We start from the raw sequence: 288,358 nt of genomic DNA on the forward strand, positions 1-288,358 counted from the left end.
CATCCTCAGGAATATTAACCTTCATCAGGCGATGAAAGGAGACAGAGACAGATACCCACACGGGAGCACCGGACAGAAATCTCAAGGTCCAAATCAGGAGCAGAAGGAGACGGAGCACGAGCAAGGAACTCAGGACCACGAGGGGTGCACCCACACACTAAGACAATGGGGATGTTCTATTGGGATCTCACCAAGGCCAGCTGGCCTAGGTCTGAAAAAGCATGGGATAAATCCGGACTAGCTGAACATAGCGGACAATGAGGAATACTGAGAATTCAAGAACAATTGCAGTGGGTTTTTGATCCTACTGCACGTACTGGCTTTGTGGGAGCCTGGGCAGTTTGAATGCTCACCTTACGAGACCTGAATAGAGGTGGGCAGTCCTTGGGCTTCCCACAGGTCAGGGAACCCTGATTGCTCTTGGAGCAGATGAGGGGGGGGGGACTTGATCGGGGGAGGGGGAGGGAAATGGGAAGCGGTTGTGGGGACGAGGCAGAAATCCTTAATAAATAAATAAATTAAAAAAAAAAAAGAAAAGAAAAAATGCCCTTATAATGTTAAGCTGTAGGCAAGCCTGCAGGGTGTTTTCTGAAGTAGTGCTGAAAGGGCAGGAGGGCCCAGCTCACAGAGGGTGCTGCCATCCCTGGGCTGGTGGTCCTGGCTTGAAATGGATTAATTAAAAGTTGCTGTGGGATCCCCAGCAGCTGCAGCAGTAGAAATGCTGCAGGTCCCTGAGCGGGAACAGCAGGTCATGTGGTGGCAGGCAGAGGCCCCAAGAGCAGGGACAGTGCAAGAGACCACACCAAAGATCTCCGAAGGCGGCTGGTCCTGGGCAGCGAGCCACATGGTAGCGGGCGAGAGACAGATGATAAGCACGCCATGCAGAGTGGAGTTGAATATTTATTTAGTGAGTTATGGAGGGGGAAGGGAGAGGGGAGAAGAACAGGAAGAGAGAGAGAGAGAGAGAGAGAGAGAGAGAGAGAAGGGGAGAATGGAGAGAGGCAAAAGCTGCCTCTTCGAGAGGGAGATTCAGGCTGCAGGCAGGAAGATCTGCCTGCCTCAGTAGACAGGGGAGGGAGTGGGCGTGGCTTGTATCTTAAAGAAACAGAACAGATCATTACATGCCTTCTATAAGAAAGGAAGCTAAGGGGGCTGGAGAGATGGCTCAGTGGTTAAGAGCATTGCCTGCTCTTCCAAAGGTCCTGAGTTTAATTCCTGGCAACCACATGGTGGCTCACAACCATCTGGAATGAGGTCTGGTGCCCTCTTCTAGCCTGCAGACATACACACAGACAGAATATTGTATACATAATAAATAAAAAAAAGAAATTACTGGTTCTCATCAGCCTTGGGAAACACACACACACAAAAAAAAGGAAAGAAAGAAAGAACGAAAGCTATGCAAGCCAGGGGGAACAAACCAGTAAGTAGCACTCCTCGATGGCCTCTGCATCTGCTCCTGCCTCTGAGTTCCTGCATGTTTGAGTTCTTGTCCTGTCTTCTTTTGATGATGAATGGTGATGTGGACGTATAAGCCAAATAAACCCTTTTCTCCCAACTTACTTTTGGTCATGATGTTTCATCATAGCAGTAGAAATTCTATGGGACAGTTTGGTTATTATGAAATGTTCAGCAATTGCTGACCTGTAAGGCCGACAAATCATATTGTGCAGTGTGTCAGTGAGTGGGTTGTGAAAGTGTAGGCCAGAGGTGAAACTCAGGTTCAACCTCAGGAGCCTTGCACCTCGCTTTTGAGATAGTATCGCTCATTGGCAAGGAGCCGAGTGGCCTGCTGTCCCTGGGGATCTACGTCTCTGCCTTCCAACACTGGGCGAACAAGCCCTGGCCCCACATTCAGGTTTTCCAAGAGGGCTCTGTGACGTCAACACCAGCCTTCATTCTTGTATTGCATGCATTTTATCAGCTGTGTCATCAACCTAGCCTTCCGTGTGTGTGTGTGTGTGTGTGTGTGTGTATGTTCTGGAAATTTTCTGAAAACTTTCCACAAACTCTTACTGGTATTATTATGACCAAGTAGTGAGTCAAGAATATGGGTAGAGAAATTTTTATCTTTCACGGACCACTCAGCTGATTCCCCTTGGAGACCACACTTGACATGCAAAGTCTGGAAGCAATTTTGCCTGTGCAGAGTTCAAACAGTGACCTGTCAACATGACCATCTAAGTGCTCTTGGCAACCATATTTCTTATTGTACAAAATCAATAAAGGATTTATGCTTAAAGAAATGTGCCGTTGAAAAATGTATCATTCACTTTAATTGGTTTATTTTTTATAAGCCCTAGGTTGAATTCTTTTAGTGGGTAAAGGAGGGGAAATTACCAGGAAAGTGAGTCAGGAAGGAAAATTTCCCATGCCCATGAGAGCTTCAGCTGAATCAATGGGTCACAGCTCTGCTACAATCTTCCTCTTGTTCCAGCTTCATTGACGTGACTCATGAGCTATGAAAGTCACTGGTCAAATATTCCAAATTGGCTTTTGTTAGCATTGAACATGACATCTTTAACTTTATTAAGAATCAGTTTTATTGTTGTAATTTACATATAAGAACACTTTCCAGCTCGTAGTGCAGTTTGAATACTGACAACTATGTGGCCATGTGACCATGACCACAATCAAGCCACGCAGATTTTTCTAATGCTCCCCAAAGCTTGCTTTTCTTTTCTTTTGTTTGTTTTGTTTTTCGAGACAGGGTTTCTCTGTAGCTTTGGAGCCTGTCCTGGAACTAGCTCTTGTAGACAGATTGGTCTCGAACTCACAGAGTTCTCCTGCCCCTGCCTCTGAGTGCTGGGATTCAAGGTGTGCGCCCCCACCACCTGGCCTTCCCCCATGCTTTCTATAGTTAACTTCTTGAACTGTCTTCTAGTCTGTGCAAACCACTGGTCTGTTTTCTGTTGCTACAGTTCTTTTACTAGAATTTCATATAAATGGGTCTGTGTTTGTGTTGTATGCATATGTGTGTACATACACGTGCATGTGTATAGAAGCCAGAGTTGACACTGGATGTTTTCCTCTATTGCTGTCCACATTATTATTATTATTATTATTATTATTATTATTATTATTGAGACAGGATGTGTCATGGAACCTGGAAGTCACAGATTCAGCTAGACTGGCTGGCCAGTGAGCTGAATGGGCTCTTCTTGTTGCTGTCTTGTCCCTCCAGCACTGAAGTTATAAATGTGCCTGACCTTTAAGTTGGTGTTGGGGGTAGGCCTCTAGCCCTCATCAGATGAACCATCTTCTCAGGCCCTGAATGGATTACCCAGACAGAAAACATCTCTACTATATAATAGTTCTTCCTCTCTGGGCACTGAACTTAGCCATCTTTAGAGCCTTCTTGCTAGTGTGGAACTGTATTCCGTCAATGACAAGACGCTCAACCATCCCCCTTTGATGGACATTCATGTTGTTTCCAGCCTTTAAGCATTATGAGCACAGCTGTCTTGAACACTGCAATGTTGGTGCACTCTGTTTATGTTTTCTAGCAAACTCCTGTCATATTATTGGCTTCAGTGCTAAGTGTATCTCTGACTCTTGGTATCTTTCGGGGAAATGGCTGTCACATGACCTTTCCACCATTAATGGTGAGAGCTTATTTCACATGTGTACCAACACTTGGATTTGTCAAAATTTCACATTGTCAAAATTTCACCTTGTGGTGAAGCTCATTGTTTTAAATTACGTTTGTCCAATGGACTGTGGGTGATCACTGCAAGTACTCATTCAGCTCATCTCCCAAGGCAAATGGTCATTTTAATTCTGTCCACTTAAAAATTAAATTACTGCTCTGATATGTATGGTTTATCCGAATATGACCTGCATTTCCTGCAAATTTGTGGGTTCCTTTTTTTCTTAGTCTCTTCCAAATTGCTAAAGTTTTAAAATTCAATAAAATACCATTTACTAATAATTTCTGTCCTCTGTAGCAAATCTTTGCCACATTCCAAATCACATATTTTTTTTTTCCCTCAAGTCTTTCACCTTTAAAAGCTCTTGTGTTTAAGTTTGAGGAACTATGAATATAGCAACGTTAAAAGAGGGATTTTGGCAGGAATACTCAATGATTTCCTCAAGAATATTCACTCAGCATATACACAATGGGTGCAGATTTAAAAGCTAAAGGCAGAATTCATCATAAGAATATAGGTAGAGTTGGAGTCCAAGCAACTCTAGGAAGGAACCAGGATATTTTTATCTTTCCTTTTCTGTCTAGAAACAAGTTTCCTGTATTCTGTGCACATAAGAAGAAATACGGCCCGCTGCAGCTGGAATTTACAGGTAGCAGTCTGGGTGTTTAAGACTGACATGAAACCTATTGAAATGGCTTGCTTCAATTGTGTGTCCATAATTACCTTAACTGAGCAAACTGACCTCCTGGGACCCATTCATTCTTCTTCAGACACTCCAAACGTGAAATAATCAGTGTAAAGACCCCCCCTTCTTCTTTTCTTCTTCCTTCTCCTTGTTTTTCGAGACAGAGTTTCTCTCTGTAGTCCTGCCTGTTCTGGAACTCACTACGTAGACCAGTGTGATCTAGAATTCAGAGAGATCATCCTGGCTCTGCCTTCTGAGTACCAGGATGACAGATGTGTACTACCACCATGTATCAGGGTCCAGCATCAACAGGGTTCACACGTACCAGGGTAGGGGCATGCGGAAATCTAAGATAGGAGCGACAGAGATACAAAAGAAAAGGAAAAGAGATGCAGAATAGAACCGGGAGGGAAATTCAGTGAATACTGAATTTACCTGTGTTTATTTTCCATATGCTTACATACTCAATTCAAAGGTGGGGGTGGGGAACAAGGCAAAAGACTGCTTTAACATGAGCAAACAAACAGAGCAATTACCTGCTTCAATACATGAAACATGAAGCAACTATATTTTGAGTTAAGCATTCTGTTGTTTAGGCAGAACATGTAGCAACTACATTTTAGACCAAGCATCCTGTAGGCAGCCACTCCCTGGGTCAAACCTCCTGTCATATCCTTGAAGGAGCAGGAATGGGCTTAAATTCTCTGACCTTTGGTCAGGGTGGAACAGATCCACCTCTATGGGCCATCATAATACCCCAAACACTAAGTAATGACACCCTAGGTCAAGATATCTTGTTTATAACCACACATTCAAGTCAGACTTCTTGTCAATAACTTTGAAAGAGCAAGAATAGGCTTAAGTTCTCAACCCTCAGTCAAAGTGGAGCAGACCCACTGCTGTGGGCTCCACAAATGTCTTGTCTGTAATGAGCTTCTTTTTAAGACTGACTTCTATTTCATGTGTGAAGCTCCTGCTGAGGCCGGAAGAGGACAATGAACCCCCCTTAATGGTTATGAGCTGATGGAGGAAGGTCATTGGTTAAATAAAAAGAAACTGCTTGGCCCTCATTGGTTAGAAGATAGGTGGGAGGAGTAAACAGAACAGAACGCTGGGAGGAAGAGGAAGTGAGCTCAGACTCCACAGCTCTCCTCTCGGGAGCAGACGCCTCAGAGAGATGCCATGCTCCTGGCTCCTGGGCAGACGCACGCGATGAAGCTCCGACCCAGGATGGACATAGGCTAGAATCTTCCCGGTAAGCGCACCTAGGGGCGCAACACAGATGATTAGAAATGGGCTAAATTAATATGTGAGAATTAGCCTAGAAGAGGCTAGATAGAAATGGGCCAAGCAGTGATTAAATGAATACAGTTTGTGTGTTGTTATTTCGGGCATAAGCTAGCCAGGCAGCCGGGGTGCTGGGGACGCAGCCCCGCAGCCCCTATTTACTACAATGAGCTGTTATATGGGTGCTAGGAACCAAACTATGGTAGTTGACAAGAGCAGCAAGTGTTCTTAATTGCTGGCCACCTCTCCAAGCCCCCCCCCCTTAAGAAATATCTTTGTGTGTGTCTGCTATGCCATGTACATTCCAGTGCCTACAGAGGGTGATGGATGCTCTGGACCTGGAGTTACAGGCTGGTGGGAGCTACTGACACGGGAGCCGAGAGCTGAACTTGGGTCTTCTGGAAAAGCAATAACTACTTTATGGAACTTTTTATTTTTTGAGACAAGGTTTTACTGTGTAACCATGACTTGCTTACAACTCACTACATAGACCAGGCTGTCCTTGAACTCACTAGTATCTACTTATCTCTCCCTCTTGTAATCTGGAATTAAAGATGTCCACCATGCCTGGCAGTTGTGACTAAAGGGTATTCAATGGTAAGATCTATTTATACACAGCTTTGAAGAAAATGGTTGTCTGACCAGACCTGATTGTAAATGCCTATCATTTGTGGAAAATTGTGCTATGACTTCTTAGTAAGTCATGCGATTTCAATAACTTAATGAAGATTAATTTTCAGCTTTATAGTATCCATCGGGAATATTTCCCTTATAATTTTAAAATTTGAGTACAATTTGGGTCTAAAAATCTTTTTTTTAAAGATTTATTCATTTATTATGTATACAACATTCTGCCTCGATGTATGCCCGCATGCCAGAGCAGGGCACCAGATCTCAGTACAGATGGTTGTGAGTCACCATGTGGTTGCTGGGAATCTAACTCAGGACCTCTGGAAGAGCAGCCAGTGCTCTTAACCTCTGAGCCATCTCTCCAACCCCCTGGTCTAAAAATCTTAAAGACAAGTCGTATGGCAGATGATTCTTGAGGTCTAATTTAAACATATTATTATTCACAATGAAGGGACTATCTATAAGCAACCATGGTCCATTTTTGCCTTACTGTTTAAGAATCTCAGCTATGCCTATTAATTTGCCTCTAATAAACAGTTGCTATGGAATAATCCTTTGGTACACTCTGTAAATTACACCATAATTGGTTTAATAAAGAAGCTACTGGACAGGATAAGGTTAGGCAGGAAAAACAGACAAAGGATACGGGAAAGTCACAGGAATCACCTGCCAGCCATGGGAGGAAGCAGAAAGTGCAAGATGAATGAGGTAATGCCATGTGGCAGAATAGAGATTAATATAAATTTGTCAATTTAAGTTGTAAGAGCTAGTTGGTAAAAAGGCTGAGAGATTGGTCAAACAGTTTTAATTCATATTAAATCTCTGTTGGTTGTTCGGGAGAGTGGGAAAGGAAAAGTCCATCTACACACTATCAAGCAAAGGTAAGCAAACTCCTTTGTATTGACTATGACTTCATCTCCTGACTTGGCTTTAGACTTACCTCCCTCACCAATTTATATCCTACTCTGAGGTTGTGGAAACAATTCTATATATATATAATAAAACCCCAGAAGAGTGTGAAATACATAGCAATATTTTGTGAATTTTAAGTTTGCAGACCTTAAGAATTCCCTGTAAGCTTTCCCATTTTGTGTAGGCTGGAAGTTGCATTTAACTTGAACATTCTGAGAGAAATATTCATGATGGGTAATCAATGCTGAAAATTAAAATAATAAGCTCAACTTCCTGGGACATACCTCATTTGTTGGTTTTCCTTTAGAAATCAAGGAACTAGAAACTGGACTGAACTCCAAAGGGTAAATGTCTGTGACAAGCTACAAAGATTTTGATGGAATTTGAGTGTGGCAGAGATAATAGAAGGATCTGTTTGATCATAGTTTGGGAGGTACAGCTGTGTACGTGGCATGCATGTGCCAGGTTATGCTTTTCTGTAGCTTACGTCACTAATCCCAGGCTGTGTCACGTGTCTTCCTGCCTCCTCCTTCATTGTGGGCCCGTACACAGAGTAGGTCTCCTGAGACCAGCAGCTCTTGGTCTCTGAGTATTCACAAGCCTTATTTCTGCAAGCACTCTTTGATGAGTGCACTGCATGTGGAAACTGCAGTCGACATCCATGACTTCTGAGATCACTCTCCACTTCATCTTTTTGAGACAGTGTCTATCACTGGACTTGGCTCACCAACAGACGAGATGGGCTAGCCTTTGGGTTCTAGGGCAGTATCTGTCTTTGCCCTCTCAGTAGGATTACAGACATGAGTGACTGTAGTAATATTTTGTTTGTAATCTAACAAATAAAACTTGCCTGAAGATCAGAGTGCAGGGCTAAGCCACTAGTTAGCCATAAAGGCCAGGCAGTGGTGGCACACACCTTTAATCCAGCACTTGACAGAAGGATCTCTGTGAGTTCAAAGCCACCCTGGTCTACACAGGATTGAATCTAAAAGAAGCAGAGCTCACACAAAGGTGATCCCAGGACTTGGGACCACATGTTTTTTAGTATTTTAATTTTTTTATTGATATTTATTGAGCTCCATATTTTTCTCTGCTCCCCTTCCTGCCTCTCTCCTCCTCCCTTCAACCCTCCTCCAAGGTTCCCATGCTCCCAATATACTAGATCTTGTCTTTTTCTACTTTCTACTTCCCAGGGACCTTTAATCCCAGCACTAGGGAGGTGGAGACTGGTGCACTATGGCTCGGTGGAGAGAGGGATATAAGGTGGTAGAACACAGGCGCTTAGTGCAATCTGAGGATTCAGTCTGAGCACGAGCCTGAGGTTCTGTAGAGACAGCATTCCATCTGAGAGACAGGATCGCCTCCTTCCATCTGAGCACTAGTAGAGGTAAGAACTCGCCAGAGGGTGACTGTTCTGCCTCTCTGATTGCTCAGCTTTCACCCCCTGATATCTGACTCTGGGTTTCTATTATATAAAAAACTAACTGAATCAGTGTTAGAGGTGACATCACCTGGATTTTACGTGGGTGCTGGAGATTCAAACTCGGTCCTCATAGTTTCATTCTGGGCACTTTAGTGACTGAGCCATCCCTCGGTGAACCTTGCTTCATTTTTCCCCAGCGTGCAGTTCATGCACATTGCTGTGAAGGTGTGTTTGTGTATGTGCATGCGCAAGCCAGAGGAGGGCACTGCGTCTTCCACCTCTAGGCCTTGTTCCTGAAAGACAGGATCTCTTGATGAACCAGTGCTTACCTGTTACGTTTAGATAGGGTGCCCAACAAATTCCCAGAATCTACCTGTCTCTGCCACCCAATGCTGGGGTCACGGGGACAAGCAGCCATACTCAGCTTTTCTCTGTGGGGGTTGGAAGTCTGAATCTGGTGGTTCATGCTTGCGCTGCAAATACTCACATCCACCGTGTCATCCCCTAGGCTTATCGAGCCTTATTTCTATGAAACCCCTGGGTATCTCTACTGGACCAATTTGGCGACACAAATCTTTCTCATGGTAGCGTCTCTCTACTGCAAGCTCTAAAGCACTGCACCTATTTTATTGATTTCTATCTAAAGCGTTCAGCAGTCACCTGCTCGCCCACTCAGTATTTGTTCAATGAGTTGTAAGCTCAGTGAGCTGGTCCTATCAGTGAGCACATCCTTGATAAAGGGCCTCTTTGAAAAGTCTAACACCACATTGTGCCAACACCACATTGTGCCAACACCACATTGTGCCAACACGTTCTAGAATGCAATAGTGCTGCTGCAATTACACCCATGTAAGTAAAAAGTCAAACAGCCAGCATAGCAATCCACCTCCAAGGAAGGAGTCCGGAACTACCGTTTTTATTTTAAGAAGTACAAAAGGTATGACAAATGTACAAACCAGTTTCTGGTTTGGCGTCAACCAATTCAGCGGGCACACAGGTGATTCCAATGGACAGTGGCGTTTGAACAGCGGTTTTGAAAAGCAATGAATTCAGTTACCTGACAATAAATACCAAATTTGCAGTCTAGCACCCAATAAGAAATCCAGTTTCCAAAGGAGTAATGATCTGTAACCCTCTTGACTTCCTGCCCGTTTCCTCTCCATTCCCCAACAGAGTGAGGACTGCAGCACTCCCTCGCCTGGAAACTCCCACCCTGTCCGTACCATGCTGCTCTCAGAAAGAGACTTGTGGAGATGGGAGACTCCACAGAGGTTGTGGTCTTTGGATGGCACAGACACAGCACACACCCCACTTTCCCACTCTTCTAAGTGCGGAGGGCTTGGATAAACTGACCACTACTTTCAGAGATGTCCTTCATGCTTCTCCTCAGGAGGGTTTCGTATGGAGGGGGTGCGTGTCACTAGAGTGACGTAGGTCTATTGGCCCATCCATCTGTTTGCTATTTATATACCCTAGGGTCATTTTCCTGAGGGCTAGTAACGTGGATAGGCAGGGCAGCCAGAGAGGATGTGCCACACTCACCCTTGAGTGCATACAGCATTTCACAGACCACTCAAAGAAAGGCCCCTGGTAGGACCTGGTCGGCCAGCCTGCTAACCTCATCTAGTGGGCACAGAGAAGAGCAGAGGCAACATCAACACCAAGACTCCTGCCCAGTGTCTCCAAGACTGTGCCCTAGGTAGTGATACTGCTTCTTTGACCTGCTGAACCCAAAGCACCAAAACAGAGCATTCTATAGCGATATGAGCAAACGGAATGAGAATAGTTATGCACCTTGAGAGAATGTGCACCCTGATGTCTGCACCGTGAAATCCAAACAGTAGAATGAGTTTCAAGTCTGATGAAACACATTATGAGCAGAGCCAACAGTTGGACAGTGTCGAGCAGCCTGGAATGTTTTTCACCTGGGACCACAGCCAACAATGAACACTCTGCATCATGACTGGGTTTAAAGATCAGGATGCACAGAAAAACACTAGGGGGCATTTGTGACTGACATCATGAGTACAGTCTGTGCCTGGTATCAGGTATTATCTCTTAATGACTATGGCCAACCAAAGGCAAAGTGGGGGTGGTGGTAGCCAGGCCTAGGCAAGCATACTTGGTGCTCAAAGTGTCACCCATCACGTGCTTGATGCCCAGAACTCAGCCAAGGAGGCGGGGAGCATCAAACGGACAAGTCAGGGTGGTGGTATGAGCACCTCCGGGAAGGACAAGATTCAGGGGTGGGATGTACAGTGTGGGGGCCCTGGACGTCTGGGGCTGGCTTCCACAGCCTAGATTAGCATCTAATGTGTGGGACCTCTACAATTCAGTCCAGAAAACAATGAGCCCGATGTCCAAATGGAGTTTTCTTTTTACCTTTAAACATTTCTATTCTAAGTCAAACAAAAAGCAGCTTGTGGTGTACAATGGCTTGGCTAAAGCCTAGAAGCAAGTTTTAACTAGTCTGTATGGGAATACAAACAGAGCACACCTCTACATCTAAAAGAGGACAACCCTGTAAATCCCTATTGCTAACAAGCACTCTGGGACGCGGCATTGTGCCCTAACACACACAGCTCTTCTTGGCCAAACACTTGCCCAATTAACCTTCAGCTGAGACCAGACACAGCAGAAACACAACAGGCTTTTGAGTTGTTGGGAATGTCTGGTTGTTAAGATCCCAGATAACGTGCGATCCTAAGGTGGACTGCTCCCATATACAGCAAAGTTGCCTGCCATAAACTGGCATTCTGGTTCTACAGACCCCCCACCCCCCACCACACACACACACTGCTCCCTTCTGCACAGTACCACCTGTCCTCACTGCTCCACAGGACACCTACAAGGGCACAGGATTGCTTAGAGAGGCTTTTCTCGTAGAACCAGTCAGGAAGCAGCACCCAGATGCATGGCATCCACTTTGCTGGCCACCTGGCAGTCACTACATGCTTCTCTACCTTACCACTTCCTATAATTATTCCTACACTACACTAAACACACACATCTGCCAGAAGCAACAGCTACAAGTCTGTGGCTTTGCCTCTTTTAACATAAGACACCTAGACACCAAAAGTACTACCCCTAACCAACTGAAATTTTAATCATGCTAAACTCATGCAGCTTATCTGGGGTATCACTGTAATTTTGTTTCCTTCACTCAAGACCATGATGATGAGCATTAGTATCTGCCGTTACTTGTGCTTGCACAGGACTGGTGTGGTTTAGCAATAAATAATAGGCATGAATAATAATAGAAATAACTTATGTAAATGTGGAACTTGATAAAAAAATTCCCCATCTGCTAAGTGCTGTTCCTAGTACACTATTAATTCTGTGTACTAATACATCTATTACTGTTCATAGGAAAATAATGAAGACAAGAGCTGAAATACACATGAATATACTGCTACAAACAGGACCAGAGTGAAAAGATACATGATTTGGCGGGGGTGGGGTGTGTCAAGAAACAATCTACTTTAATTATTCAGAGACTTAAGGTCAAACTCAGACATGCTGGTGACCACAGAAATATTGCTGACTAACACACATTGCTGAATTTTATAGAACTGAAGACTAAAAACATCAAGTATGGGTAGAGGGCCATCAACAGAATGTCACTAAACCCTACCTGAGTTAGGAGCTACAGAACTGTGTTCGATCTGGGCTGGATGTAGGTGTGGCTATGTGTCCCCCGAAAACAAAGCAAAAAAGACCCCCCCCATCTGACAGTCTAAAGGAATTATTTGTGTGACTCAACACTTCACACAAAAGCTTCCTCTACAGAGGTAACCCCCTTTCTGTTCAAGGGATAATCTGCACACTGAAGAAGAAAGAGAGAAGAAATGGGGAACTAAAGAACTATACACTTTTGCCAAATGAAGTAGAAAGCAATTTTTCAAAATGAAATAGTTCCAGGAATAACTTCTTGCCACCATGTGTGTAGCAGGAGAGAAAACAGAAAAATAAACATTTCCTCTGTAATTATATATCTAAAACAAATAAACCAAAAAGACAAACTCTGAGTGTGAGGCGCCTGGTCCGGGGCTTGCAGTGCAGCGTCCTTGGCATCTTTACTCCCGAGCCAGCGAGGAAACTCGGTTGTCATTACTGATGCCCAGAGGCCAGCCGTATGTTTCTAGGGCACCTTGCTTCCTACGATGGCACAATAGAAAGCAGCGGAGCACTGCCCCTCCCCCATATTAACATCTTCGGGGGCTGGCTCGGCTGCTTCGTCACTCTGCCTTGTGGGCTTCAGGTTCAGGAGCGTCAGAATGATTGCAGAAAGCAGACAGGTGGAGAGAGCCAAACTTTTCTCAGGGCCTGGGCAGTGCCTGCTTGGCGTAGCACTTTGATTCAGTGTAAAGAACTGAGGCTTGCCTGTCTGCCACTCTGGAGTGACGTCAAACAGGTGGTGTGTGTGTGTGTGTGTGTGTGTGTGTGTGTGTGTGTGTGTAACACTCAGAAGGAATAAACTGCTTTTGGTCATGGTGTGCCAGAGAAACTGCAATACCCTATCTGTTCACACCCTCTGCACGGAGTCATGATTGGTTCAAGGGGGATGGGTCTTTGAGCAGAAATTTGAATTCAAAATGTAGTATAAAAAACTGACTTTGATAGTGGAAAAACCAAAGTCTTCCTGAGTTGCTATGTTCACATATATACAAACACAGAATTTAGGGCTTTATAATTATGGTTCATACCAGAGTGTAAAACTAGCAGTTCTTTTGTTATCTTTAGAGCTGGTTCAGCACTGCAGTTCTCTACGAAAAGTTTTGTGGGCTCAAATACTGACTCACTGCTCATCTTGTTCCCTTGAATTTAGAAGTGAATCACTGCCAAAGGGCCGTGGATGGGTGGCGTCCTGACTGGGGCCCTAAAGGAGCCTTTTATTACCAACAAAGCTAGCCTCTTTACAGATGAGGGTTGGCTTCATCTGTGAAGCAGCTGGACACCCTAGAACTACAGGTAATTGGGGTCCCCCAAGTAACCGAAAAGGCATCCTTAAAAATGGATACTTTGGTTACTCAGAAACTAGCTAACGAGCAGTTGTTTAAGCTGTGGAATATTATGAAGATGTTAGTTACTCAGAAACTAGCTAATAAGCAGATGTGTAAGCTGTGGAATATTATGAAGATGTTAGTTACTCAGAAACTAGCTAATAAGCAGCTGTGTAAGCTGTGGAAATTTATGAAGATGTTAGTTACTCAGAAACTAGCTACAAGCAGCTGTGTAAGCTGTGGAATATTATGAAGATGTTAGTTACTCAGAAACTAGCTACAAGCAGCTGTGTAAGCTGTGGAATATTATGAAGATGTTAGTTACTCAGAAACTAGCTAATAAGCAGCTGTGTAAGCTGTGGAATATTATGAAGATGTTAGTTACTCAGAAACTAGCTACAAGCAGCTGTGTAAGCTGTGGACTATTATGAAGATGTTAGTTACTCAGAAACTAGCTACAAGCAGCTGTGTAAGCTGTGGACTATTATGAAGATGTTAGTTACTCAGAAACTAGCTACAAGCAGCTGTGTAAGCTGTGGACTATTATGAAGATGTTAGTTACTCAGAAACTAGCTAATAAGCAGCTGTGTAAGCTGTGGAATATTATGAAGATGTTAGTTACTCAGAAACTAGCTACAAGCAGCTGTGTAAGCTGTGGACTATTATGAAGATGTTAGTTACTCAGAAACTAGCTACAAGCAGCTGTGTAAGCTGTGGACTATTATGAAGATGTTAGTTACTCAGAAACTAGCTACAAGCAGCTGTGTAAGCTGTGGAATATTATGAAGGTGTTAGTTACTTGAAGAAACACGCGAGATGACAGTTAAGGATGTGTGGGAAAAGAGTCTGCAGTAATATTTTTAGAGCATCTCTTTAGGCTTGGTCAGATTTTTCTGAGAGTGCCACCTTGTGGAAGGTCATCAGGCACAACAACAACAAACCCCACTTAAATCTTAGGGGACTGTGAATTTTAATAGACTTCTGCCCCCAAACCAAACCAACTCTAAATTACCTTCCATTCTCACCATTTTCCTTTCGAATTGTTGTAACCGTATTTCTAAACTTTTGAGCAAAAGCAGTTTATTCTCAGGTGGCTGTTTTCTCGGGGGGTCACAGAGGCATGGATATTCTAGCAGCGAGTTAGATTTACCTTGTTGAAAACCCTGGGAAAAATATCTGGAAAAGGCAATTCAGTACTTCATTAGAAAAATTCAAAAAAGCAAATTGAGAGGAACAGTTAAAAACTGAGTATGGGCGGAGGGACACGCCTTTAACCTCAGCCCTAGAGAGACAAAGGCAGGTGAATCTCTGTGAGTTAAAGGCCTGGAACTACAAAGGTAGTTCCAGGACAGCCAGCGCTACACAAATCTTGTCTTGAATAAAAACAAAACAAAACAAACAAACAAAAAATTTTAAACCCCTCTCTTTCAGAAGACAGTAGGGCAAAAGAATAGCTTTGGCTTATGTCCTTAAAAAAACAACAAAACAAAAAGCCAAACCAAACTGGATATGATTGAGATGTGCAATCCAGTGCTTGGAAGAGGCAGGAGGCTGCAGGCAGCACGTCTGCCCGGCTTCTATAACAAGACTTACCCCCCCAAAACAAAGGAGGATTTTTGGATAAGGCTTTTAAGTTGTCTATTCTCACTTGAAGAGGAGGTAAATGCCATTTAAATTTTCATTTTTTATAGTGCCTTTTCTTAGGCATGTATATATATTTTGAGTATAGCTTCAGGTGGCTGCTTTCTTCCTATAAAACGAGGAAGGAACACCAACCATTCTGTGTGTCTCCACAGAATGTGTTTTGTTGACATACCAAGTCAGCAAGTGCTGGATGACCTAAAATTTTTGTTAGAATATACTTAAAGGCAAAAGTGTATTATTCAAAAAGTCTGTAAATCTGGAAATACCCTTTGAATATGCTGTGTTGGTTCCCACTATTCCATAATTTTTAAAGATTCAGAAGTCATATAGTATCTTTATTTTCATGCTACAATGTAAAGTGTACATTCTTCTGTAGGCTATCAATATGTGCTCACTATTACAGGGACTTAGTGCTATCTGCTGAACTCAGCTGTGCAACAAAAGTGTGCTTTCAGAAAGTGAGCTCATAAAAACAGACAGCTGGGTGTGGTGGTGCATGTCATTAATCCCAGGAATCAAGAGGCAGGGCCAGGCAGATCTACTTGAGTTCGAGGCTAACCTGATCTATAAGCGAGTTCCAGGACAGCCATGGCTACACAGGAAACCGTGTGTGTGTGTGTGTGTGTGTGTGTGTGTGTGTGTATCTGTGAGTGTGCACGCATGTGGTTCTCGAACACTTACATGATTTAACTCCCCTAATGAGAATGGCTGTAACTGCCTTTAGTAGGCATAGCTCTTAATAGAAGCAGCTATGGTCCCTTAAAAAATAACTGCACGGGAGCTGCAGAGGTTAAAATCGAGTCCTGCTCTTTCCTGATTTTGCTGAAGACCACAGTTCAGTTCCCAGCACCCACGTCAGCGAGGTTCCAACTCCAGGGGATCCGACACTCTCTCCTGGAGTCTAGGGTACCGGCAACATGCTTGGCATACTCACAGTGGCACATACAGACAAATAAAAGTCTTTAGAAAACAATTTCAGGACATACTTTAAAGTTCAAAATGTTTGGTCCTATTGACTTTCTCAAACTAGCTGACCAGCATTCCATTGCTGAGCCATCTGCACACCTTTCTATTCAAAGAGAAGTAGTTTATGGCAACACCCAGAAGGTATCCTAGACTTTTTATTTTCACTAAAAATGACCACGTAGAAATTCGGTTTTTAAGTGAGGACTTCTGGGCTGTTTGAAGTAAATCACCTGAGACTAAATTCAAATCTACTATTCTGAGAGGAAATCGTGAGAAGCAGGGGACAGTTTCTCTGCTGCTTGGGCGCCCATCTTCTTCAAAGAGGGACAAAGTGGGACGCTGCATCCCACCGGGCGCTCACAGACTGTGTGTCTCAGGGTGGCGGGACGGTCAGGACTCCTCACAAGATGGCTTGGGAGCTCATGGGGACTACTTGGAAAATCTCCCCTCTTGTTTCTGAAGAGGATGTTACAACTCCAGACAGTCTTGCAATGCCAGGGCCCGGGACCAAACCCTGAAGAGAAGCGGTTAGGCACATTCTTCCACTATTTCTACAGTAATTTCAAACCTGTTTCTCATCACTAAAAGCTGTTTCAGCAGAACCCTGGGGCAGAAGGTTTTCGTTAGTGACAAAGGTGTTGAATCCATAGGCCCCAGGGTGAGCCCTGCTCACTGAGCCTTTATTCCACCCTATGCTTCCATGTACTACTAAGGGCCGGGATGGCGAGGTTCCCGACACCCAGAGAACCGCACGAATGAAGAGCTGGGGCAGAGATGAGGTCCAGAGAGGCAGGGATGTCCTTTCTGGATCATTCTGGCACAATATGCCAAGTTTCTAATACCAAAATGTTTGTGACTTAAAATACTACTTAAAGCAGGTTGGTGGTGGCACATACCTTTAGTGCCAGCACTCAGGAGGCAGAGGCAGGAGGATATCTGCGAGTTTGAGGGCAGGCTGGTCTAGAAGAGCTAGTTCCAGGACAGCCAGGACTGTTACACAGAAAAGCCCCGCCTCGAAAAACAAACAAAACAAAATCAACCCCCCGAAAACAACAATCCCTCCAAAACCTACTTAGAAATAAGCCCCAAACAGATGACAATAATGAAGTTGAATACTATACCTTAAAAATTCTGTAGAATACTAAAAGATTCCAGTTTAAGACAGCTGTATTTTCCTCAAACAAAGCAATTCGGGGGAGACACTATTTTTTTTTTCCAAAAGCAAAACCCTCAAAATTATTTTCACTTTATCACATGGATGCTAATCCAAAAAGGAGTAGGCCATGGTGAAGTGAGTTTTATATTCAATTTCTAGGCCCCAGCAAAAGCCTACATTTGGAGCCTTGCTCAAGGCAAAGCAGAACCCACTGCTGTGGTGAGACTTAGGGTAGACCTGCTGGCTGCTCTGAGCCTATCTTGAGCTTTGACGGCACTCACAACACATCCCAGGGCTGTAATGATGATACACAGGACATTCACACAGCCTTGATTTTTTTTTTTAAATCTTGCTTTTGAAAAAAAAAAACTTGTTTCTAAAGAAAGTGAATCAGAAGAATGTAATACATGTATTAAAAAGGGAAAAGACTGACTTCCAGCCCCCAAAGCTCATAAGAAGGGCACCTAACTCACCTCTATCCAAGATAATCACAAGCATTATTCAGCTGCAAAAAAACTCAGTAAGGCTTCAGAATACACCATCTGAATCTGACATCGGTCATTCTGTCCAAGTATGCTGAAACATGATCTAGTTTCTACTTCCATGCACTCCACAAACATGATTAAAAGACAGCTAAACTTCCCCAAAGCTGCTTTCTGTGCTTTCTAATTACCAGTGCACTAAACCTGTGGATAAGGCAAAAGTGGCACGGGATATAGAGGACTGAGAACAGTGAGCAAGGGAAAGTTGTTTATGAAGCCCCGGCCAGGCTGGCTCTACAGAAAGCACAAGGCACCAGAAAACAGCACATCCAGGGGATGGAGAGAAAGTAAACAGTTTCTCTAAAAGGGGGAGAGAGACACCCATCCCCTTAGACATTTCATCCACAATCCACTCTATAAAAATGTAAAGCAATCTATATGGTGGTGACACACTGAACAAGTGACCTCAGAGACAGCAGGTGGGAAGACTACAGTAAGAAAATGTAGGAGGACCCTATTAGGGTTGCAGAATTGGAGCCATGAGCCATGAACAAGGCTGGTAGCAAAGCATTCGGTGAAAGACAGTGGGCAGGCAGAGGTGTGGTGTAGCGGGCAGCTAGGCAATCCGTCCTCAGCTAGGCATGGGAGGAACATGTGTTAGACATGCTGGCGATGGAGAAGGTGGGCACTGTACAGACAAATCAGAACGAGGCAGATGCATGACAGAAAGTATGGGGTGGAAGGTGAGGTGGAGAGAACCTCAGGGCATTCCTGTCTCTAGTCAGAACCATCTCCAAATCAGAGAAGGGAGCAACTCTCTAAAACAAAAAACTAAGTGACAAGAAATGCAAAGGAAATAACATCTCAAACCAGGAAATATAGGCTTTCTTTATCTTTAAAACCTATTTGAAGAACAGTCCCTAAACCTATTGCAAGTAATAAAATGCGTATAGGGCCTTTCCCCAGAGGAGAATTAGGTACTGTGCTATACACAGGACTTAGGACAAGTACATTCAACTTTCCAAAGAGCAAACAGAAGAATGCATGCTTAGAAAAAGTCTCTTTATAGATACCGGGTTTCCCCTCCCTCTCACTTTCTTGTTTTTGTGGTGTCCAAAACTTTATCGTTTACAGCTAGCAAAAGCCTTTGGACAGAAAGGAAATGCTGAGGACATAGGCTCACCTTTCTAACTGGAGAGAAACACACTGCTCAATCACCTTCATTGTACTAAGCCCTCACCTTAGTCTCTAAAATTCAATTATTCTTGTTGTCTACAAAAAGTTAACACTTTACAAGATCAGGAACCTCTCTCTCTCTCTCTCTCTCTCTCTCTCTCTCTGACACTGACACACACACACACACTCTCTCTCTCTCTTTCTCTCTCTCTCTCACAAGTACCAAAGCAGGCCCAGCAGCTGCAGAGATGATGTCATAACTCAGCCGGACCTAGATTACCATCCCACAGCGGGCAGCACTCAAGGTTAGAAAATGAAATGGCAGCACGATGGGTCAGCAGCTTCTCTTCATCTGGAAGTTTTCCAGGTTCTTCAGACAGACAGACAACAAACAGGTGAACGAACATAAAGCGGCAATCGCTCTTGCATTGATTTTGGAACAGTAAACTAGGTGGTCTCCTTGGTGAAGCAGAGCCCATCCAGAAGCTGGCATCTGGAAGGCCTGCAGGCAGCCATCTTCAACTGCTCTGCAAGGCTTTCTCAGGGGACTCGTCAGCCACGGACATGTTCAGATGACCAGCTCATGGTATCCCCCACGATCCTCAGGCTGTGTTCAGCTCCGAGGTGGTCTGGCTGGGTGACAGGTGGGAGTGCAGGTGGTCCTTGTACCTCTCCAGGTCTTGGAAGTACGGGTGATTCAGGGCGCCATAGGCGGATATTCTTTTCGCTGGATTAAACGTCAAGCATTTCTGTAATAAAGAAAACATCTTATCGGAAACATATCAAGGCAAATAGTGCGCTTGTGCATTGGACCTTGGGGGAAGTCCCGGAAAAGTGGCTTCTAAGCTTTCTCTAACTGTTATGCTTTAGGAACAAAGTCACCAGCATGAGAATGAACTAAAACACCATAAACAATAAATATTGCTTCAGTCAAAAAGGTTTAATTTGATTGCCAAATAACTGAGTTAAAAATTACCTTCTAGAATTATAACTTATTCAAGAGTTGAATACTCTGGTAGGCTGTGAGGAACATCCTTACCCTTGCCCTTGACCATCAGCTGACTGAGGTCTTCAGGGATATCGTGTTTCTTCTGGGAGCAGCTACCTGCTTCCATGAGACAAACATATGGCAGGAACCTGCGGCCTCTCTGGCCTGGGAGGCAGGATGAGACAGATACGAGAAGAGCAGGTTTCGATCCACAGTGTGAATCAGGTAGTAAGGGCTCTTAACTCGACTTCTTATTCACCAGGGCTCTGACGACGAGAACAGTGCAGAAGGAGGGCCTTCCGTGTCCCCAAGGGCAGGACCGGATACATGACAGCAGTAACGAGGAGTCTGATAGTACAAAAGTGCTCAGTTTGTTTTCTTAAAAGATACTTCATTTTAGGTATGTGTATATTTGAGTCTGCGTGGGGGAATGTGCACAACAGCTCAGGTACCCGTGGAGGCCAGAGGTGCTGGGCACTGAGCCCGAGTTCTCGGCAAAAGCTGCCCATATTCGTAAGAACTGAGACATCTCTCCAGCTTCCGAATCTCATTTTCAGCAGGATATTTTATATGTGCATAGCACACTAAATGTTTATTGAATAAAGCAATAACTAGAAAAATTGCTACTTGGTTCCTTTGGGGAAAACATTTGCATGGATATGATTATCAAGTTGCTTCAAGTAGCATGGAACTTTAAACAAGAAAACACATTTTCTTGTCAAGAAGCCTGTGCCCCCAAAATCCAGAGCCTTCTTACACTGCATCCAAATAAACATGCAAAACATGGTGCTAAGAGCTGCGGTAGAAAAGATATTCCAGAGTCAAAAACAAGCAGCTGGAAACAAAATTCACAGGAAGACCACAGCCTCCCATGTCATGTGGTTGGGATACACAACGTTGGCCGTCCACAGGAAGACCACAGCCTCCTGTGTCGTGTGGTTGGGATACACAACGTTGGCCGTCCAGTTTCAATGGGCTCTGGCCAACTATGATCCGGGAACTTACCAGAAGTAGGTCTTTGCCTAGTTCGTCAATATCTGTCACGAATTTCTCGATGGGTTGGGCAGATTTGGATTGGAAAGCCTGTCTGGGAAGAGCAACATCCCTGGGCCAGTCTTCTTCCCCTGGGAGTCCAATCACGCTACAGAAGAACCAGAAGGGAATGTGAACGTTGGCGGTCATATAGCTTCCTGACAAAATCCTAGAGCAGGCACGCGGCACAGTCTCAGAGAACACTATGGAGTTCATTCACAGGAAGCAAGCGAAGTCCGTGGCAGCAGACACTAGCGGGAGGTTCGCAGGTGAGACAAGTCCTGGTGCAGTGACGAGGCAGGGCCACGCAGGGCCACCTGGACACCCAAGTATGCCTCTCTGGGCCAATGGAGCTCTACTCTGTGTTCTGATTGAAGAGCTCTGAGAAGACGAGTTTTCATGATACCCATCCAGTACAGTGTAATAATAACAACACATTACTTTAGCCAGGTTTTTAAACTAAAGAGTAATTTTCTAAATAATTACATAAATTAGACTCAAAAAATAAGGTTAAAAAGCATGTCAGCCCTATCTTATGCAAGCACTATTTAGTGGTATTCCAAAGTGAGAGACAGTCCACCAAAACGATGTCATTTGGGTTTCCCCCGACAACCGTTCTGGGATTAGAGACGTGGAGGGAAAGCCAGCCACAGGCTTTGGGAAGAGGCAGCTGTGGCTTCAGATTCAGCACCTGCCCTTAACTGACATGCAAGGACAAATTACATGACAACCATGAGCTTTGGCGTCATTTATCTGCGACAGTAGTAATTGGCAGTTACAGGAGGGTTGGTGGTAATTTATTGGAACCGTATACGACAGTGCCTGGCATACACTGGCACGCAGCCGATATCCATTCGTTACTTATTACTGGCAGGCTGGTGGCCCCGTACAATTTATACATATGTAGTATTATTTCTAGTTTACGTATAGGTAGTTAAGTGTTATTCGGAGAGTACACAGACTCTGAGTAACTCTGAACTAAAAAAACAAAAACATAATTTTGTAGACAGGTTGTATAGATGCAGATCCTGATCCAAACTATTTCTGCCCCAGTTAGAAATGGCGCTGACCCACATTAAAGCTCCGCTCTGCACCTTCTGCGGCACAGAACCAGGGGTGGCTGCAACCATCTTGCAGGAAGATAGGTGATAAATGTCACAAGATCTACAGGGCTTTGTCACTGTTCCCTTCTCAGGTCACAGACCTCCCTGGGGAGAGCACATTCCCCATCACCTGTGCACACGTCACGAGGCATGGAGCAAGAAACTGGCTCTGTTCCTTCCCTCCGGCATCAACAGACAGCCACATAAAGGCATGTGATATGCTTTTATGGATATACTCATAGATATACTGGAACCAACGAGCAAATCACGGCTGAGCAACACACAACTATGTTCAATAGTAAGAACCATAACGTGAGGAAGGAAGGGGTAAAAACATCACTCTACCTACGAAAGCCGACCCCGGGGCGTGCTTGAATAGACTGGCCACAGAGAAAAAGAAAACCCTTCCTAACCCGTTTCCATCAGGACATTGTACAACTTTCTCATCGTACACCTATAAATGGATTATAAAGATGCTTGGAATTCAAATTATTTTATTGGCAGCATTTTTTAAAGATAGTGTTTCACCGTGCAGCCCAGGCTGGCCTCAAACTCATAATCCTCTGGTCTCAGTCTCCTGAGTATTATTAGCAGTCTCAAACATGGATTTGAAATATTAGGAATACAGCAGTCAGAAGCCAAAAAAATTTCAGAGAAACACTATGTCTATCTGCATAATATGTAAGTACATATCAACTCCACATAAGGCACAGAGATATATGCATACATAAATGCATACACATATAAAAATTAAAGTCCACCCTACTGTCTTCTCTGGCTCCTGTAAGAAACAATGTCAAGTAGTTTGGCAGTGACACTAGGGTGCAGCATGGTCCCTTTCCTGCGGAGAGGACCCTTCAGATTAATGAGGCAAAGCCAGAAACCAAGAAGTATAATCTAAAGGCACAAAACATGCAAAGCTTTGTGGTTGCTTTTCTGTTAGCCACGTGGGAGTGCCAGGCCTTGGCCAAAAGTCGAATGGGCTTTCCCACGGGGCGAGCCAAATGTTCCTTTTGACCCACTGCACTGGCTCCGTGGTCTGCAGACTCCCAGGAACAGTAAGGATGAGAGGGCAGGTGACGATCTCCACTGCCCGGTGGCAGATGTCACCAAGATTGTCCTCCACAGGGGGAAAACTAGAAAGTTTACTTTCCTGGGTCCGTCCTTGAGGATCACATGCACACAGAACACATTTCACAGTCTCGGGAAACACAAGTCCACCAGCGCATGACAGGAGTTTCCACGCAAAAGTAGGTTAACACACTGGCTTGGTTGAGAATGTGTCCATTCTACGGGATTGTCAGGAGACAAGCTTGGTGACTCCCCAGACCAGACCAGACCATACCAGACCAACGATAACAAAGTCAACTGCCTCCCTGACACACAAATCAAAGCCAGCAAATGTTCTTTCAGCTTCAAAGCAGGAAGAGCTTCCGGTTCCCAGAAGAACCCAGTCATTAGCTTGGGGTGAATTCCAGGTGTGAAGCAATCATGCTCAAGTAAATAATTATCGTTTTGTTTGTTTATTTGTTTGTTTTTGTGGGGCAGTGGATCTTATAACTTTTTACAATTCCATTAAAAAAAATCACTTGAGATTGAGATTCATAAAAACGTTACCAACCAACGAGGGTGGTGACTTGTAGCCAGGACTCCTGTGCGCTTTCCATTCTATTTCATTTGGGGTGGGGCTCGGCAAAAGCACATATCCAAAAAGGATGCCACACAGTTACATTCTAGTGACATGAAAGCATGCCCATCCTCACATGCACAAGCGGAGGCACGAAAGAGGTTTGCAAATCATCACAGAGCAATAATGGAACAAACAACCGGAAGCAACACGCGGGTTGGAAAGCAGACTGAACAGAGAACCTAAAGTTGGTTCCGTTTCTCAGGTGAAAAAGCTAAAGAAAACAGGGTTAAGCCAGCAATCACCAGCCAGGCATGGGGCAGTAAACCCACTGAAGGGTGCTTCGTGTGACTTCTTCTTACTTACAGCTGTCACAGGTGAGAACCTAGGCTCTCATTCCCTGGTTTGCTGTTCTGGGGGAAAATGTGACTGGGTAGCATTTTTGTCCTTGGCTTGGAAATGCAATGCCAAACCAACAAGAATGATCAAGGACTTTCAATGGGAATAGGATGCCTATATGGACAGGAGAGATGTGACCACAAGCAGACAACATCTGCACTATGGAGATGGCACTCAGAGCTCAGCCAAGCATGGAGAAGCAGCGAAAAGCCACCGAGGCAGCGCACAAGCATTCAGAGCACAGCAGCAAGGTTACTCATCATGACCGCCCTAAGTGAGGTTCTCTTCCTCGTCCCAACTCACCACACCAACTAGTAAGACTGTCTGCAGCTTCAGCTTGAGGCAAGAGAGATAAGAGAGAAACAAGAACATCAGAGGACAGTCGCTGCGGACATTCACGTGATGTAAGACTATAATTTTTTACTTACTCCAAGATTTTTCCTAGTTGATCCACATCTGAACTTCCACGAAAAAGAGGCCTAGAAGAATAAAGACACATTTTAAAACCAGGCATTTCCTGACGTTACAATCCAATCATTGCCATTATCACTGTTCCAGCAGAAAGCCAAAGATTCTTTACTGGTGTGAGAAAGAAGTGTGACTGCCCCTCTCTGGTGAAGGAAGGCTTGCCAAGTGTTTCCCTTGCAACGGGAACTCTTGAGGAGTCTGACTTCCATAACCATGTATCCTGTTTGCTGCCATTCCAACAACAAAGCTACCATGGTCTACAGGCCCAGGCTTTAAAGTTCAGTTTAACCTGTCACAGTGTGGAGCCCATCTTGGTCTGAGCCTTCCACTGAAGGTATGTGGGAGTCCTGAGGATGTCCTCAGGCTTCTCTAGTTGTCCTGGACGCTGTAGCATGCTGGGTCTCTTTTTTTCTTAATTACACCCCTTTCCTTTCTCTTGGTATTACTGCTAACAATTACAAGTTCAAAAATCTTACGCTCTGGGCTTCAGAGACAACCGTGTCCTCTCGGAGTGCTAAGCCTTTCTTATCTGCAGCAACCATTTCATTTGCAATGAAATAAGCTCGCTTTGTGACATTTCTGGTCTTTTCCCAAGTAACCCAAACAGTCCTTTGAGGGTGGGGACGTCTCTAGGTTTCCCCATAAGTCTAAATACCGTTCCCTAACTAAAACACACTTATTAAATATTTTTGTGGTTTACAACCGTAGTACATAAATAAATATTTCTCAACTCCTGTTTAGTGAATGGCATAGACAGTTATTTTTTCTTTCTCTTTCTATTTTTTTGTTTATTTTTGAGTCAGAGCTTTATTCCAAAGCCCACTCTGGTTGGGAATTTATTATGTGGACTCAGGTCAGCTTCAAACTTACCACCCAGCTGCCTCAGTTTCTCTAGTGCCAAACCACTAAAACTGGCTCTATTAATAACAACCTATGTAAAATATTTATAGGTTATTGTCAAGAATTGTATACCTTGTTATATTAGATATCAAATTATAGTGTGTGTGTTACTGTCTAGTTGACTATAGGCCCAGGGTCATACCTATAGAAATACAGTCATGTATGAACGGCATACATTACTGAGGCCTTAGACAAGTCCCAAAATAGCAAAGCAAAAAGTGAAAAAGTGACATAAAATTCAAAAAACAAAACAAAAAAATTATGGATTCTTAGCAGCTATCTTGTACAGAGTATGAATGCTGTATCTAGCACATTCCCAAACAGGGTGTCACTAACTTCCACAAAACTCCAGGAGCAGCACTGTAGACGAGGAAGCAGGACTAGCGGATGACATGTGACTTACTACAGAATTACAGACTGGAAATTCAAACCAGGTCGGCTATGCCCCAAAGCCTGCACTGCGCATCTCATGGTTATGTTGAAACACATTATTTTCACGACCGATGTTCTGCAGCTAAAGCCACCGAGAGAGGCAGCGTGGGACTCTGGGAAGGTGTTCTTCAGAATCCTGATATTTCACAAGCTAGTGCTGTGGGATCCTGTAATCAGACTGCTTTCTGAACATCTACGAGCCTTTAAATTCTGTTCTACGTCAACAAGGAACAAAGCAACCCACCGGCTTAATGGTGTTGCGTCCTCTGCACACTCACTGGGGGGTGCTATGTCTAAGTGTGAGTGTCAGGCATTTTATGAAGAGATGAAGCTTTGGAGGGGGGTTCTGTTCACATGAATGAGACTGGAGATCTAGTAGGTAGAAAGATGTGCCCTGTCCCTTCTGTCTTGTGAGGAGGCAGCAAGAAGCTGGTGTTTTGGAAGCAGGCAACCTTCACTAGACACAGGACCCACAGGCATCTTCATCCTAGGTTTCTCAGCTTAAAGAACCATGCACAATAAACTTCTTATAAAACACTACTCAGTCTAGGGTTCATCTACAATCATCAAATAGACCAAGACAACGGTCCTTTTGGATACTTAAGTCTGCTCCCGGGCCCAATCTTTTTGCTCATACTTACTTTTTATTCTTCCAAAGTACCAAATACATAAATTTTCTAGAAACAATATTCCGCTTTATTTTCACTAAAATGTTTGCTTGCTTGATATCAGAGAAAATTAAGAAATTATAAAGGCAAAGTCTAAATGTCATTCTGAGGTATAGGAATACATAACTGACCCTCCCTAAGGGTCAGGGCTCCCAGGTTAACCCAGTTTATACACAGAGGAAGGATGTTAGCTAAGCTTGGGTGCTGATTACGTACGTGGCTCTGTCACCATGCTAGCTGGAATACCTCTCGTGAGCATCGTGGCCACAGACGTTGGTGAGAAACTACTTCTGAGTATCACAGAACTGCTTAACACCAACACGCTGGTAACAACTATTGAGAAGCAAGCTAAAGAGGCTGTCTTCAGTCGATACCTCTAGGAAAAGACCTAAACCTGTCTCTTGTTCTGGGGTGTGTGTCTTGTAGTCTATTCAGGCAGCTTTAACAGACTCATAAACCAGAGAACAGTCCCAGAAACAACAGAAATGGAGCTCTCTTAGTTTGAGGATGGGAACCAGGTGAGGGCCCACTCCCAGCTCTGTAAAATGGCTTGGTTGCCTTCTTGCTTCCTCGAGACCAGCTTGAAAGAGAAGGCACCTCTCTGACCTGTCTTCGTGTGACGTAACGGTCTACCTGAAGGTTAAGATGTTTCAACACACAGGTTTTGGAGACAGTGGCTCAGCACTGGTCACTGAAACCCAGCCCCATACTCAGCTACACAGGGGCTCACGTCTTTAGTACCCATCCCACTGCTGGGTGTTACAGCAGAGGACACCCAGGCCCCTCTATTCTGCTACTGGCTTTATCTCTACTTATTGGCTGGGTTTGGCCTACAGGATGGAAAGCTGTGCTGTCTTTGAATTAGCTCTTGGGACTTAGGTACAACCTTTCTTTTGGTGAACACTCAGATGATGCAGCAATTCAGGGTACAGGCCAAAATGAGTGCCACCACCGCGGGGACCGCTGGCGTGTGACTCTTGAGTTTTGTCACTTTGCTTTGCAGCAGATGTGGTTTGGCTTTAGTGACACAGAGTCACTGAGCTGTGACGGCACAAGTAAAATGTCTGTTGTCAGTGCACTGGTTCCCTGGATACAAATACATAGTCCAAAAACAATGAAGGTGGGTCACATGGTAGAGGGAAGAGGCGACGAAACTGATTACAAATGTGATGAAAAATTTAGAAACAATCTGGTTTCTAGAAGAAAATTCTAAATAGTTTATAGGAAGTAGTTTAAGTCTACAGGAGGTAATCTGTGCACATCCAGAAAATGGTGGGGTGCAATGAGAACAAGAATAAATGCTTTCATCATGTTGACATTTTGAGTGGTAGAATATGGAGAGGAAAAGTAAGAGAGCTACTGAGACCTCAGGACATAATCTGTCTTTGATGTTCTCAGATTTAAAAAGATTTCAGAGGTAAGCCTGTGTATTCTTAGGATACAAAAGAGGACACATGATGACTGACATCAGTTTTAATAATTATTCCCCTTTGCTGTGTTAGACATTCTCAAACTTCATGTTCCAAGACAAATTAAACAGGGACAAGTACGGACATAAGCGCACGCACATGTCTGTCTGTTTGTGTGCATGTGTCGCTGGGAACTGAATTCCATGTTTGCCATCAGCACCTGTGCTGTATCTGAGCAGATGAGCATCACATGGGTCTTTGGATTAGCGTCAGCTGACAGGTTTACTACCCCACTTGCTTTTCTCCAGGAGGCATACTACTACTATATGCCAAGCTCACAAGAACAGCTATGTCCCGAGACCCCTCAGCTGTTGTAGCGGATCTATCGCTCGTGACAACTTGTGCCCCTAATAACAATACACCTTCCAGTCATGCCTCGCCTGTATGCCAACAGGAAGCCACAAGCATTGGTAATTTACAATGGATGTGATAGCTTCTCCCTGGCCCCAGCATGGCCTTTTCCTATTCATTCAGTCATGACTTTATCTGCGTGGTCTATTTATTCACTGCTCCAACCATTCACTTCATTCTTTTCAATGCCATACATAAACAAACAAGCTGCTAACAACACCCTTGGCATCTCCCACAGAAAGAAGCACAATTGTTCCACAAATGATAGCATAAGTGGAGCTAAGATAATAGGACAGCAATTTGGAAAGTGTCTTCATGGCATACTCCCTAATAAAGAAAAAAGGATAAATGAGGTTTGTTTCTAGCTCCAAATTGTACGATTGTTCATCAGCCCCCTGTACCTTTCATCTCTGGGCATAAGTGACTATGTGTGAATAATCTACTTTATATGTGCTTATGACTGCACTAATTTTTTAGTTTTAAATATGTATTTTTATATATGTATGTACATATATACAAGCATACATAAACACTACTCTCTTCTTAATGAGGTACAGATGTGAAAATTGTTAGAGCAAGACTTGGTAATCAACAGGTTCTCAGTAGACACAGAGGGAAGTAATATATATTCAAAACAATAAATACCACACACTGATAAAGTGGAAAGTGTAACTACAGAAAACGGACCACAGTCACTGTCTATGCTTTGAGCCGAGGAGATGGCTTGGTGGGTAAAGAGCCTGCTGTATAAGCATGTGGACCTGGGTTCAAATGCCCAGAACCCGCAAGAAGCCTCTGGTCTAGTGATGTGCAAATGTGATCCCACGTGATCTGGTGCTCAGTGTTAAGATGGGAATCAGAGAAGGGTCAGCAAGCTTGTGTAGGCATCAGGGAACAACAGAGACCTGGTGTTAAGCAAGGTGGGAAGGTGAGGACCAATACTCAAGATACCCTTTGACCTCCACGTATACTTACCCCAACAGGACAATCTTTTTTTTTTTTTTGCAAGAATTCTTTCACTTATAGATAGGAATTTTTTCCTACTTTGAACTCCCACACGAACTAAGGCTTTGTCATGTGACACTTTGAAACCAATTTATTTATCAATACTTATGTGTGTGTGGCTAATGCCTGGAAAATGAATATTACTATAACATCTATTTTTGGGGTGTAGGATCTCACCAACACCAAGCATACCTGCCATCTCCAAGGTATACTACACCATTTGTAATGATTTATGAGTAAGAATTTTGTTTCTAAGTTTTTCTGTTAAGATATTCCTTCTTACACATCATAACTACAAATGTGAAGATAAAACTCTGGTTTTAAACTGCTTTGTTTGCTTGCTTATCTACTTTTTTAATTTATGGTATGTACACACGAGTGTCACAGTGGGCATCTGGAGGTCAGCGGGCAGCTTTTAGGAGCTGGCTCTCTCCTTCTAAAATGCGGTGCTGGAGACCGAGTTAAGGTTCTAACTTTGGCCAAAGCCCTCTTTACCTGCTAAGCCACCTCTGATAGCCCTGAAACCCTTTATGAAACAAATACATTTCATTTACATAGTTAAGGGTTTCTTTCTACTATGAAGGGAGTATTGCAAAGTTCAATGGCAAGCCTGCATTCCTTTCAAAGTACAGTGAGGCCAGTCCTCTGATGAATACCATCTATGGAACCGCCACGTCAAAACGAGCACACGTTTTGGTGTTGAGGCAAGGATTCCCCACAAGTCTCCTTTGACATTTTCCCTGTACGTCTTCCTTCCTGTTAAATATAGACATGCATTTCTGGTGGTGGTGGGAATTAAGCTGGGAATCTCACAAGTGCCGGGCAAGCAATCTACCACACTGCGCTGCCTTTTCAGCCCAGTGCTAAAAGGCTGTTTGTTGACTGGAGAAAAGACCGGTATGGACTGTACTGGAAACACCCAACTCAACCATTTCTCCCTAAATGACTTTAGGAAAGTCCCTTGGCCTGTTTCATTCTTAGGTGACTCATTTGTGAACGGAGAGAATAACACCTACTTCATGGATCCACTAAGTGATACTTTATCATATACACAACGCCAGCTTCCAAACAGATCTACAAGTGGTAAACACACACACACATACACACACACACACACACACACACACACACACACACACACACTCCCCTTGCTCTTGGCCAACATTATACTGGATGAGAAAGTGCTTCAGATGGTAAATGAGTAGGGAAAGAGGCTGGGTGTGGCTGCAATCAAGTTTGAGGCCAGCCTGGTCTCCACAGCGAGTTCCAAGCCAGGCACATAAGTTAGACCTGGTTTCAAAAACCAAAACCAAAACCAAAACCGACCAAACAAAAAGAAAAAACAAAATCTCCCGTCACCAAAGTGAGCTCCTTTACTCAAGCCTAGCAGTCCTTTTTCTGGGTTACTATACATTTATCACTACGCACAGTAAAGGTCTTGTAACTAACTAAAGAAAGAAAGAAAGAAAGACTTCTGTCAGGGATAAGGCTAATTTTCCTGGAGAGAGAGCTCATTAAGCCTCAACTGGCAAAACCACTTCCTCTACTGTTAAGTTAGGAGCATGTTCCCAGTCCCTGGCCTGGGGGTTGCTTTGCTCTGGACTCCAAATCCCAGCAGGCCAGGTCCTGACCCCTCCCTGGGGCGGGGGTTAGGACCACTTTTCCCCCAGAGTATTTAAATGAGCTCCCAAAAGAGGAACACGTGGTGGTCTCCTTTTCTCCCTCCTGGTGGTCGAGATTGTGCAGCTTTCATGACCCCCCCCCCCCCCCCCCCCCCGGGACCACCGAGAGTGCAGAACGCAGAACTCCCATTAAACCTGGATATTTCTTAATTTGACTTGTTTTGATTTGGCTTATTGGGAATTTTGCGTCGGCAGGGAGCTCGCGTTAGGAAACATTCCTAAGATCTACCATGTGTTGCTTAGTGACCCTGCTATCAGCGAGCTTGCCTGGGTCAGATCACAGTGGCCAGCTAAGAAGAACATACAGACACCACGGGTAGCTCAGTGAGCAGTGGAAACATTTAGAAGTGGGTGTTCCCTACTGCAGAAGCGTACATGGGCAGGGCTGTTAAAGAAAGGAAATGATTCATGCATAGTGGAAGACGAAGGATTTAATTGATAAATTCTTCCACTTTGCTAAACAGGCATGGAAGCCAGGGGTCACCCTATGGAACACCTCTGTAACCTGCATTTGAACCATGGCCATGCTTTGGCTGCTGCCTTCTTTGATGGGTAGAGGAATTTTCCATGTCCACAAAGTGACCTTTGGCAAAGTATTATCTTCCTATTTTATCCTTGCTTTACACTCCCTTCTGTAGTTTTACCTGAGAACCTTAACTTATCACTCTACAGTTACCAGCTACTCAACTCAGCAGATCCAACAGAAAAATCAATTCGTGGACTTGTTTAATAAATACTAATTGAGCGATAACCCACTTAGCACAGAAGGCTTTAAGTTGGAGGCAGAGACAAAAGTTCTTGCTGTGAAATACACCGTGAAATTGTCAATTATATAACATTATGTGTGTTCTTTATATATAAAGCATTTGGAGGGACCACAGTTGTGGCTCAGTGGTGTGTGCTGCTCTTGGGTTTGGTTCCCAGTACCTGCATTAGCAGTGAACTATAGTTCAGGGGCTCTGATGCCCTCATTGGGTCTCTGTAGTTTCCTGCGCAGACATGGTACACATGTAGACACACACACACACACACACACACACACACACACTCATAAATAAAAGTAAATTAAAAATAAAGTGTTTGGAATCCACATAATCACTATTTGAATTACACTGAACATTATTTATAAACATACATATTTGCCATAAGAATTATGCTCTCCTTGGAAAGATAAAGGCATGGTTATACAGGGATGTCTACCTTATGTTACTGATAAAGCCCTACACTCAGCATAATTATTTAATATCTACTAAATTTTGATCCTCTGTTACAGATGGAAATCAAATTACCTGAGGAAACAGCCGAGGAAGTGGGTAAGGTGCTCTTTGTGACTTCAACAGACAGGAACTAGAAGCAGTTTAGAGAGATTAATATGACGAGGATTGACTGCGTTAGTTCTGGGGACAAGGTTAGTGCACAAGAGAGAGGACAAGGGTCCACCTCGGCAGGACAAGGCAGCATGGAGAAATGGAGAAACACCTGGTGTAAGATGATCTGAAGAAAGACTGACCCTGACTTGGGAGAAGAAGAAGCAGGGTTTCGAGTCTATAGTGTTCCCATAGCTACGCAGAACGCCACAGGAGTGTGCATCGCGTGAGTATGTGATGTCCATGAAGGTCAGCAGAGGCTTTGGTATCCTGTGGAGCTGGAGGTAGAGTTGGCTGTCAGCTCCCCTACGGTGCAGGTGCTGGGAAATCAACTCAGATCCTCTGCCAGAGCAGTACACTACATACATGGCCTCACACGCAGGACCAGCTCTCTGCCCACTAGCAAAATTAATTTTAGCTACATCTTTTATAATTAAAATGTACAGGGGCTGGAGAGATGGCTCAATGGTTAAGAGCATTGCCTGCTCTTCCAAAGGTCCTGAGTTCAATTCCCAGCAACCACATGGTGGCTCACAACCATCTGTAAAGAGGTCTGGCGCCCTCTTCTGGCCTTCAGGCATACACACAGACAGAATATTGTATACATAATAAATATTAAAAAAATAAATAAAATGTACAAAATGGTTTATTAAAAAATGAAGAGTGAGTGCTATGAAAACAAAGAAGTTAGGCACGCTTGGGTATATACCACACAGCGCTGAAAACACAAGTCTGTACAAAGATTTGTGCACGAATGGTCATAACACACTTTCCTAATGAGCGAAAGCAGCAAGAAGGTCCGATGAATGTGAAAAGAACGAGCAGCTATGTGACAGGAAGTCGTTTAGCCATAAAAGAGAATGAACTGCTACAGCAACAGGCAGGTGACCTCTGAAGAACACATATGGTATGGGTCTGTTTATATCGATATATACGGATCCACAGACCCGTAAGCTAGACTTGTGGTTGTCTAGAACTGGTTCGCTGAGTAGTTGACTATATGATATGTACAATATCTATGTCCCAAACAGTTCAGATGCTTAAATCCTAGTCTCAAAGTGATGGTCATGAACTAGAGGATGCGTGGGGTTAGCCAGGGCCTTAGGGAAGTTCTTCAGGGACTCTCCCCAGGCTGCCACGTGAAGACACGCTGAGACGGCTGTCAACGCGGACGCCCTAGATTCCCCAACTGTGAGAAACAAGTTCTGCTGTTTATAATCCATCAAGTTCTTACATCGTGTTAGAGCTGCTTTAGCTGCCTGAGACAGACTGTGAATGGATGCTGAGTTTCCCTCAGCAACGTGGTGATCAGAACGTGGTCGTGAGTGTGTCAAACACCACTGAAATGATACAATTTATTCTAGTGGAGACTTAGTACACAACACCAGCCAGTTCAAATAAGCAGTTATTACAGATTCTGGGTGGAAAACTACTTCTGACCAGCTTAAGTACACAGTAGGGAAAGAGTGACAAACACATATTTACCACAGAGTCAGAGCCCTCACCTGCTGACACACAAGCCCTGAAAAACCCAAGAATGTGGTGAATCTCTATCATCTGAAAATTTAAAATTAAATAATAAAATAATTAACTCTGGTTTCAAAAAAGGCCTGTTCTGATACTGATACAGGTCAGACTCTGCATTCCCCACTCCTATGCCTGTCCATTTGTGTTAATTACTTGTTGGCTGGTATCTACACCACCGCAGGCTATGCCTTAGGGCTAGCTCGTTATAAAACTTCTGTGTCTATAGTGTCTAACATGCAGTTTTGTTTCGAGAAATGAACTTGCCAAGGAATGGCTACTACTCATCTCTTTATGAAGACTTCCCCTTCTCTTCCATAAACTTCAGTTCCTTATTTCAAAATGGGCTCTCTTGGTCTTTACAAGTTCACACATTCAACTGTGAACATGTGTATTTGCACGAATATGTATATTCGAATGGAAATGCACAGAGAAACAAAACTGGATTTGACTTAATGTCAGTCTGAACAAGGCACTAGATAATATCTGCCTAGAAATCATGAGTATCTAAAAAGTGGGGCTCATTCACAGTTATTATCCTAACTAAGAATTTTTAGCAAAACCATCAGAAGTGACAAGAAGGAGGAATGCCTCGGTGCTGACCTCACACAGGCATGCAGGTAGCGATGGGGTGCTTGGAAGGCAAAGGGAAAAAAGCCTGAAGGGGGAAAAATACGGCAAAGGCAAAATAAGGAATGAAAGAACAGAGGGGCTGGAGAGATGGCTCAGAGGATAAGAGCATTGCCTGCTCTTCCAAAGGTCCTGAGTTCAATTCCCAGCAACCACATGGTGGCTCACAACCATCTGTAATGAGGTCTGGTGCCCTCATCTGGCCTGCGGGCATACACACAGACAGAATATTGTATACATAATAAATAAATAAATAAATAAATAAATAAATAAATAAATAAAAAACAGAGAGGGGAGGAGGACATCGGTCCAGAAAGGGAGAATGGCCCCTACTGAAAAGGAAGGACTGAAGTGGAGAAGAGAAAGTCCTCTACTAGGGAACGGAGGTGCGCTCATGGGGAGGCGTGTGCCAGCATCTCAGTATTTAGGAGCACTGTTTGCTAACTGCCCTAAAAAGAAATCACTGGATGGATGTTTTTCTTGGTACCAGATGTGAATAATTTATGGTTCTGCAAAGGGCTCACACTGACTAGGAGCGTGAGTAGTGTGGAGCTGGTGGGCGGGGCGAGAACGAGGCAGGGCCAGCACACAGCTTAAGGAAGAGGGGCATCCCATTGTTTTTAATTCAAAATTGAGAGTCAAAATTAAACAAAGGATCATTAAATCACTTGAGCTTTTTGATGAACAGACCCCACCCCCAATTAGTATATTTACCGAGTCAACGATCCATAAACATGAATAGAAAGACTAAGTCATTAAGAGAAAAGTCAATGGGAATGATTCTAAATTTACCATTTTCTGCATGTAGCAGCAGAGAACTGAGCTTAACTAGCAGCTTATACCACTGACTATAATGAGATACATGAGTGATGTTTCTCCCTCTGACTGAGTTGAAAGCCATAAACAAGCATATCCACATAATGATGACAGTCACATGATAGGAATGGAAATATGCCTTCTGAAAGCACCTCTTGGTCTGGAGAGATAACTTAGTAGCTTGCTGCCAAGCTTGACAAACCAAGTTCAGTCCCTGGGTCCCACTCAGTGAAAGGAGAGAGCCAATTCTCCGAAGTTGTTCTCTGACCTTCATATGCATGCCATGGAATATCTGAACCCAGAGGACTCGTTCTTTGACATGGCGTTTGTTTGTTTCTGCAACAGCATGTCTTAGGAACTCTGCTGTGTGTGAGATCACTACTATACTACCGCACGGTCCTGTTTTTGCAAAAGCTGTAATTCACGTGGCGGCAGCTATCAGCAAATGCCGTTTTTTTTTTTTTTTTCTGGATCTGAAGCCTTAAAAACTGATAAATCTCTTGAGATTTTTGAAATGAAATAATCTGTTGGCTGGAGTAGTTTATAATTATTTTTGAATATACATTGTTGGGCAGTGGTAGCACACACCTTGAATCCCAGCACCAGGAAGGCAGAGAGAGCCAGGTGGATTGCTGTGAGTTAGAGGCCAGCCTGTTCTACAAAGTGAGTTCCAGGACAGCTAGGGATATAGAGAATCCTGTCTTGAAAAACCAAACACACACACGCACACGCACACACACGCACACACCCACACGCACACACGCACGCACACACACACACACGCACACACACACGCACGCACGCACACACGCACGCACGCACCCACACTTTATGGAACAAGAGGGATGGTTTAGTGGTCAGTAAGCCTGATGCCCTCCCTGAGTTTGAACTCTGAGACCCACACCGTGGAAGGAGAGACGTGTCTAATAATCTCCACAAGCACAGTTACATACCTACAATTATGCCTGATAATTTTAAAAAGCTCTGCTCATAAAGGAACCATAAGCATCAGTCAGTACCACAAATGCCCTGAAGTTGCAGTGAACGATTCAAACATTGCCTGTAAATATGCTACACAAGACTGATTTTCTCATTTTTCCTCTTAAACTTAGAATCTGCTTAGTATAAAACATGAACTCTGACCTTTAGAGTCAGAGACACTGTTTACTCGTCTTTGAGATCTGCAGTACTGTCTGACCAGCGAAACATAACACGTGTCCTGTCGCATCACACCGTGCTCAACAGAGAACTGGTTTTCTTTATTTTACATCAGTTGGTGTTTTGCCTACATATATGTCTGTGTGAGGGTGTCAGATTCCCTGAAACTGGAGGTACAGACAGTTGTGAGCTGCCATGTGGGTGCTGGGAATTGAACCCAGGTCCTCCGGAAGAGCAGCCTTACCATCTCTCCAGTCCGGCGTCCAAAAGATCTGTTCACCAGATTCGTATTCTTAATGATGGGTGGATCCTTCGAAGGTCTTTCCCAAGGCACTGCGGCCTGAGTGAACTAGAGAGAGGCCATGCCGAAGCAGAGCGTGAGTGTGCACGCGGCCTCCAGGAAGACAGGGATCAAGGACACACTTTGAGATGTTCTCGAGGCACACACTTCCTGCTACTCTGTTAGAGTTTGTATTGTGTGCCAAGGGGCAGTGCTTTCCTTCTCCCTTACAAGTGTGAAGACAGCTGGTGTTCTGTGTGAACACAGTATTCCCTCTGTCTAGCTCATGTTGGATGGGGGCCCAACACTGTGTGATAACTCAACAATTCAGTACAGGAAACAAAGCCCACAGAATTCCTCAGAAATTTTACAGACTATCTAGACGGAACAGGCCCATTTGAATGTTTTGTTTTTCTCCCTCCAGTAATGACTGAAGAATGTAGTTGTTCATGGGTGAACACACAGACGGATGCAGACCCAGATACGAACCAAACACAGCTACATGATTCAGACTCCTAGGCAGTGCTTCATGTTGTGTTTCGGCAGGGGTCAAACAAAGGGACTCTGCTGTTTGACAGCTGTGATGACTCACCAGAGGAAGCTGTTAGCCTTCGGATGTGCTTGTTGAAATAGCTGGTGAACAAAGCCAGCCTCTCCTCCCCCATCACTCTGGCCAGTGAGGTTTTCAGTTTAGGAAATGGAGGTGTCAGTGTGAACAAACTGGCCTGAAGTATTTATAACGTAGTATGTAGTTGTCTTAAACTGCCTTTGAATGAAAGAGTACGTGAACGGGAAAGGGATCTGAGTTCCTTTCACTCTTTTGTGTCAGAGTGGAAGTGCATTAATAAATCCAGTTAGCGCTACATAATTAAAATAAAATTATTTTTAAAATTTATGTATTTTACATCCTGACCAGTTTTCCCTCCATCCTCTCTTCCCAGCTCCTTTCCATCTCCCTTCTGCCCCTCCCCAATTCTCTCCTCTAAATTTCTGTTCTGAAAAAGGCAGTCCTTCTATGGATAGCAACAAAACATGGCTTATCGAGTTAGAGTGTTAAGGCTGGGCAAGGCAACCAAATATGAGGAATAGGGTTCCAAAAGCCAACAAAAGAGTCAGAGATAGCCCTGCTCCCACTGTTAGAGGAACCTCACAAGAACACCAAGCTACACAACTGTTTCATATGTGCAAAGGGCCTAGGGCAGTCCCAAGCAAGCTCCCTCATTTTGGTCCAGCCTCTCGGAGCCATTAAGAGCCCAGGTTAGTTGATTCTGTGGGGTTTTTTTTGTGATGTCCTTGAACCCTCTGGCTCCTACAATCTCTTCTCTTCTTCAATAGGATTCCCTGAGCTTGGCCCAGTGTCTGGCTGTGAGTTTCTGCATCTGTTTCCAGCTGTTGCTGGATGAAGTCTCTCTGGTGACAATTTCACCCAGTTACACTTAGTGGCTTTCTGTATTGTTTTCTGAGACGGGGTCTTGTGCCCATGGAGCCACCCAGAAGACCGAGAAACCCTTCTATGCCCACCTCCCCAGCATGTGGACAGTATGCGCTGCCATGTTCAGTTTTTGTGGGTTTTTTTTGTTTTTTCTCTCTGTGTCTCTGTCTCGTTTGTGTGTGTTTGAGTCCTAGGGGTCCAAATGGTTCCTCATGCTTGCATAGCAAAAACTTTACTAAATTTAAATAAAGTAGTATTCTCTGTGTGTGAGAGAGTTTATGTGCATGAGCCCTCTGCGCAAGAAGCCGAGGAGGACATTAGATTCCTGAGATTGTCCACTACAGGTATCTGCAGGATGTCAAATTTGTTCCTAGATTCAGGGATTCGAACTCTCATCCTCATGACTGCATGGCAATCGCTTGTAGCCACTGGGGCATCTCTCCAGCCCCTCGATTGCTATGTAGTGAAATTCACCAACATTCTGGCTTTTGAGTTTCTAATATTTCAAAAGCACACTTCCATTTTAGGCTCTGAAATATTTTCTGTGTTTCTTTATCCTCTCTTGGTCTCATTTTAGCACTTGATTCTTGAAGCTGGCTGTCATTTGTTTTGCAAGGATTAGTGAGACCTGAATTAAATTTTTCATTTTCTTCTAACAAGTTGACTGGTTGCTTTGCCTTGTTTGATGAACAAGACACTTTACCCTTTAAGATTTGTGATAGATGATAAAGTATACCTTCTCTTAGGCTGAGATTTTGGGCTTTCTAGTCTACTCCATTAACACCTGATTCTTCTTCATTTGGAACAATATTGGTTTTATGGTTATAACTGGGTAACACACCATTCTGAGGCTGGTAGCAGAAATTTTCTTTTATCTACCCTCCAACAATACTTGGCTATTTTCACCAAATGCTACTGGAATTGAGAATGGGAGCTTTAAAAAAATCTATAAGTGCATTTACAAATATTTCATATCTTTGTAACATTCGATCTTATTTAGGAAAGTAGAGAGCATTTCTCATATTCAAATAATCGTTACGTTTATGTGAACTTGTATTAACTCCATCAGGTTTCCTTCCACATGGGTACTGACACTTGTGTCTCCTTTGTATTTTACGCCGGACTGAAACAGCACAATTATCAACACTCAAGAAACTTGGCTGTTGTTCTCTTGAGCTCCACAGTGCTGACCTCCCGAATCCCTGACTGTCTGCAGTTTGAGAAGTCCTTTGAAGGACGAAGCCGTCTGTTCTATATTCACTGCGAGGAGACTTTGAACCTCCCAGGAGGGCTCTCAAGGTTAAAAAAAACATGCACCCAAAAGCACCGCGGTAGTAAGACAGAACTAATGTTCGAATTAGTGCTGGGAGAGATGACTCACTGCATTGGCTAATCCTTGGGAAATCACCTACTCAAAAGAATTTAGCCGCTAAGGTGTTATTTTTGGTACATGATTTATTGCTGCCCACTCCGACCACCGGGGACGGACTCTAGCTTTTAAATTACATGGAACTGGTAATCCTGGCAGACCAGCTTTTCCAGGTAGATGTGCTGTCTCTAGAGTAGGACAAGACTGTGTCCACTGCTCAGACTTCAGGACAAGACAGACGTCATACGTAATGGGAAGCAGTCTAAGGCACGAGACAGAAGCCCAGGCTCTGTAACTGATTAAAACCATGGAGGAAAGCCGGGTGTCTCAGCTTCTGGCTGTGCTGTGGCCCAGACCAGAGTAATACAAAATTATTAAACCACACAAACAGAGCATTAGTCGGCGGAGGGCAGAATGAGCCTGCCTGTTGAAAGCAACACTTCCAAGTAGGTAGAAAATATAATGAATTCTCACTCATTTCCAAGTTTCTCATTCTTGTTACTTTTCCACCATTTGCTCCTTTCCCCCTATTTTTCTGGTTACATTATGATGAATTTTGCAAGAAAGATTCCATACTGTTGTTTGTTCCTTTCTCTGGACCAAATCTCTCTAGGTTTACTTTACCCATGGTGCCCTACTATGGTGTTTGCAAAGAGCATTAGAGAGAGCGTTAAAGCTGCTACAGTCTGGAAAATGACACACATAAGAACAAGCATGCTTTCTTATTCTGTGTAACACAGTGAAGTTTATTGACTGTCATGTCTCCCCGCGCTTCACCTCTCCTTGAAAGTGATGGCCTTATACTAATGGATATACTGAAGGCCTGGGAGATTAAATGACTAACTGAAGGTCTGACTTTTCTCATCTCTTCAGAGAATATTTACTGAGTGTTGAATGCTGTTTTGGATACTGGCAATACAGTTATAATAGAAACAGAATCATTTCTGAAAGTGTTAATAGATTTTTTTTGTTGGCATATGTGAAAAATTTTCCTCATGTCTGTTTAGCAGTGGTAGAATTTCTGTGAGTCTTTCTCAGCTCCCAACACTGGCTGAGACCAGATAATCAGGCTTAGAGAAATGGAATGAAAAACATGAGTTACATGTTATGTATCGGGGAGCCGGCTCAGCAGTTCAAATGCTTGCTACTATGTAAGCAATGACGAGAGGTGTTCAGGGCTTCTACAGGCTGGGTGTGGCAGTCTGAGAGGGTGGAGACAGAGAAGCCAAAGAGCTAGAGAGGTCTTGGACCTTCACAAAGAATCTACGGCTTCCACTATGCTAGACCATCATGACTCCTTACTGCTTTCTAATCTTATCCTCGTATCCTCAGATAAAGCGTGGCTACCAACCCTCATCAAAGAGGCCTTTCTTTACAGCAGATGGAGACCCTCATAGAAAACTGCAGCTGGACACAATGCAAACAACAATAGATAATGGGGAACCCAGTAGCAATGGATACAGCTACACCACAGCTCCTGCACCTATGGCTCAGGGAACCTGGAGAAAAAGGGATGGAAATATTTTAAGAGCCAGAATACCAGGAAACCTGTACTGGAACAGTCTTGCTAGAAGTGGGTGCATAACAACAAGACCGGAGCAATAGAAATATCAACAGTCAAATTAATGTGGGAAGAGGAAATTTTCACAAGGCCTAGCCCCCAAGATAAAGAACAGTAACTAATGGTTGGTGAGAGGAAGAGAATTAGCCTCTCCAGGGAAGAACCCCGTTACTGGTTGTTCAGTGCAGAGAGAGAGGTCAGCCATGGAACCATATACGCAAAGACACAAATAAAATGGATTCTGCAGGTTGTGTTTATAATATACATGCATATATATATATATATATATGTAAGCATATATATGCATACACACATAAAATATGCCTATAATAGTAAAAGAAAAAGATTATCAACGGGAGGGGTGGGAGGGGAAGGGGAAGAAATGATGTAATTCTGTTTTGATTAAAAACATATTAAAGCTGGGCGGTAGTGGCACAGGCCTTTAATCTCAGCACTCAAAGACAGAAGCAGGTGGATCTTTATGAGTTCAAGGCCAGCCTGGTTTTCAGAGCAAGTTCCAGAACAGGGAGGGCTACACAAAAAAACACTGCCTCGAAAAACCAAAAGTGTTGTAACCTAAAAAGTAAAGAACACTACTACTACCAAGTGTCAGCTACCAAGTACTTGCTTTACACATATAATAATAATAATGGTAATAATAATAATAATAATAATAATAATAAATTAACTCTCTAACAACACCCTACTGGGTAAGTATGACTCCTAATTAAAAGACAGGAACTGACATTTTAAGACGGTCAATTAAAAAAATAATATATCAGGGCTGGAGAGATGGCTCAGAGGTTAAGAGCACTGGCTGCTCTTCCAGAGGTCCTGAGTTCAATTCCCAGCAACCACATGGTGGCTCACAACCATCTGTACTGAGATCTGGCGCCCTCCTCTGGCATGCGGGCATACATCGAGGCAGAATGTTGTATACAAATAAATAAATCTTAAAAAAAAAAGATTTACTTTAAAAAAATATATCAGACTCTAAAATCTTAAGTAATAAACAGTCAAGAGTATTACCCAGTGGTATACATACAGGTTGATTATGTATTATTAGAAAATAAAACACTGGATATGTTCTCCTTTTTAAAACAGGACTCAGGTATCCCAGACTAGCTTCAAACTTGCTAGGTAGCTAAGGGTGACTGATCCTCCCGCCTCTGCTCCTTAAGTGCTGGAATTATAGGTATGTGTTATGATGTCAATCTTGCCTGAAGAGAAATTTATAAAGATTTAGAAGCTTGTATTGTGTTCATTTTTCTCAGAACCCCCCAAAAGATGTTTACTAGGTTATAAAAATGTTTCTAATATGACAACAAACACTGTCTACATTGTACGTCAACTAATATGCACTTTAGCTTACATTGCTTTTAAGTGTTGAAAGTTTCAAAAGAAATTTTAATTTTCTGCATGTGTCGATTGCAATTAGATGCTCTTTATTAATTTACTAAAATTCAGCAAAAACAAACTTCAAGGTATCTTTGGTCCCAGGACATCAACACTACTTTCTATGCAGACGATTTATTGTAAAGGCGAACTTGGCACCTAAAAGCAGTCACGACGTCACCCAGGAAGGCAGCTGCAGGGTGACAATGGATGCTGTTGGCGCGTGGCAGCGCCACACTGATGGCCAGGCCTCACAACCGAACAAGGAGAACCTTCTGGAACCTTTGTTTACTAACTGGGGAGTTCTCCCAGTGTCTAGAGAGAAGGATGCTTCAGAGCAGATGTGCGCCGGCTTCCCTGTGCTTGTTCCAGGCCGGACAGGAACCTCTCATCTGTTCTGCTCACGCCTGGCTGTCATCCGCAAGCTCCATGAACTCTGAACTTCAAGTTTAGTCGATTCAAGGGTTGTGTGACGGCCTCAAAGTAACCTTACCTACACATTAGAGAGTGATAAAATTGTCCACAAATTCAATGTGTTTTCCTTGCTAGTATTTGATTTTGAGTTAACCAGCCACTGGGCCAATGGGATGCAGGAGACGGTGTACTTGGGTTTCCAAGAGAGTCACTGTATTTCACTAAAGTCAAGATGCCACCGACTGACGGCAATTCAAGCCCCGATTGTAGAAATGATGGAATGTGAAAATAACAGTGTCTTACAAACACTGAAGTGTGGTAGAAGTGCTGGCGAGAAGGCCGTTCTCCTGCTTGGAGCAGATGGAGCTCTGGGAGCCCTGTGCAAACCATCCTCGGGGTTACTCTAGGCCTCAGCTCTGGGAGCCCTGTGCAAACCATCCTCGGGGTTACTCTAGGCCTCAGCTCTGGGAGCCCTGTGCAAACCATCCTCGGGGTTACTCTAGGCCTCAGCTCTGGGAGCCCTGTGCAAACCATCCTCGGGGTTACTCTAGGCCTCAGCTCTGGGAGCCCTGTGCAAACCATCCTCGGGGTTACTCTAGGCCTCAGCTCTGGGAGCCCTGTGCAAACCATCCTCGGGGTTACTCTAGGCCTCAGCTCTGGGAGCCCTGTGCAAACCATCCTTGGGGTTACTCTAGGCCTCAGCTCTGGGAGCCCTGCACAAACCATCCTCGGGGTTACTCTAGGCCTCAGCTCTCTTGCCCTGTCCATAGGCTGAGCACACATCACTGAGAGGACTTCTCCCTTACTGTCCTTACACTCTTCATACTTCTGGTACACACTCTGGAGCGATGCCAGTCTGAAGCCCTCTAAATGAAATCCCAACCCTCATAACATGTGTTTCTTCCTAACTGCTCAGGGCAGCAGTATTGTCGAGAACTTTTTCTAGAAAACTCAGCATGAAGGATGATGGGGTAAACTCTGCTTCCGAGTAACTTGACGGCCGGACCGCCACTACTTCCATGTTTTCCTGGTCTGAGGGCAGTGCTAGGAAACTGAGAACAGTCTCAAAGGCCAGGCATTTGCTTGCTCAAAGCATAGTGGGCTGCAGGGTTTAGTGCCTAAAGACTTCCTGTTCCCACTGGAAACCGGAGTGGCTGTACTAGGCACCACCATCATGTTAGCCTCACGCCTCATGATCACATCAAACTGTGCAGACTTAGGCCCGCTGTTCAGTTTACTTTATCTTCCACTTTTCTATTAGTTCCCCCCCCCCCCCCGTTGTTTTGCTTGTATGGGTATTGACAGTTACTGGTTTCTTTCTTTTATCAACGGTTTCCTTTACCACAGACCCTACTCCCACCACTGGAAGCCTGGCAGGATTGGAAAGCTGGAAGAAAAACCACAACTGAATAGCCTGGCACTTACTTTAACAGTCATTTCCAACCACAGATTAGTACTGTTGCCGGGGTTGACTAACGGCTCTCCACCAGCAGCTCAACTGTCATCACACGAGGACATTCAAGCCAGCTCAGGACTGAAGGGAAACAGGAGCAAGCCCACAGCGTGGTGTGGTCTTACCAACTGCTCCTCTCCAGACAGCCTCCTCCTCCTCAATAGTCGGTAACACGAATGGATCAGGAAAATACGCACCTCCTGCTACAACTGCCTAGGAGGCTCAACTCAGCTGGTCAGGGTTGCCAAGGGCACCAGCTGGCACTGAAAGGGCACACAGCTCCACTGTCCAAAGAATATGTGTATTACCCCACACCTTGCCCTGCTTACCTCGTCAGTGCTGATGCAAGGGTATGAGTTTTAGGCCGGCATTGCGGCCACAAGGAAGGTTCTCTCTGAAGCTTGGGGTTTAATGGAGGAGCTATTACTAGCCTACAGCAAACAGAACCGTGTATTTATCCCTTTTCACCATCTACTTTTATTGTAGACTGAAGGCCTAGGGCAGCGGACAGGACTTTCTAATAGACACGGGTACGAAACAATTCAGGGTTCAACTGAATTCAGGTTCTATGACACTGGAACTCTTACAGGAATGGAATCGAACTCCCTGCTCCACTCAGGTAAGAGGGGAGGCTTTGGGAAACTGCTACTAATCTCCGTATCTGGGTCCTGCCACAATCTAATCAACAGACATAAATAAAAACCGAGTGCCTCCCCCCACCTCCCTCACTTCTCCTCTCCTTCCCCTGCATTAGATGAGGGCTTGCCAGATTTCCCAGGACCCAAGCCATCCCCTCACTCCAGCCTCCTGACTGTTGCTGAGAACACAGGAACTCATCACCATGGCCCCTGTGTTATTGTTCTGACAGGTGTGTGAAACAAAACTAAGCACAAACCTTGAAAATGTGACGGCACACATTTACTACATCCTTGGAGGAGAATACAGGGAAAGCGTGGCAGTGGGTTTCAGGCTCAGCAAGTCTGGAGGCAGGGAGATGGCTCAGTTGGTAAAGTGCTTGCTGCCCAAGCCAAAAGAGCCAAGTTCAGATCCCCAGCACCATCGTAAAAAGTAGAGTGCCGTTCTTGAGCACCTCAAGTTCTAGTGCTGGGAAGGTGTGGGCAGGAATATTCCCGGAGCTCACTGGCCAGCAAGTCTTTAAAATCAGTGACCTCCAGGCTCACTGACATCCTTTCCTCTGGCCTCCACGTGGTACAGCATGTGCAAATGCACACTCACACACGGTCACTAAGCTGTAAGATTTCCCATATTCTTGACTTGCTAACTGAGAATTAGTCCTGAGGGAATCGTGAGAAGGTAGCGGTTAAACCCTGCTTCTCAGAGCTTTGCTTAAAGAGTTCTAGAATTTTCATTTTGACAGATTTTATCTGTATGTAAATAATAAGGAATACTGAAGTACAAATTAGACCATGACTCCCTTTTATAAAAGGAAAACAAAGTACAGCCATTTCATGAGCTAAAATGTTACAATGCACGAGAAACAGTTAAATACCCATTAAACCACAACCGACGGCTATTTCTTGGTCAATGGTTTATGTTTATATTTTTCTTGTTAAAAAAGACAACTCATAGAGTTTGAGACTGTGATCTGCACCCCGTTTCACTGACTAGTTTTAGCATCCGGATACTCATAATCACAGTACGTCCAACTCATCATCTCCTCTCTATTGTCCATCTTTCTACCAACAAAGAACCTCCACTTATCTTCCATTTCTTTACTTATTATTAATGTATTCTTTACGTGTTGTAGAAACAAGTATAAACTTGACCTTATTTGGTGGGTTATAACCTTACATACCTTGATATGCAAAATACCTCAGACTAGTCTAGATGCTCATTCAAGCTCAATCTTGTGACATTCTCAAAATCATGTCTGTAATAATTATATCCTCATTGTCAAATGAGAGTATACGATGCATACAATTAAGTCAATTTTTGGGTTGGAGTGATGGCTCGGTCCTGAAGAGCGCATTGCAGAGGGCTTGGTTCACAGAAGCTTGTAACTCTAGCTTCAAGGGTATCTGCTGCCTCTGGCCTCTGAAGGCACCCATCAGTGTTCAAGTGTACCCACCTTGACACACATACTTAAAGACAAATCTTAACAATGTAGGTGAGCAGTGGTGGCACACACCTTAATCCCAGTACTTGGGAGGCAGAGGGAGGTGATTCTCAGTGATTTTGAGGTCAGCCTGGTCTACGGAGCAAGTTCTAGGACAGCCAGGGCCTATCACACAGAGAAATCCTGTTTCAAAAAAACAGCAACAACAAAACCAAAAAGTAACAATGTCTATAGTATATGTATTTACAAGAATATTTTTTTAAAAGTTGTTACCGAGGCTAGGTGTGATGTAGCCCAGACTGACCTCAAACTTGCTATCTAGCTGCAGACGACACTGGATTTCTGACTGTACTGCTTCTGCTTCTACCCTTTGAATGCTAAGATTACAGGCATGTGTCACCACACCCAATTCATAAGGTCATTATTTTTTTTGAAATCTAGCTTTTTGGTTCAGAAACATTAGAATAAAAGAGGTCTCTGCACGGAGTTCCATCTGAGATGGGAGAGGGTGGGACTGTCTTATAAGCCAGCTTGAAAGGCAGTTGTAGCTCGTGGTGGTATAAACACAACCATTACCCTTTTCCTAACTGAAACCAGCCAGCCAGTCACACAGATCTAGACATGAAAAATGTGAAGCAGTCCTAGCACATTTTTTGCTCGTTTAGTCTCCTAGCTGAACGCCTGCCCGCTCTCCTCACAGAAGGCTGCAGAGGAAATGGTGAGACATAGTCATTTTCATCCCTTTCTGAGTTTTTCCTCCTGACTGTTTGGAGTTTCCCCATGAGCTGGTGAGAGGCACTTCTTCCTGTGGCTCAGAACGAGAGTGTGCAGGGACCTGGGGGGTTATACTCTAGATTCTGTGGAACACTGCATGAACAAAAGGGAGAAGCCCTCACATGCTGCCAGCAGTCAGGGGGCCTCTGCCCCAGACAGTCCTGCCTGAAGCCCAATATACTCAGCGCCTGCCGGATTCTAGGCTTGACGTTGACCTTTGCAGACACTGTGGTGGGGTCGAACGAGGGGCAGAGAAGAAAGAGTCCCAGCATGACTTCATTATTGAGTCATCCAGCCACGCTGTTCAGTGTGCAGCGGCCCACGTTTAGGTCACAGTCCTAAGACTAGGGTGCTGTCTAGAATCTCATCACTGCAGAGCCCAAGACTTTCTGACTGGATTCTTCCCATGTCTGGTGTTACCAACGACAGGGTTATTCTGTTCTAGACGGGTTACAACACAGACAAGAGTAATCACTGCTACTGAGTACACACAGTGTAGAACAATATGCCAGGTGGACGAGTACTGTTTTATTTAACCCCAAACACCACTGAATGGGAGCTCTGTTTGAAACTGAGGCTGAAGGATGGTTAATTACGAGTCATCACCTAGCTAAAAAGTGGTAAGGACGACACTGGGGGCTGCAGAGCTGCCTCTCACCACCGTCCTGTATCCTCCAGAGAATACCGTGGGACTGTTAGGGGACACGAGACTGCCTCAGCGGCTTTTCTAGTCACAAAGGCCAAAATCAGGGGCAGAGAGGTTAACTTGGGGCAAGAGGGATTTATCTTGGGGCATGGTTTCTTTCAGGGAATGTAGTTTTTTTAAAACAATATTTATTTATGCAATGTTCTGTCTGTGCGTATGCCTGCAGGCCAGAAGAGGGCACCAGACCCCATTATAGATGGTTGTGAGCCACCATGTGGGGGCTGGGAATTGAACTCAGGACCTTTGGAAGAGGAGGCAATGCTCTTAACCTCTGAGCCATCTCTCCAGCCCCAGGGAATGTAGTTTTCCACGGTGAGGAAGGCCGACAGGAACAGCTACGCCTGGGGCAGTGGAACCTGCACGTTGTTCCTTCATATGTTTCTGGACCAGCAAAGTACTTGGCAGGAACCTGAGGTGGAAATAGCCTTCAAGGGCTACTCAGTGAGCTACTTCTGCTCATCAGACCACAGTCCCACGACCTCTCCAAACAGAACAAGCAGGCGGGAAACAAATGCTCAAATACACTAGACGGCATTCAAACCATAGTCGAGTTCATAAAAAACATCCTCAAAGAGAAACCGACGAGTCAAATACCATCAACAAGCTTTGTGCTAAGACCAGGTCATTCTCATTTTAGTGTACTGTAAGAAATGAAGAAATGATAATGAGAGAACTGGAGCAAGCAGGCCACACAGTACTCAGGAGTTTATTCATTTGCTCATTTGGTCCCCTGGAGGTTAGGCTGTGCTCTTCATGGTGTTGGGTTTAGGGCACCCAGAACAGGAAGACTGACATGGTATCTGCCCTGTTAGGCTTACAGCGTAGGATTAAAGAAAGTCAGCTATCAAGAAAGTAGTGAAGGAAACTCTGCTGAGGAACAAACAGGAATCCACAATGGCATCTCTGAGAGACGACATTTAACTGACAAGGCCAGAGACCAGAGGCAGCGTGCTGATGAGGTATCCTCTTTTCCAACTTAGGAGTACAGCGTGAGTTCTACATGCTTGACAATGAATGCTTTATCTTGTATAAACATCACAAATATAAGTGAGGTTTTTGCTCTTGAGTCTTCTCATTATTTGCTTTTAAACGTAGAAAACAAGCACACAAAACCCAAAACCAAAACCAAACCAGCGAAACAAAAAAACCACTTCAGAATCAGGGATAAAAAGGAAAGCATTATGTTCACTGCAGAGTTCATCCAAGTGGAATACTGGCTTCCCTGTGGAACTGTCATATCAGCTTTAGGAAAGATGACGAAAGATAAGAACTAGTCCCAGAGGGTCAGACTCACACAGTCTGTAGAGCAACAACAAAGACCAACACAAAACCAAACAAGCAGGGAAGTGGATTCGATTCTTCCTATCAGTGACATCAGAGCAGTGCCTGCATGTGGCACTCAACATAAAATCAAAAGCGATTCTCATCCGGCACTCACCAGTCTTGATCTAACCTCCTCAGATTTCTCTCAAACGGCAGATTTACAACCTCACAAATAGAAGAGAGGCAACAGCACGGAGGATTGGTGTTCTTTGTTGTGACAATGCGGCTGCATTTTATCTTCAAGAATAGAAGCTCTCCAGTGTATGTAAGATTGGAACCAGGGGGCATTTACAGCTAAGAAGGGAATACTATTGGTACACAGAAGATTTAGATTATGATTCTTTCCTCATTTAAAAAAGACTGTAATAGAACAGCTGTGAATTTTCTTCATGGGAAAAAAATTGACACTGAGACCTCTATTCCTAGGCTTCCAGAAATAGGCATGTCCCCCCATCATAGTGTTTCCTTTAACCACTGAATAATTAACCTTATTGCCTAACCTGGTCTCATAGGAATGGGCCTTGTGAAATCTGCTCTGGATTCATGTGATAAATGAAGGGCACTGAGTGATGGAGGAGTCGGGAATAAGGACTCATCACTGGAGCAGCCATCGCACCGATATCTCCTAGCACAGAACTGACACTGTGTGGATCATCACCCCGACCAGCCAAAGCTGTGACACCCCAGCCCAGGCTGTCAGTGACAGGGACCTGTGCTACAGCGGCATGCTGCCGTGCCCAAGGCCAGCAGCCAGTCAGATGTGTGTGTGTAGCAGCAGGACCACCTGTCTGCAAGGAATGACAAATCTCATTTTATGAGCCCTGGCATGGAAACTAACAGTCTACCCCTGACACCCAAGTACTCAAATAGCAAGAGGCAATGCGTCCAGCTCAACTGTGAATCTAAAATGGATCTCTTTGGGAAGGAGTTTCCTCGGTTTGGATTCTGCAGTGTTTTCAAGCCTCTCGTCCATTTTCTAAACCACGTTTATTGTTCCCAGGCTCAACAACATCATGAATTTGCCCTTTCCTGTTTTTTAAAGGCAGTCAAAACCATCATGTCATTCCCCAGCAAACCCACACAGGAAAAATGACGAGACTTATCTTGTTCTCAGGGTATCAAGTTACCAGCATTTTATCGGCAAAAGGAAGATAGGTAAATGCTTGCAAAATAAAGTATGGCCTGAGCTTCCTCCAATATGCAGTTTCTCTCTTGCTGTTGAGAAGAGCTTCTGGGGTGCTGGGAGGGATCCCCACAGTCTCATGGAGAAGCCTCCATCACAAAGAGGATTTCCTAAAGAGGTCTAAGGGCAAGGAAGCTCCTCTCCAGGCTGGCTCTGCCATCTGGGCAGCCCTGCTGCTCCACCCACAAAGTCAAGAGGCCCGTGGGAGGGTGTTGCTGGGGAACACTCCTTCCTATTGTTCCTCATGCCTCTCGCTTCCCTTTCGTCTTTGGTAATAGCTGGAATTTATGAGTACATTGGATGACCTCCCAAGTCTTTTCTTCAGCTTCTTTACCTAATGGAGACTCCGTACTGGGCTTCCAGTTTCGGCTTCGCTCACTGAAGCTGTGTGTGCCTCTAAGTGTGGCTCCCATAGGGCTGCAGCCCTGACAGTCCTACGAGGAATGTGCCTGTGAGCACCGGCTTCCCAATCACACTGCAGCCGGGGCCTCGCTTCCTTAAGAACGCACTATTTCTGTGGCATGCCTCAGGAAGTCCTTGCTAATCAGTCAGTGGAACAACTCCAAAGTCTCTATCATTCTAGTGTAGCTCTGGAAATTGTTATTAGTTGAAAAGTCTCAGTCGCATAGGGCAGCACTCACAGACCCCTGCTCTGGCCTGTTCGTTTTGCTGCTCTTGCTCATGGAGTCTAAGTCCTTAGATTTTGCTTCTCGACTAACTCCCTCAGTGCCTGGCATAAGCATCCGCTCACACTCATTGAGAAGATCCCAGTTTAGTTTCATGTCCTACGAGGCAAGTTGACTGACTACGTAAGTGTGAACATTAGAGAAATAATGCTAAGGCCAACACTGAATTAATGCTTATTTAATTTTTACATCATTTACTAAATGCTTTATGAGAATGTAAAATTAAAAGTGATGAAACTGGTTTTAGTGTGTTCCTGAATTCAGTTTGCAAGTATTCTATTGAAAATATTTAATATATGTTTACTGGAAATTTTGGCCTATGGATTCTTTTCTTGTTTTTGGTCTGGTTTGGGGTTAGGGTAAAAAAGAATTTGGAAAATTTTCTTCTTTTATATTCTGTGAAATAGTTTGAGGAAGAATCATGTTGGTTCTCTGAAGGTTTGCGAGAATTCTGTACTGAACCCATCTGGCTCTCTGGGCATTGTTTCCATTGGAAGAATTTTAATTATTGCTTCATCTCATTGAATGTAATCAGTCTAAATTATTATCTATTTTATCTTAATCTATTTCAGTACACCATATGCATCTAGAAATCAATCCATTTCTTTCAGGTTTTCAAGTTTGGTGGTGGGATATAGGTTTGTTTGTTTGGTTTTATTTTCTTTTCTCCATTGTTGGATACAAGATCTTTCTGTTTTGTTTTAGCCCAGTCCTGCTATGCTAGAACTCACTCTGTAGACCAGACTGCCTCCAGGGTGCTTGGATCGAAGGCATGCACCACCACTGCCTGGGTAAAATTGCTTGGCTAGGATGTAGGTTTTTAAAGTATTGTGTTCTCATGACTCTCTGAGCTTTAAAGTGTCCGCTGTTGTCCCAAATGTCAATATTAGGTATAAAGTTTCACTAATTTCAAGTGGAAAGTAAGGGTAGAGGGGCAGTTGAGGGTGGGGGAAGGGTGACTGGCGGCTGATGTCCTGGTTTGGTTCTTCCATACAGAATGTTTAGACCATGTCCCATTTAGACTTCATGAGTCTAAGGAGCCAGAGGGTTCCAGCTGCTGGAGTATTTGCGTGTTTCAGGAAGGAACAACAACTATAATCATAAACAGTCCTCTTCTCAAAGCTATGAGCTAGCTAGGGTATTTTTTAGACTGAATTCCCATAATAAACAAGGGAACAATATCAATTTTCACTGAAAGGGGAAGTGGATACAGGAAAGCTAAGTAGCTGGTCCATGCCTACAACGCTAGTAAAGGGGCTGAGATTTAAACCCTGGCAGTCTGGTATCACCATGTCAGCTTCTGTGTTTAGTTACCTTTGGAATTACAGTGTACATTAGCACGTTTATATGTGCTGAAATAATTCATACTGTATCTTCATGTTGGGATGAAGATTTGTGTAAGAAAGTAGTCTTTAGAGCTCAACAAACATGAAGCAACAGAGATAAAACACAAATGGAATAGCATCAACAAAACAATCTTCCTCTCACTGACTGGTTACTGTATACACTATATACAATACCAACTTTAAACAAACAAGTAGTACCAAACACTTACCCCCACTCTTAAGTAAGGCTCCATTGTCGATGTGGCCCATCTCTAAAGTATTCCCTACAAGATGACACACACACACACACACACACACACACACACACACACACACACACATTCCTACCTCTCCCAAATGCCCAGTTTCTTCATCTATGCTTTCAGCTGGGTGCAGAGCGCAGGCCCTTGGGAGTTTTCCTGGCCTCAGATCTGGAGTTCCTTACAATGCAAACAATTCTCAGCCAAACATCAAGTGACAAACCATTCTGTGTTGCATGGTCTCAAATGTTTACTGTTTATTCCTTTGTGTCCTGCTGGGATTTTTGTTGCTGCCATTATTTCCCACCTTTGTTTATTGTCTTCCTATTGTTGCTGTAATTAGCTTTGTGCCATCCCACAGTTCTGCGTGGGTGGAAGCCTGCGTCCCAGGCACTTGGCTCAGTTGGTTATTCATTTAGCTCTGACATCAAGTTAGCAGCAGAACTGGCTCATTCCACACATCGTAGGAATAAACGTACTTCCTATTTTGGTCCAGTTGTTGGCTAAAGTCAAATGAATGTGGTTACAAAACTGACTGATTTCTTGCTGGCTATAAGCCAGGGCTCGTTCTTCATGCCTAGCAGCCTCTCTCTAGTTCCTGATGTGTCCCCTACACATCTGGGCATCCAGCTCAATTTATCCTGTAACCACTCCAATGTTCTCCTCTGCCTCTGCTCTGAGAAAGTTCCTCCCTCCCTCCCTCCTTCTCTTCCTTCCTCCCTATCCCCCTCCCCTCTCTCTGTCTATTGTCTATCTATCTATTTCATGGTTAGACTGGGTCCATCTTCCTATTCTAAGGTTTATACTCTCACACCTTCACTTGGCTGGGACTCTTCAGCAATGAGCATGAAATTATGTCAATACCTTAACAATGGGTAAGGTCTGAGGGAAACTTCAATGTAACCTCTAAATAACTCTAATAAGATATTAAGAGCATTCTCATATTACGAGAACACAAATGCTTTTATGGTTCAATACTTCATAAACTGTATTGATATTATTAACAAATTTCGCTCATGTTGAATATTAATTAGATTTTTGTGCTAGCATAGATGATCTTTAAAGGGAGAAATTTATGAGAAAGATGCCAGAAATAATACCAGCACAAGGAAAATTTCTCCCAAAGGCCGAACTTCATGTGCTTGTATATTCTGAATTCCCGAACTGTAAGTTTCAGTGTTTACCCTTGGCTGCCAGCCTTCCGAACGCTGCGACCTGACGATCCATTCTGTCTTCATCTCACTCGTCTCCCTTTCTAGCTCATCTTTAGCTTTTGATTTGGACCTAGTCTTCTTCTCTGTGTTTTAAAAAGGTCTTCAGAGAGAACGTTGCTTTTTTAGTTACTGGCGGGCTAAAAATGACTTTAGTCATATTTAATTAGACCTTAAATCTGATGGTACACTTCTGCCTGAGGGTTTTTTTTGGGGGGGGGGGAATTTCTGACGTCCAATTACAGGGTTATTCTCATAATAAGGACTAATAAGTCATAATGAAATTATTTGCTTTTAAGCCTCATCCAGACGTTGTTTTGAAAAATACCCTCACCCAACCACATTCCGACAGTGTCATTACTATGACTAGTACAGGCAGGTGAGGTCTGCTCCAGTCCTGATTCTCCCCAGAGCTTGGGTGGAGAGGTGAGTGCCGGGTCCCAGGACAGGCTCACCTGACATCCATCACACCATGCCATTGTGTTTCCAAGTTCTAGTCTTGCCACTCCCCTCAGCTATCTCAAATACGTCCAACTAATACTTGAAAGTTTTACATCCATTTATTTACTCTGTGTGTGGGTTGGGAGGGCACAAACATGGAGGACAGAAGACCACTTTCCGCCTGCTGGCCCTCACCTTCCTAGGGTGTGTCGTGGGATTTGAACTCAGGTCAACAGGCTTGGCAACAAGTGCTTTTATTGGCCGAGTCATCTGACCAGCCCTCCAGTTGATATTTAATCCACAAACACACAGTCATGGAACCCTCAAGAATGTGAAACTTTCTGCTGCCTTCCTACACTTAAGACAACGCAGTTGCCTTCAGCTACAGATTTTCCTTTTGCCTCCACAAACACATGAAGATTTCTTTAGTCTCAACGGGCTGCTGGTTAAACAAAAGAGAACTACAGAGAAACGAAAGAGAGGCCAGCTTGGGCTTTTAAAATCTTTTCTTGTAAAACTTTGAAATGAATTTATTTGATCCTTGTGAGCATTTTTCTTCCCTGGACGTGCTGTGTTGGTCTCTGAAGTGAATTCCATCGGTTGTGTCCCTTGTAATCATTTCCTTCTTTATCTTATACAAGGAACTGTGTAGTCCTTAAACTCTGTCTTGGTCAGCAGGTTAAGCATAGATAGACGTCACAAGCAGTCCTGAGGAAGAATCTCGAGACTGATGTTTAGACAGAAGATTGAGTCCACTATCCAGGCACTCTGGTGGGCAATGGGAGTCTTGTACGACTGCATCAACTCAGCTCTGAGTGCAGATAGAATCTGAAGATGCCAAGACAGGCACGAGTGGCAGCTTCCGCAGTAATCCAGCCCTGAAGCCCACCCAGAACTGAAATGATAACTTCTGAAAGCCGATTTTCTAGTTGATTTGAACTGTGTTTTCCACACTCATGGTTAGAGTTGGTGATCGTCCACGCACAGCGTGGAATTCTCTGCATGGCCAAGCCTTTTTTCAGGTTGGGAACTGTTTCTTTGTTAATAGTCTTGATTGCTACTTCATGGTCATCAGCTCGTCCAGGTTCCTACTTCATATCTGGCATTATTTCACCGTTTGAAACCCTTGGTTGTTAGTGCTGTGACCCTATTTCCCGTTACACTGATTTTACTCCTCACCCCACCACACTTGGTCCCAGCAGTTGGCTCCCTTACAATTCGTATCTTCTTCACCTCTTTTCAGCTCTGCACAAACAGAGGATGTGCGATCCATGTGGCTTTAGCTTCTGTTTTACAGGAAGTTGTCTGGCTGTTTTTGTGCTACTTTAATGATTTTTAGCAATTTTCTTTTGATTATTTTTCTGAATAATTACACTTTTCTGAATTTTCTTTCCTTTGAATCTCTGGAAAGTTTGCTTTGTCTTTCTTAGTAGTCTTCCCAAAGTTGCACTTTTTTTCTTTTACTTTTCTCTTCCCCTTTTCTAAGATGCCGGGGCTCTACATCAATGAGAAGAATGTAGCTTTGGTCAACCAGACCCTGGAGAGCTTGACTGAGTACTGCCAGGGCCAGTGCCCTAAAAACCAGGCAACCATGAAAGCAGAGCTTCATGTGACGGGAGCCACAACTCAGGAGTGGTGGGCATGCTAGGCTAGGTGCAGAGCCAGTCTCGTGTCCCTGTGATGTCTTTCCATTGCTCTGTCAGGCTGTTCCTCTTTTCTTGCAAAAACATTCAGAAGTGGAATTGCAGACTAGCAAATGACACTCTACATTTTACTTTTCTCTTTCCCCATTCTAAGAGAAGCAATTTATCCATCCAAGCTCTTTGTAGTCAGTGCAGATATAAATTTTTGGAACTCACATTTCCTGCTTTCTGAGGTGTTATTATATTTTAGTAATCCTCCATGTTTGGAATACTATTGCTCTTACATCTGCTTTCACCTGCAGATAACCCTCTCTTCCTCTGGAAGCCCGACCTCTTTATTTCAGGTGGTAGAGGTAAGTTCACAGTACCATGGACCTCTCAGCAGAGACAGGACCACACACATAACAAATTCAGGCTGCCATTTGTTGTATGTGTGTGTTGCATGAATGCACACTTAAATAGGCAACAGCTCTTAATGTTTTTTTTTAGTTTTTTTATATTTATTTATTTATTTATTATGTATACAATATTCTGTCTGTGTGTATGCCTGAAGGCCAGAAGAGGGCACCAGACCTCATTACAGATGGTTGTGAGCCACCATGTGGTTGCTGGGAATTGAACTCAGGACCTTTGGAAGAGCAGGTAATGCTCTTGACCACTGAGCCATCTCTCCAGCCCAACAGCTCTTAATCTTATTAGATCTGTATGCTTAAATTTCCAAAGGAAACTGGTGCAAGACACACAGACACACACCCTGAAACGATCATGCGCTATCAGAGAAGGCAGGGGTATGCGATCATGCTGGATATGCTATATTTTGAATGGTCAAAATAAGAAGATGAGAGAGGAGAGAGCAACTGAAGGAGCTGATGAAAAAGGAAGAGGGAAAAGGCGAGGGATGAGGAAGAGGAGAAAAGGTGAAGGGAGGGAGGAAAGGAAGCGCTAGTATTTATAAGAAAATGCCCAATGATTCTCAGCCGACTGGAGTTGTTAAATGCCACCTCTGCCGTTTGAGGGGAAGACCAGACTGGAGGCAGAAGGGATCTGGTACCCAGAGGACTTTGAGTGCCAGACAAAGAACACAGCAGCAGCCCGATGCAGCGCCCGATTGTTAGCACTACCTATCTTTTGCCACACTTCAACATCTGCTGTAACGTTAGCACCACGTAAAGGAAACTCTGTGGGCATATCTTAATGACCTTAACATTCATCTAAGATTAGATGATTTACTCCCCTTTATTATCCTGTCTAGGAAATTTGCGTGAATGTTATAAAACAACCAATACATCTTGCTTTCAAGGAGCTGCCAAGGCCAGATTCAACATGGATTAGAGGTTCATTGGTGCAGCGAACAACTCTTGGCACAGGTCGGAAAATTTTTGGTTTCTATCATTATGAAGCATCCTATGTTCATCTATTAGAGAAGGTGAGGAGATTTTTGCCACCCACTAAAGGTAAAACTGGTAAGACTGACTTCCATGCACCCAATGTTCCCTTTCTCTGCAAGTATTTTATAATTAAGAGTGGGTGCCTCCTTGCTTCAAATGAATTATTTTTATCCAACCTCAGTCTTGAGGTTTGAGACTGAGTTTGAGCCTTTTCCTATCTAGGAGTGGCTGATGGAGGCTAGAGTCACTGTACAGTACAGATCCACAAATCAAAACTGGCGGGCTAAAAAGTAAGGGCATCACCTGGGACTACCAACGAAGGGAGGGTGATCGGAGTCCATCACACTGTCCTCCAAGCAGACACTGTAACGTTCTGGGATTGTCTCAGGGCTGCCCTGGGCCGCGAAAAACCCTCTGAGAATCTGTTGGGATTCACCTACATTTTTCCTTTTAATTGGCAGAAAGGAAGATTCCTTCCCTTCCATTGCCCAACTGATTAAAAAGGAAACCCACAGTGAATGTCACAGCTCTCTCATGCATCACCAGACTTTATAACGGCTTCGTAAGAAATTACCAAATTTACGTGTTTTCAGTTGGAGTTGTTTTGGGTAGATGAGGTAACCAAAGATTCCACAGCATTCCCATTTTGTTTGATTCTTCACAATCTATATCCTTCTGGGGAACTTGAGGATTGAACCAAGTGCCTCACAGACATCACATGTGCTGGGCCAGGTCATCTACTGTTGAGCTACACCCCAGCTCTAAGATAATCTTTGCTAATTTTCAGAAATCTCAATCAAAACAGACTTTAAGCCTTTCGAGGGTAATTTTGTTTATTTAGCAGACGTTTTAAATGTTTGTTATCTGACTCTGTAATTTTGCTTCTGCAATTCATCATACAGAAATACTTGGATCAGTGTTCTATAAAAATAAGCCCCCCATTTTTTTACAGCTACATTGTTTATAATAGTGCTCCAAACAACTGAACAAACAAACTTTTCTTGTTTATCAAAGGGACATTATTGTTAACTTCTTTTTAAAATTATAGCCAAGTCGTGAACTAAATGGACAGCAAGCTTTTGATTGGCTTAGTGTGCAACTATTTCTTTCTTTACAGAAAGGTATGTCTACAGTTTTAATAGCCATATGTCCACATATTTCTAAATTTATAATAAAGATAGGAAAGTATGCTCAGGGGGTTACCCCGGGGTTGATATGAGTATGAGAAAGAAAACTCCTACTTTATACTTCAGAGTCACTTGGCATTTTACAACCAAGCTGTTCTTTAAGAAACACAGCAAACTGCTATCTAGATCCACTAACTCAACCCTTCCCTTGACAGTTCTTGTTTCTGAAAGTGGTGTATGGAGCAAGATCGCAGACAATGAGGCTTCCAAGGTGCAAGCACTGTTTAAAGAGACCACACTGGGGGACGATCTGCTGGTGTTGATAAACATCAGCTTATAAACGTGAATTGATACCCAAGATGTGTTTCCACAGGGGCAAAGTATGATGGTGTTAACTGTGAACATTACATACACTAAGATTTCAGAAGCCCGCTACAGTCAGAACGAGGAAAGCGAGGGACTGTACGCAGGAAGTATCTGAGGACTCTGAGCCACAGCAAACTCTAGAAGACATTAGGGTCTCGAGGTCGATGGCTTACCCTCAGTCACAAAGCTGGAAGGGCTGGAGCACACACTGGGAATTTTGGGCCCATGAAAGAATTCTATGACCCCGATTTCCTATTGCACCTACGGTGGAAGACCAGTGTATTCAGGAAGAACATGGCAGAGAAAGGTTCAGTAAGACAGCGGCAGACAGGACTGTGGGGTAAGAGGCAAACTACAGTGGATTCCTCCTGAAGGAGGCAGCTCTTGGTACTTCTGCAGAAGATGGAGGAAGGCAGGTGGGTGCTAGGAACAGAAGGGCCAGGGTTTATAATATTTAAAAAAAAAAACTTTAATATTATGTATATATCATGTGTATGCCTAGTGCCAGAAGAGGACATGGGATATCCTAGGCAGGATTATGAACAGTTGGGAGTCACTATGTGGGTGTTGGGAACTGAACCTGAGTCCACAGCAAGAGCAGCAGGAGTTTTTAACCACCAAACCATCTCTCCAACTCCAAAGACAGAGGTCTCTAGGGAGGAAAATCTTGAGACACACTGTAGGGCCGAATAATGAAATCTTGACAAGGCCCACATAAAGTAGGGGATTTTTAAAAAACATCTTGAAGCCCAATAATCCTACATTACTTGGGCTAAGTTTTGTGAATATGTGATTTATAGGAGTATGGATTCATCACAGACACAAGTTGGTGAGAAGCAGGTTTGGCCAAGTGACTGTCCCAGACAGTGAGTGTTAAAAAAAGACCTATGTCAGGGGGACAGAGTTGGTGTTGGAAAGGGTGAGGCCTGAGACCCAGCGTAGGCAACCCACAGAACACGGACGAAGAAAGATGAAGATGGGTCGCAGGTGACTCTGCGGACCCCCGTGGCAGATGTGCACTCCACCAGAACAAAGGGAGAAGAGGCAGGTCTGAGAGGCCCCTAAGGAAGAGGTACCTTCGGGAGGGTGGCAGAGAAAACTGTCAGGGTTTTCATGGTGCTGGAGTCCACCTGAGGGTCATCTTCATCTACATTTGAAAATGTAGCTTTATGACATGGCAGATGAAAAGAGGCTGATGAAGGGACAGAGGCAGGGTAGGCAGGAATGTGCTCGTCACCATCAGGCAGCCAGGCAGGTTGCACAGAACGAGAGGGGAGACATCCAGAGGCTCAGGTGTCAAGCTGTACACCAAGCAAGTCCCTGGGTGCAGGGAGGTGTCAGAGGGACTTGGCGGCAGATACAACTAGGTTCAGAACCTCTTCTCATCACTGAGGAGACTCGCTGTGGTGCTCTGCACGACTCAACCTTGCTGGCCTCGAAGCTGCACCTTTAAAGTGAGGTGGCAGCGGAAGACCATGAAGCTACTCTGAGATTGGCACGGAACTGCAGTTGGAACCATTGGGTGCAGCAGGTGACTCACGGTAAGTAACCTAACCATTACCCATCACTTCACAAACCATCAGTTTATTCGTTGTTATTGTACATAGGGATGTGTGTAGGGAGACTTACACGCGTAGGTCAGGGGACAACTTTGCGGATTTGGTTTTTCTGAGGATCAAAGTCGGGTTTGCAAGCCAAATGCCTTTATTGACCGAGCCATCCTGCTGGTTCCGACCTACCATTATTGTTACTGGAAAGGACTAAAGGGTGAGCCAGTGGCGAAGGGGCCGCTTTATGTATGTGTATTCTTGAGAGACGTGTGTCCGCGAAGGGGAGGACAAAGCAGAAGCCAGATCGTTTACAGGGTGGGGAGTTGAGAACTGGTAAATGGAGCCTCTACTAAACCAGAAGAAGGTCACAAATGAAACGCCAAGAGCACGGGTCTAGGGATTTGCCTTGACAGAAGCAAGAGAAGCAGAAAGCAGATTACTCTGCTGAGAGGAAGGGAGAGAAGGCACGTCCTTGGATAGCTGCAATCATCTCAACCAACGGAGGTGAGACAGAATGCACAGCCACGAGTGTGGGGTCAGCAGGGTCATGAGTAGCAACAGACGGTCTGCCAAGGGAAGGGGACTAGAGGAGACCGGACATGCCTATCATGAGTACCAACAGACGGTCTGCCAAGGGAAGGGGACTAGAGGAGACCGGACATGCCTATCAGGAGCCTGCTAGGAGGCACTGAGCAAGCGTATGGGCTCGAGGTGCCCTTCTTGATGTCTGGAGGCAGAAATTTCTTTCTAATCATGGACAGTTTAGACCAGTAGGTCTCAAGCTATGGGTTGTGAACCCCTGGGAAAGCTCTATCTCCAAAAACATTTATACTACTATTCATAACAGTACCAAGATCGCAGTCATGAAGTGGCAACGAAAAATCACCCCAGCATGAGGAACTGTGTTAAAGGTGAGTGTTAGGGAGGTGGAGAAGCACTACTCTAGAGGATGCTCCTTCAGAGACATCCCTGAGAAAGGATGAAAATCCAAAATTCATCTCAAGAGTCTCTGAATGCTTACTGCTGGTTGGTGGAAACAGAAAATAAAAGCTGAGCTACTGGCTTGAGCCAACTGGACTTTTACATTGTTCTGTCTGCCAGCATGTGAAGTCACAGCCGTAAGTGGCATTCTTTCTCGCTCTGTAGTGTGGCTCCATGCTAAAATTTTCTGGTTGGTTGATACAATTAAGACTTGGAGTTGGGAGTATGGAAGCAAAAGCACAAACATGTTGAGACTGGCACAATCACTACCAGAGCAGTGGATCTCGGAGGGGACAGGAAACACACACACACACACACACACACACACACACACACACAAAGCTGTTCTCACGATGGCACCATGAGGCAAAGTCTCGGGTAACGGATTTGTTGCAGAAAAAGGATTCTGAGATTCAGGGTGGAAAGAGCCAGAATGGAGGTGCTGGCTGCTGAGAACAGAGACGGGAATATGAGAAGGAAGAGAGGATGGCGTGGCAACAGGACAGCTGAAGACAGGAGAAGATAAAGTCCCAGCTGTGGACAAGCCCATAGACAGAGCCAGGAGATGTTTAGGAGGCTGGAGAGCCGTGAAACAGGCTGCAGAACCAGATCCAGTAGCGTCTCAGGATAAGCATATGTGAGAGTGTCTTCTTGCCCCAGGAAGAACTCTCCTGGATATATCCATCACTCTGCCAAGACTGGGCCCCTTCATCTGGGTACCATCTTGGGTATTTCCTTACCCAAGAGAATGCATTCAGGTGATTCTTTAAAAGAAGACCAAGGAGAGGGGTGTCAGAAAGTCCAGCCCTGCACACTTGTTTACAGATGTCGCCTCAGCCTGAGGTGACAGGTTTTCTCACCTCCTGAGGCTTGGGCATTTAGGGCAGTGAGTTAAGTACTTCATTTCCTTGATGTTGCTAGGAGTGTAGTCAGAGATGGGGACCCACCAACAAAGCAAGCAATGGAAGAACTGGCAAGGCACTCAGTAATGTTTTTGACATTTTTCTCACTGGTCATCGAGTCACAGAAGACTCCCGGGCAATTACTTCACAGAAATCAGTGACAAGTCCAGAGAGGCCACCAGACGAGGGGCCATGAAACCATGAAGTCTTGTTTGTTTCCTGCTAACAGTGACTGTATTTGTTATATTCTTCTAGATGGAATTTGGCATTTTGTAGCTAAGGATCAGCTGACAACCGAGTATTTCTAAGAATCATTATCTGTTCACCACAATCTCCATATTCAGAGAATCAGTAGCAAATTTTACTCTTTTGTAATGTGCACTCTCTTTTTATGACTTTGCTTTAACCTGGAAAACCCTGTGACTTTCAAACCATAAACTAACAGTTCTAGTCAAGACCACAAGGCAACCAACAGATAGTGGAGAGCTGAAATAATTAACTTATTTCACCACAGAGTTAAATGGCACCCCATCTCCCCTTGTCTCCCACTAACCCTCCCATCATTTCCACTGCTGATCACATTCCCAACGGTTTCAGTGTAAAAAACAACTCAATGTGACATTAAGATGGGTCACTTACAAAGAACCAGGGAAGGAGGATTAAGAAAAATCCAGCTCTAATCCATCTTGTAGAATGCTTCTGTGGACCAGTGCAGGCAGTTATTAAACTACTCAGATAGTGACAAATGGCATTTAACTTGCTGCTCTAAGACTTCTTTATCGAGCTTGTATTTTCTAGGTATCAATTTTAGAATAGAAAGCATGCATCTCTTGATAATGTTAATCAATCAATCTTTCCAGCGTTAAGGAGACCAGAAATCGAGGTCATTGACTGTGTGATCTGATTTTTCACCTCAAAAATATCATTGCTGTTCTCTTTTAGTAATAGATAAAATACTCTAGAAAAAAAAATACAGGCTTTATATGTTTAGTAATGTCAGGAGCAAAAACATGACAGAGCAGAAAAATCAATGCTACAGTGTCAGGCAGGCTTTGATTCTGACCTGGCTCTGCCATGTAATAGCTGGTGTTCCTGAGTAAGGTATTCACTCTACTTGGAAAGAGTCCACATCTCTACCCTCTGGGTACTGAGCCTCGGAACGGGGCCTGGTGAGATAATGTATGTGAAGGTCCTGAGCATGGGCCTGTCAGAACATGGGTGTTTAACTAATTCCCTTGGTTTATTTTCTTCTCCCCAGGTTATAAAGGATGGCAAGTTTTGCTATGCAAGAACGATTATTCCTCAAAGATATATATAAATAAATAGGATGTGACTTTCAAACTTTCACTGAGAATTCTTCCCACAACACCCCATCCTTCCTAAGCCAGCTCTGCTTATCGATGCGCCACCATCACACACCCTTCACTAGGACTTATGACGGTCATCTCTTCATCGTGGAGGAGTTGTATTACAGGGTTCTGAAACTGAGCACTCTCAGCTGGTGACATGTGAGGTCATTTTAGAGAGGGTAGACGTGGACTGCTTTCTAATGATCTTGGTATTTATATAAATTCTAATGTCTATCAGACAAATGACCAATTTACCAAAGCTATAGCTTTATATATTTTTGTTTATGGTGAGGCTAAATAAAAAAGTAAGCTGGTTTAGGGTAGTAAAAAAGCTAAGTAAATGGGAGTAAAACGTCCATAAGGATATAGCAAAAAACAATGGAGGTAATAAAGATAATATGATGTAGAAATTACTGCCTCTGCAACAAGTAGGAACACAAAATGGACAGGTATCAATATTCCCTAACTTAAATGACCCTACAGTAATCAATGAGTATGCTTTCGGGATCCTGGGCTTGAGTTCTCAACAGGATGTACAACAGCATCAGGAGTCCAGCAGGATCCTGCTGATGCTAGAGTACTGGGCCATGCCCAGACATCTGGGTAAAATTACACGGATAGCAATGTGAACTGAGCAGAAACAAAGATCAAAGCCTACATCCATGTGCAAGGCCAACCAAGCAAGGGATCCTAGGAAGGTTAGCTGTTTGGTCTAGATCTGCTCTGCTTATCTTTAGGACCCGACCCAGTTTCTGCTACTGTTTCCTCCTTCAATCCCTTATTTCTCCCTCAACCTTTATGTGTGCCGTTAGGAGAAAGGGAACTTCCCATGCCCATACTCGGAGGAGCCAATGGGTCTCTACCCAGTCTCTTACTCTCCCAGTAAAGTGTAGAAGATTGGCACTAGCACCAGTAAGCTTTTTCTTGAGCCTCCTTTCTCAGTCCTAATTCTGAGGTGGGAAGACTGCTGTTCTTGTCATGCTGGATTGGAATACAGAAGGAAAATTTCCCCTAGGAAAAAGGTATTTGATGAATTAGCAATATACTGTTTCATGTATGTTCCGAATTATTCAAGAGCCCTCAAGCTAGGCTGAGAACCTAATTATCAATTCACACTAATGACTTAGGTGGAAATATGTTCAACTTGGGGCTGAACTGTTCCTAAGGTGGGTAACACTCAAGACTTAAAAATGTAGCCAATATCTTACTAGTAAATGCTCAATTCTATTATCTTAAGCTTTATCTTTTTTTTTTTAGCATCTTCATAAACAGATTTTTAAAATAATCAGTCATGGCTAATTGTGGAAAAACAACTGACCTCTCCACCCCCAAAACAGGAACCCCGCTTTTACGTTTGAGGAAAATTCTAGACTCATAAATACAATTCCAATCGGCATTTTTTAAAATAGACTCTTTAGTATTAAGTTATCCCCCAGATAGCCTGGGGCACCTGTCCTAACTCTCACCATCCTCTACTTCTGGGTCTTAATCCCATCTCTGGCTTTTAACCTAAAATGCTCCACTCTCGTGGGTTTAAAGAATCATCTGGGCACATTTCAAAAACAGGATTCCTGGCCCAACTCAGTAATGAATCAGAGCCTCAAGGGAGTGCTGGAGACACACATTTTCAAGTACTGCCTATTTCTGGCAACACCATCATCTGATCTCGTGGTTCTTAGCCTGGTTCTTATTAGGATCAAGTGCAGGGCTTGCCAAAACACAGAGAGGTAGAACCTAGCCCCAGAATCCCAACTCCGTAGATGTAGGATGGATCCTAAGAATCCCCATTTCTAAGAAAAGCCCAAGTAATGATGAAGTGCGGCAGGGACCACCCTTCCCAAAACAATATACTGAAGGGTGAAGACAGCCTAGCTGGTAAAGTGCCTGCCTAGCAGCACGGGCACCTCCAGTGCCAATATAAAAAGCCAGGCACGATAGATGAACATGCAATCCCAGCGCTGGTGAGGGTTGTCACAGCAGTTTCGTTGATGGCTAATTTTTATTTTTCCTGCCCCTCTGTTTTAAACATTACTAGATTAGAATTTACTAGGCTTCCTTTCAATCCACATCTTTGCTACTTCTTAGCTGTCATACATTCATAGTTTCTTCTTACATAAAGGATTAGTAAAAGGAAACACTATGGAGAAACTCTGGCTATGTCCTCAGCACGCAGCAGGCCAGCATGAGTGTGTCTTTGCCACAATCCGCTCGTCCCGTGAATGACAGTGAACTCTGCTGGGGTCTAGAAGCTTCGCAAAGCTCACCGCACACACTTCCCCTGGCTATCAGAAAGAGCAAGCCACAATGGCTGACCACGTCTTTCCTCAGAAAAGAAGCTACGCAGAGCTACATTCTGAACATGCTCAGTGGGAATACACTTCAACTTCCTCACTCACCTCCTGGTAGGAAAACAAAAATAGAAAGGGACAGATCAGGGTTAGCTCTCTGAGAGAACTTTACTGTACTGTTTGCCTATTTTCTGTGACCTAAAAATCAGGTGAACTACTACTTTCACATGCGGGGTGGCCCCGGGCATCACATAGCTCTCTCACCAGGGCTGAAAACATCTCCAACGTGTGGTGAACACTTAGGACACAGAACACACAAAAATCCTGTCTGAGCATTAGATCCCCATTGGTGGGAATAATCGTGATCTCGCTGAGACAGAAACGCCATGCTGCCACTGTAAAGACTGACAGTTCAAAGAAGAAATGGAGTTCTTACTTTCTGCGAAACATCTCTGCAAATATGCAGCCGACACTCCAGAGATCCACGGGCGTAGCGTAGCTGGCCTGGAGCAAGACTTCTGGGGCGCGGTACCACAGCGTAACAACCTGTAAGAGCGAAGGGGTCTGAGCATGAGTGAGGGAGCCAGCTGTCAAACTCCATGCCAATCTTGCGAGGCTCACGGACAAGATTCAAGTCACTATACATCATGGTAACAGCATGACAAAGACACAAAGTGCATAGGACGTGCTCACAGGCCAGGAAATTGCATCACCCCGCACACCCTGGGCTCCCATTTCAGGCTGTCTTCAATGGGACGAGGAATGGCAAATAACACAAGTTTCAGAAAGTAAGTAAAAAATAAAACAAAGCCAAAACTCTTATCACAAAACTCCCCCACTTGAGACTTCAAAACAACACACGAAAAACAACAACGGCTCAATTCCCAAGTCACTGTTGTTAGAAAACGAAGAGACTCCAGTGGTTGCTGGAGGATGACCCTGAAGTGCACAGAGCATCCCAGGCCAAGTCAAAACCGGTCTTATTACAACACTGTGGGGAATCCAAACAAGCTTCCCTACTGCCCTTTCAGCAAGCGACAGATATCTAAGATGAGGGTGTCCTCTTTATTGTTAGATACTCCATCAATATCTTTCACATACTTTAATACACATTTTACCTAATTCAGATCCCCTTATCCTCATTGTTTTGTCTGTGTTACTATATAGATTGCCTGATATACTGGCTTCATGGGCTTTGATCTTGGTGTTTGCAAGTCGCTAAAAATGTCTCCCATCGATTTCCTTCTCTCCTTGTATGTATACATTGTTCTCCGCACGGGATAGAGCTTACTCAGCTTTCAATGAATGTGAGTTGCTTGACCCACAGAACATGGCAGTGCTGTCTGAAGCTATCAAGTCTAGTTCATAACGTAGTTTGCAGCCTGGGCTCTTTCGAGGGTTTGCTCTTGAGACGCTTCCTCTCAGGACCCAGCAGTGATTCTGTGAGAAGTTCACAGAGATGCTTTGACAATCAGTGCCTGCTAGGCTCTCAGCTGAGAACTATGTGAGCCATCCATATTGGACAACTGAGACCAGTTTGTCCCCCAGATGACTAAAGACTACTGAGGTGAGTCCAGTCAGCTTACAAGACTATGAGCAATAACAAAACGGTGCTGCTTTAACTCTTGGGGTGAGTATTCAGCAACACTTACAGTTCTCTCACCTCTTCATCCCATAAGCTTTGCCTCAAATTCACCCACTTGGCTGATAGCTAATGGAGAAGACTGTATGACAGACAGGGCGGCGCACCTGGGAGGCTGAAGCAGGGGGAATCATGATGAGTTTTAAAACCAGCCTAGGCTACACAGTTGAGACCCTATCTTAAAATAATAACAAAAACTTGGAAGAATTATGGTAATATAATAGCAATAAAAACAAAATACAAACTGAAGGAAGACCAACTGTCTTGGTTGTCACCTGGCTTTAATATGTTTCTTTCTGGCATCTTCATGGTGCCTTGACATCCTTGATACTCTAGTCAAATGCTAGACTGCTTCATTGTTTTCAACCCCGACAGTAAATGGGGCCATCTGTAGAACTTTGAGAGAAACGAAGGTGTCCAGACATTCTGCTACCTCACCGATGGAGGGCTCTTATTTTAACATCAAGGAAATGCTGAGTGGGGTTTGAACACCAAAGTCTATCTAACAGCCTATAACTCTTGCTGTCACACACTTGTTCTTGCTGCTTTCTCATCTCCGAAGCTTTTCCTCTCCCCCTCTCCATGTGTGAGAGTTCTGTTTGTCCCACAGGGCCCAGTCTCATGCCAGCAGCACCCTACATTCACTGCTGCTTCCAACAGAGCTCTGTGTCTTTGCAATTGTGTAAATTTCCTCTTGGTGAATGGGTCTTCATGAGTTGGTTTGATTAGGATCAAAGATTTCTCTATAAACTCTCCCTTCTAATTTTAAGCTGTATTGTCTTAAATCTGCACACAGTATTTCTCACTTTCCTTACCTTCATTGCTTGTTAGTTGAACTATTTTGTGTGTGTGCCTTGTATTTTCTGTCTTGATATCTGTCAGGTCTGCCAAGAGTCTAGTCATATTATTTTAATGGCTGAGTTACTTTATTTATTACCAGAAACTGTAACTTGTCCAATTCCTATTTCGTTGGCTTTAATTTTGTTTTCTTTATGACCACACCTGCTCGCTGCTGTTGTTCTGTGGGCCATGAAGAGCATTCTGCATTAAGTACAACCTTTACCAATAAGATTGTACGTCTGTAAGTGCTTGCACTTTTTCATAATTGTCCAATTCTAAAGGAGGTCTGAGCTTTGTCACTGCCTCCTCTAGTCTCTCCCCCTAAACTTTTTAAACCTTTATATTTTATACACATTTGGCCTTACAGTTTAGGCAAATTTTATCTACAGTGATACAATATTAGTAAAGAAATGAGAATTCAGATGATACACATAGACTAATATACAAGTCCTACTTAATTCAGTTGTAAAATGTAAAGAAAACAACACATTTGTTCAGCAATAAAATAAGGTAAAACAGAAATTAAAAATATAAAGGCTGTGCAATGAAAAATAATACATATTGCTGTTGAAGAACATAAAACCTAAACAAGTGCATGACAAATCACAACAATGTGGAAACGCCGCATGATAAAGGTAATATTAATATGACAAATAAAAAAACACAATGATGTTGGGGAGAAAACCAACTCTTGGCCCAAAGAAATAAACCAGAAGGTGACAAAGACAAAAACACCAAATTAAGTCCAGAAAGAGACGGATTTATAGGGTTTGACATACCCACAAGGGAGCTGGTTAGGATTTAGCATCATACTGCTTAAGGGGCTTTTATTAATCAAAAAGAAAATAATACAGCTGAAAAGCAGCAAGCAAAGTCAATTTATAAGATATACAAACCGCCAAAGATGGGGGGGAGTGTGTGTGTGTGGTGTGTGTGTGTGTGTGTGGTGTGTGTGTGGTGTGTGTGTGTGGTGTGTGTGTGGTGTGTGTGTGGTGTGTGTGTGTGTGTTGTGTGTGTGTGTGGTGTGTGTGTGTGAGAGAGAGAGAAAAGGAGGGGAGGGGAGGGGAGGGGAGGGGAAGGGAGGAGAGTGGAGGGCAGGGGAGAGAAATGAGATAGCTCAAGAAAATTGTACTGGGGTTGGATGGGGGTGATTTGGAGAAATTAGCAGAACAATATATTGAAACTTTAAACTGCAAACTGTCACAACTCTTTGAAAAGATAGTAAGTCAACATTTATAAAATGAATAGTACACGTTCTCGATCCAGCATTCTCAAAAATATTTATATTACTAACAAACAGTCATTCCTAAGGATGTTTATGCCAGAGTAATGACTGCTAGAAGAGCATTATTTATCTCTCAAAAAAGAATGGGATTGTTTTCATCTTGTAATCCTGCTCACACAGAAAAGATACCCACGAACAGTGTTGAGAGACTAATTCTGAGTTCTGTTGCAACAGGTTCTGGTTTTTGTTAAAATGTTATTTATATATAGGTGTGGACATAGTGTGCCTAGAAAGTGTCTGTATGGCAGGGGCATCAAGCTTGAGTGGGTGTCTGTCACAGGGCCTGGGGAGCCACACACAGACGAGAATGCGCACAGAGCTCTGAGTGGGAGGCAGTGTGCTTAGTGAGCGAGCTGTCCTTCAGAGCTCAGAACTGGGAATTCCAGATGATTGAGTAGCCTGGCCCCAAACATGCAACTGAGAAGGGCTGGGATTCCGGGTAGAGGTTATCTGATGATCTGCATCCTCCTGGAAATCTCACGGAGAACTTTTACTTCCAAACACCCACGAACCAACAGGTAAAGGCAGGCTGAAATTAAACCACTAGTGGACATGATTTTGAATTTATTTTCAAACATTTAATTGTGAGGTATTTTTTTTTTTAGGTAAGTCTGTGAACTGTAGAAATGCAGTGGCCATTGGTGTAAAATTATTTCCTTGCACCATGACTTGAGAGAAAGATTGCTGTGCCTTCCCAGCACGGACCATGACGGCACTCTGTATGGCGTAAGAGGTAGACTCAACTGGAAAGAGTTCAAACTCTCCAGCTTCCCTCAAGCAAAGGTTTGCTTAGTCTCTGTACAAATTATCACCAAGCACAAGTTAGAGGAATTAGATTACGCTCACACCTTACTTAAACGTATTTATCTAAAGAGGCATTTATTTGGAAGAGAAATTGAGTTTTTAAGATTAACCCTTCTACTTAATTCTCAAACAGACTAATAGTCCCAACAGTCTCAGCATCTACATTTAAATGTAGCAAAACATCTTTTTTATAATAAGGTAGCATTTTCTAAAAAGTTATCCTCTGATTTATGTAGTATTCTCTCTCTCTCTCTCTCTCTCTCTCTCTCTCTAGCATTAGCATCTTATTTTATATGACTATTCTATACTGTCTAACTCAGAATCCTTCTATTTTCACATTAAGTTGCTATGATTTTAAACCCTGAAATTCTGCATGATTTGAAATATTTTATTGCCAACAAATCTAGTTTAAGTCTTTGAAAATGAAGTTAACACATTTTTCTGTCAGCAAATACAAATTTGTTTTTCTTAGGAATTATTTTATTTCTGTCTGTGGAAAATTCTGATGGAAAACTACCCAATGTACAACCAGTTTAAGTCTGTACAAGCAGAAAGGCATTAATTACTAATTCAAAAGTTTTATAAAGAGTGAAATGTACCAATAAAAATGTTTCTTGATTTTACTACATGAAATAAAGACAATTCCCAAACATATCGTTAAATTTTAGTTCTCTGCAGTCAATAGTTCTAAATATCCTTAAAAGCCAATGTACAATGCTGAGTCTTAATCTGAACACACTGTCATGGGAGGCAATGAGCTCAATGTGTAAGAATCAATGCTGAGAAATCTGTGACAAAGTTGCTACCAAAGGTAACACTGCAGTTTTCCAGCAAGTAATGGTAACTACTAGCGAGTCTGGCTGGAGCCAGCTGGACCAAAGCAAACACCATGTTTATTACAATCATTACATGTATTATCAGCCTCTAGAGGTGCTGAGTGGATTTGGTAGTGGGGTGGGGGCTGATGGGAAGTACAAGGGTGTTTGCATAAGTCAATATATCTGTTTAAAGGGCTTTGAGCTCTATTCACATTTTTTTGAACCAGTTCAATAACACTGTAAGATAAAGTAGAGCCAAGGCCAGCACGTCAGAATCAACTGCTCCCGTTCAATATTCTACTTAGCGGTCACTTCCCTTTCACCTGTGGCAATGGCAATGGGCTTCACACTGGGTGGCCACAGTTGGTAGAGATGCCCTTGTGAAGGACAGGTTGGAGACCTTCCCTTTGCCTGTCTGGATGATCTCTGCCCTGGAGGTGGTCCTATCTATCTGCTGGTAATGTCTATCTGCCATATGCCTTAGTTCCTTATTGGGTTTGGCCACGGCAAGTCTTGGCAAGAGTTCAGACCTGGAGCATGGTGTGCCGGTGATTTTTTTTCTCACCTCTGTTTTGACACATCCATTACCAACTGGAAGAGCGTTCTTCAGCACCACAGCTACCAGGCTGCTGTGGGGTCCACGGTTCCCATTAGATATCATGACTTCCGACCAACTGGCCTTTGCTTGTGTGGGATCCTCTAGATCTGAAACTCTGCAGGTCTGAATTCCACAGGGCACCAAAGGCTCTCTGCCCAAGCCTTTATTTATGTAAGTTCCCAATTTTATTATTTGTGTTTAAGTAGAGGTTGCCCAAGGTTTCATTCCAAAGAGCAAGCCTTATACCTAGATCAAAGCAAGCTTCAGTCAAGTTCGTTATGCACTTTCTAAAAGAGGCACCACGTTAGCAAGGGACATTAGGGTCACACAGCACACGGTAAAATGATTCAGCAGAAGAGCAACTTGCAGGGTCTTATGTATGGAATACCAGGCTCAGAGTTCCTCCTGCTTTCTCCTCCTTCAGTGACTGCTCTTTTAGGTGGTAATTTAGGAGGTCTCACTCTCACAAGGAGAGCCTCAAATCCATGCTGTACCAGGACTCTGCAGAGGACCACACCTACGGTGACAACTGTATCCTGGACATCACCATTTAGTCCCTCCACAAAAACTTCAAATTCAATGTGCCCGCACTGCCTTTCATCTCGTATTTGTTCCTCTACTTTTATCCTTTCTTTTCACAAGAAAAATTACTCCCTACCACGGTGTGCCGGGCAATTTTCCATCAATCTGAAGCAAGCTAGAGGCATCTGAGGAGGAAACACAACTGAGAAGATACCTCACAAGATCACGCTCTAGTCTGGCCTGTAGGACATCTTCTGAATTGGTGATGGGGGTTGCCAACGCACTGTGGGTGGTGACAGTCCTGGGTAGGGGTCTTGGATTCTGTAAGAAATTCTGTAAGGCTGAGCAAACTAGTAAGCAGCACCTCTTCATGGCCTCTGCATCAGCTCCTGTCTCCAGGTTCCTGCCCTCGCTGCTTTTGGAGATGAACTGTCATACGGAACTGTCCGCCCCAAGTTGCTTTTAGTCATGGTGTTTTACTGCAGCCACAGTAACTGTTGTTCTCTTGCAAGACTACAACTCCCAGCGTTCCACTGGACTCCAGCGCCCCAAGCGCGGGACACATTTCCCAGAAGCCTTTGCATTCCCCGTTAAAAAGCGGGGACCGCCACGAGCCCCCCTCTCTCTTCCCCCTCTTCTCTTCCCCCGCCTTTCCTACCATGTCTGCACGCCCCTTACCTGCCTGTTACCCCTCCCCCATTAAAGTGCACCCACGTGGGACCGCTGTGTGTCTGTGTCTTCTTCCTCGAGTAACGCCTTTACCGTCTAACCCGCAGCCAGCCCGCAGAATTAAGAACAACAGTAACCTAATCCCAAACTAAGACACCAGGTTCTCTGATGAACTCCATGATCAACTTACCCAGAAACTTCGAGGTTCTTCAAATGTGTATCTTGTTTCATGCCTTTTAGCCTTTAGATAATGCTTAGATGTTCCTTTGAACCCCACCTTGCCTAGTCTATCCCCAAACATAAGGGATCCCAGCTCTTACCATACCGTATCTGTTTCACTGCATCTTTCCAGCTTAACAGACCTGAACCAGCACCTTGAGAGTAGAGAGCCAGGTAGACTGGTTCTAACCCAGCGCTATGCAGCGTAATACACACAGCAGATATAAAGTGCATGTCTGTCCTAACGAGTGCTTGAGTAGCAGAGAACAGAATGGAAGGTTTCAGTATTAGGAAGGAGAAGCCAGGAAAGTCACGGGGCGTGGAGCTGGGCTGTGTCCTCATACCCAAGCTGAGAGTCCAGCAACACTATATTTAATCATCAGATGGCTTTTTAATAAAGTACCAGGGCCACTTTATCCTTATAAATTAAGTTCTAAAATGCCTGACAGGCTCAAGCTATTCTTCAAGCTGTATTATTTAAATTTCATCTTGAATTTGTGAAACTTAAAACAGTCACAACTTGCTAAGTGTCTATTATGTTTCAAGCAACAAATTCATCCTCTTTGCAAAAATATGATATAGCATAGGTTTGATTTTGACAATAAACTATCACCACTTGATTGCTCTCCGCCTTCACCACAGAAAACAAGCAAATATTTTTAGGTATTCCTTCAACCTTTCCAGATAAGTAGAAATGAAAATTAATCCGAACTCAGGATATGGCAGGCTGCAGAGTTCATCACTTGCTTTGAAAAGTTGTTTTAACTCTTAAAAAAACCTGTATGCTTTGGGAGACCACATAATTACGCAGGCTTCAAAGAGAATTAAAAAACATGATTTATTTTGTTATGGGAACAAATGCCTCTGCCGTCAGGGCCTACTGACCCTGTGCTCATCTTTACACAGGCTGTATGAGAAACCACTCCTGAGTTCCAGCAGGCTCTGTGACCAGTGGGAATGAGGAGGGAAACGCAGCACAGTTTGCAGACAAAGCCCAGGTACACACTCTCCAACATCCTTGAACTCCATGGTCATCGCCTTCCTTACATAGGAATGAGCTGGAGATCCTTGACTGAAGGAGCCACCAAGTTCATTGCACAGCCTTTAATCCCAGCACTCGGGAGGCAGAGGCAGGCGGATCTCTGTGAGTTCGAGACCAGTCTGGTCTACAGAGCTAGTTCCAGGACAGGCTCCAAAGCCACAGAAAAACCCTGTCTCGAAAAGAAAAAAAAAAACACACACACACAAAAAACCAAACCTGCAAATGAAAGCATAGGACAAAACAGAGAAGAACAAAGATTGCAGCACGAGGAATCCGAGACAGACAGGGAGAGCGAGACCGCAGCACGAGGAATCCCAGACAGGAAGGAGAAACTGTTGAACATCAGGATGGACAACCTGTGGGAGTTTATGACCTTTTCTCTGAATCTTAGGTTGTTTTCGTTTTTTGAAAATCTTATCTGAGGTAAAGACAGAGCTAGGGGAAGGGGGAAGGAAAGCCTATGTGAAACATGGCGGACGTATAGAGTTCGGCGTTGGACATATCTTCAGTTTAAGGTTGTGGGCCAGCAGCACTGACCACTTCCAGCCACAGGTAAGAGCAGGCAGACAGAGGAAGTCCACGACAAGGAGCTGGTTGAGTGGCAGGGTCAGGACTGAAGCAGGGCTGGGAGCCTCCGCTCAGGCGAATTCTTGCTGTGCAATGGCTGACTTCACAGTTCATTCCCATGGGAAGATCAGATGGCTGCCGGGAACTGAACTCGGGCCTCGCACTCGCTAAGTAAGCACGGCACCACTAAGTTCTCGTCTCAGACCTACTTTGATTTTTTTTTTCCTTGAGGCAAGATCTTGAGTATATAGCCCTGGCTAACCTAGAACTTTCTACATAGACCAGGCTAGCCTGGAACTTGCAGTGATCCTCCTGCCCTGTCTCCAGAGTGCTGGGATCACTGGCATGCACCACCATAACTGGCTCAGACCTTTTCTTTCAGGCCGTTTGCTGAGATATCACTTTAAAACAATGCTTTTTTAAAATATTTCTAGAGCAATGTAGGTTTACTGACAAGCTGACAAGAAGATGTTCTCCTACGGTAATGGTGTCTGAGAGGTTCTCACTGCTTGGTCACCAGTTGGGACATCAGTGCTATGGTTGGATCCTGGATAGAGGGGAGGGAAGGACTGCTTACCCACAATGCCCTGTGCCATGCCCTGCGCAAGGCCAGAAGGCTGGAATGGTGGGCATGCTTCTGTCGGTCCTTTTCTGCATCCCTGTCCTTCCTCCCAACCTTGTTCTCTTTTTCCGTTCTTCTACCTCTGCAAATAAAGTTGCTAACCAGTTCCTCCAGTCAGGACCGTCCTCAAACTCACCCCTCACCCATTTACAGACCTGACAACATGGGGCTGTAGAAACAGGCAAAGGAAAATTCAGCTTGGGAGTCTGGCTAGCACTGCCTAATAGTTTATAATGTAATTTTTGGCCTGACCCCGCCCCCATTAACCAAATCTTTATTTAGGCTTAATGACTTTCCAGAACACAGTATAACTTCATGGATATCATGGTAACACAGTGTGAATTTACTATCTGATTTGAAAGTTGCTTAAAACAAACACTTATCTTCCGTGAGCACAGAGTAAGAAATGATCACCGAGGTGAAACGCACTGATAGATAACTGTAGCATACACGAATCCATACTGCTAGTGGGCTGCAACGCTTCTCTTGAACCTGTCTGTTTCTAGGAAGAACCACACAAATACGAAGGCCCTCACACAGTATTTCTAGGTACATCCGCTCCTGGGAGAGAGACATGTGTAAACATAAAAGGCAGTGTGGCAGGTTTCTCACCTAGACGGGGAGCTGCAGCTACTCTGTGCTTAGGGCACTGTGGTTGCTGCATGCAAACACTGCAGGGAAGGAAAAGTACCCGTCCACGCTCGTGCTAAGCTTGGCTTTGACCTCAGTGCCAATTCAAAGAAAAGACTTTCGCGTTTACAAGCATTTCAAAGAACGCTGCTCTTTCTAGAAACCCGCGGCAGGTAGAGTTTCTTTACCCTTACAGTGGGTGGCTAAAGATGTGTTTACGGTGGTGTCTAAGGAAACGTGAAGAACACAGAGGGCTGTTTATCCTCCCGGGGACGAAACATTGTCTTAAGCGGTCACCGTGGATACTTAATACACAGGGGACGCTCATAAGTGGCAGAAGTAGAGTAGGGTCCAGTGATACCCTAAGAGTCTTCCGGAACATTCTGAAAGAAGTGGCGGTTCCCTGCTCTGTATTCCCACAGGATCCCTCTCAGCCCCTGCTCTGATATGTGGTGTGACCTCAAGGATCTATTTCCACCTGTTACCCCACAGAACCAAATGCTCTAATGACATTACTTACTTTCATATCCCCAATACTTAGGTTTTGCTTTCTGTTACTCCAACACACTATCTGAGGCAATCAAGTTATAAGAGAAGAGGTTTATTTGGCTCACAGTTTTGATGAGTCTAGACCATGACAGGCTGGCCCTACTCCCCGGGGTCAGAGCAGACACACGTGCAGCAGCGAACTGCTCACGTGAGGAAACGGGCAAGAGCTAGAAGGGGGATGAGGTCCCACAATCATTCCCGGGACCAGGCCCCCAATAACCTCAACACCTGCCTGTGAAAGTTCCACAGCTTTCCAGTAACCCCACCCTGGGGACCGACCAGTCTTTAACACTTGGCCTCTAGAGCAGCGGTTCTCAGCCTTCCTGATGCTACAACCCTTTAACACAGTTCCTCATGTCATGGTGATCCCAACCACAAAACTATGTCCACTGCCACTTCATAACTGTAATTTCACTACTGTTATAAACGGTAATGCAGACACCTGATATGCAGAATGTCTAGTACGCAACCCCTGGGAAACCCCAAAGGGATTGAGAAGCACAGGTATCTGTGCTCTAGGGCTGTCTGAGATCCAAACTGTATCACTTGCTACTGTGTTTGGCCACTAAAAAGCTGCCAAATGTATGATCAAGAAAAATGCCCCCCAACCCAACAAATTCAGAATCAAATAAACAAAACCAAACAATAGCAGCAGCAGCAACAGTAAGTAACAACAACAACAACAAACCAAGGTAGGGAAAAATAGTTCAGGAGGTTATTATAAAGGTATTTAAAAAATGTTCTAGATTCACAAACACAGTAACAAAATCCATTTTATAATCTTAAAGAAATTCTTAAATGGGTTATTGGCACACGCCTGTAATCTCTGCCTTCAGGAGGCAGAGGCAGGAGGATTGCTACATATTTGACCCTAGCCGGGTCTACATAGCCATGTTATAGGTCAGCCAAGTTTTGAGACCTTGCTTCAAAATAATCAAACCAAAACATCTAAACAAAAACTTCTTGTAAAGGAAAAACTAAATTTTAGCCATTGTTGATGTTAGCTCACGAATATATGCTTGTACATCCATCTAAGGCATTAATTTACTAAATCATGATTGAGTATACACAATTATTCACATGGACAAGGCATTTTCACGTAAGTCTAAACCTACGAAATCACCTCTTAGAACAAGGGAACCAGAATGTAATCCCCACAAGACTTCCTCCTGCGCCCAGGACCCCGGTCCTCATGGATTAATTTTGCTTGCATGTCATCTGAAGGACCATGAGGTGTATGGGCACCACTGTCAGTAAACAATGGCTTTAAATGAACTGAAAATTATTAATACATATTCATTTTGTATGATTCCAAATTATCTTTTATCAGGTATATTTTCCATAGTCTTTTGCTTGCAAGTGAAACTATAAGACATATATTTGTTTTTCCTTACCCAGCTTAGTGGAAAGAAAAGATACCAACAAGGGTTGGGGAGAGGCTGGGTCTAGAGAGAGTCCAGTCTGTACTTCCTCCTAGCCTATCTGAGCCTGTCTCATTAGCCCTAGGTTCTTCTAAAAGCTCTTCTACCCAGTAGCAAAGTGCTCTGATGTACCCAGAACTCTCTCTCTTCTTCTGGTCAGTTTTGCCAAAGCATTGTTTTTGTTACTATTTGTGAGGGAACACGTCTCAGGACTGATGGAGGTGTGTCTTCTTTCTATCTGTTGCTTTCATCGGTTAATTAATAAAAAAAAACTGCTTGGCCTGATAGGTCAGAACATAAGTGGGTGGAGTAGACAGAACAGAAAGCTGGGAAGAAGGGAAGTGAGTCAGGCAGACGCCATGATTCCCCTTCCCGAGATGGACGCTGGCTAGACTCATGCCGGTAAGTGGCATACAGATTATTAGATATGAGTTAATCAAGATGTGAGAGTTAGCCAATAAGAGGCTAGAACTAACGGGCCAGGCAGTGTTTTTTTTTTTTTTTTCCCCCGAGACAGGGTTTCTCCGTAGCTTTTTGGTTTCTGTCCTGGAACTAGCTCTTGTAGACCAGGCTGGCCTCAAACTCATAGAGATCCACCTGCCTCTGCCTCCCGAGTGCTGGGATTAAAGGCGTGCGCCACCACCGCCCAGCTTTTTTATTTTATTTTATTTTATTTTTTTTAGGCAGTGTTTAAATGAATACAGTTTCCATGTAATTATTCTGGGGCAAAGCTAGCCGTGCGGGAGCCGGGCGGGACGAAAAGCAGGCCTGCTTGCCTCATCACTACACAGGGCTATTTTCCTGATCAATATTTCTTTTTTAAAACTTTGTAAAATTAATTTAACATACATTTAAGTATCTTCGGTTTCCATAATGAATATATTCCATTGGTCCTTTAAAATTGTTTAATACAGTACATGTTTATTTGAAAGAATTCATTACTTGTTTCTCTTTGCATTGAAGGCTTTTATATTATTTATATTCGGTCTCTCTCATGTAGTCGTATGAATTAGTGCTATGAATTAGACTCTGTGAATAGCTTTGGCCATACTGTTACAGCTCTGGATAGAATTAACTATTGAAATGTAAAGCCACATGATGGGTGGGCAGGAGAGAAGTTGTGAGGCACAAATTGTAAATCTGAGGCATGACAACTTACAATGCTGGTCATCAGGGCCTGGGGAGCAGGCATTACCACGAGCTCCGCACGGACTGAGGGAGAGAATTCGAGGATGTGTGTGTGTGTGTGTGTGTGTGTGTGTGTGTGTGTGTGTGTGTTGTGACTGTATGTGTGTGGGGGCATCAGAGGTGCTCTTCCTGAAGTCAGTTCTCTGTGAAATTTGGGCGCTGAGGTCTGGCTGGTGCCTATACCTGCTGAGCTGCCTTTTAAACCTGAGAACTGTGTTCTCTTTTCTGACACCAGGGGACGTTTATAAACAACTGCTGCTTATTTATCTTGAAAACGGTGATTTTTGTATCACTGGGCCACTGTTTCCTAAAATATACATAGAATCACAAATCTTTATTTTATATTCCTTTCAACAACACAATTCTATAATTATGAATAAAATTTATAGGCCAAGTGTGATTGAGCACATCTTTAATCCCAGTACTTGGGAGGCAGAGGCCGGGCAATCAAATCTTTGAGTTCGAGGCCAGCCTGGTCTTTATACAACTTTGAGGACAGTCAGGGCTACTTAGAAAGACTCTCTCTCAAATTTTCTTGTTTTTTTTTTTAATATGCTTAGTGGCACCATCTAGACACTGTACTATGTTTTAATACATGATATTGGTGATATTCTCAGGAACCTGCCACTTGAAGTAAGAACTTTGATCAATAGAACATTAGTGAGTACCCAAGAAAAATCTGTGACTCCTTAAAACAAAAGCATAATCCCAGAAGACACTTAAAAACTTGAAGGGTCATTTAGACTATGGGGAGCTGCAGCCGAAGGCTAGCGAGCAACCACAGATGTCTGTGTGATACCATGAAGAATGATGGCCATGTTCTTTTTATTTTCAGAATTAAATGTTGCTGCTTAAACAGGGATGTGTATTGAGTGACAAAGTTCTTATAGGTAAACATTCAAATCTACTATAAAATATGCTCCTGGACGCCATGCCACAAAGATCAAGACCGTATATGCTTGCCCCTAACACACAGACACAAAGGGGAAGTGACAAACGGAACGGAGCGACGTGGGCTGCTTCCCTAACACCACATGCTCTTACATGTGGGTCTATCGAGGTGAATCATCTGTTCCTGGCTTCAGACATTGTGAAAGGGAGAAGTATCACATGAAATAACTGGGATTCCATAACATTTCATAGAGACCGAATAATATTGACTTTCTACGACATTTTAAGCAGTTCAGGTGGAAGAAACTCAAACCACACATCTCTCTGGGAATTTCAATCTCTTCTAATGAAACCGGATCAATGACCAAAGAGCAGACTGCAGACTTCCGAAGCAGACAGAAATGGGGACATCCTGCCCAAATCCCCTCAGTTCCTTTTCCCCAAATAACTTTGACCTGGAGACTATGGCAACTTTATTTAAATTATACACACACAGTCTCACTCCTTTGTTGGTGACCAAGGGACTCTGATTTTTAAAAAGGGGACACAAGAAGCAAGACTCAGGTAGTAGGCAGTTTCTCGTTACCAGCTTTTATGTCTGAGGGTCCTGGATTGAGCCAGAGGACAAAAAGATACAGGCTTTATTGCTAGTTACTAACAAACGGTGGGTAACAGCTCTTGTGGACACATTCTTTGGACTTGAGGAAGTCTGACTGCCAGTAGCAGCACAGCTGCAGGCTAAGCTCCACTTTACAGGCATGCACGTTCCCGTTCTGCAGCGGCAGGATTCTTCTGGTCCCTAAAGGGTTCTGGGCTCACTGCAGAAGCGTGACGCCAGCTTCGGAGTCCACGAAAGAGCAGAAGCTGGAGCCTATGAGCTTGGAGCATGAAGTTCTGTGCTGTGGGATGCAGTGGCCAAGAGCCAATGTTTACAATTCCCTGGGTGGGGATGGCAGGCTTCAAAAGCCTTTGCACTTGCCGGCAGTGACCTTCGACCTTTGCCTGCTTTCAAAGCAGCTCTCCGCTTAACCCCTTGCGTTCTGTGTGCACTAGAGTCTCACAGAGGAAACACCTTTCTTTGAAGGCCACCTAAACACATATTCTCTCTGCCATCAGACCCACGGGCATGTCGGGCCCCTGAATCTGGATTTCGAAGTGTGCTGTATTCTACCAAAGTGACAGTTCCCGGCTTTGGGCAATGGACTCAAGCTTACAAACCATGGGACTGGGAAATATGAGCACATTTCGTCTCCAGGAGAGAAGGAAGCATCCAATTTATGAAGAAATGCCCTTTCCCCTGCCAGTCAATGGGAAGCCTGGCTACAGCCTGGGCTTCCTATGGGATCTAACTAGAAGAATGGTGTTTACAGTTGAAGAGAGACGGGCTGACCTGTTAACTCAGATTAGAGACGGGCTGACCTGTTAACTCAGATTAGAGACGGGGTGAACTGTTAACTTAGAGACAGGATGAACAACGTTAACTTAGAGTTAGAGACGGGCTGACCTGTTAACTCAGAGTTAGAGACGGGCTGACCTGTTAACTTAGAGACAGGATGAACAACGTTAACTTAGAGTTAGAGACGGGCTGACCTGTTAACTTAGAGACAGGATGAACTGTTAACTCAGAGTTAGAGACGGGCTGACCTGTTAACTCAGAGTTAGAGACGGTATGACCTGTTAACTCAGAGTTAGAGACGGGATGAACTGTTAACTCAGAGTTAGAGACGGGATGACCTGTTAACTCAGAGTTAGAGACGGGATGGACTGTTAACTCAGAGTTAGAGACGGGATGGACTGTTAACTCAGAGTTAGAGACGGGATGAAGTCTTAACTCAGAGTTAGAGACGGGATGACCTGTTAACTCAGAGTTAGAGACGGGATGAACTGTTAACTCAGAGTTAGAGACGGGATGAACTGTTAACTCAGAGTTAGAGACAGGATGAACTGTTAACTCAGAGTTAGAGACGGGATGACCTGTTAACTCAGAAAGGAGCCGGAGAGAGGATGCCAGCCATGGAGAAGTTTTCCAGTAAAGCAAAGCTGAACACACCTGGCTTACTGCTGTTGCTATTTCAGTGGCATGAACTTTTATTCCTAATGCTAAGAAGCAAAGATCCCATGAGAACAACACTCATATACATTTTCTTAGTCTCAAATACATTATTCAAAAGAAGCTTAATGAAAATAATATGAAGACAAGATAACAGGGATAATATTTCAGGCCTCAAAAGGTTTTCTGGGTGTAAGATTTACTTTGGGGGAAAAAGGCTGATCTGACGTCAGGGACTCATTCCTATTAAAACACAGACTTTGTTTTGGCTGAGCTGAGGAGTTCTGTGAATTCAAATAAGTTTGAAACCTACACATTGATCAACAACACCTTTAGTGAGGAACAAAAAAGGAAAACTCAGTAGAAAATGTAGCTGGCATGTACAAGTCATCAACAGAACCCTGTGGGAACTGTCCAAACCCCAGGAAAAGGAAGGAGAGGGAGGGATGGAGGGAGAGAGGAAGAGGGAGAGAGGGAGGGAACGAGAGGGAGGAGGAGGGGGAGAGGGAAAGAGAGGGAGAGTGGGAGAGAGGGAGAGAGGGAGAGAAAGGGAGAAGGGGAGAAGAGGAGAAGAGGAGAGGAGGAAAGGAGGGAAGGGGAGAGGGAGAAAGGGAGAGTTTTTCTCTTCCCTGACCAGCACTTGTCCCATCATAAACCACCTGTATCCTATAGCTGGCTCCAGCTTCCTCACTATTTGAGAGGTACTGTTCTGCAGATTTCCTGGGTCGTAAGTGCTTCTGAGGGGTGACTAGGGCTGGAAGGGTGGCTCTAGGCATCTAAAGGCGCTCGACACTAAGCCCGATGACCTGAATTTGAGCCACAGGATGCACAAGGTAGAAGGGGAGGACGGACTCCCAAAGGTTGTTCTCTGATCATGTGCTCATCGTGCAATGTCCTCCCAATAAACAAATTAACAAGATGAATATTAAAACTGAAGTTTCTCAAGGGATGTTTAACAGTACTAAGAATAAGAACCAGGCCTCCAGCTATCATTACAGACCATTTAACCTTTTCTTGCTATCTGCAGTAGAATTTCAATGATGATTAACTAAACACATTCAGTGCTAACGCAGACGGACTAGAATGGGCTGAGAAGCCCAAAGACACCCCAAGCTTCACAGGAGAGAAGACAATGTACTATAGCCAAGGTTTGCCGTGGCTTGCCTGTTATCTCAGGAAGAACAGGACATGTTTCATGCAACTTAAAGAACAGGCCATTATGAGACAGGGTTTGAGTGCTCTGCCCATATTCTCCCACGCTCAGAGCACACTAGTAAGGACAAGAAAGTCCAAGCTACACACCGGAGGCAGAACTCAAGCTCACGTCACAACCACTGGTCACCGAGCACCCAAACGACCTCTACCACCGCCCCCCGGAGCTCCTGGGAAACCTATGCCATTTCTCTCACTTTCGACAAATATGACAGTCACTCCTGTTACAGGGAAGGCGCCAGGCCCGGTTCTGGCATGACTCTGCCCCATGTTCCTAAATCAAAACAATCATCACAAAGCTGGTGCTCGCAATCCCGGCACCTGGGAGGCTGCGGCACGAGGCTTGACACCAGCTGGCGGCCAGCCTGGCCTGCACAAGAGAGATCTTGTTTTCTCTATCGCGGGTGCCCATGGCGCACGCTAGTTAGGGAAATGTTGGTATGTACAGGCCAAGAAAGCACATTACAGTCGATCTCAGACCGTCCCCCTCACCTCCACCCGGAGCTCTTAAGACACTGTTTCTTGTTTGTCCCCATAAGTGAATTCGGCCTTAAAAACTGTTGTGAAACCAAAGAAGATAAACATCTCCACTCTTTTAAACTGCTCCCCAGTTTACAGTGTGTGAAGCCACTTCCATCTAGATAACAGCAGTTGTCCGTGAACTTTAATTATTGCCATAGAATAAATGATTAGGATAACAGACTATAGAGTAATTAGAATAATAAACCCAGCTGGAACTGAGTTTCGCCACATAGTAAAAGTTAGAACTGTACAAACGAAGACAAATATGCACAGTGAAAAAGAATGTTACAGGGGCCGCCTCGGCAAACAAAGCCAGCTCAGTCTGGTGCTTCCCCTTCACTGCCACATCCACACATCGTTAGCTGGAAAATTCCTGATATATGCTGTAATTTCTGTGCCCCCCCCCCACCTTAGTACACTGGGGGCTTTAATGTCCAGATGCCATTTTCCCCCTTATCTGTCCCTGTTTGGGGCTCTGCCAGCCACGGTCAACAATTAATACAGTCAAAGAAAAAAAAAATACAGTATGCTCCCTGGCAACTGGTATAGCCTTGCAGGAAATACCAAATAAAAACTTGATTATGTATTGTTTGACCATTTTGTTTCCCTGTAGGCCACCCCGTTGTCGGTGTAATTCAGAAAATTCAGACGCGCATACTCCATCTGATAGTCTACGAGCGGCCATTGTTCGTGGAGTCTGTCGCACACAATCCCTGGCTTCAGCCTGTGGCACTCGAAGTGAAAGGAGCAGATTTGTGGCAGCTTTCCAGCCTGCATTTCTTTTAATTAGTCAACTTGTGGCCCAGTGTTATAATAGATAAGTAACCTCTTAATATTCATGTCATCAATTAATTTTTTTCTTATTCAGCTGTAAGCATTTGCATAGGGTGGGAGAAAATGTTTTTTCCTACATGGGTTATGGTTTATGAAATACATATGCTACTATTTTAAAGAACACAAGAGACTATGCTTCAGTGATCCTTCACAAGGACAGTTCCGGGAATCACAGGGTACCTACACCTATTTTTGAAGCATTCTAGTTTGCATTTAAATAGCAATTGAAATTTTTTTGGGGTATACATATGTGAGATGAATTATTTTCTTGCCAGCTTCAACATGGCTGGGAAACTCGCTCCATCTGAACGGGTGTAGTCAGAGGCCCACGGCAGCAAAACAGTTCTCAGAGTTCGAGGAAGTCCGTCTGCCCCAGACCTGGATTAAACAACTAATGCCATTAGTTCTTAGAGCATACAATTAAAAGGCATGCTAATTAAAAAGATAAATTGATTTTTGTAAAAATTAGTACTGGTCATTCAGATCAGGAATAAGAGCGCCATTCAGAACTCAGCCCTAGTTCTTTCAAACAGATGTGATTCTCAATCAACTCAGTGGTTCTCTGCAAAGGTGGCGAGGACGTTTATAGATGCTCTGTGTCCTCACAGACACACCTGTACAATATTCTCAAAATCGCTGCTCAGGTAGTTGAAGTATCTACAATGGCAACTTCAACCATTCATTTATATAATAGGGTTTGTCTATATAAGACACGTATTGGATCCCAGTTGTGAGGATGATGGATATCATATCTGCTCCCAAAAGTGCAGTTAGCACTGGAGGCAGACACATAACTACTACCTGAACATTCTCGATACCACGTAGCGGTTTACCGTTCAGTAGCCTGCATTCAAATCCTGGCTCCTTTTTGTAATGGGACGTAATGAATTAACTTCTCTATGACTTTGCTTTCTGATCTGAAAATGAAAAGCCCTTAAAATTCTCTTACAGAATAAGTCAGATGATTTGTTGTAAGCAACATAAGCTGTTGGCAGACATCTGGTCCTGTATACTTCTGCTACTAAAAATATTACAAAACAGTCTTCCCAACGTGTACAGGATGTAAAATGGGCTATACTGCTTGGGGCCATGGCTGCAGAGGAGCACTGCAAGCTGTGACTGTCAAAGGCAGTAGTTATAAGAGAAACGTGAAAATCGTGAAATTGAATGGCCTAGGCCACAAAGGTCCCTGGGGACAAGGTGATGTAGCTGGAGTTTGGTGACTGTCAAAGGCAGTAGTTAGAAGAGAAACGTGAAAATCGTGAAACTGAATGGCCTAGGCCACAAAGGTCCCCGGGGACAAGGTGATGTAGCTGGAGTTTGTCTGGATCAGAGATACTGAGGCTTTTATGCAGGGAACACACGCTTAATTTATATGGTCTGCGTTTTTATTCCAGTAAATACAGAGGATAGAACTGAAGATAGTCCTAGAGGCAGGGAGCTCAACCAAAAGGCTAGACTGACCCAGAAAAGCTGAGAAGACCTAAGGAAACTGTGGGGTGGTGAGTAGAGGGGGTAAGTACCCCGGATACACCCCGTGCTTCTGTCTGGGCAGAGAGACGGTGACTGGCAATGTCAGGCAGGCCTGCAGTTTACGATGAAGGGAGGCTGGGCATCCTCCTGCAGGACGCTGCTAGTCCTGAGAGCACAAGAGAGAAGCTACGCCAGCCAGAGAAGAGCATTCAGGAAACCAGAGTGAACAGGCCGTGGGGAAGAAAAGCAGGCAGCACTGACGCCACAGGAACCGTGCTGGCTGTTCGTCAGAATGTAAAAGAACAGGCAGACACCAGAACACGCTACACAAGATGAAGGCTGCAAGAATGGAACCTCGGGGCTAACGGCATTCTGGATGAAACATGCTTCTACCGGAGTAATACCATGTCTTTCCCACCTGCCCTCTGCTGCCCAAACTTGGGATGTTCTACAGGCATATCTGGAAGATATGGGATGCGGCAACGACATGAAATAGTAAGATTTAGAGGGACTCAGAGCAGGCACCTAGGTAGTGAGTTAGAGCATCCCCACGCAGACAGGCACGTGAGCATGAGTGCATAGAAACACAGATCAATTTGTAAGTACATGGGTCGAAATGGAAGACGTTCTACACAAAGGCTTATGGCGTTGGCATAAATATGAGCTGGTACCATGAATGTCACAGATAAATCACTCCATCTGTGAAGCGTGAAGCAGACAAACTTTAAAATCAGCTGGCACCGGCTTAGGAAATCCTGTGTCGCCTTTTGGAGTTGATACCCTACTTACCATCTATTTAAGAAGTTTTGAAGTATTTTTATAGGAAGACAGCACAGTCAGAAATATTTGCACTCGTAAGTGTGATACGGAAACATGCCACTTCACATGTGTGTTTGTATTTGTGCTGCAGGTTTGGTGTGTGTGTGCGGTCCTTGAAGATTGATTAAACATGCTGGTGCACATTATACATTATCGAGAGACGCTCCAGTTCTTGAAGGACCTTTTAAACAACTTTATGTGTGCATGCTCGCGTGGGTACTACTGCATGCATGTGGAGGTCAGAGGACAACGTTTGGGAGTTGTTTCTCTCTCTCTCTTGAGGACCCTGGGCTCAAACTCTGGCAGTCAGGCACATGCAGCAAGCACTTTTCCTGCTGAACCGTCGCACTGCCTCTCTTGCATTACTTCACGAGGATGGATCTCATAAATAGAAAACAAGGACCTTAAAATAACCAAGTATTATATGATCTAGTATATCATCCTGACTAGGTAGGGTGAGAATCCTTTGCCTGTAATTCTCTCTCTCTCTCTCTCTCTCACACACACACACACACACACACGCACGCACACACACATGCACACACGCACGCACACATGCACACGCACACACGCGCACACACACACACACACACACACACACGCGCGCGCGCGCGCGCGCGCGCACGCGTGAAGCTCCCTTGGACTGGCTGGTGGCCCCTTATGTTTCAAACCCTTTTTCTGCTCTACCACCCACAGACCTCTGGTGCCAAACACCATGGGCCACACTCACAGTGAGATGATCTCTGAGCCCCAGGGGAGTCAGTACAGGGTAGTGGGAGGAAGTTTCTGGAAGCCGTTCCTATGAAGGGGTCAGGGACCAGTCATACTTGTTTTAAGGATTTTCTCAATCTATGCACATGGGATATTTACAGCTAGACAGGTGCGTATCTAAGGTGGATTCTGTGTACTGTGGTGCTCTGCCATCCACTAGATACCAATTCGCCCCCATTACTGTGACAACCAGAAATGATTCCAGACATTGACAAATGTCCCCTGGAGGAACAAACCCTTTCCCTGGAACCAGTCCTATCTATGAAACCATGAATAAATGTGACTCCCTTCCCAGGGTTATAAACCCCTGTCAATGTTCCCCCAGGCAGCCTCTTTGGCCACCCCAGTGGTACCTGAGGGAAGAAACGTGATGCGGTGGTCTAGGGGTTTCATCTGCGTCAGTTGTACCTGCAACAGCTTCCTCCTAACAATTTAGAGTCAGTGAGCCTGGTGCTAAGGCCTCTTCCACAGATGTGGTGTATGACGGGTGCTATGAGCAAGGGGCTGAAAAGTTTGTCATCACTCTGAGCATGATAATCCCAGCTTCATTTAGTCATAAGCATTTGAAACACTGAAAAGATACGCTGTCTTCTACACAGTGATTAATTAACAACCCATTCCCCCCACACTGAAAATCTGAGAAAGGGTGAACAAAGACGTGCCAACAACACCAACCATCACGTAGTCTAAAATTAAGTAACGAAAGCACAGAGCAAATACTCTCAGTCCTGTGGATTAAAAAAGGCAATGTCACACCTGGCAGCGAGAAATAGGTCAATTAAAAGTATGTGTACACAAAGGGAGGGAGGGGACCCTTGATAAGACAAAGATGTGGGCATAACTCAATTTCCTACATTCCGTGTGCGCCTCTCTTCTGACTACGTGATGTTTCTTGGCTGCACCCCATTGCTGGTTCTGCTTTTCTCTGCTAGCTGCTACCTAGCAGTGTTCTTCGGTTTTTCCCCTAGTTTCTGCCTCTATTATGGGCCACAACCTTAGGTCAAAACCCTCTGAAGGATGGGTTTCTTTCAAGCTTACAAGTGAATGCTTACCACGCCTCCCGTGGCTGACTGGGCGTGGTCTCGACTTCTGCTCTCGGCCCTTACCATCTCCTTCCCATCTGTCCTACCCCAACCACAGCCCGAGTTTCCTCCTTTGTTCTGACTGCCAAACTCGCCCTTGCCTTGAAGTCTTCCAAATCCCATTCCTTCTGCCACGCTACGCTGACCCGAACCTTGTCTTTCTGAAGAGATTTTCCCTCCCTAACTTACGTTTCTAGGCTAAAACGCAGACTCTCTCGTTAGCTGCCACGGGGCTTATCAGTACAACACTGCTGTACCCGATTACTGATTGATCATCTATTTTCCCCACAAGAATGAGGAGAGATGTTACAACTTGGTTCTCAGTTTAGTGTCTCAGTAGCAAATACCATACAGAAAAATTTCACAACCTCTGGGAAATGAGTACCGCTAAGAAGAACCTAGAGATAAGTGTAAGAACTTGTTGATGCTACAGCTAAGCACACATAAACAGGCCGTTTACTTCTGTTTATCCCTTTGACTCCCCCATCTCTTTGCTCCTTTGCCTTCACAGGCAACCACTATTATCAATATGGTTTCACTTAATTGATTTAACAACATTAGATTTGTCATAGAAATATAAACAATATATCATTTCGTAAGTATTTCATATGAGGTATAACTATTTCGTCACTAAGTATTGCTTCTAAGACCTGTTCATATTATTGGAGCTGACTCACTATGATTCCCACTTCTGTTTAAATCTGTGTGATTTTTAACCAAGGCGAATTTGTCATCTGATAGGTGAGCCTTTGGGTTGTTTGTGTCTCCTGATGTTGCAAACAATGCCGCTGTTACTATTTCTAATACGAATGGTAGTACACACAGGCAGTAATGTTTCTAAAGCATGTAACCAGACATGAAATGACAAGGATTTTCATGATACATATATGTTAAATTGCATGGTTAACGCCAAAGACAGAACAATTTTATATTCCCCATTAGCAGAGAATCAGTTTTCAGAAAACGTACAGAGCTGGCTTTCAATATATATATTTTTAATCTAATCTCACATTCTCTACTTTTTTTTTTGTTCTTTTGAGACAGGGTTTCTCTGTCGCCTTGGAATCTATCCTGGAACTAGTTATTGTAGACCAGGCTGGCCTTGAACTCACAGAGATCTACCTGCCCCTGCCTCCCAAGCGTTGGGATTAAAGGTGTGCACCACCACCACCTGGCCATACTCTCTGATTTTAAAAGGTGACTTTGTCCGTTTACATTTACTGTGATTAGTAACTAATTTATTTAGACATATTTCCAATTGTATACCTATTACTCTTCCTTGTATCCTAGGTACTCCTTTTGGAATTATGTTCTCTCTCTCTCTCTCCCCCTCCATTAGTAAAAAGTCTTGACTGTAAATTCCCTTGGTTTTTCTTTATACGTTATACTAGAACTTTATTATTTCACAAGTATATTCTGTACTTAAGAGCCGCACATATAAAAAGCAGTTATCAGCCCTCCTGACCAGCAGTGGCATTTCTTTTGCAATACCCTTTATCACTAGCAAATAATCAACTCTCTGACAGGTTTTCACTTCACACAGACATGCTTAGCAAACACAAGTCAGCACTCCCAATCTCAAATACTCTGGGAAATATTTAAGAGAACCATTGTGGAATGCATTTGCTTCACCTTGCTTGCCTAAGGCACCTGACTGGTCTAGTAAAAAGCTGAATGGCCAATACCTAGGTAGCAGAGGGATAGGAGGGGCTGACAGGCAGAGGGAATAAGCAGTCTTAGGCTCCAGAGACAGAGAGAGAGAGAGAGAGAGAGAGAGAGAGAGAGAGAGAGAGAGAGAGACCGAGACCCCCTTTATTGTATGCCAAGGCAGCTTATTTAGGAATGCTTAACTGATTGCCCCAGCCAAACCCACCAGAAACCACTCCCCTGCCATCAGGAGCTCCTGAGGGTCTTTTGCTCAGAGTACCTGCAAACACAGGAAAACAAGTTGTTTTGCTCAGAGCAGCTGCAAGCATAGGAAAAACAACAGGAAATTCAGGGTCTGGGGGTCCACAGCCCCAACACTGGATAGATAAGAGCAACACCAAGAGAATGCTATCAAAGACTGAACGAGATTAATAAACAATCACATGAAATGCCACACACACGGTTTTGGAACCGAAGACCAAAAGGGAGTTGTTAGTTTAGGTACCAACTTCTTTGTAGATGGGGGCATTCCTGAGCGACTTTGTAAAACAAAACAAGACAGTGCAGGTTATGTATGGGCTGGGCTGAGAGCCTCAGGAATTTCTTTCAACTAACTTATTTGCAAGGCCAGTAGCTGGAGGAGTGACACATCTTAAGTAGACCATGTGCTATGTGTGACATTGACTCCTCAATCCATGGCACAGTGAGTCATGTGTTCATCAGAGAAGACTGTAATCTGTTTGGGAAATGAAACTTTCTGAGTATTAACTTTCACTTATCCCCAAGAGAACACTATAACTAGAACACAAGGAGATTGAAGTACTCATTTAGACTACAGAAACCTTTATTTTTTTTTTGCCTGTGTGTACAGTGTGCATGCCTGTATACATTTGTGTCTTCATGTATGTGGCCATGTATGTGGGCGTAGGCTTGCCTGCTTTTGACTTTGGGTGTCTTCCTAGATGGCTTTCCATTTTACTGAGGTAGGGTCTCTCATGGAACCCAGAGGCCGACAATGCTGGCTCTAGCTAGCCCTGAGGACACCTCTCAGGTGCGGGATTACAGGCAGATACTTGATCTCCGCGGTTTTGTGTTGGTACCGGGGATGGAGACTTGGAAACTGCGCAAGCTCTAGAGGCAAGAGTTTTAGCCGCTGAGCCCTCTCCCCAGCTCCTGCTTCGTTTGGAAAGGACAGTCTTGAAGGAACTTGCTCTTACTTCCTATAGGTGGTCAAACACTGCTGTGCTGGAGCCCAAACTCAGTTCCCCTACCACTGCCTAACAGGTGGCAGGAAGAGGAGTGAAGGTCTGAGAGTCGGACACTCCGCACCGAGGACTGCCCGACGGTGTCTTCATAACATGTCCCTCTACGCTTACTCTCTTCTCAAAAATTCTGCAACTGGCTTTTTGTCTGCGAGGTCCCTGGCCAGCAAGTATCCCTGATCCTGTACCAGAAAATCCAGCGGAGAGGTGAGTTGTTCCTGACCAGCCGGCAGAAGACCCGGAAAGGGAGCACAGACACTCCTCATTCTGCAGGGGCTTCTCTCCCTGGCTACTGCTTCTCTCTTCCTATCCCATGCCAACTTGCTCCCAGGCACCCCTTCCCTTCTGTGGGGTCATAAGATCCCCAACTCAGCCTGTTTTGGGGCTGAGGCTCTGGGACGGGGTGGTGAGTGCAATCGGGCAGGAGTTCCTCTGTCTCACTGAGCCTGCACGCAGCAAGCTAGTCCAGGATAAAAATGAATTCAAAAATCTAATTTTTAGTCCAGGCTAAAAAGATATTTAAACAATACGTAGCCACAAGTCCAGCATTACAGAAAGTAATAGAAGGAAAATCACAACCCAAGGGATCCAACAATGCCCACAATAACTCAGACATCTAGCAACCCTTCATCACACAACTCAAAGATGGGAAACACACAAACTCTACCACCACAAAAAACAAACAAACAAACAAAAAAAAACCAAACAAACCGGAGTTAACAACCACTGGTCATTAATATCACTTAATATCAATGGACTCAATTCACCTATAAAAAGGCACAGGCTAAGAGATTGGATACGAAAACAGGATCCAACATTCTGCTGTTTACAAGAAACACACCTCAACCACAAATACTCTGACATCAACTCAGAGTAAAGGGTTGGGGAAAAGGTTTTTCAATCAAACAGACCTAAGAAAGAAGCAGGTGTGGCTATATTAATATCTAAGAAAATTGACCTCAAACTAATCAGAAGAAATGGAGGTGGACACTTTATACTCATAACAGGAACAGTTCATCAGGATGAAGTCTCAATCCTGAATATCTACGCCCTTAATATAAAAGCACCCACTTATGTAAAAGAAACATTACTAGAACTCAAGGCAGACATCAAACCGCACACACTAATAGTAGGAGACTTCAACACTCCTCTCTCACCAATGAACAGGTCAATCAGACAGAAACCTAACAGAGAAATAAGAGAATTAATGGAGATAATAAATCAAATGAACTTAACAGACATCTATAGAATATTCCACCCAAATAGGAAAGAATATACCTTCTTCTCAGCATCTCATGGAACCTTCTCGAAAATTGACCACGTACTCGGTAACAAAGCAAACTTCCACAGATGCAAAAAAATATTAGTAACCACCTGTGTCTTATCAGATCACCATGGAATAAAGTTAGCATTTAACAATAATTCCACCCCCAGAAAGCCTACAAACTCATGGAAACTGAACAGTCAAATACTGAACCACCCCTGGGTCAGGGAAGACATAAAGAAATTAAAGTCTTCCTTGAATTCAATGAAAATAAAGACATAACATACCCAAACCTATGGGACACTATGAAAGCAGTGCTAAGAGAAAAGTTCATAGCTCTAAGTGCCCACATGAAAAAAACAGAAAGCTCACATTAGAGACTTAACAGCACAGGTGAAAGCTATAGAAAAAAAAAAAAGAAGCAGACTCACCCAGGAGGAGTAGAAGACTGGGAATAATCAAACTGAGGGCTGAAATCAACAAAATAGAAACACAGAAAACAATCCAAAAAATCAATGAAACAAAGAGCTGGTTCTTTGAGAAAATCAACAAGATAGACAAACCTATATCCAAACTAATCAAAAGGCAGAGAGAAAGAACACACAATTTAACAAGATCAGAAATGAAAAAGGGGGGCATAACAACAGAAACTGAAGAAATTCAGAGAATCATTAGGTCTTACTACAAAGCCCTATATGCCACAAAGTTGGAAAATGTAAAAGAAATGGACTTGTTTTTAGATAAGTACCATTTACCAAAATTAAATCAAGACCAGGTGAACAATTTAAATAGACCGATAAGTCATAAGGAAATAGAAGTTGTCATAAAAAACTTCAAACCAAAAAAAAAAAAAAAGCCCTGGATCTGATGGTTTTAATGCAGAATTTTATCAGAACTTCCAAGAAGATCTGATACCTATATGCCTTAATGTGTTTCACAAAATAGAATCAGAAGAGTCATTGCCAGACTCTTTTTATGAAGCTACAGTCACCCTGATTCCAAAACCACACAAAGACCCAACCAAGAAAGAGAATTACAGACCAATCTCACTCATGAACATCGATGCAAAAAAATCTCAATAAAATTCTGGCAAACAGAATCCAAGAACACATTTAAAAAATTATCCATTATGATCAAGTAGGCTTCATCCCTGAGATGTAGGGCTGGTTCAACATACGAAAATCTATCAATGTAATCCATCATATAAATAAACTGAAAGAAAAAAAACCATATGATTATTTCATTAGATGCAAAAAAAGCATCTGACAAAATTCAACACCCCCTTATGATAAAGGTTTTGGAGAGGTTAGGGATACAAGGATCATACCTAAATATAATAAGAGCAATATAGAGCAAGCCAACAGCTAATATCAAATTAACTGGAGAGAAACTCAAAGCCATTCCACTAAAATCATGAACAAGACAAGCCTGTCCACTCACACCATATCACTTCAACATAGTTCTTGAAGTTCTAGCAATAGCAATAAGACAACATAAGGAGATCAAGGGGATTCGAATCGGAAAGGAAGAAGTCAAACTTTCGCTATTTGCAGATGATATGATAGTGTACATTAGTGACCCCAAAAACTCTACCAAAGAACTCCTACACCTGATAAATACCTTCAGTGATGTGGCAGGTTACAAGATCAACTCAAAAAAATCAGTAGCCCTCCTATACATAAAGGATAGAGAAGCAGAGAGGGAAATCAGAGAAACTTCACCTTTTACGATAGCCACAAATAGCATAAAGTAACTTGGGGTAACTCTAACCAAGGAAATGAAAGATCTATTTGACAAGAACTATAAGGCATTGAAGAGGACACCAGAAAATCTCCCTTGCTCTTGGATGGGCAGGATCAACATAGTAAAAATGGCAATTCTACCAAAGGCAATTTATAGATTCAATGCAATCCTCATTAAAATCCCAACAAAATTCTTTACAGACCTTGAAGAACAATAATCAACTTTATATGGAAAAACAAAAAACCCAGGATAGCCAAAACAATCTTATACAATAAAGGAACTTCTAGAGGCATTACCATCCCTGAGTTCAAACTCTATTACAGAGATACAGTAATGAAAACAGCTTGGTATTGGCATAAAAACATAGAAGTGGACCAATGGAATTGAATAGAAGACCTAAATATTAACCCACAAACCTATGAACACCCGATTTTCGACAAAGGAGCTAAAAGTATACAATGGAAGAAAGAAAGTATCTTCAACAAATGGTGCTGGCATAACTGATTGTCAACCTGTAGAAGAATGAAAATAGATCCATATCTATCACCATGCACAAAACTCAAGTCCAAATGGATTAAAGACCTCAACACCAATCTGAACACACTGAACCTGATAGAAGAGAAAGTGGGAAGTAGTCTACAACACATGGGCACAGGAGACCACTTCCTATGTATAACCCCAGTAGCACAGACAATAAGGGCAATATTGAATAAATGGGACCTCCTAAACTGAGAAGTTTCTGTAAAGCAAAGGACAGTGTCATTAAGATAAAAAGGCAACGTACTGATTGGGAGAAGGTCTTCACCAACCCCGCATCAGACAAAGGTCTGATTTCCAAAATATATAAAGAACTCAAGAAACTAGACTTTAAAATTCTAATTAACCCAATTAAAAAATGGGGCACTGAACTGAACAGAGAATTCTCAACATAAGTACTTCAAATGGCCAAAAGACACTTAAGGTCATGTTCAACCTCCTTAGCGATCAGGGAAATGCAAATCAAAACAACTTTGAGATATCATCTTACACCTGTCAGAATGGCTAAAATCAAAACACCAATGATAGCCTTTGCTGGAGAGGATGTGGAGTAAGGGGAACCCTCATCCATTGCTGGTGGGAATGCAAACTTGTGCAACCACTTTAGAAATCAGTGTGGCAGTTTCTCAAGAAATTCGGGATCAACCTACCCCAGGATCCAGCAATATATCCAAGAGATACCCAATCATACTACAAAAGCATTTGTTCAACTATGTTCATAGCAGCATTATTTGTAATAGCCAGAACCTGAAAACAACCTAGATGGCGCTCAATAGAAGAATGGATAAAGAAAGTGTGGAACATATATGCATTAGAATACTACTCAGCGGTAAAAAAGAATGACATCTTGAATTTTGCATGCAAATGATGGAAATAGAAAACACTATCCTGAGTGAGGTAACCCAGACCCAAAAGAATGTATATGGTACGTACTCACTCATAAGTGGATTCTAGCCATAAATAAAGGACATTGAGCCTATAATTCATGAATCTAGAGAAGCTAAATAAGAAGGTGAACCCAAAGAAAAACATATAGTTATCCTCCTGGATATTGGAAGTAGACAAGATTGCCAGGCAAAAGTTGGGAGCACGGGAGTGGGGGTGGAGGTAAGAGGAGTTGGGGAGAGAAGGGAGAAGGGGAGGATGGGGAGATCTTGGGGGAATGGGATGGTTGGGATGGAGGAAGGGTGGATATGGGAGCAGGGAAGTAGATATCTTAATTAAGGGAGCCCTTTTAGGGTTGGCAAGAGACTTGACTCTAGAGGGGTTCCCAGGTGTCCAAAGGACATGTTCCCAGCTTGTTCCTTGGGCCGCTGAGGAGAGGGCGCCTGAACTGGCCCTATACTATAGCCACACTGATGAATACCTTGCATATCACCATAGAACCTTCATCTGGCGATGGATGGAGATAGAGACAGAGACCCACATTTGAGCACCGGACTGAGCTCCCAAGGTCCAAATGAGGAGCAGAAAGAGGGAGAACATGAGCAAGGAAGTCAGGACCGCGAGGGGTGTGCCCACCCACTGAGACAGTGGGGCTGATCTAATGGGAGCTTACCAAGGCGAGCCGGACTGGGACTGATGGAGCATATAATCAAACTGCACTCTCTGAACGTGGCTGACAAGGAGGGCTGACTGAGAAGCCAAGGACAATGGCACTCGGTTTTGATTCTACTGCATGTACTGGCTTTGTGGGAGCCTAGTCTGTTTGAATGTACACCTTCCTAGACTTGGATGGAGGGGTGAGGACCTTGAACTTCCCACAGGGCAGGGAACCCGGACTGCTCTTTGGACTGGAGAGGGAGGAGGTGAAAATTTTTAATGAAAAAAAAAAATCTGCAACTGTCTGGACCTGAATATTCAGCTTCCTATATTAAGAGAAAAGGTATATAGAATCCATTCACACACACACACACACACACACACACACACACACACACAATTTAGGAATACTAGAACGTTCTTGCTTGGAGAATTAAGAATTTAGTTTAATTTAATTAAGAAATAAAGTCTCTTTAAGATATCAATACCTTAACGCTAGTATGCATGGTTGCCCAAGTAACAGGATGCTAGTAAGAATAGAGGCTGGCTGGCTGTGCACATTTCTTTCCATGTCTTCATGTGCAAGTACGGGGTTTGGGAATAGGTGAGGGGATGGGGGTGCGTATCATCACCACAACGTTCAGCCACAGCGCCGGACTGAAGATATCTATACTCACGTGTGAACCTGTTCTCAAAACACCCCTGTAAGGTGCGCTCTGGTGTTCTCTCCACCTTAACAGAAGATAAATCTAGGGCTCAGAGAGGCTGAAGAGCTCACTTAAGGTGGTTGCATCCCACGAAGCTTCACATAATAGGTGGTTCCTGACTGCACTATCCTGTACTTCTCAGTAACGAAATGAGGTTTCCCAGAAATGACCTCTATGTCTATAGCCAAAAACGGTAGGAGAGAAAAGAGAATATAATATATTCCGGGAACACTTCCAAAAGTGGAATATAATATATTCCAAAAGACTTCCAAAACAGTGTTGCCAAGAAGGAAGAGGGAAATGGGAAGAAATTCTCAAACAGGATCAATAGCCACTGTGTAAAGAAGAGAAAAGATGCATTCACTTGGGAGAGTGTGAACTATTTATTCACAAATACCTGATGAGACAGAGAACACATGTATTTTTCCTACAATGCATTATGAAGATTATCAAGTACATAGCATTTCAAATCTAGATGTCTTCTCACTTCTTCCTAAATTAATAACTGGTCTAAGAAGGTGGCAGTCACTAAACATACAGGAGGTGGGGTACAAACACCTTCACTAAACATACAGGAGGTGGGGTACAAACAGAGTCCAATTTTTCAGCTCCTTCCAAGTTGTGAAACTAGCTATGCTTTTCCGCATCATGTACACGGAGCCCATTTCCCTGCCTCGGACCACAACACGACTCAGAGTTTTGTGTATGCTGAATAAGCACTCTGCCCCCGAGCCACATTTCCAAACTCTGACGGGGATTTTTAAACCTGTACCTTAATGAGCAGTGAAGGATGTACGGAAAAAAGAAAAAAAAAAGACAACTAGATTCAGGCAAAGATAACTCTTACAAGGGGCGGAAAAAAAAAAGTATTTTTCCCTGTCTTGTCAATCTTTCAATTTTCAGATTTTGAACATTAAAAAAAACTATGTCATTATAAAATAATTGAATAGATGAGCTAAACCAAGAAAGAAGAATAGTGGTAAACCAAGACCACACAAACATGCTGACAATACAGGTAACGTTTATAATGGCTCCAAACGTCTGAAAACTACATCCTCACTACCAATGGCTATTCGGTGCGCATGAAACATGCCATGTCCCAGCCCTTCCCTCAAGGAGCGTGCTGTCTGATGAAGAGTCAGTTATGATGTTTTTTGGCTGTGTAGGTTATACTCCTTCATTAGGGGTTAGTCATATAATGACCACATGTAAGGTATGTAATTTGTCAATTTTAGCAAAGCCTGGATTGTGGGGATTAAAAAAGAGAAACAGGTGTCTAATTAAACAAAACACAATCATGTTACTTTAGGCCTAATAAGTGAAAAGAAACAGTTATTTAAGTTCTTCGGCAGAGAGAAGATATTTGGGGGGGTGGGGCATTGAACCTTCTTCCCTGAGATGGCTCAGCAGGAAGGGCACCTGCTGCCAGGTCCAAAGACCTGAGTTTGATTTCCGGGATCCACATGTGGAAGAAAAAGCCCTCTTCTGAAAGTTGTCCTGTGACCTCTGAGAGTCCCGGCCCGACAAAAAGTAAATTAAAAAGAAATTAAGACTTTGTTTGCAAATGCAAAAATTGTTTTTTGATAGTCCTCTTAATACTAAAACAGCAGGACACTGTAAAATTAGTGAGATATGTTATGCAGACCCCTGACCATAAAATATGCTCCCTTTCAACAGAAACACTCATTGTGTCTGGAGGAGTTGCTACTACAGGCAGCACACTGCTAGTGAAACAGTAAAGGGCACACTTGTGTACTTGGTTTCCCACAACAGTATGACTGATTTAAAGAGTTAAGGTCAAAGTTGCTTACTTGACTTAAAAGGACATTTCTTATTTCTTCCCTCCCTCACACGCGCCCCTTTAGCTTACTTCTAGCTCTTCAGTTTCTCTCTTCCGTCAAACACCCACACTTGAACACAAATGTGTCTTCAAATTACATTCCTACCGGGTGTGGCAGACACGCCTCTAATGGCACTGCGTCTCATGTCAACATTTAGCAGGCAGAGAGGGGCCGATCTCTGTGAGCTGGAGGGCACCTGGTCTATATACTGAGCTCCGGGATGGCAAAGGGTACAGTCATAGCTGAGAACCAGTCTGAAAATAAAAACAAAAACAGAAAACCAAAACCAAACAAAGTCCAATGCTCATACAAGTCTTCTTGTCAGCAATTTCTTTTCAAAAACATTGATTCTTTGAGAATTTCATACACCATACCCATATACAATGTGTACTAGTGGACATTAGGTTTACTTCTTTCTCGCCAACTCCCTCGAGATCCCTAGCAATTTCTTAATGGACACAAAATCTCTTTACCAACTGCATTCATTGTACGGTACTGGAGTTTGGGCATAACAACAGAAACCGAGCAGTTTCGGGCATGTTCTCCCAGGCATGCTACCCCGATGCCTGCCTGGAACACACCCTTTTCCTTGCTTTGCCACGCAATCTCGTCGTCATTCTTGAAGTGGGAGGCACAGAAACTCGCTCTCCTGTGAAGTCGTCCTACAGTTTCAAGATGAAACAATCCTTGTCTCTAGATGCACAAGGATTTACGTGGCTGGGTAAGATACGCAGAGGACATACACATACATGTGTACACTAATATATGTAATCCGTACTAATTTAAAGAATTAAGTCAATGAAATAAATTGCATTAATAAAATCACTTACTTTTAAAAAGTAACTCATGTGATAGAAAAATTCACCCCCTCGGTGGTTCTAAAAAAATCAACTGTCTTTTCTACGTATCAGGATAAATTTCCAGGTGAAGAACGTGTCTGTAAAACACTAGGAAAAATTTTTTTCTATCTCAGATTACTGTGGTTACTGAAGAATCTAAGGAAATCAGCTCTGGTTGGTGCAGGTGCCTAAGCTTTCGACATCTGTGAAACATTTACAGACTAAAGCACATGATGAGCTATAAAAATCACTGAGTAATCCATGGACCTTGGAGAGGAAGCAATAACACAAGTTTCTACCCACACAGAGGCACCGCAAGTTTGGGAGTCTCTGAGATCAATGAAGGAAGGGCTTGTCACTGGTATGTTCCCAACAGCCACCTGCATTTTCTGATAGAATAAGTTTATTTTACTCAGGTAGCAGTAAGAGTTATCTATAGTGTGACTGAGCTTTGCAGAGGCACGTTGATTCTGGATGATGAAACCCAAGTGAAGTCTGAAGTGAGCTTCTGGAAGAGACAGTCTTCACTGAACAAAGGCAGCAAAATCCACCCGGTTCCCTGCTGCTTTAAGTCTTCCTGAGAACTTTGTGGTAATGGAGCTGTAATATTGAAACACAGCAGCCATTGCAGCACTCTGAGGGATGACATAACCCACACACTGAGTGTATGTTTTGTTTCCTTCAGTGTTTAATTAAAACACATAAGACGACACCACTGAGTCAATTACTCCAGCTGTAGAATTACCTATCTCCAGACAAATTATGATAGATTAAGAAACTAATGCCCCAGCCAAGCAGTAGTAAAATACACTTTTAGTCCCAGCGCTCAGGAGTCAGAAGCAGGCAGATTTCTGAGTTGAAGGCCAGCCTGGTTTTCTGAGTGAGTTCCAGGATAGCCAAGGCTACACAGAGAAACTCTGTCTTGAAATACTAAACCAAAAAAGAAAAAAACCACCAATAAAACAAAACCCCACAATTCCCCCCTTCAAAATACCCAACAAAGAAAGAAATGAATGCCCGCTAATCAGGAAACATTGTATTTGTTTTCTGTACTTGTAACCACACATATGCTGATGCAAACAGTAGTTTAAAAAATTTTTTTTTGAGAATCTCTTCAGGCTGGAGAGGTGACTCAGCAGTTAAGAACATCAGTTGCCCTTCCAGAGGACCCAGTTTCGATTCCTGGCGTCCACATGGCATCTCACAACTGTTTGTAACTCTAGTTAAGGGGACCCGGTGCCCTCACACAGACACTCATTCAGACAAAACACCATCACATATAAAATAAAAATAAATGAATTATAAAATAAACCCTGAGGATCTCAGCTTTGGTGATCAGCAGTAACAAAGTCAAAAAGAGAAGGCATGAGGATTCGCCAAGCAGGAGGCGCTAGCTAGGAGACCAGAGGGAAGGGACCCTTGGGCAGGACAGATGACAGGGATGCCTCTACAGAGAACCACAAGCCTGACTGATGTCAGAACATTCTAGATGTTTTATTAGGAGGCAGACACAGAAGCACCCAACAAGGGCGATGCCCAGAGGTACTCAGGAGAGATGAAGCTGGGAGCTCACTGGCATTATGTTAGAGGGAATGGAGTGTGAAGTAAAGTCCTTCAGAGAACACCAAGTCCTCAAATGTGCAGGCCTGCTCTTCATACAGTTTGGGTAATACGGTTTTTAAGACTTATCCAAAACAGTGAGGCGAAAGAACATGCTCAGAGACAACCCTCAAATGTTCATCCCAGAGAGAGTCACACTGTGAAGATAAGACAGAGAGCAAGGCTGGATGCTCGATGTACAAAAATGCCCAAGGTAAGTCCAGTGAAGAAGTGTGTAAGAAACACTGGAGAGGCAGACGAACGGTGATACACATGTCACCGTGAGCTCTTACCTACCTCCAACCACAGGGAGCTTTCTACAAACAGCTAACGGTGTAACATTTCATTCATCAAACCAATAGCGACCTATCTGGACACTTAGCTTTTAAAATAACTCCACCAACTAAAAAAAAAAAAATGGAGGTTAAGAATGTTGATTAAAGGAATACAAGAGTTTAGAGTAGGAGACGGCTCGGTGATCTAAGGCGCGTCACACCAGGGCACTTGCCACCCGAGGGCCGTGTGATCCCTGGACTCCACGCAAGCGCACGGCATGTGCAACCTCCCCACAAAATAAATGTTTAAGAAGTAGAATCACTCATTTATACAAATGCTACAGAGGGAATGGAGAAGAATACACCTACACAAAAATCCACTGGGTTTTAAAGCTGCATCATATAAATAATGTTATTTCCAAGCAATTGCCTCCCCACATTAAGTTTCTAAAAGATTGCTTTTTGAATGAAGGCTATGTCTCATGTATTTAAAGCAACCAGTATTTTTCTAAAATGTAATTAGTGACTTATTTTTCTGAAATATCACAGGGCTGGCAATACTTAAGAACTACAATCAAATACTGGCACCTAAATTGAAGTAGAGGGGCTGAAGAGATGGCGCCACAGTTACGGGCCCTGGTTGCTCTTCTGGAGAACCACGGTTTAATTTGTAGCATCTACAAATTAAATGGTAGCTAACTCCATTTGCACGAATCAGACACTTTCCGCTTTTGTGGGCACTTCACGCATGTGGTACAGAGACATGCAGTCAAAACATGCATACACATCATAAAATAAAAATAAATGAATCTAAAATATAAAATAAACCCACAATTGCCTAAACCACGATGGCAAGGAGAGCAACAGAGAAAAATGCGGGCCACTCTGCGGGTGCAGCGATGAGGCATGTAAATTCAGCACTTTATCTTTACAAGAGACAACCAAGGGGCCTTACAGAAATACCAATACACCTACAGAGAAGGCTGACACTGTGCAGCCATCCCTGCGGAGTTCCCGATGGCACTTTGGAAGAGGGTTTTCCTGTTATACGTGGATTGCTTAGTCAGTCTTGCCAATGTCTTGGGCACAGTGCCAAGGCCTGACTCTCCCCTTGTCAATAAGAAGAATGACATTGTCAGGAGTGAGAACAAGGTACAAGTTTGTATTTTCCCCTGGGTTTAACACTTCTGTGTTTGCAGTGGCTAATTCTGGCTTTTCCTATCATCTTGTCTTTCTACAAAAGCTACAAAAAAGCAGAGTGGTCAGAGACTAAGAAAAGCTAATTTATGAAATACAGAATCATAGAGGCTTAAGAAAATGTACTTCCACTTATTAAATTACATTTTAAATTTATTTTCCCCCTTAATTTTTAAATTTTATTTGTATGGGTGTTTTGCCTGTGGAGGCCAGAAGAGAGCATTAGATCCTCTGGAACTAGAGTTCCAGCGATGTGGGTGCTGAGAATAAAATCCCAATACTCTAGAAGAGCACCCAGTGCTTTTAAAACTGCGGAGCCGTTTTGTCCAGCCCCTAAACTTTAGATATTTTGAATAACTATGCCATAAGCTCACTGGTAAAATACGTATCTTAAAGTTATGCAATTTGGGGGGATGTATTGTTGGGAGGGACATTTGTCAACTATATGTAATTTGGAGTCCAATCTATGGCACAGGGTCTAGGGTACAACTATAAACATTTATGTTTACAGCACAAGATAGATTTTGTCTTTATAAAATATCTCTCAACTTCACACAGACTAAATTTCCATTTACCCATAGAAATGGTTATGACTTGTAGTTCCCTAAGATCTATGTGTGGTCTGTGAGGAACCAACCAACCATATATCTGAGTAAAATAAAGAAAACTCTGATTTTCTGTAATATAGTTTAAATATAAGTACTATATTTCAGCAGCAAGAGTAACAGAAGGAACTGTGCTCCTGGTGCTGAAATTCTGCGATGGTGCCTTTCAGGGAAGTGAGCTCGGGCTTAGGGTTGGTCTCCCCCCTCCTCTACACACAAACCCCTCATTTCATCACAGGTTCTCCAAGCACTCACTGGGCAACCACCTCGGATTCGTGAGTCCGTTGGGTGCTGAAATGTATTTCACAACGTTAACGAAAAGGGTGATAAAGTCAAACAGATGGGAATAATACCACAAGAGCTGTACATTAGAGGAAAATCCAAGGTCACACCAGTGGTCCTGGGAGTCAGGCAGGCTTCAGAGAGGATGAGCTGGGAAGGATCTCACAGTAGTGGGATGGTGTGTGGATGGGTTTGGGAGAACTCGGGGCACAAACTTGTGGGCACTGGGGAGGGACTGGCGATTTAAACATCACTATCTACCCAGGACTGCCGTTTTCCCACAGTGATCTGTACTGCATGACTGCTCCTACGGTTCCCTTCTCTAAGTCAGTCCTGTCTTTTCAGGGGAAAAAAAAGTAAGCTTTTCTGTCCAACTGAGGTTCCTTCCTTCCACCCGCTCTGCAGAAGTGGGTGTCTTATAGTCAGGTAAAGAAGTTCTCAGGAGAACAAGTGGCGATCATTAGTTTAGGAATTCACTTCACATTCTCGACAGCAACTTTTCCTTTTCTCTGCAAATGTTCTGGTTATATCGCCCTAGCCACACCCACTCCCCCAAGATCTGCTTTCTCTAAAATAGTAAAAGCTAGTCTTCTGGAACTAGATTACAGACAGACTTTGGCCCATTTAACAAGGTCAAGACTGTTTATTCTTGACAGGATTCTTTCCCACTGTAAAAAGGTACTTTTAAATGCCACATTCCGAACCCAGTGCCAGTAAGCCACTGAGGCATATTTTCCCACAAGAAAAGATACTAGGTGCGGTGCCTGCCTCCCTGAGGTCACCCAGCCTTCACACGGTGCACACTGTATTCAATGCCAACTTGACCTCTGCCAACTGTCCTCGCAAAACACGTCCACACACTTCAGAGCACGGGTAACCTTTATGATGCAATTAATCAGAACACATCCACACACGTCAGAGTACAGGTAACCTTTACAACGTAATTAATCAAAACAAAAGTGGGAGAGAAGAAAAGGAAGGGGTTTTAGAAATTAAAAAAGAAAATCAAGTGTCAGAAGAAGATAAATCTGGAATTTTATATTAGTGTCCAAGGCTAAAAGTTGTAGAGCTTCTTATTCCTTATTTTGGGTTTTTTATGGTTGAGCTGTTAAATTTACAGCCCCATTTTTAGACTCTGCCAAGCCTTCAGAATAAACACATGAGCAGCACTAAAGTAAATTTTCTTACACTTTCCCCTTCTTTCATTTGGATGTTTCCCAAAGACACAGAGGTAGATTATTCGTCCACAGCCAACTGTCAACGTTGACCTTCATCTTTATGAGGGATTTAAAAATCATCAGCACCCTGGCAGGTGTGAGGCCCAGCAGCATCACTCACCCTGCATTTCAATCCCTAAAGGAAAGGAGAGTTCAGCTCGGGAATAAGAGGGTGGGCTCAAGCACCAAAGATCCTTACTGAGATACAGACTAGGACAACGGCAGTCAAGTCAACATCACGCTAAAAATCCACTACTACAGTATAATCATGTTGAAAACTGACCTTAGTCTTTGGAGACCTGTATAAATTGAGAATATTAGACAGAAACATATCTCTAATACTCTCAAGTGTCCACATGGACCAAGTCAAATATTTGATGATAAATGATGATAAATCATTGTCAACCGTTTCTTGACGTGATTTCTCTAACTAGTCTGAGAACTCAATCTTTAAATAATGGTACAGCACAGAGAAAACAAAAGTGCACAGGTTAGGAAAGACAAAAATCTGACAGACCCAGACAGACATTCAAAATATAAACGTTACTCTGTTGGTGCTCGTGAGGCTTGAGTTATCACAGAGATGACAGCCGATTGGGGCGATCAGATGAAATCTGGGTCTAGGTGCTCATGAATGATACAATGACACGGGCTGTATAGTACAAGCTGGAAATGTATGGACTAATTTATTTGTGGAAACAGGGAGTTGTGAAGCAAGTTCAAGGAACAATGAGACACTTCTTGGTATCGGGCAATGAGTGATATATTGATGTGTGTGGGTGGAGATGAGGAGAGAGAAGCAGGTTGGAGATAGGCTGCAAACAAACCACAGAGTTGGGAATTCATTACTCAGGTACCAGAGAATCATGAGGTCTCATTCATTTATTCACTCCATGTAAAATTTGAATTGAATGAATAAAAACAGATAAGCCAATGTTACAAAATTTCAGTTAACATCTTGACCTCCACGATGCGATTATTAAAGCCCAGACAAAATCAAGATATGGCTACCTCCCCCTGCTTTACACGGTGGTTGTGACAGCTGAAAACAAGACGTTCACACATCCCAAGAATGAAAGAAGACACAAAAACCCAGTTATAGAAACATTGTTTTACATTCAATTTCAAGGACTGTGCCTCAAAGGCTGGGTCTGGAAAGACTACCTTTGAGCCGTCTTATTACATAAGGCTCAGATCATTCCTTGACTCAGTACAGAAAGTACATTCTCAAAAACTGTTAAAGGGAAAAGACAAGTGTATCTGCCGTCTCCCCGAGCCCCAGGGAAAGCATCTGGGCTCACGCATGTTAAAGTAACACGCGTGCCGTCGTCACACTGACGTCTGATTTCAGGCTTCTGAGAGTCGAGTGACATAATAGAAACAGGCAGGAGACTGCCAGACTCTATGGACACCATACCTGGATGGGACATGCTGGCTGAATGTGTACAGAACGTGTCAAAGACTTCCAGTCCTTCCTCTGGGTAGAACACCCCCTAAGCAGGCACATTATACTTCAACTGCTTTTGTCCAGAAGTAATTCACAACAGTCTCCGCTTATGAAGGAGCTAGCCTTGGGTGAGCCAAATGAAAGCCTATCTTTTACAGACACGGAGAACAGTAATTTGATTCACCTCGCAAGCAGAGCTGCTGTAATCAGATACCCATACATAAGCACACCCACCTACAGCGGTTTTCTGCACGGCGCAGAATTCATTCTCTTACTACACGGGAGAAACTCACACAGTGGTCATCAGTGTTTGCTGTTACTGTAAGGCAGGGCTCCCTGATCAGACGGCAGCTCAGACAGGTTTTATTGCCACTGAGAATGAGCAGTAGAGGATCTGGATGGGTTTTCATGTTTGTTTTGGCTCGGACATTTTCCACATCCTACAGAAAACATGTCCTGTTCCCAGCTCTGCACAGCCCCCACTGTGTTCCACGTTCCTCACTGGTGAAAGTGAAAACGAAACGGGAACAAACACCCCGTTGTTAGGTCGGAAATATGTACTGGCGACTGGAAGTTTTAACAAAACAGACCCGGCTGTGTCATGGCAAGATACCGAGACAGGAAGGAATCACAGGAGGCTTTCCTCCTTCAGAGGTGTGACCCGAACTTTTTCTGAGGTGCCCAGGTGGCAGGGCTTTGGGGTTTTTCCATGATACTCGTGTAAGGCTCTTGGTTTGAGCCATTCGGTATTCGTTGGCAGCCTCTGGAGGCTTCTATGGGAGCAACTCACGGCTGAAGCCAAGGCACCAACCCTGCCAGGTCTCCATAGTAAATACAACACGCACGGAGAAGACACATGAAAGAGCTGCCTTTCTTGTGCAAAAGATGACGCTGTTCTCTAACCTCTGGTCCTACTTCACTCTGTCACTTGACATACCAACTGGTTGTCATGCGATGAACAGAAGACTGGATGCACGACACATCCAACGGACCTGCAGACAGACAGCTTCTGGAAGGAGGGTGACCTTGTCAACACCCCATTATTCTGGCTCAGGTAAATGGTGTGGGCTTCTCTGACTCCAGCCTGAGCAAACGCAGGAGTTGTGTGGTCCCACAGAACTCTAATCTATTCCTTCCTTGCATTTTCCTCAGTATCTTGTTTTGAGACTGGGTTTCTCTGTGTAAACAGTCTTAGCTGTCCTGAAACTTGTTCTGTAGACCGGGATTGAATTGACAGAGATCCGCCTGTCTCTGCCTTCATTGTGCTGGGATTAAAAGCATGGGCCGCCACCTCCCGGCCTTTCCTTGGTTTGTAAGGATGTATTACGTTGTGTGACTGCTATATTCAGATCTGACTCCAAATACTTTTATTTTAAATTTATTTTATGTGCATTGGTGTCTGAAACTGGAGTTACAAACAGTTGTGAGCTGCTCTGTGGGTGTTGGGAATTGAAGCTGGGTCCTCTGGAAGAGCAGCCAGTGCTCTTAACTGCTAAGCTCTTTCAGCCTCATCTCCCAATTCTGCTTGTAAGCTATGAGAGCAAAGACCTTGTTGGCTTTAGCTCAGCATTGTCTCTCAGGATCACAGACAGAGCCCGGCACATACGGATGACTGTCTGCTGACAGAAAGTCAAAACCTCATTTCCTTTCTTTTTCTAAGCATATAAAATTCTCTGAAATGGAATAGTTTCTTCAGTGTTTACCAAGTGCTAACAACACTGACGTACACACGCACACCCCACCCCACATGCACATGCATGCACACACCCTGTGGTGGTCTGAGGAAGTGTATGCAGTTCAAATGGTGTCAGGCTCACAGTGGTAAATGAATAACTAAGCAATGCAATATTTAGAATCTCATTACTGCAGTTGAAAACCTGCAAGTGATTTGTTTCTGTACTTTTATGTCTAACAATCTTACTGGGTTTATTATTGTTTTTAGTGATTTCTACGTGGGGAAAATGTTTTGAGGTCATGAACATCTTTAATACTGAAGATAAGGGTGGATGCAGAATACAAGCTTGGTGGAAAGTTACACGTGAAAACATCACAAAATTTTTACAAAGACCTCAGAATACAAGCTATCGTTAACGATCAAAACAAACAAACAAAAAAAGCAAAAAGCAAAACTCATACATATATGTGTCCACATGGAAAGCTGAAGAATAAAAACTTTCTAGTAATTCTATTCTTTTATTTGGAAGATGTTAATTATCTCTGAAGAATATAAAACCTCTTCTAAAGCTTGCTAACATCAAAACACAATGAGTTAAAAAAATAATGTTCTTAAATAAATAGAAGTATAATAATCACATATACTGGTATCCTCCTCCATTTCCTGTTCAGGACAGAAAGTTTGGCCCACCCCGATGATTAAGTCAGCAAAGAGGATTACTGTAAATTTAAGATTGCAACTCACTGTGGACCCGAGTTCCAACCATCCTCTAATCCTAACATGGGGCCCAATAACGGCCATTAGTTTGCACAGAAATTCTTGCCAATGACCCAGTCAACACCACGGTAAAAATGAACGTGAGCATTTGAAAGTGTGTGTTTCACTAAGTCCTTCAGTATAACACCAGAGGATAGCAATGTGGAATACAGAGACCATTAAATGTATAAGCATTTCTTTCCCTTTTTATCTTATGATTCAACATGCATGCATCTACCTGTTGGCATTTATTAACTTATTCGTTAAGAAGTATTCCCTAAATGCTCATGCAAACACCCAGGTTGAACAAGAGTATCTCTCTTTCAATGCGTCACCACTTTATAAATAAAAGCTTCAGATAACTACCACCAGAACGGGTTATAGGAAAGCGATTTCTCTAGGGACTGGAACGAAGGCTCAGAGGTTAATGGTGACTGCTGAGCAATCATGAGGACTGGAGTTTGGAGCCCTGGCTCCCACCAGGCACCCTACAAGTGCCTAGCTCCGAGGGATCGGACTCCCTCGTCTGGCTGCCTTGGTACACAGGTGCACGCACCCTGACGCACAGAATCAATCTTCTAGTAATCCTAAGTAGAGAACAGTCAGTTTCTGCCGGGGTCCACAAAACAGGGGTGTGTGAGTCAAGCCTGGAAGGTCAGCAAGACAGTCGTCGCATGCTTTTCAGAGCAGTTGAGATGGTGGTCTGGGGTCAGGTAACTTGCCAATATTTAGTCACTCTGCAGAGTATGTGGCTTTCAATTTCCCTATGGGACATTACCTGCTGTAAAATGGGTTTTTCTAGGCAGTTGGAGTGCAGCCTATTAAAGAAACACTAAAACTAGCAGAGCAGCTCAGTTTGAAAGACAGTAATTCTGTTCTTGTATGTGCATGAAAAATTAAAGTATCATAATTGTATGGATTCTTCCTGTAAGGAGAAAAAAATACTAACAGTGGAAATTTTTTTTAAATGCAGACCCCCTAAAGAAAACACGCCTGTCAATATCGTCATTAAATTCCAAGTAACGTCTTTACCAGTTGCTAACACCTTCTATTATGTCACTATAGTAAATTTAGAATAGACAATACAAACTAGACATCAAATATCAGATCTGTTTGCCACTGCCCTTTTCTGAGGATATGAAATAGCATTTTCCTCTTTAAAAATACCAACTTCCAGCAAGAATGCGTTATCAATTGAAGTTGAACTCACAAGTTGGGTTACCATTTTTCAAATTTAACAACAATCAAAATATTAAAACAAAACCCATTTGGGTTTCCTGTTTTTATTCATAGTTATTTTTATTAGTGCCAATTTAGGGGGATTAAGATGAAGAATCCTGCTGGCTCAGCTCATCCTTCCCCCAATTAATGTGCCCAAGGACTAGTTTCCCTCATCCGCTCCCCAAGGAGTCCCTCAGTCACAAGCCTATTCAAACTTCTCCCCAGGGTCCCTCAAAAACAAGGACAGTAACTTTCTAAGGAAACTCAAAGGCCACCTCACCCTTCCCATTGGGTGAGCCCACAGATGCAGCCCTTTCTGGTGCCCTTACGTAAAGGCTTGCTTCACTCCACCCAATGCTGAGGCATCTAAGACAGGGTAGGTAGGATTTCCGTTGACAGAGCACAGTGTATTTCAAAGACTGCTTCAGAGCCTTAGGGAAGTATCCAGCACTGGGAATGGAAGGGAGTTTTAGCATGTGGGATCTGTGCTTGGCAGAGAGAGGAAAAGAGAGGACCAGAAACCTTTCTGTAATGTGGAGGTTCTTTCTGACCAAGTTACTTTTCTCCCTGGTTTCCACTTCCAGACTTGAACTTCACATGTAACCCTGCCGGAACCGGGGGAAGCTGCTGCTGCCTGTTTCTCTGTGTGGACCATAGGGAGATGGAGCTGTGTGACATCCTGTGTGGACCGTCAGGGGATGGAGCTGTGTCATCCTGTGTGGACCGTCGGGGGATGGAGCTGTGTCATCCTGTGTGGACCGTCAGGGGACGGAGCTGGGTCATCCTGTGTGGACCATCAGGGGATGGAGCTGTGTCATCCTGTGTGGACCATCGGGAGATGGAGCTATGTCATCCTGTGTGGACCGTCAGGGGACGGAGCTGGGTCATCCTGTGTGGACCGTCAGGGGATGGAGCTGGGTCATCCTGTGTGGACCATCGGGAGATGGAGCTATGTCATCCTGTGTGGACCGTCAGGGGGATGGAGCTGGGTCATCCTGTGTGGACCGTCAGGGGATGGAGCTGGGTCATCCTGTGTGGACCGTCAGGGGATGGAGCTGTGTCATCCTGTGTGGACCATCGGGAGATGGAGCTGGGTCATCCTGTGTGGACCGTCAGGGGGATGGAGCTGTGTCATCCTGTGTGGACCGTCAGGGGATGGAGCTGGGTCATCCTGTGTGGACCGTCAGGGGGATGGAGCTGTGTCATCCTGTGTGGACCGTCAGGGGATGGAGCTGTGTCATCCTGTGTGGACCGTCGGGAGATGGAGCTGTGTCATTCTGTCCCAACAGTGACCAAGGGTGCCACCTCACACTTCTCAGCCATGGCACCCACCAAGCCGGGTCTGGTTTCAGAAACTCTTTGAGGCTGAGGATGGACTCTGTCTCCTAAGCTGTAATTTGATTTGTCTGAGGGCACATTCTGACAGCTGTATTCTCTGCATCCATCCCCTGCCCCGCTAGTAACACGACGAGGAAACACTGCGCTGCTCATTCCATCTACTCATGAATTTACTTCATGCCAAGCAGGATTTTTAAAGACAAGGATTATTAATACTAACTACTGGGGTGCTCTTCTTAGAGCCTGAGTGTAGAATTCAACAAGACGAGCTATAAACAGAAATAGGAGTTAACTAAAGGAAGGTCTTGTTACAGGTCTGAAGCTTAAGCTCTTTGCCAAAACAAGGGTTCAGGTTGTCTCTACTGTGGCCCACAGGAAGCCTTCACCTGGCTAGGCAGTGCTACTCATTCATCATTCAGAGGTCATTCAAGTTCACTGTGATGGCGTCACAGCCTCAGGGACTGCCTTATTCCACCTGCACAGGCGGTGTGGCTGTTTCTCAAGTCACACTGCTGCAGGCAGGTAACATGTCTCCTGCCTTCTCTATCTTGACCCTGGCCAAGTGTTCTCCCGTCGTTATCGACACAACTCTAAAATCACAAGTTATAGCAAAAAGCATTTAGAAATTTGTAACTGACTGCTAGTCAATGGCTGAGATGCCAACGGGCTTTTCTGCAACAAACCCAGTCAGATGTATCCATAGTAAGAAAAGCCCTTTCTCCTTCCCCGCTGTTGGCAAAACGTGCCAAGACATTCCATTAAGAACATGAAGGGGGCAGTTTGTCATTTCAGAAAGGAAAACTAAGTGTAATGAACGGACTGTGCTCTTACTCACCACTGACGTCAGGGCCATTTGAAAACTATAGATGCGGGCAAGGCCAAAGTCAGCCAGTTTGATTTGTCCACTGCTGGTCACCAGGATATTCTGTGGCTTTAGGTCACGATGCACTACTCGGTGAGAATGAAGAAAGTCCAGACCTCGGAGAAGCTGAAACATCATATCCTAAAAGAGAGAACAAACATGCAAAAGTCAGTAGATGCTGCAAGCAGTTCGGCAGGTACTGTAAAAGACGACACTGCATCCCCAGCAGACCTGAGACGAAGGCTCGTCTCCCCTCTCGTCATACTCCCATCTTCTAGAACACTGGGAAATACTTAGCTCCCACCTTGTATTTCATTAGCAAAAGGACATCTTAGCAGTCATTTCTACGGTATACGAATCACTCTGGAAGGCGCTGCTGGTTAATGCTAAGATGGGGAACTAGGAGATGGACCAAGAAGAATGCATTTTACTTTATATAATTTTATTTATTAAGTTATTTCAACAGTCAATATATGGCAAACAGCCAAGAATGTTTCTAAATGTTTTCTGTTTAGCAACCTATTTAAGTCTAAGCCACAACACTGAGGTGAATTTTCATGTCAAGAATCTGATATATTGAAGTAAGTTCCATAAGTGGCTCAAGGTCACAACTCTGAAGTGAAAGCACAATTCGAATCATCCTTGATTAATTAAACGATGAAAGACACACGGAAGACAAGGCCTGCTGTTTAATTTCTCTGGCTCTTGGTGTTTTTATTGGTGCTGTTTCTCCAGCGATGATGCTGCAGACAGACAGACCAACAAACATGTCTCCTGTTTTCTCCACCCTGACCTTGAGTTGTTCACTTCCCAAACGGCTGGGATCCTCTAAGCTCTGAGACAAAATCAGCTTCTTCTTCCCTAAGTAGCTTCTAGCTAGATAGCGCACGATAGAAAGCAACCTAACAAAAACTAGTATAGAAAACTGGAGCTGCTCGGTGGTGGCGCACGCCTTTAATGCCAGCACTCAGGAGGCAGAGGAAAGCAGATCTCTGCTGAGTTCGAGGCCAGCCTGGTCGACTACAAAGCAAGTCCCAGGGCAGGTCCCAAAGCTACAGAGAAACCCTGTCTTGAAAAACCAAAGATAAAAAAAAAAAAGGGAAAACTAAAATAGGTATGAGAAATGATAAGTGAGATGCCTGCTGTGAGAAACCTGACCGGGAAAGCTGCAGTCCTAGAACGCTGTGAGCAGAACTCACCAGACATTCCAGTGGGAGTGTGGGAGGCCAGAATCGGGAACTGAACTACAGGTCATTGAAAAAATATAAATACGGCTGAGTTCTGCTGTACCCTGAATATCCGAGTGAAGTTCAATTCAAACCTAGTGGGTTGTCTGGCAGAACATCCAGGCAATGGTGTGGTCGCTGCTTACTGTTAGTTAGGTTTAGAGCAGGAATTCAAAACCCAAACCAGAACAGAATGATACAGAAAAAAAACCTGAAATTAAAGAGCAGAGAGCCTTTGGACGTGTGACCAGGGCTGAGGAGCGAGTAGGGAGAAAGCGATGGATACTTGCTAAGGAGCTCAATTAAGTGTCAAGAAAGAGGATCCACAGCCTTTCCACAAAGACAGACAGAAAGGTGCTTTGCCAGTGATCCCACCCACTGAAGATGTCAGAGTATAAAACTGTAAACTCATTTGGAAATCGGTCATTTAAAAAGAGAACCTTCGATGTAAAAACTAAGCCCAAATGAAGAATGCCGCTACACAGATGCCCTCCCTCAAAAGGGCTGCAACAGAGAAGCCCTTCCTCTGGAGTGGCTGCGGGTGCTTGGAGGCCACTGCAGCCGTACTCCTGAGGGCGAGGCAGCACCAGAAGCTGGCATCAGAACTCGAGTAATGCGGCAATCAATGGAAGCTCACCCCAAGACTCCAGAGAAAAGGCCAGTGTGTGACAGGGCTGGAGTGACTGGAGAGAAATCTAAGACGTTCCCGCTGTGAAGCCATGGAAGAAAAGAAGCTGAGATTTCAATGGAGACTACAGGATGACGGAGGTGAGAAGAGTCCGGGGCATTTGATGAGGAAGACTGCAGAAACCGAGTGAGCCGGCTGTGCGTGCTACAGTCAAGAGGCTACTCAAGGCCATGGGATCTCAGAAGACGCCACCAAAGGCCCATAGGTTGGGAGTGGAGCATCAGACCGGGGTTTGGTGTTTGCCTGACAGTCCTGCTTTGGTCTAAGGGTTCCTTGCTAGTCTCCTGTTCTTCGCTTTTGGAATGAGAGTGTCTACTCCATGCTATTGTACATTGGAAGAATACAATTTGTTTTCTGGTTTTACAGGGCTCACAGCTAAGAATCTACCCTGAGTCTCAGGAGACTGGATTTCTGGACAGTGTTTGAATTACTCCAGATGGGGATTCTTAAAGCTAGATTGAGTAAAATTAGTATTAATTATGAAGTGGCCACGAGCCTCTGAGGGCAAGGGATGAAGTGCTGTGATTTGAATGTAAACCATTCCTCATGGGTTCAATGTGTTTGAACATGACATTCCCTACTGATAGCCACAGATTGGTCGGGGCTGGGGGCAGAGGCTGGGGAGGCTTTAGGAGACAGGAGCCTTAGGCCAGGAGAAATGCTAAGGGTAGCTGGCCCACTTTGGGCTTGAGTTCTCTGCTTCTTGGTTATCACCTTATGTTTCATACTTCAGCCATCAGGGCTGTGTCCTGTCGCTGACATTGTGCCTTCCTCACTATGACGGGATATTCTAAACAGTGAGACAAAATTAACCCGCCTCAAAAAATGAATGAATGAATGAATGAATGAATGAATTGACCCGTCTCAAGCTGAATTGCCTCTATCTACTATTTAGTTAGGGCAACAGAAAAAAAAATACAATCACTAAACCAGTTTACTGAGAACAACATTGGTTTTGGGTTCACTTTCTGAAGTTTAGAATTCTGTCTGCTTAAAATCAAATCCTTAGTTTTTCTAGGTGTCGCATGTAGAAGATAGCATTTACTTTTGCTAACAGGAGGTTCGAATCAAGGCGTGCAGCAGGGAAGGACTGTTTCAGGCACACGGTGAGCCTTTAACACATGGGACTTATTAAGATGAGGATGGCTGTGTTGTCTCCTGCTTTCTGGGAAAGCCAGATGCACAGCAGTCAACTGTAAGGTTAGTGTGAACAAGGCGCTAAGAGGGGACTCACAACGATAAAGGGGTATGGACATGATTTCTGAGATCCCCTGCTGGGCATTCTGAGCTGCTCTTTCAGCTTCCAAATGTGGGTGTCTTGGAGGAGACCTGCCCTTGGGACACTTGGGAACTGACATCAGTCAAACAACTTGCCACGAATAAACAGCAGAGTGAGAGGAGACACAGGATGCGAAGGCAAAAGCATCGTTACTAGAAACCATGCACAGAGCTTGTTAGCACCGGGTTTTTAAAAAGCACGACTAGCTTCAGGTAATGTCCCGCTGGCTCATTCTCTAAACTTCCGATACACTGAGCATCTTTCTTTGAAAGTAGCACAGGGAATAAATCTGCCTGATTCATGTCGCACTGGTCAGACAACTCAAGTAGACAATTCAGAACATAAAATTTAAAAACTTGAACTAATTTATTAATTGTTAAAGCCCACATGAATTTACAAAATGCCTGTACTATAGAGTAAAAACGTATGCACTATTTTGGTCTTCTAGCGTAGTCATTACAAGCTTAATCATAAATTGAAAAATAAGTACATATGACCTTTCACATAAAGAAGAGATGTTTACCATAGAGGAAGAGGAAAATCCTACTTATAATCTAACTACTAAGAGAACAGAGAAAATCTCACTGTCAAATAATCTTTGTGCATATTTTTACTTTCTTTTCAAAATCACAAACATTACATTTATAAAAAGAAAATGTTTAAGTAATAGTTACCTGTATACTTTATTTTATAGTGTTAAAAAATACAATTTATAGCCAGGGGTGGTGATGCACACCTTTAATCCCAGCACTTGGGAGGTAGAGGCAGGTGGATCTTTGTGACTTCGAGGCCAACCTGGTCTACAAGAGCTAGTTCCAGGGCAGCCAGGGATGTTACACAGAGAAACCCTGTTTCGAAAAACCAAAAAATTATTGAACCGGTAAAGCAGTTCTCTGGGTAGAAGTGTTTGCAGCACAAGCTGATGATCTGAGCTTAACCTCAGGAACTGACAGTGGAAGGAGAGAAGCGACTCCAACCATCTGTCCTCAGACCTTACACACACACACGCACGCACACACACACACACACACACACGCGCACACTCCCCACAACAAAAAATTACGGAGAATATTGTGTAAATTAAACAAAATTCTTCTACTTTGTTTCATACAATGTAACTCTTAGTGGCTATGTAGTCTTCCTTCTTGAGTTACGTCATTAATTATTATTTGGTGCCGTTTTGTTACCTATAGTACCAAACAAAGAGGTCGAAACCTATAGGTCAAAAGTTATAGGTAAACAAAGAGGTCAGGCTCTCTGTTTAAAGGCTAATGTGACTTGCCAAAATCATATCCAAGCATGGATTAAATAGTATGATCCACATCCCCTTGTTCACATTCACTCCATGCTAATGACATGTGGAGAGAATAGGTCTATGTAAGAATTTACTACTCTTCCAGTACTCAGGAGGCAGAAACAGGCGGCTCTGTGAGTTCAAGGCCAGTGTGGTCTACAGAGGTAGTTCCAGCATAGCCAGGGCTGCACAGGGAAACCTTGTCTGGGGGAGGGGAGGTAGTGGAAGACACTACAAAAGTAGGCACCACATTAAGACATTGTTCCAACTCTACAGAACAATACGAATGAAGGAACTACAGTATCGTTTAATTAAGAATCTGCTTCAGTCACAAGAACCGTTCTTATAAAGAATTCAAAGGATTGTCAATGTGCTTTATCTCAATTTACAGCAGAGGTCCTCAACTGGTAGGTTGCAACCCCTGGGGGGGGGGGGGGGTGTCAAACGTCCTTGACACTAGGATTCACAACCGTGGCAAATTTTCAGTTATGAAGTAACAACTTGAATAATTTTATGATTTGGGGTCACTGCAACATGAGGAACTGTTAAAGGGTGGCAGTATCAAGGAGATTTAGATCCACTGTCTCTCAGTGTGAAAAGACACTTTCAGTCAGCTCAAGATTTTAATCTAAATTCACCTGTCCCAAGTGGCCGTGCAATGGAAGCAGAAGCTGATGAACCTAGGGGCGTGCCCAATGTGCTCTTCAAGGTGAGCACACCTTGAGATGTCTCCCTGTTACTCACCCAGGACAGTTTGGTACAAACAGCCTGGCCATCTAGCTATTCTTGTGGTGAGCTGTCAAGGGGTGGGGGGTGACGGGACACACACACTCTCTCTTTCTAAGCCATGTGACAGGAAGTGTGTTTTCACAGGAGCCTACGGCAGAGAGAGTCTGTCTCTGGGTGACAGTGGCCGACAAGGAGGTCAGCCCTTGGCTGCTCCTTCAAAGACTCCAGACCTCAGTCTGCATTCCAGGGATCTCTATGGCTTGTGAATCAAAGGTTTCTTTTAGGAGTCCTGGAGCTGACTCTGTTTATTTCTTTAAATAAGAATAAGCAAACTAAAAGTCTTTCTGAAACTTTTAATCGGAAAAAGCCTTATGATGGGCCCTATTTTCCAATTACTGATGGCACAAGTTAATTCTTACTGACATTGAAATACCCAACATAATCCCTCTGACTAGTCTCAGAAATGGCAATTTTAAAATGAGTAATTCTGGTGATACCCCCCCCCACACACACACTAATTTATTATTGATCATTGGGTTATTTACGTTCTCAAAGTTACTCCCTAAAAATATACAAACTTTCATTAAAAAATTAAAAATAAGATGCAAGTTATGGACAGTACTACTTATTTTTCTCTCTATGTAAGCCATGTTCTTTTTTTTACTAACATAATATTTTTATTGTTTACTTGGAAATTTCACATAATATACGCAATCACATTCACTTTCCAGTCCTCCCAGGCCCACCCCACCCTTGTGACCTCCCCCAAAACAAAAGGAGGAGAAAAAAAGAAAAAAAAATACCAAGTCTAATTTGTGTTATCCATGTACTCCCCAGGCCATAGTCCAACTCTAAGTGGCTAAACCCTTAAAGAAAACTGGTCCTTCCCCGCCCCGCCCCAAGGAAGCCGTCAGTTGGGAAGAACATCCCTATCACAATTTTGTCACAATTTTAAAGAGTTCTTTCCAAAGCCGGGCGGTGGTGGCGCACACCTTTAATCCCAGCACTCAGAAGGCAGAGGCAGGCGGATCTCTGTGATCACCTGGTCTACAGAACTAGTTTCAGGACAGCCAGGGCTGTTATAGAGAAACCCTGTCTCAAAAAACCAAAAACAGTTTTCTTGACTGGCTTTGTGTCTAGACTGTGTCTTTTGGGGGGAGGAAATGGGGGTGGTGGTGGAAGACGCTGTGCCTCCCATTCTCTACGGTGAGTCTGCAGTCATCAATACCAGGGCAGAAGAAGCTTCCCTGCCCTTTAGTCAGTGGCAGCACTGGTCATGAACTTCCACATGGTTTCTGGCTATACAGCACTGGCCACAGACGTCAACATGGTTTCAGGTGGCAGCACAGACCACGGACAACCAGGCCTTCGGTGGTAACCAGAGCCATGGACACCAACACGGCCCCTGAAAGCCATGTTTATTGCAAAGATGTTATTATGGTTCCTTCAGAACGGGATACCATGTCACCTGCCTGTAATCTGAACACTCAGGACCTGGAGCTTGAGGCTAGTGTGAGTTTCACAGCAAGACAATGGCCCCTTCAATGAAAGCTCGCACCCCTACATCTGTGTAAAAGCTTGTTCTAAGGAGTGTCAGGAATGTCACATGTAAAGCAGGAGTTTTCCTGCCAATCTGGTAACACCAGAGTGAACTCAGGTAGAGGCTATGGATATAGGAGATTCCTGGGCCCACAAGAAACTTCAGATGTTGAAGTCAAGGGGGAAAGCAGAGGACTTCATGCATCAATGAGGATCATCCCAGAATCGGTTTTTTTGTTATTATTAATATTGAGACACACTTTGAATTGTAGTACAGGACACAACCGACTTACCATCTTGGACCATTTTAACTGCATGTTCAGTATTAAGCCAGTCACGTTACTGGGGCGTCCATCTCTAAAACGGTTTCATCTTGCAAAACTTGGAACTCTATACCACTCCACCACAATTCCTGCTTTCCTCTCCTCTCAACCCTGGCAGCTATGTTGCCTCTGATTTGACTCTAGAAACCTCGTATGTGGAATTACAGTGTCTCCTTTTGGGTGTGGCTCCCTTTAGAGTAAGTCTCCATAATAAGCTATGTATCAGTGCTCCTTAGAGACTGTTTAGTATATAAATTCATTACCTCCCACCCTTTCATCCACCGAAGGACACAGACTGCCTCTACTTGTTGACATCTGTGACACAGGCTGCTTTGAACAGGCATGCGATTTTATTTGCAACCTCCCCTTTCAATTCATTTGGATACAAACTCAGAGATGGGACTGCTGGATCTACTTCTAGGACCTGTAAAATCTCAGTTCTTCCACAAGCAGCCCAACACTGTTAATCACATGACTAAACAGAACACCAAAGCCATGCTGAGATCCACTTGAGTCATCAGGTGGGCTCACCACACCCACCACTTTCTGGGACAACCAGTGCAGGGTCACAATACCAAGCTGACACTTTTGACTTAACTCAAAACTCAAAAGGCCTTTGCTCCTATTGTGTTCTCTGATCAATTTTGAATGGTGATGACAATCTTCAGAGACTCTTTTATACACAGTCATGCATGAGTAAAGCCGACTTCTCGCATCAGTTCACAAGAGAATGCTACACTCCCAACCCACAAAGAGCAACAAGTTTTCAAGACGTGAGAAGAAGGTTCGAGGTAGATTCTTTAAAACATTCAGGCTGCCTTGCAAGGTCTAAGAATGGTGAATTTAAAGTGAGCAATTAACCAAAAGATTAGAGACAGGCTCTAAGAGTCACACATAAACACTGTTCCAAAGAAGAGCAGGGCCGGGCTGGGCCCCCACTGCCTTCCACTTAGTGCCTGTCACTGGGCATGAGGGAAAGACGGAGCTAGGGAAGGTGGAAGGTCGCCTCAAAGCGCCTCAGTAGAAAGCAAGTCCTGAGACCTCACTAGCAGCGCTGGCTCCCTCCTGCTTCAATTAAATGGACAGAAGCAGAACATGAGCGGCTATTTTTGTGTATACCCACATAGCAGTTTATAGAGTCTCCATTATCTCTTCTCTAGAAGTGGTGACATTGCTGAGACTCAATAAAGCCGAAAAGAAAAGAGACTCGTTTTCAGCCAAACTTACAATGTCACTGGCGAACGTTCAGGGGACAAAACAATGACATAAATGGGCAGTCTGGAAGAAGAAATCATTACCTCATCACGATGGCTATTATCAACCCACTATAAAAAGCCATCAGGAAATGAAACCACAAGTAGACAATGTGAGTTATAACTTCTTCAGAGCAGAATATAGAACCCAGCACTGCGTAAGCAAGAAGATAAGAAGCCCAGGTATTCAGGTTGCTGGTCAGTGACCAAATGATTCGGGTTTTATATACATTGTGTTGTGATACTTTTACAAAAATTGAACACGCTGTGACAATTTCCCCATTTCAACGCGTACCCCTAAAGAAATAAGTGTCACGCATCTCAGCAGTTGTTTCTGACAAAGGACCTTCTCTTTCCCTATTCTTCTTCTCAATTCCTTCTTTTGAGGCTCCCCCCTCCACTTCACACTTCCCTCCTAAATGAGGTAATGTGCACCAGAAGTTGCTATCCACGAGAAGACTGTCTAACCATCTGCCTTCTTCAGAGGACACTGTCATGGACAGCCACAAATGGACGGTCCAAAATAATCAGGACAATTCTAGCTCCATTCACAGCGCCTCGGAAGCACTTTTCTCCTTGGTCAGAGGAGCATGGCAAAAGGTTCTTACCTTACTTCCACCTCCTGTCCACCCTGACCCATGGAACGGAAAGGCAGGGGATTCAAAGCTAAAAGCTTTGGTTATAAGTTTGTGCTTACTAGCCAAATGAATTAAGGCTGGCCACTTGTATTTTTTTGTGAGTCTTTGTTTCCAAGCCAAAAAAAAAAAAAAAAGAAAAAAAGGAAAAAAAAACCCAAAGGGAGATATAAGTTCTAAATTATATAATGCATGTTTATATTTTATACATAACACATTAAGTTGAATATTATATACTGAAGTATTTAGTATATTGTAAACTACATACAATATAGCCAGCTGCCATTTTTTTTCAAGAGAACTAAGAAGCCCCTACAATGTATAAGGTATTGCATTAGGCAATGTTACACAGAAGCACCCAGAGACAGGGGCCCAAGGAAGTCTTACTTTAACAAGCATAGAAGATATGAGCTTGTACCTACACACTCCAGGCTGGTTTGTGATAAGAACCCCAGAGGACGCGGGTGTTCTTGTAAGTGATGAGGATGAAGGAGCACTTGAGCCATCTGGGTCCAGTCGGCTGTGGGAAAGTGCCTGCTGTAAAAGAGAACACTAGCAGACAGAGACTTAGGAAAGCATGGTGCTTGGGAGTTAGAACCAGCCATGGTCACACTGTTAAGTGGTACCACACTTCCAGCCTTCCTGTGGGGACTTTACCGTGTCACATCTTACAGTCAGTGTGGGTAAGGAATAAAAAAAACCTAGGTTGTTGTTATCGATAGGTTAGCCCGTGGGATAAACAGAAGGCGAAGGAGGCTATTAATATGCTTTGGGTATAATACATCAAGAGCATGAGACAGAATACTTAAAAGAGAAGAACGAGAGAAAGCGATCCTGACGACAAATGCAGCTTTTGCGTTTTCATGGGTTAACTACACGTGAAGGCCTTCTGAGAGCTTGAGAACATCTCATCCTCCAACATCTAGTCTCGGTTTCCCCATTCGACAGTGTGGACAAGGCTCTCTTGTAGAGTGGTAAAGAACTTCTCAGCACGAGGAATGGGTTCAGAAGCGGAGTCGTTAAATCATCATTAGCAAGGCTATCTGGCAACACACAGCCATTCTGCTTCTCTCCAAGGGCACCTCAGCATCCCATCTTCCTACATCCTTGTTGTTAAGATCTACAAACACAACTGTGCCCACACTAAAGGCCAGAACCTGTAATGTTCAGCATTTTAATTGAATCAACGGTCATGTGGCCTGTACTTAATTTGAAACTCTACAGACTGCTAGTTTTAGGTCTATAAGGATCTTCAAAATTTGTTATTATTTAATGAGTAGAGGATCTGTCTCTTTTCATAAATAACCCAGCTTTCTAAGGTTCTCCAATGGTTGAGAAGGAAGTTTCTTTCAAATTGTCTTTTGAGGGCTCTTACAGGTCAGAACCCATATACTAAATGTTACCTAACAGATAGACAGACATATACCACACACACATGCTACTGGGGGGAAAATTCAGGGAAGTTTTTTTTTTTTTTATGTAATTAACTCTGGTTGCTGTTGCAGTTTCACAAATAATAACTAGAACTGTGTTATTATTTCCTTATGTTATCCATTAATGCCGACCTGTGTGCATTCCCAATGCAAAGAGGAGGAGAGGAACGAGAGGATTCTAAAAAGAACACTTAGCTTCATTTGGTCAAAAAATGGTCTTCACAAGTTTTGTTTTATTAACGGTTGTAAAACAGAGCGTACCACAATGTGCCTTTTCGCATGAAAAAGCAAAGGCAGCCTTGCAGTGGTGGGAGGCTGGCCCAGCAAGGGAGGAGATTTGTCCTCTTTCCGTCAACACATCTGCACACATTATCTGTGCTGGGGTAGTGCTGCGCACAGAGCCGTTTATGGAGACGCCAAAGAAAAAGCGGTCCTTCAGCAGCCTTCGGTGTGTGCTGCTGCAGGAGAGAGCCAGAGGGAGGAGAGCCAAGCCCTCTTCCCTAGAAACCTCTTGAATCTACAGGAAGAAGGTGCAGGTGGTCACATGTAGGCAGGAAGAGCACAGGGGCCAAGAATTGGAGGGGATTTTCGGGCCAGCACGAACAATCAGGACCGTGAACGCTGGCTTCAGGACACGAAGAGGCCAGGGAAAGGAGTCTTAGAGGGTGCAGGCACATCTACCCACCAGGTGCTACGGATGTTTGCAAGTGTTGTTCCCTAAATTGAGCTCTGACCCTTTAGAACTGTTTGCTTTCTGTAATATGCCTCTCTTGCTTTCAACCTTCCTGGGTCCACCTAAAGCTCCAAGTCTGTGTGTGTGTGTCTGTCTTTCTCAGTATCATGAAACTGTCTTCCATTTCTTCCTACAGGAATCATGAACCACTCGCCCTCCTTATTTCTACAAATAAAAGAGAGACAAAGGCCCTGCAGGAAGACTTTAGCTTCACTTGAGCGTTTGATATCGCCCTTCGCTGTGGCTACCATAAATTTCCCTTTTCTGTTATCTACTACGGCTACCACATTGAACTGCTGCTGTATTCCCTGTCTACTTTTGTTTGCACCTGCATATCTCAAAACTATCTTAGGGTCTGGGTAGAGTGGTTCATATCCATTACAGCAGCCCTAGAGAGGCTAAGGCATGAGGACTGCAAACTTCAGGGCCAGTCTGAGCAACCTAAGTGAGACCTGAGCTCAAGAAACTAAGCCCTGGGGATTTATCCCCGTGGCAGAGCTCTTGCCTGGTACATGGAAGACCCTGGGTTTTATTATGAGGAAAACACACACACACACACACACACACACACACACACACACACACACACTTGAATCCAAATCTTGCCTCTGTTATTTCATTTGTCATTCACGGCTTCAACTTTTATACTGGTCACAGTTTGAGACATCCCAAGACATAATAACTGTTGGGATTCAGCTACGTACACATTTCAATGCTTCCTGATACATTCTCTAGAATATTCCACTATAACAGCTAGCCCAATCTGTACCAAAATGATTTCTTTTCTAGAAGACTCTATCAAAACTTGTTTTTCAGTCTCTATTTCTTTTTGTATACAAAAGTACAAGGACCTAAAATTTACTAAATGGTGGATTCAGAAATCTTCGCAAATTACCTACGTCAGTCCCGAGAGCTTCTAAATTACTTTTCAAATAGAAGCCATTTGGCTTTTTCTCCCCTTTTACACAAATGTGATCAAGCTGCTGCTGTCTTTTGTCTCAAACATGACAATAGCATTCCAACACACCTAGCTCCCATATTTAAATTAGTCATCTTTTATTTTCCTCTATAATGTTGAGTGATATTTCTAAAAGGTAGCCTAACTCATACATAAGTCCTCTACTGCTCATCCTGTTCTTAAATTTTAATTTTGTATTTTAAGATACATTTGTATTGTTCTTTGATAATTTGTACAGTGTGTTTTGACCACATTTTCCCTTTCTCTGACTATTTCCAACCTATCTAATCTTGTGGCCTCTATTTTATTTTTAAATCCATCCAGTCTAATTTATGCTTCTCAAAGATTCATGGATGTGGGGCCTCCCACTGGACTGTGGCTGACGCCTCTCCTCTCCCTGCAGTGATCCATGGCCAGCAGCTCCTCAGCTGGGGTGGGGCACTCAAACAAGCTGATCCCTAACAACACTGTCTCATTCCGCCATTCTCCTGACTCTGTTACTAAGCACTGAAGATGCCACAGTCTTGGTCCTTTGGCAGCACTATTCCTCATCTTCCCATTATGCTCCCTCTATTTTTATACCTCCCCCCTAACATGCACATGTCTTCCAATCAGTGTATCATATCTGGCTCCATGTAACTTGAGGACTTACGGACAATTCTCTACACAAGCACAGTCTCCAGCCCCACCCCAACCCCCATACTCAACAAGCAGGGAACACGGTAAGCACAATGCTGTCCAAGAGCTTATGTGGCTTTCTTGTTTCTGCATTTCCTCCTCTTCCTGTACCCAAAGAAGGCAAGTGGGCAACTCCCTAGCCACTCAGCATTTTATCTTTCCCTCGGGTACTCGGTCTGTGTTACTGTTTCTCACAGACACCCGTGGAGTGAATCCATTTTCATTCACCCTAAATTTGTGTCATGAATGGGCTAATGATGAGGACAGACTATAGAGAACAATGGTGTCTTGCCTGGAGCCAACACACATGGGGGGGGGGGTTGTCCTGGAGGGTCAAAGAAGAACCTAACACCCCAAATCTGCCTGGTTTCAACACAAGGGAAAACAATCAGTCTGCCCATCCATTAATACATAAGCATGGGAATGAACACTGTTCTAAAAATGTCATGATTTAGTAATTCTATCTCTGGAAACTCACCCCGCAGATCCAACAGCTCAAGTTTATATTAAGTCAAAGCAAAGAGGTTCAGTGCTACCTTGTTTTAAAGACATAAAAAACAAAATCAAACAAACAACAATCTCAGGAAAATACCTCAAATATTTACCAATGGAAAATAAATTCTATATCCACTAATTTCAATCTGAGATATCCTAACAGCCAGTGTGTTGATTTGGTCCTCAGTTTAGCCCTACTGGGAGGTACTGAAATGGGAGTGCCCGTGTGAGGAATGTGCAGGGTGTACATGCCGGGAGTCTGATGGGGCTGGAACACAGCCATGCATCTCCTGAAACTCAGCAGTCAGATGGCTGCGAATTGTCAAGTGGGTGCTGGGAACCAAAACACGGTCCTCTGCAAGGGCTCTTAACCACTGAGCCACCTCTCCAGCCCTGTCTTCCTCTCTTTTTGAAGGCTACCAAAAGTAGACAGTTAGCACCACCATGCTATGCAGTGATATGTCTTTTTACAGGCCTCAGCAATAGATTCTTGGACTGAAACCTCAAAAGCCATAGGCCAAAATATGCCTTTTCTACTTATACTCTGTATCTCAGGTATTTCATTACAAAAATGGAAAGCTAACTAACACAGTATACCCACAATATAAGAGGAAGCCATTAGAAAGATGGGCAATTTTAACATCAAAGTTAAAGAGAGAAAAAGACTAAACCTTAATGTGACACATTAGCTTCTGAATTCTAGTTTAACATTAGAATAAGGCATATGCCTATACAGGCAAGGTTATGTATGTCTGCTAGGTTATCTGATACAATGGTAAAGGGAAAGATGGTTCTGAAAGACAATAAAATAATCTGTTTGGCCATATTTTAGTTATTGATTTATTTTATTTGAAATAGGAGATCAATGTAGACCATCATGGCCTTCAACATCGCTCGTCTTTGCTTCGCATGTGTTGAGATTACTGGCTTGTGTCACCATGCTTGACATAAACAATACTGACATGTGACTGATTTTTTTCCTAGACTCTTCTTAAAAAGCATTATTTTATGCATTTGAGTGTTTGTTTGCATCATGTATGTGTACCACATGCATGCCTTCTGTCTACAGAAGCCAGCAGAAAGAAGGTGGTGGATACCCTAGAATTCAAGTTGCGAGCTGCCATGTGGGTGCTGAGAACCGAACCCAGGTCCTCTGCAAGAGGAGCAAGTGCCTTTCATCACTGACCATCTCTTCAGCCCCCCAAATTAAATTCTTTCTTAATTTAACTGTTTAGAATGTTTCAAAGTGAAGGCCAAATCAGTAGGGCCTTTCACAGCAACTGTGAGCCTAATGGCTGCTAGGAATGCACCGCATAAAAGCTGACAGGCAAAAAACCCAACATGAAGACAAACCGACCACCAAACCCCGAGTAGTCAGGACCGCGTAACTGAATTTTACCTCCCCTGACTCCTTCCAGCTCCGTTGGATTCCTGGCAGTTGGAAACTACCAATTTTTCCACATGGTTCCTGAACCTTTACACTTTCTTGGCCTCTACCTTTTGAAAAGCAGACAACGTTTTCCCTCAGGTTTTAGAGTCCTCTCAGACATACTGTTAGTCACCTGCCTAGTGTAGCTAGGCTTGCAAATGCTGGCTAGTGTTTCTGTAGCTGTTTAACTTGAATACAGAGAGCCTTCAGTTTGTGCTTTTACGATATATTTAAGAGGAATATAACACCCACGTATTCACGCTTTCTAAGCACACGCACTCATACACTAGGCACGTTACATTCGGAACATCTGAATTATAGGCTCCTGATGTGGGAGTGATTTATTATTAATAAAGAAACTGCCTAGGCCCATTTGATAGGCCAACCCTTAGATAGGCGGAGAAAACAGAACAGAATACTGGGAGAAAGAAGCTGAGTCAGTGAGTCGCCATGATTCTCCCACTCCAGACAGACGCAGGTTAAGATCTTCCCTGGTAAGCCACCTCGTGGGCTACACAGATTATTAAAAAATAATAATTGGGTTAGATCAATATGTAAGAGCTAGCCAATAAGGGGCTGGAACTAATGGGCCAGGCAATGTTTAAAAGAATACAGTTTCCATGTAATTATTTCAGGGGTAAAGCTAGCCGGGTGGCAGGAAGCAGTCTGCTGTTCCTATTACAACAGGCTCCACAAACTCTTTTTTTCTTCTGGGAATCAGTTTGATGGGAGACAATTCATTACAGCGTTATACTTCATTTCTTTGACTGCAGTGACTCTGGGGACCTTCTTATAGGCACTGATACAGTTTTGTTTGCATTGGACAGTACTGGGGATCGAACCAAGGTCCCACACAAGCTAACCATGTGCTTTGCTACTGAGCTGTAACCTCTCCCAGCACAATTTATTATTTTTCCATGGTCATAACCTATTCTCTTCATAACCCAAGACCAACTTTACTAGGTTGTATTTTACAGAGCTAGCCTTTGCCTGTCTTTATAAAAACAAAACATTTCCATTTTCTAGTATGTAGGGTCTTTCTTGGAGTCCAATTCTTCAAAAGGTTCTTGGGGTTCAGCCAAAGAACCCCCATTATATATAACCCCCATTTTAGGCTACACTCAACAAGACCAAATCAACAACTTCTTTCCTGAACAGGCAATTCTTTTCTCTGATTACCTGCTTTTCTTTTCCTCTGGACAAGGAATAACCAACTGTCAAGTCTATCTTCATAATTCTCAGTTCTCCATGTGTTCAACAAAGACACACTCCTACTAACTCCCTGCTCTCGTTCTCTCTGGCAGATCTTCTCTTGTGAGCATTCCTACGACAGCCGCAATGCCTGCCATCACTTTTCAGCACCTCTACAATCACGCAGATCTCTCTCTGGAGATGCCCAGACGAGTAATAGCTTCCCATAACTGGCAACAAGCAAAACTCGATCATGGCTTCTAAATCCTAGGCTGTACTGAAGGCTGTCACTCAAAACAGTATCTCCCAAGTCTTTGAAATGGTCACTCCCTTCACAAAGTCAGTGCTGTTTCCCTTCCTCTCTTCCTGCAGCACCCACATGGCCTCTGTGTGTTTATTCTATTTCCTTATATGCTGGGATCTTCTAGCCCAGTAGCACACAGATTTAGCATAAGGACTCACAGAACAAATCAGGTGCCAACCTAGAACGCACATGGCTCTCACTTAAAACAATAAAATCTGTTACATCTTAAAATATGAAATATTAGAGTATTTTTAAATTAGCATTTCAATTTGGTCGGTGACATCTGGGAAACGCTGACTAAAATCTGAGGGAAAGTGCACAGATGTTAAATAGACTATGTCATTCCCAGGCCTTTTACTTTTAAAATGTTCCAATGTGCAATGGAAAATTCTTAACATGAACTCCCTTTATTTATGATGGCATATTGTGTTCTATATTTAGCTACTTTATAATAAAAGTTTATAGGATTGACCTTTCAGAGGACTGAAGACTTTTAATAGCAAGTTAAGCATTTAAGCAACTCTTATGTATTATCAGCAAGAAAGCAATGGAACAAAGGACTATCAGGGAGGAAAACAGGTTTTATGGGCACCAAATAGATGAAGTAACACTGGCGAACCATGAAGGCCTCTTCACAGAATGTACTTGACTTCACTGTAGACAATGTGAAGACCCAGGCATCACCAGAGAGGGCACTAGGGCAGCACTGGGATTTCTGACATTTGAAGCAACACTGTGGCAACTACAAAATACACATTGTCTCCCATCATCAGAACAGCAGATTGTGCACACATCTATCTATACATTTCCGTGCCTGTGACTTACACATCTTTATAGTTGTTCTACAGATAAAGAAACTGCAGTTCGGGGAGCTTAAGTGACTTACTTCCTCACTATTAACAAAGTGTCGTGTTGCCGGGGACTTTCATCGCATCAAACAGATAAGTGAAATATAAAGACATTCCCTTTAGGGTCTTTGGATTATGGGAGAATCAAAACAGTATTATAGTTTACTATAATTCGGTTAGCATGATGCTTACCGAAAAACTACTGAGGGCTGTCGTGTAAGTATTAATCCCACCAACCACCCCTTTCCAGGCCAATGGAATTAATGTCTCTGAGATGAAAGATACATGTGGTTCTGTAACTAAAGACCAACTGAGAAAATAGAATAAGTGCCAGTGTCCAGAGCCAACCTGACAGTCTGCAGGGTTCGCAAGGGAGCTCCTCACGGCCATGAGGCCACCTGCACCTTGGTCCTCTCAGCCTCCTTTGGGCTCCTCCACATGGCTCACAGGAAACTGTCTGCTTCCTTGCGGTACTTGCCATCTACCTTTTTCTGTTTTAAAAAAAGTAGGTTTTATTCTCAGCTTATGTATTCTAGACTGGCCAGACAGTGGTGGAGCACACCTTTTATGCAGCACTCTGGAGGCAGAGACAGGAGGAGCTTCATAAGTCTGAGACCTGCCAGCTCTATAGAGTGAGTTCCAGGATAGCCAGGACTGTTTCACAGAGAAACCCTGTCTTGTAAAACAAAACAAACAAAGAAAAGTCTTCTCGGCTTGGCTCTGTGTAAGGAGACAGGAGGTTTGTCTTATTTTCAGCCCTCTCTGTGGTGTGATGGGGCAGTGCATCATGAGTAAGATGTCCAGCAAATGTCTGCTGAGTTCAATGAAAGTCACGTGTTGATTTGATGTATAACTTCACCTGAAAATATGGGCATGGATGGCTAAGAACTGCCAGGGAGGTAATTATCTAGAGCAGAATTACGATGCTAAGATGTTAAGATGAAGTTCTAGCACATGCACACGCACACCCACACCCACCAGTTACCGATTCTGAACTAGGTTAGCAAAAGTGAAGATGAAGTTTAACGCTGCTTTCAGGGGAATCTGCAAGTAGGTACAGCAATCCATTCATTCTAGTAACAAATCACGTTAAGCACAGACCTTTATTATTAAAAATACTAAGGAAAGGAGAACAAAATTCCCTTTGATGGCTTATACAAAGTCTGATGTCTACAACAGATGGCAATTTTAGCACTAACATTACTGCTAACTGTAGGACTTCTAGTAACTTACTGATGGCTCCAGGTTATGTAAGAAAACAGATATTCAAATCCAAAGTTACCTCCACGTGTACATTTTATAATTTCACTGCTTTCTGCTTACAGTACACTTTCAAGTCTTAAGAAACGGTATCCGGGGAGTCTGACAATGATCCCCCCAGTTTTGCTTAGTTTGTCAACTTTTTGATCTCAGTAGACAAACCTCAAAATTTCCAGCTTGAGCTGGGGCTGGAATGGTAAAGGAAAGGCAGCCACATGGGAACTCTCTATCAGGAGCATGGAACCAGGCCTGGTATAACCTGGAATCCCTGGCATTTGGGGGATTGGAAGGTAGAGGCAGGGAGCCCTAAACTGGGTAATGGCCTGGGCTACTTGGTGAGAACTTGTTTGTCTGTCTGTTTGTTGAGACAGGGTTTCTTTGCAGCTTTGGAGCCTGTCCTGGAACTCGCTCTGTAGATGAGGTTGGCCTCGAACTCCAGAAGACCCGCCACTACCGCTGTGTGTGTGAGAGAGAGAGAGAGGGGTATGCACTTTGATCTTCTTGACTTCCTTCGCATCCCCTTCACAGGTCTCAGAGAAAATGTGGGGCACGCTTCAGAACAAGAAGTCATTGCAGAAAAACAACAAAGTGCCGTGTCTATTCCTGAGCAGCAGATCTGCACGTAGAAAATGTTATCCCTAACTCTAGATACAGTTTCAGGGGCACCAAGGAAAGACAATGTATAAAGGAACAGAGTCAAAACTTAAGGAACCATACTTGGTTTCTAAATCCTGTCACCGATGCCACAGGTATTAACAACAATAAATTTACTGCATCTGTCTTCATTCATTTCTCACTTAGGAACTTATAATAATTATAATCATAAAAATAAAATTACTTTAATGGCCCAGAGGGTATTGAAATGCTGAAACATTTATATAAATGGGACTTACTCACATTGACATATATATAAATTGTACTTAATTCTACTACAGGGGCTAAGATGAAAACTGTCTAGTAGATTGTGCAAGAGTCAAGTTTACCTCCTGGGTCTTAACTTGTGTGAACTTGGGCCAGTCGTTAATTAGTGATTAATGTCAACTGTTTCTACCTGTAAAACTAGCACCGTACTACAACCCAACTGCACCACAACAGTCCAGCTTAAGGGCTTGAGAAGATGCCCTCAGAACTGAAGAAGCCAAATCCGGATCTAAACACACAGGGAACATTCAATTTTACTTCAACTTGTGGAGAAGACAGTGTCTTCAGGGACATCAGAGAGGCCGAAGCATTGCACTGCTCATGAACATAGTCGCGCTTACTGATGCACGAGGCTTGTGTCTACTTGAGAGCAAGCTCGGAGGGCAAAGCTCCGGGGAAAGGGGTGCAGTGAGTCATCAGAACGTGAAGTGAAGTGAGATGAAATGCTACATCAAACCCTGTCCAACCGTTTCCCATGAGAACTCGACAATCACAAACCTAATGAACGCTAGCAAAGGGTTCTGAGCTGACACATTGGCACACAAGTGTCTTCAGTGGAGCAAGCCATGTTTTGAAATGCAGGCACTAGTAATTAAGGGCAAAACAGAAGAATTTTTATGGAGTTCCATGAGGACACGTGACAACCTGAGCGGTACACCGTGATTGATTTCATTACTCTGAACACCACAGTTAGTACGGTAGTGATGATTTGGGGCCATCCCAGGAAGTTCACGCCACTGTGCTCTGTCTAATTTTCTCAGCACTGTTGCTCGGTGGGTATTTTCTCTCTTGGGGCTGTTCCTCTACAGTCCACATGGTCTGCAGGTAAGAATTCCATCTGTAGCTAGAGAGCTCTGGACAGATGTTAAGATCAGGCCTAAGCTACAATTCTAAGAAAGCCATCCTATTTAAATATCCAGAAAGCATTATAAATTTATTTTCCATCTGTTTTAGAATTAAAGAATGTTTTCCATTCTTTACTGAAGTAAGAATCTATTTAACGGTGTATAAATCCACTTCTGAACATCAGATTGTGGCATTTATTAGTGTACTAGACTTTATGCTTTAATATGCACCTAAGCTTAGATACTTCAAAGTCAATTGCTGATTATCCTCCTAAAATGAGAGCTTAATGACATGAGTAATAGAAAAATCATGTGTAGTCTACCTTCCAAAGGGCAAGGAGAGAGCCCTGAAGTAGGGACGGAGCATACATTCATGTGAGCTCACATTTCATGATTTTTCTTTGTGGTCTAAATCTTTAAAGAATTTTAAAATACCCAACAGGGTTCTCCAAATCCATACACTGATGTTCAAATTAAGCCTAATACTTAATGTCAAAATTGTGTGTCATTAGATAAAATTGGACAGGAAGATGGTTTTCTGAAATCAGCGAATCTTAGTCCACAGGGCCACGGAGAACTGCTGCAGACAGATGATGGAGGAAGGTCATTGGCTAATAAAGGCACTGCCCTGGCCCATTTTATTGGTTAGAGGATAGGTGGGAGGAGTAAACAGAACAAAATGCTGGGAGGAAGAGGAAGTGAGCAGAGACTCCACAGCTCTCTCGGGAGCAGACGCCTGAGAGAGACGCCATGCCCCGCTCCCGGGATGAAGCTCCGACCCAGGATGGACATAGGCTAGAATCTTCCTGGTAAGTGCACCTTGGGGTGCCATACACAAATGATTAGAAATGGGCTAAATTAATATGTGAGAATTAGCCTAGAAGAGAATGGCCCAAGCAGTGTTTAAAAGAATACAGTGTCTGTGTAATTATTTTGGGCATAAGCTAGCCGGGCAGGCGGCCGGGGGTGCTGAGAATACAGCCCTGCCGCCCTTATTACTTCATATGGCGCCCAGACTTGTGGACAACTAAACCCATTTAAAAAACCTGAGAAGGCTTAAAACTAAGGGAGAGAGAGTTTAACACAGATTTTTGCTGTTTGTTGATGGCGTGCTGTAGAGAGATTTCCTGATTCGGCAACAGTAGCAGAAAAAATGCTGTGTCATTTTAAAGCGTGACTTCCTGGGGCTGTGCCGCCATTGTGATCTCTGTCTGGCTCCTGCGGGAGACAGAGCTTTTCAATGGAGCATTTGGAGTAAAGTGCTACGATTAGTTTGATGGCAACTAGACTCGCTGTGTTCTCGGGTCTGCTCTGCTTGCCAGAGGCAAGCAAGTGCCTCATCTAAGAGAGGCTTCCTGACTCAGCTTTAGCTGCAAAGCCTGCAGCTCATTGAGAGTTCCTGCCACAAAACACTTAAACGGTGTTGACGAAAAGCTGAACGCATGCTTTTCGGTTTTCAGCCATAGCAGGAAAAAAGCTGCGCCCTTTAAAAATGCCGGCTTTCTGGGCTGTCCTGCCAGGACAAACTCTGACACTTTTACGCAGGCGGTTTGTGCGGTTTGCAAGCATAGGCTGCTGAAGCTCGCTTGCTGGCTACAGCCAGTACCTCAGCCATGAGGCTGAAAAGCTAAGGAATGGGCTGGATCCAGCCGGCAAAGCCACGCCTTTAATCCTACTGATATTGCTTGGTAAATTAAAGACTCCTGTGGTCAGAAAAAGAGAGATATACAGTAAAGAGAGATTCAAAGACAAAGAAAATTTCTAAATGGTTTGAAGTGTGTTAAAAATATATGCAGACTAAAAGTTGAAGTTCGTAAAGTAAAAAACAAAAAAAAGGAAGAGAGTTGTTGTGTGTGGTAGCACACGCCTTTAATCCCAGTGCCTAGAAGGCAGAGACAAACAGATCTCTGTGAGTTCAAGGTGTAGTAGTATACACCTTTAGTCCCAAATGCCTGGGAGGCAGAGACAGGCGGATCTCTGAGAGTTCAAAGACAGCCTGGTCTACAGAGTTACTTCAGGTCAAAGATACAGAGAACCTGTCTCAAAAAGCAAAGAGTTAAAAGTAAAAATAAACAAAATAGAGGTTAAAACAAAGCTGCACAAAGATGGAAAATACACAGAGAATCTTGATACTGTATGCTATTATGCTCTCTTTAAATTATTTAAACGCTGAGGAAGGAGCAACAGATGCTAAAAGATATTTATTTATAAATGCTGCTGAACTAATCCAACATAGATATTTTGAAAATGCCTTGAATTTGAAATTTGGATCTAAGGACATGATACTTTGGAAAGGAGTTTCTTATTTTGTTTTCACAGAGGATGAGACGCTGTTCATTTCTTCTATTCCGATTTGGTATGATGGACCACGCCCTCCTGAAGGGTTGCAGTGAACATCTTCAGAAAATTGCTTCGCTCAACTGCCAACTGAGATGAAACTAGCACACAGGTTATACCATGAAAGACCTAATTAACGACGCCCCCATTCAGCAGGAAGCAGTTTGGAGAGAAAAAACTGCACCCATGTTCCCAAATATGGTTTATAAACGTCCTTTTACATTTAAAGGGGGATATGATATAGATATGAATAATTTGCTAATGCTTTATTGATAGAGATTTAAGGTCAATTTTGTTATATGTATAAGTGTTTCAGATTTTGATTAAGGTATTGTGATTGTGTAGTTCATTTAAATATGTACTGTATAATTAAGAAATATAGGTTGTTAATGGATAATCATCGATAATAGTAAAGCTTGTAGTCATGTTAGTTAGATTTTCTAGATATATAGAGATATATTTTAGATAGGCATTCTTCATATTTTTCAAAGATTATAGAATATGGCGTTTTAAATGTTTTAATAACTGAGGACTTTTCATGACAATGAGACACTCTGCTCCTGGCAGCACCAATCTACTTCAAGAGGAAGATGGGCATCGAAGAGGCTCGTTATGGAGTTTTGATAGCCATTTGGCAAGAAACTGCTCTTGCCTGGACTATTGCATAAACTGGACACAGAGAACCCGCAGAGAGAGGACTACTGAACTTGCCTAAGGTGAGATGATCTTTCGGGGTTCCTGATTCATTTTGAAAGAGTCTGCGAGACATTCTGCAGGACACAACAGATAGTGACTGAACTGACTTTGAATTTTCCTGCTTTATGGAAATGTCTGCTGGATACCATGGGCCTGAAGGCTGAAGATGGATGCCCCAACGGTACAAAAGAACTTTGGGTGACTGTCCAGGCAGCGAGATGTCTTTGTCATTTCTAGAGTTTGAAGTTTCTTAGTTCTTGTTTACTTAGGTAATATTATATCTTTCTGGAGTCTTTGATGGAGTTAAGAATAGTTAGTTATAGTTATAGTTTTCCTTAGTTATGATAAAGATTATTGTAACTTTTACTTGATAACTGTTTTGTTATATGTAATTTTGCTATGTTAAAGTTAAAGCCTTTTTTTTTTTTTGTTTAAACCGAAAAAGGGGAAATGATGGAGGAAGGTCATTGGCTAATAAAGGCACTGCCCTGGCCCATTTTATTGGTTAGAGGATAGGTGGGAGGAGTAAACAGAACAAAATGCTGGGAGGAAGAGGAAGTGAGCAGAGTCTCGACAGCTTTCCTCTCAGGAGCAGACGCCTGAGAGAGACGCCATGCCCCGCTCCCCGCATGAAGCTCTGACCCAGGATGGACTAGGCTAGAATCTTCCCGGTAAGACCGGTTCTCACAGATTATTAGAGTTGGGTTGATCAGGATGTGAGAATTAGCCTAGAAGAGAATGGGCCAGGCAGTGTTTGGAGGAATACAGTGTCCGTGTAATTATTTCGGAGCATAAGCTAGCTGAGCAGGCGGCCGGGGTGCTGGGGACGCAGCCCCGCTGCCCTTATTACTACAGACAGACTGAGGAAAGCTGCTTGTCTCCAGGTCTCTGGGTCCGTCCCACTTCTTGCTGTCGCTTAGATGCACTGACTCAGCCTGTAGAGCAGTGTGAATGTGACCTGAAGTTCTGCCTCTATGAAATCTTTAAAAGGGTCCCCACCTCGCAGGCTTCTGTTTCCGACCATCTAAAATGAGGGTCACAGACTAGATGAGGCCACAGGATGAGAATAGCCTTGACATTCATGACAACATCCCCACACTCTCATGGGTTGGTACCAATTCTTTCATATAGAATTAGATGCCACTGTCTCTGGTGTGTGCATGTGCACACACTCTGAGAGCATGCCCCGGAGGTGTGTGCAGGTGGAGGTCGGGGGACAACTTGGGGGAGTCCATTGTCACCTTCCAGTTCGTTGAGTCTGGGCCTCTCTTGTTTCTGCTGACCTGTACACCCAAGATTGGCCAGTCTTCCAGGGAAATTCTCTTGTCTCTCACTCCCATCTTGGGGTTGAAGTGCTGAGATTAAAAATCTGCTCCTTTGTTTGTAATAGCCAGAACCTGGAAACAACCTAGATGCCCTTCAGTGGAAGAATGGACGAAGAAAGTACGGAATATATACATATTAAGAGTACTACTCAGCAGTAAAAAACAATGACTTCTTGAATTTTGCATGCAAATGGACGGAAATAGAAAACATTATCCTGAGTGAGGTAAGCCAGACCCAAAAAGAGGAACATGGGATGTACTCACTCATATTTGGTTTATAGCCATAAATAAAGGACATTGAGCCTATAATTCAAGATCCTAGAGAAGCTAAATAAGAAGGTAAACCCAAAGAAAAACATATAGTCATCCTCCTGGATATTAACCTTCATCAGGTGATGAAAGGAGACAGAGACAGTCCCACACTGGAGCACCAGACTGAAATCTCAAGGTCCAAATCAGGAGCAGAAGGAGAGAGCACGAGCAAGGAACTCAGGACCGCGAGAGGTGCACCCACACACTGAGACAATGGGGATGTTCTATTGGGAACTCACCAAGGCCAGCTGGCCTGGGTCTGAAAAAGCGTGGGATAAAACCGGACTCTCTGAACATAGCGGACAATGAGGACTACTGAGAAGTCAAGAACAATGGCACTGGGTTTTGATCCTATTGCACGTACTGGCTTTGTGGGAGCCTAGGCTGTTTGGATGTTCACCTTCCTAGACCAGGATGGAGGTCCTTGGACTCCCCACAGGGCAGGGAACCCGGTCTGTTCTTTGGGCTGATGAGAGAGTGAGAGTTGATTGAGGGAGGGGGAAGGATATGGGAGGCGGTGGCGGGGGAAGAGACAGAAATCTTTAATAAATAAATAATAATAATAATAATAAATAAAAATCTGCTCTTACATCTTTTCTTTCTTTTAAACAATGATTTAAATCAGGCTATGAGCTCGTTCAGCAAATGCTTCAACCCACACTTTGCCATTTTACTGGCCCCTTGAAATGATTTTAAATGGTGTCAAATCATCTGCAATAAACAACAAGAATACAATGAAATTCAAGCTTCTTCCCAGAGTTTCCATCTTTGGGTGCAATCACTCAAATAAACTCCTACTGATTCTTTTAAAAGATCTTCTGCCATTTGCACACTTCCAAGCAAATCATGTCTGTTCTGAAGAAAAGGTTCTAAGTTCACAATTACGTGGCCACTTCCTTGTAGAGTTAAAACACGGCAAGAAACCATCCTCACTCCTCGTCGGAAAGCTTTAGAGTTTAGCTCTAATGAGTGTACTTCAACAATTTCACTCATCTCGTCCCAGTGTCCCTCCGTGCTGGCACTCACACTGTCCTAGACAGACTCACTCCAAGCCAGCATACGCTTACAGAGAGGTAGGCCAGGACTCATCTGGGTAACAGCAGCTTCATCATCTCAATCCTAAACAAACAAAAAGCCACAGCAACAGTTTTTGGAAGCCTCTATTTAGCTTACAGCTTCTTTTATCATCTTCAATGGCCTTTCTCCTCTGAAGCTGGTTCTCATTTTCCACAGCTTCCTTCCCTGCTTAGGAAAAGCTGCCCTAGGTCTTGATGAGGACAGTCAGCAAGACAGTTGTCAGGAAGAAATACCTCTTGCGGTGGAGATGGAAGCTGTGTGGAGCAAGCTGGTGTCAACTACTCTAGCTTGAACCAAGGAGAGTTTAGTGCACTCGAAGCTGCTTCCATGTGGCAGTACTTTCCCAACGATTAAAGAGTCCACTCCCCCCCCCCCCGCCCACTCTGTATCCCGCCACTTTTCTCTACTCCTAGCAAAAATACAAAAACCACCCTCTCCAAAGACAAAAATTTGCCACCGAGGCGGCAGTGCAGCGGTAATTTCACAAGGCACTGTGATCGATAATGACCAGCACAGACAGCGTGGGATAATAGCTCCCTTAATTCACTGGTTCCTTTGAAGGGTTAAAATGGGGCAGATGTTGACAGCTGAGACTCCCTACTAACAGGATAGACACATTGCTGTGGGCGCTGGTCTAGGCTTTCCCTTCCCTGCAGCTGTCTGTGTAGAACTAATTGTATCCACTTGTTTAACCTCGGGGATGTCTGGAGGGGACCCAGTGCCACAAGGGTACCTTTTTTTTTTTTTTAACGGTCATTTCCTCTCTGGTGTAACTTGCATGACAGCATGTGACAAACAGAAAGAAATTAATGGGGACACTGCTGTGCCAATTCCTCCTGAATTGCTGACACTGGCTACAGGCTGCCCGTTTGCCACCCAGCCAAGACCTCACATGAAACATGGCGAGGGGCCCACAGCTCTATTCACCAACAAGCCAGCTGGTCAGTGATGAGAGGAGCCGAAACAACGTGGTACGTACAAACCAGGAAGAAAATGCTTTCTAAACCAATTCAAACCAAAGAGGTGGCATTTGCTAAACGTTAATACGACCATTTATTTTCCTGAGTGGTACACTGCAGGGTTCCAATTTCCAAAGCAATTGAAATGTTTAAGGCACACTTCTTCTCATGAGGACTCATAAGCTGTAAGTAAGGACAGGACATCATTCAGGTAATGGGAAGCCACACGAGACTCACTTCCAAGGAGGTTTCCCAACAGGACACTTCTATGAGGGCCTGGGAGCCTGCAGTGTATCTTGCCTCCAGCTAACAACCAGAGCACTGGTTTGGAATTCTATGGATGGGTGTCTCTCTCCCTTGTTCTCCCATGTACAAGTGCACACACAAGCACCTACACACAAAAGAACCTTCAGTTCAGGCCCATTAATTGCCTGCCAGAGTTTGCAGGCTTGGGGACTATGCCCCAACTTTGGCAAGACATACTTTCCCCTCTCACGTAATCAAGAACCAACCTTGGCTTGCCATCTCTTAAAACACCAGCTCTGTTTCAGGTCAGGCCTGGCTGATCTCAGCACAGATGAAAACGTAAATGCACAAAATAAAAAAAAAAGAGCTGACATAAAAAACCAGGTTGGATGGCACTCACCTTTAGCCTAAGCGTTTAGACAGCAGAGGCAGGGGGATCTTTTTAGGTTCCAAGTCTTCCTAATCTACACACAGGTTCCTAGCTAACCTGGCCTACATAGTGAGAGCCTGTGCATAAAAAGGGAGGGGAGCACTATTATTGATGAAGTATGAGCCTGTGCACAACACACAAGTCAGGTCTAAGGTTTGGAAAGGTGGGAAAGTATAATGGGAAAATCATACTGTAGGACTTCTCTACCACAGTCAGGAAATTTCAAGGGCATTTACAATGGTCTCCATTTGACCTGGGTGAGGGCAGCTTAAACGGGTGTCTCTTTGGAGGAGAAGCACAGCAAAGGCAGCAGCTCAGAGCTTCCAGGTGCACTTGGGAGAAAGATGCACTTCCCACCTCAAGGGGACTTTTCCAAGCCAATATTTGAGAGATAGCCTTTGGCCATAGAGTTCGTTTCATCTTTCCACCAACAAATGGAAACACCAACATTATATAAACTCACACAGCCAAAAAGCGTAAGACCAGGGGAGGACTAGGCTCTGCTGGATAAAGGAATAACTTTATCATCGAGAATAACTTCAGTGGATACGATGTTATTTCTGTAAGTGAAACCTGTGAGATCTCTACGGAGTTTGGAGTTTAGGAACATCTTAAAACATTTGTAACTCAGAATCAAAGCACAGCACTGGAGGGATGGAAAAAATGCAGAGGGAGAAGTCATGGAAATGGAATCATTAATCTCTTAAACAAACACATTTCCAAAATACACTAAATAATGCAACTCGAACCTTTTAAAATGTTCACAGCCAGTGTAGTCTGTAAGGATCCCTGCTTTCCCATAACAAAGTAATGCTTTAAGGAAAATCAGAATGTTCCAACCCAAAACATGTTCAGAATGCACTAGCTAAATAATGGCTCCTTTTTGCTCAACACCCATATAGAAACATTAATTAATAGAAAACCCATTCAACTTCAGTCATACCTCTCATGGAATAACTCCATGATCTGCACTTCCATCTCTCAGAATCCACTCTACAAATGTAAACGAAGACATGTGCAAGTGACATCCTCAACTTCCGACTCTGCAATCCATTCCAGTTGCTGCAACGGTCCACTATGGGGGCGCGTGAGCATGATGCCCACACTTCCAGATAGGTAAGGTACTGGAGCTGTGTGAAGGATTTGACGCCACCATGTGACCCAATGGAGGCTTCCCCAAATGGATGTTCCTAGCATTGTTTCTCTACCTGCATATGTGAATTTACCTGCAGTTTATGTTCCTGACTACCTCAGCTTTTCTAAATTATAAACATGGAATTTTAAAAGGCCAGTAGTAGTAACATAATTTTACAGATGGAATTTCACCACACAAATACTTTTTAGAAGTGTTACTCCCTTTCAACAAAATAGGGTGCCCAGTGCTTATTATAAAGACCTTTCTCTCAGCTCCCCGACATGTTGTGCTTATCGAGTAGTCATGAGGCTTGCCAAAGGCTATGTGAGCACACATACATTCAACTTGTGAGGTAGGGAACCATCAATTTCACTTGCGAAGGTGACTCAGCAAGCAGCTGGACACAGTACTTGCTCAGACCTGACAGTTCTACCTGATGCTTCATTAGACCTCTTATCAGAAAAAGAAGAATGGAGATCTCTATCTCTGTCAGGACCTTACCGAGGCAAGGCACACAGAGTCACAAGCCCATTTCCCCTAGCAACATGCTCACCAGCTCCCAGAAGCCAGGACTTACTATTCTGACCAAGGAAAGGAAGCTCGGGGATTTCTGCCCGGTGGACTGGGACGTCCCTTTCAGGGCTTGCTGTGTGCACATCCTAAACACATCCACATGAATGAGCTCATGCAAGCTCTCTAGAACACTAACTGTTTGGGAAAACTATGGTGGTGCTAATTTTCTAAATGTGATTTAGAGACTACCGAAGCTATGGTAGTTATAATTCTTTAAGTGACACATCAAGAAGCCATAATGATTAATGACAACAGACTTTTCAAAAACTCCCTACAAACAAACACCTCCAACACTTTACAAATCATGCACATTTATTTAACTTCTTTATTCAGCGTAACTTTACCTGTAACTGAGAATTAGAGTAGATCATTGACACTGCCCACACATATGTCACTTTCTGAGCATAATGTGACTATAAGTTGCACTGAGTTGTTTTAAGCAGTCACAGAATTACACATACATCCTTTTAAAATGCCTTTGCTCAAATACTTAATATAATCACCATGACTTCATGTTAACAGGAAGTCCAAACGCTGGCTTCAAGTAAAAAACCTAAGCCATCAAAGAAACCATGCATGAACCTGCATTGTAATAAAAACAGGCTTATAACTTTCTTCTATATGCAGAGATGAATTTAGTTTACGATTGCCTAATGATTGCTTCCAATTACAATTAAGTGAATTCCTCCACAGTGCAATTTTCCTGACATGAGGCACATGAGATAAAGGAGATGACCACACGAGTCCTATTGGGAGGTTGAGTACTACTGTGTCTCAGTGCTGCTATTTTACTGAGATCACCATCTATGCCATACACTCAGTCCTTCAGGGTACACATGCTGATTTTGTAATAAGGTCTGTCCTACTGTGCTGTCAAGAGGAAGTGAAGGGTGTTATTCATTCTTACACTGGGGACAAAGGAAAGACAGATGTGAGAGAGCACTGGCTCTGAAACAGAGAATGTTACCCACTACATATACAGTGGGAGGTCATTGGTTGGGTGATTCAAGTAGGCCGTTACCAGGAATTTCATCCAGTCTAATATTGAAGGTCACCAACATAAACAACATAGCATATTTTAAGAGAGATACACATTTGTATTTTAGTGTATGTCTTGCTAGTTTTTGAAAATGTAAGTATTAGACATATATTTCCAAATTGAGTATATGCTACCTATACAATTTGTATCTTCTATTTCTTTAGGCAATTATTCTTTTACTAATTAGGTTATGAGAATTGTTCCTGTAGTGATACAATCGTTCTGTTTGAATTAGTTTTGTAAATTACATAATAATCTCTTCTAGTACATTCAGACTCTCACCATGCATCCTAACATCAGTGAAGCTGAGCTCCCCTCAACCCCAATTCTTTTAGTTAGTCTATGAATACATAGCTCTTGATAAATGTTTATTTCCTTATTTATATCTAAACTGGCTCATTTTTTATTCATTTCTAAAAGCTTTTTCTATATTAAGACTATTAAACTTTTGCCAGATTTTGTGTAAATAACTGTTTGCCTTTCAATTGTACATGCAATACTACAAATCAAATATTTTTCTAATGTCTAAACAATTTATACATATGTTCTTTTGTTTACTTGAGACAGGGTTTCACTATGTGGTTCTGGCTGTCCTGGAATTCACTCTGTAGACCAGGCTGGCTTCTGCCTCCCGAGTACTGGGATTAAAGGTGTGCGCCACCACTGCCTGGCCTGTGATCTTTTACACACAGGAAACTTTACTCCACAATCTGGTAAATATTTGCTAAAATGTTGTATATGTTAAAAAGAACAAGTTGTAATCCAGTAATATTCACTCATCTTTCCAAACCAGAAATATGTGAATTTCTACAAATCATCAACAAAGATACTCGCTTCAAACACAAAGCTGAAAGCATTGCCTTCAGCCTCCTCCTGACCAGCACTGAATGATGGTAAATCAGGCCTGTTTCTAGCAAAATTTACAAGCAAATTCAGCTGTCTCTTTTCTAAGGAACTCATCCTGCTGTACAGGGCTACCTCTGAACAGTATCTATCTCAGCTGTCTCTCTTCTAAGGAATTCGTCCTGCTGTACAGGGCTATTTCTGAACAGTATCTATCTCAGCTGTCTCTCTTCTAAGGAATTCGTCCTGCTGTACAGGGCTACCTCTGAACAGTATCTCTATTATTCCACTCAGGACTCCTTTCTAATTTTCTGTTTTCTGGCAGCTGTTCTCTAACTTACAAATAATGTGTGTCTTTGTCTGGAGTTCCTTTAAAAAAAAAATCACACACACACAATAAAATCAAAACTATATATCCTAAATGTGGAGGAAAGCTCAATTTATTCCCTTTGAAACCCGAGAAATCAGTAACACAAACCATATGTTAATTAAGGGACACAGCGATAAATTACATATTTAGTTCTGTGAAACCCTGGCGGTGAAAGTGATTGACAAGACAGAGCAGGAAAGAAGTCCTTTCTCTTGTAGTGTTACCCCAGAGGACACCAAAATGCAACCATTTCTCAATTCATGCTGACATAATTTGTAGGTTACTTCCTTTCACATTCCTAAATATTTTCATTAAGATCTTACTTACAAAACGGATGAGCGATGCCCATTAGAGACAGTTGGTATAGTAGTGGCATTCAGAACAGATTACAATCCAAGACAAAAATCACTATTTATGTCCTTGTGTGTTGTTTATTTGGATTCATATAGCTTTGCAATACAGACATAACTCAGCCTGTCTTTAATATCTGGTTGGAATACACTTGAAAGGGGTTGGGGATTTAGAAGATTTAGAAAGGGCTGTGCTCCGTGTAATAATTTTAATGGGGAGAATGAGTTATTAATATTAATGTTTCATGCACTTATGGCCCCATTCCGTGGACTGCCTTTTACAGAGCAGCCTGGGAGAAAGGTGACTGCTAGTCACAAATCTATTTTTAACGGGATCCAATCAACTCATTTTTCTTCTGCAATTACCAACTTCTTTCTTCTTTGTTCTTCACCCCCTGGCCAGGAATATGTTTTGGTAAAAGGAAAAGGCAAAAAGGACACAGGGCCCACACCTATGTCCTTTCTAACATCTTCATTTCCACAAACACTCTGTCTCAACTGTGGGTGATGGTGAATTTTCCAATTCAAGATTTTAATATTAATATGTGGTATATCAGTCAGATGAAAAGGTCAGCAAGATTCTTGCTTTGAGTGTTTGTTCCCCACTAAGCAAATTCACAGAGCACCTTAAATGCAGGACAATTGTTTCAGATCAAGATATAGTACAAGGTACAGACTTGATCTTTAAGTTGCCATTCCCAAATTCAGTTCACAGCAAAACCTCTTCAGCCTGGCCATCCCCCATTTCTGCTATGTTCCTTTTTAGCTTTCTAGTGACTACACTCCAGGAGAATGATTTGAAGAAAAGAAAATTCTTTTTGTTCAAAACAAAGACAAATTAGCGAGTATCATTGGGGACAGACATGAATGGTGGTAAATACAAAATCAAAAAGTTTACAGGGTCACATCTGTTTGACTTCTTGAGTCAAAAAGGAAACAACTAACATGTACTTACTATATATACTATACATGATGATGTCACCATTAAAACCTGTAACAATGGAGCAATCTCTGAGAGAGCAGGCCTGAGGCAGAGACCTCTGCAGGACCTGGCCCAAGCCAGGCACATCTACAGAAACAGGCCTAAGCAGGTTACATCCACCAGAGTGGGCCTGAAACAGTGATCTCCACAGAAGCAAGTACAAGGGAGAAACCACTGAGGGAGCAGGACCAAGCCAGCATGACAAAGCCAGAGACCTCCGCTGGACTAGGCATGAATCGGTGACCTCTGAGATAGCAACCCTGACCAAGCAACCTCCTCCTAAGCAGGCCCAAGGCACAGGCAACCTCAGAGGAAGCAGCCCCAAGCAAGCAACCTCCATGGAAGCAGGTCAAAAAGACCCCTGGTATTGCAGAGTGACCCCAGGGAGTGCTGAGCAACCTCAAGGAACACCAAGTGACCTCTAGGATGACTGGAACCATGGCCCTAAACTGCACCACGAGGAGCAATCATCTGAGTCTTGGATCTAATGGCACCTGGAAGATTGATCACCAGAGACACAGACAACCCCAACTACACCAATCTAAGAACACACTCAACACCACAAAGAGCAAAGCAACACTAATAGAAACTAGTGGCCCTACAAACAGCAAGACTTGAACACCCCAATATAAATAAAGCAGAAGAAAATGACCTTAAAAATAACTTTAGGAGAATGATTGAGGCCCTTAAAGAGGAAGTGAAAAATTCCCACAAAGAAATGGAGAAAAAGACAAACAAAACATTGGAAGAAATGAACAAATCCCTTACAGAAAACCAAAAGAAATCAAACAGACGAAAAGAACTATTCAAGACTTGAAAACCAAAATAGAGACAATAAAGAAAACAAAGACGCCAGACGCACAGAGGCGGAGCGGCGGCGGCCAGACGCACAGAGGCGGAGCGGCGGCGGCCAGACGCACAGAGGCGGAGCGGCGGCGGCCAGACGCACAGAGGCGGAGCGGCGGCGGCCAGACGCACAGAGGCGGAGCGGCGGCGGCCAGACGCACAGAGGCGGAGCGGCGGCGGCCAGACGCACAGAGGCGGAGCGGCGGCGGCCAGACGCACAGAGGCGGAGCGGCGGCGGCCAGACGCACAGAGGCGGAGCGGCGGCGGCCAGACGCACAGAGGCGGAGCGGCGGCGGCCAGACGCACAGAGGCGGAGCGGCGGCGGCCAGACGCACAGAGGCGGAGCGGCGGCGGCCAGACGCACAGAGGCGGAGCGGCGGCGGCCAGACGCACAGAGGCGGAGCGGCGGCGGCCAGACGCACAGAGGCGGAGCGGCGGCGGCCAGACGCACAGAGGCGGAGCGGCGGCGGCCAGACGCACAGAGGCGGAGCGGCGGCGGCCAGACGCACAGAGGCGGAGCGGCGGCGGCCAGACGCACAGAGGCGGAGCGGCGGCGGCCAGACGCACAGAGGCGGAGCGGCGGCGGCCAGACGCACAGAGGCGGAGCGGCGGCGGCCAGACGCACAGAGGCGGAGCGGCGGCGGCCAGACGCACAGAGGCGGAGCGGCGGCGGCCAGACGCACAGAGGCGGAGCGGCGGCGGCCAGACGCACAGAGGCGGAGCGGCGGCGGCCAGACGCACAGAGGCGGAGCGGCGGCGGCCAGACGCACAGAGGCGGAGCGGCGGCGGCCAGACGCACAGAGGCGGAGCGGCGGCGGCCAGACGCACAGAGGCGGAGCGGCGGCGGCCAGACGCACAGAGGCGGAGCGGCGGCGGCCAGACGCACAGAGGCGGAGCGGCGGCGGCCAGACGCACAGAGGCGGAGCGGCGGCGGCCAGACGCACAGAGGCGGAGCGGCGGCGGCCAGACGCACAGAGGCGGAGCGGCGGCGGCCAGACGCACAGAGGCGGAGCGGCGGCGGCCAGACGCACAGAGGCGGAGCGGCGGCGGCCAGACGCACAGAGGCGGAGCGGCGGCGGCCAGACGCACAGAGGCGGAGCGGCGGCGGCCAGACGCGGCGGAGCGGCGGCGGCCAGACGCGGCGGAGCGGCGGCGGCCAGACGCGGCGGAGCGGCGGCGGCCAGACGCGGCGGAGCAACACCGCATACAGGAAGAGGCTTTCGGGGACCGGCGCAGAGACAGACCCAAGCGGCGGGAACAGGCGTGCAATAAGGAGAGCAGATCGCCCTACTACAATCGAATCAAAGAGGTAGGCCTTTGGTTGGCCAGGTCACTGGCACAAGGGGAGCCTGGTCCTGTCCTGAAGATCCTTCAGAGGGGTGAGAGGGTTCTTGGCCTGCAGCAGGAACCACGAAAGAGAGTGAGGGCATTTTGTAAGCGGAGCCCTTGGCCAGCAGGGAAACCTGATCCGGTTTTTAAAGGACCCATTGGATAGGATTAATAGGAGGAGATGGGCAGGCGTCAAGGCAAGAATCCTCCCAATAATCCGAAAAACAACATGAAAACATCAGAACCCAATGATCTTACAACAGAAGTATTTGAACAACCTAACACAGAAGAAATGGAAAAAATCGACTTTATGAAGATAATAGAGTCCCTTAAACAACATGTAAAAAATGCCCTTATAGAAATGGATGAGAAGTATAACAAAAAGTTTGAAGAAATGAGTAAATACGTACATGATACCCTGGGAAACCAAGAAAAAACCATCAAACAGGTAATGGAAACAGTTCAAGAATTGAAAACTGAAATGAAGGCAAAGAAGAAAATACAAACTGAGGACCAGCTGGATATGGAAAATCTAGGCCAACGAGCAGAGTCTACAGAAACAAGCATAATCAATAGAATACAAGAGCTAGAAGAAAGACTCTCAGATGCTGAGGACACCATAGAGAAAATAAACGAACAGATCAAAGAAAACAGCAAAGCCAACAAATTCTCAACACAAAACATTCAGGAACTATGGGACACAATAAAAAAACCAAACCTAAGAATAATAGGAATAGAAGAAGGAGAAGAGGCACAGCTCAAAGGCCCAGAAAATATTTTCAACAAAATTATGGAAGAAAACTTTCCCAACTTAAAGAAAGATATTCACTTAAATATTCAAGAAGCATACAGAACACCAAACAGACTGGATCAAAGAAAAACATCTCCTCGCCATATAATAATCAAAACACAAAATATACAGGTTAAAGAAAGAATATTAAGAGCTGCAAAAGAAAAAGGGCAAGTAACTTATAAAGGTAAACCGATCAGACTTACACCTGACTTCTCGATGGAAACTATGAAAGCCAGAAGGTCCTGGATAGAGGTTCTGCAGAAGCTAAGAGACCATGGATGCAAACCCAAACTACTATACCCAGCCAAGCTATCATTCATTATCAATGGAGAAAACAAAACATTCCAGGATAAGAACAAATTTAAACAATACGTAGCCACAAATCCAGCCCTACAGAAAGTAATAGAAGGAAAATCGCAACCCAAGGAATCCAACACTGCCAACACTGCCTACAATAACCCAGGCATCTAATGACCCTTCACGAGCACATCTCAAAGAAGGGAGACAATCTCTACTACCAAAAGCAATAAGAATAACCGGAGTAAACAACCACTGGTCATTAATATCACTTAATATTAATGGGCTCAATTCACCTATAAAAAGGCACAGGCTAAAAGATTGGATACGAAAACAGGATCCAACATTCTGCTGTTTGCAAGAAACACATCTCAACCACAAAGACAGGCACCTACTCAGAGTAAAGGGTTGGGAAAAGGTGTTTCAAGCAAATGGTCCTAAGAAAAAAGCAGGTGTGGCCATACTAATTTCTAACAAAACTGACTTCAAACTAAAATCAATCAGAAGAGACCGAGACGGTCACTTTATACTCATAACAGGAACAATTCATCAGGAGGAGGTCTCAATCCTGAATATATACGCCCCCAATATAAAAGCACCTACTTATGTAAAAGAAATATTACTAGAACTCAAGGCAGACATCAAACCACACACACTAGTAGTAGGAGACTTCAACACACCTCTCTCTCCAAGGGACAGGTCAATCAGACAGAAACCTAATAGAGAATTAAGAGAATTATTGGAGGTAATGAAGCAAATGGACTTAACAGACATCTATAGAACATTCCACCCAAATAGGAAAGAATATACCTTCTTCTCTGCAGCTCATGGAACCTTCTCAAAAATTGACCACATACTCGGAAACAAAGGAAACCTCCACAGATACAAAAAAATATCAGTGTCCACCTGTGTCTTATCAGATCATCACGGATTAAAATTAGAAGGCAACAACCACGCTGCCCCCAAAAAACCGACAAACTCATGGAAACTGAACAGTCAACTACTGAACCACACCTGGGTCAAGGAAGAAATCAAGAAAGAAATTAAAGTCTTCCTTGAATTTAATGAAAATAAAGGGACAACATACTCAAACCTATGGGACACAATGAAAGCAGTGCTAAGAGGAAAGTTCATAGCACTAAGTGCCCACTTAAAGAAAACGGAGAATGCATACATTGGGGACTTAACAACACACCTGAAAGCTCTAGAAAAAAAAGAAGCAGACGCGCCCAGGAGAAGTAGAAGACTGGAAATAATAAAACTGAGGGCTGAAATCAACAAAATAGAAACACAGAAAACAGTCCAAAGAATCAATGAAACAAAAAGCTGGTTCTTGGAGAAAATCAACAAGATCGACAAACCCCTATCCAAACTAATTAAACGACAGAGAGAGAACACGCAAATAAATAAGATCAGAAATGAAAAGGGGGACATAACCACAGACACAGAGGAAATTCAGAGAATCATTAGATCTTACTACAAAAGCCTGTATGCCACAAAACTGGAAAATACAAAAGAAATGGACATTTTTTTAAATAAGTACCACATACCAAAGCTAAACCAAGACCAGGTGAATGATCTAAATAGACCGGTTTCTCGCGAAGAATTAGAAATGGTTATCAAAAATCTCCCTTCGAAAAAAAGCCCAGGACCAGATGGTTTCAATGCAGAATTCTACCAGAACTTCCAAGAAGAACTAATACCTATACTCCTTAATGTATTTCACAATATAGAATCAGAAGAGTCATTGCCAAATTCCTTTTATGAAGCTACAGTTACCCTGATACCAAAACCACAAAAAGACCCAACCAAGAAAGAGAATTACAGACCGATCTCACTCATGAACATCGACGCAAAAATTTTCAATAAAATACTGGCAAACCGAATCCAAGAACACATAAGAAAAATTATCCATTATGATCAAGTAGGCTTCATCCCAGAGATGCAGGGCTGGTTCAACATACGCAAATCTATCAATGTAATCCACCATATAAATAAACTGAAAGAAAAAAACCATATGATCATTTCACTAGATGCTGAAAAAGCATTCGACAAAATTCAACACCCCTTTATGATAAAGGTCTTGGAGAGAATAGGGATACAAGGGTCCTACCTAAATATAATAAAAGCTATTTACAGCAAGCCAACAGCTAACATTAAATTAAACGGAGAAAAACTCAAAGCCATCCCACTTAAATCAGGAACACGACAAGGATGTCCACTCTCTCCATACCTCTTCAATATAGTGCTTGAAATTCTAGCAATAGCAATAAGACAACATAAGGAGATCAAGGGGATTCGTATTGGAAAGGAAGAAGTTAAGCTTTCGTTATTTGCAGATGATATGATAGTGTACATAAGCGACCCCAAAAATTCTACCAAAGAACTCCTACAGCTGATAAACAGCTTTAGTAATGTGGCAGGATACAAGATCAACTCCAAAAAATCAGTTGCCTTCCTATACACTAAGGATAAGGAAGCAGAGAGGGAAATCAGAGAAGCATCACCTTTCACGATAGCCACAAATAGCATAAAATACCTTGGGGTAACCCTGACCAAGGAAGTGAAAGATCTACTTGACAAGAACTATAAGTCTTTGAAGAAAGAAATTGAAGAAGACACCAGAAAATGGAAAGACCTCCCTTGCTCTTGGATTGGGAGGATCAACATAGTAAAAATGGCAATTCTACCAAAAGCAATCTATAGATTCAATGCAATCCCCATCAAAATCCCATCAAAATTCTTCACAGATCTGGAGAAGACAATAATCAACTTTATATGGAAAAACAAAAAACCCAGGATAGCCAAAACAATCTTATACAATAAAGGATTGTCTGGAGGCATTACCATCCCTGACTTCAAACTCTATTACAGAGCTACAGTATTGAAAACAGCTTGGTATTGGCATAAAAACAGAGAAGTCGACCAATGGAATCGAATAGAAGACCCTGACATTAACCCACAAACCTATGAACACCTGATCTTCGATAAAGGAGCTAAAAGTATACAATGGAAAAAAGAGAGCATCTTCAACAAATGGTGCTGGCAAAACTGGATGTCAATCTGTAGAAGAATGAAAATAGATCCATATCTATCACCATGCACAAAACTCAAATCCAAATGGATTAAAGACCTCAATATCAGTCCGAACACACTGAACCTGATAGAAGAGAAAGTGGGAAGTACTCTACAGCACATGGGCACAGGAGACCACTTCCTATGTATAACCCCAGCAGCACAGACACTAAGGGCATCATTGAATAAATGGGACTCCCTGAGGCTGAGAAGCTTCTGTAAAGCAAAAGACACTGTCACTAAGACAAAAAGACAACCCACTGACTGGGAGAAGATCTTCACCAACCCTGCTACTGACAAAGGTTTGATCTCCAAAATATATAAAGAACTCAAGAAACTAGACCGTAAAAGGCTAATCAACCCACTTATAAAGTGGGGCACTGATCTGAACAGAGAATTCTCAACAGAAGAACTTCAAATGGCCAAAAGACACTTAAGGTCATGCTCAACTTCCTTAGCAATCAGGGAAATGCAAATCAAGACAACTTTAAGATACCACCTTACACCTGTCAGAATGGCGAAAATAAAAAACACCAATGATAGCCTTTGCTGGAGAGGTTGTGGAGAAAGGGGTACACTCACCCATTGCTGGTGGGAATGCAAACTTGTGCAACCACTCTGGAAAGCAGTGTTTCGGTTTCTCAGGAAATTCGGGATCAACCTACCCCTGGATCCAGCAATACCACTCTTGGGAATATACCCAAGAGAGGCCCTATCATACAACAAAAGTATATGCTCAACTATGTTCATGGCAGCATTGTTTGTAATAGCCAGAACCTGGAAACAACCTAGATGCCCTTCAACGGAAGAATGGATGAAGAAAGTATGGAATATATACATATTAGAGTATTACTCAGCAGTAAAAAACAAGGACTTCTTGAATTTTGCATACAAATGGATGGAAATAGAAAACACTATCCTGAGTGAGGTAAGCCAGACCCAAAAAGAGGAACATGGGATGTACTCACTCATATTTGGTTTCTAGCCATAAATAAAGGACATTGAGCTTATAATTCATGTTCCTAGAGAAGCTAAATAAGAAGGTGAATCCAAAGACAAACACATAGGCATCCTCAGGAATATTAACCTTCATCAGGCGATGAAAGGAGACAGAGACAGAGACCCACACGGGAGCACCGGACAGAAATCTCAAGGTCCAAATCAGGAGCAGAAGGAGACGGAGCACGAGCAAGGAACTCAGGACCACGAGGGGTGCACCCACACACTAAGACAATGGGGATGTTCTATTGGGATCTCACCAAGGCCAGCTGGCCTAGGTCTGAAAAAACATGGGATAAATCCGGACTAGCTGAACATAGCGGACAATGAGGAATACTGAGAATTCAAGAACAATTGCAGTGGGTTTTTGATCCTACTGCACGTACTGGCTTTGTGGGAGCCTAGGCACTTTGGATGCTCACCTTACGAGACCTGGATAGAGGTGGGCAGTCCTTGGGCTTCCCACAGGTCAGGGAACCCTGATTGCTCTTCGAGCAGATGAGGGAGGGGGAATTGATCGGGGGAGGGGGAGGGAAATGGGAAGCGGTTGTGGGGACGAGGCAGAAATCCTTAATAAATAAATAAATTAAAAAAAATAAAAAAAAAAAAAACAAACAAAAAAAAAAAAAAAAAAAAAAAGAAAACAAAGACTGAGAGAATTACAGAAATGTAAAATTTGAAAAAAAAAATCAGGAACCACAAATGCAAGCATAAAAAGCAAAATACAAGAGATAGAAAAGAGAATCTCAAGCGCTGAAGATATGATAGAGGAAGTAGACTCATCAGCCAAAGAAAACATTAAACCTAACAAATGTTTAACACAAGATATCCAGGAAATATGGGGCACCATAAAAAGACCAAACCTAAGAATAATAGGGATAGAAGAGGGTTAAGAATGCCAGCTCAAAAGCACAGGAAATATATTCAATAATATCATAGAAGACTTTCTCAACCAAAAGAAAGATACGTATACAAAGATACAAGAAGGTTACAAAACACCAAATAGAATGGACTGAAAAAAAGTCCCTTTGCCACTAAAGAAAGAATATTAAGAGCTGCAAAGGAAAAAGGCAAAGTAACGTATAAAGGCGAAACCTCTCAGAATTATACCTGACTTCTCAATAAAAACAATAAAAGTCATAAGGTCCTGGGTCAAGCGTTATGCAGACATTAAGAGACCAAGATGCCAGCCCAGACTACTAAACTCAGCAAAACTTTCAATCATCATAGACGGACAAAACAAGATATTCCATAACAGAACCAATTTTAACCAGATTTAACCAATACCTAGTCACAAACCCAGCCCTACACAAAGTACCAGAGGAAAACTCCAACCCAAGGAAGTTGGTTACATCAACAAAAACACAGACATTAATCTCACATCAGCAAATCCCAAAGAAGGGAAAAACACACACAATAGCATCACCACCAACAAAAACTAAAATAACAAGAGCTAGCAGTCATTGGTCATTAATATCCCTTAATATAAATGGACTCAACTCACCTATAAAAAGATCTTCACCAACCCCATATTGGAGAGAGGTCTGATCTCCAAAATATACAAAGAACTCAAGAAATTGGTCATCAAAACAACAATTAATCCAATGAAAAAATGGGGTACAGACCTAAACAAAGAACTCTCAACAGAGGAATCTAAAATGGCTAAAAGAAACTTAAATTAGCAATCTTATTTGATGTGTTGTTAAGAAGTGAGATTGGGGGCTGTCTTTCAAAGAAAAACAAGAAAATATTTACCAATGAAGACTGTGAGGGAAAGCAAGGCATCAAGTCTGATATTTAGGTTTAAGGAAGGCTTAGCTTTAAGAGAGGATACCCAGCGGGTTTGTGTGTGCACGGTGGGCTGCTGGTATTGGTGCAGGCGTATATGCGTGAATGTGTGTGTGTGGGGGGGGGTGCACATACCTTGGATATACCCAAAGGAGCACTTTGGGTGTCATTCCTGAGCAGCCACCCACTTTTTCTTTCTTGAGACAGGGTCTCTCATCAGAACCTGCTCACCAGTTAGTTAAGGCTGACCAGCCAATAAGCCCCCCGCATCCTCCTGGTCTCTTGCCTCCTCAGCACTGGGATGGCACAATGCCAAGTGCATACCACCATGCCCGTAGGGTTTTTGTTTTGTTTTCTTGTTTGTTTCTGTTTCTCTTCCTTTCTTTCTTTCTTTCTTTCTTTCTTTCTTTCTTTCTTTTCCGGCCTGTGGTGGTGAACACTGAGGATCCCATGTTGGCACAGCAAGCATTTTGAAGACTGGTCTATCTGCCCATCCCCTCCAACTACCGGCCTGCCAGTATCAAGTTTGCGTATCTTGGACAAGCGGGAGGGGTCAGGCTGGAGAGTATACACCTGAACATTCTGGACAGCATGACACAACAGGAAATCAAAGTGTAGCTAAGGAAGAAAAGAGCTATGATGAAACACATTCCCACGATTACAGGGAAACCCAAAGAGCTTGAGAACCAGCAAATGTCAACAGGAATGTCCCCACTGTGTAGATTCATCAGTCTCCACGGGGACAAGCAGAGGTTCACGTTGCCTAGAAACTTGATGCCTGTGGTGAGAAGGCAATTGCTCAAGCCAGTCCAGATCATCTGCTGTAAGTGTCATTTCCCTATTTAGTGAGTCAGTCTTTATTTTAAGGACCGAGTCTCAACTGTACCTTCAGAAAGTGACCTTTTTAAACATGGACTTCCTGTTTGTGGGAGAAACCAATAATTTTGTTGTAATTTCAAATTGCAGTATTACGTATTTGAATAATTCTATCTTCTTTCCATCCATATACCTTTAGCTACTACAAAGATGCAGGGATTTGCATGAGCATTTGCTTCTGTGAGGATCCTCTAAATCTAAATTACCTGAAAATGCTCACCTTGAAAAGGTTTCTTATGTTTCTGAAAGTTTTCATTTGGAGTAGACGATAGCAGTAGAAGGAACAAAGGGAATGGCCTAATAGGATGATGGACACACGAAGGAACTCACTTCTCTCTACACATTAGGTCTGTGCTTGGGAGTTTAGGAGTATAAAGTACCGTGCTTGTTAAAACTCACTCACCCTAGTTTCTTCCTAAAGCCAGAGAAAACTTGGAACAGACTCAGTACAAATGCTAATCTAATAAATGGCCAGGTGCCAGTAGTGGTATATTCAAAACCATAGGTCACAGTCCTGATCAGGTCACTGTTGTAATCTGCTGGCCTGGCCTGTTGCCTGGGTACCCTGTCCCTTTAAGAGACAAGCCCCTCCCACCCTCCCATCCCCCCCCCCCCCACTCCCCAGGCAAGTGGATCTCCACCTCCTCTCCAGCCAGTGCTCTCTGTCAGCTCTTCTGGAGAGGCAATTTCTGCCTCTCTTTTCCCCTTTACCCCTCTTCTCTTCTCCGCACCCCCCCCCCCATAACCCGCTAAATAAACTCTACCCAACCTCTCTCTCCCACCAGCAAGGGGATCCGCAGGGCCTCGGGTTACCCCGTTCTAGGCAAACTCTCAACCACTCAGGTTTATTCCCACCCCAGGATGCCTGTTCTAAGAATACAAAATGCTTGTGAAACACAACAGCTAATACACTATAATCATCCAATTTTTATAAAGCACCATGAAGGTCTAGAGTGTATTAGTAAATTAGATAAAGCACAGCAATAGCCAATTCCATTAAACACCACATTGATGTACACAGAAAGACAAGAGGACTAAAGTGAACGTCTGGGACTCCAGACCCAAAGAAAGCCCGAGGTTGGGCAGGACTAGGCAGACCCAGGGCCAACAAGGCCAAGAGAGAAGAGGGTTAACGCTGGCACTGGTGGGATCGTCCAGGGAGGAAGGGTGAAAGTGGAAGAAAATCAAGAGAAAGACTACGGAATATACAGTATTGAGTACCAAGAAAAAAGAAGTGGGAAGCTACTACCACGGCTTACGCTATCCAACTTTAATTCCAACCAAGCTTTTCTTCCTGAAGCTGCTATTAAGGCAGGGTCTGTTTTAAAATAAAAGTGCCATGACTGACCTATGAAGTCCCTTACCCTAGAATGGGTGTCACTAAAATATGTCGTTTTGTTCATTAAAGGGCATTTAATCCAATAACATATAAAGCATCTTTCACACATGTACTTAAGTTAAAAACTTTAACTATAAAAATAATTTGAACAAATAGGAGGCATAGCATTGTAAAGACACCCATGCTAAAAATCAGTCTATTAAATTAATCTAGCCATGATGTTGAATTGAAATACAATTTCAGTCCAGGATCTTTATTTTCACTGTGGAGAATTTGTTCTTTGAATTTTTTGCCTTGTTTTTTTGGGATCACCTTATTATGCAACATCTGCTCTTGAATTTCCACTGTGATAAACAGTGTGAGCGCTGGCGGCAGATGGCTAATGACCAGCAGTGACAGGGTATTCAAGCCTGCCTTGTTTTCTGAGAAGCGATATTTTCATGTTAATTTGTTCTGTGTTCAGCAAAGATAGGACAAATCACCTGCTGTAATTCAGGCAAAGCAGAGACCACCAGGAGCTGCAAGGGGCCAGGGTTTGGTTCCTTTAAGAGCAGAAGAGGAAGAGCTGGGAGACTTTCACTTGCAGCACAGGGGACCAGTCACTTTGCATTATGTCAAGCAGACAAGGATGAATCAGCTTAGGGCATTCCATTCCGACATCAGGCACTGCTTAATACAAGCAGATATTTGTCACGAAAACAGATTATTTCCCAGAGGCAGAAAGCAGGAGTTATCAAGAGTGTGTGTTGGTCTCTGAAGTCTGGGTTTTGTAAAATAAACCTAATAGTATATTTTATCTCTTATTGAAAACAGCAAAACCAACAGAAGCTCCAAAAACCATCTAATTGAAGATAAAAGGAAATCCAATTCACTGAGAAAATTACCCACACAGACATAAACCTTGAGCTTTTTTCTCTCTCTCTCCGGTTCCATAGAATTCATTTATCATAGGGATACATGGACATAATTTTTATCCTGCAACTCCGTGAGGCCATATGGTCTTGAGGGCGAAGAACCTGGTCCTGTTTTAGAGAAGCTACTGATCTGTGTGTTTCTTCTCCGCTTTATTCTCATGAAATGATACCGTCTGTTTCATTAAATATGTTGTACTGGCAGAATGTCCAAGGAATAACATTAGGTAACCTAAGTGAGTTGAAGACGCTGGGCCAGACCCTAGAAAAGCTGATCTGCTGGCGAGTGCCAGCACACAAGACGGGGTTCAGTGCAAGAAGACAGGCACCCAGTTCTGCTCTGGGAAGGAATCCCTCCCTCATAGAGGACTCTCTCCTCGGTACTCTGCCATATGGCTCCCTCTACTCCAGACGACTGAGAAATATGGAGAATGAACTTGCCGACACCACTTTCACCCCTGCAGCAGATGGATGCATGAAGATGAAAAGTAAAGGTGGAAACTCAACTCCACAAACAGACTCGAAGACGATAGTCTGAATTAGAAAGAGGAAAGCCAGCTATGCCAACAAAGTCACATCAAGCTACTTGTTGGTTTCACAGTAGAGTGGTCAACAAGCTTTCTATGCAAATGTCATCATCAAACAAGAATCGGTTGACCTAAAGACCAACACAACACCTTCAAGGTGAGGTTTACACATCTAGAACATTTTACCTAGAAATTTACTTTGAAAATGTTGGAAAAAGCAGTGTCTTATAGTTTTTTTTATGATGATGATGATGATGATGTCTAGATCACAAAGTCCCCCCAAAACCAACTAGGAGACCAGGCCCTGTATTAAAAGCAAAGAGCTTTTATTCTTAAACAAGTTTGCAAACTTAGCTTCTCCGTGTGTACCCAATGTACTGGAGTGATCAGAGGGCCCCCAACTCAGTTAGAGTTGGGTTTTTATAGTAGCAAAGGTGGGGGTGAGGGATTTCTAAGGTCTGGGATCCCTGATTGGCTGAGATTTGTCTAGGGGTGTCCTGGTGAGTGTGCTGGCAGGTGATCCCATCTATAATGGTTGGAACATTAGCAATTTCCTTTGGATGGTCTGCTCCTGAGCCGTACCTGGGTGGACTCAGTTTGTGGTCTTTGTCAGAACCAGGTGTTGCCTCAGAGTAAACCACTGAGACTCAGGCCTCTACTGAGCTTGTCCTGACCGGGTCCTACAATTATTATTATCACTATCATTATTATTACAGCTTCTCAGAGGTGATCTTCAGCCCAGGCACAGCCAGGGACTTCCTTTATTCAAGGCTGATGGGAAAACCATGCAGTAATAGAAGCATGTCCCCTACAAACGGACCCAAGTATCAACCTGAACAACTACGTAAAGCTTCATGATTTTTTGTTTTTTCAAAACAAACGTTACTCGATTATCCAAAAAACTGTTCTCTGAGAGGTATTTGTTATCTCACGAAGATGTTGAATAAATGATAAAGATTTTATCCCTGTCCAGACATGACGAAATATTCTAGTTCTATCCAGTCCTGCCATCCTATTACAATTAGTACCCCAATAAGCACTGGAATATTTTTATTATAGGTGGCAAACTAACAGGTGAACAGGGCCAAGAGAGCATCACACACATCTGGGCAAACTTAGAGAGGACTGACTGTGAGAACACATCACACACATCTGGGCAGACTTAGAGAGGACTGTGAGAACACATCATACACATCTGGGCAGACTTAGAGAGGACTGTAGAGCACATCACACACATCTGGGCAGACTTAGAGAGGACTGTAGAGCACAACACACACATCTGGGCAGACTTAGAGAGGACTGTAGAGCACAACACACACATCTGGGCAGACTTAGAGAGGACTGTAGAGCACATCACACACATCTGGGCAGACTTAGAGAGGACTGTAGAGCACATCACACACATCTGGGCAGACTTAGAGAGGACTGTAGAGCACATCACACACATCTGGGCAGACTTAGAGAGGACTGTAGAGCACATCACACACATCTGGGCAGACTTAGAGAGGACTGACTGTGAGAACACATCACACACATCTGGGCAGACGTAGCGAGGACTAACTGTAGGGCACATCACACACATCTGGGCAGACTTAGAGAGGACTGTAGAGCACATCACACACATCTGGGCAGACTTAGAGAGGACTGTAGAGCACATCACACACATCTGGGCAGACTTAGAGAGGACTGACTGTGAGAACACATCACACACATCTGGGCAGACGTAGCGAGGACTAACTGTAGGGCACATCACACACATCTGGGCAGACTTAGAGAGGACTGTGAGAAGCTCCACGAGGGCCGCTTAGGTCAGAAGTCAGACCACATAAAAACCTGCCAACTGTTCAATGCAGTCAGGAGACAGTGAGCAGAAAGGACTAAGACCCTGCTCTATAGGCACAATATGGAGTTTCTGGACCAAGAGCACAAAGAAAAGAAATGAAATCACAGGAGTGGAAGATAATGCCAGAGGAAGAGGGTGCAGAGTGAAGAGAATAAGTGATCAGAAATCCTGCATGCTGAGGGCTTTCCTGGCCTTCAAACTGCACAAATAAACGAAACTACCACTATTTATCTCACTCTTTAATGAAAGCTAGATGGGAGAAAACTGCACTCCTACTAGCCCGACCCCAAACAGACATTTATTATGTTGCAGTTAGAATGCATCAGTATCAGGGGACACCAACTAGCCATCACTCAAAGGACATTTCTTACTCTGTGGGGACAGCCACAGATTTAAGAGATGGACCAGAAAATGAAGTTAAGCAGAATAACAGGCTAGACCATCAAAACATCTTGAGCAGCTTTTCCATCAGTCTTAAAGGAAGAATTTGTTCGTAGTAAATATACTTCCTAGCTTGTTGATCATGAAGGGCAGAAAGCATCTTTAATTATCTTTGAATACCAAGATTACTACTTGCCATTTAGACTAAAAAACAAACAACCCCCCCTCCCGATGAATTGGAAAAAACAAAACAAACAAACAGAAAGGGTCAAATGAATATGTCTGAGAATCAGCATAAAATTATAATGCATAATATACCTTTGATTGACATCTAAAAATTTATCTCTTAAAGAACAAGAACACCAGGATAAACTGAGTGACATCTGTTATACCATACTTTATAAGATTAGGGAGATAATACACAAATAAGTAGTTTTAAAGAATTTTAATGTGCATTAAAACTAAAGTTTTTATTTTAATTCACCCTACAATTAAACTGGACTGCGATCCTATTCTTTGAAGATACTTAGTAGATGGACTAGATGATTTTCAATTTTTTGACAATTTTATTTAGTTGACATTCTGAACTGTATATTAAGTTTCAAAAACACCAATTCTGGCAATTTTCACACGAAAGAATGCTGGTGTTGAGTAAGCTGCGAAGGTGGCTAGTCTACTCAGACAAAAGGATGATGCTTGGTACCTTTATGGTTTCTGTGGGCACTCCAGGCTCCGGAACTTTATCCAAGTAGGTGGTCAAGTCTTGATCAACGTGCTCAAACACTAGTGTTAGTTTGGTTTCTCTGTCTGTTCGTGACACAGTGCACACATCAAACAACCTAGAAGGGGGAACCAACAAGAATGAGTAGATTGTAAATGATATCCACTTTCCGTGTACCCCTCAATGCTATCATAAAGTTGAGGGCCTAATGGGATCTGCTGGTTTCATAACCATCTCAAAGCTCAGCAGAGGAACGGTGAAATCCAGACTGCCCAAGTATCAGTCACAGAGCAGCATGACTGGAGATTAAACATAAATGCCCAGAGTATCTTAACTAACTAAATGGTTATAGAGAATTTGTGGATGGACATGGCTTGAAAAACTTGCGACCAGACAGAAATAATTCTGACAATGCTTAGCTCACAAGCTGAGAAATAAAGTGTTCTCTGGACATAGTGGACTCTGCAAAGCTTCCAAGAACAGCCATGGCTGTTAGAGCAACTATGATGGACTACGGAGAAACATTTCAAAGACAGACTTCTCATCCTGGTCAGACAAACTATTGCCCTAGGAATAGTATAAACTCTCAATTAGTTTTAATTCCAACTCTCATCTAGAATCACACTGTAAACAACTAAGCTTTTATTATTTGTTTTAAACAGCTGACAGAAAATAATGTATTCTCAGGATGGCATGCAGTGTTTTGTGTTTTGATTCACTAGAAAACTGTTGTACAGAATAGGAACTATAACAAATAAAATGCTATATAGACTCCAAAAGTGGCCAAAGTATGAATTCCAAATGTTTATACAAATCATAAAAAACAGACTACGCATACGATAAGATGGTTCTGCTACATAACTTGATTATCAGGCGAACACTGCGAAACTGAAAGAGATACACTGGAAAAGTAATAAAGACCCAGATAAAGAAAGAGCACAGAAAGAGCCTTCTCTGATCCAGAGAACCGCCAGGGCCAAGGGCAGAAAGCCCTTTAATTGAGCACTGTCTTGTGCACTACAGTCCCACCAAGCTATCTGAAGAGTTAAGCCAGCATTAACTAAGATGTATGGGAACTTCTTTCATATTATGTTTTCTTTTACAAACTGAAAAACCTGTTCTAGAAATTGTTTACTGGGTACATTGCCTTGGTTCAATCTGAATGTCACTTCTATTAAATTTACAAGGCCTAATTGGTTTACCGGGTCACACTACTGTATTTTTGGGGTACATGGGCTTCAAATTTGGTACGTCTTTCTGGATCTATCTTAAATTTTAGCATCTACAGAACACTGTCATCAGTCTCAATTTATAATAAACTAGGAAACCCACGCTATGGGAGCCTTGGGAGTCTATCAAAACAGCTCTATGAACCTGACTGACCGTTTGTACGTAAGCAGCTATTAACCACCTCTCTCAACTACTTCTTCTCAAAGGAAAGAAAAGAGTTGCAAAATCAGCAAGCTTCTCTGTACCTGATGCTTCTATCTTTGCAACAAAACTACAACGAACCCAAAGTGGGATGTAATGAAATCAAATACAAACACTGTAGCCAGGCCATTACAGCCAGGTTTCCCAAGCCTCACTCTAGATAATGACGCCCATTAGCACTAAGACATTCCTTAATAAAAAGTGTGCTGGTCGTCACTTGCTGGAGTTAGTGAGCAGCTCCAGTTTAAGAACCCCCGCCCCGAGTGTGTCTGCTATTATTTTTCAGAAGAAGAAAAATACGTGACGGGGACATAACACAGTTGAGCCAAAAGGTCACCTGCTCCCCAAACCGTTGTCTTGAAATTGCCTAACAGCTCTGGCACTATGCAACATTGCTCAATCACACTGAAACCGTTTCCAAGACTTGTACGACACAATTCATGAACAGCATCTAACCACCCAAGCTGCTTTTCATTATATAATACCTTGTTCTTCAAAATATTAATATACGCCAACTTTACCTAAGGTCCCTCGGCTTCATACTAGGGATGCAGAAGAAGATAGGTAAAGTTGAGCTTTAAGAAGCCATTGCTGATTGCCTTAAATAAGTATAGGAAATTTTTTTAAAAAGTGGAATGAATTTAAACAGTTGTGTGACAATGCATACAGCAAAGTATTATTTTTAGTTCATGTATAAGTATTTTGCCTGCATGTACGTGCCTATGATGTGTGTATTTGGTGCCTTTGGAGGTAGAGGGCTCGGATTCCCTAAAACAGGAATTACAGATGGCTGTGAGCCGGCTTATAGGTGCTAGGAACTGAACTCATGTCCTCTCCAAGAGCAGCAAATGCTCTGACTGCTAAGCCATCTCTCCAGCCTCTGTATGGATATTTATGCATGTACTTAGATATTGTGAGCTATAAAACCAGGTGCTCTGTAGAAGCTGCTCATCCAGGTTCAAGGAGACACTACCCTCAAACTTTAGGTGTGTTAACTCAGAAAGTAGAGGATCACAATCCCCTCAGAGATAATCAATAGGCTCCTCCCTCCCAGGTGTCACTGCTAGCTGTCAGCAGCTTATAGATTGGTGGTTCTCAACCGGTGGGTTGCAACCCTGGGGTGGCACATCAGATATCCGGTTTATCAGATAGTTACAACTCATAACACTGTCAAAATTACAATTATGAAGTAGCAATGAAGATAATGTTATGAAGAACTGAGGAAGTTGAGAACCACTGGCATAGTCGGACCACTTCAAAGACGACGTTTAGAAAAGTACTACTCTTCACTAGAACATAAAGCTGCTCTAACTGTTCAGTAAACATTATACTACAAGTTAATAGTTGCATTAATCGTAATGGATAGAAAACACATTTCCAGCCAACAGGTGTGGATATTAATTCTAGAAATTCTAGAACATAATCCCTAGTGCCTGGTTTCTTGCTAATCCCATCATGCCACTCTTGGGCATATACCCAAAAGATGCACACTCATACTAGAAGGACATGTGCTCAACTATGCTCATAGCAGCGTTATTTATAATAGCCAGACCCTAGAAACAACTTAGATGTCCCTAAACCAAAGACAAAGAAAATAAAGAAAATGTGGTACAAATACACAATGGAGTGCTACTCAGTGGTAGAAAACAATGACATCTTGAAATTTGCAGGCAAATGGATGTATCTAGAAAAAAAACCATCCTGAGTGAGGTAACCCAGACCCAGAAAGACAAACATGGTATGTACTCACTCATAACTGGGTATCAGACATAAAGCAAAGAATGACCAGCCTACAGTCTACAACCCCAGAGAAGCCAGGAAACAAGGAGGACCATAAGAGACACATACATGGATCATCCCCATCCCCACCCCCGCCAGGAAGGGGAAGTAGACAAGATCTCCTTAGAAAACTGGCAGTGTGAAGGGAGGAGGGAGGACTGTAGGGGAGTTAGGAGGGGGGAAGGGGAGCAGAGGAGAACATGAGGGATCAGAAGGTCAAGTTGGGGTAAAGGACAGAGAGGAACAGCAAAGAAAGAGATACCTTGAGAGAAGGTATACTTTTTTAAGAGCAGACATAAGAAGAGGCTCTCAGTATGTATTGAGGCTATGCATCCAGTTTAGGAGACTGAACACAATCCAAAATATAGGTTGTTATAATTTCATGGTGAAGCTAGCTAACCGCTAACTATTCCCTCAAATGAGCTAGCTACCTTTCTTGCCGTCTCCAGGGTCCTGACCTCCAGCTGCAGGGCAGACAACAAGCAGAGTCCAGTACAACACTCAGTTTTCCTGCTGTCCTATGATGTAATCATCTAACAAAACATTCCCTGAATTAACTTTACATCCTATCCATTGTAATTCTTAATGGCTGCTTCCCGGTCACCCTTCTCAATTTAACTTGCTGCTCAGAACCTACTGTGCAGGCAAGCTGCCTTCAGCTATTGGATGGGATTGCATCCAGTAGTTTTGGGATTTCCAAAGTTTACAATTCACAGATGTCTCCCAAACAACGAGCCGTGTCAACACAACCGCTGCGTTTCTATTGTGGTTATAATAAAAGGGAAATCTGTATTATTTGCTGGGATTATACCATGACCCAAAGCAGGAAGTTCTAAGAGGACTTTTTTCCTGTCAGGTTTTCCTGACTTCTCACACTCTTCATTGTTTGGACAGCAAATAGTTCTAGAGCTGAGCACTGGCACGGCTGCCTAAGGGACATAACAAATTCATAATAAACTAGAGCACAGGCTCCCCACCCCACCCCCCGTTTCTAATTGTAGAACTCCATGAAGTGCATGTGGTGGGCACGGCTGGTGAACCAAACGAAGGTTCACTCCTCTCACGAGCCGCACACTGCGGGACAGTGACTACGTGGCTCTTTCTGCTCCAGAAGTACAGACTAGGTATGCCAGGGCTCATCGTGAGCACAAAATGACAAACTCCAGAAGTATTTGCCACGGACAGCAAAGAACACGCTGCTGAAGGGGGCGGCGATTCTGCAGGGTCTCTAGACGAGCACTAGCACTTACCACACGCAGGTGCCACACTCAGTCTGAAGTTCCTGACAGATGTGGGGCAGGGAAAGCATGCGAAAAATATGTCCAGAGACGATTAGTCAGAGGGATTGACAGAAGCCTGAGAATTGGTCCCAGGAAGAACCAAGAGCCTGCACCAGCTGGGGGCTGCCCTCGCCACTTTAGTCCACCTATCACGGGATGGTTTCGGGGGGGGGGGGGGACCTTTTCAAAGCACTTGCTGAAGCCTATTCTGTCCGATCTACTTTCTGCATTTAGAAAAGTTACCTGGGCTAGCAAAGTCACATTTCTGAATGTGAATTGGGATTTTATTACTTACAGAAAAAAAAATAAAGCTCTAACCTATGGCAGATCATGCACGGGGCTCACACACAGAGACCCACCTGAAACAATGCACAATAAGTCATGGTATGTCTAAAGGAAATAGTCATGAGACATCTAAAACTATGCTGAAATCACTAACTTCAACAGGTCTACGGAGGACGGTAAGTGCCTTCCATACAGTAAACAAGGTGAGTGACGTCCACACGCGGAAGCCGTGTCAGTGTCTGCTAAGTCACAGCTCCCGACACAGTCGCAACTCCACTTGGAGACGGGGAGCTGAATAATGGGCTGGCAGAGTATGCGGCAACAGAAAAGCTTTCCGAACATACAACGGTAAAATAACTGAAGATTAAAACACATGAGCATATTCAAGGAGCTTCCGGCTATGGCACACTTGTACTGCAGAAAGTGCCCTTCCCACTGCACAGAATCTGTGCATTTCCCACTGCACGCGTCCCTCGTACTGCACACAGTGTGTGCTCTTCTCACTGTGGATGCTGCCAGGCTCTGCACCACCAAGGAGCCCGGCCTGGAATTCCTCAGGTGACACTGGTATTCACTGCACACACAAAGCTGTCTGCTGTTACAGAAATATAGCAGTTTCATTATGGGAAGCAAAGAATGTTCTCCTACTGTCAAACAGCAAGCCCGGTATCAAATGAGGTTATCTCTGGACTGTTCCATTATAATACTTCAGTTTTAAAACTACTGTTTTGAGTTGCTGATGGGCTTTGTAAAATGTCATTAAATGAATTCTGGCTGGGAATTGGGACAAAAATCTCAAAATACTTTTGAAGTGGCCCCATCTAAAAATGTTTTGTCATTTTGTACTATGTACTTATTCATTCAAAATGGTTTCTCAGCACTGACAATTAGAAAATCAGAATATTGACCACCTCTGGAAAACACTCAATATGCTCTTTTATGTCTATCACATGTGCATTTTACCTCTTTGTGTAAAATTAACAACCCTATCCATTTAATTAAAATACAGAAAACTGTTTTTATTCAATTTATTGAATATACTATTGAGTATAATTTTTCAATTTATTATCAGTCCATGTTTCATCTTACATTATCTATTTTATATATCAATATACTTGGGGTTGTGAAAGGTTTTTTTGGGCACAAGGGTCCAGGAGTGAGTTTTTATTTAGAAAACACTGCTCTCCACACCTGGACAGACTTCTGGCTCCATCAGCATTGTTGACAGGGCAAGAGCAGCTGATAGCAGCATGCACACATGACAGGTTCTGCTAAGGGGCCCTGTGACTTCCTTAGGGACTTAGGGATGAGGGCCTAGGGATAAGCTTGTTTCTCAGAAAAGAAGCTTTGTGTATGTTCCTCTGCATGCTATTAACAGGAGGGGTTGGCATATACCTGTAATTTCGTGCTCAGAAGCTGAAGGTCAAGGTCATCATCAGCTACAAGGTGAGTTCAAGGCCAATCTGGGACAGTTTCAAGAAACTAATTCCTAGTTCTTGATGTGACCAGAAACATTTTTATGGAACAAAAGGAGAGGATACAGCCCAGCTCATCGTTAACAGGAATAAGGAACTTAAAAAGAAAAGGAAACAGGGAAGACAGGAGTTAAAAGTGATGTGAAGGTACATCATTACAATTAAAGGTTGAGTCCAACACCCAGTGCTGTGTGCTCCTGATATTCACAATTAAACAACACCCTTCCCATTACCTATTGGTGGAAAGTACAATACACCAGCACATTAAATTAGCAAAAGGTTCAAGCCAGAGAAAAGCCCTTATGCAAATCTAGTGGGCTGTGGAGTCAGCTCCTCCATGCCCTTCACCACTGTGTTCCTGCCCCAGGAGAGCGCCGCAGGAAGTTCACAGTTCACCTCCTTACAGGGCCTCCAGGGCTGCAGCAATCTACTTTCAGCTTCTTCTTATAGGCACCTGGGAACTGTGGTCCTGTATGACTTAGTATTTTTTTTTTTTGACCAAAAAAATGTTTCATGATGAACTTGGAATTCCTGAAACTGGACAAGTTTACAAGACATGCCTTGCACTACGGTAAATACAGAAAATAAAAGCAAACAGTAAAATGGTATGGAACCATTCCTGAACGTGACCAGCAACAACTGGAGTGACAGATCACAAATAAGCTACAGAGGACAGCTCGGTGGGGCAGACAGGATCCTGGGTGCCTACGTCTTGCTCTGCTCACATTCAAAAAGAACTCTTGAAGCGAGAGTGGAGCAGCAGGAATCAAGTGGCCCCTTGTCCTGCAGCAACTCCTCCAATCCGCCCTGAACCAGAGGCACTGAAGAAATGAGGTGGTAATCTCACTGCCAAGCTAACTGCCATTAACTCTGTGGAAAAAAAGGAAAATTAGAGCGGAAATAAGAAAACTCACAAAATTTCTTATTTCTTGTTTTGTAGGCAAGACAATGGTAACAGGACTAAAAAAGCTGAGTCACTCCATGAATCAGTCTCCACAGACCCAAGAAGGGGGGTGGGGCAGCACCTAAGCAGTGAGGAGTTCATAAGTTTTGCTGAGTCTAGAATTTAACGGTTCTGAAAATTCTAAAGGAACACGAAGCTGACCAACCCCACCAGAAGAAGAAACTCACTGACTACTTGGGTTTATATTTGAGTAAAGAATAATTCACCAACCCTGGCTACAGCTTCTCATCACTTCCTTAACCTCCTGAAGAACGGTTAACTTAAGACATGAAGCCAAAACACTGATTTCCACAGTGGTTGCACAAGATTGCATTCCCACCAGCAATGGATGAGTGTACCCCTTCCTCCACAGCCTCTCCAGCACAAGCTATCATTGGTGTTTTTGACTTTAGCCATTCTGACAGGTGTAAGATGATATCTCAAAGTTGTTTTGATTTGCATTTCCCTGATTGCTAAGGAAGTTGAGCATGACCTTAAGTGTCTTTTGGCCATTTGAAGTACTTCTGTTGAGAATTCTCTGTTCAGTTCAGTGCCCCTTTTTTTAATTGGGTTAATTAGCATTTTAAAGTCTAGTTTCTTGAGTTCTCTATATATTTTGGAGATCAGACCTTTGTCTGTTGCAGGGTTGGTGAAGATCTTCTCCCAGTCAGTAGGTTGCCTTTTTGTCTTAGTGACAGTGAGGAAGGTTGGACAGGGGAGCACGGAACCACAATTCTTAGTTAAGGGAGCCACTTTAGGGTTGGCAAGAGACTTGACCCTAGAGTGTCTCCCAGGTGCCCAAGCCAAGGTCCCCAGTTAGTCCCTTGGACAGCTGAGGATAGGCAACCTGAAATGACCCTATCCTATAGCAATACTGACGAATATCTTGCATACCACCATAGAACCTTCATCTGGTGATGGATGGAGATAGAGACAGAGACCCACACTGGAGCACTGGTCTGAGCTCCCAAGGTCCCAATGAGGAGCGGAAGGAGGGAGAAGATGAGCAAGGAAGTCAGGACTACGAGGGGTGCACCCACCCATTGAGACAGTGGAGCTTATCTACTGGGAGCTCAACAAGGCCAGCTGGACTGTGACTGAAAAAGCATGGGATAAAACCGGACTCTCTGAACATGGCAAACAATGAGGGCTGATGAGAAGCCAAGGACAATGGCACGGGGTTTTGACCCTACTTCATGTTCTGGCTTTGTGGGAGGGAGCCTAGCCAGTTTGGATGCTCACCTTCCTAGACATGGACGGAGGGGGGCAGACCTTGGACTTTCCACAGGGCAGGGAACCCTGACTGCTCTATGGACTGGAGAGGAAGGGGGAGAGGAGTTTAGGGGAGGGGGAGAAGGGTGGGAGGAGGGGGAGAAGGGTGGGAGGAGGGGGAGGGAAATGGGAGGCTGGGAGGAGGCGGATACTTTTTTTTTCCTTTTCTCAATAAAAAAAAAGAAAAAAGAAAAAAAAAAGACATGAAGCATCTACATCCCAATAAAGGACCAAGGCTAGCTAATGACTTGGAGAACTCCAAACCCATGGCACCTGGGGAAAGGGGACCCAATCCTAGATAATACAGAGTAGCTAACATGAGCAGCCTTCAACTGGAAGCTCCTGATGGTTCTCTCCTCTCCAACACAACCAGGGCAGCATCCGGCACCCAATAAATACCAGGAAATGGTTTCTGAATGGAGACAGCTTAGGAGGAGAAGTTCAGGAGAAGGTACTTAGAGATGTTACCAAGAGAACACGGCGCAGTGAGGAAGCCGGACTTTGTAGCTGCTGCTGAGACTAGAGGGCTCTGCCATACTGCACTTAATATGAAATCTCCTCTGTCTCCTCCTGACTTGCTGGCTATGCCTACATTATTTTGACATTTTAAATGTTACAGCAACTTTGTGAGACAGTCCTGGTTTTAGACTTGCGGCATCATTCCTAATAGCCAAAAGGCAAAACCAACACACCCAGAAAAGCGGCACACCCATACATGGAATCTTAGGTGACAGTAACAAGAAAGCCGGTTACGTACTATACTGGATAAACCTTAAAAAGATTATGCTAAATAAAAGAATTCAGTCATGAAGGTTGCACGGTTTTATTTATATGAAGTGTAGAGAAACAGGCTGATCTGTAGAGTTAAAAATAGACTGAACAGTTAAGTTGCCACGGATTGGGGGCATAGGGGCTGGTGGAAGAAAGGGGAACAAATGCTTATGTGCGGTCGGTTTCTTTCTGGGATGATGAAAACATTCTAAATTTAGATCACGGTGGTAGTTGCACAAATGTACCGGAACAATCCCTAAACTGCACACTTACACAGGTGAATTTCATGGTGTCACACTACATCTTAATAAAGATGTTTAGGTAGAAGTCAAGAAAAATAGGAGCAAAAAACCAGCAGAAAAAGATTCCGTACTTTGTGTAGACTACAGAGACAGAAAGCAGGGGTAATGGGACCAGATCTGAAATCGCTGCTCTGTTGCATGAAAAGCAAGGGTCAGCAATGCAGAGATCTCATTGTGAATGCCACACACACACACACACACACACACACACACACACACGGGTGGGGGAGCTGCTGGGAAAAATAATGCTCAGAAAAGTCACAGGAAAAACTGAGACGCTAAAGACTCCTGATCGCTTGGCCTCGTGTGCCTTGACTATTTAGAAGACTGATACACTGCAATTCTCCAAAAAGGGCTTGAAAAAGATATTCTGATTCCAAGAATAGAAGAGTTAAGAGGTATTTTTAAAAGTGAAGCGAACAGTTTTGGCTTGAGCCACGTACAGTGCGGAACATTCTGGACAACTTTCAACATTCAGTTCTCTTTCCATTCCTGACCTGTAAAACCCTGTTTTCCAGCCTGGGCCTCTCTTGAGGAAAAACGACGAAGCAGCCAAACCTAGGAAGCCTCACGTGATGAAGACTGTCCACACAGCCTTAGGAGGGGAAACAAGCTTAGCACATCACATCCTTTCAGGTGAACCACTTCATCCCAGCGCTAACTCACTCAGCTACCTACGGTTAGGTTCTCAGCCAAGGAAGCAGTTCCTTTCAAGGAATCACAAATGATCATCGTGTAGTAACTTAAAAAGAAATAAAAAAAAAATCAAGTAACACTCACAAAAACAGTGACGAAATATTCAAAGTTGTACAAAATGAGCTAACATAAATGGCATGGTTTTTTTTCTAATGATAGAACTATATATAATCTTCAGGGTATTTTGAAAATGCCCCCCATTACTTTGGGAATGCAAATTGGTAAGGATCTTTCTTCCTTCACACACACAGGCACACACACACACAGAGAGCGCACAGACACTACGAGGCTCTTACACTACAGATCTCTATCAGCTGGGCACAGGAAGGCTCTCACAGTACGATCCCACACAGGCAAACATAAGAGCACAGGATCACTCGCAATCGCTATCCGTGGTTATCTTTGGATGATAAAATATGAAATAAGTGTTCCCGGTATTTCCTTATTTAGGTTTTGTACAACAAGAGCTTACTAATTAAAACAACTTTTATACACATTTGTTTGCTTTTATGTGTGAATGTGTACCATGTGTGCGCCTGGTGTCCTCAGAGGTCAAAAGAGGGAGTTGGGTCCTCTGGAACTGAAATTGCAGATGATTGTGAGTCACTAAGTGGGTGCTTGGAACTAAACTCAAATTCTCTGCAAGAATGAAGGGAGGTCCTTCTATTTCCCACCTCTTTATCTCCAACCTTTTTCTCTGAGTTTATTTTAAAAATCCTGATAATTAATCCTGAAAATATAATTTTAAAATTAATAATTTAAACAAGGCCAATTGTTAATTTCACTCAAGAAGAGAAAAAAAATAATGTGTGTCACTAATATACCAATGGTGACATACAATTTTCAATACTCTACTCAATACAGAGCAATAATACCAAAAAATGAGAGAAAGAGCTCAAAGTCTAGCAGGACTGGGGATTGGGTGATACTGGTCAGTAAAGCTCCTCTTTCAAGTGCCCAGAACCCAGTAACAAAAAGATAGTAGCAGGCTGGAAAAGTGAGGTGGTTCCAAGGGTAAGGGCACTTTGCGGGCCACACCTGGTGACGTGAGCACCTATTTGAGTTCAATCCCTGGGATCCACGAGATGAGAATGGACTCTCTTGAGTTCTCTCAAGTTGTCCTTGGGGGCTGCACGAGTGCTGCTGACTGTGCAGTTCCCAGCTCTCCACCCACAGAACAAAAAGTGGTAACGTGTGCTTGTAAACTCATCAATAATGAGGCAGAGAAAGGCTATCCCTCGGTAGATAGCCAGCTTAGCTTACTTGATGAGGAGACAGAGGTCAGCAAGAAACCCCGTCCCAAAAGACAAAAACAAAACAGTGGACAGTGCCAAGGCCCCCAAATGTGCACACATGTATGTATACATATCTGTATTTGAACATGGAAGAACACTTACATACACAAATTTGAACACATGTAAATATATATATCTGTATTTCAATGTGGAAGGACACTCGCGCGCACACACACTATAGCAGAATTACTACAGATCAAAAGAAAAACAATAGTAGCTTATGGACTTTAAATAATATTTATTATGTAAGTCAAGGAAAAATCCAGCAAGGAAAAACTATGGTTTCTAAGTAGAGGGAGCTTTAAAGGTTACACAGTTCTACAAAGTATTTTTAGAAATGAGAAAACGGGCAAACAGAGCAGAATGGAAAAGTGAAAGAAGCATTCTAGCAATATCAAGAAACAGGCAATCAGAATGACTAAGAAACAGTGTTCAAAACACTCTTCATAAAAACCATTTTAAAATAAGGTCTGTTCTAACAAAACCTTCAGGTATTACACTGATAACAACTGAGAAAATTTTGTAACTATTTAAGGTCACGGGCCAACTGTATGAAAATATCAGAAAATAATGCAGCCTACTGTATTATTACTGTAATGAACTACTCCATCTCATCTCAACAGCTTAACGTTAAGGATCCTGAAACTGGATGGTTTTGCTGGGTATAAAAACTTGTACATGTTTAGGTGGAAACCCTACTGGCATTCATATATACCTACAGTGATTGGGATGTTTGGGATCTCCAGCTTGAGGCTCCATTCCATGCTCGGGTGTACCCCACCCTCAATGCACAAAGCGACAGCCCATCCCTTGGACAAAGCCCGCCAAAAGTCAGTCCCTCCTTGGGCCTGCTCAAGACCATGCCTATAGGTAGCCATATTAGACATGTCATTCCTCTCCTGCCCTCCTGCGGGTCACCCAGAAGTTGCTTTGCTCTTGTTTCAGACATTAGCAGCTATCCAAGATTGAGAGAACGAGAAATGTGGAAATGTAACCACAAGTCAGGTTTCTTTAAGAACGCAGAACACCTTTATTATGGAGACCTATTAGGCAACTAGATAAGCCACACAGTTGGAAATTTTGGACACCGGATTCCTCCTCTCAGAAGCTTCCACGCTGTCTGACAGACAGACAGATGGGGTGGGGTGGAGGAGGAGGTGTTAAGGCTTGAATTCAGGGCTTTGAACATGCTAAGCAGGCACTCTATGACTGCACTTTACCTGAAACCCACCTCACACCATTTTAACAGTTACTATTGTCAATTCTTGAAAACGAGTTCTGCAGATTTTCTTGATCTTTTAAGCCTGATATACCGATGATGTCCTACTGACTTGTGGAGATCTCTGCACTCATTCTGAGGTCAGTTAGCCTCCTGTACTAGACATTTGCTCATAACCTCACATAAATTAATCAATAAATGATTATGAAGTACTTATTTTCTATGAACTGTATTGAGTGCTGGTAGAAACACTGTTATGACAAAACATATCATAAATGGTCCAGCAGAGAAGAAAGACATAAAAAGATCAACTACCCTGTAAATACTGAGATGTGTGTGCGCGCGTGCGCGCACACACACACACACACACACAGACACACACACACACATATATGGATGGCATTTTAAGAGAAATAAAAGGTTGATCCAACCTAAGGATGTAGTAAAGGTTCACATAAGAAACAACCACAAAACTATCTTAGATTATAGGGAGTTTTGCAAACAAGTGGTAGAGAAAAGGCACCAGAAATCAAGAGAAAGGTGACCAACAAGACAGCCAGTCCCACTAGAGAAATCTTGTGAATCTCAACAAATTCACCCTCTAGGTTTTCGTTTCCAAATACCTCAATCGTCCAGGATGGGTATAAAAAGACGAGCAAGAAGACCAAAACAGGACCAGCTGCTGCAGTAGCGAGGGAAAATAAAGAAGTCCTGTCCTGAGGAGCTGGCAGCCAAGGACAGAAGGGAGAGAGCGGATTCCAGAAATACTTAGGAGGTTGACTTGGCAGGACTTACTCAGTGTCTGAATGTGGCGGGGTGGAGAGATGGGAAAGGAGGAGAAGCCAAGGATGATTCACAGGCTTTTGACTTTGGGGACTTGGTGCCACCCCCATGAGATACGGCAGAGTTCACAGACCTTGGTTTTAGGGAACTGTAAACTTCCCAGCAAGTTCAGCACTCGAGGGAAAGCTATCAACTAGAAGCAAATACACCCCACCATTTACTATTATCACCTTTTATAAAAAAAAAAAAAGCACACTTTAATATTCTAAATATGAACTGCTGTAGGTAACAAAAAACACCACAGAGAAGGGCTCTACTTTTCCTAACTGTATCCTACGTGATGGACAACACCGGTGAGGCCTGAGACGGGGCTACAGACATCTGGTTATGCAGTATGAACATGAGATGAAGACAGAATGGTAATGTGTGCTCTCAGAAACTCCCCCACACCTACGGGGACACTTATTCCACTAATGCTAAGGGTATGGGGGGGAAAGTTCGAAAGTTTACCGTAGTGGGGAAATGGCCGTGGAGCTGAATGTTAAACCCTCGCCTGGAATTTGCCAGATAAATAAAGGAATCTTGGGATGCTCCCAGTAGAAGGAACAGCATGTCCAAAGGTTCAAGTATGAAAGAAAACTCATATTTGGGGAATGGTGGATGGTCTAGAGTAAATTCGTGATTTTTTTTCTTGGAAAGGATGAAAGAAGAGCTGGAAAAGTACAGAGAAAAAATTATAGACTTTGGCCATCTAGGCTAAGAAGCCTACAAACTATCTTTGGGGAACTGGGAAGGACCCAAGGATTTCACAGCAAAGTTATGGGAGGATGTGCTGCTTACAAAGCCACTCGGGCTGCAGAGCAAAGGATTATAGCACAGCAGAGCTGGAGCTGAGGGGAATAAGTAGAGAATAAGAGCTAGCAGCCTAGCAGCCTGAAGAACAGGGCAACCAGCACCTATGTTCTTCAGCAGGGAACCAGGCAATGAGACACTGTCCCTGCTTACCTTTTACTGCTAGTTGTGAACCTAGAATCACATGTCACATAGTACTTTATAATGTAACACTTTGGCAATGCCAGCAGCTTCTACAAATCTATCTTCAACTTTAAGCTGAGCTGAATTATATTCCTTATTTAATTTATTAAACGACATCCTGAGTCTTAAGAGGGATGCATTATTCCTTTATAAATTCCTACTAAGTGGAACTGAAAAACACTAAGGGTAAGCGCTTTTTAAAAATGTATGTACGAGCAGTATGTGTGTGTGAGTACATTTGTGTGTGCGCATGCTTGAGTGTATGTGTGTGTGCACGTGTGTGCAGGTATGCAGTGACACCGGTCACCTTGTGTTTTCAGGAAAGGGCTTTCAATGTGCCTGTAGCTCATCCAGTCCAGGATGGCTGGCCTGCCTGCAAGTCACAAGACCTTCTGTCTCTGCCCATTTCCAGAATTAGAATTAGAAATACAGCCATCACATTCGATTTTTACACAAGTGCTGGAGAGCTAAACTCAGGTCCTTATGGAACGTGATCAGATTCAAATAAAATGAACGAACCTGGGAAGCCCCGGAAACAAGCGGAACAGTAGGAATACCAGGGAAATGGTAATCTCTCTGTTTCGCTCATCCACGCACACATGCATGCACACACAAACACACATTCACAAGAGAACTAAAAAGAAGGTAGTTCCATCTTAATAGCATCAAAGATACAATACACAGTATAAAGTAAACAAAATGCACTGCATACTAAAAATTACAAAATGATATTAAACTATGAAAGAAAAAACGTAAAATAGTGATACTCTAGGATTGGGACAGCAAGGATTTCTCAAGCACTACAGTTTAAATGCAATTTAGCTGAAAACCCCAATGTATTAGGCTTTTCAGAAAAAAGTAAACAGCTCGTCTTAGACCTCTAGGACAATGGCAAGCAGCTACACACACACACACACATACACACACACACACACACACACACACACACACACTGAGAAACACAAAGCTGTATTTCTTCACAATCGGAGAACTTATATACTACTTAAGATAGTGTAATATTAACAAGGAGGACAGGCAGACCCATGGAACAGAATTATGTAGATAATTAGCATATTTATCCACTTGTTTATACTAAATCTGGCTTTTAACAAAAGTATACAATTGACAGGGTAAAACGTCTTCTCACCAAACATATGGACAACGGGATGTAACGAATGAGGCTGGACTCCCGTCTCACAGCAGATATTAAATTCAAAAGAAAAAAAAAGACCATAGCTAACACACGGAAGCACACGTAACAGAAGAAAGACAAACTGGATTTATCACTAAGAATGTTCATTTTTATGAGATGCCCAGTTTTCCAGCTGTCGGGGCACGGAGTAAAATGGGGAATGCGCTTCTCGCAGGGGAACGAGCCGCTTCTAAATTAAGGCTGTGACCCTGTGTGCACAACTCGATGAACACACACTCTGCAATCACTGCAGTGGATACTCTCAACTGTGTGTTCACCCACTGCAGCCTCACGCTATGGTCAAGAGGTAACCCTCATCTTGCGGCCACCCCCACCCCTCCATTCTTACTGTTTAGCTGGATGCTACCCCTCCTGGTTTCTGTGCTGCCGCATACACAAGCTTCACTTATGCCTGGGGCATTTATTTTCCAACATGTACCTGGTGATCTCTTATTCGTCCACTCAGAGATGAACACGCCACATGATCTACGCTTGTGTTTGCTCCAGCCTCCCCTTCCCAGAAGCGGCCTCCTCTGCTCACTACAGCATACCGGGTCCACTGGAGGCCCACTGAATGAATGAATGGGACTGTCATAAGAGTGTGCCCTGTATTTCTCGAAAGAGCTTGTGCCAAGTCTGATAAATTAAGTGTGTGTGTGTGGGGGGGGGGGGGCCTCAGGCTGAGTAATATTCTTCTGGGTCCAAAAAGAGGTGTGATAATGAAGTAAAGATGTTGGGTTTTTTTTTTTTTTGGTGGGGGGCTGGCTCATGAAATAGTTCTGAAGACAATTCTAAAGAGTAAAAATATTTTGCTCGATTAAAATAGGACTTGACTAACTGGACTGCCTCCCATGGGACACGACTTATTTGCTCACGATCACAAAAGTTCTGCGGCAGCATTTTACATTCGTCTCATTATTTTCAAGTCACACTGTACTTTTATTAAGCATGTTCCCTTTTCTAAGGCGTAAACTTTGAATAGGTTACTCCATTTTCCCCTTTATGCTTCTTTCCCTCAGTAACTGTCCTGACATGTCAAATGTTTTATTATCAGAAGGGTGAGACCCACCCCCCCCATTTCCAAAGAGGGAAGCAATTTGCTACTATTTAATTTAAACCTACCCATAAATCCAAGGAACGTCTGGCTCCTGAAAGGGAATAACAAGGCCCAGAACCTATTAAAATGTGAGCCACGGTCTTCAGGGAGCAACTGATACTCAGTGAACATTTTCAGTTCATTTGGCTGTTGCAGAGTATCTCGTGAGATACAAACTGATGAATGAAGGGACTTCAAACCAAAACTGCATCAGAAAATGTTTTAGGACAACGTATTTTGCTCTTTCAACAGTCTGAGAACTGTTCAAGGAACAAAAATCTCCCTGAAAGAAAGAAAAGCGTATGGCAAACCAGGCTCACGTAGGCCTTGTCCTGGCTTTGATTACAATGTTATCAACACATTGGAAGGGAACTGGCATGTGCCACAACACACATTTCAATCACGTTGCTTCTTCCAAATCTCGATCTCAGTATGTTGAAAGCCCCCTTTATTAAAATGCCCTTCAAAAAGGTTGACCTAAAGCCTAAAAACAAAGACCTCGGTATTTTAACTGAACCACTTTTTCAAATGTCAAAGGTTTACAGATTTTTGTATTAGGCATGTGTTATCAGTGTGCAAACATTAGATTCAAGCATTGGATTAGTAACTGTTTTTGGTTAGCGACTACTTGTCTCTTAGCGAATAATAGGATGCCACACTGCCAAAGCTGCACCTCTCTGCCACAGGGGAGTTATTTGGATCTATGGTGACTACGCAGAAAACCTCTGGAACTAAGATAGAAAAACTGCACACACAGAGAGCAGGGCTATCCAAGAGAACAATGGCAACATAAGCAGCAGGTGATGCTGATGTGAGAACTCTGTATGTGCGCTCGAGAAAGAGGGGGGGAGAGAGGGGGGAGGGGGGGAGGGAGGGAGGGAGGGAGGGAGGGGGGAGGGAGGGAGGAAGGAAGGAAGGAAGGAAGGTTGGTTCCCCCCCTCCTTAGGGTATTTTAATTGTTCTGTCAAGAGATTTTTTGTTTTTTTAAGTAGAAAATTTAAGTCTACAAAAATAAGTGTATTTATACCTTTTCTCAAGTTAGAGATATGCATTCGATCAATACCCTCCTGGCTCACATTAGAAGATGAGGCAAACTTAGCGGTTCTCACCTTAATGAATCAGATAATGTAACTCTATGAAATCAGCCTTCGCTGATGTGTTGAGATGCCAAGATGATGATAAACCAGACAGTTTAGTCTTTCTGCCTTCCTAATCATTCTCATAAAATTTGAGAAAACTGTAGTGACTAAATCCATGAATGTTTATTATAAGCACGCTGACTGGTTGCTTTGATCTTTCACCTCTCTGTGTATCTCTGCTGCAGAGACACAGTATGTTTGCCTTTCAGAAAGGAAAACCCAGCTGGAAATTGCAATCATTTTTTTTTCCCCTGCAGGTATCCCAAAGAAAATGATCTACTTAAAGACAATGTCTTACTATGTAGCCTTGGTTAGCATGGAACTCTTTATGTAGACCAGGCTGGCCTTAGCTCACAGAGATCCTTCTGAGTGCTAGGATTAAAGCTGCGGACCATCACACCCGGCCTTCTCTACCAAAAAGCTAAAGCCTCAAATGATTGTATTTTTTAACCTATTTAATATTGAAATAAACATAATAGGAAACCAAAATATTCCACTTGTAGTAGTTAAATGCATGCCACTATCAAAGGATACGCCAATCAGTTCTCTCTTGGTGCTACCTCTTAAGTTTACTAGAAGTTGTTTCAATAAAGAGACACAAAAGCACCCACAAGCAGAACATGAGACAGGTAGCGAGGTGGTTCTGGAACCAAACTAAAGGACAAAGTCTAATACTGAAGCAGGGAAAGGAGTGTCTGAGTGTGAGGAAGAGCCTATGAGCTAGAAACTGAAACATTACGTGCCAGGACAAGGAAGCAACTGAGAACAAAGAAACTCATAAAACACTACAACTTTATTAAAGTAAATTCTAGAAAAACACACTTTGGCCATTGCAGCTAAGTCTGATCACAGATGAGGGAGTTTGTAGACAACCTCCCTTCCCTACTGCAATCAAAATGGATGTACTGGGCACTGATGCTGAGGCTAACGGACATCGAAGCTATTGACTTCCATCTCCTTCGAGGGCTCCAAATTCTCAAAGCAACGACCTCCCTGTAATAGGGCTTCCACATGGTGAAGTGTGGGAGGAAAACAACGCCTCGGCCGGTAGATCCAAACACATTCAGGAAGTTCGGCATTTACTGGAAAAGATTACAGCCATGTTTTTGGTTCAAGCCTCAGGTTTTTTGTGAGGCTGGCAGGAATGTGTCACCCGAGTCTTCAATCCCTCTAGGGCTAAGAATATATTCAAGGTTTTAGTTGTTAATGCCAGGCATGCAGCATGCCAATTATCAGGAATGACAGAAGGTAAGGGGCTCGGGGAGACAACTCCGCTGTAAAACATGTGCTGTGCAAACACGAGGACCTGAGTTTGGAAACTCAAAATAAAAATTAAATTTATGTCCAGGCAATGCTGAAGTGGTTCCGTTGAACTTGCCCATATTGGGCTTCATGGTCTGAGTTGATGAGGGTGGCTGACCAGGTCTCTTTCTCAGCACCCATATAAAGCCAGAGTATGGGGTCAAATACCTGAACACCAGTAAGAGTGGAGACAGGAGGCCTACTCACTGAGTTCAGTGGAGATCCTGTCTCAGAACACCATGTGGAGAGCATCCGAGAGAGAGAGACTTTGGTATATGCACTCATGCATGCGTTCCTACACACAAATGCACCACACGTAATAGAAGATGCAATATACACTCATGCATGTGCCCCTGTACACACAAATGCTTTCCCTCTCTTAGGACTGGAGGTGTGGGGGTACTGGGAGGGAAGTGGGAGTAGGGGAGGAAGTGGGAATTTTGATTGGTATTATTTTAAAAGCAATAAACAATTTTCAAATGAAAAAAAAAAAACAACGAAGAAAAGTGAGTCATCCGGTTCTCTACTAAGGAAACGCTAGCTGGAATGGGGAACGGCACCAGGGACACCGTAGGGGATACCTATAAAACATGGTCAACGTAACGACACAGCAGTTTCACGTCTCGTGACTTGATAAACGGATCGACGCTTGGGGATGGGGACGGACACACGCAGACTGAGTGTGTGTGTCAATCTTTGAGTATGTCTGTCTCTCTTCTCTCTGTGTGTTCGTCTTTCTCTGGAGGAGATGCCTCCATTGACAAAGTGCTACGCAAGAGGAAATCCTGAGTTCATGCCCTGGGATCCACATCAAAAGGTAAAGAGCTGAGAAACACTTGCAATTCCAGTTTGGAGTGATGGGGACAGGGGTATGCCAGAACCCCCACTGGCAAGCCAGTAGCTAGAATAGTGAATTCCAGACCCAGCAGAGACTGTTTCACCAAAGAGGGTGGATAGAAAGTGCCTGGAGACTAAAGCCCAAAGTTAACCTCTGTTCCCCGTGAACATGCGGACACACGCGCACTTGTGCACGAAGGAACACACATCCCCAAACAAGGGAACGTGAAGCCTATACTAGCCATTTACAACATTAGTAAGTTTCCATATGACTCAACTTAATTAATTGAGTCACTTCTTCACTGATTGTTCTATTGCCTCATGTGGATTAATGCCATTTTATAAACGGAGACATTAAAGGGAAACCTACAAGAGAATCATCAGCCTCCATGAGGCATGAAGGCAATAAAGAGCAATGTCAATCTGAGTAACCTTAAAAACTAATCAAAAACCCACCCCTTATTTCCTAACAGCGTTCAAATATAAGAAATTCAAAAATTCAATGACGGGCAAAATAAAAAGGTCAACAACCCCAACAACCCCTTCATACCCAGAATTTCAGCTACAAACTACAGTCTCAGGAAACCTCCAATTTCCAACCCTTTCTGCGGGTTTTCATCTTCTCGTCACTGATGAGAACAGAAAACACTAAGGTTGGGAATGTTGGTATTTCTGATATCAGAGTACTAACTGGTGTACATTTTACCCAGTCTATACCAAAGACCTTTAAGTACTTTTTGCCTTCTATAAATTGATATTAAACAGTACCTTTGTAATACTTGGTACTGTCAAATTTTAAATTTTGTTTACTGTACAGAGCTGTCTGTCACCCATGGTCTCTATTGGAGACAGCGCAAGTATCTCTTCCCAGCTGTGACTGGTGGAATGTCCAGAGACTACCCGAAATATCAGGGGGCTCAGGCATTCCTAGTTCAATACAGCCGCTGCAATGGAAACTCGGGAGCCAAATTCATACTCGTGCAGTCACAGGTTTAAAGACTAAACAAACAGAAGAACTGCATAAACAATTAGGGACAGTTTAGAATTTCTTCACCTCTAAGTACACATGGCCTTTTCTTTTAACTCAGAGAGCTGAAGTCCCAATAAAAGATAACTGGTCACATAATGAGAAAGCAGACTCACTAGGGCTGCTATAGCTGGGCAGAGGCCAAGAGGGAGGCTGAGTCACTCAGCCACTCCCAGCAAGGCCTCACTTTCTACAGCTCCAGCCTCTCGGGATCAAAGAGACATCACTCTGGAGTTTGTCGTTGATGGCATTTGCTAGTGAGTTTATTATACATGGGTGTTTCCAGGCAAGCAATCTTTCCTGCTCAGTAGTTTAAAATAAAAATCCATTTTCCACCACGTTGCACTCACATTTTGTTATGAAGAGCCTGGTTTTACCCACCAAGGCAAGTGAACTCACGAGTTCACCATGGCCAAGACTGGTAACACTCATCCACACAATTTCAGTTCCTGGGATCGCCTGTTCTAAGAACATGCTGTAGTGAATAATGGAGAGCATTTTATATGATTAAAACAAAAACAGAAGAAATTGTCAACGCCAGAACTTGGGAGGTGGAGGCAAGAGAATTCAAATGTTCAAGGCCATCCTCAACTACTTAGTGAATCTGAGGCCAGCCTGAGACACTGTCTCAAAAAGAAAAGTCTGTGTTGGTAGTTATTAAAGTCCTAGCAAAGCCCTGTCATTTTTATTTGGAATATATAATATCTTACGATGTATTCTCAATAAGGTTCAGAATCTGTAACTCAGTTCAACAAAATCTGTTGAGCTTTAAAATGCATTTGAAGTAATATTTAAGTAGGCATTTAAAATTGTGAATTAGATGTTTTTAAATTTCTGCATTAATTTTGCACTGCAAAATATATCCCTTCACCCATTTCCTTCTGCCATGCTGACATGCTCATTAAAGTATTTTTGTAAGCATTAAAAAAAAAAAAAACACAAACTGTCCCCCTTCCATCTTCTAGTGCATTTTCAAACCTGTCTGCTAACACACAAGGGCTCCGAAATGTAAACTTCAAAATGGCTTAACGCTTACTCTACAGCTTCGTCTTCACGACATGTGCAGTGTTTGTTAAGGGCTAAGACCACAGCAATCAGCATGGACACAGCTGGTTCTCTCATCCACACCAAAGAGAGCCAGTCCTACACAGGAAGTGTTTTCTCCACACGTAGGCACTAACAGGAGCAAATCCATCAGTGTGCGGAACCATGCGTTGGTACTGCGTTGACCAAAACAGCCACATGGACACAGAGGTTACAAAGGAGCCTGAGACAGTAAGACACAGAGAAGCAAGCACTAAGAGAAGGAGACAGGACACAGAGAGAGGAAATCTCAGGGCACTGGGACTGAAGGCGTGCACCACCACCATCAGGCTCAACAACGCATTCTGAAGATCTACCTACGACTATTAAAGATGCCTCTACTAAGAACGAACAGCTGCAGGCTCTGAAGCACCCCTTTGTGGTCCCCAAACATCCCTGAGTCTTAACTTCTCATTATTTTCTTAACATCTCTACAAAAAGGTAACGCCAAACACAAAGCAGATGCATGTATGTTTGCCCACCCAAAACCTAGAGAAGGGAGATGGGGGTGGGAAGGGAGGCCATGAAGAAAGTGAGGACTTAAGCTGATTACCAAGTATCTCTTGTGCTTACAGTTGTCAGTTTATATTTTAATAGCCGACAATTGTGTCTGTGGACCGAGATAATGGGCACGGTGAGCCGTGCATGATAAAGCTGGTGATAAAACCAACAGAAATTGAACGCGTGGAGTAGATCAAAAGCTGTTAGCATAGAAGCACGCAAGAAGAAAACAAGGAAATGCATGCTTATTCATGTTTTCGACAATAGGTTAACAATTTAAGACAAAAACGCGCGGAAGTTCTGAAGTTCTGAGTTGTGCAATGTTGGGACCTGATCCATTCCCTGGAGCTTCTAGATTCCCCACTTCTGCTGAGTCCAGAAGTCTTCCTCCAAGTCAAAAGTTCCTGCCATAGTAACTTTTACCTTTGGATTATAATGTTTTTAAGAATAGTCTGTTTTAAAATTTTTGTGTTGGTTTCGTGTCATTTCTTCTTTTAGCGACCTTCTGAATTTTCTTTCTTCTTTTCTTTTTCTTCTCATGTCTCATTAGTCTAGTATCTTAACTTCCTGCTTGGCTTTTCTTATTTTGGAAGTGAATAGAACAAAGATGATGGATGTCCTGGAGAACTTCAGGTGACACCTTACAAAAGGAGCATCTGAAAGTAAACAGCCTACTGAGAAGAGGGCTGCCGCTCCCCACACAGGCACTGCGGGGTCTGGAGGTGGCCTAGGCTCTTTACATTGCTGTCACAGACGCAGCACTCCAATGCGGTTGAGACAAGGGATTGAGGCAAGTAATCCTGTGTGGGATTACTCCAGCTAAGGATGCAGAAGAGCCCAAGCTGCATGATAAGAGCCCCGATTCTCTGTCCAGCGGGCAAGGCGAACTAATAAACTCTGCTCTGGCTCACATCCTCCCTCAGGAGTTAGTTTTCTTTTTCAAATGCACAATCCCGGATTCTGCTGTGATTTCATGTCCCTGCTTCTGTCTCTCTGTTTCAGGACACACAAACCCCAAAACACTGAGCCTCTAACATGGCTATGTCAGCCTCTTTATTTTTCGGTCCACAAATGGATTCAAACAGTGAAATAGTATAACCGAATCATAATACAACTGGTTTTGTTTTTCCAACAGGCACTGAAGTCCTTCTCCCATCCGTCATGAACAGAACTGTGTAACTTGAATTTTATTTACTATGGCCCACAGCAGACCCTAATCACAACTGCCATTTTTTTAGAATTCAAGTAAAGATGTCTTAGAAGTATCCTCTTCAGAGGTATTAAAAATAATCAAGTAAGCCGGGCGATGGTGGCGCACGCCTTTAATCCCAGCACTCGGGAGGCAGAGGCAGGCGGATCTCTGTGAGTTCGAGACCAGCCTGGTCTACAGAGCTAGTTCCAGGACAGGCTCCAAAGCCACAAAGAAACCCTGTCTCGAAAAACCAAAAAAAATAAAAAAAAATAATCAAGTAAGAGTTTGCCTTACATGGTATTTTATTCTCGCTCTCAGATGGCTGAACTTACCTCCTATAGTATCTTTCTGTTTGTGTGTTAGTATGTTTTTCTACTACAGCTCAATAAACACGATATTCACCGAATAAGCATAAATTATAATATATAATATAATAAAAAAAATTAATCAAAATATTCATTTTGAGGCTATGGCACAGCCTCAGAAGCTTGCACTTTTAGGCACACAATACCGACTTTCAGATTTCTACAGCCACATCCGAGAGCTCACGACGATAAGAGGGTTTTCTTTTGTCCTGCCTCTATTGCCACTCTCGTCTGTGGTGGTTCAGAGGGCCCAGACCTTAAGGTGCAAGTCTCCCAATGGTGTAATGTCACAGATGTGTCAGAAATACATAACTTTGTAAGCACCTTCTAGAATCTAGAGGTCAACACTGTTTATTTAAATACTTTACTGTGGAATCAGCAGGTATTCTGATAGCACAGACCAGCTTTATAACATGTCTATCTTAACCGACGATTACATTTTAGTCGTCAGCAGAGTGAAATTCGGAGCTCAATTCTGCAACAGCTTCTGAAAATCTCTTACTCTGGAATGAAGCTCTTCATGTAATTTCTCAAGTATTTTGAGATTAGATGATTAGAAGAGCAATCAGAACATAGTCCATTTCCAGACAGTAGGACCAGGCAAGTAAATAAAAGTATGTTTCTGAGTAAAAGACATAGAAATAACTACATTGTTAACTGCAAATTTTCAGTATGATTATGTAACATGACTTCTTCAAAGCTGAATTTTCATTTGAATTATGTTCACAAAAAGATCAGGGCTTTTCTGTCCGGTTTTTGCTTCTGCTTGTTAGCAGGCGGCAAAAGGGACAGACATTCTTCTAATTCATGAAGCCTCAGTCAATATGAAAACATATAAATACATTTAAAAGTAAATGCTGACTTTTTAAATAAAGCCACTGTGATGGCTAGTCCTCAACTCGACAGAATTACAGTCACCATGGAGATGGGCCTCTGGGTTTTCCTGAGGGAGAATACCTTGATGACATTAGTTGATATGGGAAGTTCCATCTTAACCAGGGGATCCTGGACCGTGGAAGAAACAAAAGCAGGCCAAGCACTAACAAGCTTGCATTCATCCCGCTGTCTTCCCATGTGGATGGGATGTGACCGCCCTCTTCGGGCTCCCGCCATCTTGACACCATCACCAAGATGGACTGTATCTTGAACTGTATGTTAAAATAAATGGGTCCTTCCTTCCTTAACTTGCTTTTGGCAGCGTATTTTATCACAGCAACAAGAAAGATTTTAGCCATATTCTTGATATAACATTTCTTCACTTACAGTGAAGACTTACAACTAAGTATTTTAATAAAAATATATTTCGATTTCCATCCATTTGCATGCAAAATTCAAGAAGTTCTTGTTTTTTACTGCTGAGTAGTACTCTAATATGTATATAAATGGATGGAAATAGAAAACACTATCCTGAGTGAGGTAAGCCAGACCCAAAAAGAGGAGCATGGGATGTACTCACTCATATTTGGTTTCTAGTCATAAACAAAGGACATTGAGCCTATAGTTAGTGATCCTAGAGAAGCTAAATAAGGAGAACTCAAAGAAAAACATATAGGCATCCTCATGAATATTAACCTTCATCAGGCAATGAAAGGAGACAGAGACCCACATTGGAGCACCGGACTGAAATCTCAAGGTCCAAATCAGGAGCAGAAGGAGAGAGAGCACGAGCAAGGAACTCAGGACCACGAGGGGTGCACCCACACACTGAGACAATGGGGATGTTCTATTGGGAACTCACCAAGGCCAGCTGGCCTGGGTCTGAAAAAGCCTGGGATAAAACCGGACTCTCTGAACATAGCGGACAATGAGGACTACTGAGAACTCAAGAACAATGGCAATGGGTTTCTGATCCCACTGCACGTACTGGCTTTGTAGGAGCCTAGGCAGTTTGGATGCTCATCTTACTAGAACTGGATGGAGGTGGGGGTTCCTTGGACTTTCCACAGGACAGGGAACCCTGATTGCTCTTCGGGCTGAGGAGGGAGGGGGACTTGATTGGGGGAGGGGGAGGGAAAAGGGAGGCGGTGGCGGGGAAGAGACAGAAATCTTTAATAAATAAATTAAAAAATTAAAAAAATATATATTTCGAAAGAAACAAAATATTCAGATGTTTAAAGTAGCTTTTAAACAACTTCGTCTATTTTAAACAAATATCAACAGAGAGAAATTCAGCGAGCACCTGCAACTGAGGCACGACAGTCTGCAGATCGCAGGGATACCTGAGTTCTCACCTCCGTCTGCGCTCACCACTAACACGGGGTCTGTCTTTCTCACATCTTTCTCCAGTCTGAAACGCAAAGCCAAGGAGTAAAAGCCATTTGACTTTGCCAACAGTGGGCCTAGTCTGGACCAACTAGAAAGTGACAGGGGCCTTCAAAGCAGATCGAGATTGCCACAGTGACCAGTGACCACTGGTCACTAAGACTTTGGTAAAGCTTAAGATGCAAACACTAGAGACGTTTGAACTCCATCTCCTTCCGCTCTTGTCTGTTAATAGTTTTCACAGAAGGAATAAAGACCAAATGGATTACAGCAGGACTGTCCCAAGAGGTAGAGATATATTTACATACAGTCCAGGGACATATCTATTTCCACTGAAGAACACACAGTATTTGGTGCTGTGCTGAGAAGAACAGTTCATCCTAGCATTAATAAATCAAAAACAGAAAAAAGAAGAAATAACTGAATATTTCCTTTTATGATAAAAAAAAATAATTCTAAGAAACCTTCAGCTTGGACCAAAGTCATCTGATGCCAGCCTGGCTGCAAAGGGAACCCAGGAAGTGCTGAGCCATCAAGAGTACACACAATCCATCTTCTCTTTCTCTTGCTTAGGGTCCACTGTGGAATGCTGAATGCAGGCACAACAACAGACAACTTCGGGCATATGCCTCCACACACCCAATAATACATAATCTACGTGTGGGTGGAAACAAGCTCGATTATTTTCCATAAACCATATGTACACACATATGAAGTCAATGCCAGTCCACAATCAACAGAATAAATACACTAAGAAGCAATCAGACCTTGCAGTTCTAAAAGTCTGTGTGCGGGAGACAGCTGTTTGGCGCAGGGTCTGCAGGCTGTGACAAGGAGTTGTTTTCTTCAATGCAAGCTACAACCGTTTATGTGTGTGTGTGTGTGTATGTGTGTGTTCATGTGTATGTTTGATACCCTGGGTACTATCCCCAGCACCAAAAATAAAAACGTGGTATTTATTTTTATCAAAATTAAATTATTATACCTCTTTTTCAACAATAAAAGATGAAACAATGCTCACATCAAAACTTAGTATCTTTATCAGCAGGCAGTTTATATTCATTTAATCAGTCAAACCTTCAACAGTCAAATTCAAATGATCTTTGCACAATTGAAACGCTTGCCATATTAGAAAATTGTATAGCAAATCATACCCTAGAGTTGAGATGTGTGGTCTAGTCATTTAAACTCTGTCTCTGTCTGTAAAATGGGAACAACAATCCTACCCTAGCTTCCTTTTCTGTTACTATGAGAACAGTGCTGAAGTAGACAACAGCCAAGATAAAAATATAATGAGGCATTTGGTAGGCTTGGGGCGGGGAGGTGAAGATGGCCCTGACCGACTAGCCCAGGCTCGTGCTGAATTCAAGCTCTCCCTGTCTGCCCACCCTCCCTAACAGTGCTAAGATTACAGGCTTACATGGCCATATCTGGTCTTCATGATATAGTTACTATTATTATTATTATTATTATTATTTTATGATTGTATCTGTATGGCTGTTGTCTGTCCACCACATGTGATCCCCTGGAACTGGAACAAATGGTTGTGAGTTGTCGTGTGCGTGTTTGGAATTGAACTCGGGTCCTCCGAAAGAGAAGACAGTGTTCTTAACCACTGAACCATCTCTCCATCCTTGTTATTATATAATCTTTGAAAATAAAATTTGGGTTTCAGGCTAGCTCCTATGTGTTTTATTAAAGATACTCAATAATTCCTCAGGATTTGAATGTTTGTCACTTAGGCTAGGAACACAAGAGAAAATAAGCCTAGGATAGTAATAGTAAATGAGACAGATTTCAGTACTACTGCATTATGCAACGATATAATTCTTTCTAAAAACAATTACAGACAATGAAAAAACAAACAAGATCCCACCAAAACATTGTGCTGAGTGGCCGAGGAGGAAAGCCAACCAGTCACTCAATTCATTACTGGCCAAGCATAAAGGTCCTGACCTACTGTGTTCTATCGCATGACTCCAGAGACCTACTGTGTTCTATCGCATGACTCCAGAGACCCAATGTGTTCTATCGCATGACTCCAGAGACCCAATGTGTTCTATCGCATGACTCCAGAGACCTACTGTGTTCTATCACATGGCTCCAGAGGCCTACTGTGTTCTACCGCATGACTCCAGAGACCTACTGTGTTCTATCGCATGACTCCAGAGGCCTACTGTGTTCTATCGCATGACTCCAGAGACCTACTGTGTTTTATCGCATGACTCCAGAGACCTACTGTGTTCTACCGCATGACTCCAGAGACCTACTGTGTTCTATCGCATGACTCCAGAGGCCTACTGTGTTCTATCGCATGACTCCAGAGACCTACTGTGTTTTATCGCATGACTCCAGAGACCCAATGTGTGTTCTTCCACAAGTGATTTCTTTGGAGCTTAAAGAGGTAAGAAGCATAATGTGTTCGTCACATAAAAAAAAAAAAAAGCATGAGTCCTCAACCAATTTCCACTCCTGGAGATAACATAATATTTTATTTAGTGACTGAGCAATAATATATCTTTTACTGCCAGGGCTTTAAATGTACTCTCAATTTTTTTTTTCATGCTTTCCCACATTCAAACTTATCAACTGAGATATCTTTCCCAAAAGTAGTGTGTATAGAAGAGTATTTGAATGAAATCTCAACCTTTTTATTCATGCTTTACTCAATTATTTTCCACAGCACGTGTATACATATGAAGTTGAGGCCAAGCCATAAGCAACATAATCAATTCTAGACTGTTACGTGAATGAGCGATCAGACTTCTGAGCTTAAGAACAGGCCTGCAGCCAGGAGACTGTTGTCTAGCATAGGATCTGTTGGAGCTTAAGAACAGGTCTGCAGCCGGGAGACTGTTGTCTAGCATAGGATCTGTTGGAGCTTAAGAACAGGTCTGCAGCCGGGAGACTGTTGTCTAGCATAGGATCTGTTGGAGCTTAAGAACAGGTCTGCAGCCGGGAGACTGTTGTCTAGCATAGGATCTGTTGGAGCTTAAGAACAGGTCTGCAGCCGGGAGACTGTTGTCTAGCATAGGATCTGTTGGCGTGACAGGGGCAGTTTTCTTCAATGCAAGCTACAAACAAACTCAACCTTAATCTGTGATCCAAAATCCTTCCAGGCCTCTCCCAATAATGCTGAAGAAAGCTCATGTAATTCATGGTAACTTGGGATTTGGGAATCTTCATTCAATGTAAAAATGGGACAAAGAGTGTTCATTAGGGACCCAGAGTCCCAAATCACTTTAGAGTGCCAATCTATACCTGCCAGAATCCACTTATTTATCAGAATTGCTAAGTAAATAATAGTAAAAAGGAGAAGGAGGTGAAAATCAAGGATGCAGAAAGCCGGGAGAGAAAAAGAAATGGAATCAATCCTATATAATATTGCTTCTTGTCGCAAACAGAAAATGCATCAAAGCTTCCGTCATTGAGGCCGTTGGCTCTGTTCCCGACTGCTCTCCATCCACACAGCTAAGAGCAGTGAGGACATTCCCAACTCTGACTGCCAAGTTAAAATGAAAACGTTCTCAGTCTAGAAATGATTGAGGTGGTTTTCTTTAATCAAATTAGAGCAGCCAAATGTTCCTTTCAAAGGTAACTGTCTACACTGCAGCTGTATGCAAACTACCACATCAAATGTGAGGGGGAATAGCAATAGAATTGTGTCCTTACAGTACTGAGCTAGCTGCAGAGATGGAGCAACAAAAGCATCAGTGCAGCTCGGAATTACATTCACAGGGAGCTTCCACAAATGTGCTGACTTCACAAGCTCCGAACAAAGTACTGAAACTTCCAGTATATAATTAGCTATTTAAGGGAGGAGAGAACATGGGGAAATTCCCCCTTTAAAAACAGCCACACAGCAATAGATACCTTGAGTCATTTACCCTGGCGACCAAAGCCTAAACGAGAAACATTAAAAGACCGGCTGAGAGACTTCCTTGAAAAAAAATCTCATAGACCTTGCTTTTTCACTTCCTGTCTCTATCAAAAACACACCATGGTGAGTAAACCTGAGTGTGCAACCAGCTTCAGTTGAGTTGGTAATGATTCATTTACAAGCAGAATTTGTTCTTTTAAATCATCAGACATGGGAAATTCCTGCAATGAATTAATATATAATTACCTCTCTAAGTTTTCTAGTTTGTTTCCCTTAGGAAAAATAGGTTTGTCAACATTCCAAATATGATGTCATATTATCTCTCGCATGTGAAGAGTTTATACCAGCTGTTGGCTTTGAGATGGTGTATTAACAGTATGAAACCTACAATATGAGAGGGAACTCGGACAGCAGGTGCAACAGGCACTGAAAGAATGGGCCAGTGCTTGTTCTACACTTATGGACTCTTTCCAGATGATAATACTGTCTTACAAGCAAAGCAGCGCACTTGGAGAGCTGGGAGCAGAAGGACTGCTAGGGCTTCGGGAGAGCAAGCAGTCTTTCAAGTTCCCACTGTGAAAAGGACAGAGCACAAGAGAACAATGCTGCTAAAGCCAACACCAGGTCTCCTCACCAACAGCAGCAATGAAATAAACCAAGTCTTGGAAGTATCAAGGTGAGCCTTAACCCAACACGACTGCCTAGGACTGAGACAACACTCTCTAAAGCACTTATCAACGTAACACAACATTTAACCTTCAACACAAAGAAGTTACGCGGAGGTACAGGAAAGTGTGGGCTGCAATTAAGAGAAAAATCAGTCCTCAAAAGTAGACTCAGAAATGACATCATTTATACAACAGCAAAGATATTAAAGTGATTATGGATATTTTAATCACACTAAAAAGACTTAAAGGAGCCGGGCAGTGGTGGTGCACGCCTTTCATCCCAGCACTCGGGAGGCAGAGGCAGGCAGATCTGGGTGAGTTCGAGACCAGCCTGGTGTACAAGAGGTAGTTCTAGGACAGGCTCCAAAGTAACAGAGAAGCCCTATCTCAAAACACCAAAAATAAAAAACAAGCAAGCCCACGACGACAACAAAAGAAAACCAAAACCAAAAAAGACTTAAAGAAAAAAAAACAACTAAAACAAGGCAAAAAATGAGGAGTAGGTATCAAAACAAACTTTGGGCCGATCAAAGGAGCTACTGGAATTTTAAAAGGACTAAAATCATACAGAATGATTTTCAGATTACAACAGAATTTAATTACAACGAAAATATTTGTAAATGTTTATCTGATTAGCAATGTAAAAATCTACAGGTTAAAGAGAAGCTACAAAAGCTTTAAAATACTCTGAATTGAATGAGATGAAACTACCACATGCTAAAATTTATAGGAAGCAAATAAACAACATAAATGCCTGCACTAAAATATTGCTATTTTAAGCTAAAATAAAAGACAATTAAGTATTAAAAGGAAGGGAGCAGCCAAATAAATGCCAAAAACAAAAACAAAAGAAATCAATGAAACCAAAGACTGTATAAATGAAGATAAAAATGACAAAACAAACAAAACCCCACAGAAGTGGGCTGGAGCAATGGCTCAGTCATTAAGAACACTGGCTGCTCTTCTACAGGTTCAATTCCCAGCACCCACATGGCAGCTTCCAATTGTCTGTAGTGCTCCAGTTCCAAGTAAAACAACACCCTTACACAGATATACGTGCAGACAAAAAAGCAACCAGAAAATAAAATACAATAAAAAACACACACACAAAAGAACAACAAAAGAAGAGGAAGCAGCAATTATTACCATTAGGAATGAGAGAAGGGACTACAGATATTTAAAAAGTAAAAAAAATAAATAAATCACTGAACTCAAATACACATTACATCATAAACCCCTAGAGAACATGCACTACAAAATATGATTCATCCTATAGCAACATATGACCATTAAAAAAGTCAACTTTGTAGTTTACAAGAAATACAGAACGATGACAAAGACTCACACAACCTAGAGTTAGGAAGGACGGAAAACTCACCACATTGCCAATAGAAATGATATAACCAGTTTGGAAAAGTCTGGCAGTATCTTTTAAAATTAAGCACATTTTTTACCATGCTAACTATCAACTCACTTCTAGATGTCTGCCCCAGAAATGAAAGCATGTGTCATTTCAGTGCAAAAATCCAGACGTGAGAAGTCATAGAAACATCGCTCACAAGAGCTCTATTCTGGAAACAATACCAATTGACAAATGGATGAAGAAACAACTGTGGTAAAAATCAAGCAACGGGAAAGAATGTTCATTCTACTGACAGAGTCCACAACAAGAATGAATCTCAAAAATATTTTCCATAAAAGCAAAAAACAAAGAAAGCCCAAAGCAAAGCAAAATCATACTGCTGACACACACACACACACACACACACACACACACACACACACGAGCCTGCTTCTGGATTCCATATATAGGAATCTCAAGGAAAAGAAGAGTAGACAACGATAGGAAGAGAAAAGCGACCAGGAGTCCAAGAAGGTGAAGGCACTGACTTGCCAAGGCTCTGAAGGGGAGTATTTTAGATCTTGACTATTCTGGCAGTCATGTCTCACAGATGCTTGGCCAATTCAATGAAACGAAACAGAGCAAGTACCACTTACGCGTGGTATTTCTGAAGAACGTCGATTATGAGTGGAAAGAACAAGAAAAAATACAACGACAACCGTAAACTCCGGGGAGAAAAATGGTACAAAGCAGTTTTCCCTTGGATAAAAAGAACAAGTGATACGGAACAAGAAATATCTAAGGTAAGGAAGGCCTACAAAAGTCCTAATGAGTTACCAAGCTAAACCTGTACACAAGAAAACAGAAACACCACTGCATATAATAACTGTAACCACTTTGTGGCCATCAAACTTCCAAGAATGAACTTTACCTGAAACAGGAAAGAAGAGAACACAGAATTTAAGAGCAACAAGCACTGTGGTGTTACAGGGACCTGAGGAACAGAGGGGAGTTAGGGAGAGTCTCTTCTCACGGAATCAAATTGCGGTGCAGTAGAGTGAACCATAATAAACTTGATGCTGTGGGATACCGTTCAAAATTATTGTATGAAATAAGGATGTCAAAAATTTAAAAAGCAACAGATGAAGGAAATTAAATTCTCATCTTTAGTTAGGAAGCCCAAAGTGTCTGGAGTTTAATATCAACATACAAAACTAGCATATTTTAGATTATGGAGGCAGTTACCACGAGAACCCAAGACACCGTTAAGAAGTCGTGTGTGAGTACATCCCATGTTCTGGCTTACCTCACTCAGGATGGTGTTTTCTATTTCTGTCCATTTGCTTGCCAAGAGAAGCTAAATAAGAAGGTGAACCCAAAGAAAAACATATAGGCATCCTCCTGGATATTAACCTTCATCAGGCAATGAAAGGAGACAGAGACAGAGACCCACATTGGAGCACCGGACTGAAATCCCAAGGTCCAAATCAGGAGCAGAAGGAGAGGGAGCACGAGCAAGGAACTCAGGACCGCAAGGGGTGCACCCACACACTGAGACAATGGGGATGTTCTATCGGGAACTCACCAAGGCCAGCTGGCCTGGGTCTGAAAAAGCCTGGGATAAAACCGGACTCTCTGAACATAGCGGACAATGAGGACTACTGAGAAGTCAAGAACAATGGCAATGGGTTTTGATCCTACTGCACATACTGGCTTTGTAGGAGCCTAGGCAGTTTGGATGCTCACCTTCCTAGACCCGGATGGAGGTGGGTGGTCCTTGGACTTCCCACAGGGCAGGGAACCCTGATTGCTCTTCGGGCTGATGAGGGAGGGAGACTTGATTGGGGGAGGGGGAGGGAAAAGGGAGGCGGTGACGGGGAGGAGGCAGAAATCTTTAATAAATAGATAAATAAGTGTGTGGAGAGTGCTGGGAGTTCAAGAGGCGGGTGGGAGACAAATCATTTTGGCTTTTGTTGTTTGCCATTTAATCATATACATTTCTGAATGGGTACCAAGTACCGATGTCACGGCTACAGAAAAAGGATGACTGTATGAAGAGGTAGCCAATTCTTTAGCCTTCCTTCCATTGGCACAGGTTCCCTTCCCTTGAGTCTGTGGGTTTGAATTCACTTGTAACCAACAAAATTGACAAAAGTAGTTTTGGGGACTCTGGCTTTGGAACCCAGAGACACCATGTAAGTCAACTACTGTGAAGGTTTAGGTTCTTAAAGGAAGCCTGGGCCAGGTGTACAGGCATGGATCAACCAGACTAAGTACCCAGGCCATACGTATCTACCAACCAATCCACTTAAAACTTAAACAACTAGACTTAAGAAGACACAATCTTTATGTTAATTCCTAGCTGCTGACTTACTTCCAGTTTATATCTGAGACAAGAAGGGGGCAGATGGAGGAACGCCACTCACTGTGTTGTGTTGAGCTCCCCCCACAACCATGTCTCTGAAAATGACTGTGTCAAACCTCTAAATTTTGAGGAAACTCGCAACATGATGACATTAATCCAAACAACATCACTTTGACAGTAGTAAAATGTCACTAACTTTGAAAGGCAACAGCTACTTTTCCCTCCTCTACAAATTTTGGTATTGAACTTCGGTAACATACTGGGATAGCACTTTTTTTTCCTTTTCTACTCTATTCTTCCTTTCTTCCCTCCTTTACTAAAAAAGTATTTCTATAGCTGATAGTGACCACCGGCCGATCAGAGGAGGCGTATGTAATCCTAGTACAAAGCAGAGGGCTGAGGGCTTCGGGCTCAGTACCTGTGGTGGGAGCGTCACCATTAGGAGGTGTGGCCTTGTTGGAGGAAGTGTGTCAATGTGGAGGTGGACTTTGAGGTCTCATATATGCTCAAGATACAGCCCCGAATCTCCTGCATTTCCTGACTGCCTGCATGACGTAGAACTGTCAGCTACCTCTCCAGCATCATGTCTGCCTGCACACCACCACACTCTCAGCTGCCACACTCCCTGGACATGATGATTACGGACTGAACCTCTGAAACCGTAAGTCACCATCTCAACCAAATATTTTCTTTATAAAAGCTGCTGTGGTCATGGCATCTCTTCACAGCAACAGAAACTAATTAAGACAGTAAGAGAACACATACAGCCATTTACACAAAGGCCTTAGAGTTTACAGTAACCAAAGGAAACATATACCAAACAATTTTTGAAAATTCAGTCCAGATACAAAACTGTTGTTTCCACCACAATATCTAAATCGAGTCTGCAGAAAGAGTAATGACCACTTACAGTGGTATCGTTATCATTTGCCATTACTGATACAAAGTCATCGTAGTGGGAAGACCTACAAGGGACATCTCATGACTTAGCCTGCTTGCCAATCACTACATTATTAACCAGCTCCTGCTTCCTAACTCATAGTCGGATTTACAGTCAAAGACTGAACCACATACTACTGTAGTTATTAGGCTGCTTATCCTGAAGACATAGAAAAATGCAATGCCCACTGAAATTCGGTGTTAATTTACATTTTGTTATCAATGAACCATCCCTTCATCCACTTATTTACTTGACAGCTACTTAACAAAACACCTGCAGGACACTGTTCTACAAACAGGAAGTAATGCAGTGATAGGATGATTAGGATTCTCACTCTCTTGCAAATCTTACTCTAATGGCAAGCATACAGCACACATTAATTCTTACAAGCAGTAACTGAGTGGGCAATGTGTTAACAATTTAAACCATTTAATGATCACTAAAACAACGCCCTCAAGAAAAGCAACCAAACAATTTGATTTATTCCTATAAAATTCTGAGGACAGTCTGATTTTTTGTTTGTTTTTTTTGTTTTGTTTTTGGAGACAGGGTTTCTCTGTGGCTTTGGAGCCTGTCCTGGAACTCACAGAGATCAGCCTGCCTCTGTCTCCCAAGTGCTGGGATTGAAGGCATGTATCACCACCCCCACCCCCCACCCCGGCTGACAGTCTGATTTCATTCATTAAATAAGCATGAGCTCACGGGCTTCTTCGACATGGTAGAGTTTTCTATTCCTTTCAGATTCCATGCTACATCTGGGAATTTTGAGACCTTGTTACTGGCCCAGCTTCTTTCCTGCATCCTCAACTTAACAGCTACCACTGTGTCCCATCATCCCTCATTTCCATGCATGTATTTCAGAAACAGTCTCATACTAGCCCAGTCTCCACTGTCTAATGATAGATACAGCTCTTATTTTATCTATTTTATCAACTGAAGTAAAACATGGACCACTTTTAATAAATTTGCTTCCCTTGATTCATTGCAAAAGCCAGTAGCCAGTCAGCTGGCCTTCCTTCCTTCTTCCACGGGATCTCCTGCACGTCAGGTTAGTCTTTGACTTGCTATGTAGCAGAGACTGGCTTTGAACTTCCAATCCTCTTACCTCAACCTCTGTTAATATTATAGGCTTATGCTACTATGCCCTGCTGGATTTCTAGACATGGGATTTGGAATTTGTACCAGTGGATTCAACTGTATACAGATCTTACTGGAATCCATCACTCCAAGCCAGTCAGAAGTAGAGAGAAGCAGAGAGTAAAATTCTATAAGACTTTGCCCCTGCAAAGTTGACATCAGTGGCAGCTTAAAAATCCAGAAGTTCATTAAGTTAAATCACAAAAGTTAAAATAATTTAGAATGACTAGTGGGATGTTACAGTTTTTATGTAAAAATGTGTTATTTCAAAGATCATATAAGTCACATTCTTTATTCACAATCAGCTCTGCAAAACCTTTTATTCAGCTTTTCAAATCTGTATGTCTTGGCTCTTAAAGGCTCGACGAGATAAGAATTTCATTTTTACCATTCTTCAGCATTTTTCTAAAACCATTTTATATGGTTGGGATGCATACTAGATCACCTAAAACTCCCAACCGGAGACAATAGATTTGCTTAGTCTCCACTCAATTTTTTAAAGACTATTGCTTGGGGTCAGAGAGACGCCTCAACAGCTAAGACCCTTTGTTCTTTGTGCTGAAGACTCAGGAAGAGTTTCCAGCACCCACACTGCAGCTCACACCCATCTGTAACTAATTCCAGGAGACCCACCACTCTCTTCTGGCTTACATGGGCAACAGGCATGCACAGTCAAAACACCTACACAGGTTAAATAACCTGTCCTTGAAACAGTCTTTGTTTTTCTTGTTTAGTTGCTAAGGAAGCGGCAGCACTCGTGATGTAATACTTGCCTGCCTTTTAAAACCAAAAGCATGCTAGGAAAAGTAAGTGTTTTATAGAAACCGTTAGGAAGGAATACCCACCACGAAGATCAAGAGAGCGCTTATCAATAAAGAAAGTGAGAAAAAGGGAGGGTTTACTATAAATGAGTGCCCCTGAAAAGAGGCACTCAGAACAGTGCGTCCTAATGACTTAAGGACAGCGTAGAATAATGCCACAGAGCAGCTATGTGACAGGAAAAGACTCTGAAATTAAGCAGAGGTCCTCAAGTGTGTCACATAAAATGAGTAATTCGGTCTGAGAATTTATGATTTGAAAAAGGTGGGAGTGTGGGTGAGAGGGCACTTGCTGCCAGCCTTGATGATCTGTGTTCAATTCCTGGAACCCGCATGGCAGGAGAGAACCAACCCTTCCCAGATGTCCCCAACCTCTATATGCATGTGTGGGTGTCCATCACACACACACAGACACACACACACACACACACACACACACACAAATGCCAATAAATTAGTGTAGAAAAATTAAAGAAGAGCTAGCAAGCGGAGAATCAAGTAAATCACCGCGTTATTTGAGAACATAAAACACAAAGGAAATCAGGGTCCCGCCGTCTGCGAGACCTCCGGAGGGTCTACAGACTCTCACGTGGAAAAACGGGATTCTACTAATAGACTGGGTTACCGCGACGCAACACTGGGCAAATTCAACATTAATTCTCAACACAGATTAAAGATTTCCCTTTCCTGCAACACTGAATCCATTCATGCCATCACAAGGGGTGGCAGAGCGTGAAATACAGACTTCTCATTTCATCTGTGCAATTGGCAGTTTCCTCCATAAAATTATAGTTTCTGCTTGAGGGCAGGGGTTAGTTTTGCTAATAATTTCCATTTTTCTACAGTCTGACCGTTTAATAGTTTCATTTGATTATGTCAACCCACTAATGTCCAAAGTATAGGAATAACTTCCTCCTTTATTATTGAGAAATTGCACCCAAGAAATATTAATAATTTGCCCATTATCACACAGCTAGTACGTCGAGGAGATAGGGAAAAAAAAAATCAAAGTCTTCCAGCTCCTAGTCCATGAGTGGTATACTTCTACTGGGGAAAAAGTCCAAGCATATCCAAACCCACACTGGTAATCATGAGTCTTCAAATCCTCTCTAATCAACCTGGTGGATCTTGCTGTGTTTCTGGAGGCAATTTTCAGACACCGTATCTTCATCTACAGGGTGGGACGGCTGGGGAACATTTCAGTGTGAGACCACTGTGTGGATCACATTTCAACAAAGACGCTCGGCAAATATACCTCTATTGTCTCAGTATCCATCGTCCTACTTCTGATCTACCTTGGAGAAAAACAACTCAACCTCTTTCTCTGACATTCTTTCGTGTAATGCAAATGTTCCAAAGGGTTCTTTCCTTAGCACCCCTTTCCTAGGACATCATTCCTTAGTTAAGCATTCATTTCCTTGTCTCTGGATATGCATTATCACCAGACTCTGCCTCAGGGATCCTCCAACTAGAATTAGTTGAGGATGATGGAAGTGGTCTATGTAACAGTTAATATAAGGGAATAAATATGTTCAAATTGCCACACGAGGTGCCAAGCTGTCAAGACAGGAACATACCCAAGAAGAGGCCATGTTAAAGAGCACACCAACAAGGCAACCTGAAACACTGGCCCTGAAATACAGGAAGCATTTCAGAGTGGTGCAGGGAGGGGCCCCAAGCTGAAGTTTATTATTTCAAATAAAGTCAAAGAAACAGATGTAAGAAGGGCATCTTCTGGAACCGGAAAGGTCTGTTTGTCCACAAACAACAAGTGCACAGAGGACACATGGAAATACTATTAAGGCAGTATCAATAGTGAAGACAAGCAAGGGGAGCCAAATCATTTTCAAACATGCGTATGTATTTGAAGGGTCTTACTCAATAGACTTCACGTATACCTACAATAATAGAACTAAAACCCCCAAATCTTCAACATCAATGTTAATCCAAAATATCTGCAAAAACACAATGACTGTGCTTTCTATGTCTGTAACTGCTGGCTGGCAAATACATGTTCCCTAAATAAATGAAAAACAGTAAGTTACATTAGGCACCCTGAACATGGACGGTTCTTCAAGAAGACCCAGGTTTGATTCTCCAGCACCTACATGGAAGCTAACAATCATCTATGATTCCAGTTCCAGGGGATCTAACACCCTCTTCTACTTTTCATAGTTAGCAGGCACATACAGGGTGCATATATGCATATACATGCAAGAAAAACAACCATACACAGAAAATATGTTTTTTAATTCCTCAAGAATAAATAGTTAACAGTGAAGCACTATTTTTAACAATAGAAAAATACTGCCCTTTGGTCTATTTGTCCAAATGTGTAATCAGCTTTTTATAAATAAATAAATCTCCAACGGTGTGTATTAAACAGCAATTCTATCAACTAAATCTAAATGAAAAGAATACTAAGGCACGCTTTACCTGTGAGCTGAAAACAAACATTCCGGTGTAATGACAGGTTCATCCCACTGCTGTCCCCTAAACACGAGCACCGAAATTACCCAGGAACACGAGTAAGGAAGGCAGGGAGGGAGGGAAAGGATTTTCAAGGGGAAGCCTTAGGAGACGGTGTCACTGCAAATGGGACACTCTAGCCACACTGCTGGGACACACATCCTGGAGACTCACCAGGCTCGGGAATGCAGGCAATGGGTAGGAAATGAATTAGAAGCATCATTCAAAACACAACAACAAAAAAAAAAAGTAAAAAACAAACAAACAAGGATCCATGTCCACAGATGGTTCTCAAACAAGAAGAGCAAACATCCTGAGAGTTATTCAGTTATTCCAGTGTGTCATGACAGGCTTCTACAACTTCGCTCCCTTACCCCATTCACTTCTAGCCCATGAATCCCGTGAGTACGTACTTCACACACACACACACACACACACACACACACTGAAACCTCAGCGTCACCAACTTCAACTCCAAGAAGAGAATGAGAGGCATGCCACTGTCGAAACACCCGTTTACGAAACAGCTATGACAACCCCAACTTTTCCAGAACTCTGAAGGGACACACGTACTTTAAACACTGAACTTTAATTGGAGACCCAAAGTCTTGCTCTTCCTGTTTTCACTGAAGTCAGCCCCCCAAATAGATCATTAACCCACAAAAGGACACTTTTATCAATACGGATTTCCACAAACCGACACCTCTAGCAACCTGGCTTCACATACCACGTTTTCTCGGTACTGAGCCATCTCTCCAGCCCAACAGGCCACACTTTTCCTCTCCTTTCACACGACATAGTGCTAAGATCTTTACAGTGAGAAAAATCAGAAGCAGCTCCTTAAATAATCACTGAGCTGCACATCTCATTTCCTTTGCTTTTAATACGGGACTAAATACTAATCTAATAATAATGCCTTAGCTTGCAGAGCCAATACTTGAATTTGAATCATTTTTCCAACAAAGCTTAGGGCAGCATAGGTAGCACTTGGCTGTGCCTCGCTGAGCTGATCATCCAATGACAGCAGAACCAGCTGAGTGGCTGAGTGTTACTAGGTATCTTTCCTACAACTGATTTTTAGAAAAACCTTCTTTCTTTAACACTTTTTGAACAAACGGAGCTCAAGTGTTCACACATATTGTAGCACGAATAATAATAACCAGAGACAGATATTGGGGTTCAACCTGAAGATCAGAAAAGCAAAGCAGCCAGCCGCTTACCTCTACCTCAGATCCAAATGGCAATCCTGCCTCCACAAATCCTCAGACTGAGACTCAGCTGAGAACTGTCTCCTCCTGTTTTATATTCCTTTCGAGTGCTGGGATTGAAGGTGTGCACCACCACATCCCGGCCTCTACTGCTAACGAGTGTGGCTACTGGGATTAAAGGTGTGTGCCACCACTGCCTGGTCTGTGAGGCTGACCAGTATGGCTGTTTTACTCTCTGATATTCAGACAAGTTTTATTTATTAAAATACAAATGAAATATCACTACAACATATTAGTAATATGTCAATGTCTTTTAATATAGATCAACTTGTATGTTTTTAAGGGAAAATTTAATCTATCTGCATACATCAAGTGATACTGATCAGTGTTTTATCTCCTTTACCTACTCAGCAAGTTCGATAACTAAATTGTCACAAACATTAGTAGCTTTATTAAACTGGTCAGGTTAAATGCGAGAAAGCAGAACCTGAAATAAAGACCAGAGATGGTCTCCTGCAGTTCAAGCTGGACGGGAACTTGCCAAGTAGCTGGGGATGACCTTGAACTCCTGCCTCCACCGCCACCAGAGTTCTGGTGTTTACAAGCAAGCACCACCATGCCTGGCTTAGACTGACAAATACATTTTTTAAGAGGGAGGGAGGGAGAAAGGGAGGGAGGGAGGGAGGGAGCCAGCCCACAAGCAGCCAGGTATAGTAGGACATACTTTAATCCCAGCACTCAGGAGGCAAAGGCAGGCAGATCTCTGAGTTCGAGGTCAACCATGTCTACAGAGCTAGTTCTAGGTCAGCCAGTACTACAAAGAGAAACCCTGTCTTGAGGAGGAAAAAAGAGCTACTTTCACAAGGTTAGCAATTCCCTCTGACTTGCTCATTGCCCTAACCTGTTTCTTTTTTCTAGAAGTTGTCTGGCACATAGTAGGCCCTCAATATACACTTGGTGCATAAGCAGACTGCTGATAAAAACATGTTTTAGTTCATCTCTGTGTTCTGTTTCAGGATGGCAAACAGAACTCATCTGTGGAATGCAAAAACGCCAACCTTACAGTCTGATTCTGGCGAAGGCTCCAGACCTCAGGATTACAAACTGTAAAATAAGAGAAAATCTATGTGCAGGGCACTACTGGTTCATCAAGCCTGAGCCTGGGAAATATCAAGTGCAGGAAGGCATGACTTCTGCTGTGCAGGCTCGGAGTGCTTGGACACCAGCAGTAACAAGTCTGCCTTTCTGGTAAATCCATCAAAATTAAATCTTAAAACTTCTGTGAAAACTAATATGTTGATTGTGCGCTTTCAAGCTTAGAGGCTTAGCTAAGTGTGGACAGGGACTATAATTACGATCAATTACTTCTGGCTTGAAGGCCTGTAAAAAGCATCTGTCCTTTTTAAACACTCTCAAACAAACAAACAGGCTTAAGGGTGTAAAACTTGCCTCAGGCAGGACATAAATTACAGGTTGGGGGGCTCATTTTTTGACACTCTCCCTTGGAAGAAAAGGAATTATTGTCACCTGTCCTGGATTTCCTAACATCGCCCCCCCTCCCCAGAAAAAGAATTCCTAGCTTAGCCAAGCGAGTCATGAGGGCTGGGAGGCAGGGCAGTGAAAAATAAAAACAGGAAGGAAACCAAAAGGAAATGGAGATGGCGGCTTGTGAGGATGACATCACTGGTTATGACACTGCGGACATTTCACTAATCTCACGTGGAGCCTGCCAACTGCCTTTGCTAACAAATTCAGGGTATGGGTACCCAAGCAGCTTCTTGGTCCTTGGGGATTAAAACATTCCATCCTCCAGGAAGCTCCTTAAGCAGAAGACGAACAACTTAGAGCAGCTTCAGGAAGTCCTGGAAACGGACCAAGATTCACCAGGCACACCGTCCTGCCTTCGAAGCTGAGAGTCCCCCTCGGAAGGGCAGTCATGCTGCCAAGAAGACCTCCCTCAGTGGAGCTGAGCTGCAAAGAGTCTGAGACCAGCTGAGGCATCTCAACTCTCCAACCTGTGAGCTGTTCCCTGCAGCGTGCTCCAGGCTCCCAGGTTTGTAAGCTGTCACCCAAGCTAGGGTGGGCTTCAGTGATGCAGCTGTCTGTGAGTCACTTCTGCTCCTGTTCCTTAAGCACCCCTCGCCCATATTTCTGTAAGAACATTGGACTTTGTTGGTGTTTGTCCTTTGTTTGCAGGGGGCTTCCTATCTGGGACGAGCAGACGAGTGTGACGTGTGGCCCCAGGAAGAGACTTGCCATAACAGTCCGGAGTGTCCAACACCAATCTGATTTGTTCGGTAAAAGTGTCGGATAATGATCCTGGGGGCCCGGAAACCTCTGACGTATTCAGGTACCTGAAGTGCCTTTACATTAGAGGGCTTTCACCTACGTTCACTTTATCCTCATAACTCTAAGTAGGGAGGGTCACAAAGGTAAAAACAAACTTGGCAAGCATCTTTTCTTTTTACTTATGAGTAGATTCTAATGAAATTCGCAGTTCAGAATCCCTTTATGGAGTCAACTAAAACTGTCAAAAGACACACCAATTTCATGAGGATAAAACAGATGGGATGACCTCAGCAGCATAACAGAACAGCCTTCTTCTGATTCAAGAATTTATAACGGATTGCACTCAATAAATGGGCCATGCAAGGGCGCTTGTTTAACGGCTCTTCATTGGAAGAACTTTATTTGTATATACGATAATCACCCTTAAGTGGACCCTACACAGGTAACAGAGAGAATAAATTTGGTATTAAATCCTCATGTTGGAATTCATCCTTTGGTATAGCCTCACTTCTCTAGGATAGTAACTGAGAGTCAGCATGAGCCACCTTTTCCCCTCCATTTTATTACAGACCCGCCTCTCTCTCTCTCTCTCTCTCTCTCTCTCTCTCTCTCTCACACACACACACACACACACACACGGCAACCTATTGCTTTTAAGTAAATTCTGCCTTTCTAGGGAACTAGAAAGTCTCCAAAATCTCACTATCTTTTGTTGCCACACCCCAGCCCCGTACCTTTGCCACATAGCATAAGGATAATGAAGTCCTATTTTTCCAATGTCTTTTTTACTTATTTATATATTATGATTCACTGCTGCGTTCTGGCCTGAGTCTGACTATATTGGAAACCAAGCACTACAAAAACCTCCCAGGATTTTGTAGACTCAGGGTCTGTAGAGGGCTTGGTATTTCAAAGGTCAGTCTTGGGTCTCTCCATTTTGATGACTAATGTTAAATTGCTTGACTTCCTACAAAATATTTGGCTGTTCTTATTTACTTAATTTCATCCTCAGGACACACGGTAAGCACATAGTTGTTGCACCAAATCCCCACAGGAATGAGAAGACAAGAAGAAGACCCCAAGATCATGATTCTCCTACACACAGAGTTGAGTGAGAAGGGTAAATCATCGCTTAACTTGTAGAAGGGTCTGCACATCTCCCTTTTAACTCTGAGCTATGCATTTGTTTAATAACCGGGAAACCCCAGCAGGCCTGAGAAAACACCATTATCCTCACCGCCTACGCTGGCACTTCACAGGAGAGCTGGTTAGAAGGCCGCCCCACCGCTTGCACAAGTCTTCCAGAGAAAACAGGTTTTAGAATCTAAGAATTAACACAGTGTGATTCACATCTAACCCTTGGGAGGGGCAGTCTAAGGCCATACCAGTCCTCAGACCTTGAATGACACAATCAGTTAGGGTTTTAAGAAGGCTCCTCACCCCCCCCCCCCCCCATCCTTCCCGCCAACTCCTCTTCCTTTCTCTTTTCAGTCAGGGTCCTTTTTAACACAGGCTGGCCTTGAACTATGGATCTTCCGGCTCAGTGTTCCCAGTACTCAGCCTTAGAAGACTTGTTTTCAAACAATGTTTAACACTAGGCGTCAGTATTGAAACTTCTTAGACCATCAGAAGTCATTATTCTACATGACTTCTACATCTTTTTTTTTTTTTAAAAAGAGCTACCACTATGCTTGCAATTGGCAAACATATTCTTACACATTTCAACATTTTCTTAAACTTTCTATTAGGCTCCATCCTTCAAGTTTCCTTCTAATTACCTCTCTCATTCTCAGATTCTCAAAAATTCCCCCACAGACGGCAAAAGTAAGTAAAGGCTTGAGGGACGTTTCTAGACTGTCGTCTGGTTTTGTCCCTAAAAGACACCCAACTCACCCCACCCAAGACCCTTGGGGCAAGCAATGGCGCGAAATCACTTGTGAGTTGCTTGGTTGCAGGTAAGCCATAGCAGGTCTCCTTTTCTGCTCCATCTGTCAAGGTCACCGGTTCTACTGGCAAAACTCTATTGTGATTGTAGGAGGGTCACCAGCCTCCCCTTGCCGGCACCTTCAAAGGCCAGGGCTCCCGGCTCACCTGACCACGTTGGGGTGCTCAAAGGTCTCCAGGTGCCTCAGCACCGCCACCTCGCGGATGGTGGAGAGCGGCATGCCCTCCTCTCCGGTCTGCACCCGCACGCGCTTCAGAGCCACGAAGCGGCCGCCGTTCTTCAGGTCGCGGGCCTTGAACACCTTCCCATAGGCGCCCTCGCCAATCTCCGCCACGCACTCATACTGCTGGTCCGCACGGCTCAGGCTGTCCTTCTCCATGCTGGCTGGACGCTGCCGGTGCAGCACAGAGGGTCCTGAGTGTGCGCTTGCTGTCTGGACGCCTCGGGGACGCCCGGAGTCGGACTCGCGGTCGCCGGGCTGGACTGGGCGCCCTCCTCGCCCGCGAGCCAAAGACGGGCGCAGCCGCCGCGAAACTCCGCCTAGCCGAGTCGCCGCGCCGCCGCCGCAGGAGAGTGCCGATCCCTCCTCTTCCCCCTCCGCAGCGACCGCTTGGTCTGCCCACAATCTCTGCACCTAGGAGGAGGAGACGGGAGGACAAGGAGAAAGTGCGATCAGACAGCCCTGGAGACTTCCACCGGCTTCCACCAGCTCCCCTCCTCCCCTCTGCTTGCCCGGGCCCTCCACCCAGCTGCCTAATCTCGCCGGGTTTCTCGGAGAAAAGCCAAGTTACTTTTTTTGCCCAGCAGGGCTCGTGCAGTCTTCGCGAGGAGAGGTTGCAGGGCCCCTCGGGGATGAGCGCCGCGCGGGACGGAGGGGGCGTGCCGAGCAGCCCAGAGTGTGCTGGGGCGCGGGGGAGGGGAGGCGCCGGGCGCGTCAATGTCACGGCTCAATATTTATACCTATACCGTTGTTCTCGCTGCCCTCCCCGACTCCGGGGCCTGGACGTGCGGGGAGATGGGCGTCTCCGGGGCGCCCGGGGTTCACCCTTATGGGGCAGAGGACTGGGGTTGGGGCTCTCAGGACCCTATAATCCGATGCTGGGAGTACGCGAGTCGGGGTGGTCAGACATCTGCTCGGAAATTGCTTCCTTTCTTTCTACTTTCAGCTTCTCTACCGAGAGACATTTAAAAGGGACTCGCATACACAAATGGTCTTTGGGGTATGGCAATCTTAGTGGGAGCCAGAATTCGGCCGGCCTCCGACTCGAAGGACCTCCCTGGTGGAAACTCAGAGAGGACAGACCATCTGGTAGGGGAGGGCTGGGGCTACTAGGGGTGGGAGAGCGAGGGGCCCTGGAAAGGGAGGAGTGTCGTGCTCCCCTCAACCTCCCGAGATCCCAAGTCCGTCACACTTTCGCTGGTCCTGTCCTGAAAGAGTAATTTCGGGACTTAGATAACCGGGACTGGTCCTTAAGTTTTCAGTTGACTTCAACCCGTGCAAACGGGTTGTAGCAACCGCCCTTACGACGGTGGGGGTGGAGGATTAACGTAGGAGTCCCGGGTGTGAGAGGGGGCTGCCCCTGGGACATGACGGCAGAACCTCCGCCCGGTGTCCCGAGCGCCTGGAGGTCGGTAGCTGAAAAGGTCGCTCGGCTCCCCGGGGACTGGAGGCCGCGTCCCACGCGCGACAGGTCGGGCCTCCCCTCCCCGTTCAGTTCTTAGGAAGACCGAGCGAGCTTTCCCGTCCCACGGTGGCCTCAGCCTAGGCTGGACCTTGGCCCACGACAGCCGCGTGTCCGGAACCCTGGGCCAGCATTTTACCTGCCCCGCACCCCTCCTCCCCCGCTCGCCCTCTGCCTGGAATTAAACAACACATGGCGGGACCCCCACTGGGTGCGGGCGTGCACTGCGCTGCCAGGGCGGACTCTCAGGGCTCTCCTGAGGGAGTTCCTGAAAAGCTGCGGAAGGAACCCCCAGACCTCGCCCGGGGGTCCGCGCCAGGTCGAGGGCCACACAGGTAGCGGGAGCCGCGGCCTCGGCGCCCGCCCTCCCCCTCCGGCCGCATCCAGGCCAGGCTCCCGGAGGCGGCCGCTGTCCCACCCCCGCGGGCCTGCACCCCCCGGACGCGAGCGGCGGTGCTTAGCCCCATCCCCTCCTCCACTTTTTTGTTGTTGTTGTTGCTTTCCCACGCTGGCTGAATGTGACTTGACCCCATTTCAAAAAAAGTTTGACATAGTGCTTCAACATTTCCGCATTCCTCCGCGACTACAAAGGCTGCAGCCGCCTCCTTCTGCTTTCTGTCTCTGCTCTCTGTCTTCACACTCAATGAAATCCTTCAAGAGCCTCTCCCGAAGCCTTGCCAAACGCTACAAGGGTCGCCACCAGCGCAGCGAGGGGAGGCCGCCCGCGGGACCGCGACTCGCGCGTGTGCGCATACGCAGATGCGCCCGCGCAGATACGCCCACGTGCACGGGGACTAGTGCGCCGCCGAGCCCCGAGCTGCTCTTGGCCAGGGTTGCATTTGAACTGCAAATCTTTAAATAAGAAAAGTAAACTTGGGACACTAAGCAAGCCTGCGTGCGTGCTCGCGGGGGCTTCAACCCTGGTGGGCTGCGTGCACGCCTCCGTGCACAATACGCTCGCGGGGTCGCCAGCAGGAAGCCGACGTGAACGTTTATGCCTTAGTGGGGAAGATGGAGCCGGTACCCACACCTCGGGAGGCTTCAGAAGGAACTTGCTTAGGGAAAATAAACGTGGGGGGTGGAATCCCACCAGACGGTGCATTTTCAGCCTTAAATCTGACTGTCCAAGTGGAGTTCCTCTGGAGAAGTTCCATGAGAACTGAACGTATGGGTGGGTGTTTGTGCGCACGAATCTGTCCAAGTTGGCACAGGACCCTGGCTGTCGGGGTGTCCCTGGTGTGGGAGGTCCCTCTTGAGACCTCTAGCTCCCCCAGCTGACCCCCATAACTTACCCAGTCTCAGTGCTAAGGGGTTAATCCAGGCGAATTCCGAGGAGTCACACAGCCCCCCCCCCACCCTCATTACCCTCGCCCACCCACGCGAGCCCGTGGCTCCTTACCTGTGGGCCAGGGGCACTGGCCTCCCGAAAAGCTGGGGTGTCCGTCGGCCCCCGCACGTGCTCGCCGCGCGGAGCAGGTAACTGACTGCGGCCACGGCGAGCAGCGCTCTGCGGGCAGGGGGTGGGCACAGCGGCGGTGGGCGGAGGGACGGCGGAGGGAAGGCGCCGCCCGCGGGGAGGCCGGGGAGGCTCGGGGCTCTGGCCGTGGCTGGGGGCCCGTGGCCAGCAGGCTGCGCGGCGGGGCGGGGACCTACAAGTCCCGGGGGCCCGAGACCCGCCCGGCGGCGAATGTGCAAATTAAAGCCTTCCGGAGCAAGAGAGCGAGGCCCTGCCGGAGCTCGGCTCCCTACCGATCGGCTCCGAACGGGGGGCTCGGAGGGCGGGAGAGAGTTAAATGAAAATTTCCGGTTCTTACTGCAACCGCTCGAGTGGGGCGCGGGGGGTGGGAGGGTGGGGGGGTGTCTCAGGATTGAAATAAACTATGTGGAAGGGACCGGGTGGGATGCAGCGTCTGGAGTCGGCAGGGTTTCTAAACCCAAGTCCCCCTGAGTTGGAGTTTTGACAGGGTGAGGCGGGGGTGTCGGTCAGATGAGAACGGATGAGCAACAGAAAAAACGACAGTTATTATGAGGGGACCGTGCAGTGGTAGATAGCAACACTTTCCTACACGCAAAAACCGAGAGACGCTTGGCAGGATGCCTTACAGAAAAGAAAAATACTAATCTGTCCAAGCACTTTTCACTTTCTGCATGAGCTACGTTTGTTTTGTTTTCTTTCACTTCCTTTCGGCCTCAAACAGCCCTATCTTTTCCTTTTGGACAGAGGCTATGGTTTGGAAATTGCCAGACACTCTTGTGGTTAACGATCTACTTGAAGGGGCTGACGGGGTCACAATTATTAAGTGGTTGGAAACGGTTGAGGGTTCACTAAGGTATTTCTGGGGAGCTAAAAAGATTCCATTTCAGTATAAATAACAACTTCAAAATAATAGATACACGCACACATAAAGAGGAGTGCTTAAGTGCTTTATTGGAATTTTGAAATTTGAAACTTTGTAAGAATGTCTCCTTCACCTGAAAAAAAAAATTAGATGCAATTACTTCAAGTGAAAATGAGATTTTGGAAGGTTGGGGGAAGGTCTTCAAGACTTTCTACAAGGAGAAAAAGGAAAAATAACTTTGGAAATAATTCGGTGTTTACCAAATTCTGTATCTGTAGAAGATGCAGATTTTTTGAAACTTTTAAACATCTTAAGGCAAGAGAGAAAGAGAAAGTGCAGGAGGGGAATTTCTGTACTTTGTAGAAAAATCAAAACCAATAAAAAAATGCTTAAACTGTAAATATTACTTGCATGAATGTTTTGCCTTTTATTAGATCATATTACTAATTTCACAATAGGTTTTTTTTGCCTTTATAAAATTAATCCTGTTACAATGTGAAGTAAGACTAAAAGAATTAAGGTTGCTGTAGGAAACTACAGTTTACAGATGCATTGTAATAATTTTTCTTAAATAATAAAAAATTAGTAATGATGTGCTTTAAATTTAGCTTATAAAACACATTTTGTGATTGAGTACATCTTCTAAAACAAAACCCAGTTTTGAGCAAATTTTGTGTATAATTTAAAACATATACTCAAAGTAAATTATTAGATCTTATATTTATAAAAGTATTGAATCGCCAACAATCACTAGGCTCCGAGCTGGAGATACAGATGGAAGTCCTCCATTTTAATCACTTCACACTTCTCAGTGCTTTTTAAAACAAGATTAATTTGTTGGTAATGAACATGCTTATCTTATCTAAAAATAATAGTCAATAGCTAGCTCAAGAACAAACACATGGTGTCAGGAATATATTTAAGAAAATAAAATAATTTGTTCAAAAAATAATAAGTGGTGTCTTTTTGCAGAAAAGTGCTTAATTTTAGGCTGGGTAGTATTTTTAATTACAACATTTGAAAACAACGGTTACTACCTAGATTATTAATGTCATGATTTAGGTTACAAGATCACTTGGGCAATGTAAAAACAAACCCCCCCAAAAAATCAAACTCCTAACTATACCAAGTTTTAACTCACTTGATGTCCTCCTTTTTTCCTTCTATAACTTATGTTTTGTGTTAATTTAACGCCATCCACTTCTGCTGGTTATGATTCACATTAAGTACCAGCTGATTAAAACGCAAGATCCAAAAAAGAGTTCCAATGGCTCGCATTGAAATAACAAAACATACGATTGTTTTTGTTTATGGATAACTTCCTCTTTGGGTAGCAAGCTATCATAATAAAATTCCTGCACAATTTAAGAACTGTGAACCAAAATCAGACTCCTTTGTTGAGGAGTGTCCTGCAAATGAAAACACAGCATTCTAAGAATAATGACTGGACCCAGAGTTTTCATACTGCCTGTCATGTCCCACTATCGTAAATCAAAATCATCTCTGTAGGTTTTTGAAAATTTAGAATTCATGGATTTATCTCTAACCTGAGAGTGGAGTGTTCCACAAGGGATATATGTCATGTGGGAGCACTTTTATGTCAAACTGTGTAACTTTTTGTTTGCTCTCAAATAAAGATTAAAACTAAAAGTTTTAATGTATAATTTTAACCTTGTTAAATAAATTAGCAACCTATAATAGCAGCACCGGAATGTGTAATCCTACATCATCTCTGCTTTATGATGGGTTTCAGATGTGGAGCCTGGAAATGCAGTCTTTTGGTGATTCATTTTACACTTATTTTCATTGAAGTTTCATATATATGTATTTTTATCTATAAAACTCACCTATTTATTGTTTTGATAAAAATACTTTTGGTTTAATAACTTTAAAATGGGTTACCTTATTTTCTAATGCAATTTATATACACATATAAAGGTTACCTCTTTGTTCAATTATTATCATGAAAAACTTGATTTTTATCCCAACAGTAGAATACAATGCAAAACATTTTAATTCATTTTCTCCATGTCTTAGATATTTCCAAGGTATTGTCTTAAGTTTTCTTCTCAAATATAAAATTTTGTTTTATATTGGTTTTATATTTATAAAAAAGTTTGTTAAATACTTTAAGAAGAATAATTTCTTTTATCAACTTTTTCAGCTGAGAAATTCTGAACTTGAAATAATTTTAAAATTCAAGGTACTAAATAAATACATTCCTGCTAATGTGGAAATTACCTGGGCTTTTCTTTTACCTATGTTTTCTTTTTTTATTACAGTAGCATTTTATCTAACGTATTGCATTTGAGCAGTGTAATTTGAAAATGTGTTTATATTTGCCAGGAAGGAAAAAAATGTATCAAGTAGTAGCTTATAAATTTTAAGGAAGAAAAGCCCTAGTCACGATTATCTTTGGGAACATTCTGTTGTTGTGGTTCTACCTCTCTGTAATTATCTTCATGCAACATGTCTGCAGTATATCCAAGTTGTATAATTATCTCCTCTAGTTTTTCTCTTTCTTGATAGGCACACATGTCTTCCTTCTCCTTTGTGTGCCTACCTGTGTTGTTCTTGGCATATGGTTATGACATGTTCTAGACATGTCCCTAAGATCCTTTCACTGCCCATGCTAGAGTTCTGGATGATCTGAAAAGTAATTACGGAAATATACTTAGAAGAGATGACGATGACACTGGAAATTCATGCAAACCGTTTTCAATTTAGAGTGACTTAACAGTTTTCACTAAGTGAATATTCACAATTCCCCTGCAGATGTGGCCTGATGGCTTTGTTTCCATAGCTGCTTGAGCTCAAGGCTGTGTGGCTCTGCGGTGATTTCTTCAGATCCAGCAGTGAAGGTCCAACTGAGCAGGAACAGAGTGTGACAATGTGGGGGTCTGGGAAGTAAAAAGAGAAACAAGCCACCCAGGAAGAACTTCTGTGGATGGCTTGGCACCAGGGGAAATGGAAGGAGGCTCATGCTGAGGTTGTGGGGCCCAGAGATGGAGCCTTGCTGCCCAGGTATGATGTATCCAGGCAACCCGATCCTTCCAAAGTGAATGGGATTCTGTGCCTCTTCTGTTCTGCAATTAAATCCACCTTATTAAATACGACTGCATGGAGTGTGTATCCTTCATTTGGCTTATTTGTGTTGTCTTACTCTGGATTTTTCCTGAAAATAATACAGAATAGAATTTGTTGCAAAATTGTTGGAATGCCAAGCAGACAGTACAATAGCAGTTTGTGGTGCCAAGATTTTCACATAGATAAAAGAAAGGACCAAGTTCTAGAAAATCAGCCTTTAATTATTTGTTTGAAATTATAAATGAACCAACCGTCATTAATAAAATGTGATAAGTGGCAGTACCAACCACATCTAGAACCAGAGTGTGTGTGTGAGGGGGGGGGGGAGGTTAGAGATCTTAGGTGAGTGTACAGGAAAATTTCAAAGGCATCATGAAGCGTAACTGGGGGTGTGATATAGCTGATAACTATTAAAATCATTAGTGGCAGCCAGTCCTCAGAGTCCTTGAGATGGTGGGAAGGAGGACAGACAGTGTTCTGGGAATCTGACAAGTTTAAGTCAGAGTTCCAGGGACTCCTAGAAATGCTGATCAAAAGCCACATTTAGAAAATGTAGAGGAAGAAGCTGTGTCTTTGTGTTCCTGTTTTCTGCACCATCGGGCCATGTGCATGGTCTAAGATCTAAGATGAGCAAAGAAATAAATTTGTTCAAACTTACTCATAGGTTTGTAGCAACAGTTCCCAGGCACAGTGACTGGCAAGGATTTTATATATTTTGACTACGGAAAAATTAGCTTTGCAGCCTTTATTCTTTCTTCTTCAGTGTGGTGTGTATTTTCTCAGGGAAGTATACTAGAAGAAAAGTATACTAGTATAAAAGTATACTAGGAGAGCTTTAATAGACTCTAAGAAGTATTTCGTCGATATCAGCCTTTCTTCTCTGCCTAGATCTCCTTCCTTTTAGCCCTCTTCTCTGAGTCTTGTCGCCCTTTTAAAACTTAGCTCCTCCTGAAAACCTTTGACATCCCCTCACTTGGAAGATACCCTTTTGATTCAACCCCTTGAAGTCATTTGCCTTCTATGCCACTAAAAACATTTGAAACATCAGGAAACAGTATTGTATGTTCATTATATATATATAACAAGTCCCCTGCTACTTGGGGGTAAGATTAGTGAGTTTTGCAAGTATTGGTTATTAAAACATTAATTTTTTAGACAAATGTCTCCACTCCCTGTCCCTCAAAATTGCAGCCAATTTAATTTTATTTGAAAAAGCTAATATTAAACCCTAAGGTAAATCAGATACTGTATATCTCAGAACCCACAAATGCTGCAAATCATATTCGCCAATAACACAACTATAGAGAACCCAAATGTGGAGTCCTTAACTTCTAAGTCAGCAGCCATCTGTCTGTGGTCCTTATTCTGCCTCAGTGATTGTCACTGTACCCTAGGGACCAGTCATTGAACCTTTCTGACCCTGTGTCTTCATCTAACATTCAGGAAGAAAGATGAAAATAGTATGCATAGAGGGAATGAAGAAACAAACAGTTTGTAAGAGAAGGTTACAGAGATGTGATGTAGATCATTAGTCTGGATATCAGAAGACCTGAAATTAAATCTGGAATTGACTATAGATAAATCTGGAATTGACCACACTTTTGCTTGCCCTTGAGTCTTCAGATCCTTGTTAATAAATGATGGTAGACAGAATGATGTCTTTAGTTGATGTGGTTTGAAAACACTGTTCCTCTCCAGCATGTCAACACATGATGCCATTATTCCACACCTGTTTTTATAAATTCTCTAAAGATTAGTAATGCTGAAGGACCAAGATCTGATGTCAGCAATGGAGAGAGGTGCCTGAATTTCACATGCGAATTATATTGTGTCCCCTTAACTTAATTGTCTGGATTGTAAAGACAAAATAGAAATCAAGACTTCTAGAAAAAAAAACACTGACTCTAGTGTTTTCACTGGGGATAAAGAAGGAAGAGGCAACCTTTATTTGTCTAAAACCAAATGTAGAAAATGAATCAACCATCACTAAGAAACTGTGATAAATGATAATTGGACACCCAGAACCAGAGTACAGAGGGCCAGAGATCTCAGGTGAGCATAGGAAATTTTCAATGGCACCATGAAGCATGACTTTGGAGAATGTGGTGGCATCTGCAGACTGTTGTCTTCATCGGACTCTGAGGTGGTGGTGGGAACGTGAAGACAGTGAGTCAGCTGGGAATCTGACGAGCTTAGGTCATACATAGTACCAGGGACTCCTAGAAATGCTGATCAGAACCCACTTTTAGAATGTGCAGAGGAGGAAGCTGTTTTCTGCCCCCTCGGGCTACTTGCACACTCCAAGATCTTTTGTAGATGAACAAGAAAGGGAAATGTAGGGTTTTATAGTTGGTTATCATGGACTGTGTAGTAATAAGGGCAGCAGGGCTGCATTCCCAGCACCCCGGCTGCCTGCTTGGCTTATGCCTGAAATAACAACACACAAACTGTATTCATTTAAACACTGCTTGGCCCTTTAGCTCTAGCCCTTACTGGCTAATTCTGACATCCCGATCAACCCATCTCTAATAATCTGTGGGCACCGGTCTTAGCGGGAAGATTCTAGCCTATGTCCATCCTGGGTCGGGCATGTGTCTGCCCGGGAGTGGGGCATGGCGTCTCTCTCAGGCGTCTGCTCCCGAGAGGAGAGCTGTGGAGTCTGAGCTCACTTCCTCTTCCTCCCAGCGTTCTGTTCTGTTTACTCCTCCCACCTATCTTCTAACCAATAAAATGGGCCAAGGCAGTTCCTTTATTAGCCAATGACCTTCCTCCATCAGGACTGGAAGTCTGGCTTTGTTCTGCGACTTTTCAGACCCCTCAGTTTCCTTCACCCATAAGGTAAACATACTGTAACCTGCATGGTAAGTTAGCTGATAAACCTAGTATACACTCAATATCCCTGTCTCAAACTCTTTTCTGTTCTTTTTCCCACCTAGGGTCAGCTAATCATTACACAGAAATGCTTTTTAGCCACGTTGGAGTGTCTTCTCACTGCAAGAGGAGCACCCCCAGAAAGAGAACACACCCAAATTAACTTGAGCCTCAATAAAACCCTCCATTGTGTCTGGGCATGTGAGGAATGGAAGAGATAGTGATGGTCAAATGGAGACTTGTATTTCCTTGTTCAGATTTTAGCCCCATACTTATATCTAGATGTACCCCCAAATACTTGCTGACATTTGACCTAACCCCCTGCATTTTATGGCCTCCCTGAAAGGGCTCCTCCACAGTTACCAAGTCTTCTTGCACTTCTCTAGTTTATCAGTGAGTCAGCCTCTTTCTTAGCCTTTGTCATGTCTAAAACACTGTGTTTCCTATTCCATATGCTCTTAAAATTTGAATGGGATAATAAGTAGATTAGTGTGAACCTACTCACACTAAAATAATAATAATAATAATAATAATAATAATAATAATAATAATAATAATAAATAATAGTGAGCAATAGAGTGAATACTTGATACTTCTGAGCTATTTTTTTATAGTCAAGTCACATTGGTATAGACGCTTGCATACTGATACAAATTCAAATTACGTTAGTTGAATGGGATAACAGGTAGATTAGTGTGAGCTTACTCATGATAATAATAATAATAATGAGCAATAGAGTGAATATTTGCGAGCTATTATTATAGTCACTTTACATTAGTATAAATTCTTTTTTTATATATAAATTCTTATATATTGATACAAATTCAAATTATATTTGTTATACTGAATATTCTTCTATTTCTGCTTATAATATTTGTACACCTATGCAAACGTATTTTTGTCAGATTGTATGCATTTATTTTTCTACCTCTGTTTAAGACATATTGTCCTTATTTGCTGCATGGTTGTTTAAAGATTGTTTAGTATTTGATATGAAGTTTTAGTCTTTAAGTTATAGAGGTATTAAGTATTATAGGTCAATAGTCATCCATATTTGTCATACTTACAGTTAGACTAATCAGGTTCTTTATATACATAGAGATTGTATTCTGCATAGATAGGTAATCTTCAACCACTTCAAAAAAGTGTTGAACATGGTATTTAAATAACTTAGGCTTCTGCTGATATGAGACATGATTGCTCCTGGTAGCACCAATCTATTCCTAAGAGAATGGTGAGCACTGAAGACACTCCACTTGGAGCTTGTTTTCTTCTTGGCAAAACTGGACTTTGGGCAAGGACCTGCCCATGCCTTGACCACTGACCACTGACAAAATGCACAGTGTCCAGAGTGGACAAGCAGGATACAAGAAAAAAGACTGCCAAACCTTGCCAAGACAAGGTGAGATGGTTTTAAAAAATCTTCTTGCCTCTGAAAATGGTCTGTCAGTTACTCTAGGCCTTAGCCAAAGTTGGTTGCTCCAATGTTGCAATGAGACTTTGGGTGACTGCCCAGGCAGCCAATTGTCTCCATCATCTACTGCACATTTTGGAAGCTGCTTGATTGTACTTCCTGCCTACTCAAGTAATATTATCTCCCTTCTCAGGCCTTATGGGGTTGAAGATTAGATAGTCATAGTTACCTTCCTCTTATGATTTAGCCAAGTCATTTCTATCACAAGACTTAGACTCCTTAGAATAGGATAATTATTAAAACATTTAGCATATGTTCCTTTCTTAATATATTTTTAATATTTATTTATTTATTATGTATACAATATTCTGTCTGTGTGTATGTCTGCAGGCCAGAAGTGGGCACCAGACCTCATTACAGATGGTTGTGAGCCACCATGTGGTTGCGGGGAATTGAACTCAGAACCTTTGGAAGAGCAGGCAATGCTCTTAACCACTGAGCCATCTCTCCAGCCCCTCTTAATATTGTTTATACTGGTTGTAATTCTGATTTTTATACTTGATATCTGTTCTTATTGTATATAGTTTTGTATTGGATTTGGAACTCTCTTATTTAGACAAAAGAGGGAGGTGATGAGGAACCTCCTTCAGTCAATGACCTTTGAGAGGCTGGACCAGGTGGGGCATGGCTTTGGGTACCAAAAGGCCAGAAAGACCACCCTCTTGGCCTCTTCCCGCTTGCCACATCTGGATGTTCGATCCTGTTCCTGTTTCCTCATTGCGATTCGTGAGTTTCCCTTTTAATAAAGACAACCTTAGTATGCCGTATTCAGAGCTAGTGTGGGATTATTTGATTCGAATCTTGATCTGATGCATTCTGCATCATACTCTTGTCTTTATAATTTCCTGATATATTTCCATTTTTTGGATTCTGTCTTTGCTACTCAATGGCTCTTCACCAGCCATTTTCCACCTAGCCCTCTTAACCCTATCTGTGGGTACTGGGTCCTTTTACTGCACAGTTCCTGGACTTCTTTTCTCAAATGTGCTTTGCTCTGGAATGTATGGAATGTCAAAGATGATAAGCTCTTCGTGGGTTAGTTGTGGAGACTTTGATTTTTACCATTAAGTCATAGCCCAGAATCAGTGAACAGATGTTGATTACATGGGAGATTTGACACTGTGAGAAACAGATGCCTTCTGATAATTTCCTCTGCAGAAGTGAACTGCTTTTCTGGGCCACTCCGTTCTTTCCTGTGCTAGATTCCATGTTATGGCAGAGTAACTTAAAGGTTCCATTTTCTTGATTCAGCTCTTCTCTCCCATCCCCCCACTTCTGAATTGAACTATGTTGGTCTCCCTCATCAGGAGCACAAAAGAATGGTGAAGGAAAGTTCTTGATGCCGACTCAGTCTGACTTACATAACCACACTAAGTAGGAAGGAGCCCTGAAACCCAGAGAGCAAAGCTTGACCTTGATTTCTAAGCCAGGATTTGGGAGAGGGAAGGTGGTCAGTGGAGCAGTGATCATGGATGAGATGCCCAACACCATCCCCAGTTCCATGACTCCTGTTTCTGCACTTCCAGTGTTTCTCTAAAATTGTTTTACCCCAATTCTTCCTTGTTTAGCTGCCGTGACACATGACTTAAGGTTACTCCTTGGTTGATGCTCTTTTGTCATACATTGCCAGCTTTTCCAGTTGGCCCTGCCCAACATGGAGATATCTCAAAAAGCTCAACAATCAGTGGAGGAATTGTTCTGCAAACTCATTTTCACAGACTATCCTCTGTTAGTCACATATTGATTAAAAGGGCTCCATTACTCTTACAGGATCCATCCCTTCTGCCTTAGCCTAGCACTGACTGGCACATTTTCCTTTTCCCCACATTGAAGTCCAACTGTTGATTTCCTGACTCTCTTGAAGGAACACATGGCCTCTTCTTACTCTGTTAACCTTCACTTCTGGCTTTTCTGTTCAACTTCCAGTTGTTTGGGGCCACTGTTATCAATAACATTTCGGCTAAACCAGCACAGTTGCTTGATCCATCATCTTGCTGGAGGCGGATACTCCCACAGGGTGTGTGTTCTCTCCCCCATCTCTGACTAGGACTGACCTAGGATCTCATGCTTGCTGGGTCAGTATTGTATCAACCAAGCTCTATCACCACCCCTTTCCTTAACTCCTTTAGTGCTCCCCCTCTTTCACCTCTGCACATCTACTGTTTGACACTGAAGCTATTTTTCAGAGACACCCTACACACAAGGTCTTCACTGTTTGCTTGCCACAGAGCAGCTTTCTTGAAGAGCTTGGAACCTGAAGGCAGCACTATTGTCTGTGGGGTGTTGGTTCTCAGTCTGGCTTTTCAGAAAACCGCTTCACACTCTCCTCTCTTCCAAGTTTTCAGCACCTGCCTCTCTTGATTACCAAGATGTTCTTTTCTTTTGAGCACATTGAGAATATATAAGAGACAATTATGGTCATTCACGTCTTTAATCCCAGCATATAGCTGAGGCATAAGGATCACCATCAGTCCAAGACTAGCCTAAGGATTGTAATTGCTTTTTGTTGCTATAATAAAACACAAACTTAAAGCATTTGGGGGAGGAAAGGGTTTATTTCTGCCTATAAGTTACAGTCTATCACTGAGGGAAATCGAGGCAGGAATAAAGTAGGGACCATGGAGGAACACTGCTTACTGGCTTGATTAACCATCCTTTTTCTACAGCACAGGTCTACCTGCCTGGGCATGGTACCACCCACTGTGTGCTTAGCCCTTCCAGATAAATCTCAATCAAGAAAATTCCCCACAGACATTCCCACAGGACAATTTGATGAAGGCACAATTCCTCAGTTGATGTTCCCTCGTCCCAGGTGACCTTAGTTTATGTCAAGTTGATAAATAAAACAACAACAGCAGCAGCAGCAGCAACAAAAACTGGATCAGCACAGGCACATAGCAAGTTCCACAACATGAGGGCTGGATCAGATGAAGTGTCCACTCTCTCTCGTGCCTGCTTCCCAGGGCTGCCCTGCCTCCTTTCCCTCACAACCCCCTCTCTTTCTCTCCTCATTAGTCACTCCTCTTCTAGCCTCCAGGGTTCCTCTTTCCACTCTCTTATTTCCTCCCATAACTCCCCTGGTCCTGCATCTTTTAATATCATTTTCATGTTAGAGTTCCAAATTGTGCATTTCCACTCAAACAGCCTACTCGATAGTCCTGCATAAATAATACCCACCTCAGGCCTAATACTCACCCCAAATGATCTTTGCTACCCCAGGTCCTGTTTCTCTCACTTTTATTCATCTTGCTAAGTTCAAAAGTACAGTCCTTGCTTGCTTAACCCAAAAGCTAGCAACCATGTTTTCAGCCTGTTTTTCTCAGAACAGAACTGAAGCCCTTTCTGTGGTTAGCCAGCCTTACCTGCTCTAAGCCTGCTCCACCATTGTTCCCATTTCCCCTCCCTCTCCCAGCATGTGTTGGATCTGCAGATGCCACGTCACTGCATGTCAACCAGCTGAGCACATCATACCTCTGGGCCTTCACAGCTGCTGTCCTTCAGGCCGAATGCTCTTCACCAACACATCTGCAAGATTGCTTTCCTTTGGGGTTCACTCAAGAGAGGGACGATGGAGCAGTGACAGAGAGCCAGTCTCCTGAGCTCCATTCTCAGTAGCACATGTGTGTACATACATGCAGGCTAGAGTGCTCCTGTGCGCACACACGGTAATCAGAGGGATGTTCTCTGACCACTGTACATAAATTGCATCTATGCCACTGAACTTAACTTTATTGTTATTATTATTATTAATTAGCATTTACAATTACCTGACACACCGCAGACTTACATAGGTATTTCTTGCATATGAGCCTCCACCTCACTGCTCTAGACCACACTCTGGGGGATGGGACCTCTGCTGTAAATACTCTTGTGGCTGTAGATAAGTACTCATTGAATAGATGAATAAATGAACCCTCTTCCTATTGAAAGTCTTTTAACTATTCTGTCATTGACTGGGTGATAGCTTATTATTTATGAATATCTATAATATAAACCTTAGTGTAAGTTCCATATAGTTACACATTTTACACCCAACAAGCTTCTTTGTTGACCTTCTGCTGGGATGTACTGCTTACGGATATTTTGTTTCGTGTCCCAGAGATGAAATTAGATCTACAATAACTAAGACTGCAAAGTCGGTAGATGATTCCATTAGTTGAAATTAGTGCTACACTGGAATATGTGTTTAAGAAATGTGAATTTTATTTAAATCTTCTGCTTCTCTTATATGAAGAGTAGGAAAGTTCAGAAACTAGAGGTGGCCAGATTCAGTTTACCACTGGATCATTCCAGGTTCTTGCATGCTTCTTGACAGCCAGAGCAATCAGAGACTGCAGTCAGACTGGTTCAAATCCAGGTTCTGTCAAGTTAGCTTTGTGTCCTTGGGTAAGTTGCTTAGCTTCTTCAAGTCTCTGTTTCTTTGTCTGGGTTGATCATTCATTAGGTTCCTGTCTTGTGAGGTTGTCCTGAGGACTTAATGAGCTAATGAACATAAGACACCTATGGGACAGTACATAGAAAGCACATGTGAAGTAGGAGCCAGCACTCCATCCCCTGCGGCTGACATAGCTTAGCAATTTATTGTCTCTGTTCCGGGTACCTTGTGGGGATTACTGCAGAGTACTCTGTGTCCAGCAGGTGCAGCCACCACACCTAAACACAGTGCCTTATGCCTGCTCTTTCCCTTCCCCCTCCCTTCCATGGATTCTGCCTCTCCTCCTCTTCCTTCCCTTCTTCTCTCCACGCTGCAGTCTTTAGTGTCCTGCAGAATGTCTCGCAGACTCTTTCATGAATCAGGAACCCCGAAGGATCGTCTCACCTTTAGGCAAGTTCAGCAATTCTCTCTCTGCGGGTTCTTTGTGTACAGTTTATGCAACAGTCCAAGCAAGAGCAGTTTCTTGCCCAAATGACTAACCAACTCCGTAAGGAGCCTCTTCAATGCCCATCTTCTTCTTGAAGTAGATTGGTGCTGCCAGGAGCAGGCTTGTCTCAATGTCATGAAAAGCCCTAAGTTATTAAAACATCTTAAATGCCATATTCTGTAGTCTTTGAAAGATATGAAGAATGCCTATCTAACTGAAATATATCTCTATATATCTAGAAAAATCTAACTAACATGACTACAAGCTTGACTATTATTGATGATTATCCATTAACAACCTATATTTCCTAATTATACATTATATTTTTAAATGAACTACACAATCACAATACCTCAATCAAGAGCAGAAACATATATACATATAACAAAATTGACCTTAAAATCCATACCAATGCAAATTATTCACATCTATATTATATCCCCTTTTAAATATAAAAGAACTGTCTGTCTCCTGCGGGGGCTACATGGCATCTCACTGACTGTCTTCTTTCTCCCAGCATTCAGTTTAGTTTTCCCCACCTAGCTCTATTCTGCCCTGTCACAGGTAAAAGCAGCTTCTCTACTCATTAACCAATTAGAGCAACAGATATACAGAAGGACATCCCACATGATATCCTTTTTTCTGTCTAAATAAAAAGGAAGGTTTTAACTTTAACAAAGTTAAAATATAATCAAGCAAGAATTACAGTTACAATATTTATATCTACTTTATCTTATTTTATTGATTTTTATTGAGCTCTACATTTTTCTCTGCTCCCCTTCCTGCCTGTCCCCTTCCCTTCAACCCTCTCCCAAGATCCCCATACTCCCAATTTACTCAGAAGATCTTGTCTTTTTTCTACTACCCATGTAGATTAAATCTATGTATGTCTCTCTTAGGGTGCTCTGTGTTGTCTAGGTTCTCTGGGATTGTGATTTGTGGGCTGGTTTTCTTTGCTTTATGTTTAAAAACCACTTATTAGTGAGTACGTGTGATAATCGTCTTCCTGGGTCTGGATTACCTCATTCAAAATGATGTTTTCTAGCTATATAAATTTGCCTGCAAAATTCAAGATGTCGTTATTTTTTTCTGCTGTGTAGTACTCCATTGTGTAAATGTACCACATTTTCCTTATCAATTTTTCAGTCGATGAACATTTAGGCTGTTTCCAGGATCTGGCTATGGACAAACAATGCTACTATGAACATAGTTGAAAACATGGCCTTGTGGCACGATTGAGCATCCTTTGGATATATACCCAAAAGTTGTATTACTGGCTCTTGAGGAAGTTTGCTTCCTTATTTTCTGAGAAATCTCCACACTGACATCCAAAAAGGTTGTACCAGCCTGCATTCCCACCAGCAATGCAGAAGTGTTTCCTTTACCCCACAATCTCTCCAGCATAAGTTGTCATCAGTGATGTTGATCTTGGCCATTCTTACAGGTGTAAGATGGAATCTCAGAGTTGTTTTGATTTTCATTTCTCTGATGACTAAGGATGTTGAACATTTCCTTAAGTGTCTTTTAGCCGTTTTAGATTCCTTTGTTGAGAGGTCTGTGTTTAGGTCTGTACTCCATTTTTTTTATTAGATTATGTGTTTTTTTGGTGACCAATTTCTTGAGTTCTTTGTGTATTTTGTAGATCAGACCTCTCTCTGATGTGGGGTTAGTGAAGATATTTTTCCATTCTGTAGGCTGTCATTTTGTCTTTTTAACAGTGTCCTTTGCTTTATAGAAGCTTTTCAGTTTCAGGAGGTCCCGTTTATTGTTACTCTCAGTGTCTGTGCTACTGGGGTATATTTAGAAAGTGGTCTCCTGAGCCAATGTGTTCAAGCGTATTTCCTACTTTCTCTTCTATAAGGTTCAGTGTGGCTGGCTTTATGTTGAGGTCTTTGATCCATTTGGACTTGAGATTTGTGCATGGTGATAGATATGGGTCTATTTTCATTCTTCTACATGTTTGTATCCAGTTATGCTAGCACCATTTTTTACATATGCTTTCTTTTTTCTATCTGATATTTTTGTTTCTTTGTCAAAAATCAGGTGTTGGAAGGTGTGTGGATTAATATCCGGGTGTTCGATTCAGTTCCATTGGTCCTCTTGTATGATTTTATGCCAATACTAGGCTGGTTTTCAGTATTGTAGCTCTGTAGTAGATTTGAAGTCAGGGATTGTGATGCCTCCAGAAGTTCTTTTATTGTACAGGATTGTTTTGGCTATCCTGGGTTTTTTGCTTTTTTTGTATGAAATTGAGTACCATTCTTTTGAGGTCTGTGAAGAATTTTGCTAGGATTTTGATGGGCATTGCATTGAATCTGTAGATTGTTTTTGGTATGATTGCCATTTTTAGTATATAATCATAGTGTTGGAGTGACTTTTGAAACCATCATTGTATTAAGTGTGTAAACTGTAATGTATATAATTACTGAATTACCATTTGCATTAGGATGGACAATATACATTTCCGTGCATTCCGAATAATGGTTGGATAGTTTCATAAACACAGGTACTTTGATTTGTTTTTTTCACTCGTACCTGCATATTTTAAGACATACAAGATACTATTTAATTCACAATATAACACATCCAGAGAAGTTCTTTAGTGGAGCAGTTTATAATACCAATAAAGACTGCTATTTAGCCCTGTCCTTTACAGCTAACTGTCAAAAGGCAAGTCGATGCCTCAACATTGCTCTCATCTGAAGAAGATTGCCTGAGAGGTTTCAAAACTACAAAATCTGTGCTCTGTCACTAAGATCCAATAAACCTCATTGTTTTATTGGGGTAAATATATCATTTTTTAGTTCTTTTTTTTAAATTTTTTATAAATTTATTTATTTATTATGTATACAACATTCTGCCTCTACCCGCATGCCAGAGGAGGGCGCCATATGTCAGTACAGATGGTTGTGAGCCACCATGTGGTTGCTGGGAATTGAACTCAGGACCTCTGGAAGAGCAGCCAGTGCTCTTAACCTCTGAGCCATCTCTCCAGCCCTAGTTCTTTTTTGAACAGATTAAATTAATGAAATTTAAAAACATGATGCCACTGGTGCCTGCTTTCCTTCCATCCTCCTTGGGAAGCTGATCCTCTGGCTGGATCCTTAGCCTGACTCTATTTGAGAGGAGATAAAAGAGCTTTTGTTTTTCTGTTTTCTGTATAGTTGGGCTGACTGTCCTGTCTCAGTGAGATTAGGTAGCCTCGGAAGAAGGGCGATGAACTGATGGTCACCATACAACAGGGCTGTTTTAATTCTTTCTAAATGATAGTTTGTCTCGTTGATGCCTCTCTTTTATGATTGTGTCTGGCTCATTTGTTTAGGGCATGCCAGCAGCACGTAGGGTAGATAATCAGGGGTTTGGGTTTCTAATAAGGTTGGAGGGACTTGTAAGCCCTTCCCTAGACTTATGTCTTTCAGATACTAGAAAAAAAGCCTAGGATGATTTTGTTGTATGTTTTGTGTTTTTTGTTTCATGGAATATGTACCAAGTACCAAAATATCTTATCCCAAATAAATTCAAAATTCTACACCCAGTATTTACTCCCAGAGTTTCTTAAAAGCAAAATTTTCCCAAGGGGTTGTTGTCCTTCAACAGCTGGGCAAAGCTATGGCCGCAGCTATCAGTTCTGCTATACATAGCTTCTAGATCTGCGCGTCTCCAGCCTGAGCTTCCCACGCCATATTGAACTGCTTTTTTTCTTGAGATAGGACTTTTGTTATCTCACTAGAGAGAGTGAAGCAATGCTTTTAAAGGAGCAAACAAGGCAGTGGTATTTATTAACCACATTCTCTCAGCATACTTTCTCTCTTGACTTTCAGGGATTTCTTGCCTGCTGCTTCTCAAAGAAGGGGAGGCCACCATGCATGGACTTCTTTGGTTCACTTTCCCGGCCATCTTTGCACTTCTGGGTTCTTAGCTATGACACCTGGTCAGCCCTGTAATAAAGGTTTCTACTGCTTGCTAAAACTCACTTAACTTGTGCTCTGAAATCCCTGACTTCCCCAGCTGTCTTCCCTACACTCATGTTTTGTCTTATCCTTTCTTTCTCTTCTGAATTCCCATGTATGGGAAACAACAAAGAAATTAAGACCAGAAACCCACTAAGATAGCAAATTTTTCCTTAACTCAGAATCTTCTCTTACTGGGCTAATTTCTTAACAAATAGACATGCTTTTGTTTGTTGTTTGTTTTTTCAAAATGGGATTTCTTTGTATAGCTCTGCCTGTCCTGAAACTTGTTCTGCAGGCCATGCTGGCCTCAAACTCAAAAATCTGCCTGTCTCTGCCTCCTGAGTGCTGGAATTAAAAGCCTGTGCCACTGCTGCCTGGCTTCCATCAAGTTCTTAAGAATTTTTACTTGAGTTAGTCTATTCACTGGTTTCTGTTCGCTCTTTAATCCACCCCTACTTGATTTCCGTCACCCTTGACCTCTCTCCTAAAGTAGTTTAGAACACTCATTTGCTCTCAGCAGTCACCTCTCAGCTCTACTTCCCTCCTTTGAGCATTTGTCCACCAGAAAAACGTCTTGTTTACTATGTTTAGTTTTAGTTCTTTATCTTAGTCATTCTTTGTAGTATAACAGTTTTCTCCGAGCCAGAGCTCCTTAAGCAGGTAGTAGTTTCACAATAGCTCTAGGAAGTCCCTGAAACTGATCAGATTCACTAGGTCCCTCCCTCCTTTCCATAAAAGCTGAGAATCCCCTTCTTATGGAAGCTGAACTGCCAAGATAACTCTAAGGCCAGCCCAGCTGCCTGGGATGAGCAGAAACCAGCCGAGCTGCCGGGAGAAGGTTTAGACCAACTGAGACACTTGGAAGGACACTCTTCAATGTGTTGATCTACTGCAGGCTGTGGAGTACGTTCCAGGTTCCCAGCTTTGTGAGCTGTGGTGGGCTTTGGTGTTATAGCTGTCTTTGAGTCATTCATGCTCCTGTAAGTACCTCCCCCATATTCCTATAAGTGACCTCAGTAACCCTCATTGGTTCACCAAGTTGTAATCTGGCGGTCTCTGTACTGTCTGTCATGGTTTCCCTACCTGGGATGAGTAGACATGTGTGTTGCATCTCCCCGGGAAAAGTTCTGCTGAACAACATCCTTGTACCTGTTTTCTGTCTCTTCTAATTTCGCTCCTTTATCCATCCCTTAGAAGTTAAGTTCCTAGGTATTCATTTTTCTTTTCTCCTCTTCCTCCCTCTCACTCTAGGCTAGCTTACACACTTCTGGACTTTTGACTTTCTTCTGTCTCCAACAGATCATAGTAATTCTCCTGAGAGACTTCTCAAAATTCAACATATTTGATAATCAGTTGGCATGAAATCTTTCTGTGGACTTTGGTTCAAATTCCTTTACCCATTCTCTTGTCTCTCTCAGAACTTTGTATGATTTCAGATGCCCAGAAATGAAGTGTGACCCTCTTCTTTCTTATTTCCTCTTAGTTATACCTCCTGAGAAGCTTCTGTATGCCCTCTGTCCTTCATTCCCCTGTTGTAGACTAGAATAAAGTTGTAAGATTGCAGCCAGGCTTTCCTTCCTTGGTCACCCTGCCAAAAGGTCTGATCCCACCACTTAGAGGATTAGCGACCTTCAATTTCCCATGGCCTCAAGAAATGCTCCAGTCAAAATTCCTTAGTTAGCATATGATCCCTTTCATCATATGGCCAAGCCTAGTTTTCTAATTACCTCTGGTCTCCCATCCACATAGAGTTACGTACTCGAGAATGTTCCCCATTGTGCCTTCACAGCTCACCTCGAGGTTCTCCTCTTCCCAGGAATGCTCATTTTCTTGCCTCTGTTTCTCTGTCCAGTAAAGCTCTACTCTCTCTTTGATTGGCACCCCAATGTCACCTGTTTCTGCCCTCCTATTTCATCGCCACAACCCCGCTCTACTCCCCACCTCCAAAATATCAACAATCGGCAGAGCTTTGGTCTTCGCATAGGCTTTTATGAATGCGTTCTCTCAAGACTTTGTCCCATTGTACAGTGACTGAAATGCCTCGCTTAGTGAACAAAGAGCACCTACAGAGCACATCACTTTGTCTACTGTGAAGGCATGCTTCCAGAAGTTTCAACTCTGTCCTCAAGATGAAAGAGAAAGCACTGACTAGATAGTGGCCACAGGTGGAACCGGGACTTTGCAGTGTCCTCTCCTACCCATCTTGCCTGTGTATTAGCAGCAAATGAAGAGCGTGGGCTCTTCACTCATGCCTTTCTCTGTTATCATTGCCCCCCACCCCCCAAGGGCTTGAACCGCAGCCCTGAAATGTGGGTTCTAAGTAAATGCTAAGTAACTGGTCAATCCTTTAAGCCTCGATAGGTTGTATTTTTAGTTATTTTCAGCAGTTGACTTATTTTTAGATGTCAAATTGTGCCTTTGTTTTGGATAGCCAAGTGTGATATTTACTAAGCCCTTGTAACTTCACCATGACATTCCCCTAACAGTAGATACCATCTGCATAGACAGTTGAAAAACTGCAATTGCTAGAGAGGATTATATTAAGTTAGTAACAAAAAGTCTTAATTTGTGGGAAAGTAAATCTGAGAGAGCAAGGAATTAAAAGGCAAAGACTGAGCACAGTGATGAATGGTACTCGCTCACCACAGGGGAATGCCAATATATGTGTAACATCTCACACCCTGGAATTTGATATAATTATTAACTCCATTTATTTAGAACAGAGAGAATCAGAAAAAGGTAACCAAAGTTGCCTAGCAAATATGCTTTATAAAATAATAAAACAAAATAAAAAGCCTCTGAGTCCTAAGAATCGTTGTGTCCTCTGTTTGTGGTTTCTTTGTTACCAAGAATTTATGGGACAGTAGGAAAACATAACACAGTTTCCATCAGCTGAGCAGGCTTGAAGGTGGTCTGGGGAATTGTGGGGGAAGAGAATATCAGAGGCAGCTCTTAGCTTGGTATATCGAGGCATATCTGTGTCCACAGCACTCAAATAAGCTGAAGCAGGAAGACATGGAGTTGAAGGCCAGCCTGGTTTATACTGAGTTCCAGGTCAGGCTTGATTACACAGAGAAATCCTGCCTCCAATCCAAACAAGACAAAAAAGAAGAGTGCTCTCTCTCTCTCTCTTCCTCGCCCCTCCCTCTTTTCCTCCCTCCCTCCTTTCCTCCTTCTCTCTCTTTCCTTCTTTCTACACCTTTACTGTAGAGAAGACTTTAACACAGGCGAACCCCTGGGATCTAAATTGGAATGCTGACCAGAGTGAACTTGTCTCACAGCCTCCACATTCTTTTATAGAGTTTTTTAAAAAAGTTTATTATATGTGTATACCTGTTTTGTCTACGTGAATGTCTGTTCACCATGTGTGTGCAGTGAGTGCCCTCAGACGCCAGAAAGGATATCAGATTCACTAGAATTGCAGTCACAGATGGTTGTGAACTGCCATGCAGGCGCTGGGAAATCTAACCTGAGTCCTCTGGAAGAGCAGCCAGCACTCATAAACATCGAACCATCTCTCTAGCTCTAGAGCTCCAATTCTGAGTTATTTTGTGACCAAATAACTGACAAAAGCAAGGTAGAGGAAGAAGGGTTTACTGTGGTTCACAATGCCACAGTCCATGGTTATGCACTGGCCTCAGGACAGCAAAGGATCAGAGATGAGGTGGCAGGAATTTGATAACATCGTGATGAATCCAGAAGCAGAGGGTAATGCTGTGTCATCCAGCTTTCTCTGTTCTCTTTTTTTTATTAGGTCCTGGACTCCAGTCCTTGGGAATGGTGTTTCTCATATTCAGGGCAGTCCTTTCTCCATTACAGACACACCCCAAGGAGTGCCTCATTCATGTTCTAGGTATTTCTTAACCCAATCAGGTGGATGACAGAGATTAATCATCACGGTAATTATATTAAATAATTTTTTAAAAAGAGCTTTTTATATTTTTTAAAGATTTTTATTTATTATGTATACAGTATTCTGTCTGCATATATGCCTACTCGCCAGAAGAGGGTACCAGTTCTCATTACAGATGGTTGTGAGCCACCATGTGGTTGCTGGGAATTGAACTCAGGACCTCAGAAAGAGCGGTCAGTGCTCTTAACCTCTGAGCCATCTCTCCAGCCCTATATTAAATAATTTTACTTTAAAAAATGTGACAAGCTCATTAATTGCATACTGGCCATCTGCTCATTTCAAGAGTATTAAGCAGGTGGGGGAGATGCTGGTAGCGCAGTTGAGAGGGTTGGTAGCCATCCTTGCTCTCACCGTGGTGCTCACCCTTCCTGATGCTGCAGCCCTTCCTTAACACAGTTCCTCATGCTGCGCTGACCCCAACCATGGAAATTAGTTTTGTTGCTATTTCAGAACTGTAATTTTGCTACTTTTCTGAATCATAATATAAATATCTCTGTTTCTAGTGGTATTAGGCAACCCCCATAAGGATCGCTGTTCTACATGCACCTTACAAACATTCCTTCTGTTGTCAGGGACAAAAGGGGGTGAAGAAATCCTAGGCACGACTAAGTTAGTGAAGTGATTTGGGGTTTTCTGAGAAAACCCGAAATGTAGACCTGAGAGCAGCTTCCCGTGCAATCCTAGAAACAATGCTTCAGGCTATGAAGGAAAACTCAGCCCCACCCAGTGCGATGAATTCAGGCAGTTTATATTGAGGTAGTTTAGGCTAAACTAGAAGCATCTTTGAAATGAATCCGTAATTGGTTATAGAGGATGGGATGTTTACAAACGTGGAGAAGATATATTTTGGCTGTGAATTTTGATTAACCACACCCTTCCAGTGGACGTCAGGGTGTCTGCACTTTTCTGCTGTAGGAATCTCAGGAAGAACATGAATAGCTGCTGCTGCTGAAGAGGCTTGGAAGCCAAGTTGATTTTTGTATTTTGTTTTGCTCTGTGACGAATTGTCATGAATAAATAAAAAGTAAGCCTGCAGGAAATCCATGGGAGGGCTGCATTCTGTTACTACCTTAGGCATATCTCCATCCTGGGAGACCATTGTGTAAAGCATCCCAGGTATACGTAGGAGTGGGCACCTGTGACGAAAACCCTGGAGTTATTTAAGAAAGTAACTTCAATGAAATGGAAAGAAAGAGTTAAGAAAATGGTTCAAGCTGTCATTCTGCCCTTACTGGCCCAATCATTAGAAGTTGTTTTAGTTTCTCTGGACCTTATTCTTTCTCTATAAAAGGGATATAATAAGCCAAGCGCAGTAACACACACTTTTAATCTCAGAACGCAGGCAGCAGAAGCAGGTGGGTCTCCGTGAGTTTGAGGTCAGTCTGGTCTATGTAGTGAGTTCCAGGCCCTCCAGGTTACACAGTGAGACCCTGTTAACAAAGGAAAAGGAAGCAAAGCCCAGGAGAATGGCACTGATTTCATATTTGAGAAAGGCTCTTAACACTTATCACCGCCAGAACTGTCTAAGAGCTGGGCAAACACAGACTACCAGCAACATCCAGAATTTCAGGTTGGGAACACCGAAGTGAAGCCCGAGAATTCCCAAGTCAGGTAAAATCCTGTTGAGTGTAGGGCTGAGATCGCTGGTATTAGGAGCAGAATTTGGAGGCAGGCACTGCTGCTATTATTTTTGTGTGGGCTGGGAAAAGTGAGGAAAATACTTGTGCCCGAGGGTGAGGATCTGAGTTCTGAGTCAGTCTGGGGAGCATGTGCCCACAACTCTACTACCAGGAGATGGAGACATGAGGAATCTGGGAGCTCACTGGTCAGGCAATCTAAGCCATTGGTGGGACCTGGAGTCAGTGAGAGACCTTGCTTCAAAACATAACGTGGAGAGTGAAGAAAGGGGAAAACACCCAGTGTCAACCTCTGACCTCCATATGTGCACGCACACACCCATTTAGTCATGAACACACACAAACCCTATAAATACCACACACACACACACACACACACACACACACACACACACACTCACGTAGAAAACTAGCACTGTTATCGGCATAATAGTGATTCTTCAGGAAAGAGTTTTGTTTTTCCACATTCTATTAGAGAAATCAAGGGTGCTGGTGATCATCTTTGAGGTAAAGTAAAAATTCTGTTCCCAAGAAAAAGTATAACAGGAATCTTTAAAGAAATTTATTTTGGGCTGGAGGTATGACTTGGTAGTTAAAAGCACTGTTTGTTATTACTGGGGGGCCTGAGTTCAAATTCCAGCACCTTACGTGTTTGTTCACAATCATCTGAAACTCCACTTTAATCTGTGAAATACTAAGAACTTATGCACACTTTGAGCTTATTCAATTATTTATAAACTATCAATTTGCTGCTTAACAGCATTGGACAGGAAGTAGAAGAACAGAAATTACCAAGAGTGGCTCATTGAACACAGGAAGTCCTGGAAATCTTACAAGACAGTCAGTTCCTTTAAGATGTCTAGCCTAGTTAAAGCATCTTAGGTTAATAAATATCTAAATTCAGCTACTTTTATTTTGCATATCCCTGGCATCCTAGGCCACTCTTGCTTTAAAACTTTTGATGTTTCAAGGAACACAAATCTCAACCCTGGGGATGTGTATCACCAGCTTTGTATCAAAACTTTTCAGTGGAATCTTTTTTCAAACCTCAAGTTACATATTTTTTAAATGGAAAAAAATGTAAGTGAACATGGGAACACAACAATTTTATCATTTTTATTACCAGAAAGTTCTAGTAGCAGAAATCTGTCATTGGCAAAGATGTAAATATTGTTCAGCATTTAACTATGTACTGAGAGTAATTTCAAATTACTTATATATTATTGTCACAGATATGAGAGATTGTAGACATTCATCTTTTAGTATGGAAGTATTATCTCTCTGTTTTGTTTTGTCTTGAAATTAGGTCTCACTCTGTCACGACACAAGATGTTCAGACCACAGCACAGAGATCCTGAGTTTTGAGCACTGTTTTGGGAGGGTGACATCTCACTGGTTCTCTAGCTCTCTCCCTCTTGGTCATTCTTCTTGACAAGATGTCCTCTGTCACACAGAAACTCTCCCTTGTGAAGTCCTTTTCCACAGCTGGCTTTCATCATTTCTTGATAAATATTTCAGTTTTTCCCACTTTATTTTACCGTTACAATAATCCCTGCCCAATCAAGTCATCCTGCAGGTGTTTGCAGTGCTGGCTGACAGCTGGCTGACAGTGTACGGGAAGGGCCTTCTGCAGTTTGTTCTTCTCTTCTTACTGGGTGTTTTATGTGACTTGGCCTCAATTATAATTGGAAGTTTGAATTAAGTTAGCTTTTTGTTTGTTTGTTTGTTTGTTTGTTTGTTTGTTTTTTGAGACATGGTTTCTCTGTGTAGCCTTGGTTATCCTGAATCTCATAGAGATCCTTCTGCCTCCACCTCCCAAATGCTGGAATTAAAGACATGCACCACCATGGTCTTGCAGGATTACGTTTACTTAATTATTCTAAAATTTAGAGTTCAGAACATCTGATGATTGTTTTCCTTGTTCTGTAGAGATGTGTGTACAAATGAAAGACTAACCTTAAAACCTGTGAGTTTCTTTGTCACTTGTATAATAGTTACTGTACTGAATTGTTAAGTGAAAGTCAGACACTTGGCACAGAAAGACAAATAGTGTGATCTAAAATGCTCACAAGTGAGAGTAGCTAAGGTTCGTTTTCTGTTTACTAGATGGTGGGCATATAAAAAAGTTTAATTTTTGTATATGTGTGCATATGGAGGTCAGAGTTTGACATCAGCTTCTTCTACTTTTGATTTCCACATTATTATTATTTTTTATTAATACTATTATTTGCATATGTGTCTAAGAGTATGGGTATGTATGTACCACCATGCATGTGGGAAGGTCAGAGGACAACATGCAAGGGTTGGGTCTCTGTCTACTCCATGAGTTCAGGGACTGGATTAAAGTCAGTCATCAGGCCGGGCGGTGGTGGCGCACGCCTTTAATCCCAGCACTCGGGAGGCAGAGGCAGGCGGATCTCTGTGAGTTCGAGACCAGCCTGGTCTACAAGAGCTAGTTCCAGGACAGGCTCCAAAACCACAGAGAAACCCTGTCTCGAAAAACAAAAAACAAAAAAAAATAAAATAAAATAAAAAAATAAAGTCAGTCATCAGGCCTGGTGGAAAATGCCTTACCCACCCAGCAAACTCACAGCCCACTCCTCCTTATTTTTTGAAGCAGGATTTCTCACTAAACCTGGAGTTGACTTATTAGCTAGTCTAGGCCAGTGCACTCCAGGGTTCTTTCTGTGTAGTAGGAATAATAAAAACACAGAGACAGATATTGGTGTTCAACCTGAAGATCAGAAAAGCAAAGCAACCAAACATTAGAGAGACCTTTTACCTCTACCTAATCTTTAGACTAAAAGGGTGAGATCCTGTCTTTACAGATCCTCCAACTTCACACTCCACAGTTCTTGTTTCTTTTGCTTTATACTCCTCTCTCCACCCAGCCATATCTATCCTGTCTCTACCTCCCTAGTGCTAGGATTAAAAGTATGTGACTTCCAAACACTGGGATTAAAGATGTGAACCACCACCACCTGGATCTGTTTCTAGATCCATCTTTCACAGAGTTGAGAGGGATTAAAGGTGTGTGCCACCACTCCCTAGTCCATATGGATGACTGGTGTGGCTGCTTTGCCCTCTTCTTTTCAGGAAAGCTTTATTTATTAAAACACACATAATATGCCACCATATTTCTGTCTCTGCATACTTCTGTGTCTATCTTTTATGTTGATGTAATCAATCCAAACTCAGATCCTCATGTTTCCATGTCAGCTGTCTCTCCAACCCACATAACTGAATTCTTTCTGTGCATTAACTTCCTGATTTCTATATCAGCCATAGGTTCCAGAGAGATTATAGAATTTGCCTTGGTCAGCTCAGAAGTGGTGATTCTTGAGTCTTACTTCTTTGTCATGACCCATTCTGCCTGTCCGTCTTTATATTTGGGCTTGATTAATACTACCGTATTCTCTTATTTTAAGATGCTACCTGGGGGTCTCATTTAATAATACTTCAGTACAAAATGAATTATTACCAACTATATGAACATATACATAAATACTCTGGGAGGGCTAGGAAGATGGCTCAATTGGTAAAGTGCTTGTTTCATAAACATGAGGACCCAAGGATCCTTTTAAGCACCCACATAAAAAGCATGGTAATGTGTACCTGTAATCCCATGATAGAGAGACAGGAGGATCCTTGGGGCTTGTTGGCCAACTAGTCTTGATGAGTGGGAAACTCTGGTCTCAGTGAGAGACCCTACTTCAGAACAACTAAGTGGACATTGATGAGGAAGACACTAACCTTTTACTTCTGCCTTCCACAAGCACATGCACAGAAATGTACACACCACAAATATGCACATAAAAATATTTTAAAAGTAGTATATTTAGTCTCTTGGCATCAAGCCATTTTTTATAATCGAGGACATGTATAAGTTAAGCTTTTTCAATCAATATTCTTAGACATGTTGAAGTATTATATATAAATAAGTATACATATATATTTAACATATTAAATACTGTACAGTTAAGTGTATTCATATATATTAAACACAAAAAAATCTAAAGCCCATTTCATTCATTTAATCCACCTTTTGTCTTTGTTCTTGACACTATCCCCTAAACAATACTGTATCACAACTACTCACTTGTATAGCATTTACGGTTATATTGTTATAAGTAACTTAGAGATGATTAGGAGTATGTCAAGGGTGTGAAGGGATAGTATGCAAATATGACATCATTTTGAATATAGTGCTTGAGCATTCACAGACGCACTCCCCACTGAGTGCTACACTAGGGGTGGGGTGGGGGAGTGTGGCCCAGACACTCACATCTTTGGCTGTTACAGAAATGGTTTTAAAACTCAATGAATTTTAGAGAGTAGACTCTGGATGCTTCCGTCTTTCATAGTCTATTATAGTTTGAATGTCTGAACCCTCAAACATTTATGTTAAGGTTTGACTGACTTTCAAAACAGTCGATTTTTTTTTCACCACCGTGTATCAGAGACGTGCAGGAAGCCTTATGCACAAGCCAAGAACAAGGCACGTGGGTGTGAGGCACACGAGTTTCCAGCTTACTCTAGAGTGTCAAGTGTGTTCTTGTCATGATGGTCCGTGCCGAGTCTGAGTATGGTTGTAATAGTTTAAACTATAACACAAACTACTCATTTTTGTAAACATGCGTATTACTGTGTGCCCAGGGAATGCTGGGCATATAAAAAGGCTTAGCCCTGGTAATAAGAGATCAGTCTCGGTATTAGCGACCTTTCTTGTCCCTGCCACCGAACGCCTGACAGAAACAAGTTAAGGAAAGAGGACTTTTTTTGGCTCATGTAAATTTCAACAATGGGTTGAGTGAGGCTCAGTCAGGGAAGTGTTGTGACGGTTTGAGGTTGATCCCCAGCACCTACAAAAAAAAGTAGGCAAACATAGCAATCAACCCAGTACTGGGGAGAAAGAAGCAGGAGGATGACTGGGGCTTGCTGCATCAAATCCAGAAGAACCAGTGAGCTCCAGATTCAGGGGGCCAAGACATGAGTATTATGAGCTCAAGGCTAATCTAGGAAAATTAGGATGCCTCTGACTCAAACGAACAAGAATTCCAAGACAAAACAATAAACCACAGTAAAACCCAAAACTACAGAGAGCAATACAGGTAACGACCAAAGCCAAACCAGCCAAGAAAAGAAAAACAAAAGGCTGGTGGCACAGGTTAGCGGTGGAGTGCTGGTGCATCATTCAGTCCCCTACATTGCAAAGAGAGGATCTCACGTTCTATTATTCTAACACCAATCCAGGAGAGAAGGACAGCCCACTTCCCTGGTAGACTGATCAGAAACAAGCAACTGAACCTTGGGCAGCTGAGGATAGGGAACCTGAAATGACCCTATCCTAGAGCAATACTGACGAATATCTTGCATATCACCATAGAACCTTCATCTGGTGATGGATGGAGATAGAGACAGAGACCCACACTGGAGCACTGGACTGAGCTCCCAAGGTCCCAATGAGGAGCAGAAGGAGGGAGAACATGAGCAAAGAAGTCGGGACCACGAGGGGTGCACCCACCCACTGAGACAGTGGGGCTGATCTATTGGGAGCTCACCAAGGCCAGCTGGACTGTGACTGAAAAAGCATGGGATAAAACCGGACTCTCTGAACATGGCGAACAATGAGGGCTGATGAGAAGCCAAGGGCAATGGCACGGGGTTTTGATCCTACTTAATGTGCTGGCTTTATGGGAGCCTAGCCAGTTTGGATGTTCACCTTCCTAGAGATGAACTTTATTTCTAGGCTTCCAACTTAGATCTCTGTGCAGTTCAGACACCTGTGTCAACAGGCAGACGAGCTGCCAGTGGTTCCAGCCCTCCGGTTAGAATCAACTCCTCTGGAACCAGAGTAGTTGAGAAGACACAGATGACCAATCAGCTTCTGCCCAAAGCAAATTCATTGGTTTTATTTTTGTTTTGTTTTGGAGTTTGGGATACGAGGAATGGAACCTAGGGTCTTGTGTATATGCTGAACATGGGCTCTGACACGGAGCCACATGGCCCACAAGCCCACCTCCACCCAGAGTAGGTAATTAGATTGTGGAAGGTTTAACTCAGCCAGTGTCCTTTGACTACTGTCTTTTATTGAATAGGGTTATTATTTTCTGCAATTAAATAATTTGTCCTCATTTAATGCTGAGTACGTATTTTCCTATATTACCTTCTAGAGTTTGTACGTATTTAAAACACTCATCTCTTAATTTAGATGGACTTTTACTTTTGATAATAGGTTTTAAATATTGGGTAAATACAAATAAAATATAACAGATAGAGTTTCAATAAAAAAAATAAAGCCCAGAGAATAAGGGGCTGGAGAAATGGATCAATGGTTTAGAGCACTTGTTCTGCTTCCTAAGGTTCTGGGTTCAGTTCCCTGCACCTGTGTAATTTCTCACAACCATCTGCACAGTTTCAAGGGATCTGATACCCTTTTCTGGTTGCCAAGAACACCAGGCACACACAACATGGTGTAAAGACATATATGCAGGCAAAACATCTATCCACATAGAATAAAATTAAAAAGCAATTTTTGGGAAAACAAAGTTTAGGAAATGATAAACTTCAGAAAAGAAGGTTCATTTTCTTAATCAACCCCTTGTATTCTGTTTTACTGATATCGAGTTCAGTTCTACTGAATAAATGTGTGTGTATACACATACGTATGCATCTGTATAAGATATAATACATACTATTTAAGGTAATAAGTGTACGTGTATAAGGTATGTATGCATATATAATAAATAATACATGCTATTTAAGGTAATAAGTGTGCGTTTATACACATATGTATGCATGTATAATAAATACTACATGCTATTTAAGGTGATATGTGTATACATATGTATGCATATATATAATATCTATATAATAAGACCATTTAGGGTAATATGTCAAAAAGAAAGCCATGCAAGGCCTATGGAACTGAGACTGCTCACCCACAGGAATGCCTGATTTGGGTTCTGTGTACAGATTGGGATCAATGAGACAAAGCAGACAAATACACAAAAGCATTCATTTTATCTAGTCACTGTGATCATTAAATCCTTTCCTCTCATAGAGCTTCAAAACTGGCAAAAGAACAAAGCTGCAATGTCACAGTGCTGCTATTTTTAATCAGTCATGTGTTCTAAATACATTAATTGCATAGCAGCTCTTTAAAATGCATGTGCTTGGCTAAGAGACAGTACATTGCTTATTTGAAATACGACTTTTCCTCAAATGCCTGCATTTCATAAAGGCCACTCATATGAAGCTCCTAATTACAGATTGACCACTGATGTAATCGTGACTACGATATGATCCTTTTCACACTACAGGCCATTTTCATGCTTTGGAGGAGGGAGGAAGGGGCTCACGCCTGCCTCCTAAATCAAGTAGTAGAGATTTAGGGTCAAATTGCCAGACTGGAATGAAAATTAAGAGGGAGAGTTTAGGAAAGATGGAGATTAGAAGCAGGTTGCCATATTTAAACTAGAAATTAAACAAAGCAAAATTGCTACCTCAAGATCAGGGATGTATAGTAATTAATATGGTGGGGGAATCGCTGTGTGAAGGACAGACAGATTTTTATCTCCACCTGCTCCCTTCCTGTTGGATGGTCCCATTTGATAAAGCCATGTTTTCCTGAATAGGTTATCCCTGTGTTCAATGACAATAAAGCAGTCTCCCCTAGGTAAACAGGACATAACCCAAACCACTAGCTAAGCTCATGTTTCTTGAGTGATTACCCCAGGAGTGTTGGTTGCAAAGGTAATATACATCCCTTCCTAATTTGGAGAACTCTCATTCTTATTTTCAAGATCTCTCTCTCTCTCTCTCTCTCTCTCTCTCTCTCTCTCTCTCACACACACACACACACACACACACATCTATCTATCTATCTATCTATCTATCTATCTATCTATCTATCTATCTATCTATGTGCATATGCATGTGTTCTCTCTGTCTCTGTTCCTCCCTCCCTATGTTTCTCCTTTTTCCCTATGTTCTTCTCCTTCCTGTGTACATGCCTGTGCCAAAGAGGGTACCGATATCATTGTATGGACTAGAAAATCCTAAAAAGATGAGACCGGAGCTCTAGTTAGGAAGGCAAGAGTTTATGTCGACAGACACAAGAGTAGAGGCTGTATCAAAAAAGGAGGGGACAGCAGATTTCCAGAGATGTTTAGTAAGTAAATCTTGCTTCTCCGGAGTGAGATTTGACTTTAAATTCAGGCAAGGTGTAAGGAAACAAGACTTGAAGCATGCTTTTAGCATTGAGAAGATGAATGATCGTGCATTTTTGAGATAGAAAATTCAGATTTGGAAAGAAGAAACTGAGTTCATTGGCAAACATGGAGAGTTGGGGGACCTGTGGTAGACACTGTGTATGTGTAACATTAGGAGGTAAAATCCTACATGTGTCCGATAGATATTGTTCATTCAGGCCACAAACTGCTGTGCTTATTTGTGCTTCTGAGGGTGAATGAAGACGTTAGCTTTACACTTGCATGTTAGCAACCTGCTTCCTCATGCTAATCTTACCACTGATAAAAATGTTCGTTTTTATTGAGTGTGCATTATGAACATACCTCTTGCATATTTATTGACCATTTTTATTGATGAAAGAAAGTCAATCTTTTGGTATTCTCTGTACTTTTTTTTTTTATTTTGGCTTTGAGCTTTTCATGGACATATATGAGAGTTCTTGGAATACCTTTCTACCCCAGGAAGAGTCTGAAAAGAAAGGAAAGAGAAACAGCAGGAGAGGCGAGGTGTGCCTGAAGTCTAGAGAGACATCAGTTCAGCCATTTAATGGGCATCATGTGAAGATGTGGCTCCTGACCCAGATCAAGTGGAGGAATCTATAACCCCTACCTGAGAGAATGCGGGAAAAGAAGAGTTGCCTCCTAATCAAGGCAATGTGTGCTCTCCAGAGAGTCTGAGGCGGGCTTGTTCATTCTTAGAAGCTGTGGAGACTAGCTTGGGGAGAGTGCCCAGAGCAGCATGGGATGTGGCGGTAGGCCAGTGCATGTTCCTGGAGTAGCAGCCTGTGGCTTTCCCTACCACAGTCTTCCTAATGTCCCAGAATGACATCATCGCTACCTCTCTGTACATTACAATACTCAGACATACAGGATTCAGAACCACAACCACATTCTCAGCAGTGAGACACAGCCTTTAAATTATAACAAAGCTGAAATACTTCAGATTGATTTGACAGCCTCCATGTACTGTATACATTGATGACTTCCAAATAACAGCAAGGGATTGCTTCCTGACTCCAGGTGAGATGACAAATATGCAAATAACGTGATGCAACTTTCTCCTGTATATATTAAAGGCTTGCGACATGATGTTTTTATATACATATGCACAATGAAATGATTATCACAGTCAGGCAAACTAACTTGCCCATCATCTTGTATAGGTTTCTTTCTTTGCTTCCTTCCTTGTTTGTTTCCTTTTCTTTTTTTTTGTCAGAAGTAAGTTTAGACAATGATGGCAATGCTAATAAAGGATTACACTTGTAAATAAGTTCTTTAATGTGATATTTTTTTCATGCCAGTTAGGAATCAGAAACACTGTTCTGAAATGTCACTTGATGTGGCAATCTTTGTGTTGGTTGCCAAGGACTTGGTCAGGATGGGTTTATCCTGGTGTGAGGCCGTGCTCTGGTTTTAGGGCTCCTAGGAAATGATTTAGGTTAGAGATAGCTACACTTCCAGGGATAGATGTGTTAGTGCTGGGGCTCTGATGGTCCCTAATACAGTTATGTTAACTCCATTCCAATCATTTATTCAGTTCCTAGGCAGTCATATGCAACTAATCTTTTATTTAGATGAATTAAAATTCTCCCTTTGTGTCCCATAGGTCACAAAATCCCTGACTCAGTTGCTTTAGTCAAACACTCACCGTACATATGCTGCCTTGAGATTTTGGAGAGCTGCTTGGTGATAACTCAGATGGCTAGAGGGAGTTCTGGAAAATTTCAAATCTAATGCAATTTCAAGATGGTCTGTTCCCCTTTTTGTGGCCAAATGACATTGTAAAACCACTTCCAGGGACCTTAGAGTTCACCCTACATCTCAGCAACAGACCACTAGCATACCAAGGCCCCTCCTCTTGGAGGATGGTGGGAGGGGCTGAAATGTTTAAAGAAATTAGTGCAAGAGCTAAGTTTAAAAAGCCATTAGAGTGGAGTTGAAATGAAAGCCATATTTACTGAACACCACACATGCTTTTAACAAAACCATGTAGCATTGTTTGTTACACAAATATGCAAGCAGTGAGCTTGCTTGTCTAATTTGGAGTGTGAAGAAGCATAGAAAGTGGACAAGGGTGTTTTTCCTAAGGTCTTAGCAAGGAAGTCTGAGGGTGGAAGAGGAGAGCCAGCTCTTCCAGGAACTTCTTTTTTTCTTTTCTTTTCTTTTCTTTCTTTTTTTGAGACAGGATTTTCCTGTATAGCTCTATAGACCAGGCTGGTCTCCAACTCAGAGATCTATCTACTTCTACCTCCTAACTGCTGGGATCAAAGGTGTGTGCCACCACTACCTGGCTTTCCAGGATCTTCTTATTCATTTATTGAAATATTTTTTTTTTCTGTGTAACATCTCTGGCTATCCTGGAACTCACTCTGCAGACCAGGCTGGGCTTGAACTCACGGAGATCCATCTGCCTCTGCCTCCCAAGTGCTAGGATTTAAAGCATGTTCCACCACCACCTGACTTTTCCTGTCATCTTGATTGTGCTCTTTCTGTACTAAAGTGGCAGGAGAAAATGTAATGCATTACAGCAGTAGCCGATCGGTCTGGAAATTGATTGACAGGAAGTCTTTGCAATCACTTGGCAAATCATTCGGAGACAGAGTTACATATTTGGGGCAGGGAGTGAAGTCAGTTCATAGACTTCGTAGTGACAAACTACTTCAGAACAAGTCAAACTTCTGATAAATCTCATCATAGTCTTTAGGGGTTCCAGATTGTTTTAACTAGTAATTGCACATTAACGTACTGTGTTTTGCATGATGGATGAGATCTAAGACCAACTGAAGACACATTACCAGTGAAAGCTGCAGAAATTTTTCTGAATTATGTTGCAAAAAGAAACATTTTAGACGGCAGTAGAGCATCTTGACCCAGGAAGCCTAGACGACGACCGATCCTTCTCTACGATCACACACTTTTGTGGATCAGCCTAATCTTTTGTTCAGTTTCTCTTGCTTGGTAGGAAATAAAGCAAAAATGAAATAATTCCAGCTATTACCAAATATAACAGGGCCAACAACTGATTATTTTCTTAATATTTTATGTTATTGTTTGAAGTACAAGATAAAGTATGTCCACAAATGTTTCAAACTACATACTTATGTCTGCTATTTTCTGGGCAGCTTTCAGAATATTTAGTGCCTTTTTTTGCATTGATTTGATTCTGCTTTGTTTTTAGATAAGGATATACATAAACATCACCATAATGTACACCATAGTGTATTAAGAATTTTACATGAGTAGGAATAAAAGAAAAACAAGCTCAAACAAGAAACAAAAAACCCACCTTGAGGACTGTGTAGGCATTTCTGCTCCTTCTGCTGGCCCCTGATGGACCATCATCTTTGTGGGCCTGGGGATGTAGGTTTATGGTAGAACACTTGCCTCATGCACATGAAAGCATGAATTCAACCCTTAGGAAGCTTTCTCAGCATCACTAAGAGAGCCGGCTCATATGTGCCTCATAGCACATATTCTGTAAGTCTGCTGTAGCATTTGTGTGATTGGTGGCTCTTTAAGCTAGACTCTTTAGAAGTAGACTTTGCCTTAGGTTTAATCTGTAGCATAGTGTGTGACACATAATAGGTACAGAGTACCCACTATTGACTTGTCGTCTTTCCAGTGGTTAGTGAAGAGAAGCTGTGTTTAGTTCCTAGATCATGCTGCAATTCAGAAGCTGCAGGTTCTAGTTTAGTGTTTGGCTTGTTTGGTACCCCTGTTCAAACCAGCATCCCACCCCCGGCTTTTATGCATCATTTTCTTTCGTTTATTAGTCTTCTCAGTTGCTCTGGAGGTAGTTCTAAGTTTTGGTTATATGGAATTGTGTTTTGTTAGCTTAATTTGATGTTAGCAGACTGTCTGGGGGAATTTTAAATTTATATGGAGACAGTTGGAGGGAGCAACATCAGGAAGATAGCAGAATAGGGGTTCCATACCTCCCCCTTTCCCACTGTGAGAAGTGTGAATTCCATCAAGTTCTCATGGACAAGAAAACTGTTGAGAAAACCCCAATCTTGAGAACAAATCTGAGAAACCTGAATGACCCAGACAACTTAAAATCATTTAAAGCAAAGACTCCCACGAAGGGTAAGAAGGATGTCTCAGATCACATAGTCCCCTCTCTGCCTCAACCTCCCACTTCTCTGGTACAGAGAGGTGGGAACCTACAGTTTTTACTTAAAGATAAGCCCATAAGACAGCTACTAACTTCCTTAGCATTTCAAGATGCTACTAGGAAGTGCATTCCAAAGTCATCCCTCTGCCTCAACAAGAAAAAACTGTCAATCACTTGGACACAATGCTGACCTTGAAGATCTGCCTTCTCTTCCCTTGGCAATCCTCTCTCTTTTCCCATCCCCTCTTTCTAGGAGTAATTTAGATAATTGATTAAAACTTTTTACACTAAAGTATTTTTAACTCTTTACCTAATCAAATTTCTTCTCTCTTTTCTTCTCCAGTACTAGCCAAACAATAAAACAGTGAGGCCTCCAGAGTTGGGCAGAAGGAAGGGGAGAACCCAAGGAACACAGAGGCAGCTCTGTGCTCCTGTCAACACTGGTGCTGAGAAACCAGCCAACAGCACAGCCCACCCACAAAGCCATACTCTTCACTTGTAGAAACCCAGATGGAAGGCCTGGAGTCCACCCAGGTGAGGAGACAAGCCTCAACCATGCATTTTTATGTAGCGTAGACTCTGGATTCACCCATTCCAAGCCGTGGTTCTGCCTAAGCTCAGACCCTACTTGGCAGCCTACAGAATGCTAATTGTACTGCATGGTAGAGAATCCAGTCTGTGATCCTGAGTGAATGGCAATAATTACAGTGCCTAGGTACCAATTCTGTCTAACTGGAGTGCAGCCATGGTCTCACTAGAGAGCATAGCCCAGCCATTCATTCCATTTGATGGCAGAGCAAAGGTCAGATCCAGTTAGAGAACTTGATAGTAAGTATTCCCTGTCACAACCAGCTAGCCATCTGGAAACTCAGGCTAAATATAAACAGTATAGACCCCTACTGAATGGATAAAAATCTTCACCAACTCCATATCAGACAAAGGACTGATCTCCAAAATATGTAAAGAACTCAAGAAATTAGACATTAAAATTCTAAATAACCCAATTTAAAGTGGGGTACTGAACTAAACAGAGAATTCTCAACAGAAGAATTTCAAATGGCCAAAAGATACTTAAGGACATGTTCAACTTCCTTAGCTATCAGGGAAATGCAAATCAAAATAACTCTGAGATACCATCTTACACCTGTCAGAATGGTTAAAATCAAAAACACCAATGATAACTTATGCTGGAGAGGATGTGAAGTAAGGGGAACACTCATCCATTGCTGCTGGGAATGCAAACTTGTACAACTACTTTGGAAATCAATATGGCGGTTTCTCAGAAAATTGGGAACCAACCTACCTCAGGATCCAGCAATACCTCTCTTGGGAATATACCCAAAAGATATTCAATCATACTACAAAAGCATTTATTCAACTATGTTCATAGTACCATTATTTGTAATAGCCAGAACCTGGAAACAGCCTAGATACCCCTCAACGTAAGGATGGATAAAGAAAATGTGACACATTTATACATTTTCTAGAGGTAAAAAATAATGACATCTTGGATTTTGCATGCAAATGGATGGAATTAGAAAACACTATCCTGAATGAGGTAGCTCTGATCCAAAAAAGATGAATACTATCTATAAATGGATACTATCTATAAACAAAGGACATTGAACCTATAGTTCATGATCCTAGAGAAGCTAAGTAATAAGGTGAACCTAAAGAAAAACATATATAGATCCACTTGAAAATTCAAAACAGACAATCTCACCTGACAAAATTGGGAGCATAGGGGTAGAGGGAGAGGGGAGGGTAGAAGGGGAAGGGGAGGGGAAAAGGGGAGGGTTGAAGAGGGAATTGCCAAGATGGAGGAAGGACAAAGATGAGAACAAGGAAAGAGATATCTTGATTGAGGGAGCCTTTATAGAGTTAGCAGAAACCAGGCTCTAGAGAAATTCCCAGGAATCCACAAGGGTGACCCCCGCTAAGACCCTTGCCCTGTAGTCAGACTGATGAATATCTTAAATATCACCATAGAACCTTCAGCCAGCAACTGATGGAAATAGAGGCAGATAACCACATCGGAGCACTGGACTGAGCTCCCAACGTCCAGTTGAAGAGTGGAAGGAGTGAGAATATGAGCAAAGAGGTCTAGATCATGATGGGAACGTCTGCTGAAACAGCTTACCTGAGCTGATGGGAGCTCACCAACTCCAGCCAGACTGGGAAGGAATGAGCATGGAAATGAGCGTGGAACCAAACTTGTCCCTCTGAATGTGGTTGACAGTTGAATTGCTGAGGCAGACTGCGGGGCCACTGCCAGTGGCACCAGGATTTATTTATCCCTACTGCTTGCACTGTTTTTTGGGATCCTATTCTCTTTGGCTATATACCCTGCTCATCCTAGATATAGTAGGAAGGGCCTTGGACCTTCCGCAAAGCAATGTGCCTTACCCTCTCTGAGGATTGGATGGGGGTGGGGTGGGAGGGGTGGGAGGCTGTGGGAGGGATTGGGAGGAGGTGAAGGAGTGGGAACTTGGCCTGCTATTTTTTTAAAAAATTCTAATAAATTAAAAAAAAAGTATAGACCCATCCCTGAAAAAATATCAGTAAAGCCTAGAAACAGGTTCTCCCTCTTGAAACGCCCAAGTACCTTCACAAGAGAGATTTCAGGGTCATGGAATTATAACACCTAAGGAAGGAAATAAAGCCAAATAACGGTCTTCAAAGACATGTACACGTGGAGAGTGAAGAGAACAAAAGTATTCCAAGCATTAAAGTGCAAATAGGGAGAGGGAGGGTGGAGAGAATTGTAGCCATGTTTATATTAAATGGGCTCTAAGTCAAAGGCTGTTAAAACGGGGCTGGAAAGATGGGTCAGCTGTTAGGAGCACTCACTGTTCTAGAAGATGGGGTTCAGTTCTCAGCACCCACATAAGATGATTCACAACCACCTGTAACGCTCTTTTGATGGAGTCTGACACTGTCTGGCCTCTGCAGGAAGCTGCACACACAGCATACACTTAAACAGGTGCACACACATGCATATAAAAAAACTATAAAAAATAAAGTCCTTATGCAATAATAATGTGAATTATCAAGAAGCTATTAAATTAAACATATATCCAACATAGACACAGCTAGACATAAAAAGAATATGACATGATCTCGAGATGTAGCTTGTGATATAACAGTTGGGGGACCTCAGTGTCTCACTGTCAACAGGATCATGTCATTCAGTTCAGGTGAAGTTAGGACAGGAGCACTGGGTTGGAACCAGGTTTTAGAGTGAGTAGAACTTGGGGACACAGAAAACACCCTATAAAACAGCAGAGTACACAAGCACAGTCTATTCTCAGGGACAGACTAAGCTTCAAAAACAAGGCCTGAGACATTTAAGAGGCCTGCATCATCTCAAGTATCATTCCCTGTCACAATGGTATTAAGCTGGAAAGCAATAGGAAGGTTATCAGAAAATTCATAATACATGGAGATTATGCAGTATGCTTTGTGAACATAAAAGTCAAAGAAGATGTCAAAAGGGAAATCAGAAATGTCCCGAGACAAACAGAAATGGAAACACATCATGTGAAATTCTTGAGGGAAGTTAATAGCAGTAAACGCTTATTAAAAAGAATAACTCGAGTAGCCTTATCTTTCAAGAAAGTAGAAAAGTATCAAACAAAACCCAATAGGGTAAGCAGAAGAAAAATAGCAAAGATCAGAACAGAAATAAGAGTATTAAATAGAATGGAGAAAATGCCAAAAGATTTTTTTGAAAAGAGACAAGGTTGACTGTAGTTCCATAGTATTACATGTACTACATAGTAGTGCCTGTACTATGTGTAATATGGTACTATGCCTGTAACACACGACCTGCATTACGTAACCAGTTGTGAGCCTGGCAAGGGCCTAGAGATTGACACACACACACACACACACACACACACACACACACACACACAGAGAGAGAGAGAGAGAGAGAGAGAGAGAGAGAGAGAGACAGAGAAAGAGACAGAGACAGAGACAGAGAGGAGAGATGGGACATCCTTGAATTCCCCAAGAATACCCACTTTATTGTGTTCCAGGGCAGCTTATATAGGAATCCTTAACTAATAGCCATGCTCCAGCCAAACCCACCAGAAATACCCTCTAAACACAGGAAAACAAGTTGTTTTGCTCAGAGCAGCTGCAAGCAAGTTGTTTACAGGAAATTCAGGGTCTGGGGGTCCCCAGCCCCCAACTGGCTAACTGTTCTAGTTTGGTTTTTATTGCTGTGCTAAAACACTGATCAAAATCTACTTAGGGGAGGAAGGTGTCAGTTTTAGTTTATAGGTTATAGTCCATTGCTGGGGGAAGCCAGAGCAGGAAACAGATCATAGAGGAACACTGCTCACTGTCTTGCTTCTCCTGACTTGCTCATCTGCCTTTCTTATACTGCCCAGGCCCGCCTACTCAGAGATGGAACAACCCTTAGGGCTCGGTCTTCCCACATCAACCAGAAACCAAGAAAATGCCCCACAAACATAACCACAGGCCAGTTTGGTATAGGTGATTCTTCAGTTGACACTCTTTCTTCCCAGGTATGTCTATGTCTAGGTCAAGTTGAGAAAAACTAGCAACTAACCAGCACACAAACCCAACGCTTTCTTAGCCAAGAAGAAATAAAATCAGAAGTGGGGGTGGAGAACGGCTCGGTTGGTGAAGTGCTTGCCTTGTAGTTGTAATGATCTGGTCTCAGATCTCTAGTACCCATATGTGGTGTTAGAAAGAAATTGGCCCTGAAAGGGAGGAGCACTAATAGGAGGTATGGCCTTGTTAGAGGAAGTGTGTCACTGTGGGGGCAAGCTTTGAGGTCTGTTTTGCTCAAGCCTTCCTGAGTGTGACAGTCAGTTAACTTCCTGTTCCCTGCAAGAGGTCACACACTCAGCCCCAGCACCACATCTGCCTGCATGCCACCATGCTCCCCATCATGATGATAAAGGACTGAACCTCTGAAACTGTAAGGAAGCCACCTTAATTAAATGTTTTCTTTATAAGAGTTGCTGTGGTCATGGTGTCTCTTCACAGCAGTAAAAACCTAACTAAAACAGCACCTAAAATAAAAGGCTGGCATGACAGACACAGGATAGTTCAGCTGGAATGCTTCTCACTTGCAGTATGAAGGACACACATGTCACATGCATTAGCTTCATCTACATTGCTCTCACAAAAATGCCTGACAGAAACAAGGAAGAAAAAGTTTATTCTGGTTCATGGTTTCCTAACTGTTAGTGCATAGTTGCTTGGCACTGGGAGCTGGAGAATAACGTAGTAGTGGCAGCAGATGGTGGAGGAACTGTTCATGGTCCAGCCTGTCAAGAAGCAAGATGAGACCAGAAGTAACAGAGGTCCTGTATCCCCAAAGGATTTCCCTTTGGTGACCTGCTTCCTCCAGCTAGGTCTTTACCTCCCAGAGTTTGCACAGCATCTCAAAATAAGACCATTTGCAGACCAAACCTTCAAAGTCCCGTGAAGGATATTTCGGATTCAAACCAGAACATTTTAGGGTCATGTCATTAGATGCAAGAAAAAGTAACCAAATTCAAGGTCCTTTTGTGATTAAAGCTGAACAAAGTAGGTCCAATCTGGGAAAGACTACGCATGCCCAGGCTCACAGCCGGTGTGGTGCCCAGTGCTGAAAGCTCACCGAAGAATAGAAAAGAGACAAGAGTTCCTGCTCGGAGAAGTTATTTTCACAGTAAACATTTGCCAGGGCAGTTTGGCAAGAGAAAGAAGTCAAAAGCACCCTAACAGAAAAGGAAGAAGTAAAATTGTCTCTACTGACAACATAATTATATTTACAAAAAATCTTCAAGACTCTACCAAAATATTGATATAACAAATAAGCAAGTTTTCTAGAAAAGTTGTAGGATAGATAATCAATACGTCAAAGTCACTGGCGTTGGTGCGCATTAGCGGTGAGCCATCCAGCAAAGAGATGAGGAGCATAATGCCAGTTAGCCGAAAGGCATGTGACACTGAGGAAAATACCTAGATTAAAACACAGTTAAATGGGAACACACTCATGTCAATCGATTTGAAGATACCTGCTTTGATAAATTAGAAGATTTTATGCTGCTGAGATGTCCATACTGTTCAGCGAACCCCTGACAGAAGGCGATCCCATCAAAATGCCAATGACTTTCTCAAAACAGAAAAAAAATCTTGAATAGATCCTTAAAATACTTGGAACAGCCAAAGTAATTTTAGTCTATACTAGAGTATTTAGGATTTTCTGTAAGTATTGTCACATCACATATAAATCTATTACTTCTTCCTTTAAAAGTTGAAAGTATTTTATTAGCTCAAAACAAACTTTGTAAATCACTTATTGCCTTTGAAACAATATTTAAGCTTGTCTGAATTTCAAATTTTACATATACTAAGTACAAATCCTAATCCCCACTCAACAAGTACTAGTTTTATAAAATTGCCTATTACCAAGAAAAAAGCTCTTAGCCTTTCCTCTTATTCTGGATCTGGAGGTGACTGGAGGATTTTGAGTTGCCTGCCACACATTCCTCCCTGATGAGTCAGATGAGGGTGACATGCGTGCTTAGACTCCGCCAGGAATGAACAGTAATGAATACGTGTCTTACAATTCTCAGAAAGAACTCATTCCTCCCAAGTCGTTATTGGGTTGGTAGCGTTCAGTGATTTTTCTTTCTGACCTAAATCAGCTAAAGCCATCTTTCAAGAGTTTATCTAAGTGGAGATAGTACTAGTTTTGAACCCAGCAAAACATAATATGAAAAATACCCCCAAATCTATCCCCAAGTCTGGGTGCGCAGACATCTGTTTCACACTCACTCAGAGTGAACTTCACACGTGTATCCCACTGAAAGAAATGGCACAAAATGTTCCTGGAGGTTGGACCTTGGTTCACAGGCATTGGCTTCAGTGAGCATACCTGAGAATTTACCCAGAAGATGACAGTTTCTAGGGAACAACTGAGGGAGGGGCAGGATGTGGTCATGGTGATTCAGAAGTGCCTCTTCCTTACTCTTCTGAGTCAGCATGCAACCTGCCACATGGCCCCACATGGCACAGTTATGACTTCTGGATGAGCTGTCCCAGAAAGTCTCGTCTGCCTGACTCCATTAAAGCACTCCATCATTTTCAGAGCCCAGTCTGTCACATGATTCTTCTCCAGATCATTCAAGCAAAAAGTTCTTGAAACTTTCTGAGGTATTTTTATTTATTTATTTATTTATTAAAGATTTCTGTCTCTTCCCCGCCACCGCCTCCCATTTCCCTCCCCCTCCCCTAATTAAGTCCCCCTCCCTCATCAACCCAAAGAGCAATCAGGGTTCCCTGCCCTGTGGGAAGTCCAAGGACCACCCACCTCCATCCAGGTCTAGTAAGGTGAGCATCCAAACTGCCTAGGCTCCCACAAAGCCAGTACGTGCAGTAGGATCAGAAACCCATTGCCATTGTTGAGCTTGCTTGGTGTCAGACTCATTTGATCCTTAAAATAGTAAGCTGGTTGCCTTTTGAGCTTGGAGGCAGCCTAGTATACTTCTTGAACATTGGAGTGTTGGAACCAAGGCAAGTAGGTTCTGATACCTTCTTGTCACTCAGACTGTGATTCTGTAAGTGTGTACATACTGCACTTTCCATCTCAGAGGCTGACTCATGCCCTTGCTAGAACTGGTGCAACGACAGCTGAGCAGAACTGTGCTGCTGCTGCTGCTGCTGCTGCTGCTGCTGCTGCTGCTGCCGACTGCAGAAGTTACAGCAAGACCGGGCTGGTTTTTGGCTTGGATTGCTGGACTGTAGGATAGCTTTTTTCTGTATCCCTCATTTGTTTAAGCATTTGTCCACCCCTTCATCTCCCCATACTCCACCCTGTCTATGTTTGAACCTAGGAGAGTAAATCTTGACATCATGAGGCCTCTCAATTCGGATTAAGAATTAATAGTTTGGCATCTAGGAAATTAGAGATCATCATATCTTGGCCTCAATATTCAAGTATGTTTTTTAAAAAATATTTTATTTTTTATTGATTTTTATTGAGCTCTACATTTTTCTCTGCTCCCCTTCCTGCCTGTCCCCTTCCCTTCAAACCTCCCCCAAGGTCCCAATGCTCCCAATTTACTCAGGAGATCTTGTCTTTTTCTACTTCCCATGTAGATTAAATCTATGTAAGTCTCTCTTAGGGTCCTCATTGTTATCTAAGTTCTCTGGGATTGTGGTTTGTAGGCTGACTTTCTTTGCTTTATGTTTAAAAACCACCTATGAGTAAGTTCATGTGATAATTGTCTTTCTGTGTCTGAAATACCTCATTCAAAATAATGTTTTCTAGCTCCATCCATTTTCCTGCAAAATTCAAGCTGTCATTTTTTTCTACTGTGTAGTACTCCATTGTGTAAATGTAACACATTTTCCTTATCCATTCTTTGGTCAAGGGGTATTTAGGTTGTTTCCAGGTTCTGGCTATGACAAACAAAGCTGCTATGAACATAGTTGAGCACATGTCCTTGTGGCACAATTGAGCATCCTTTGGATATAGACCCCAAAGTGGTATTACTGGATCTTGAGGAAGGTTGTTTTCTAACTTTCTGAGAAATCTCCACACTGACATCCAAAGGGGCTGTACCAGCTTGCATTCCCACCAGCAATGCAGAAATGTTCCCTTTTCCCCACAACCTCTCCAGCGTAAGTTGTCATCAGTGATGTTGATCTTGGCCATTCTTACAGGTGTAAGATGGAATCTCAGAGTTGTTCTGATTTGCATTTCTCTGATGATGAAGGATGTTGAACATTTCCTTAAGTGTCTTTCAGCCATTTTAGATTCCTCTGTTGAGAGGTCTGTGTTTAGGTCTGTACTCCATTTTTTTTTGTTGGAATATGTGATGTTTTGGTGTCCAATTTCTTAAGTTCTTTGTATATTTTGGAGATCAAACCTCTGTATGATGTGGAGTTAGTGAAGATCTTTTCCCATTCTGTAGGCTTTCGTTTTGTCTTGTTGATCGTGTCCTTTGCTTTACAGAAGCTTTTCAGTTTCAGGAAGTCCCATTTATTAATTGTTTCTCTCAGTGTCTGTGCTGCTGGGGTTATATTTAGGAAGTGGTTCCTTGTGCCAATGTGTTCGAGTGTACTTCCCACTTTCTCTTCTTTAAGGTTCAGTATGGCTGGCTTTATCCTTTTGGACTGGAGTTTTGTGCATGGTGCTAGATATGGTTCTATTTTCATTTTTCTACATGTTGATATCCAGTTATTCCAGCACCATTTGCTGAACATGCTTTCTTTTTCCATTTGATATTTTTTGATTCTTTATCAAAGATGAGGTGTTCAACAATGTGTGGATTGATATCTGGGTCTTCTATTCGGTTCTCTTGGTCTTCCTGTATATTCTTATGCCAATAGCAGGCTGTTTTCAGTATTGTAGCTCTGTAGTAAATTTGAAGTCAGGGATTGTGATGCCTCCAGAAATTCTTTTATTGCACAGGATTGTTTTGGCTATCCTGGGGTTTTTTGCTTTTCCAAATGAAGTTGAGTACTGTTCTTTCGAGGTCTTTGAAAAATTTTGCTCGGATTTTGATGGGAATTGCATTGAACACAACTAGATCTTATAGAGGTATTTTCTCAATTAAGGTTCCCTCCTTGCAGATAATTCTAGTTTGTGTGACAAGGTGACATAAGACTAGTAAATACACATATGTATAGTGAAGGATACAATCTTAGGTTTATTGCTACTTACCCAAGGGGTGACAGTGAGTATTGCCAGCATCACAAAGGCCAGTGAATGTCTCCAAGTGTGTTGCTACTTCCTCTAAAGAATTAAGGTTGACTTTTCAATTCACAATAGGCCCAATCATATTGAGAGATAGTGTGTTGAGATAAGGAATTAAACTGAACATCGAAGGAGGGTCCTGCTTGCTGTTATTTAAAATAGTTCCACACAAGCCTAGAATGGAATATAATAAACATTTATTTATTTAGGGGTAAACTCACAGAAAAAGTAGTAAAGGAACCAAATCCAGCTGCCAAGGGGCTTGTGCAGGCCTATGTCTATAGTACCCGAGACCACACCCAAAGTGGGCCAGCCTCTCAAAGGCCATTGGCTGAAGGAGTTCCCACAGCACCTCCCCCTTTTGTATAAATAAAAGTGTTCCAAACCCAATACAATACTATATACGATAAAAACAAATATCAAGTATAAAAATTAGAATTATAATCAGCATAAACAATATCAAGCAAGAAATATATGCTAAATATTTCAATAGTTATCCTATCTTAAAGAGTCTAAGTCTTGAGAGGAAAGTAACTCTGAATATCTAGTCTTTAACCCTATCAAAGAACTGAGAAGAAGCCGGGCGGTGGTGGCGCACGCCTTTAATCCCAGCACTCGGGAGGCAGAGGCAGGCGGATCTCTGTGAGTTCGAGACCAGACTGGTCTACAATAGCTAGTTCCAGGACAGGCTCCAAAACCACAGAGAAACCCTGTCTCGAAAAACCCAAAAAAAAAAAGAACTGAGAAGAAAAATATTATTACTTGAATAAACAGGAAGCACAATCAAGCAACTTCCAAAAGGTACAATAAATGACAGAGACAACTGGCTACCTGGGCAATCACCCAAAATATCATTTGCCATATTTGAGCAACCAACTTTGGCTAAGACCTAGAGTAACTGACAAACCATTTTCAGAGGAGGAAAAATTTTCAAAGCTGTCTTACCCTGTCTTGGCAAGGTTTGCCAGTCTTCTTTCTTGTATCCTGCTTGTCCAATCTGAACACTGTGCATTTTGTCAGTGGTTGAGACAGGGGCAGTTTTTGCCCAAAGGCCCATTTTGGCAAGATGAAAACAAACTCTAAGTGGAGTGCCTTTGGTGCCCAACATTCTCTCGGGAATAGATTAGTGCTGCCAGGAGCAATTGTGTCTCATATCAACAGAACCCTAAGTTATTTAAATGCCATATTCTACAGTTTTTTTAAGTGGTTTTAAGTGGTTGAAGATTACCTACCTATATGAAATACAATCTGTATGCATATAAAGAACCTGATTTGTCTAACTATATGTATGACAAGCAAGGATGACTATTGACCTATAATTTTTAATACCTATATAGCTTAAAGACTAAGGCTTCATAATAAATTAATATTTAATTTATTTAAACAATTGTGCAGCAAATGAGGACAATGACCTCCAAATGTAAACTATGTATAAGTATCTTGATTAGAGGTAGACATGTATAGTGCAATATGATAAATCTATCCTAAAATTGCATCAATATACAAAATATCTTAAGCAGAGGTAGAAACATGCATGCATATAATATGACAAAATAACTTTGCATAGGTGCACAAATATTGTAAGCAGACATAGGAGCATATTCAATATAACAAATATAATTTGAATTTGTATCAATATACAAGAATCTATAACATTGTAAATTGTCTACAAAGAATAGCTCACAAATTTCTCACTATTACTCACTATTATTATTAGTGTGAGTAAGCTCACACTAATCTACCTATTATCCATCTAATCATTTTTTTTCCCAAAAAGATCCCTGAGCCTACTTAATTTCTACCCCCAACCCTATACCACTTATAATTAACGCATAATAGATGCCCCTAACCCTAAGAACAACTTTGTTGGTAGAGAAGACATCATCTTCTAGAATTACTTCCAGCTTTGTTATTTTATGGGATCCTATAAAAGTAAAATGATAGTCAAGTTTCAAGATTTCTATCTGGTATAATCGCAAATGGTCCCTGAGTAGTCGGTATGGTTTTTCTGAAGTTCTGGCCAGCATGTTGTAAGAAGGTGCACCATCTTAGCTAGTCAAGTTGGAATCATCTTAAATAGCTTATAACCCAAAAACAATCTTGACATCAGAAACCAGGTGGAATCATTATTGTAGGGCCCCATCTTCTTGGAAACCTCAAAGATTACCACAGGAAAATTTATTGTTCAATGCCAAAAACTGAAACATTATTCATATAGATATATATTCAAAGAAAGGTACCCTAGAGACAAAAATAGGTATAGGGAAAAGTAAAATTTTTCCTAAATTCTTTCTTCTTTCTGTCCCATACCAGATGACTACTGCTATGAAACAGAAACTCTGAAATTTTCTTTTAACAACTTGCTTGGATTTAGAGAAGGACAGCCATTGTCAAACTCCAAAGCCAACTTTGATTTTTAGGTGAGTCACAACTATTATTATACTGATGTGTGTGTGTGTGTGTGTGTGTGTGTGTGTGTGTGTGTTCAGTAGTGAAATTTTACCTACAGAGGATATTGGTACTATAAGTTAGATTTCTCTTTGCTTGGTGATTCTTTCTAGATAGCTTATCTAGATAGCTTATCTAGATAGCTTTTCTTCTTTAGGCATCTAGATGTCCAAGGTTGCCAGCTACAAAATGGCATCCATACATTTGGGGCTAACCTGCATGGCTAGCCACAAACTTTGGGTCCAAGTGCTTGTATGTCTGCTCAGGGTTAGGAAGAAAGTAGCTGAGAGCATGCCTACTACTCAGCACCCCTGCCTGAGTAAGCAGTTGGATCGGAAAGCATGGCTGATTCCCACTGCCATACACAGAGACACTTCCAGGCCGCGAAGCATGCTAGATGGCAGATTTAGCTTTTACTCAGACAAAAAGAGTTTATGTGCTGCACAGTGCTTCCTAGAGTTGAGGTGGTGAGCATGGCTCCCAGCCAGCATTCCAAGAGCTGGTGGTAAACGCACCTCCACCATATAAAAAGTCCAAGAGAGGTGGAGCCAGCATCCAGGGCTGCCGCAACTACACTGCTTACCATTTAAAAAAAAAGATTTCAGATACACAATAGTACAGATTCAGACATAAAAGACCTCTAAATGAGACACAATGTGTTAAAAAATTTAAGTAGGTTTGGGAGAGAGAAGAAAAAAAATATAGATAAAACAAGTCTTTAAAGAGACAGTAAAAGTCATATAAAAGAGTGCAGTCATAGATTAAAGAAGTAAAGAAAAATAAGCCCCGTAAAGATGGAATATACACAGGGTCTGGATTATGTAGATTATTGTGTTTTCTTTGAACTTTTTGACTGCAGAGAGTTGCTGGGGACTGCTAAGTTAAACCAACGTAAGGTATCTTGACTTCAAAATTTGGGTCTAAGGATATGTTGCTTTTGTTTCCACAGAAGATGAGAACCTGTGGGGTCCCTCTAGGCTCATGTGACTTAATGGAACAAGACCCTTGAAAGGTCTCTGTGAACCTAAAACAAAAAGCAGGAAGCAGTTTAGAGAAAACTACACCCAAATTCCCGAAATGATTGCTTATAAATATTTATTTTCATTTTAAAAGGGTTGGTTATAATAATGTTCACAGTCAATTTCTAAAAAAAATGAGAAAGATATGATATAGAGATGAATATTTTGGACTGGTATAGATCTTGGTCTATTGATACAAACTTAAGGTCAATATTCTAATATGTATTTCTCTTCTTGTTTAAGGTATTGTGTTTAGACAGCTCATTTAAAAGTGTAATGTATAATTAAAATTGCAGATTAATAGGTGGCCATTTATAATAGTCTATCTTGTAATCATAACAGTTAGGTTTTCTAGATGTATAGCGATATATTTTAGATGTATAGGTATTCTTTCAAGTCTTTCAAAAAACCTACAGAATATGGTTTTAAAAGGTTTTAAGAACTTAGACTTTTCTCAACAGTGAGACATGTCTGCTTCTGGCAGCACAATCTACTTCAAGAGGATGACGAGCATCAAAGAGGCTCTTTATGGAGTTTGTTAGCCATTTGGGCAAAAAACCACTCTTGCCTGTACTGCTTAACGGTATGTTGTATGAACTGGACATGCAGGACCTACAGAAAAATGACTGCTGAACTTGCCTAAAGGTAAGAGAGTTCTTCAGGGTTTCTGCTTCATGAAAGAACCTGTCAGACATTCTTCAGTGACTGACAAACTACCAGTATAGGCAAAATAGCCTTTAAATTTCCTGTTTCATGAAAAAAATCTGTCAGATTCTATGGGCTTGCAGGCTGAAGATGGATGCTCCCATGTTACAGAAGAACTTTGGGTGACTGTCCAGGCAACGAGATGTCTCTGTTATTTCTAGAGTTTTGGAAGTTACTTACAATGCATTTCTTGTTAACTTAGGTAATATTATACCCTTCTGGAGTCTTTGATGGAGTTGAAGAATAGTTATATAGTTTTCCTTAGTTATGATAAAACATAAAGTGGATATAAATATTGTAACTGTTATTCTTGCTTGATACCTGTTTTGTGATATATAACTATGTTGAAGTTAAAACCTTCCTTTTAATTTAGAAAGAAAACAGGAGATGATGTAGGATTCCCCTCATCATATCTCTGAATATGTTTTATTACCATTGGTTATTAAAGAAGCTGTTTCCGCCAATGGCTTAGTAGAGTAAAGCCAGGTGGGAAATCTGAACAGAGATATAAAAAGGAAGTAGGCAGAATCGAGGAGACACCCTGTAGCTGCCGAAGAGAAGGACACTAGTAGCCAGCCAGAACCTTACGGGTAGGCCACAGCCTTGTGGTGATACACAGATGAATAGAAACAGGTTAATTTAAGATGTAAGAGTTAGCTAGAAATAAATAAGCCCAAGCTATTGGCCAAACAGTGTTTTAGTTACTATAGCTTCTGTGTCATTATTTGGGTCTGGGCAGCCAGGAAACGAACAAGCAGTCTCCATCAACATTGTGTCTAAAGTTCTTGCTGGAGAGCCTAGCTAGGGTAGCTTGTCTGTGCCCAGGCCCATGGGTGCTTTTCCTGCAAAGGAAGGATGATGCACACCTATCCTTATTACTTAGTCACCCAAGGTGTTTTTAGATTCTGTAAGTCTCTAAAACACAAGATTTTCCTATCACTGATTAGCCACACACAGTACAAGCTAGGGGAAGAGTGGCCACTCTGGGTCCTCTTGCTGATTGTTAAACTCCTGGTAACAATGAATACATCCTTCCTCAGACATAAAACAACCCAAAACTTGTTTTCCTTCTCTTGCCATAAATGAGAATTTCCTGTTTGTGAATTTTGTATAAGTGAAATTAGTTGATTTTTTTTTTTGCTAAGTGCTGTATCTTTGAGATATTCACATTTCTTGCTACATATAGAAATCATTCTTATTTCTGCTGTATGGTGATCCATTACATATATACGTTATCCTTTTGCTTATTAACTATGGGTTGTTTCTACTTTGTGGATATTAAAAATATGCTAAGACTATCCTTTTAACTGTTGTATACATACTTATGCATTTCAGTTGGATTTACCCAAATGGGTTGAATTGCTTAGCTACAGATCAAGAAATAGATTTCCAAAATGATATTGTATAGCTAATTGAAATATTTCTTCCTTGGGGGGAGTGAAAGGTTTATAAGACTGGGAAATAAGTGAAATTTACAAGGCTCAGGAAGCTTATGAAATTTATAGGATTCACAATATCTCTTCCCATGGTCATATAAGTAGTAACTTTTGCAAAGGACAGACATTTCAATGGGAGCTTCAGGGATGTAGCTTTCTTTATTTTTCACTCATATTGGGATTTTGGATAATGTTGCCTATGAGTTACCCATTCTCCTGTAAATAACCTAATATATATTCACTGATGTGCCTATAAATGACCTCAATAAATTCACTGTTTCACTGAGATAGACTTGGGTAGAATAATTTCCATGATTTGTTGGGCTGTGTCCTATCTGTAGTGAATGTGCATTTATTCATATTTGGTTATAAAACTATGACTTTATCAATTTATATTTCCACTAATATTATACGGCTTCTGTTGCTGTGTTTCTTACTAACATTTGATATTTTGAATGCTTTCAGAGGTAACCATTCTAGAGTGTGTGTAAAGATGACCTATTTTGTTTTGAACTAGCATTTTCTGGTAACTAATGATTGTGAACATTTATTTATTTATTTATTTAATGTTTCTTGGCCATTTGGATTGGATTGTCTCTTTTGTAATAAACCTCTTCAAATAAGAAGTCTGTCCTTCCTATTAATTTACAAAATGAGACTTGTGGTGTTTTGAATAAGAATGGCCCACATAGGTTCATATATTTGAATAGTCATCTAGGAATGGAACTGTTTGATAGGATTAGAAGGATTAGGTGTTGTGGCCTTGTTGGAGGAGGTGTGTCACTGCAGGTGGGCTCACACCAGACCCTTCTCTCTGTTTGTCTCTCTGCCTGTGGATTAGAACAAAGCTCTCAACTATTTCCCAGTACCATGTCTGCCTCCTTGTTCCATGCCATGATGATGATGGACTAAGTCTCTGAGATTGTAAACAAGACTCCAGTTAAAGACTTCCTCTTAAAAGAATTGCCAAGGTCCTGGTGTCTCTTCATGGCAATAGAATTGTGACTAAGACAGAAGTGTATGGTTGATTTTTTTCTGCCACTTAAACTTGTCTACTGTCTTTTCCCACTTTACATTTTGATTTGTTCCCTTAAAATTTTGATTGCATTTATTTATTTTGTGTGTATGCTCACATGGAAATCAGAAGATACCTTTCTGGAGACATTTCTCTTCTTCCACCATGAGGACTCTACGGCAGATCCCAGTTGCAGACAGTGTCAAGCACTTCCACCTGTGAGCCATCTCTGTGGTCCTAATGTTTGTTCTCAATAACTTTTGATAGGTAGAAGATCTGAATTTTAATGAGGTCATATGACCAGTCATTCTTATTATGGTTAATACCTTTTATTTCAATTAGTAAACCCAACTCTCTAAAACAGTTTTAGATTTACAGAAGAATTGAGGAAAAATAATATCAGATTTTCATATCCTCGCATCCTCTCGTTTCGATTATCACACACTTTGGCATGTTTCCTCGACCAGAAAAAAATATACCATGCCAAAATGTGACTCCTGAATCCCATGCTAAGATAATATTTGGCTTGAAAAAAAATTCCAACTCTTTTTCAAAGTGGCGGCCCCATTCAACTTTCCTACCAGCAATAAATAGAAGATCTTGATAGAGAAATAAATGAACAAAAAGGCAAATTGATAAAGCATCCAGAGAAGGACATAGAAAATAGTTTACTGCTTTACTTTTGCATAAATACTTTATGCATAAATATTGTTTAAAAATACTTTATCTTTGATGAAAAGATTTATTTATTTTCTGTGTATGGGTGATTTTCTTTCACACATACGTCTGTGCACCACATATGTGTCAGATGGCTGGGGAGGTCAGAAGAGGGCATTGGACCCCCTGGAGCAGAAGTTGTGGATGGTTGTGAGCCTCCGGGTGGGTACTGGGATCCAACCCAGGTCCTCTGAAAGAACAGCCAGTGGTGCTCTTAACCATTGAGCCACCTTTCCAGCTCACTTAAAAAGGACTTTAAACAAAGTTGTTCCTAAAAGAATACAAAATCAAGTCAGCTAGGAGAAAAATGTTGGCAAAACACAGGTCTGAGAAGACCCGAGTCTAAAATATATGAAAAACATTTGCAGTTCAATAGGAAAACAAACAGTCCAGTTACAAAGTTCTATAAAGCTCAACAGACACTGCGCCAACTGAGATATGTGATGAAAAATAAAATATGAGAACATGTCCAATCTCAGATGCCAGTAGAGAGGTTACAAGTACAGCCTTATATTTAATACCATGGCTAAAATCCTAAACGCTAACTACTTCAGACAAGGATGTAAAACAGTCCAGCAAAGCCGACAGAAGAGGCCATTTCCCTGTGGCCACCGGAGCCCAAGAGGCTCCGATCTACCCCATTTGTTTGCTTTTCATTGTTATCGTTCTGAGTGCCTGTCATCTTGGGAGCTGATAGCCACAGTTTGAATATCCTATATAATCTTTAATCTTTCACACAATGTTTATAAATAGCTTGCTAATTTCCATCTGTACAAATAAGCATGAAAGAAAACCCTCTGAGAAGAGGAGAATGAATGTTTTGATTCAGTTGATCAGTGTTTTCAAACTTGTACTCACAGGACTTAAAAAATATGGAAAGTTTTTATTTGTATGACTCTCATTTATTGATATTTAGCACAATGGAATTGAAATAACTATATAACTATTGAATGTTAAAGTATATAAGTAATATAGTTTAAGTAAAAAGCTATATTTTCTAAAACAAAATAGTAGGAAATAAGCTATAGTAAGCTATATTTTCTAAAACAAAATAGTAAGAAAATTAAGCTTGTTTTGCATTTTTATACATCTTTTTATTGTATTGCTCAACAGAACATCTCTAGATTTTTACACTATGATCTGTTTTTTTTAAACTGTTCTGACACACTGTTTTGATTGAGGTACATGACAAAAAGTATGGTATTAATATGTATATGATCCAGAAGGGAAGAGTCCTTCGATAACCTTTTCAGGAATAGTGGTGCCATAAAGGAATCCCCAAACGGCAGCTCCTTAAAGTTTAGTTACAATGTTTGATACTTTTACAAAGCAGATTTCAATTCTATGTTGAAGTTCTTCATCTTCTCATCCGGCTTATCAAAATGAACCCTCTTGAGACCTGGAGCAAGGTGTTGAAGGGTGAAATGTCTGGGGTGCCCAGATAATGAACAAAAATATCCGGAGCAGTGTCTCTCACCGTGACTGACTTGAAATTCTCAGTTCTTGGGTTGAGAAGCAAAGTGGCAGAATGACCCAGATGGCGCTCAAATCCTAATTCCAGCTTAATTCCTTGATAGATCTTTGACATCAAACAACTGTCTGACTTTCTCTGATAACTGATGCTTTTTTCCCCCCAGCAGAATGAGGTAAAATCTAAACAAACAAGCAAATAAACGAAAGCTCATGGAATTTTAAAATAAAAAATGTTAACCAGGTATATGAAGGTCAGTATCTAACCACTCCACCATGGAGGTATTTGTGGTTCTAATATTGCCCGCTTTCTTCTTCGAATGTTTGTTTCTTTGGCTATGTCTCCCAGTGTCATGTGAAAAGCTGTGGGTTTTCTGAACGATGCTGCCTTTTCTAGAGTGGGTAGTTTCCTGGGAGAGAGAATGTTGAACATGCAGAGAGAACACTGTGACCTCCCTGTGAGCTGTCATTCTGGGTTTACTTACTCTTTATGCACGTTTTCCTGTCCCCCACCAAGCGTCCAAGTGTTTCTGGAACTCTTTGTTGCCCTCTTGGCATCCAACTTTAGTTCAGGGTACTTGTCTGCTTGGCTTGCTGGCTTCTTAGTGGCCCCTGCTGCTTTGTTCTTGTGTGTTGGCCATGCAAGCTCACCAAAGACACAGAAATGCTCCACAGCAACCTTGGCCCAGTGGGTTAGGTCTTCTCACTTTTCCTTTGTCTCTGGTATTTCTATCTTGTGTGGGAGGCCTTCATTTCTACTCTGTATGTAGAAAACATACTAAACTCCTTTATCGAAAATCAGGTGTTCATAGGTTTGTGGGTTAATGTCAGGGTCTTCTATTCGATTCCATTGGTCAACTTCTCCGTTTTTATGCCAAGAGAGCACGAGCAAGGAACTCGGGACCGCAAGGGGTGCACCCACACACTGAGACAATGGGGATGTTCTATCGGGAACTCACCAAGGCCAGCTGACCTGGGTCTGAAAAGGCCTGGGATAAAACCGGACTCGCTGAACATAGCAGACAATGAGGACTACTGAGAACTCAAGATCAATGGCAATGGGTTTTTGATCCCACTGCACGTACTGGCTTTGTGGGAGCCTAGGCAGTTTGGATGCCCACCTTACTAGACCTGGTTGTAGGTGGGTGGTCCTTGGACTTCCCACAGGGCAGGGAACCCTGATTGCTCTTTGGGCTGACGAGGGAGGGGGACTTGATTGGGGGAGGGGGAGGGAAATGGGAGGCGGTGGCGGGGAAGAGACAGAAATCTTTAATAAATAAATAAATAAAAGAAAACATACTAAATGAATAATACTAAACAACAGGCCCAGAAATAAGAGAGTTGGCCTACCGTGGACCAAAACATCTAAAACTATGAGCCAGAATAAAAATTCCTCCTTTATGATGATTTTTGTCACAGTGATGGAAAGCTGACAAGGTAAATGTTACACAGTAGTTGTAGTGATATTCAAATGTAACATGATTAATAAAAACATAGAAACAGATATTGGGGTTCAACCTGAAAGTCAGATTATCAAAACAATCAGCCATTGGTTCTTACCTCTATCTCAGTCTAGCATGGCCATCCTGCCTGCCTCCAGGAATGAGACTCAGCATGAGACTGTCTGAGAGTTGTCTCCTCCCGCCTTATATTCCTCTCTAGTGCTAGAATTAAAGGAATACACCATAGACATTCAGTTTCTATGGCAAACCGTTGTGACTACCTGGTCAGTAAGGCTGACTAAGGTGGCTGTTTTACTCTCTAATCTTCAGACAAGCTTTATTTATTAAAATACAGATGAAATTTCACTATAGTAGTTGGGGCTATGACAGCGTGGAAGTAACCCCATAGAATGTGGCCCAATAGAATATTCAAATATTTGAATTGGTTAAGAGAAGCAAGGCTGCCACAGAAGGAGCTAAGACATCTAAGATGTGTATTAGGGGCCAGAAACTGTACTAATATTTCTCTGCATTTGAGGAAGTTTGTTACCTGGTAAATGGCAAGAATACCTCATAGGGTTGTTGTAAGCATTAAATGAGGTTCATAAAAGGGTCAGATACAAGATCTAAGATCTTGTAGTGTAGGGGTTACATAAGTAGTTTTGTGAGTATTATGATTAGGAGAGGTGAGAGGGATTTTTATTTGCTTGCTTTATTTTGGACATATTCCTCTTAGTCTCTCTAAAGAGGCCTAGTGTGCTATATAGAATTTAGAAGAGAGTGTGCACATAGATAAAAGAAAGTGACTTAACAGATGCAATTAAGAATATTTGCTGGGCCAGGCAGTGGTGGAACATGCCTTTAATCCCAGCACTTGGGAGGCAGAATTTGAGAGTTTGTGAGTTTGTGACCAGCCTGGTCTACAGAGCGAGTTCCAAGACAGGCTTTAAAGGTATACAGAGAAACCCTTTCTAGGAACCCCACCCCCTTTAAAAGAGAATATTTAAGGGAAGAGAGAGATTGTTTATTTAATGCTCTCACAGGGTACCTAGGTTCAGTTCCCAACACCTAAATCAGGTGGTTTATAACCACCTGTCATTCCAGTTCCAGATCTGATGCCCTATTGCTTCTGTAGGCACCTACATGCACATGGTAGACGTAAACTCTTGTGTGTGTGTGTGTGCATACACACACACTCACATTAAAAATATGGAAGATGTCTGAGTATGGTGGTGTACACCTATGGTCCCATAAGGATCAAGAATCCAGCATCCTTGTCTATATGAGTTCAAGTTTGAGGCCAACTTAGGCTACAAAAATTGTGCTTTGAGAAGTCATTGTTTTTTACCGCAGCGTAGTACTCTAATGTGTATATATTCCATACTTTCTTCATCCATTCTTCCATTGAAGGGCATCTAGGTTGTTTCCAGGTTCTGGCTATTACAAATAATACTGCTATGAACATAGTTGAACAAATGCTTTTGTCATATGATAGGGTATCTCTTGGGTATATTTCCAAGAGTGGTATTGCTGGGTCCAGGGGTAGGTTGATCCCGAATTTCCTGAGAAACCGAAACACTGACTTCCACAGTGGTTGCACAAGATTGCATTCCCACCAGCAATGGATGAGGGTACCCGTTCCTCCACAGCCTCTCCAGCAAAGGCTATCCTTGGTGTTTTTGACTTTAGCCATTCTGACAGGTGTAAGATGATATCTCAAAGTTGTTTTGATTTGCATTTCCCTGATTGCTAAGGAAGTTGAGCACGACCTTAAGTGTCTTTTGGCCATTTGAACTTCTTCTGTTGAGAATTCTCTGTTCAGTTCAGTGCCCCATTTTTTAATTGGGTTACTTAGCATTTTAAAGTCTAGTTTCTTGAGTTCTCTATATATTTTGGAGATCAGACCTTTGTCTGTTGTGGGGTTGGTGAAGATCTTCTCCCAGTCAGTAGGTTGCCTTTGTGTCTTAGTGACAGTGTCCTTTGCTTTACAGAAGCTTGGAGGGAGAACATGAGCAAAGAAGTCGGGACCACGAGGGGTGCACCCACCCACTGAGACAGTGGAGCTGATCTATTGGGAGCTCACCAAGGCCAGCTGGACTGTGACTGAAAAAGCATGGGATAAAACCGGACTCTCTGAACATGGCAAACAATGAGGGCTGATGAGACGCAAAGGACAATGGCAGGGGGTTTTGATCCTGCTTAATGTGCTGGCTTGGTGGGAGCCTAGCCAGTTTAGATGTTCACCTTCCTAGATATGGACGGAGGGGGGAGGACCTAGGACTTACCACAGGGCAGAAAACCCTGACTGCTCTTTGGACTGGAGAGGGAGGGGGAAAGGAGTGGGGGGAGGGGGAGAAGGGTGGGAGGAGGGGGAGAAGGGTGGGAGGACGGGGAGGGAAATGGGAGGCTGGGAGGAGGTGGAAACTTGTTTTTTTTTTTTCTCCTTTTCTCAATAAAAAAAATTGTGCTTTGAATGAGAATGTCCACCATAGGTTTATATATTCGAATTGTTGGTTTCCAGTTAGTGGAACTGTTTGAGAAAGGGTTAAGAGGAGTGACCTTGTTGGAGGAGGCATACTCTGAGGATGGGTTCTGAGATTTCAAAAGCCCAGGTCATGCCCAGTCATACTCTGTCTGTCTGAAACTTCCGGATCACATGTGAATGCTTAGGTACTGCTGTGGTACCACACCTGCCTGCCTTTCTGCCACCATGCTCCCCACCATGATGATCATGGGCTAACCCTCTGAAAGTATAATCAAGCTCCCAACTAGCACTTTCTTTTAAAAGTTGCCTTGGTCATGTTGTCTCTTCAAAGCAAGACAATAGTAACTAAGATAAGACTATATCAAACAAAACAAAACAAAAAAAACCCCAATACCAAACAAACAAAAACTCCAGCCAACCAAACACAAAAACAGAGACAAAATATTGAACCAAGTGAAGGTTTTCAGGCCATGGCAGCATCAACAACACATGCTCCTAGAACCATGAAAAAGGAATTGACAAAAATGTTAGTTTTGCCTTGCTTGTCTTCAGTGCCTTATCTCTCTTGGTTAGACTCTGAACTCCACAAGGACCTCTTGTGGAGGATCTTGCATTTTGTTCAGCAACAAAGAAAAGTGTCTAGGGCTCCACAGGTGCTTAGCAACTGTGATCAAGTGAATGGGAGAGAATCTAGCATTCTACACAAGGAGAAACCCCAAGTTGAGCAGACCCAGATCTTTGATTCCGCAGCTCAGTGATATTATTAAAAGTTATGTCTTTCATTTTCACTGCCTGCTGTTCTCAGTGATATGGCTTGGCCTCTTAGGCTGGTTTTCTTCATGGTTCCAACTCAGCTATTAAATGAGGCTAGAGAGATGATTTAGTAGCTAAGAACTGTGAACTGTGCTTGCAGAGGACTGGGGTTCTGTTCCCAGTATTCACATGGCAGCTCACAATTGCCTGTAACTACATTTCTAGGGGATCTGATGCCCAGTGGACTCTTGCATATATGTATGTGATGCATATAAGCTCACACAGGCTCACCCATATGCACTTGATTGTTTAAAAAAAAATCTTAGGATTGTTCACCTTTGAGCTCAGTGGAACCCTGGAACACAGATTGCTCTAATACTGAGTGGAGCAAGTCAGTGGCCACAGGCCCACTCTATGGGACCTCCCCAGTGGGATAAAACCCAGGGGTCCCTCCCAAACTCCCTCAGCTTTTCTAGCCATTCAGCAGGGAGTCTTTCTGTGTCTGGGCCATAGCCCAACCCACCCTGTCCCCACACCCACCTGTTCGCCTGCAAGCTGAGTGGAACCCTAGGACAAAGATCACTCCAATATTGAGTAGAGTTGGGAGCCAGCAGGGAGTTTTCCTGAGGCTAGGCTATCCCCCAGCCCACCCTGCCCCCAAACCTACCTATTGGCCTGTGAGTGCCGTGGAACCCTTAAATACAGCTTGCTCCAATACTGAGGGGACCTAAGAGATAGCCACAGCAAGGATTGGACCAAGACGTCAAGACACTGCTGGCCTCATTTGAAGGAAGAGATGGGTAGGTGCTAATGCAAAAATGCCTCCAACATCCTAAAAAGCAATATGGTAACACCAGAACCCAGCAGATACACGAAAGGAAGACATGATAATCCTAACCCAAAAGAAGTAGAAGAAAACAACTTTAAACGTAACTATGAAAATTATGGAGACCTTTAAAGAGGAAGTGAAAAACTTCCTTAAAGAAATGGAGGAGAAGACAAACAAAAAGTTGGAAGAAATTCATAAATCCCCCTAAAAAAAAAAAACCCAAGATAACTAAGAGAAATCAATCAAACAGGTGAAGGAAACAGTTCAAGACCTGAAGACTGAAATAGAGATAATAAAGAAAACACAAACAGAGGGAATTCTGGATATGGAAAATCTGTGTAAATGAACAGGAACTACAGAGACAAGTAAAACCAACAGAATACAAGAGATAGAAAAACATCTCAGGCACTGAATATACTATAGAGAAAATAGACTCCTTGATCAAAGAACGCATTAAATCCAACAAGTTCTTAAACCAAAACATCCAGGAAATCTGGGACACCATGAAAAGACCAAACCTAAGAATAATAGGGGTAGAAGAAGGAGAAGAACTTCAGCTCAAAGGCACAGAAAATATATTCAACAAAATTAAAGAAGAAAACTTTTCCAACCTAAAGAAGGATATTCCTATAAAGGTATAAGAAGCTTACAGCACACCAAACAGATTGGATCAAAAAAATCCCCTCGCCATATAATAATCAAAACACAAAACATATAGAACAAAGAAAGCTGCAAAGGAAAAAGGTCAAGTAACATATAAAGGTAAACCTATCAGAATTACACCTGACTTTTCTATGGAAACCATGAAAGCCAGAAGGTCCTGGATAGATGTGCTGCAGACACTAAGAGACCATGGATGCAAACCCAGACTACTATACACAGCAAAGCTTTCATTTACCATCAGTGGAAAAAAGTATTCTATGACAAAAAAAAACCAATTTAAACAATACATATCCACAAATCCAGCCTTACAGAAAGTACTAGAAGGAAAACCTCAACCCAAGCAAGCTAACCACACCCACAATAACACAGACATCTGATAACCCCCCACCAGCATAACCCAAAGAAGGAAAACATACAAACACTACTACCAACCACTGGTCATTAATATCACTTAATATCAATGGACTTGACTTACCTATAAAAAGACACAGGCTAAGAGAATGGATAAGAAAACAGGATCCAGCCTTCTCCTGTTTACAAGAAACACACCTCAACCTCAAAGACAGACACTACCTCAGAGTAAAGGGTTGGGAAAAGATTTTCCAATCAAATGGACCTAAGAAACAAGCGGGTGCGGCTATCCTAATATCTAACAAAATTGATTTCAAACTTAAATCAATCATAAGAGATGAAGAAGGACACTTTAAACTAATGACAGGAACAATTCATCAAGATGAAGTCTCATTCCTGAATATCTATGCCCCTAATACAAGAGCATCCACATATGTAAAAGAAACATTACTAAAACTTAAATCACACATCAAACCTCACACACTAATAGTAGGAGATTTTAACACTCCTCTCTCGCCAATGGACAGGTCAACCAGGGGATTTTTTTGATCCCATCTGTTTGGTGTGCTGTAAGCTTCTTATACCTTTATAGGAATATCCTTCTTTAGGTTGGAAAAGTTTTCTTCTTTAGTTTTGTTGAACCAACCAGAGAAATAAGAGAACTAACAGATATAATGAATCAAATGGACTTAACAGACATCTATAGAAAATTCCACCCAAACAAAAAAGGTTACACATTCTTCTCAACACCTCACGGAACCTTCTCTAAAATTGATCACATACTCGGTAACAAAGCAAACCTCCATAGATACAAAAGAATTGGAATAACCTCCTGTGTCTTATTGGATCACCATGGAGTAAAGTTAGAATTTAACAACAGTACTACTCCCAGAAATTCTTCAAACTCATGTAAACTGAACAGTCAACTACTGAACCACCACTGGGTAAAGGAAAAAAATAAAGGAAGAACTTAAAGTATTCCTTGAATTCAATGAAAATGAAGGCACAACATATCCAAACCTGTAGGACACTATGAGTGATGCAAAGAGGAATGTTCATAGCACTAAGTGCCCACATAAAGAAAAAGGAGAAAGCTCACATTAGAGACTTAACAGCACACCTAAAAGCTCTAGAAAAAAAGAAGCAGACTCACCCAGGAAAAGTAGAAGACAGGAAGTAATAAAATTGAGGGCTGAAGTCAACAAAATAGAAACACACAAAACAATACAAAGAATCAATGAAACAAAGAGCTGATTCTTTGAGAAAATCAACAAGATTGACAAACCCTTATACAAACTAATCAAAAGGCAGAAAGAGAACATCCAAATTAACAAAATTAGAAATGAAAAGGGGAATATAACAATGAACACTGAGGAAATTCAGAGAATCATTAGGTCCTACTACAAAAACCTGTATTCCACAAAATTGGAAAATGTAAAAAAAAAGGACAATTTTTTAAAGATAGATACCATATACCAAAATTAAATCAAGACCAGGTGAGCAATTTAAATAGACATATAAGCCATGAGAAAATAGATGCTGTCATCAAAAACTTCCCAGCCAATAAAAGCCCAGGGTTGGGTGGTTTTAGAACAGAATTCTACCAGAACTTTCGAGAAGAACTAATACCTATTATCCTCAAAGTATTCCACATAATAGAAACATAAGGGTCAATGCCAAACTCTTTTTATAAGGCTACAGCTACTCTGATACCAAAACTGCACAAAGACTCAACCAAGAAAGAGAATTACAGACCAATCTCACTCATGAACTTGGATGCAAAAATTATCAGTAAAATACTGGCAAACCAAATCCAAGAACACATCAAAACAGTCATCTATCATGATAAAGTAGGCTTCATCCCAGAGATGGTTCAACATATGAAAATCTATCAATGTAATCCATCATATAAATAAACTGAAAGAAAAAAAAACATATGATCATTTCATTAGATGCTAAAAAAGCATTTGACAAAATCCTACACCCCTTCATGATAAAGGTCTTGGAAAGATCAGGGATACAAGGATCATATCTAAATATAATAAAAGCAATATAGAGCAAGCCAACAGCTAACATCAAATTAAATGGAGAGAAACTCAAAGTGATTCCACTAAAATCAGGAACAAGACAAGGTTGTCTACTCCATATTTCTTCAACATTGTAGTAATAAGGGGCGGCGGGACCATGCACAAAACTCAAGTCCAAATGAATTAAAGACCTCAATATAAATCTGACCACACTGAACCTCATAGAAGAGAAAGTGGAATGTAGTCTTCAATGCATGGGCACAGGAGACCACTTCCTAAATATAACCTCAGTAGCACAGACACTAAGAACAACAATCAATAAATGGGACCTTCTGAAACCAAGAACCATCTGTAAAGAACACAGTCAATAAGACAAAAAGGCAGCCTACTGAAAGGGAAAAGATTTTCACCAACCCCGCATCAGAAAAAGGTCTGATCTCCAAAAAATATAAAGAACTCAAGAAATTAGACATTAAAATTATAAATAATCCAATTAAAAAATGGGGTGCTGAAGTAAACAGAATTCTCAATAGACTAATTTCAAATACTCAAGGACGTGTTCAACTTCTTTAGCTATCAGGAAAATGCAAATCAAAACAACTTTGAGATACCATCTTACACCTTTCAGAATGGCTAAGATCAAAAATACCAATGATATTTTGTGCTGGAGAGGATGTGGAGTAACGGGAACACTCATCCATTGCTGGTGGAAATGCAAACTTGTGCAGCCACTTTGGAAATCAGTGTGGTGGTTTCTCAGAAAATTGGGAATCAACCTACCTCAGGATCCAGCAATACCACTCTTTGGAATATACCCAAAAGATGCTCAATCATACTACGAAAGCATTTGTTCAACTATGCCCATAGCAACATTATTTGTAATAGCCAGAACCTGGAAACAACCTAGATGCCCCTCAACTGAAGAATGGATAAAGACACATTTATACATTAGAGTACTACTCAGTGGTAAAAATCAATGACATCTTGAATTTTGCATACAAATGGATTGAATTAGAAAACACTATTTTGAGTAACCTAGACCCCCAAAAATGAATATGGTATGTACTCATAAGTGGATATTAGCCATAAACAAAGGACATTGAGCCTATAGTTAATGATCCTAGAAAATCTAAGTAATAAGGTGAATCCAAAGAAAAACATATATAAATCTACCTGGAAATTGGAAGCAGACAAGATCACCTGACAAAATTTGGGAGCATGTGTGCAGGGGGTAGAAGGAAGGGGAGAAGGGGAGGTTGAGGAGAACTTGAGGGAATGGGATAGTCAAGATGGAGGAAGGACAGATATGAGAGCAAGGAAAGAGATATCTTGGTTGAGGGAGCCATTATGGAGTTAGCAAAAAAAGTGGCTCTAGAAAAATTCCCAGGAATCCACAAGGGTGACCCCAGCTAAGACCCTAAGCAATAGAGGAGAGGGTGTCTGAACTGGCCTTGCCCTGTAGTCAAACTGATGATTATCTTAAATATCACCATAGAACCTTCATCTAACAACAGATGAAAACAGAGGCAAAGACCCACATTGGGGCACTGGACTGAGCTTCCAAGATCTGGTTAAAGAGTGGAAGGAGTAAGAGTATAAGCAAGGAATTCAAGGCCATGAGAGGTACATCCACCAAAACAGTTTGCTTAAGCTAATGGGAGCTCGCCAACTCCAACTGGACTGGGAGTGAACGAGCATGGAAACAAACTAGTCCCTCTGAAGGTGGTTGACAGGTGGGGCCGACTGAGGGGCCACTGATAGTGACACTAGGATTTGTCTCTACTGCATGTACTGGTTTCTTGGGATCCTATTCTCTTTGGATGTATTCCTTGCTCAACCTAGATGTAGTAGGGAGGGCCTGGACTTTCCACAGGGTGGGGCACATTGCCGTCTCTTAGGATTGGAGGGGGTCGGGTGAGAGGGTGTGTTGGAGGGGATGGGAGGGAAGTGGGAGGAGGGGATGGAGTGGAAATTTGGATTGGCATTTTTTTTTAAGTAATAATAATAAAAAATCTTAGGGAGGGAAAGGAGTGTCTGAAGACCCAGATATCACATCTTTACAAGAGATGGGCAGCAGCAGAAGGCTGGCTGCTTCTCATTCGCTCATGCTATCTACTCCTGTTTTAAGTCATACTATTTTCAAAGGGTGCACTTGAGGACATGCCTATATACATACAGGTACATATAATTGCCCGAGAGTCTAAGCCAATGCTGACAAAGAAGAATATGCTCTGTTAATCTAAATTTCTTAATTTTAAACACTGCTCTTGTTTTGATGAAGTGGGTCAGTGTCAGCCTTCGGTTTGTTAAAAGTGGCATTTCTGGGTGCCCTGAGTTTTCACAATGTGGCAGCTTTGCTTTATAAATTGCTTTTGAAAAGTTTAATAGGTAAAAAGGTTACTTAAAATCTATATTAATTTCTTTTATTTTAATTAAACTCTGAGAGGAGAACTATTTTATGTACATGTCTCAAAAAAAGAACATTCTTGAACATATCAAAGACAAAGTACCTGAAAAACTTGTGAAAATGTAAATTAATGCACAAGTTCCCATAAAGACATGACGCAACCCAAAGGCACAGAAACTTGTGTGTGTATGTGTGTGTGTGTGTGATCAATAGAAGGCACATTTTATTTAACTTGGGTTATATTTTAAATGAATTAAGAAAATTTTCAAAGAACAGAAGAGAGTAATAGATTTAATATCAACTATATTGAGTACGGCGTGTGAACATGTTCATGAAAAGGAACTCACTCGATGAGAAAGTTAACATGTGTGAGGCAAGTGAAATAACTGCAGATCACTCTGTTAATCCTTTGGGCATTCCTAACTGAATTCATTTTGTCCTTGCTAAAGAAATTATCTCCTTCCCCGCCTCAGGCATGCATGTAAAACAGTTCCTGTCTGGGAGACATGTGCCTGAGGAAGGAAGTTCACTGTTCAATTACCTGCCGATGAAGGCTCACTTTTTCCTCTCTTCCCCTCTCAGCCCTGAAAACTGTTTGGCATAGGAAGGTCTTGACCTGAGGAAACCATCTTGGGTAACCAGGGCAAGGAAGAGGAAAATGTAACACCCTGGAGATTTCAGCAAACAGTAGAATCGGGCCAACCTAATCTGTGTTAAAATGCTTGGAATGTGGGAGCGCTGGTGATGTCTGTTGTCTGTGTGTCTTATGGAATCCTTTCTTGTTCAAGAGCAGCGAAGCCAAGCCTGGGAACCAAGCCAAACGCCTGCCACTTACCTTAAATTGATCAGCCACTTTGAGATTAAAACCCCTGAAAGCTGCCACACCGTGAAAACAAGGCCTCCTTCACATTAAAGGCAAATGGCGACTTTGGGTTCACTGTGATCTTTTTCTCCGTTTTATCCAGTTTTTCACAGAGTGAATTTTGTTTTCCCCCTCCTCGTTCCATTTATGCTCCCATATAGAAGTCAATAGTTACAGCATCTTGGCCAAGCATTCATTAAGGTTCATAAGAACAAAATTTATGATGATTTAAGAGTTGGCACAGAGGCCAACTGTTGCTAGAATTTAAAAAAAAAAGGGAAAAATACAGGTGGGAAATATAGGCCTTGCCAAAGCATGCTAGGCTCCTAGCAGCAGTCTGAGGGAAAATTAGACACTATCAGAAACCACTTACTCCTCTCTTCTGGGTCTTCCTTCTTATGGCACTGTAGATTATTGAAACAAGTATTCTGATGGCTCCAAGAATTTTATTTTATTTTTGTCTTGTGTAAATGCTATTGATCTCAGAGACTGGAGGTTGTAAAAATAAATAATAATGTGTGGTAAGTAGGGTGATATTCTGTTAGTTTAGCTACTGGATAAGGTGTAGTTCATGTATTCACATACTTTACAAATACATATACACACAGGCATATCTATATCTTTATCTATATATTATTAGACTGGGGGCTCATCCATGAAGATCTCCCTAAGTAGACCATACATAATAGTGAAGTCTGTATACCCAAAAATTTAGGATGTAAACACTCTTAATCTCTGAATTTGGGCAGTAATGTGAAACTATGGTACGGGATGGGAGTCTTCCCCAAAATACTACTCTGATTTCCTTCACTAGGGTAGTAGGAAGGCTTGTTGGACTGTTTTTGATAATATTTGACAAATATTTTCTACTAATTGTTATTCAAGAGTAGATTCACTGAAAAAATATGGTTTTCTTGTTTCATGGAGTAAACAATTTTCAAAATATCATCTTTTTTGGTCAACCAATGACTCATTATTTGGCTTGAGGCAATAATGACATTCTGTGTCCTATATCTGCCTAGGAATATTCCACTTCCCATCTAATGATACATCCTCATTAGTGCACTGGGTACACCATTCTTTCTTCCTACCATCTTGCACACACTGGAACACTTGTACCTTTCTGCCCATAAAATAGAATCCAGTTCTTTTTGCTAACTCTGTTTGAAAAATCTCTTACCTAGGTCCTACTACTATCTTTGAAATATTCGTCAACTCTGCATAGATGCAGTTCAGGGGCTTGCTGTTTTTACCTGTTGCTCATTTAAGCAAGCTTTTCTCCCATCTGCATACAGTGTAACTCTCCAAGAGCGGAGATCATGGGCCCTTGTTATTCCACAGCCACAGTTACTAGCCTTCTGCTCTGATGAGATGCATATTACATGCAGAAAGCTGAATATGAACAGAATCCATCACATCCTTCCACAAAAGGCCAAGCACAGCTCTATTTGCAGACGGTACCAAGGATTTCTCAAGGAGCCTAAGAAGTCATTTCTCCTTTTCGTAGAGTGCCAGAACCTCCAGGGCAGGCAGAGTCATGGATTCAGTCTGCTTTTCTCCTCGTTCTGTCTTTTTAATCCAGTTCACTGGCAGTTTTGTTCCTTAAATTTTCTGTTTCATTGGACAGAATTATTTTGGCTACTGATTTTATCTTAACTTGCAAGTCTTTATATTTTGTATTTTATATACTGGTTCTTTGGTATTTCATCAGTAATCAAGATTTCATGGAGGGCCTGATGTATGAATGCTGAATGCTAGCCCAAGGGTAACAGGAAAAATCCTCTACAGATCAAGAACTAATTGGCAAGAAAACACAAAACAAACAACTGTCTGCAGGGAGTTTACTTTGTATCTTGTATTGTAGGTTAGTGATTTGAGGACAATTCAAGAATATCATAACAGGCCGGGCGGTGGTGGCGCACGCCTTTAATCCCAGCACTCGGGAGGCAGAGGCAGGCGGATCTCTGTGAGTTGGAGGCCAGCCTGGTCTACAAGAGCTAGTTCCAGGACAGGCTCCAAAACCACAGAGAAACCCTGTCTCGAAAAACAAAAAAAAAAACAAACAAACAAACAAAAAAACAAAAAAAAAACAAAAAAAAGAATATCATAACAGAGTACTATTTTATAATAAAATGGTCAGTTCAGATTGTCGAAGCAGTCAGACTGCATACAATCAGATGGAAAAGAGAAGTTCTCAAAGGGAGGAAAAGGCACAGAGGTGGGGATGAAATGGGTAGTCTTACAAATTATGTATGAGGCACTATTGGTGAGAGCATGTCTATAATAAAGTGGGGGGTGTTCAGTTGGAACCTCCAGTTTCCTGCTGCTCAGTCCGAGAAGCCCCATCTCTCTCTCTAGACCCTGCCCTCTTCAAGAATCTCCAGGAAAAAAAAAAGGCTCCAAAAAGCCCAGTTCTGCATTCTTGGCAGCTGCAGCAGCTCCTCTCCTGAAGTTGCCAGCACCCAAGTCACTGCCTAATTTGCTCAGTTTTTGACCATACAAACCTGCTTTTAGTGGACACAGCATCGTCATCACACTTAACCTACAGGCTATAGAACCTTCCTGATTTAGTTTGGGCGTTTGACCTCTCCTGGTATTGGAGAACTCACCTGGGAGTTGCTCTACTCAAATAAACCTGTTCTTTTATTATTATTATTTTTAATTAAGCTTGATCTGTCTTAGTCTTAATAGTAAGTCAGCTACAGAAAACCTATGGGGGTGGGAATATGAATGAGTACCCAACCAATGTGTGTCCAAAAAGTCAAACAGTAATTGTACCAGTTCTTTTTCAGGTTTTGAGTTCAAGAAGGAAACATTGTAATATAATTATCACTTGTTTTTTTTTTTTAATGTAAAGAGTCCTGGATCTGAAACCAGAAGCCTCCAGTCTTTGTGCCATTTTCAAGAAGTGCGATCCTGAGTAGTCTGGTGAGTCCTTCAGAGCCTTAGTTTTCATGTCCGTTAAATGAGGGGAACGGTATTCCCAGACCTTGAATACAATGAAGCCACTATAGCTCTGCTGCTGTGGGGATGAGTGTGTGTTGGGGGGGTTGTGAAGGGGGGTTGTGAGAGGGGGGTTGTGAGGGGGGGGTTGTGAGAGGGAGGTTGTGGGGGGGGGTTGTGAGGGGGTGGCTGGGCGACAGCTGCAGCAAATGACAAAAGACAGGAACCACAGAGATGTCGAGAACCTAACATTGCGCTGCATTGGTGTCTGTTTTGCTGGGGCTAGAGACATTCTGATGTCTTCTCTGAAACTTCAACTCCTACCCCAGCTTCGCTGTGAAACACCAGATACTGCTGCTTTCTCTTTTACTGTGTCACTTTTGAAAGTGAATAGTTTTTGGTTTTCTTGTTTTTGTCCCCCACCCCCTTTTTTTTTTAATTTTTGAGACAGGGTTCTTCTGTGTAGCCCTGGCTGTCATGGGACTTGCTTTGTAGACCAGGCTGGCCTTGAACTCACAGACATCCACCTGCCTCTGCCTCCCGAGTGCTGGGATTACAGGCATACATCACATCACCATGCCCAGCTAAAAGAACAGTTCTTGTTCTTACACAACCCAAGAAAATGCCCTCTGAGGCAGTAGTTCTCAACCTGTGGATCATGACCCCCTTTCTTAGCAGTTGCCTAAGTCCATCAGGAAACACAGATATTTCATTATGATTCATAGCACAGTATGAGGAACTGTATTAAAGGGTCGTAGCATTAGTAAGGTTGAGAACCACTGCTCCCGGAAGCCTGTGCTGTCTATTATGCTCCCTCTCCTCGTGTGTGCCTTTCTGTTGACGGCATTCCATAGTGCTGTGCTTTCTTGTTTTCTGTAGGCCTCCAGTGCCTCTGTTGGCTCAGATGTCCAAAGAGCCTTGTTTCCCACTCAGAAGAATCTGTCAGAGTCTTATAACAACAAAATGGCGGTAATACTCTAAGGGTTTCTTGTTTGTTTTCCACACTTAATATGAGACTGGCTGTAAGTAGCCAAAGCAACTGCATAAGAAAAAGAAATAAAAGGTATGTAAACCAGAAAAGAAGAAACAAACATTTTGTCTCCAGGTGTCGGCTCAGTGGTTAAGAGTGCTTACTGCTCTTCCAGAGGACTTTTTGATTTGAGTCTTAGTATTCACATCACGAAGTTCACAAATGCCTCTAATCCCAGAGCCAAGCCTTTTTGTCCACACCTGTGGTATGCACTCACACAGACACGCAATTAAATGGGTTTTAAACAAACGTTTTGCTTTCACGGTTTTGATCTGGAATGTCTCTGAAGGCTCGTGTATTGAAAGTTTGATTCCTCTGTGCAGCAGGGTTCAGATGAGGGGCTTTGGGAAAATGATTGTATATTGGAGACTCTGACCTCATCACTGGAAACTTGGGGAACTATTGGGAGGCTGTAAGAATTCACAAGAGAGCTCTAGCTGCAGGGAGTGAGTACTCAGGGCTGTGTCCTTGGGTGCTGTGTCTCTTCCCTAGGCCATTCCTCCAGCCACCCACTTACTTCCTGCCTTCTGAAAACCACCAGCAGAGTGGCTTCCCTTGTCATTCTCTCCTTGCGGTGATATCCTGTCTTACCACAGGCCCACTGACTACAGATGCCCCAATGTGGGAGCAGAGCAAATCGTTATCCCTCTCAGCTGTCTTGTTTCCAACCATTTTGTCATGACAATGGAAAGTTAACATAGATATACACACGTGCACACACACACACACACACACACACACACACACCTACCTTAAAGACGTCACCAATACAGGTCAGAACTGAAAAACAAATTCAGTAAACTTAAAGAATAGTAAAATCTATAAACAAAAGCTGAGCGTAGTGTGCATTTGCAGTTCTAGTGCTGGAGAGGTGTGTACATCAGCCTAGGGGACTGATGGCCAGCCAGCTCTGTCTGCTTGGTGAATTCTAGCCTAAGGAAAAGCCCTGATCTCAAAAGATGATGGATAGCTCCTGAGAAGTACATCTGAGGTTGGTCTGTGATCACACACACACACACACACACACACACACACACACATTCATTTATACACATACTTATACATACACACACGCATACATGCATACATGCACTAACATGCACATCCCCATGACCTATATTTCCCTATACACAGAAAAACCACCATACAAAAAGCTTTCTTAGACACTATTCCAAGATGATGTTTAAAATATCCCTCTTGAGGTGGCTCAGTGAATAAAAGCACTTGCTGCATGATTTGACTTCAGTCCTTGAAACTCATGTAAAAATAGAATTGCCTGGAAGTCATGGAGTGGCTATCCTAGGTTACATAGAGTCACAGAAACAACAGTAAAGACTCAACATGGTGGACGGAGAGAATTGATTCAGAATGTTCTCTCTCAGCTCCGCTCACGTGTCTTGGCTTGTTTGCACACCCCCCCCAACACCAATAAAATAGCTCAGTTTATAATAATATCCAAAAGAAAAAAATGCTTCAAAATAAGTTTAACTAAGTGTGTTAAAGATCTTTCTAGTGGAAAACATTAGATAGTGAAAAAAAGTTCGAAGAAAATAACACTAATTGATAAATATGCAATTTTCATAGATTCAAATAAGTGTTATTATTAAACTGTGATCCATGAATTTGATGCAATGCACATTTTTAAAAAACAGAAATAGAGATAATTCTAGTTGTGCAGAATTACAAGAGACCAAGAATAATTAAAGCAACACTGAGCAAAAGATAAAAGTGTCATACTTTCTGATATCAACCCACATTGCAAACCTATATCAATTAAAGTACCACAGAAGCGTTAAAAAATCAGGCAGTTAGACCTGCAGGATACAATGGGAGCACAGAGACAAACTGATATGCATACCCAACAAATCTTTGACACTGGCACAAAGAAAGAATACAATAATGACCCACTGGGAAAGGACACATTCATTGCATGGTGCTGAGAAAATGAGATGGGGGAGGGAGGCGCTACAATGGAAGCCCTCTTATATCTACACAATAACACAAATAGGTAAAGGACCTAATTATTAGATCTTAAGCCGTAAAACTCTAAGAAGAAAACATGAGAGTACCCCTTGACACGGATCTTGGCAATAAGTTTTGGATACAATACCAAAACACACACAGCAAAAGAAAAAAGAGGTGTGGGGTGAAAACTAAAACAGCTTCTGCACAGCACAGGCAGCAGTCTTTAAGATGAGGAGACAATCTCTAGGGCAGGAGGCAATATTTATAGATGATTCCTCCAGAGGGCTTTACATGCAAAACACGTGCTGAGCTTATGCAACTCAGTCACAAAGAGAATCAATTAAAAATTGTCAACAGGAATTGTCTACAAAGAAGACAGCCAGTGTTCAACAGGTGTTTGAAAATAGTTTAAGCATTGCTAATATTCGTAGAAATGTACATTAAAACCATGACAAACGTAGTAATTACCTTATGTCTCAGGATAGTTAACTAAAATCAAAAGAAAGCAAGTTGGCAAGGATGTAAACTAAAGGAATCTTTATTCCCTGTGGCTGGTAATGGAAATTTCCACTCATAATGAAAATCACTATGGAGAGTCCCACAGAAATAAGAAAAAAAATGGAATTACCATTTTTAGAATTACTATTTGGATACAGTGCCTATATTAAACGAAGAAATAAAGTTATCTATATACACAAAAGAAATTAGATCCACGTATTGAGTAGGCAGCTATGCTGTGTTCATTGCACCAGCACTCCCAATAGCCAAGGATGCTGTGGTGATTTCAAAGAGATGTTCTTCACAAATCTTGGGTATCTGAATGCTTGATTCCTAGTTGGTAACTGTTTAGGGAGAATTTGGAGGCCTTGCTAGAGGAAGTATGTCACCGGGGGCGGATGCTGAGCTTTCAAAAGACTTGCTTCATTTCAAGTTAGCTCCTGTATTTTCTTTTTGTCCATTAAGTTGCCAGTTCTCAGTGACTGCTCCAGTTCTGTGCCTGCCTGCCTGCCTGCCTGCCTGCTGCTGTGTTCACTTCCTTGGTGGTGATGTATTCTTAGCCTTCTGGCATCAAAGTCCCCAAATTTACCCTATAAGTTGCCTTGGTTGTGGTGTTTTATCACAGCAGTAAAAAAGTAACCAATACAAAAGTAGAAACCAATTGTCTGTTAGACTATTAGCAGGCAGAGAAAATGTGATGTCAATAGACTTACACAGTGGTGTATTATTCAGCCTTAAGAAAGGAAGAAATCTGGGGTTAGGGAGATGGCTCAGTCAGTAAAATACATGTTGAATAAGCATGAAGACCTGGGTTCCCTGGTACCCATGAAAAAACCAAGTACAACTGTGTAGGCCAGTGATGTCAGCACTGCGGAACTGAAGACAGGAGGCTTCTGGGGTCTTGCTGGCCAAGCAGCAAAGCTGAATTGGTGAGCTTCAGGTTCAGCGAGAGACTATGACTCAAAAACAAGTTGGAGAATCAGAAAGACACCTTACATTGCATATATGTGGCTTCTACATATATGCACATGCGCAAATGCTCATTCACACTAGCCACACACAAACATGAAAAAAGGAAAAGAAAGAGGGAGAAAGAAACAAAAGAAAGGAAAGAAGGAAGGAGGAAGTCACACTCGCAACAGAATGAATGGACCTTGTAAGCCGTATGCTCTGTGAGATGTAACAGGTACAGAAAATCAAGTGCTGTGTGATCTGACATGGATCACAGAATGTACAGAAGTTAAACTTGAAAGGTGGGGCATAGAACAGATCTCAAGGTACAGAAGGACAAAATAGAGGGATGTTAGAAGGTATAAGATGATTGGCTTCAGGACGAGGGTCAGCGGTGTTAAAAATGCTTTTAGGGGCTGGAGAGAAAACACAGAGGTTAAGATCACTGACTGCTCTTCCAGAGGACTGAGTTCAACTCCCAGCAACCACACAACAGCTCACAGCTGTCTGTAACTCCAGTCTCAGGGGACCTGACTCCCTCTTCTGGCCTCTGAGAGCACTGTATACATGTTACACAGACAGGCATTGAGGCAAACACCCATACACATTAAAATAAAAATAAGTACTAAAAAATACACTGAACACTTGGCATTTCCTAAATCAGATGATTTCAAGTGTTCTTACAACCACTCCTGCCCAAAAATGGTGATACCAAGGCAACGAGCTGTCAGTTACCTTTGCTGTGTTTGTCAGTACACAATGCACGTGACTGTAAACACCACATTGCATATCCTAATGTGTATGGTCACTTGTAAATCATGCCTCAGAAAAGTTAGAAAAAGGAAAGCATTCCATTTCCTTTACATTTCCAAATTTCTCACTAATTCTTTCAGTCTTGTTGGGCAGTGGATTCTTCCTTCTCCTCCCTGGGCACTTTACAGGAGCCTAGAGTTTAATGAAGTGTACCCAGCCAGACACCCACATAACAACGTGGCCCAGATGAGGAATTGTGGAAACCATCTACCGCTATGGAGGAATTTTCCCTGAGAGGTTTCAGTGGATTGGCTGTGGTTGTTGCTGGGGAAAGGCAAAATTGCACTAGTGTTCAGCATAGAGCCGGCCCTTCAGGTTTGATCACGGCAGGAGCTAGGACTCAGCTCTCAAGACGCTGAGGATGGAAAACATCTCTGCTCTCCATTCACCTTGACAGCCTATTCCTGAAATGGAGATGCCAAAAATGTCCTTTGATTATTTTGAAGGGAGTCATATGTTTATGTTTCTCCTATCTGTAGATCTGAAATAATTAGAGCCCAGAGATAATATCTGAAGTATTTTATACTTCATCTGTTCCGACCGTGTAGTATTTACTTTTTATTTAGCTCCCTAAATGCACCTGGTCCTTGACAAATATGTAGAAGGACAAGTTTCCCACCTACCCTGGGGAGCTTCGGTTCCGATGCAGACATACATATAGAGTGGGAAGAATCTTGGCTGGGGAAAAGTTGGCAGGGAGGGAGGGGCTGGAGGGGAGGAAAGGTGCCAACTCAGGGAAAATGAGATAGGAAGGGGACATAGACTGAGAGGGGTTTTAAGGAAACCCTCTAAAGCAAATGGGCAGTTTCCTCAGCACAACACCTTTGGAAGGAGGAAGGGGTTAAGGAAAGCAGGAAAGGCCGATGTATTTTCCTTGTGTCTACTCTTCTCTCTGCAGCCTGTAATAACCAACATTCGAGTCTCTACGTCTGTACATTGTCCTTTTTAAGATTCCATAAATAAGTGAAATTTGATGTCGTTTGTCTTCTGTGTCTGGTATATTTCAATCCATATATTGCCCTCCAGTTTCATCTGTGTCCGTGTATGGATCCCCTCGTTTTAAAAGACTGGGGGTATTTCATTGTTTACATGGTGTGTCTTCATTTCAATACCCGTTCTTCCTTGCTGGATGCTAGGCTGATTTCAAATCTTAGTATTGTTAATAACAGGATATCTATTTGGAGAAACTGTATTCCAATAAGCAGAGGACACATCTTGAAACCAGGCATTCTTGGTTTATTTCTAGATCTACTACTTATTTTCTGTATGATCCTGGAAAAACTACAGTGCCTACCCCAAAAAAGTTCTTTAAACCGTGTATGAGACAGTACATGTCAAATGACTGGTGGCTGACATAGGGAACCTACAATATGTTTTTTTTTTCAATGGCAAAAAAGCCAATCCTCCCTGGGTGCCTTAATTAAGACACTCAATGCAAGAGTTGAATGTGAATGCCTTTCTCCTTATTCCTCGGGGCATGCTGCTCTTGACTGTTGCTCTGCTGATTATGGCCAAAGCAGCCATCACCTTAGCACCCACTCTGAACGTGACACCATATGTCACAACAGGGGAGCTGGATTTTCTGCCTGTCTGAAGCCATCTCCCGGGGTCTGTTATCCTGTGGAAGCAGATACAAGACATTTCCTAAGAGCTGTTTTTTCCCTTCGTGCCCTCTACAGCCCACATGTGGGTTTTTATTATTTACTTTAATTCATCTTGTCTCAGCCCCTTCTAAATGTCCACGACAATCTTCCTCAAATTCTGAGTTCCCAATTTCGATAATGTACAATATAGATGTGCCAATATGATAAGATTGTGGGTCCATCCCTATGAATATTTTGTTTCTGTGCCAAAGGACATTTGAACAAGAAGAGAAAAATTACCTTCAGCAACTGCCTAATGACCTGTTAATTTCATATCTAGAAGTCCTTCATTTCTTTGTTTCTTGAGATATCTGTATCCATATCTATATCATCTATATCTATATCTATATACTGTAGGGGAAAGGAAGCCCCTAAAAGACAAAATGATAGCCTCTCAAACTCTTCGCAAAGATAAAAATCAGTTACCCCGGACATGTAAGCCGAGGGGCTGAGGAAGGCGATAACTGAATCGTGTGTTTCTTCCAACATAGGAGTGGGAAAGAGCACCTCTAACATTCCAGAGAAGGGAGCTTCAGTAGGAAGCAAAGTGGTTCCTGCATATGAAGCCTCAAGGATGGCTGGCAACCAGTTCCATTGACACACAGCTATCTGCTTGTGTCCTGCCAATGGTGTCCTGCCAATAGCCCACAGCCACAGTGAAGAATCTTTTGCGGCAATAAGAAAGCCTTGAGGTAGTGATTTATAGACCCAAACTGCATAGGCACCAGAATACAGTTCCTAGGACTTACTCTGGACCCCTGTTTCTTACTGTTGCGGCCCTTGCTTTTCCTCGTTTCTGAGCACATTCCCCAGCCTCCCTTTGATGCCTTGCCTCTTCTCTGCAGTATGTCAGCTGGGAAGCCAGTCTGAGGAAATGTCTCAGGAACTTATCCCACCTTGATCTTGAGCCTTACTGTTACAGCCTGGCTTCTAGGGTTGCTGCAGTTGAAACCTGTGACAGCTCACGCCCTCTCTTAAATGCTAAGAGCACATACAGAACTCTGACTGTTGGTTGAGCCAGTCATACAGACCCAACAGATTACAAGGAGGCAAGAGAGAGAGAGAGAGAGAGAGAGAGAGAGAGAGAGAGAGAGAGCACACTCATACACACGCGGACCCCAGACCTGTGTGCCATGAGGGAAGGGAGAAAGACATAGTGATTTAGGCAAGAGCAACCAGCATGGACCAGCATGGGTGGTGCCAGCAACTCTGGAGGCTGAGTTGGAAAGCTAAGTTGAGGCTAGGGGTTTAAAATCAGCCCAAGTACATGATGAGATCCCAAATCAGCTAAAGGAAGAGGGGGAGAAGGAGAGGAGGAGGGGTGGGAAGAGAACCCTTGTGTCAGAGGCAGCTTAAATGCGGTGTACCAAGTTCTCCTGAACCATGTCTCAGCTACAAAGGCTGAGCGTTCCAGGACTTGGTGCTGCCTTAGAGACCAGGAAGGTGTGGGTGTGTGGCTTCTTCTGCCTCTACTGGGACTGAGTAAACACTGTGCAGTGTTGTGTGGAATTCAGCTTCCTAAGTGGGTGCCAAAGGGACTGAGTGCAGCTACCTAGAAGGGCGGGGGAGCAAACCGCAGCCAAGCCTTGACTAATGGAAAGGTGGAATCAGGATAGCACTGAGCAGATACCTTCCCTCTCCTGCCTTCCCTTAAGGCACTTTCTCCCCTATGCTCATGATGTCTGCTGTAGTTCTGCAGGGCTCTGTCAACCATGGTCTTTGTGGAATCTTTCACCTTAGGAAGCATCCTTTTTATTTTGCTGTGTGTGTGTGGGGGGAGGGGGGTTTGTTTGTTTGTTGGTTTTTCTTATGCCTGCGGCAGGGTTTCTTGTGTAACCCTGGCTGTCCCGGAACTCACTCTGTAGATCAGGCTAACCTCAAAGTCAGAAATCAGCCTGCTTCTGCCTCTGGAGTGCAGGGATTAAAGGTGTGTGCCACCATTACCTGTCTATCTCATTTTTACTGTTTCATTTCCTTTGTCCTTCCTTCTTGCTATCCTTGGATTGTGCTTACAAATAAAACATCAGCACTTAATCCGTGTCCCAGGGACTGCTTTTCAGGGAAGTCAGAGGAAAAAGAAAGCTTTGTACTAAATAATGTTATACATGTTTACTTGAAGTCTGAGAGTCTCAGTGGTCTTACAGATTCACAAGAAGGCGACAGAAGAATGGATGTTAGAATGCTTAGAATTAGGAGCTAATCATGTATTGTCAGAAAGAATGACTTACCAGGCAGCCTCCCACTATCAAGGCATGAGAGGATGGAGAACTTCAGGAGCATTGAGATCAGAGGAAAAATGCAGAAGCTGGGGTCTGGGAGAGAAGACCAGCACACGCCTTTAATCCCAGCACTCGGGAGGCAGAGGCAGGAGGATCTCTGTGAGCTGGAGATTCAGCGTCTGGGAAGCTATCAAGAGAATATCACAACATAGATTTTTACTGCCTGCAGGCTGCAATGAAGGAGTTCGCTGCCCAGTCTCATTATCTGAATCTCTCCGACAGTGTTCTTAGCTGTGGCCTCTCACCTTTGTCCTGAAGAATTCCAGTCATGGAATATTTGCTTTCTCGACTGAAAATTGAGTGTGACTGTGTAATTGTGACTCTCTCTCTCATGTGTTAGGGATGTAGCTCTGTTGGGAGAGTGCTTGCCTAGCATGCACGACATCCAGTCAGTACTACATATACTGGGTGAGGTGGTATACACCTGTAATCCAAGGACTTGGGAGATAGAGGCAGGAGGAACCTAAATGTAAGCAATTGAGAGACCTGCCTGGAATGGACCTCTAATGAATCTCTGTCTGTAATAAATAAGTAAATAAAAGCAGTATCGCTATTTTTACCATCGGT

The 288,358-nt window shown here is 42.8% G+C and overlaps 1 protein-coding gene across 1 annotated transcript; it reads right to left on the reverse strand.

Moving 5' to 3' along the window:
- Positions 1 to 18,927: 18,927 nt before the first annotated feature.
- Cdk6 (cyclin dependent kinase 6) lies at positions 18,928 to 210,283 on the reverse strand. Its single transcript, XM_041675797.1, has 8 exons — positions 210,208 to 210,283; positions 207,273 to 207,760; positions 161,486 to 161,621; positions 113,017 to 113,184; positions 66,554 to 66,663; positions 24,592 to 24,642; positions 21,008 to 21,143; positions 18,928 to 19,763 (listed from the first exon to the last, which is right to left on the reverse strand). Exons 2-8 carry the CDS (start codon positions 207,503 to 207,505, stop codon positions 19,617 to 19,619), a joined length of 981 nt encoding a protein of 326 aa, XP_041531731.1. The 5' UTR covers positions 207,506 to 207,760; positions 210,208 to 210,283; the 3' UTR covers positions 18,928 to 19,616.
- Between the last annotated feature and the right edge of the window lie 78,075 nt (positions 210,284 to 288,358).

This window comes from Microtus oregoni, unplaced genomic scaffold (assembly GCF_018167655.1).
Source record: "Microtus oregoni isolate MIOR12 unplaced genomic scaffold, Mior012 000026F_ref0000081, whole genome shotgun sequence".
Taxonomy (NCBI): Eukaryota; Metazoa; Chordata; class Mammalia; order Rodentia; family Cricetidae; genus Microtus; species Microtus oregoni.

Excerpts from the sequence above, each read along its gene's own strand:
- Cdk6 (XM_041675797.1), bottom strand. The coding sequence starts at position 207,505 with ATGGAGAAGGACAGCCTGAGCCGTGCGGACCAGCAGTATGAGTGCGTG. Across the intron at positions 24,643-66,553 it reads GCAGAGATGTTTCGCAGAAA|GCCTCTTTTTCGTGGAAGTT; the intron begins GTAAGAACTCCA and ends TTATTCTTCTAG. Across the intron at positions 21,144-24,591 it reads CAACTAGGAAAAATCTTGGA|CGTGATTGGACTCCCAGGGG; the intron begins GTAAGTAAAAAA and ends GTTCTTCTGTAG.